This window comes from Narcine bancroftii, chromosome 13 (genome assembly GCF_036971445.1).
Source record: "Narcine bancroftii isolate sNarBan1 chromosome 13, sNarBan1.hap1, whole genome shotgun sequence".
NCBI classification, from domain to species: Eukaryota; Metazoa; Chordata; class Chondrichthyes; order Torpediniformes; family Narcinidae; genus Narcine; species Narcine bancroftii.
Window position 1 is genome coordinate 31,616,789 of NC_091481.1, and position 288,358 is coordinate 31,905,146.

Here is a 288,358-nt window from a genome sequence, read left to right on the forward strand (position 1 = left end):
TTAAATGCATATTGAAGATTTTTGGTAGTGTATGGAAAACCTCTCTCAGTATTTTTCTAGACTAGGACAAGTCCAGAACATATGAATTAATGATACTTATCTGCTTTAAGATCTGTTAGGCCAGGGAGTCATATGGAATAAAAGCAAAATAATTTAGCCTTAAAAAAATGTACTCCATGTACCACTTTGAATTGTAATAGACAATGTCGAGCACATAACGAAGAGCTGTTAACCAACTTAAGAATTGTATCCCAATCCACATCCAATATAGTCAAATTTAAATCCTGTTCCCAAGCATTTTTGATTTTAATTAATGAAATCTGATTTAAGCGTAACAATTTCTCATAAATAATAATACAAGAAGACACAAAGCAGCCATTCGCAACCTTATTTTGGCTATGGGGCCCTTGGGAATTCTGGCCAAAATTTATGGGCCCCCTTTCCTCTGAAGCAGTCATTTAGTTTTCTTCTGTATTTCTCTCCTACCGATGACATAAAAACAAACTTTGATTTCAGTCCATGGCCCCTCCCAGGAGGGTTTTATGGCCCATTGAGAATGGCTGGTCTAAGGTACTTCAGAGATGTATAAAAAAAAATTTGAAGCAAATATTGAGGTAGATCTTTAATGAAAATTTTGAAGATTGGGAAATGGAGAGATAGCGAGGCAAGGGATTTTGGAAGGGAATTCTGGCTTTGTTAGAGATGATAGTGGATGCTCCAGAGAAGACTACACAGCCCAAAGGTTTGTGGTAAATAAAGAAATGGATGAAAATAATGACAAGAATTTGACCCCTTTGGGGGTTTCCTGCATTTGGAATGGTAGCTTTGGCATCTGTAGGTTTAGGTTTACCAAGATAGCTTCCAGCCAGTAGGCCTTGTGAGCTTCCTGCCAATCAACCATGACTGGAGAAATACAGAGGCCATTCAGAGTAGGACAACGAGAGGGGTGAGGGAAAAGGGGAGAGTTAGAGATCGAGGAAAAAAAAACAACATAGGATGAGATACATTGTAAGTTCTGAAGGAATCTTGCAGCATCAAACTAGGCTAAGCTCTATGTTGTCTGGCGTTAATGATTCCATACAACTATAGGCAATGTTTTTCAGATGGTATTCCTTGAAGTGAACAGGGAAGACTTCTGTGAGTCTCAACTGAGAAGCTGATTTGATTCATCCCCTTTAGCTGTTGTGGTGACCTAGTGAGTGTCACTCTTGCCTTTGAGTCAAAGATTTCTGGTTAGAGGACCAGACCTCAAAATCCATGCTGGCACGTCAATGCAATACTGTGAGGAACATGCACCGTTACAGATACTCTCCTACAGGTGGGACTTTAAAGAAAGATCTGTTCTCCCCTTGCTAGTTACACCTGGGCCCGAGCGGTGTTCAAGTGGGAGCATGTGGGATCTGAGGAGACAGTGGGCAAGTTCCGGGAGCAGGATTGAGTGTGTAGTTGACTGTGATAACTATATTATTCTGAAGATGTAAATTGTATGTAAGAGAGGAGCAGTATTGGAGCAGCTTTATCCTGAAATGTTCCGCAGTTCAAAATAGTGTTTAGATGCAGTTCTGTGTAAGGATTGTGTGGCAGCTTGACGAGGTGGATGGAGGTTTTCACTCGTGGGAAAGTCTTGAACAAGGGAACATAATGCAAAGCAAGGGACGAAACATTTAAAATTGAGAAATGTAAGAATGTTTTCTCACAGAGGGTAGGTGAATCGCTGGAATTTTGTGCAGTGCAAACTGGATCATTAGAAATCTTTAAAGTGAAAGTGGATAACTTTTATTGAACGAGAAATATAGGGTTGTGGATGTAAGGACATAAGTCAAAGGAGCAGGAGTCAGCCATCCGGCCCGTCGAGCCTACTCCGCCATTCAATAAGATCATGGCCGATCTGATAAAAGGCTCATCTCCACCCACCTGCTTTATTCCCCATATCCCCTAACTCCCTTACTGTGTAAAAATCTATCCAACCTTGTCTTAAATACATTTACTGAGGTCATCTCCACTGCTTCAATGGGCAGTGAGTTACAGATTCACCACCCACTGGGAAATGCAATTCCTCCTCATCTCCATCCTAAATCTACCACCCTGGATCTTGAGGCTATGTCTCCAAGTTTTTGTCTCCCCTACCAATGGAAACCACTTACCTTTCATAATTTGATATGTTTCTGTAAGACCCCCACTCATTCTTCTAAATTCCAGCAAGAACAATCCCAGACAATACAATCTCTCCTCATAGGCCAACCCCTTCATCTCTGGAATCAATCTGGTGAATCTCCTCTTCACCACCCTCCAAAGCCTGTACATTCTTCAAGTCAGGAGGCCAGAACTACACACAATCCTCAACACAAATGGCACAGAAGAGGAGCTGAGATCTGTTTCATCTTGTATTCGTATGTGTGAGTTCTTAAACAACACATGGATGAAGGAAAAGGTTCCTTACTTTAAAGTTGTAGTAAACAGCACCGTGACACATGCCATGAGGCTACAAGCCTCCATTATAGATATTGCATACTGTCTGTGTGTCACCTCCCTGCTGGAAGCTAAGTCTAATCAAACGGTCATTATAATCAAAGCCTTGCTAGTGGTCATGCAAACATGATCACTATCATTTCAAGATCGGAAATAGATCAGCTGCAATCATACCAAATGGTGGGCAGATTTGAAGTGCTAACAGCCTTCTCCTGCTATTTTCTTGCGTGGGGTTACTGAATTAGCTACTAGGACCTGCTGCAAAGAATGGAGGCCACATTTTCCTTTCTCACTCTCCATAGAAGCTGCCTGACAAGATGAATATTTCCAACAGGTTTCTCTTTTTTTTTCCAGATATCCACTATCTGGAGCTTTTCGATTTTTGCGTTGTGAGAAAATGGAGGCAGGTTGTACGAAGGGGGAGAAAAAAAAGTTTGAAGTCTTTTAGAAGTTAGATCAGACTCTTCATTTGTGGATTAATTAATCCTTCATTCACTGATTTTATTTAATTTTAATTCACGCTTGATAAATATAATGCTGGTGCTAAATCAACCACAAAGACAAACAGTGATCAGACAATAAAACAGGACCTAGTAAGATTTTCGCAAGTATAATGTCACACTACCAAAATAAGATCAAAACACAATATCAATAGATTTTTGGTGACTTTTTATATATATATATATATATATATATACATATATAAATTAATGAATATTTTTGTAGTTTTTATTATATATATATATATATATATATATATATAAAATAGTCATTAATTTTTGCTTTGTCAGTTCAGCTGTAAACTATTGCAAGTATAACAAATTAAATGCCATTGCCTGCCATGTGATACGATGTATTTCACAGCTCATGAGGTGACCATAACTCATTTCCAACTTCCTCATTTGAAAGTTCTCTCATCAAGCTGCACCAAGTAATGATATATATCATTTCTTCTGACGTGCATTCCTTTTTTATATCTAAAAACAATTCGATGGAAATAAAATAAAACCACTTGTAAAGCAGGAGGGCAAGGCCAACTATGGCTCGAAAGCAGGCATGACAAAAGGCTTTCAAAGCACCTGTCAGGGAAGCTGGAGGAGCTTGTGAGGAAAGTGAGATATTGCACACTTCAGCTTGTGATAGGATTTAGACACAGCAGGATGACAAAAGGGTCAAGAAATCTCTTGCGAGGTTCAGTTGATATTGCGTTCCAGTGGGAATCTGTCATTTAACATTTTGACCAGGGCAGTCGGTGAAATTATGGGATCCCGCTGGACAAAATGCTCAGTCTCTTTTCTGCCCAAGTCATTGGAGCACAGCTTTTTGCAGAGCTAAAATGCCGCTATTTTATTTTAAATCCTTGTCCAAGAAGCTGGCAACAATGTAACATTCACTGGGCAATTCATTGCAGTGAGTCATCAGATGCCCAACTTCCCTTTACATTCCATTTATTTCCCTTTATATTAAGTGAGTCCCATAATAAACACTTATTCCTGGGATGAATGTTGCCTTTCAGTAACTTGTGTGTTTTACAGAAGTGTTGTGTTCCTATTGTTCACTTGATAACCTTCAAGACCAAAGGCACATTCAAGGACTGCTAGAAGTTGAGCAGGCAATTTGTGGAAAGCAAGTTCCCCAAAATACCAATCAAAGTAAGTGAGGAATTAGTCTTTTTGTGGAAGAGATAGGTGCAGCAAAAATAATTGTTTGGAATTGCCTATTTTATGCACTTTAAAAGCTTTTTTTTCCACAAACCAGGCAACCCATTGTGCGTTATCTGCATATGTGTACTATACCAGAATTTTTTTTACATTTAAAATTGAACTTAATTGAGCATCAACAGGTTCTGAATTAAAATTTATTATTAATCGCTTGAACGTTGAAAAAAAAATGCTGAGGTTAAAAACCATACAAGTAGAATGCTCGACGACATGCAATGTGGTGGGGGGGGGGGGGGGAACATATAACATCTGAAATAACAAGAAAATAATGACATTGTTCAGTTGTCTTCTTCATCTGTAACTCCTTCAAGTCCTTCAGTCGGATTGTTCAGTCTCTTCATTAAAAGACATTGGGTCAGCTTGCAACAGTTCTTCTGTTACCGTCGCTGGTACTGAAACGTCATCGCTGTTTGTGACATCAGTGGTGGAATCCCCATTGTATGCCGGCTATTCGGAATCCACGGCGGATAGCTTCTGCTATTTTCTTATCCCACACTCTGGCAACCTATTTGTAAAGTTCAGTGCAGGTTGCTCTTTTCGGGCGTCCAGCCGTTCTGGATCCGTTCCGCTTATTCTGATCTGATGAATTTCCAAGTGTTACCTATAAGGATGAAGGTTATGGAGGGAAAATATGAGGAGATGAGGTCCATGAATTATGAAGGGTTTGGGTACAATACTGAGAACTGGTATTTGGACTCTGTTCACCAGACAACAGCACCCCAGTTATCAGCAGCTTGTCTGCCAAAAGTCTCGCAGAGACCATAGGAAGTAATGATATACCACAGACGTTTCGGGCCTTGGTCCTTCTTCAAGGCATAAGCAAGGAACAAGAAGGCGCAAGAATAAAGACTGAAGACTGGCCAGGGGAAGAGTCCAGATCAACAAAAGGTGTTAATTGAATATGATAAGATGATAGGTGAAAATTGATATTGGCTCTGAAAGGAGACAAAGGGAAGAGAGAGAGAGACAGCTGGGAAAAAGGTAACCAGGGAAGTGGGGGGGGGGGGGGATGGGGGGGAGGGGGTGGTGGTGGCTTCTGTCTTCCGTCTTCACAACAGATGCAAGAGAAATAATGGGAGAACCAAAGGTCAAATGACAGAGAGGAATTTAACATAATTAATGTCACAAAAGAAAAAGGTCTGGAAGAATCAAGGGAGCTAACCATCAAGAACATCCGAGGATACAGTGGAAATCACATATACAGTGGTTTAGATTCCAGAATTGACTGGCTTCTGAACCAGGATCAGGACAGGAAATCTAATGCTGGCATTCATGAAGAAAGTGAGGCAATTTACAGATTTAAAGACTAGTTCACCTGAACAGATTGTGAGCAAGAGACTGGAATCCATTACTAGGGAAGTGGTAACATGGCACATTGAAAATCTGGACCTACTGAATATTTTCTTTGCAAGGGGTAGAAATCTATTATAATCAGTAGGAATTAAGTCAGGGATAACCAGTTGACATATCTGGGCTTTCAAAAGCCTGTTGATCAGGTAATATGCAGAAATTTGATGATGTTCATTTGTTCCTCAGAGGGTGGCGGTCAATACTGAAAAATGAGGATCAGTGAGAAATTGGAGGTCAGATGTTACCAGCCAGTCTCTGTACAATTTCTTTAGTGTGTTGGGTGACAATGAGTTTGTTTCTGACCTTCAAGAATCCAACTAGGTCCCTGCTTCTTGCCAAGACCCACTCAAGTGCCAGGTGGATGCAACCTTAATCCAGCTGACGTAACGAATTTAGGACTTGTTTTGAGGGGGGGGGGATTGGGGAAAGGTGATATACGATAATCACCAAGCATTGCTAAAAGCGTGGCAGAGAGGAAAAGTGGGAACTTCTGAGAGCGTGCAACTGCCAAGCTGCTTTTAACTCTTCAATTTGTTTGCCCGTCTGACACACTTCCTAGATTTTAGCCATAAATTGAAGTAGAAAGTCCAGTGATGAGAAAGCTGTCAAGTGAAAACAGTCCAGTGATGAGAAAGCTGTCAAGATAAATTAAATCATTAATTTGTTGTTCAGTTGTGTATTTTTTGAGGATGGCTATGAGCATTGAATAAGGAGAAGATGGTAATGTACTTGGCAATATGTAAATAATATATGTTAAAGTCCAATGCAGAAGAGAAAATTACAATCAAATGAATCTCATCATGCATCCATTCAAGAGATGATAATATTCTTTGGGGTAAGCTAAATGGAACTATAATCATCTCTAATGAGAGAACATTTTCAATGCCTTTCCTGTTAATGACCATAGAGTCTCAGCCAGGAGAGCTAACTGTAAATATGCTGAAAATGGCTCATTTCATTTTGTTAAACTGCATTGTAGTCCTTCCAAACTCAATTTAGAAACTCTCTCCTTGAGCTTTGTTTTCAATTTTAAAATATTAAATTTAGACATCCAGCACGGTAACAGGTCCACGTCGTCCAGTTGACCTCCAATTCCTGGTACGTTTTGAAGGGTGGGAGGAAACCGGAGCCCCCGGGTAAAATCCGCGCAGATGCGGGGAGAACATACAAGCTCCTTACAGACAGCACAGATTCGAACCCCGGTCCTGATCTATGGCGGTGTGGCGCTAACCGCGATGCTAAAAGTGCCACCCTTGTTAACTGCTTGTTTTGTTGATACCTGACAAACAATGGCCACAGTTTTTAAAAAAACACATGGTAATAATTTGAATGCTCACTTCTAAAATGTATTGGATCAATTTATGGCTGAAAATTGTATTTTTAATGAACATCCCCCTGCTTCACAAAACCAAGATGGTTGCTTGATGATGGTAAGTCATGATTTACTTTGTGCTTAAGTACTAACTGTTGATAATCTGAAGAGACTTTGAAGGCTTAAAGTGCATATGGCTGTAGGCTTTTGTCGAATTTCTTTCAATTTCAGCTGAAATGTACATTTCCTGAACTAGACAAAGCACATTAAAGATTGCAATATGGAAACAAATAGATTTTTGTGCCTGAAAAACTGCAAGTTCCACTCAGGACACTTGAGGTCTAATTTTGAATGGGATATTCTAGGCTACATAAGGAACTGTTATCTTTTACATGATTTAATTCGAGATGAGCATTTCAATCACAAACTCTTGCAACAAAACGTGGCAGATGGTGCTATCAGTACGCTACTGAGGATTCTTTGTTAAAACTCCTCAAGATGATCTGGGGTTTCCATGGTGTAGCTAAGGCAATGTTTCACCAACAGGATGTCAGCTTTATTAACAGATGCATACACGACATCCCATGCAATCCTGAGATTCATTTTCCTGCAGGCTAGGCAAAATTATCACTTTCTGGTAGAGTGAAAAAAAACTAATCGACATACAGTTCCCAACAACCTGTAACTCCCTGATTTTTCAGAACACTTTCTCTCTCCTTTAAATTGCCTCCAGTGATCCACTCACCTCTGCAAGAAGTTATCTGGAGATTTTGGTTTTAAATGTCCACCCCCTCATTTTGTCACTGTGCTCCTCATTTGAATCTCCCCTTCAGGTGGAAATATCTCATCATGCTCTTTTAAGATGATGGATTTCAATAAGATTATTCATCATGCTTTTGAGCTGCAAAGAATATAGATCCAATTTATTTAGCTATTTCCTATGGGTCAGTCCGCTTAAGTGAATCTCGTTTGGCCTGTCTCTGAAGTTAGTATACCTCACTTTACGAAACTAGAGAGTTCCTATGAAACCTGTCATAAGGCGAAATGGTACTACTATTGGAGGCTATTTTTGTTAAAGTGAAAACCCTTGCAAATCCTTTCATAAAAGCCAACACAGCTTTCTTCGTTGAAGAGAATTTTCGTAAAGCGGGGTATACTTGTACATCCTTTCTTCTCTTAATCTGTAAAAGGATCTATTGATCTAATGCAAATTATTCAGCAATGAATTACTTGATTTTATCATTAAACATTACAGAAATAAATGTAATCAAATTTTAATAATTGGAGGTGTATTTTGTAAAGGATTTTAAATGTACAATAGGAGGTCATGTAGAAAATCTCAGGTACTTTGCAGGGATAACACTCCAATGAAACTCACTGCGGTGTAAGTTCTTGATCTTTGGGAGCTGTTGGCTTGTCTGGGAGATTATACTTCACCAGGGTCATGAATGTAGAGATTGGAGAAAGCCCGAAGAATAATCTTCTCCATCTTATTTCACCTCAATCCAACTTCTGCAGTGTATGCAATCCATTGGAAAATAATAAGCAAAAAAAAGAGTTCAGGTCATCCCTATCTACCAACTTTACAAGTGTACCTTTGAATTTTTTCTTAATTCCCACCATCATGTTTCATTTGCTTAGGGGAAGCATTATTGGCTACACCTCTAATTTCTGTAGCTTGGAACTCCTCTTATTATGTTTGTATGTTTCCTTGTTTACTGGTCAGGAGGTGTTCAATTATATTAAACGGATGAAGTTCTAAATTAGCTTCACATGCTAAGTAATTCAGTCAGCATCAGGCTCCAATGGTTCTAAATCTCCTTCATTGCGAGCAGCCTGTACATTGAGACAGTGTTGAACATACCATTGAGAGTTCCTTGAGATAAGGATGCAGTCGTAATTCCATTTGTAGTGCCTACTTGATATTCAGTTCACAACCCCAAACAACAGGGCAATGTGATGGAAGAAATTCCAAACCTGCCTACTCGCAGATATAAGTATTCTTAAATGTCACCCACAAAGTCTTTGGTGAAAGTTACATGTTGGAACTGCTTTGTTGACACTGTTTCTTCAGGTTCGTTTCTCTAAATATAAAAAGCAAACTGCATAAATATGTACTTAAATGCAGTGTAACACTAACCCACCTGTACATAACATGGGTTCACAGACAATGTTTCCGAACATCTCCTTAATGATGAGCAAATTCAGCGGTTAAAGAGCAGCTGCGCAGAGTTGTCAAACACTTAACTATTTTATCTGTATTTTTGAAGAGCACTTGCCTGTGTTCCAAATTTTTGCAATTCCAGGCACTTTGAGAAACTTTGAAGTACATCATTACTTTTCCAAAGAATAGCTCGACCCCCCCCCAAAAAAATTCTGGCTCACATAAAGAACAATTTACAATGTTCCTGACAGTGATCGATACGACCAATAAAACAGCCGTAATTGTTCTCATTGTGAAGAATTCAAACTGCTTAAGTACTGCACTCGCCCAGAAAAAGAATCACTTCTATTAAATGACATTGATGTTAAAAATTAAAATACAGTTAGTGATACCATCAGATTCCCTCCACATAGCACACTTTGGTGAGCTTAAATTAATGGTATATTGAATTAAAGGAACTAGCCATGGACTTTCTTGGCATTACTGATAACCATTAAAGTTACAACTGCATGATTTAAAGGGGCATTGTTCTCAAGAATTTATAGATGATAGTTTATTGCAATAAACAACTTTGCAACCCTTTTCCTGATGATAATACTTCAACGTTCGCATATAAAAAGTAGCATTCAAACAAATGGAAAGGGAAATTCTATTCTGTATCCAATGACAATGTGGAATATAGAATTAAAAGAGAATTATGTGGCTATCAGTCATCTACGGTCACTGCCATTTATCAACCAGACATTTCTGAGAACATCTATTAAATTCCAAAAATACTTGATTAATTAAGTATAAATAATGTGCAGCAGATGGAGTCCTGGTGGGTGCAAATGAATTTGCGAAACTTCTAGGCCAAACATGGCACCTGCCCAAAAAGGAGATTAGAATCAAATTGTTTACAATCAGTAATGACTTTCTTTTTCCCCCTGAAGTAATCTGGCAAAGTTCTAGATGTGAGCTGGCAATTGGTAGCTAGGTCATTTTCTTTGGCAGTTTCATTTCTAAGCTGCACCAATGACTTGTGGAAGCAGCGAACACATGAGCTACATCAGACGTTACCATGCGACATGAAACCGGTTGTAAGACAAGAAAGTATTAGGTTTCTATAAAAAGAAAACCTCTGAGCTGATTGAATAGAAAGTTTCATGGAAATATGATCCAGACAGTCAGAGTTGGAAAGTGATTAGGCCCAGAAAGTGATTAGACCCACAGCTTCTCAATTGGGTGACTGGAAATTAATTTTTCGAGTGATGTTTTGCAGTATGACAGTTCTGAATTATATACTTGTGGGAGCTTATTATCGGAAAGAAATGAAGATGTAAGAGATTCTTTTTATGCTGGTCTCAAAATGTCAACAGTGTAAGTACTTAAAGATCATCATGTTTATTCAATGCTTCCACATCATTTTTTCTGTTCATTTTCTGTTCGTACAGAAATCCTGGTTACAATGCTGAGCTGTAATTGCCTTTTCCCTTCAAAACACAAACTGTAAAAAGCTCTGAGGTGTATCTACCTGCCCAGGTGGAGTGCTGTAGGATACATTAACGAACTGCAAAGATATAATGTAATCTATTCAATGACTACCCACCCAAACTTGAAATTGGCTGGTAGTTAAAACTTAGTGAAATAAATGTTTAATAGTATTATAATAGAAAAAATCTCTGGAAAAACTTCATTGTGACTGATATTTTAGAAAAAAAACATCTGCCTTTGCGACCCGTTCATTTATATAGAACTAAAATTAGAGTTTGAGTGTGGGGATGTGCCACACTTTAAATGTGATTGGTATAGTTTTGTGAAATGTCTGTCTTCTATGTTATTTTGTTTTTGGTTATTGAAGATGGTCTGGTATGAAGTCCATACTTGGTTGGAGTACAAGGGTCTAAATTATCAATGTATTCCCTGAAATTTAAATAAATACAGCACCCGGAGGAAAATCTCCCTATTATTCTAAATCATCGTACCACCCAACCTCACTGTTCCCAACCCTTTCTGTCACCTGGATGGTGGCAGACCTGGATAACAATGCAGTTAGCATGGTTAACAAGTTTATGCACGACTGCAAAATTGTTGTATGTTGGATGGTGAAGGATATCTAAATTAGGGACATGATGAACTGAGAAAATGGGTCATGGAATGGCAGATTAAAATTAATTTGGACAAATTCGAGGTGTTGCCCTTTTGTAGGTAATATCAAGGCAGGTCTTGTCTGGTAAGGCCCCAGAGAACGTTGTAGAACAGAGACTTGGGTACGTTCCATGAAAATGTGATGCAGGTGGAAATTTCTCAGCTTCATTGTAACGGTGGTGAAGTATGCATTGGGCAAGCTTGCCTTAATTGGTCAAGGCTTTGAATACAAGGCCTGGGATGTCATGTTAGGCGAGGATGTTGGTGACATCGCATGTGGAGTATTGTGCGCACATCTGGTCACCCAGCTACAGGAAGGATATTGTTCAGGTGGAAAGGCAACAGAAAAGATACAGGAGAATGTTGACAGGTCTGGAGAGCATGACTGATAAACAGTGGCTGTATAGACTTGGAATTGTTTTCCCCTAAAACACGGGAGACTCAGTGGAGGGGGTGGGGGAATTTTATAGCGACTAATAAAATCATGAGCTGCATAGTTAAGGTAAAGAGTCATACTCCCTTTCCCAGAGTAGGTGTTATATGGCGAGCTCTCCACTGGCCACCGTGACAGAGGTGCACCAAAGAAAAGGTACAAGGACTGCCTAAAGAAATCTCTTGGTGCCTGCCACATTGACCACCGCCAGTGGGCTGATAACGCCTCAAACCGTGCATCTTGGCGCCTCACAGTTTGGCGGGCAGCAACCTCCTTTGAAGAAGACCGCAGAGCCCACCTCACTGACAAAAGGCAAAGGAGGAAAAACCCAACACCCAACCCCAACCAACCAATTTTCCCCTGCAACCGCTGCAATCGTGTCTGCCTGTCCCGCATCGGACTTGTCAGCCACAAACGAGCCTGCAGCTGACGTGGACTTTTTACCCCCTCCATAAATCTTCGTCCGCGAAGCCAAGCCAAAGAAAGAATAAAATCATGAGCTGCATAGTTAAGGTAAAGAGTCATACTCCCTTTCCCAGAGTAGGCGAATCTAAAGCGAGAGAGCATTGATTGAAATGGAACCAAGGCGCACCTTTTCACACAGAGGATGGAATGAGCTACCAAAGGAAGTGGCTCCAACTTAACCCAGTTCCTTCAGCCAAAAGATGAAATTCCTTTCACCAAGATGGATAACTCCACCGCTTCCTGCTATTATTTAGAGTAAAATGGCAAATCTTCTTGCAGGCATTGGCGTTTTAAGCACATTTATTTTTTATTCGTATAGGGGCAGATGCTTTTGATTTTTAGCATTTGGATCATAGAGCAAGATGGGATCTAGACCTTGTGCACTGCTCATCATGAACTTGTTAGGTACGCAGTCCATTTTTTAGATGTAGTCACTATTGTAATTTAGGTACATGTGGTAGTCCAACAAATAGCAAAGGAAACATTACTAATTCAACTACTTGTGTTTTAAGGGAAAAATCCTTGTTTGGATACAGGAGAATGCCCTGAACATTTCTGCTCATCTTTGGATAATCCTCTGGGGTATTCTGTGTCTGAGACCAGAAATGGGTTCACTTTTCACCTGAAAGGCAATGCTTGCAAGAATATGGAGCTCCTTCAATAAGATAGCTGGCTATCAGTTCAGTAACACCAGCAGAGAAGTAAATATTGGGCCAGGATAGTGCAGGAATCCCCTCCGCTCTGTTTTTTTCTTCCAAAAGGACCTGTGGGATCTTTTGCATCTGAGAGATGGGTTAGGGTTTGGGTTCAATCTGATTCAGACCATGGCACAACCGAGAGCGCTGACCCAAAGCTTCGGCCCGGATTGTATGCTCTGTCTCAAGAATGGGGCTTGAATCTTTGGCTTTCTGATTGAAAGGTCTACATCAAGCCAAGATTTCAACAACGCTGTTCAAGCGATGAGATAAATGCTTGAACAATTTTCCCCTCAGTTTTAGCTGCAGAATCGTTAAGAAACTGGCAATCTCACTAGTCTGCAGATCAGAGTCCCCTGGTTAACATTTCAGTATATGGATATGAATATTCACTGAAAGCACTCGAGTGATTTTTCTCCTCTTCACTGTGAAAACCATGCAGTGAAAACAAATCTGGCAGAGCGAGAATAGTCGCAACCCTTCTCACTAAAGAGCAGTCTTCATCTTTTTGTCTGGAAACTGTTAACATCCACAATGGAATTTGATTTTCCAACGACAATTATTCTCTGGCCTTGAAATGTTTTAGTAAATGTTAAAAAGACTTATTTTCTCTTGGACTTCTTTGCAATACCTCAATTTGAGTTTAGTGTATATAAATTGATACAAAGTCAATGTGATTTCTCCTTAATCCTTATTGATCCAACCACATTCAATGATTTAAGTCAATAAGAATTAACAAAGACAGTCCTCACTAACAGCAGACATTATTAAACTAGGGAAAGATAATTGCGGTTGGTGGAAGTCAATCATCTTTGCCCTCTGATATGGCTGTGTGAGTTCCTCAGGATATGACTAATATAAATACAGCCAAATGAACACAATATATTCTATGCCATCTGCTTTCTTCATTGAAAGGTAACGTTTGAAGAGGACTTGCCTTACACAAAAATGGCCTTTCTGCAAAGTTTTTCCGATGCCATGGAGATAACTGTACCTCACACAAGAATAGAGGATGAATCTATTATCAAGGTAGAGTCTTGGCACTTTCTATTTATATTTTAACATAATCTTGGATACTGCACCAGCATTATTACTCAAGTCCCAACAAGAATAACTATAATTTCATAATATCCATAAGTATAATGGACAATCAGAATTTAACATTGTGAAATTTGGTGTTTCATGGAAGCAACATGGATTATTATTTGCTATTGAACAAACTGAAAATGTAAAATCTGAGCTTATCACGAGGGTTGGTCTGAGCGGAAGACACCTGACAATGGTGCCAAGTTCAAAAGAAGCTTCCTGGAAGTCAATACAACAGAGGACTGCAGACTCGCTGTTTCAATGCGCTTCATGATGAAAGAGTTGTATGCTTGATTAACCACTGAATGAAATCAAATGAATATGCAAAATAAAATGTATACAGTTTTAATAAATAAGTAGAAACTGGTTCCAGCAGGTGGGGAAGTTGACCACCCTAAAACACAGGCTCAGAGAAAACCTCTACTTCACAACCTGTGCTCAGGAATGCACTGTCCTGTAGTGTGGTGGAAACCAATTCAATAATAATCTTTCAAAAAAGAAATTAACGATAAATTTGTAGTAAGAAAAACTCGGCAGGTTATGCAGAGATTGCAGGGTAATGGAAGCGATTTGGTCATTCTTTGTAAAATCTTGCATGGATTCATCAATTTGAATATGTTTCCTTAAGTGCTGCTTGAATGAGGATTCCGAAAAGAAAATACCAATAACACTGCCTTGCACTGAGATTCCCCCAGAGGGTTAAAATCAACAATAAAGGCAGCAAGTGTTGGAAACACATGGCAGGTCAGGTGGCATCTGTAGATGGAGAACCAGAGTGAACGATTAAAGTATGAGGAGAACCAGAGTGAACGATTAAAGTATGAGGAGACCAGAGTGAACGATTAAAGTATGAGGAGACCAGAGTGAACGATTAAAGTATGAGGAGAACCAGAGTGAACGATTAAAGTATGAGGAGAGCCAGAGTGAACGATTAAAGTATGAGGAGACCAGAGTGAACGATTAAAGTATGAGGAGACCAGAGTGAACGATTAAAGTATGAGGAGAACCAGAGTGAACGATTAAAGTATGAGGAGAACCAGAGTGAACGATTAAAGTATGAGGAGAACCAGAGTGAACGATTAAAGTATGAGGAGAATAGAGTGAACGATTAAAGTATGAGGAGAACCAGAGTGAACGATTAAAGTATGAGGAGAACCAGAGTGAACGATTAAAGTATGAGGAGAACCAGAGTGAACGATTAAAGTATGAGGAGAACCAGAGTGAACGATTAAAGTATGAGGAGAACCAGAGTGAACGATTAAAGTATGAGGAGACCAGAGTGAACGATTAAAGTATGAGGAGACCAGAGTGAACGATTAAAGTATGAGGAGTACCAGAGTGAACGATTAAAGTATGAGGAGACCAGAGTGAACGATTAAAGTATGAGGAGAACCAGAGTGAACGATTAAAGTATGAGGAGACCAGAGTGAACGATTAAAGTATGAGGAGAACCAGAGTGAACGATTAAAGTATGAGGAGACCAGAGTGAACGATTAAAGTATGAGGAGACCAGAGTGAACGATTAAAGTATGAGGAGAACCAGAGTGAACGATTAAAGTATGAGGAGAATAGAGTGAACGATTAAAGTATGAGGAGAACCAGAGTGAACGATTAAAGTATGAGGAGAACCAGAGTGAACGATTAAAGTATGAGGAGAACCAGAGTGAACGATTAAAGTATGAGGAGACCAGAGTGAACGATTAAAGTATGAGGAGACCAGAGTGAACGATTAAAGTATGAGGAGTACCAGAGTGAACGATTAAAGTATGAGGAGACCAGAGTGAACGATTAAAGTATGAGGAGACCAGAGTGAACGATTAAAGTATGAGGAGAACCAGAGTGAACGATTAAAGTATGAGGAGAACCAGAGTGAACGCTTAAAGTATGAGGAGACCAGAGTGAACGATTAAAGTATGAGGAGAACCAGAGTGAACGATTAAAGTATGAGGAGACCAGAGTGAACGATTAAAGTATGAGGAGAACCAGAGTGAACGATTAAAGTATGAGGAGACCAGAGTGAACGATTAAAGTATGAGGAGAACCAGAGTGAACGATTAAAGTATGAGGAGAACCAGAGTGAACGATTAAAGTATGAGGAGAACCAGAGTGAACGATTAAAGTATGAGGAGACCAGAGTGAACGATTAAAGTATGAGGAGAACCAGAGTGAACGATTAAAGTATGAGGAGACCAGAGTGAACGATTAAAGTATGAGGAGAACCAGAGTGAACGATTAAAGTATGAGGAGAACCAGAGTGAACGATTAAAGTATGAGGAGACCAGAGTGAACGATTAAAGTATGAGGAGAACCAGAGTGAACGATTAAAGTATGAGGAGAACCAGAGTGAACGATTAAAGTATGAGGAGACCAGAGTGAACGATTAAAGTATGAGGAGAACCAGAGTGAACGATTAAAGTATGAGGAGAACCAGAGTGAACGATGAAAGTATGAGGAGAACCAGAGTGAACGATGAAAGTATGAGGAGAACCAGAGTGAACGATTAAAGTATGAGAACTTCCAAGAACTGAAGAGTTTTTAGAACAGGATTTTTTTTCTGTTTAATTTTAGATTTCATAATCTCCAAATTTTTTTTGTGGCTCTTCAGTTGAAAAATTTCTCTTGGTCTTGGTTTGTGAAAGTGTCAGTATATAAATGGAGTGGTTCTGAAGTCTGCAGATCAGCTTCACTCATAGGCCTGTGTTGTTTGGCTTCAGTTAGATCCCATCGAGTTAAAGCTCTGTGTTCAAACAACTTCTCTTTTACCTGTTTGGAAAAACAACAAAAATCTGACCAATAAAAGAACTGTGCATGACATCGATTAATGGATTGTCAATTACCTTTGCACCTTTAAATATTTACAATTCAGAGCGGAGAATTATCCTATAGAAGCTAGTTGAAAGATAGAAATTGAGGAAACTGTTATAAGACTCTTGAAGTTCAAGTATATTTTCATTTGGCTGATCATTTGGCTGAACATGTATAACCCAACGTAACAACATTTCTCTAGAGCAGAGTGCACACGTACACAGTACCTAATAATGGGAGACTGTGTGTGTGTATATTTGTATATAAAAAGATATAATTTTAAATAAATAGATAAATATTTTGGGGTGATCTACTCAGTTACAGGATACTGTTCATCAATCTCACAGTCTACAGTGAGAACCTTTTTCCCAGCCTGGCAATCCTGATTTTGATGTTCCTGTACCTACTTCTTGATGGTAATGGGCCAATGAGATACTATGTATCGGATGGAAAGGATCTTCTATAATTCTTTGAGTCCTATTTAAGCAACACTCCCGTTAAATGTCATCAATAGAGTGATCTTCTCAGCTGTTCTAATAATCCTTTGTATTGAATTCCCACCTGACACTTTGTAGCTACTGTACCACCGGGGTTGGAGCCAACGGGGGGTCATTCACGGGCATTGACCTCCCCCCAAAAAGGCACTGTGACCCACCCCACCCGCTCGAGACCATTGCATCCCCCCCACCCCCGTCCACAGCCTAGCCTCACTAACGTGTAGCATCACTAGCCCACAATATAAGCAGCATGTTTGTCTGTTACGTTGGAGAGAGGGGGAGAGGGATAGTGGCAGAGGCTCATGGTTGGAAAGAAGGCACCCCCACCAACCATACCAGCCCCCTCTTGAGTTTTTGAATGTCCGATTTTACCTCCCACGGTTACCCTAATGCCCCTCACTAAGACTTGTTCTGGTGCTGACCCTGTGTACCTCGCAATGAAGCAGCCAGACTGGACATTCTTATTTGTGTGCCTAGAAAAAGTTGTCAAGATGGCATAAATAAAGTAGACAGTCAGCGCCTTTTTCCAAAGGCAGGAATGGAAAATACTTGAGGACAAAGCGAAGGGAGGGAAGTTTAGGGAGACAGAGTTGTGAGCGCCTGAAATGCCTTGCCAGGGGTTGTGGTGGAGGCTATAATATGAGGGGCACTTAAGAAACTCATAGGTAGGTACATGGATGAAAGAAAATCGGAGGGTCACGAGGAATTTACAGGTCGGCAAAACATTGAGAGCCTGTACTGTGCTGTAGTGTTTTGATTCTAAGGGGAGATGTGCAGGGCACATTTAATTTCACTCAAGACATTGGTAAGTGTCTGAAATGGACTGCAGTGGTAGTGATGAAAGCAGGTAACAATAGTACCATTGAATAGAGTTCTCGATAGACACATGCAGGATTGGGCAGATATGGATCAAAGGAAAGCAGGAAAGATTTAATTTAATTTGGCATCATTCCTTTTCTATGCTGTTCTCTTCAGTGTTTTAGCATTTCACACTCTTCACCCACCTTGTGTTCAAAAAGTTTTCTGGCTGCTATATCCAGCTGGACAAGTTCTTCATTCTGCTGCGCTCTTTAGGTGCTTTCCAATTGCAGCCCAGGTAGCCCTTCTGGGACCTGGGTGCAACCACTGGGTCATGGTTGCAAGATACACCTTTCAAATCGTGGCCAGACTGACCTGAAAAATAGCCATTTAAGGGGGATCCTGCCCCCGTGATGACGTGATGAGTGACGCATCACTCTGTTTTTTAAGTTCTCCTAACCCACCCCCCACTCATTGGTCATCTTCTGCTCCCCCTCCCACAGTTGTTCCCCCCAACCACGTTCCATTACCATGAATGGGTGGGGTTGCTGCCATGACGCACCACTCCAGTTCACAGCGATCACTCAATGTGGGAGCAATGGCAGTCTTCCTTACCCATAATCCCCACACCACTGGAACAGCTCTGCTAGTGCTGGAGGTAGGTCTGGGACCCAGTTCAATTTTGATCGGGTTAACCTGGTTCGGACCCTTTCAAACAGCCATGTACCTGGGTCATCAACCAAATGAATTGCCCAGTTAACCCCATTTTACATGGCAATTTGAAAGGGCCTTTTGTTTGATGGGTTTTGATCAACAGATTGGAGGAAATGCTGATGAGCTAATAGCATTCAATGAGGCCATTTGGAAGGTTAATCAACTGAAACATCCTTCAGACACAGTAACATTCACCCCTTTGAATAAAGCACAACTCTGTGAGTGAAACATTAGAAAACACTGAGAGAAAAGAATCCCTTCTGCCCACTCACAATTTTGTGATACACCCTCAACCTAACTCCAACCCTATTGAGTACTTGTCTGAGGAAAAGGATTATCTTTACGTTGGGAATTATACCAATGGACCTGAAAAGTCTTCCATTTGCCATTCAGTTACTGTACATGACAATAATAAGTATAAATGAATTACAATACATCTCCAATTATCTGAAATTGTTGGGACCGGGCCTATTTCGTATAAATGTTTTGTTTTTTTTGAGAACTGGTAATTTTTTAAAAACCCAGCCCAGTAGCAACAGCAAATCACTTGTAACAGTGTTTAAATGACAGCAGACAACAAGGGGAAGGCTTTTTGAGCATTAAAATAATTTTAAGTTCTCACCAAAAAAATGCTGGCTATCGCTGATCACTGACACCTCCTGCCTGAGGTTCCGGATGCTGCCGCCGGGAGCCCGAGGTTTCCAGTCAGTTCAGCTCTTTAAAAAAAATTGGGATAAGTGAGGATTTATGATTTGTTTGGGATATCCTCATTTATCCAAATTTTTAAAAAAAATCAAATGAGTATTTTGTAGATTCCCATTTGTTATTTAAACAATAACACTGGACAGCAAATTTTTTCAAAAGCTTTGCTTCCTGAAATAAAATTGGGGATAATGATAGAAGACTTCAAGCTGAACACAAAGTTCATTTCAAATTTGCTGCATTGCGTAGAAAGCTAGAGAAACATTAAATTAACTTTTACTGAATTTAGCATGTTTTATCGTATAATGATGCTGGTACATTGCGTTAGTTCAATTGACCTAAAAATGTTTTGCCACTGATTTTTGCTTGCACTCATCATCTGATGCCTCTCATGTCAGTGTCCAATAACAGTCGGCTGGCATTGATGGATTCCAGTTGCCCTGATACTGCTTTTCAACGGTCACATTGTCCAGGTGAAACCTTTCACCACGTTTGCCATTGACTGCACCAGGATCAGAAGGCAAGGAGTCCAAGTTCTAATGCGGAAAATGAATTTTCAACGACACTGCATTTCATGGTTTTGTCTGCTTGATGTAGACTTAAAGTATGACAGGAAATCACAAAAATAGGTTATATCTAAAAGAAAATGATATGTAATAGGAAATGTAAAGGTTATTTTCATGATCAACAGCCCAGAATTCATAAAGAACACTCAGAAGTTTTCAAATCTTCATTGTCCAGTGTAAATAGTCATGGATGCAAAAGTTTGTAAATTATGGAAACTTGTTTAATTTGAATGAAATGAATTACAATATTATTATTGTTCCCAGAAAGTTCTGTGCCACATTGTTGACAGAGCCAATTAAATCACTGCTTCACTCTTTAATCATTACATATCTTCTTCAAGTACATAACCCGCCAAAATGTTTATTAAGTATAAATACATGGAGTGCCACCAGTGCTCTAACTGGTTTCTGATTATCACACCCAACACCGTTGTTGGGGAAATGGAGCAGAACACAAGACCACGGACAGACCACACAGTCCCTCAATTCATTTGCATTATAACTGATGTGCAGCTCAACTCTTGCCCCTACCTGAGGTTCATAGTCCTTGGTAATCTTACATCATAAAAAAAAATGGAATACCTCAATAGGCTGAAAACCTGGTCATCTTGGTTAGAGTATTCCCGGGCGCACACCATTTTAGTGTGGAAATGTGCCTTATTTGTACAATGGCCTGGCTGCAATTTACAATGGCCTCACTTAATGTGAATTCCTCCCATCAGAGAAAGTGACAACTCTCCAGCCACACTTCCATTTAAATTCCGAGCAGCAGGTCATGAAACCTCACACCTGTAAACCCGCAATACTCTGCACCAACTATTTTGACCTTTACCACGTCCATCCAAACAGATGGTGCACAGCACTCTTCAGGCCGACTGAAGGGTGAAAGCCGGCTGTATGATCACTACTTCTCTGTGGCAATCTGTCTTCTAGCAGAATTTCACTGCTTTATTAACTTTGACTTTATTTTAATTATTAATTGACATGGCTTTTTGGTCCTTATATGCACGTATACTTAAATCACTTTGTAGACTTGTCAATCTTGGTCTCTTATTGGAATCTGTCCTGCTCAGCTTCAAAGTGGATGCACTCAACTGCCTCACTTTTGTTGATATATCCCAACCAAGACTTGTTCAAAAGGGTCATGTATTAAAAGGACAGAGACCCCTCCTTTGCATTACATCAGACAGCCTGGCTGAGAGAGACTTGGAGACATGATTCAAATTAGCACGTCTGCCTGAATGCCACAAAATTACCCCAGATATGTCACAAAATACTAGCGGACATCTACAAGAGGCAGTGTCTGAAGAAAGTAGCCTCTACCCTAAAGGACTCCCACCACCCAGGCCATTCCCTCTTCACTCTGCTTCCATCAGGGAGAAAAAAGTACAGGAGCACTCAACGGCTCAAGGTCAACTTCTTCCCCACACCCACCAGATTTTCTGAATGAACATTAATCCATAGACACTACCTTACTTTGTCTTTTTCCTTTCCTTGCACTATTTATTTATTTTATAATGTGGTTTATATAAAAATGTTTGCACTATGAAAGCTGCTGGAAAACAACAAATTTCTTGACATGTTCATGACAATAAGCTCTGATTATGATTCTGACTTGTTTATTTCCATAGTGATAGGAGAAACGATAGAGTGATCCTCTTGGACCACTAGAGTCCGTCAAAGACGAGTTTGTTGCAGCTTTGATTGGATTCAAGATGGATGCCTCCACATGGTCTTGAGTGAGTTCTTTAGCTAATAAAATAGTTGTTTTAAAAGAGCACAACTTTCTTTATTACAATAAAAGAGTCCTAACGTGTTAACAGGAGTGAGAATCAGTCGATTATAGCAGCAGAGAAATTGAAAGTATGAAGGTCCTGATGCTGTAAATTGGACTGGAAGCGTCAACCACCAGTGGAGGTTGTTCAAACAAAGATTCATGCTGTTCCTCCAAGCCATTAGGGGCGATAGCAAAGCTGATCCATGCAGGATTGCATGGCTACTTTCCACAGCAGAAGGTTAGGACTGATCTGTTCCACATGGATGGAACGAATTACTTGCTGGTTATTGATTATCTATCAAACTATCCAGAGATTGCGCTGCTTCCTATTAGGTCTGCTGCTTGTGTGATTAAGTATATGAAATTGATCTTTGCAAGACATGGAATTCCTCAAATTATCTACAGTGACAATGGACCATGCTACAGCTGTAGAGAATTCCAGAAGAGTATAATTTCAGACATGTGGCCTCAAGTCCTCTACATCCACAGTCAAAAGGTAAAGCAGGGAAAGGAGTTCACTTTGTTAAACAGTTGCTCAAGAAACCACTAGAAAGTGGCTCAGATCCATATCTAGCTCTATTGATTTACAGAACTTCACCACTTGAACGTGGCATGTCACCCACTGAGCTTCTGATAGGTCATAGGCTACACGCCCCAGTTCCCTACTCTGTAGATCAAAACAAGAACAGAAGTGTCGAAGATGTCGAATGGAAACAAAAGTGCCTGCAATGGAGACAAAAAAAACAAACTATGACAAGTCAGCAAGAAGCTTAGGGCCACTGGCACAACATGACACAGTGAGGCTCTAAGATTCCAACATCTGGGACAAAAAGGCTACTCTTCTAGAGGAAGTAAATCCAAGATCCTACACTGTCAGAACAGAGGGTGGTCAAATACTGAGAAGGAATCAAAAAAGCCTGCTGAAAATGCAAGAGACACTGCAGGAACAGACAAATGCAGGAGATCCAGCCTCCACAGCAACAGAGGTAACACCACTAGTACTAGAGAGTAGTGGACCAGCAGTGCTGACACAAGCACCTGTGTTAAGAAGATCCACATGCGTTATCAAGGCAACTGACAGACTGAATCTCTAAAATAAAAGGAACTGCACACTTAAACAGAACATCAGTAGCACAATTTTTTTTTATGTGGGTGCTAAATTTTCAATTGAAATGAATACTGTATTAGTGTGTCATATTGTTAGATTAAACATCTCAAGGAAAGGGGATGTAATGATATCATGCTAGTGATCCCCCTGACCACTAGAGGGAGTCAGAGAGTAGTGTGTCGCAGCTTTGGTTGGATTCAAGATGGATGTCTCCGCACGGTCTTGAGTGAGATCATTAGCTAATAAAGTATAGTTGTTTTGAAAGAACCCAAGTCTCTTTATTACAATAAATAAATGTTACGATCTTAAAATATTTCCAAGCATCTTCCTTGACAGGTTATTCTGATCACAAAATTCTGTACTAATTGCCATGTTTAGGTGCATTTTCGAATGAATTTGATGGAGAAAATGAACTGAAAATGTATATATGTTGTAACATTATTAAATATTAAATTCTGGATATAAAATTAAAACTAAAAATCTATCTTAAATGATGAATGAAACTGATTCCACTTTTTATCCTTAAATTCCTGTTACCACTGAAATGAAGATTTAATTGTATGAAAGACCAAGGGATTAAGAATGGGCTGTTAGGCACTTGATTGAATGCAATCATGTCCCTAGGATATTAGATCCCTTCATCACTGACTTGAGAGAGACACTGACTAAATTTAACCTTTTTGAAAATTTCAGAGGTATTTCTACATTAAAAGCACGAAACAAGACAGTGATGTCCCAGAACTCTTGAGACTTGGGCAAGTTTCAGAGTGGAAAAATTAAATGGTCTTCTCTCTGTCCTTTCCTCTGGTCTGCATTCTTGATGACTTCGCAAAGAAAATCATGTTTTCCAAATAACTTCACAATGCACTTTATGGAAAGGCAAAATATTTAACTTCCATTGTGAATTTTAACCCCAGCTTCCTGAGGTGAAATTAAAGAGCAGACACTTCCTCTTGTCATATTTATTTCTTGTCATCATTTAATTGCACTTCTGCGCATCTAATGCAGCGCCCTTTTACTATTTTAATTGAAAGATGCAAATGATTATTTACGATTACAATTGCACTTCATTTCTCCAGCATTGGGTAAAATTGTTCCTTTTCAAATCATTTCTCTACCCAGGTTCCCTGGAGAAATTTTAATTTGTTGATTAGTTCCCCGTGGTTTTGAGGACCCCAGACGAAACTAACTCCGTGCCACGGTGGTTTTCTAGTTCCTTGTCCAGTTGTATCATAATATTAAAAACTAAAAATTACCAGAAGAATTGGGGCCAAGCACTTGTACAGATCATCGGTGCAAACGTCTTTTAAAGAAAGTCATGCAAATTTGTTGGTGTACTTTAATTTTTAATGTTAACATTAGATCCAGTGAGGCTGTTCAGAGGCAAATAGAAGCAAAATGCAATTATTGGCCAGGGATTTGATTCTAATGAGAGCTCTGTTATGTTTAGGTAGATCTTCTTTGAGAATTAGTAAATCATCCTAATATGAGAATTGCTATGTGTTAATTAAAATTATACCTTTGGGTGTTCCCAGCCAGTGGGAAAAAAAATAGTTTTCTTTTACAGAGAGATCCTACAGCCTGAATGCCTACTGAGGCTGATTAACTATTTGAGCTTCCAGCCAGAGAGCTTTTCTTTATCTGTTCATTGATGTTTTGGGCACTGATAGCAGGGAAGTATCTTGAATTATGTAAGACATGTTTAGTGCCATCTGCCCAGAGGTATGTTAAAATGTTACTGCTACCTGCACACCTGGACTTCAGAAGTTTCAGCCTTGTTTTCATTTGCACGGAGGATATATAACTCAGGGCATCTTATTAATTCACATTCTTTTTAACTTAGGAGTTAACCATCTCATTAGAAAAAAAATATGCCTGTAGTACAATAGACTAATGCACCATGGATGTATGCTCAGAGTTTGTCACTTCTTCACGCCCTAGAGCCTTGGAGAAACAATATGGAAACATGGGAATTGGGGAAGGCCATTCAGCCCCTTGAGGTTGTTCTGCTATTCAATTAGAAAATAGCTTTGGATAGAAATGATTGACAGATCAAGCTGCTCTTATTCATCATTGTGTGTTTTGAGAATCGTGGATTTTTTTGCCGTAGTTTTTAATTAAACACAGCCAAAAGCAAAAGTTAATTTCAAGGGAGAAAGACTGTGTGGAGAGGCTTAGTGTAGAGAGTGAGGCTATGCAACTAATTAAGCTACTTTATCAACTTAAACAGAGACCATGCAGTTTCTATTGGAATGTCGCTTCAAGAGTGTAACTTTTAATGCAAAGCTAACAGCTCCCACGGTGAAATCAACTCTTATGTACGGAAAACTCCTGCAACAATTATTATGATCAATTTAATAAACAGTCTTACTTTCTTAGAGCAATTGAAATTGTGTTAGAGATGTCCTTTGTTACTGTTGAAGCTTGATAAGTCAAGAGAATGGCATGTTCCATTGGTTCATCATAAGCTGGTTTATTCCAATTCATTTACTGGATTTAATTTAATATGAATGACCTTAACAATGCAGGTACTCCCTGACTTATGGCTGTAATTGGGACCAAAGGATCAGTCGCATCTCGAAATGGACCCAAGTCGGAATTTTGCCCGTGCACGTGGAGTAGCCAAGCCTTAAAGCAAACTTTTTAATCAAATGTTGTATTTGACAAACTATAGCAGGGATATAGGGCATGTAAGAGCCAAAATGTGTGTACTTACCTTGATGGTCGGCATCCTGGGGTCCGGAGGCTGTGCGCGGCCATCTTGATTCCTGTGCACATGCGCGGGTCTTCATTTGGCATGTGGGCGATGGGTTCACGTGTTGGAGTTCATTTGGCGGTGTGTGTCATTTATATTGAACAAAAATTACGCAAACGTTCCTATATGTAAATTTTAAGAGTAAAACTCATTATGAATTAAACATACAGCTCATAGTAATAGCAGTATTTGATTTAATATACCTCTGTTACATAAATCCTATACTTTGTGAAATACTTCCACAACTTTTATAAACTCTAGGGATCAATTCTAGGTCAGTTACACGCACTGGCACTGCCGGATCTATTCTAATGGAGTGTTACGGTTAGCATAGCAGTTAACGCAATGCTTTTACAGCACTGGGCAATCGGGACTGGAGTTCAAATCCCGTGCTGCCTGTAAGGAATTTGTATGTACTCCCAATGTCTGCATAGGTTTTCACCAGGGCCTCCTGTTTTGTCCCACCATTCAAAACGTAAAGTGGGGGGGGGAGGTTGTAGGTTAATTGGGTATAAATTTAGCGGCACGGACTCATGGGCCAAAATGGCTGGATACTGTGCTGAATGTCTAAATTAAAATTTTAAAAATTAAAATGGCAGCACTGCCTCTGGTGTGGACATAGGAGTGTGGGGAGTGGAGACACAGCGTGGCTCCACAGAGTCCAACCGCCCACTCCTAATCAAGATGGCTCTGTAAAGGCTTTAAACAGCCTTTAAAAGAGCCCACAGTATTTTTAATTAAAATCCCACATCTATGGGGTCTCTGCTCAAGATGGTGGTGCCTGTGCTGGGCAGTGGCCATGAGGAGATGCAGACTCTGGGTTGTGGAGGGCACCACAAATGGGGGACAAACAACTCCCCTTGAGAAGGAGAAGCACAGGAGGTAACCCGACAGGATCGTGAAGCAGTGAAGAGCTCAGCGGCTGAAGGACCCACACGGGCTGTGGGCTGCTGGAGACTAGCTCATGGACATGGGGTATTGGAACCGGGTCTCAAGAGGGTGCTGAGGGCAAGATGGTCTCTCGAAAGGGCCTCAGGTGCTAATCATATTGGAGGTTTTGATCCGGTGCCTGGGTTGCCAATGGATAGAACAGGGGGCCTGTGAGGCCACAGTGTCTCTGAAGGAACTCTCTTGTGCTTCTTTTTCTTTTACTGCCAGGTGCGCTAGGAATACTAATGGTGACTCTTCATCTGTCTTATGGCGGGAAAATGAAAATTTAGTGTAATATTGCATTTTCTGTTATTACATGACAATAAAAGGATCTTGATGGAACATGTACATAGAAGATGTAATTGGTGGGAGATTTCCATAACTATTAGGCACTTTAACTAATCTCTGCTGGATTTTTAAGACTCTTTCGGGGATAACTACTTGTTTCTGGACTCACACCTCAGCAATTGTTCTGCGAGGGCTTATTGAGCGAGCCATATTACATATATATGGTGGACACATCAAGGGCCCTTTAACATCAGCCAAACTTTTCCATTGTTTCAAAATCACCTCTAATTGGCCCATGACTGCCGGAGAATTTAGCAGAGCCTTTGCAGTTGGCTCAACTATCCTTGTGTTTGCACTAAAAACAAGTCACACTTCCCCAGATCTCCAGCTTATAGCACAACATGCCAGGGGATGAAAATTCTTAAAAACAATCAGTGATTTTACACAGCACTGCAATTAATTAATATCGGCTTCATGAACAATGTGAAAAATCGACAAGGTATTTTAATTCCTCTTATACTTACAGTCAAAATGCAATAATATTGAACACTTGGGAATCAAGCAACATGCTAAATTAAATCAGGCATCTGTAAAGAATGTGAGAAAAAAAATACCACTTCTATTGAAGCTTGCTTGAGTGATCTGTGAGTGTGTGAAGTCAGTCACAAAGCAGAAAAGAGCTTGTTATTTAACATATAAAAAAACCAAGTGAAAAATTGAACTCACATAAAAGTTAATTGCATAAAGAGCCAGTTAGTGAACTTTGGTTTGATATCGTAATGAATCTGTAGGTAATATACTATATCTTAAACTAAATTGTGTACAGTTTGAAATATGCTTCATTTATTATGCTCTCATTCTTTTGCTATGCTTAGGTTTAAGACCTCCCTCAGTTACCTTTTATTATCCTTGATTCCTTTTCATTTTGTCGATCTTTTTTGAGCATTCCTTTTGAATTTATGCCTGCCTTCTCTCTATTTCGTATCCTCTCCACCTACCTCAGTTACCCCCTTCAGAAGCCGAATTTTTATCTTAATCAACTCCCTCTGCCACTTCATTCATTTTGAATGGAGCATTTTGTCTTTCATTTGTTTGAGTATAAGTCTGATGCGATGAAGGTGAACAAGCAGGAAGGGCAAGAGAAGATTGAAAACGGGGAGAGGGCGATGGGGATAGATTGAGGGAGTGAAAGGAAATCAGCCAGGATTGGTGACAAACACTTCAATGATGCATTTGTGACAAATGGAAACCTCAAAGGCTTTGTCGGTTTTTTTCCTGATATATTGTACCTTTTGTCTTTAAACTCAGGGTCGACACTTCAACAGTGCTAATAATATTGTCCAAACCTGAATATTAAGTTTGAAAACTCATCATAAACTCTTTAAAAACTCATCAAGCTCCAACTGGTTGTCCTATCTTGTCATTTGCTTTTGAAACTGAAACAATATAAAGCAAGAAACGTATCATTTCCCAGTTTGTGAATTGCCACTTTGTGGGAGTACAAATGTTCATATCCATTAGCATATTGTACAGATTGACTTGCTGCAGACCTGATACTGTGTAAGATATAGCAACAACAGCAAATTAAATCACAATATGGCATGAGACAGAAAATATAGTCAAATCGTAAAAAAGGATAGATTTACATTTTTAAATTTAGACATACAGCACGGTAACAGATCCTTTCAGTCCACAAGCCCTCATCGTCCAATTGGCCCACAACCCCTGGTATGTTTTGAACGGTGGGAGGAAACCAGAGCACCTGGGGAAAACCCATTCAAATCCGAGGGGGATGTACAAACTCCTTGTGCAGCCAGTGTGGGATTTGGAACCCAGTCACGATTGTTGTTGCTGTAATAGCTTTGCACTAACTGCTATGCTAACCATGCCACCCCTATACTGTAAGTGGGTATTCATGCAACAAAAAGAAACATTTGAGTAGTGAAGGCCGAACCTTTGGTTGTTCTGGAATAGTTTACAGTTAGGATAAGTTCAAGAACCTGTTAGCTGTTGTGGGGGGGGGGGGACCTGGACTTCAGGTTTCTGAATCTGCGTGAGGGTAGCAATAACAGGAGCTTGTGACCAAGGTGATGGGGATCTGTCCTTTAGGCACACCACAGAGATGTCTTCAGTGGATGGGAGGTCAGTACCCAATGTGGAATTGACTAGGATTGCCACTTTCTTCAGCCTTCTATGTACTTGGGGACTCAAATTTCCAATAATGTAGACTCCACTGTCATCCATTCAATGAAATCAGGTGGATGGCCTCTTGCCCTTCGCTTCCTGAAGTCCACAATCAACACATGAATCCTATTGATGTTGGTAGCAAGGTTGTTATTCTGGCACGACCCATCTTACAATCTGACTCATCGCTATCTGCTATTCGGACAACAGCATTGATGCTGTCTGTGTATTTATAGATTTTGTTAGTCAAACCCCAATGGTAAAAGGTGCCAAGAAACATAAAATAAGAATGGAGATGGTGTAGCTACCCGATATTAAAAACACATAACGCATCAGGTCAGGCATGGAAAGAAAAACAGAGTTCCCATTTCTGATCACGGAGACTGAACTGGCCGGAGCTCTTTATTGCATGGCACTTGTATACTCTCAAGTCAAGTTTATTGTCATCAGATTGTACAGGTACAAACTGACATGCAAAGCACGCAGACACACAACCAGACATAACACACATACGGACAAGTAGTAGGTTGGGGATCTCACAGTTGCGAGAAACCGAAGTGGCCGGTGCAGCCCCATGCTCCGCCATCTTGATATACACCCAACCTTCTGAGTTGAGGAGGTACCATTAAATGTCGCCAGTGCTGCCTTATGAAACAGTCCCAAAAAAAAATGTAAAATGAAGGAGAGAGAAGTTAAAGGGTTGACTGACAGCATCAGGTGTAAACAAAAGCAGGAAATGCTGGCGATGCTCATCAGTCCTTCACCTCTGGGGTAAACCATCATTTTCTGCTTTGTTTCAAAGTTCCAGCATCATCAACAATTCACTTTTAGAATTAGATGTAAGAGGCCCATGAGAAGCATAAATAAGGCATGGAGCAGGTGGGTTGTCACTATATGCTAAGTTCTGTGCACAAAAGAAAATAATTTACTCAGAGAGATTTGAGTGACAACATTTGATCACGTATTTTCTTTGTTTTTCTGAAACCAAAGAGGAATCGGGTCTTTGAATGCACTGGAAATTATCTGAATTCTGACAAAGTCAACTGAATTGTAAGTGTGGTCTTGAGGTAAGTTAATGTAAACAACAAAGGTGGGTCTTACGAACTTACCCAAACAGCAGCATTTAACTGCGTGTTTAGAAAGCGTTCGGGTCAATTTGAGGATTTGCATACACGAGGTATATTGTTACTTCAGTGCAAAACTGAGGAAACCAGCACTGTCAGGAGGCACTACATTCTGAGGGTGATAGTCAATTTGTCAGAGGCAGGTAAAATGTTCGAATCACTGCTTTAAAAGCATGCATGAGCACCAGCGACAGGTTTCGAATCCGGCGATGTCTGTAAGGAGCTTATTTTCCCCCTGTCCATGCGGGTTTCCTTTCCATGCTCCGGTTCCCTCCCACCCTTCAAAATGTGCCAGGGGTGTAGGTCAACTGAAAGTAAATGGGCAGCATGGGCTCAAGGGTGTGTTACCATGCTGAAAGTCTAAATCAGTGGTCCTCAACCTCTTTCTTTCCATTCACAATCCACTTTAAGTAATCCCTGTGCCATCGGTGCTCTGTGATTAGTAGGGGATTGCTTAAGGTGGAATGTGAGTGGAAAGGGAAGGTTGAGAATTGCTGCTCTAGACCCAATAGTTACTGAAATATTTTGCTTGAGGAAACTGGTCAATGGCCCATTTCCTTTGGAGTCATGAAACCATTCACATAACGAGTCAATGAGGTACGATTAAAACAGTGGTTTTCAAACTTTTTCTTTTCACCCGCATCCCACCTTAAGCAATCCCTTACTAATCACAGAGCACCGATGGCATAGAGATTACTTAAAGTGGGATGTGAGTGAAAAGAAAAAGGTTGAGAACCACTGCTTTATTCTCATGGTCAGAAACAAAAGGGCATAGTCTGAAGGTGAGGGGAGGGTGCGAGTTTTAAATAGGATCCAAAGGAAAGTCATTTGGAGAATGGCTGTTATTTGGAACTCATTACCTCTGGAGGTGGTGGAATTATCACAATGTTTACGAGATATTTAGGTGGCCACTTAAATTGTCATGGTTTAAAGATATACAGACCTAATGTGGGCAGACGGAATTGGTGGAGATATCATAATGGCTAGCATGGATGTGATGGGCCTATTTCTGGGGTGTCCAAATCTTCGAGCAATGCAATAAGCTAAATTACCTTCAACTGTTTCCATGTTTCTGCGAGCCAATTCCTTTTTGATGATATTATTAGCTGAATCAGGAAATGAAAAGGTCCTGCCAAAGACAACATCACTGAAGAAATTCTACAAGCAGGGCTGAGAAGCCTCATGTGACGGTGACAGTAAAGAAAGTGGGGCTTATAAGTTAAACCTTCAAACATTAGCTTTTAACATAAAATCTATTACTTGTTGAAATTTAATGAATGCTGTTGGCCATTCAAATTAAAAAATAGCTTTAATGAGGTCTCAGTCCTCAATTTCAGTATCGATTTTTGGCACCTGCCTGCTATAAAGAACCATAATAATCCTCATGTCAAGCAAAGCAAGCTGTGGGCTGGGTATTGAAACAGAGCAAATAAGAGAGAGAAAGCAAGAATGATGTGAATTCTAATCATCTTTAACCTTCAATGCTACCCTTTTCAGTATTTTGGCTTTTATTAGAGATCATTTGAAACAGTCAAAATTGTCTATACCAGAACATGATTTTCTCTCCAGCTCCTGCAACCTTACCCAGAGGACTCAATTAAATGTCTGTGTTGGTAGTTGCTAACTCCCTTATTAAGCTTATTAATTTCAATAGAAAAAGTCAATACCTTCCACTGTAAATTGGGGTTTACTACATTTGGAGAGTAAAATCTATTAAGATGCCTCTTTTGTCAATATAGGTTAACAGTTTTAAACTGAATCTATATCGTGTACAGAGATGATTCAATGATCTCAGATCCTAGTAGGAAAATGTATTCATCTATAGTGTAGATTGGAAATATGAACATGGGGAAGAATTTTAATATGCTGATGTATCGACAGGGAATCTGTTAGTACACAGGAAATGTGAAAAGTGAGGATTTACAAAAGCAATTCTTTGTTTAAACCAGCAACTGTATTAATATTTTAGAACTGGACCTCCTGATCAGTTTTTACGTGACGATGAAGTACATGGGGCCACAATTTAAAGGGACAGTGCAAATGTAATATTGGTTGCACAGTACAAGGAAGACTGGAGATTGCCCTTTATTGGTGACTGGCCCGTGAAGGTAATGTGGAGGGGGCACGTGACGTATCACCTGTTCCAATGGGAGGAAGAAGCCCATTAATGGTAACCTGTGCTGTTGTTTTAATACAGTCCTGAGCGATTGCTGCTCTGCCAAGTCACAGGTGCTGGAGATGGAGAAATGTGGGTCAGATATCCACGATGATAGATTTCAACGTCATCCACCTGATTCTGCTGCGCACACTCGTTCAAGTGGATTAAATCCACAAATGGAAAATTATCATTTTGCATAGGTTGGCATAACACCATTAAAGCGCCATTGATCGGGACCAGGTTCGAATCCCGCGCTGTCTGTAAAGAGTTTGTACGTTCTCCCCGTGTCTGTGTGGGTTTTCCCCAGGGTCTCTGGTTTCTTCCCACAGTTCAAAACGTACCAGGGTTATAGGTTAATTGGATGGCACAGGCTCATGGGTTGAAATGGCCTGTAACTGCGCTGAATTTCTAAAATAAAATTTAATTTCAAACAATATGAACAGCCCTAAAACAATCCCACAAGGGTTCAAAGTGACTTTTTCAATCTCCGCTTGACTTGCACAGAGTAGACGGATTCTTGTCAGAGATAGAATTCATTCATTCGCATTAGTTACCTTGCAGTCTTCCTTGAAAGATTCTTGATGCTTCACCTGGTCAGAGCGGGAAAGGGGAAATAGTAGAAAAAGAAAAAGCAATGGGACATCCTCATTGGAAGGAGCAAAACTGGTTGCCTTTGCTCAGAGCATAGATGTAGCAATGTCATGGCCGTTGGTGTACAGGAATAATATGCAGCAGGTATCCCAGCTATATTGTACTGTGATTAGAGGAGCTCTTCCCAAGCCTGATTGGCATGATGCATCAGTGCCATGGAGAAAGAGCCTGACTACACAAAGCATCAAGCACTGCACTGGTATGAGTGGGTGATGTGTTGTTGCCTCACAGTGATAAAGATCCTGTTTCAATCCCACGCACATCTCAGAAACAGGCCCCCTAAGTCTATACTGGCCACCAATCCTTCATTTGCTCTAATCCTACATTAATCTAATTTTTATCTTCCCCTCACTTCAACCACTCACCTCCATCTGTAAATCTTTGGGCTGTCAGAGAGGACTCTAGAGCAAGGGTTACAGTCTGAGGGTAAGGGGTAAGCCATTAAGAATGGAGATGAGGAGAAGTTTCTCAATCAGAGAGCCATGGAACTCCTTACCACAGAAAGTTGTTGAACCAATTCATTTGGTATATTCTAAAGGGAGTTGAATGAGTCTCTTGTAGCTAAAGAAATCAAGGGTACGGAGAGGGAGCAGGAATAGGGTACCTCAGTCGTATGATTCTATTGAATGGGTGTGCAGGCTGGAGGAGCGGAATAGCCTTCTCCTACACCTATTTTCTATGATTCCAGGAAGAAACCAGTTCACCTAGAGGACATTCATGGAGAGAATGAGCAATTCCACACTGACAGAACCTGAGATCAGGGTTGAGCCGGGGTCTCTGGCTCTGCGAGGCAGCACGTCTACTAGCCACCTCACTATGTTCCCTGTCTCTCTGAGAAGACGAGGGTTAAGATAAAAGGTCAGCAGAGCAGGCACAAGGATAAATGGCTGACTATGTTTTTAAGAAAGTTGTTCTCCTGCTGAATGCTTTTTTTTTAACCTGGTATTAAATACAACCAGAACAATGCCCCATACATGCTTTATCTACTGAGAGGGCAGGATTCCAGCATTAGGGCTGATATATTCACAGGACAGAGACCTGGATTTGTCGGGCAATGCCACACCAACAGTATTTGCCATTGACATTGATCGACCGATGTCAGTGGCATGGACTTTGCATTTTCCTGCCAATTGCTGAAGCGAATTATTACGTTGAAGAATGTTGAGAGCAAATCAAGAAGATGAAAGCATTAGTTTTTGCTAATATTTTCATTACTCAGTATTCCATAATATAAAGACTAGAAGGTAAATGTACAATTAACACAGAAGCAGAAAATTAAATACAGTAAAACGCTGGTATCCGGAACCTATTGGAATTTGTAGATGCAGGATAAGTGAATGTTGCATGAATGCCGAACTAAAGGCAATTTTAAACTTTCACTTTTTTTTTGCCTATTCTGCGAAATCTATGCCAATCACTTGAGATTGCTGGTAGTCTGAATTCCAGATAACAGGGATTTTACCATTAAAACATTCATTTATGGTTCATGAGAGAGTTTGCCTATTTTATCATGAGATCAGTTCACAAATAGCTGAAACTTTCATCAATTTCCTAAAGTACTCTGGTGGAGAAGGCTGGCCTGTGGTAGGGTGTTGAATCGTCAACAAGAACTTTGAGATTTTTCAAGTCAAATCACAAAGACATGGAAGTCTAATATTCCCATCAGGTTCACAGTGTAATGACAGGAATATTTTTAAAAAGCTGTCATTGTTACAACCTCGGGATTGGGCCAAAGTGATTACCACAGTGTTGAATGCATTTTCTTACACACAATTTAACAAGCCACCCCTCTTGGAAATTACTCAAAATTAGTTTGACAAGCAAAATTTATTTATTTTTGTCATTAGCCTCAGGTGAAAACACCTGAATAACCAGCACACAAATAATAAGGTCTAGATATGCCGAAATCTCATTACCAAGTTATAAAAACCTGGTCACAATCATTTGGAGCCTTCTGTTTATCATCGGCAATTATCCATATTTGGTATTGACTTGAATACGACCAACTAACAGGTTTTAGGTACAGTATTTTGAGTCTGACCAATTTCAAATGTGACTTTTAAAATGAACTTGAGTTCTGATAGTGAAGAGTGAATGAGTTGTTGCAAATCGGACCTAAATATGTCAATGTTCCACAGCAAATCATGAAGAAACCCATGCAAAGAAAAATAACGTTCAGAAGACGGTTAGGAGCAATTGGGAAATTCAACAGGGTCTGCTAACCCTGTTGAAGCATAGTCATATCTGTATGGTTTCCAATGTTTGGCTAAAATGCACAACATTTAAACAGAACAAAGTCTAAACCAATTATTTTGCTGGGCAGCACTGAAAGAGCCTTTGTGCATTTTCAAGTCTGCCATATTGTCTGTCTATGAATGTTACACTGAAGTCGACGGAGAAAAGGCAGACTTTGTTAGTGTGTCTTAAGAAAGGATGTCATTTTTTTTCACAGGCATGATCTCCACAGGTTTGCACTCACATCTCTTTCCCTGTGCTATTCCTACAATGACCTCATACCTTCTGACCGCCATAATCTCGCACTGTCCCAAGGCTCCCGTGAGATTCTCGAAATTCGCTTATTCTGCCCTCTTACTCAGCCCACACTCAATCACATCTCCATCTGTGGCTGTGCTTCCAGCTGCCGAGGCCACGTGCTCTACTAGTAAAACAGTCCCTCTTTCACGTGGACGTTAGCTATTTGGCCCCTTGAGCCTGCTCTGCCTTTTGGGAAAAGATCGGAACTGATCATCGGCTTCAGAGCAAGTTTGCACCATTTTCTCAAAGGTGCTATACAAATTAACTTGTAGAATGTAACATTGGGCCAGACTTTAATTCCTGGGATGTGGATGTGGAACTATGAGGGGAGAAGAAAAATGCAATGAGCTCCATGCACTTAGTGACTTGAGGTTGATAAGAATGAGATAGATAATTATGGCTGAAGAACCATTTTTGGTACATTTTACAATGAGCATGAGACTATGCCAACCGATTTCACTTTGGTTTTTCACACAAAACGGAGGAAAAAGGTAGTCAGTTGATCTGGATGTGATCCAAATTTCAGGAAGTTAAATGACAGCATTTCAGCCAATTGTGGCAGGAGCTTATTACTTTTAATGTCGTGAGTATTTTGTTCTGCTTTTAATCCGTGAACCTACTTTTTGGTACAGATTATGTAGATTGTGTTATTTGAGGAAGAAAGCAGCTGATGCTCTTATTTTAGACAGCTCTGGAAGGAACAAGTGGCAGGAACATGCTATCATTATGCTACATGTTGCAAAGACAATGCAAATTCCCTGTACAAGCGTTTCTCTCTGTTGCACTGAAATTTTCTATCTAAAGGGAATTCAAGTTAACTGACCAGCCCAGTGCATGTCTCTGGATGTAAACACTAGGCCCTTTCAAATTGCAATGTAAAATAGGGTTAACCAGGCAGTGGCCCAGTTATGCGTCAGTTAGAAAGGGTTTGACACGGTTGGAATCTTACCGGGTACCCGACCTACCTCAGAGGTAGTCAGGGAACCCAGTTAAACTTACCTAGGCCACATCCATGGGCGATTTGAAAATGAAAATGGCTGATCTGCCTACTCCAGTGATGTCAGCGCTTGCGTGGGTGCATCACTGGGCAGCCAGCATCTGAACATCCGGCGGTACTTCCGGTGAGTATGCGGCACGTCATTTTGGTGGGCAGGATCCCCCTTAAATCGCCGGGTTTAATGGGTCAATTTCCACCTGCAATTTAAAAGGCGCTTCCAGCACCTTTGCCCCAGTAATTGCACCCGGGTCCCAGGAGGGCTGCCCAGGTGATGCAGTTTAAAAGATGTTTTTGGAGGTGACAGTTCAGAACTCCATACAATTACCCTGCAAATTTACTTTTTTTAATACTTTATTTTTTATAAATTTTCACTAAAAATATGTGTGTGCGTATGTGTGTGTGTGTGTGTGTGTGTGTGTGTGTGTGTGTGTGTGTGTGTGTGTGTGTGTGTGTGTATGTGTGTGTGTGTGTGTATGTGTGTGTATGTATATAAAGTTTTGTATGAAGCAAAAGAAAAAACACACATACAAAAGCCCTAACTCTTCCCCCTTCTGATCCCACCCCCCTTTATTAAATACCTTTTCGTACACTGTTAGAATTTAAATTAAATGTGGGATTCAGGGGGAGATCACTTTTGAATTTAGCAGTGTTATTAAAGTTTGGAACCAACATAGTTCAAATATGGCCACCATATTTTAAGAAATGTGTCATACGTGTTCCTTAAATTGTATTGAAATACCAGCTGATTTATCAATCACACAAGCAAACAAGTTCAAATCAAATTTTGTCATCAGTACACATTCAAACAACCAATAAAATTTCTGGAGATCCAAATCTCCAATATGATCAGGAAGCCTTCAGCTCCTGAACCCAAGGCCCTTCAGGAGCCCTCCTTGCCCTCAGCACCCTCTCAAACCCCAGTTCCGATGAGGCAGTCTCCCACAAGCCCGTGACCTGTACAGGTCCTTATCAACCAAAAGTCACCAACAGACTGGCACCTGCAATGGCCCCTTAGCCACTGAGCCCCTCTTTGGTCCTGTAGGGTCATCTCCTCTCTTATGTTAGTGTGATGGAAATAATAACAAAGAGGGAATCATTTCTCTCATTCTCCCAAACTTGGAACAGTTTTCGTAGATAATGGGAAGAAGCAGATCCATGGTATATTGCATCCTGCAGGAATGAGAGATTCTGTGATGATTAATTTTGAGATAAAATGTATATGAGTGAGGGAAATTGCACATTAGAGAGCATATTAGAGTGTGAGACAATGTGTCCAAGGCTCAAGCCTATGCATATGGCAGAAAGTTGAGTGCATGAGAATGTGTAATTGTACGCACAAAGGGTTGTAGCTTCGTGTGCGCATGTAATTATAGTTCTGCATAAGAATGTACTTTGTAAGAGTGCATTATGAGTATGAAAGGGTGTATAAATGTGGGAGAGGGTGCATATTGTGTGTGAGGGAGAGAGGCAATATAAATGTGTAAACAAGAGTGTGTTTGTGTTGACGGTATATAATGAAATGGTGCTTGAACAAAGGAAGACGGTGAAAATCTTTGACATAATTTGTGCGCAAAATGTGAAGGTGAAAGTTTATCAGAAAGTGTGTATAGGGGAGCAGAAGCATTGCTGGGAAAAATTAGTGAATGATGAATCGGGAATCAAGAAGAATGAAAACAGACAAGCTGATCAGTACGTCACATCACTAGCCCATTGATGACTTAAAGTACCTCTTTGTGTGTGTGTGTGTGTGTGTGTGTGTGTGTGTGTGTGTGTGTGTGTGTGTGTGTGTGTGTGTGTGTGTGTGTGTGTGTGTGTGTATATAAAGTTTTGTATGAAGCAAAAGAAAAAACACACATAGAAAACCTTAACTCTTCCCCCTTCTGATCCCCCCCCCCCGCCCTTTATTAAATACCTTTTCATACACCATTAGAATTTAAATTAAATGTTGGATTCAGGGGGAGATCACTTTTGAATTTAGCAGTGTTATTAAAGTTTGGAACCAACATAGTTCAAATATGGGCACCATATTTTAAGAAATGTGTCATACGTGTTCCTTAAATTGTATTGAAATACCAGCTGATTTATCAATCACACAAGCAAACAAGTTCAAATCAAATTTTGTCATCAGTACACGTTCAAACAACCAATAAAATTTCTTTAAGAGCATCACAGGAGGGTGATTAATTCACTACTCACGTTCTCACCGAATAGATCATGACATAGACCCTCCAGGACAGAAGGGTGATGTAAGAAATCAGATCATTGAATTGCTGTCAAGAATTGCCTAATTTGCCTTCAACCTGAATTCCAAGATTTGTGGGGAATTTCCACCTCAATATTTCTGTATCAAATTACTTGAGAAATGCTTAAAGTAAAAATGCTGGAGGAACTCGGCAGTCAAGGTACGAGCAGAGAGTGAGAGTATAAAAGTGCTGGGGGAGCAGGGAAGAACGGGCAGGTGGAGGAGCACAGGCCAACAAAGGCAATTATTGGGCATGAGACGGATGATAGGGGAGGTGTGTGACTCTTACGAATGCAGAGCGGATGGAGGGGGAGGAAACAGAGGGAGCGCAGCAGAGTCCTCTGCAAGCAGGAAGGCCACCAGATGAAGGACAAGTGCTGCAACTTGTGTGGGGAAGCTGTTGGAGACAGGGCTGGATTATGGTAGTGTGGGGCCTGAAGCATATTATAATGGGGCCCTAAACTGGGCACATGTCCAGTTTTAAATAGTGCCAACTGGCGCATACACGGTGAGGGGAAACTGTAACAGCAGTGCACAAAGTGCTGCCTGGTACATCCCCAGTAGCAGTGTGACAAAGGACTCTCTGATTTATGGGCTTCAGCACATTGGAGATGTCGGTGCAAGAATGCTTCTGACTAGTACATTCCAGGTTGTAGCAGTATGTGCTGAGGGATGCACCAAGGCTTGGCGCAACAAAAACGAGGGTGCTGTGGATAAGGGCCACAGTCAGAGTGCTTCCATCATTGGGAATTGAGGGGCTGAGACCAAGGGGAAGCCCCTCAAACAATAGGGAGAAGTGATGACAAGTTGCCACTCTGGTGGCAATGGTGTAAATAGAAAGGAATTTAACAGTGCACAGTGATGGAAATGTATGGATGAGAAGGGTGGGAAGAGACTTTGAATGGTTTATCTTAGATAAATAATTGATTGTGAATAAAGTATATTTTTGGAAAAATGTATATCGCTACCTTCAATGGACACTGCAAGACCTACTTATTTGTGTTTTCACTGCAATCACATCTGCAGACTTTCATGTTTCACTGAGAAATGCTTAATCCAGAGAACATTGTATCTGTGAGTTAATAGCGAAAAGAAAATATTGTTCCCATGTGTCTACTAGTTTTTTAATGAAATCTAGTAAACCGATATTCATGTCAGTGCAATGGAAATCAGATGCTTATTTTTATTGTATAGAATGTTAAATTACTTTCTGCCTATGAGAAATCATTCCAACAAACCTTTGATATTGAATCTGACATCAGTCATATTGTGAATCAATCCCCGGAAAGTATTTGATCAGCTGCTAAAAGTTATTTATTCCCTTCAATCTTGCACCAACTCAGCCAAAGTTATGCAAGATCTGGTCATTATTTTTTTGTTCCATAGAATGAAGCCAAAATAAGTACCAAGGTAAATGTGTTAAAGCTCTGTGATGTATCACTCCCAGCTAGCTCACATCAGAAAACTGTCGGCCTCCGAAAAACAATCTTTCATCTATGGCCATCAATGCACGTCATAAAAAGTTCAGGGTTTTTCAATTTTTAAATGGAAGCCATTGTTCATTTTGGAGTCATCGCGACTCTGATCTACTGATGGCTCTTTGCAAGACCATTTCAAATTTTAAGAGTAGCATTGTTCCTAGCCTTTATCAACGAGCATTTCTGCAGTGGCTTCGTAAATCAATAACTGCAAGGTGGGTGGCTTGGTCTTCTTGTGCTTTGGATTACAAGGTCAACCTATGGACTTAACATCAACTCCTTGCGCCTTAAGTCTTACAGGGGATTTATAAATCTCTTACCTCAACCTTATGTGGAACAGACAAGCTTCGTCACCCAAGACAGGCCATTGGATTTCATCGTGATGCGCAATGGCCCTTCCACCAATCTCACTCCGTTAAGTTGCTTTGGTTCAGTTCAATTTCTGATTCTGCAAGGGGGCTAAAAAAAATTATCAGAGGAGTGGTCATGAGGTGGAATGAAGGCTGATATTACGGCAGAGGTAAAACCAAGACATCTCAGAAGTGGATAGGAAGTTGCATTCGTTATTCACTTTTGACTCTTCCTGATTGGGACGTGAATTAAATTAATGGGCACCATTTTGTGCTCTTACTGGGAGTCCTTTATACATTCAATCTTCTTTAAATGTTTCTTCTGGGTATATGTGTGTCAATCTACTAATCCTGCAGGAAGGAGATGTCAACTAGCTTGTAATACTTTCATCATGCAGGTTCAGGATCAGTGAAGTTGCCCTCTTCATAGTGAAGTTCCAATGTATTATGTTGTGAAAGAATGAGGCGAAAGAGCGGAGGAAGCAGACCATAGCAATCTAATTAGTGTGTGGCTACTAAATATTTCACAAGGAGCTCATTAAAGTGGGCATTGGCCAGCCGAGGTTTTGTGCAGAGGCCACGTAGCAAAATCTAAAACTACAGTTAGGTTGGATTGATGTAGTTGGGGGGGGGGGGGGGGTAAAAATCATCATTTTGAAAAGATGATTATATCTTCAAGCTTTAATGAATACATGTTCCTCTTTTGTTATTACAGTACAGTCATTTAACAGGATTCCTTCCTTCTGTGTTAGAGTTCATCGACTTCCAAGTTCTGACCTTGAAGCTTCATTTGACTGAGCAACCAATTTCTGTTTGCATTTATTTTTTCACCGATGGTTCTGCTCAGAGTTGAGAGTTTCAGGATTTTGGAGAGAGGAGGGCTTGGAGCAGTTAGCTGATCGGTTAGTGTTCCTAAACCTTAGAATTGGTTGGTTTTGACAACTTGTAAATAGCAATTAGAATTCAAACACTCCCAAAAGGCAACCTAGCGTGGGCTTGTAGCTCTCTTTGGAGGTGGTTGTTGTGTGATGCCTTTTATTGGTGTTGGTCTTCATGAGAAGCACATGAGGTAAAAAATCTACAATGAGTCTGTAATTCCCATGCTTCCAAACTGACATTAGAATATCTTCATTGTTATTAATCAAAAAAATTAGATAATTAAAATCTTATGCTTTGTCACCCCAAGAATCCACAGTCTTTGTGTTTATAAAATCATCATAAAACAAAATGGTGAGATTTTGAATAACAAAAATAAGAATGGGGGCACTTTTCCTTTAAAAAAAAATGGCTTGTTCCTTCTGACCCATTACGTTTTCTCAATTATTCTTGCATTTCTTGGCAACAAGACTTAATTGTCCTCTTTTTTCTCCCCACCCCCTCTGTGGGAACATTCTTTGAGCTTATGTTTCCTGTGCAATATATTGAAAAGCGGATCGTCCACAAAAATCAAAACAAACGATTACCATGGCGGCCGAAATTGCCACCGCTTGAAATCGGACGCGTGTGTCCTTTATTGAAAGAAAATCGACCTGCAGCCAAAGACTTAAATTATGATCACTAATTCGGGTCCAAAATAGGAGCATGAACATCAAAGGCAAGTTGCCAAAAGCATAAGTTTCTCTTTTGTCAGTCTTATCGATGGCCTCACAGATATACGCTTTTAGAAGAATGATATACAAGTTGCGCAGGGTTATTGCTGATATATTGTTCAGCGAAGATGATGTTTATCATCCTAACTGTAACATATTGACTCTGACTCAGGGGGGAGGGGGCAGTTGGAGGAGAGAAAAGAAAACATTGACGTTGAAGCTCAAAATCGGATCCAGGAACCTAGGTTTTGCTAATGTTTCTCCAATTTGTTTTTCTTCTGCAAGGCAGCTCCTTAAAACTGGTTAGGTGCGGGATTCTAAACAATCCCACTTAAAAAAATTCAGGGTCACTGAATAAAAGCCAATCCTTTGAAAATCTCAAGACTAATAAACCAGAGATTGATGAGTCCATTGTAAATAAAAACGGACTTACCTTCATTATAGTCACAGAGTGCAGAAAAGATCAGTCTGCTGTGCGTCTTGTGAACTGTAAAATAGATGGAGTGTTATTATAAACTGGTAGGTGTTGTCGTAACGAGGAATTGTACTTATACAGCTGCATTCACAATGCTGGAGGGCTGCTTATGCATTCCTTCTGGAACAAGAATGAGTAACTCTCACTTGGTCTTGTGAGCTCTTAGATAGCTGATGAGGCCAATGCAGAGACCGTGGACTCGTCCCCTCATGAGACAGGTTGTCCTTGATGGAGCAGGTGGCTGGCGAGGCCACGTTCTCTGATCTGTATGCTCCCAATGCACAGTTAAAGCCGCGATGACATGGGCTCATGGGGATGTTACATATTTTCGTGAAGGCTCTGAGACCATCCTTAAAACATTTTCTTCTGTCCAGCAGGTAAGCTCTTTCCCCTGATGGAATTTGGAACAGAGATTCAGGAGTCTAGTGTCGGAGATGCCTGCATAATGTAGCCAACTCAAACATCAAGAATAGGGATGTTGCCTGGCAGAAAACACTGATATTTATTTGCTTGTTCACCCCTAATGTTGGAAGATTTGCCAGTGCTTGAGATGTCTGCTGAAGGTAGTCTTGGTCGCAGAAGGACATGGGAGGACAGGGATTTTGTGGGTTCAGTGGACTCTGTGTATGTTTCACAGGTGGACTCAGTGTATGCTCCGCAGGTGGACTCAGTGTATGCTCCGCAGGTGGACTCAGTGTATGCTCCGCAGGTGGACTCAGTGTATGCTCCGCAGGTGGGCTCAATGTATGTTCCACAGGTGAGCTCAGTGTATGTACTACAGGTGGACTCTGTGCATTTCCATAGGTGGTCTTTTGTATGTATCCCAGGTGGATTCTCTGTACATACCACACATGTACTTACCACAGATGAATTTACTTTTTGGAAGATAGCCATGATTACCACATCTCTAAAAGATATCATCCTCTTCCCAAAAACATGCAATGAAGCTTTAGAGTTGTGATCGAATTTCTTTACAGCTGAATTTTAGGATTTCAGTGGAGCTATTTTCCCGCGCTGTCTGTAAGGAGTTTGTACTCTCTCCCCGTGTCTGCGTGGTTTTCCACGAGGGCTCTGATTTCATCCTACTCCTCGAAACGTACCGGATGTGTAGGTTAATTGGTTGTAAATTCATGAGCCGAAGTGGCCTGTTACCGTGCTGTATATCTAAATTTTTTTTTAAATATACTTCTGAGGCCTTGTTATTTTCATGTCACGATATAGTTTTCTCAACTTCCACCCAGCACTCACAGTGAGGCTTACTCTAATATATTTCTGTGCGATTGACATTGACTGTCTCTCTGGCCCCTTATGAGTCCATCTCCAAATCTGGTCCTCAATTAGAACCTTGGGACGAGGAGTAGTGGCCAGTAGGGGAACTCCAGTCCTCTCCAGAAAAGTAAAAAAAAGATAGAGAAAAAACAAAGGCACAAACATAAAAACCATAACAAAGTGAAAGTAAAAGTGTGGAGAAAATGGAAGCGAAGAAAGAAAAACCAAAAACAATGGGAAGAAAAGAAGAAGGAAGGATGTCGGAGGAGGAAGGTGAAGGCCTTACCGGTACGAGGAGGCCCACCGTGGAGAGAGAAGCCCGCTTCCTGAGGTCAGTGGAAGCCCTGAACTTGGGACTACAAAAATGGCTCACAGAGCCAAACAAATTGCGCAACCACGCATGCGTGAATCCTCGCGCATGCGCGGTTGCGCAAGACAAAAATAACACTGACGGGAGTGGGGACCAGCTGAGGACAGCTGAAACAGACAACTACAACACAACAGGAAGACTCTCAACAGGAAAACTTAGAAAATAACGAGAACAAGAAGGAAGAGAATAAAAATAAGAAATCAAAGAAACAACAGATGACCAACCCAGAGGAAGAAGACCAACACCAAGACACTTTTAATAAAAATAAGAAGACCAAAAATACCCAACAAAATAAAACAAACAACCCAACAAGAAAACCAGAAGAGACAGAGGTAAAGGACACAGATCCTGGAGTGGACTCAGAAGAAGAAGAGGAAGAACACAGAGAAATGGAAGATGAAGGGAAGGGCAAGTACATGGATATATATTTTTTTAAAATATGGAAACAGTAAAAGAATTGCAGTCACAAGAATTCAGTGAAATAAAAGGAAGAAAAAAAAGTACAGAAGAAAAAGTGAATATATTAGAGATGATCATGACAGATATAGGAAAAAGAGTAGACAAGGTGGAAGAATGAGAAACAGCCATAGAAATGGAAGTAGATGACTTAAAAAAGAAATTAGAAGAATCTGATAAAAAAAAGTTAAAGAGACACAGGAGCTGTTAGCTCAGAAGATAGATATAATGGAAAATTATAATAGAAGAAACAATATAAAGATAGTGGGCCTTAAGGAAGATGAAGAAGGCAAAAATATGAAAGAATTTATAAAAGAATGGATCCCCAGGGTCCTAGGAAGACCAGAATTACAGGAAGAAATGGAAATAGAAAGGGTACACAGAACATTAGCCCCTAAACCACAACCACAACAAAAACCAAGATCCATACTAGTAAAATTCCTAAGATATACAACAAGAGAAAATATATTGAAGAAGGCAATGAAAAAAATAAGAGAAGACAAAAAAAACCACTGGAATACAAGGGTCAAAATTTTTTTTTCTCTCCAGATATAAGTTTTGAACTCCTGAAGAAGAGGAAGGAGTTCAATGCAGCAAAAACAACCCTATGGAAAAAAGGTTATAAATTTATGTTAAAATACCCAGTGGTACTTAAAATAGTTATTCCGGGGCAGCAAAGCAAACTATTCTCGGATCCGGAAGAAGCACGAAAATTTGCAGAACCACTACAAAACAGACAGAGAGATGAAGAGATGTAACAAGAACAAAAATGACAACAAACTATATGTATGTGTGTATATATATATATATATATATATATGTGTGTGTGTGTGTGTGTGTGTGTGTGTGTGTGTGTGTGTGTGTGTGTGTGTGTGTGTGTGTGTGTGTGTGTATATATATAAAAAATAGAGTATAGGTAAGAACTAAGAAGGGAAAGAAAGGAAGAAAGGAAGTAAGGAGGGAATTAAGAGAGTGAGATTTGTTATATATGAAGATTAAAATCTTTTCTGGGGGGCTGGGTGGGGAAGAATAACAGTCACTGCGAAATCAGTTGACGCTTGCGAGCGGATTCGCAAATCCAAATGGAGAGGGGAGATGTGGTTGCCCAACAAGGGACAAAGGGCAAGTCAGAAAGGGGAGGGACTATTGGGGTTAAAGGAATTTTAGATATGGGAATAGTGGAAATATTTTATGTTTCAGAAATGTTGTCTTGTAATGTGTTCAAAAAAAGAAAGCAGAAATGGATAAGGAAAGGTGATGATGAGGAAACGGAAAGGAAAGATAAACAAAGTATGAAAAGGCTATGTTGAACTATATGACTTTAAATATTAATGGAATACATAACCAAATCAAAAGGAAGAAGCTGTTAAATTTACTGAAGAAAGAAAAAATTGATATAGCATTCGTACAAGAAACACATCTAACTGAAGTGGAACACAAGAAATTAAATTGGACTCATAAGAGATTGGATAGGACATGTAACAGCAGCATCAGATAATTCAAAAGCAAAAGGAGTAGCTATATTAATCAATAAAAATGTACCAATCAAAATAGAAGAGGAAATAATAGATCCAGCAGGGAGATATGTAATGATAAAATGTCAGATATATTCAGAATTTTGGAATTTACTCAATGTATATTCGCCTAATGAAGAAGATCAAAAATTTATGCAAGATATCTTTTTGAAGATAGCAGATACGCAAGATAATATACTAATAGGAGGAAATTTTAACCTTAATTTGGACTCAAACATGGATAAAACTGGAAAAAAAACTAACAGAAAGAACAAAGTAACCAAATTTTAAATTAAATCGATGCAAGAAATGCAACTTTTGGATATATGGAGGAAACAACACCCAAAGGAAAAGGAATATTCATATTATTCGGGTAGACATAAAACATACTCAAGGATAGACCTATTCCTGTTATCAGCCCACATTCAAGGGAGAGTTAGGAAAACGGAATATAAAGCTAGACTATTATCAGACCACTCACCCCTGTTATTGGCAATAGAGCTAGAGGATATCCCACCAAGAATGTATAGATGGAGATTAAACTCCATGCTACTTAAAAGACAGGATTTTAGAAAATTCATTGAGCGACAAATTAAAATGTACTTTGAAATAAATACGGAATCAGTGAAAGAAAGATAAGTTTATACTATGGGACGCAATGAAAGCGTTCATCAGAGGGCAAATAATAAGTTATGTAACTAAGATGAAGAAGGACTACAATCGGGAAACAGAACAGTTGGAAAGGGAAATAACAAATATAGAAAAAGAATTAGCAATAAAGGAAGATACAACTAAAAGAAGAGAATTGGCAGATAAAAAAAATAAAATATGAAACACTACAAACATATAAGGTGGAGAAGAACATAATGAAGACAAAACAGAAATATTACGAGCTAGGAGAAAAAACGCACAAAATTCTAGCGTGGCAGCTTAAGACAGAACAAACTAAAAGTATGCTATTGGCATTAAGGAAAAAGGACAAACAAATTACATATCATCCAACGGAGATCAATGAAAACTTCAGGAAATTCTACGAGCAACTATATCAAACTGAAAACGAAGGGAAAGAAGACAAAATAGATGATTTTCTAACTAAAATTGAACTACCGAAATTACAAACAGAGGAGCAAAATAAAATAATAAAACCATTTGAAATAGAAGAATTACAGGAGATATTAAAAAAACTACTGAACAATAAAATACCAGGAGAGGATGGATTCCCAATAGAATTCTATAAAACATTTAAAGACTTATTAATTCCTCCCCTCCTGGAAGTAATCAACCAGATTAATAAAACACAAAGCATACCAGATTCATGCAAAACAGCAATAATTACAGTAATACCAAAGACAGGGAAAGATCCACTTGCACCAGCGTCATATAGACCAATATCTCTACTTAACACAGATTATAAGATAATAGCTAAACTATTAGCAAACAGATTGGCTGACTATGTACCAAAAATAGTAAATCTAGACCAAACTGGATTTATTAAAAAAAGACGAACAACAGACAATATTTGTAAATTTATTAACTTAATTCATGCAGTAGAAGGAAATAAAACTCCAACAGTAGCGGTTGCTTTAGATGCAGAGAAGGCCTTTGACAGAGTAGAATGGAATTATTTATTCAAAGTAATACAAAAATTCAGCCTACCAGAGAAATATATTTTAATTGCATTAAAGAATTATATAAGGGGCCATTGGCGAAAGTGACAGTAAATGGATATATATCAAAACAATTTAACTTAAGCAGATCAACAAGGCAGGGATGTCCACTATCTCCCTCACTGTCTGCGTTAGCTATAGAACCACTAGCAGAACTGATAAGAACAGAAAATAAAATAAGAGGGATAAAAATAAAAGAGAAGGAATATAAAATCAGTCTATTTGCAGATGACGTTATAGTATACTTAACAGAACCAGAAATATCAATAAAAGAATTACATAGGAAATTGAAGGAATATGGAGAAGTATCGGGGTACAAGATCAATGCAAATAAAAGTGAAGCAATGCCAATAAATAATGCGGATTTTACAAAGTTTAAGAAAGAACCGCCATTTAGATGGTAAACACAAGTAATGCGATACCTAGGTATACAACTAAATAAAAACCTCGGCCATCTATATAAACTCAATTACCATCCATTAATGAAAAAATTACAAGACAACTTAGAGCATTGGAAAGACTTACCACTAACACTGATAGGAAGGATAAACTGTATTAAAATGAACATTTTCCCAAGGATACAATACCTATTTCCGTCATTACCAATACACCTAACAGAAATTCTTCAAAGAGTTAAAGAAAATAATAAGGAAATTCTTATGGAAAGGGGGGAAACCGAGGATAGCACTAGATAAATTAACAGAATGGTACAAACAAGGAGGCTTACAACTACCAAACTTTAAGAATTATTATAGAGCCGCACAATTAAGATACCTATCAGATTTTTATCAAACAAGGGAAAAACCAGATTGGACCAGATTAGAACTAGATAAAATAGGGGAGAAGATACCTGAACATATACTATATAATTGGGATGAAAAATTGGTGCGACGTAGGAATTCACCGGTATTGCATCATTTGCTCAACATTTGGAAGAAGATTCATGTAGAAAGGAATAAAACAAATTACCTACTACCAAAACTAATATTGACGCAAAATCAGCTAATCCCTTTTACAATAGATAACCTTTCCTTTAGAAAATGGGAGAGAAAAGGGATCAAAGAGTAGATAATTGTTTTTCGGGAAATAAATTATTATCCTTTGAACAAATGAAGGATAAATATAATATAACTCACGATACAATGTTTGCATATTACCAACTGAAAACCTACTTGAAGGACAAATTGGGAAACAGTCTGAGATTACCAGAAGGAAGCAATTTTGAATATGTGATTACAGACACAATGATAATTAAAACATTTGTAACAAACATGTACATCAAACTGCAAGAAAAGGAGAACGAGGAAACAAACGGTAAACCTAAACAAAAATGGGAACAAGATCTAAACATAAAGATAAAGAATGAAACATGGGAGAAGCTATGCTCCGGAACTATGAGAAATACAATAAACACGAGGTTACGCATGATACAATATAATTGGTTACACAGGCTATACATCACACCCCAAAAGTTAAATAAATGGGACCCAACAGTATCAGACAGATGTTTTCACTGTAAAATGGAAACAGGAACAACAATTCATGCAATTTGGACATGTGATAAAGTGGAAAAATTTTGGGAAGATCTAAACCAGATATTAAATAAAATCACAAAAAGCAATATACCAAAAAACCCAGAGATCTTCCTCCTAAGTAATATAAGAAACAAAGAATTTGGACTCGATTTGGATGGAGCACAAAAAAGATTTGTTATGATAGCCCTAGCTGTAGCAAAAAATGTATTATGTCAACCTGGAAATTGGAAGATAACTTGAGAATACAACAATGGTACATAGAAATAAACAAATGTATTCCATTAGAAAAAATAACATAATTTAAGAAATAACATTACAATATTCGAACAAATATGGGAGCCATACATGAAACACAATAGAGAAATCCTACCATGGACTTCCACCACCTAAAATGACAGAAGGAGAAGACAACGAAAAGAACTGACTCAGTAAAATTTCTTGTTTATTTTTATTAAGTGACAACATTGTTTAATGGGTTTAATGTATCTTATAGATTGAACTTCAAATAAATGGGGAAAGGAGTGAGGGATGGAGGGAAGGGAGGGGGGAAAAAGGGGGAGAAAATGACACTGTATATATTTAAGAAGAAAAATGTCTGTATATATCTTGGTCAATATGGTTTATAATGTGAAAAATAAAAAATTTTATAAAAGTAGAATACACACACTCAAAAAAAATAAAAGAACGGAAAAAAAAAATTAGGACCTTGGGCGCTTGAGGTAGAAATAGCTTTTACAGTAAGGGGCCCACGTATGTCAGTGAGTTGCCAATTGAAGCCCACCAGTGGATTGCATCTCTTCTTTGAAGATTTGCATCCCTTCTTTGAAGATGCTCATGAAGATCAGCATGCCCCCCTTTGAGATGTGAACTAGAATTTCTTCAAGACATGCATATTCTCCATCCACCAGCTATTCCTTAAGTCACGGGTTTTCTGCTGGAGCTCTGCCTTCAGGAGCGAAAGGGGCTCTGTTGTTTCCCTTGAATAATGATAGACTTTCAACTTACAGTTGGTTAGATCCTCGATTTCCTGATCATTCTCATCAACCACCCCCTGGTGGTTCTTGTTGGAAAAACCAAGTAATTCCTCACATGTGCCTACAAGATATGTCTGCACCAGCACCACAACTGGTCGTCTTTGAATATTTATCAATTGTTATTTATTTTCTGTCCTCTTACATTTTTTTTTCTTCATGGTGTCTTATGTATTGATAATATTTATTATTGTAACACAAGTTGCAGCAAGTAAAACTTTCATTGGTTCTGTACATTTCACTTCTGTACATGGCAATAAACTTGCACTTATTTCTTAATTCCTTGTGGCAGACTTCAAGATAGCCCATTGTTGGCTCTTTTTAGATCCTAAAGGCTTAGAGGTGACAAATTGCGGGTGCTGCAATTTATAGTTAGCTTTATGGGATTCTTGAGAGTTTCAGCACTGCCTCACCATCGAGAACAAGCTCATCGGGTGCCTTTGTGATTCGCCCTCCTGAATTAGCCGATACCTTTTGCAGTTTGGCTCATTCTAACACTGAACCAACAAACAATGAGCACAGGGGCCAACCTCTCAGGCAAGGCCAAGAAGGATAACTCCTCTGACTGGGCATCTGCATCCTAAAGAGAATCAAATCATCCTCATGGGTGACTTCAATATCAGAGTGAGAAGAGACTGGGCAAGGCAATGACTCCAACAAAGCCTTCCACTTGACAACTTGCTCAAAGAGTGTCCTGGTCATCACAAATATTCAATCTCAGAATGATAAGCCTTGGACAAAAGCGCAACGTGCTGACACCTGTCATCCTGTGTATGCCCATTCCTTAAGCTTGTTGATTTTTTTTCCTGTATTTACTGCAGCTCTGCAAGCAGTTCATTAGGTCGATGGAAGAAAACAGTAATATATACAAAAAAAAAATATATATATATAGGGTGAAAGCAATGAATGAGCTTTATGGTGCAATCTGTGAAGGCTAGATATCCCACCCTAATGATTGCATGATCAGAGCTGGCGACTTCAACCACGACAACTTGAAAACCGTTCCACCATGGTTTTAACATCATGTCAACTTCGCCACCAGGAAAGAGAACCCCCTAGATCAAGTGTTCACCAAAATCCCTCGTGCATACAAGGAAGGTCCTCACCCTCACCTTAGCTACTCAGTCGACATATCTGTCCTGCTAACCCCGGAGGAACGGAGAATCCGCTACGCCACACCAGTGACATGAGGGGCATGTGGCAAGGCATCAAAGCAATAACAGACGACCTTGCGAGTGAATGACAATGACACCTCCCTTACGAGCAGACTGAGCATCTTCTATGCACGGTTCAATGAGAAGTACAGGCTGATGCCAAATAAAAGGTCCATCTCTCCTTGAAGACCCATTTCATAGCTACTGCCGAGGTGAAGGAAACCCTATCCACGGTGATCAGACAACATACCCAGTCGGGTACTGAAGGACTGTGCTGACCAACTTACAGAGGACCTTATGGAGATCTTCAACACATCATTGCAAGACTCCATTGCCCCTGCAGATTTCAAGGCAGCAACTAACATCCCAGTACTAAAGAAGATGACAATAACAGGCCTCAATGAATACTACCCAGTGCTACTGACCTCCACCAATATAAAATGACTACTACCCTGTGCTACTGACCTCCACCAATATAAAATGACTACTACCCAGTGCTACTGACCTCCACCAATATAAAATGACTACTACCCAGTGCTACTGACCTCCACCAATATAAAATGACTACTACCCAGTGCTACTGACCTCCACCAATATAAAATGACTACTACCCTGTGCTACTGACCTCGACCAATATAAAATGACTACTACCCAGTGCTACTGACCTCCACCAATATAAAATGACTACTACCCAGTGCTACTGACCTCCACCAATATAAAATGACTACTACCCAGTGCTACTGACCTCCACCAATATAAAATGACTACTACCCTGTGCTACTGACCTCAACCAATATAAAATGACTACTACCCAGTGCTACTGACCTCGACCAATATAAAATGACTACTACCCTGTGATACTGACCTCCATCAATATAAAATGACTACTACCCAGTGCTACTGACCTCCACCAATATAAAATGACTACTACCCAGTGCTACTGACCTCCACCAATATAAAATGACTACTACCCTGTGCTACTGACATCAACCAATATAAAATGACTACTACCCAGTGCTACTGACCTCGACCAATATAAAATGACTACTACCCTGTGATACTGACCTCCACCAATATAAAATGACTACTACCCAGTGCTACTGACCTACACCAATATAAAATGACTTCTACCCTGTGCTACTGACCTCCACCAATATAAAATGACTACTACCCAGTGCTACTGACCTCCACCAATATAAAATGACTACTACCCTGTGCTACTGACCTCCACCAACATAAAATGACTACTACCCAGTGCTACTGACCTCCACCAATATAAAATGACTACTACCCAGTGCTACTGACCTCCACCAATATAAAATGATTACTACCCTGTGCTACTGACCTCCACCAATATAAAATGACGACTACCCAGTGCTACTGACCTCCACCAATATAAAATGACTACTACCCAGTGCTACTGACCTCCACCAATATAAAATGACTACTACCCTGTGCTACTGACCTCAACCAATATAAAATGACTACTACCCAGTGCTACTGACCTCCACCAATATAAAATGACTACTACCCTGTGCTACTGACCTCCACCAATATAAAATGACTACTACCCAGTGCTACTGACCTACACCAATATAAAATGACTACTACCCTGTGCTACTGACCTCAACCAATATAAAATGACTACTACCCAGTGCTACAGACCTCCACCAATATAAAATGACTACTACCCTGTGCTACTGACCTCCACCAATATAAAATGACTACTACCCTGTGCTACTGACCTCCACCAATATAAAATGACTACTACCCAGTGCTACTGACCTCCACCAATATAAAATGACTACTACCCAGTGCTACTGACCTCAACCAATATAAAATGACTACTACCCAGTGCTACTGACCTCCACCAATATAAAATGACTACTACCCAGTGCTACTGACCTCCACCAATATAAAATGATTACTACCCTGTGCTACTGACCTCCACCAATATAAAATGACTACTACCCAGTGCTACTGACCTCCACCAATATAAAATGACTACTACCCAGTGCTACTGACCTCCACCAATATAAAATGACTACTACCCTGTGCTACTGACCTCCACCAATATAAAATGACTACTACCCAGTGCTACTGACCTACACCAATATAAAATGACTACTACCCTGTGCTACTGACCTCAACCAATATAAAATGACTACTACCCAGTGCTACTGACCTCCACCAATATAAAATGACTACTACCCTGTGCTACTGACCTCCACCAATATAAAATGACTACTACCCTGTGCTACTGACCTCCACCAATATAAAATGACTACTACCCAGTGCTACTGACCTCCACCAATATAAAATGACTACTACCCAGTGCTACTGACCTCAACCAATATAAAATGACTACTACCCAGTGCTACTGACCTCGACCAATATAAAATGACTACTACCCTGTGCTACTGACCTCCACCAATATAAAATGACTACTACCCAGTGCTACTGACCTACACCAATATAAAATGACTACTACCCTGTGCTACTGACCTCAACCAATATTAAATGACTACTACCCAGTGCTACTGACCTCCACCAATATAAAATGACTACTACCCTGTGCTACTGACCTCCACCAACATAAAATGACTACTACCCAGTGCTACTGACCTCCACCAATATAAAATGACTACTACCCAGTGCTACTGACCTCCACCAATATAAAATGACTACTACCCTGTGCTACTGACCTCCACCAATATAAAATGACTACTACCCAGTGCTACTGACCTACACCAATATAAAATGACTACTACCCTGTGCTACTGACCTCAACCAATATTAAATGACTACTACCCAGTGCTACTGACCTCCACCAATATAAAATGACTACTACCCTGTGCTACTGACCTCCACCAACATAAAATGACTACTACCCAGTGCTACTGACCTCCACCAATATAAAATGACTACTACCCAGTGCTACTGACCTCCACCAATATAAAATGACTACTACCCTGTGCTACTGACCTCCACCAATATAAAATGACTACTACCCAGTGCTACTGACCTCCACCAATATAAAATGACTACTACCCAGTGCTACTGACCTCCACCAATATAAAATGCTCTGAGCGTCTGGTGATGGAACTGACGCTTCATGGCACACTTCCTGAGTCACTGGACCCATTTCAATTAGTCTATAGACAGGACCATTCTACTGATGATGCTCTAGCCTCATTCCTCCACTCCATCCTGACCCACCTGGAGAACGACGCCTCATATGCCAGCATGCTGTTCATCGACTGCACTTAGAAGACCGAGGCGGGCAAGGCTAACAACCTCAAAGAATTCTGTCAACTTTCTATGGGAGTTCTGTCGCGAGCATCCTGGCTGGTTGCATCACAGTGTGGTACAGTCACTGAAGAACATTGGAACGGAGGTCAATCCACAGGATCATAAAAGTGGCAGAGAGGATTACTGGAGTCTCCCTCCATTTCCTCCCTCCACCACCAACCCCCACCCCCCAAGATGTGATTTACCAAGATCTTTGTTTCAAGAGTACTCGCAAAATCAGGCAGGACCCCTATCCCTACCACCCCACATGCAGCATCTTCCAGCTAGTTCTGTCAGGAAAAAGCTTAAGGTACGGTTTCTTCCCATGGCCAGTGTAAGTGAAGAATGACTGTTGATTGCTAAAGCAACTCTCTGTGACTACTATTTATTAATATTTATTTTAATATATGTACTGTGTATATGTATCATTTGTCTGTATGTGTGCTACGCCTGTACATATGTTTGCACAGTTCTGTACCGCGAGAATGCTGTTTCCTCAGGTTGTACAGATATAATCAGATGATAAATAAACTTGAACTTCCCCCCAAAGTAATTCTAATTGCATTGCAAAACCTGCCAGGTCGATTTTTTTTTAAAGCATCATATTTTGAGAGATGATGTAGTAGTCCTAAAATCCAGGGTGCTCGAGTTCCAGAAGTTTGGATTCTCAGGCAATATTTTTAAAATTCAACTTTAAAGGAGGAATAAAGAAGAGGTGAATTTTGGTAGTTTATTCATGAGCAAATACACCGCAATTATCAAAGCAAGCAGGTTTAATGAAAAATGAAGCCAACAAACATTGTCACATGCTTGCATACTCACAGAAACACACTAAATTTTAAAAAATTTCAAAGAATTCAGTTTCTCAGGTGGTCCAGATTTCTGACATCCAGTTTTTTGAACTTCTACTGAGTATTTACATTTTTTTAAAACTTTAATCTCTTTACGGGGCTTATTGCTAGTAACTAGAGAGAAGGTGGTGGGTCAGTGGAGTGTCTTACAAAACCTACATAGAAAATTACTCAAGAGTTGTCCATATTGAAAATGTCTTCCAGTCACATTTGTACTTGTCACAATACAATTTTTTGACTTCTACTTGTATTCTGCGCTTTTCAGAGATGGAATATTCTGCTATTTTGCTACTGTGGCGGGTGAATTCCTCATGTAGAATCAACCCCAGGCTGTTGACCAAGGTGATGATTTTAGCTTTGTATACCAACCCAAAGAAGCTGAACGTTGGTCCCCCACCTCTTCCTCAAACTTCCTTTTGGCTGATGAACCCAGCACAGACCATTTCCTAAGGAAATCTTTCCTCAACGGATCCAAAAACCATGAACTGCTCACTTTTACAGCATCCCTAGCATTCACAAGATGATAATCCCAGTAAGTGTCATTTCAAACTGTTTTTAGTCCCAGATAACTCTTTATAAATCTTTGCTTTTTCCCTTTGTCCAGTCTCTTCTCAATTTACTTAACATGCAACTCCTTTGACAGTTCCCAATTTTTCTGGTCCCAAGTAGTTGGTTTTCACCATCAATATACTATTGCTCTAGAGCTCCATCACTCTGTCAGAAGGCCCTTCACTTCATCCTTAAGTAAAGACTTAGCAAGTCCCCATTAGCCACAGCCCTCCTTTATCTGAATAGTTCACACTGAATAACCTCCACTTGCTTCCCTCAACATTGGGAACCTGCATGGATTCAACCCATGCCTTGCTTCATGTGGAATACTCAGATCAACCCTTGTTTTGGTCCTCTTTTAACCTTTCTCAACTGGAGGAACATCAATGACAGTTTTGGTGTTGCTGTATTGTGATGCACTGCAGTGACAGTAAACAGACACAAGATTCAAAGACCAAACAACAGGCTTTATGCAGCTTAAAGTCTCTGCTGTGGCTAGCTGTGCTCTGCTCCCAAGCGACTGACCTCGAGAAGGGAAAGAAGTGGCTTATATCCAAGGTGGATGATTGGTAGCCAGCGGGGTGGGGTTTGGTCCATTCGGGTCAACTGATTGACAGCCAGTCAGGTGTTGTCTGTCCTCCAGCTCTCTTCCTGCAGGTACAGTGGTCACCCCCTGCAGTAGGCTAGTGGAGTATCAGCACATGTATAAAATCAGGAAGAACTTGATAGCATCATTAATTTTCACTTGCATGCAGACCATCTCCAATACTTCCTTTCAGTTTCCCAATCTTCATTTAACAAAATAGCTTGGTGACTAATATCTCTCACAACTGCAAACACTCCCCTTCTCCTCGATCTGCATCCTGTAAAGACATTTTTTTTCCCCTCCGTTTCTCTGGCATGCACATCTATCCTGACAACAACACAACTTTTCGCACCAGTTTCTGGTGTTATTTCTTCAAATGTGGTTTCCCCTCCTCCAGAGGCAGGACTCCCACCCAAGTCCATTCCATTCCCTAAACATCGAGTCTAATTGTCCACCTCTCACCCAGAACAAGGATCACGTTTGCTTCGTCCTCACTTCCACATAGACAGCACTAGAAGCTTGCCTTACTAATCCTTTCAATCATGATAGACCACAGGGAAAATAATTATTTCTCCTCCTTCAGAATTCTGAAAAGACGCACCTGCCATGAATACTCTGACTTGCTCTCCCATTTTCACCAATATCTCGTCATTCCATCTAAATATAATACCTAATTAAGGAAGTTAATGAGCTCAATAATATTGTAATTAGTTATCCTGTTAATGATCTCAGGTGCAGAATGTACTCAGAAAACATTTTAATATGAAGCACCGCAAATTAATTATTAAGGCGCAAGGTGCCCATTACAATGAAAGGGCAGTTTCCATGTTACCACTTGCCATTATGCCAAATGCTCTGCCCTTGCCAGTGTTAACAAGCCAATTGACGTAGATGGAATAATTGGTCCACAGTAAGGAGAAATTAGGTCATTTAATTGTTCCCCCTCTAATGCCTTATTTTGTACAAAAATTGCCATGGGGCAGCACGATTGACATGTACACCCAGTTACGAGGAAAACTAAAAATTAAGTGGCAGTCTTTCATGTCATTTTGGCCATACCGAATCTTATTAAATGCCTGCCAGGAATCCAAATGTGGTATTGGTCTGACCACAGTGATCTCAAGGTGTCACTTACTTGGAAGTGTCAAAGAAGTTGCTCAGATTATACTGTTTCATTATAAATGCGCGTTCTGTGCTGTGACTTGGATAATTAGAGTAAAGATGATCTTTAAGCAGTCCCTGTGTTTTATTTTTACACAAGATTTTTGAAACCAAGGGTTGTTAGGTCCCCCAAATTGGATATATCATTGCATGACCTGCGCACATGATACTAAGCTGATTCTTTGTACCTCCCAAGTGTCCACTGATTCACACTCCATATTTCAATACATCCGACATTTCATTTTTTCTGGTATTGTACTGATAGAGGGATAAACGTTGTCTTGGATAAGACCATTGTGTTGGTATTACATCATATGATATGTCCTATATCCGGAATAGACAACATTTTGGTTTACCCCATTATCAGCAAGACTGTGCTGGAGAAACTCTTGAACTAAATTCTTTAAACAAGTAATGGGAAAAGCCTGAAACATTGGTTAAGTATCTTAATCTTTGCTATCTAAATTACCATTTGACCTGCTGAGTTTTTCCAGCATTGTGTTTTTATTTCATTCACTGTGTCTGCAGACTTTTGTATTTTACATCAGTAAAACTGTTCCCAAAATTTTTTGCTGTGCTGGTCACACAGGGCTGAAAAAGGGCCTTCAACCCACTGAGTTCACATCAACGACCAATAATTCATTTCCACGAATCTGATTTTATTGTCCTCATATTCCTCATGACTCTCTTCGGATTCTACCTCTCACCAGCTCACTCAGGGCAGTGACCCATTAACTAGTCCAACCACCTGCCTTTGGGATGTGGGAGGAAGGCAATAAAGTTATGGGAACCCACACAGTACAAGCAGGACGTGCAACCTCTACACAATGGTTCCTGAGGTCAGGATCCTCCTGCGCTCCTCGCTGCACCACTTGTACCCTGGACACAGAATGTTTATGGTGTACAAGACCGTGGAAGATGTTTGTGGAAGCTAACAATGGAAACAATGGCAGCAAATGGGGATTATTTTTGATAAACCTGCACTGTTTTGATGCACCTAATTCCATTAAAAATTCAGTGGCAGTTTTATAAAATAAAAGGAGAGATTGATCTGGCCTTCGTCCCACCAGTCTTCACCTTCCTTTCTTGATAAAATTAGAACACCACGTTTGATTATGTTTGCTTCTGAAAAATTGACCGAATACTTCCTTTGGATATGCGTTATTGCAGGGGGGTACATTAACATTGACAGCTTTTGGTTTCTCTTTTGGAATGAAATGCACATGAGATAGATGCGCTCGTCACCTGTCACAAATTGCTCTGTATTCTTTGATGAATCAAAGCCAATAAAATCTTCATTTTTTTTCTTAGAATGAATGATTTTGTTTGAATGTTCCAAGGTCATGGCGTAGAATTGTAGGTAGACTATGCAAAACATTTTAATTACAAGTTTGCGTAATGTTGGTGTAACAACATTGCGCCCTAAACAAAATAGCTACCTGTTACTATGGTAACGGTAATTGTCTTCTGATAATATCTGTTAAAACAAAAGATGAGGAAGGACTTCTTAAACAATTCTGCAGAGCAGCACAGATAAATTGGAAACAAATGGATAGATAACATAAGCATAACTTATTGTGCTTTGAATCTATGCAGAATGTTAACATGCTTATTAATTATTGATGTTAATTAGAGTCTAGGCTGTAAAGAACCTAAACCTATATTTAAGAGTGCAGCCATATATCGATGTAGGCCCGATCGAGTAATATCCAATCGCAGATACGTCTGAGGTGACCATTGTCCCGACCTCTGCTCTCCCACGATCTTTTCCTTTTGTTTCTCTCTCTGCCTCTCTCTTCCTCCTTTACACTATATTTCCTTTAATATCTGATGCAGGGTAAATAACTCGAGAGGCCGAGACTGAGTCACTGATCTACAGGCTTTTATTCACAATGGACAAGGACCTCGTCCTGTGTAGTGACCTGGGCTTTCTGGGGAAGGGTCAAGGTGTTAGGGAGAGACCACAGGTACAGTCACAGGACGGGGCTGAGCCAGGTAATCAGGAATTCAGTAGTTCAGCAATTCACCACAATCTCCCCCCCACCCAGGTCTTCCACCTTCCCTCTCTCGTTCCGCTCTTCTCCATCACCCAGCATTCGTGCAACTATGCAACCAATGCCAGGAAGGGCCCCAACCCACGGTATCCGAGCGCCATCCATATACTCCTTTCCAGAACCAATCTAGCCATTGATCTGATGGAACAAACATGATTAAAAAGAAAAATAAATATGAAGAACATATTTTGATTATGAAATCAGACACCCTGCAGGCCCAGACTGTCCAGGCAGTGCCTGCAGTTCCCTACACAATGAAGGGCAATTTGCTTCAATCCAGGCACCAATTTGAAGTGTAAATTGCTGCCTGGTGTGTGTCAAGCAAGATCTGGTGTTGGTTATTAAATCTGTGAGCATTTTTAATACATATTACATCTTGTTCTCAGAGGAATAAATTTTATTAATGTTGTACAGCATATTTCCCTTATAATGACTGACTTGCGCCCAAATTGAATTGCGTCCCCACTTCCAGAACGTAACCTGGATGCAAATTGAGGTATGGCTGTATTCAATTTAAAAGTGAATTCAATGAAAAAGCTTCCAGGTTGATAGAACAAAGGGTTTCACGTAGCCACATATACACAGAATTACTTTTGGAAATTAACTGGCTGGAATCACACAGACTGGCAGTATCAGGAGTTGTCACTCATTCCAACCAATTATAGACCTTGTTATTGTGGGCAGTGCCAATCCAGATCCAAAATATTGGTTCGCTGCTTGTTTATTTCTGCAGTGGAGCACATCTACATCCTTGATTCTGCACATCGGTTCTGCTTCTGAAAGTTTTAAACTCCAAGCTTTGCAGTGTATAGCTGAGACTTGTACATTGTCATAGCGGTTTACAAAATAAAAACAAGCCCTTCACTCCAACTTGTTGATTCTGACCAAGTTGCCTATCTAAGCTCACCCCATTTACCTGCATTCAGTTCTTGTCTCTCTCTAAACCTTTCCTATCCACATAGGATAGGAAACATGTCTGAAAGACATTTGAAATGCTTTCAGATGTTGCTATTGTACCTGGCTCTACAACTTACTCTGACAGCTCGTTCCATATGCTCACCACCACCCCCCCCCACCCATTCCCCCCTCCCCCCCATCCCTACCGTGTGGAAACTGTTGCCTCTCAGTTCTCTTTTAAATCTTTTCCCTTTCACCATACTTAATTCTCTATCTTCCAGTTGCATACTTTCTACCTGGTGAAAATGATGTTGACTGTTCACCTTATTTAAGCCTTTGTGATTCCGTACACTTTTTTAACATCACCCCTCAGCCTATTATGGTCAACGGTTAGAAAGCTTTCGTCTACAATCTCTCCATCTAACTCAAGCCCTCCAGTCCCAGTAACATCCTCGTGAATCTTTTCTGCACTGTTTTCAGATTAATGGCATCTTTCCTATCACTAAGTAATCAACATCCATTGGAGCGCTTACACCCCTAACGTCGAAGTACTCGAGATGGCAGAGGTCGACAGCATCGAGTCCACGCTGCTGAAGATCCAGCTGCGCTGGATGGGTCACGTCTCCAGAATGGAGGACCATCATCTTCCCAAGATCGTGTTATATGGCGAGCTCTCCACTGGCCACCGTGACAGAGGTGCACCAAAGAAAAGGTACAAGGACTGCCTAAAGAAATCTCTTGGTGCCTGCCACATTGACCGCCGCCAGTGGGCTGATAACGCCTCAAACCGTGCATCTTGGCGCCTCACAGTTTGGCGGGCAGCAACCTCCTTTGAAGAAGACCGCAGAGCCCACCTCACTGACAAAAGGCAAAGGAGGAAAAACCCAACACCCAACCCCAACCAACCAATTTTCCCCTGCAACCACTGCAACCGTGTCTGCCTGTCCCGCATCGGACTTGTCAGCCACAAACGAGCCTGCAGCTGACGTGGACTTTTACCCCCTCCATAAATCTTCGTCCGCGAAGCCAAGCCAAAGAAAAAGTAATCAGAACAGCAGGTAATTTAGCTTATCTATAAACAGAGAACAACAATAAAGACTGCATTAGCAAAGGATTGAAGATGTACTAAGCCCTCATTTAGGTTCTTCCTTTTTTATTGTTTCTGCTTAAATATGTGCTCTGTAATGTCTCATTGGAGCTGGACAAACTGATAATTCAATTCATAGCAGTGTCAGAGAGGTACAGGAAACAATTAGAAATATTAACACAATGTTATTATGCATTACTAATGGAACTGAATATACAGGTAGAGAGATTATGCTTCAGTAATGTAGTGCTTTGGAGAACTATGTACAGTACTGGCCACATTGTTAAAAGAAGGATGTAACTTTCTTGGAAGCAGTTCTTGGAAGTAGGGTTGTTAGTCTAATATACCTACTGTGTGTGGTTGTCCTTATGAAGAAAAGTTGGAGAGGCCAAGCTTGTACAGGTCCTCCCCGACTTACGACTGCAATTGGAACCGAAGGATCTATCGAACCTCAGGATAGGTGTAAGTTGGAATTTTGCCTGTGCACGTGGAGTACCAAAGGCTTAAAGCAAACTTTTTAAATCACATCTTCGTAGATTTGGCGATAACTTTAAGCTTCCTGAATTTGTCATCTACCTTGGCGAATCTTTCCACATTCTGTTCCTTGCTTACCTTGTTAGTTGGTGTCCTGGGGTCCGTAGGCTGGGCATAGCCATCTTGATTCTTCGGGTTTGCGTATCGGTTGGTGCATGCGCTTGCCTTCAGCTGGCAAATGCAGAGTGGGCTTACGTATTGAAGTTTGGTTGGTGCATGCACTGGAGTTCAACACCCTAACGATATTGAATTCATGCCCTTAACTCTCATGCGTGCACCAACCGAACTCCAATGCATCACCCCACCGTATATGCGCCAACCGAAGACTTGTGCCTGCGCACAGGAATCAAGCTGGCTCTTCATACTTGCAGAACCTTTTACAGCCTCGTATTTTCTTTGCCCTTTAAAATTGTTGAAACAGTGGAATGAGACAATCTATCGCCAAGGGCTAGGGTTTTCCTCTTGCCCTCTTTCTAGTGCACCTACAGAAGAATGGCAACTGCGTGCCGAGTGCTCTATTGCGTGTACGTGTATTTTTTTTTAAATTTAGTCCTATGACCGGATGGATGTAAGTCTAGTAGGTTGTAAGTAGGGAAATCCCTGTACCTGCTGGAGCTTAAAGGCTGGCATTGAAACAGGAGATATCCTGCTTGATTTTGACAGGGTGAAAATGGAGAATATTTAAACTGGGGATGGTTGTAACTATTTTCACAAGCATGGGTTTGCTCATTAAAGACGGAAATGAGGAGAATAGGTTGATAGGTCTTAAACTCTCAAAGGGTAGTGAACCAAAATATTGTTCATACAGAGATGGATGGGTTATTGATAAACAGGACAGGAGGGGAAAGCTTGTCAGAAGCTGGAAGAAATGTAATCAGATCAGCCACAACCTTATTGAATGAAGGAGCTGGCTCCCAAAGCTGGATGGATCACTACCGTTCCGAATTTATTTACTTGAGTCACGGGGCATTCTGTGGTACCCTGTCAGAGAAAGAAAGAAGCTTCTGTCTGGGTAAGCACTTTTAATTTTGCAGTCACTTTAGCAGCTAAACTGTACAACCTATCAAAGAAAGCATCACATTCACGTTCCATGTCACATGCACCAAAATACAGTGGCAGAGTTGATTTTGTGGGCATCTCAGACAAGACATAGTATAAAAGCACAGTTACAGAGAAATTAGTTTGTATGCAAGGTCTACGAGAAATGTAAATTCCCTAAGTGTTGAATGAAGCTTCTGACCGGTCTGAGCAGGATGCAGATCAAATGATGAAGAAGGATATTAAAATGAGAAGGGCAAGGCGAAAAAAAAATTGTGTTTGTTGCCTGTTATGTGACACCACCAACATAGTTTTATTCAAGTTGATAGAGCTGAATGTCAGGTCAAATCTAAGACAAATGAGCAGAGCAGCTTTTCAATAGCATAGAAAATGCTGGAAATGCCTAACAAGGTGAACATTTCAGGTCATTTAATTTCGACCAGAAGGTGTCCCAGCCCATCTCCAACTTCTCACCAGAAATTAGTGTTGAATAATATTCAACTAAAAAGATAAGCATTTTCAAGAGAAAATGTATACGTCTCTATGACTTTGTGGAACTTCTGGAAAACTGTCTTTGAGAATTTAGTGGAGCATCCCATTAGATGTGGACAAAGGATGCAGGTTGTGGGATAACCTTCATATTCTGACCAATGTCGGAGTAATAGTGGTAAGGCTTTGGCTAAACAGGCTTTGCAGAGATGAGGTAAGAGGTCAGGGATAGTAGGAGATGAAGTAAGAAAGGACCACCCGATTAAAGGAACAGATAAGATTCAGCAGGTAGCCACAGGTAAGGGTAGGTTTTAGATATCATTTTCTTCTCCTCTAGTCATAGGCAGTGGGAATGGCAGCCAAGGCAAGGGAATGCTCCTCTTCCAGAGGGTGGGTCACCAGGGAAGCCAGCAGTATCCCTGACGACTTCATCTGTGAGAAGTGCATCCAGCTGTAGCTCCTGACAAGCCAAGTTGAGGAATTGGAGATGGAGTTGGATGGACTCAAGATCATTCAGGAGGCAGAAAGGGTGATAGACAGTGGTTTCAGGAACACTATTGCACCTTGGAGGCAGGAGGAAGGTTATCTGAGGAAGGATGTTCTTGCAATGGAGGGAGTGCAGAGGCGATTCACCAGGCTGATACCTGGAACGGCAGGAATGACTTATGAGGAAAGATTGCGCAAATTGGGATTGTACTCGCTGGAGTTTAGAAGATTGAGAGGGGATCTCATAGAGACGTATAAAATTCTGGCAGGACTGGACAGAATGGATGTAGATGGGATGTTTCCAAGGATGGGAAAATCCAGAACCCGGGGCCATGGTTCAAGGATAATAGGCAAACCATTTAGGACCGAGATGAGGAGGAATTTCTTTACCCAGAGGGTGGTGAATCTGTGGAATTCATTGCCACAGAGAGCAGTAGAGGCAGGTTCATTGAATATATTTAAGAGGGAATTAGATATATTTCTTCAGTATAAGGGAATTAAGGGTTAGAGAGAGAAGGCAGGGACGGGGTACTGAACTTTAAGATCAGCCATAATCTCATTGAATGGCAGAGCAGACTCGAAGGGCCGAATGACCTACTCCTGCTCCTATCTTCTATGTTTCTATGGGTGAGAGACAGGTGAGGGAAAGGGAACAGGCAGGCAGTGCAGGACACCCCTGTGGCCATTCCCCTCACTAGCACATATACCATTTTGGATACTGTTAGGGGGGGTGGAATGACCTATTAAGGACAAGATACAGTGATCAGATCTCTGACATGGTCTGGTCCTTTGGCTAAGAAGAGAAGGGGAAAGCAGTAGTGATAGAGGATCCCATAGTTAGAGGGACAGAGATCGAGTATCTCAGATGGTATGTTGCCTCCCTGGTGCCAGGGTCCAAATGGCGGGAGGGTGAGCAACCAGATGTTGTGGTCCATATAGGGACCAATGACCTAAGTAGGATGGGTGAGGAGGTCCTGAAAGGAGAGGTCATGGTGTTAGGCACAAGTTTGAATGACAGGATCTCAGGATTGCTACCCAAGCCACATGCTAGTGAGGTTAGAAATCAGAGAATAATACAGCTTAACAGGGCTAAAAACATGGGGTGCATGAGGGAGGGCTTCAGGTTTTGGGATTGTTGCGCTCTCTTCCAGGGAAGGTGGAACCTGTTCAACAGGATGGGTTACATCAGAACTGGAGGGGAACTGATATCCTTATGGGAAGGTTCGCTGGTGTTGCTCTGATGGGTTTAAACTAGAATTGCAGGGAGATAGGAACCAGCAGAGAGAAAAAAGGAGGGAAAAGATTATGTGAAAATTGCATGCACCATTGGAAGTCAACGGATTATATGTTGTGAAAATGTTCTCAGGTAAATCTATTTCAATGAGTATTGTAGAAAAGGCAGATGAGCTTAGAGCATGGATTGGCACATGGAATTATGACATTGTGGCCATTAGTGAAACTTGGTTGCTGGAGTGGCAGGACTAGCAGCTCAATGTTCAGGACTTCCTTCACTTTACATGTAATAAGACAGGGTTGGGGGAGGGTGGGGGTTGAAAGGGAGAGGAGTGGTATTGCTCACCATGGAAAACATCACAGCTGTGCTCAGGCAGGACAGACCAGAGGGCTCGTCTACTGAGGCTATATGGGTGGAGCTGAGGGAAGGGAAATGTATGACCACATAGACCACCCAATAGTCAGTGAGAATTGGAGGAGCAAATTTGTTGGGAGATTGGACATCTGCAGGAAACATAAGGTTGTGATAGTAGGATATTTTAACTTTCCACATATTGACTGGGACTCCAATATTGTAAAAGGGCTGGATGGCTTAGAGCTTGTCAAATGTGTTCAGGAAAGTTTTCTAAATCAATATATTTTCAAGCTAATTATGGAGAAGGATAGGTCTGGGCCTCAGGATGAGATTCTAAATTGGAGAAAGGCTAATTTTGTGGAAATGGGAAAGGATCCTAGAATGTGTGGACTGGGATAAATTGCTTTCAGGCAAGGATGTAAGATATAAGTGGAAGGCCTTCAAAGGTGAAATTTTGAGAGTATAGGGTTTATATGTTCCTTTCATGATTAAAGGCAATCTTCGTCCGCAAAGCCAAGCCAAAGATAAGGTATAGGAAACCTTGGTTTTCGAAGGATATTGGAGAATTTGGTTTGGAGGAAGAGAAAGGTGTATAGTAGGTATAGACAACATGGAGAAAATGAGGTACTTGGAATATAAGAATATAAAAAAAAGTAAGAAAAACCAAGAAATAAATCAGGAAGACTAAAAAAAGACATGATGTTTCTATAGGTATATTAAGAGCAAAAGTATGGTAAGGAACAATGGCTTTGTGTGGAGCCAAAAAAGATGGGGGAGATCTTAAATTTTGTTTTCATCGGTATTCACTCAGAAAACAGTCATGGGAAGTAAAGAAAACAAGTAGTGAGGCTATGAATCCTATACAGATTAAAGTCCTTGCTTTCTTAAAGCAAATAAGGGTGGATAAATCTCCAGGGCCTGACAAGATATTCCCTCACTCTTTGAGGGAGCTAGTGTAGAAATTGCAGGGGCTCTGGCAGAAATATTTAAAATGTCCATAACCACGGGTATACTGCTGGAGTATTGGAGGGTAGCTCTTGTTTCTCTGCTGTTTAATAAAAAGCCTCTGAAAGTAACCCTGGAAATTATAGGCCGGTGATGACAGTAGTCGGTAAATTATTGGAAGGTGTTCTGAGAAATTGGATATACAAAAATTTGGATAGCCAGAAACTGATTAGGGATAGTCAACATTGGCTTTGTGTGTGGTAGGTCGTGTTTAACCAGTCTTGAGGAGGTTACCAGGAAAGTTGATGAAGAAAAGGCTGTGGATGTTGTGTACATGGACTTTAGTAAGGCTTTTGACAAGGCCCCACAAGAGAGGTTAGACGGGAAGGTTCAGACACTTAGTATTCATGGTTAAGTTGTGAACTGGATTGAACAATGGCTGGAAGGGAGAAGCCAGAGAGTAGTGGAGGATGATTGCTTCTCAGACTTGAGGCCTGTGACTAGTGGTGTGCCTCAGGGATTGGTGCTGGGACCATTGTTGTTGTCATCTATATCAATGATCTGGATGATAATGTGGGAAATTAGGTCAGCAAATTTGCAGATGACATTCTCAATAAGTTTTCCAAGCTTACAGAGGGATCTGGACCAGCTGAAAAAAATGTCAGATGGAATTTAATGCAGACAAGTGTGATGTGTTGCATTTTTGGAAAGGCAAACCAAAAAAGGACATACATGGTAAATGGTATGGCACTGAAAGTGGCATCACAGGTGGATAGAGATGTAAAGAGAGCTTTTGGCATACTGGCCTTCATAAATCAAAGTACTGAGTGTAGGAGTTGGGATGTTATGACAAAGTTGTGTAAGATATTGGTGAGGCCAAGTTTGGAGTATTGTGTGCAGTTTCAGTCACCTAACTATAGGAAAGATATCAATAAAATAGAAATAGTACAGAGAAGATTTGCTAGGATGTTGCCCGGACTTCAGGAACTGAGCTACAGGGAAAATAAAGCAGTTTAAGACTTTATTCCCTGGAGCATAGAAGAATAAGGGGAGATTTGAGAGAGGTATTTAAAGTTATGAGGGGGATAGATGTAGTAGGCTTTTTTCACTGAGGGCAGGTGAGATACAAACCAGAGGACATGGGTTAAGGGTGAAAGGAGAAAAGTTTAGGGGGAATATGAGGGGGAACTTCTTCACGCAGAGAGTGGTGGGAGTTGTTAGGTCTGCTTTGTTCATGAATGAGTGAGACAAACACCAGGCTGAGTCGAAATCAGGGTTCTTTGTTCTTTATTACCGGATTGTAACACTTGCGACTAACAAAGTTAGTCGGAGAATGCATTCTGCCGTTATCAGCAAAATGGTGATTTTTTATACCCTTGGATATGTGCTTAGAACATCATCATATCATTACTTGTCCAATGACTAAAACTGTTGCTATCCTTTCCTTGCTAGCTTCCTGCCTCTCAATCCATCAATGTCTCTCTTATCTTGTAAGTACAAGGATGCATTTACATCTTGTTACAGCCCTGTACATTCCCATCTCATGATGTTTTACCTAACAGGAGTACAAGGACACCTCCCCTTCTTGTTACTGCCCTGTACAGGGTAACTCCCTGCACATTCCCATCTCATGATGTTTTACCTTACAGAGTGTGGAACAAGCTGCCAGCTGAAGTGGTGAATGTGGACTCAATTTGAACATTTAAGAGAAATTTGGATAGGTGTATGGATGGTTATGGACTGAGTACAGGTCAGTGGGACTAGGCAAAAAAAAAATGATTTGGCACAGACTAGAGGGGCCAAAGGGACCTGTTTCTGTGCTGTAATTTTCTATGGTTTTAATACTCAGAAAGTGACCACTTTGGTGTAATGTTGTGTAAAATTTACATCATCGCTAAAATATAAAGCAGATGATGGCCTTGTACAAGAGGTCACTTAAGAATTGTTGAGTGGCTGGACTAGCATGAATCTTTTTGCATTAACTTGATAAATTAAACCTTGCTTTTTGGAGGTTGGAGTGGGGAGGGAATAGAAGATGACAAATGATTATCTCAGCACTGGGCTCCAAAGCAACAAAAGCTGACAGCAGAGGTATCTGCCCTGACCAAATGAGCAGTACAAATGCATGATCACACCACCACTTGGAGGGCATCAAAGGCAGAAGCTATGCTTTCAGTCAATCAATACTCCACAAGTACAGTGCCCTTCTGAGAGGAGTGTAGCTGATGTAATGGTCCTTGCTCAGGGAGATGGATTGATTAAATGGAAAACATTAGTTATTCGAACATCATTTGTCAACAAAAATGTTCAAATTCATAATCTGAGTTAAATGAAAAGGAAGTGGCAGTTGACTAATTCGAAGAAGGGATCAATTGCTTTCATGAAAAGGAACACAGTTAACGTCACGGACTTCAAAATACTTTAATGTTCCATCTGCTTCTCTCGCATTGAAAGAAAGTTTAATTGACAGAGCAAGGGAAATGGGGCGATTTCATGACTCAGTATTTCCACTGGTTTCTGCACGCACACCGAATTATGGAGAGTAATTCAAATGAATAAAAAGAAGGCTGGGATGTTTGCCCTTGAACATGCAAGAATTAAAGATTAATCTTCTGGAAAATGCTGAAAGCTTTCAAAAATTTGATGGAGATAGATATTACAGAGTGGGGGATTTCTGTTATACATCTGAACATTCTAACTGGAAGCGTTGAACAAAGGATAAGAGAGCTGTAAGACTCATAGTTATCAACGAATTGACAAGGAAAAGTCCTCCTACTGCTTTCGAATTGGCCTGGGAAGGCAGTACATCAAAGCAGAAACCAATAATGGAAGTGAGACGGTGGGGCAGAGGTCATATGGTAAAAGATGCAGGCGTGGATGTGTACCCAGAGTCAGCTGATCTCAATTAGTGTTGCTTTCCATTGGGAACATCAAGTGATTTTCTTTTACTGCCCTTCTTGTGGTCTATTTACATTTAATTCCGTGGTCAATAAATTCAAATAAAAATCCGTTTCCAGCTAAAGATGTTTCCTCAATTTCTCCACCAAAGAAATTGCAGCCTGATGAACCACGTGAGCAGCTTACTCAGAGCTCCTCTTGTCCGGGGCATGTGCATGTATGGTTCTGATTGACAGGAAGGAAGGATCCTTGCTCTGATAATTGGCGAGATCCAAAGTGAACTGAAATTGATTTCCACATTTCTTCAGGGGATGGATATGAAAAGTACAAGGCTGTTCATTAATTTACCATTTAACATAATTAAAATTATAATTTCATTTGGACAAGCCAGAATGATGGTTGGAATGGAGAAGATGGGAATGTTGTATTAGTGCATTTTTTTTTCTGAGCTTGCATTGAAAACTCATTGGCTTGGCGATTAAATTCTTTTTATTTAATTCCTGGCGTGCTGATGTTGCTGCTAAGGTCACGGTTCCCAACGCTCCTTAATCTTCAGTTTCTGCAGTTCAATTAGTGAAGGTACATTTCCATTGGGTAATGTATCATGAAACGCATCAAGAGTGAAGGAATGGCAAAATCTTTCTGTATTTAGATGGCTTGTGACTTGAAGAACATCCCACATGCATTGGAAGAGATTGCAGATGGGGAAATACTTTTGTAGAAACTGTGGCATATTATCTGAGTGAATATTCTAAGTGCCGCACATGGCATGGCAGGGGTGCCAGGGTTTTTTCTGGATCTTGAGCACCTTCTGCTTCTGACTTTGTGAGGTGTAGGGTCCCATGAGCAATCCCTCCTTTCTGTCCACCACTTTGATATTACCCTTGGAGGATTGATCATGACTGTTGGAAGGTCACACTCAAAGACATGTGGTGTAGGTGTGATCTTGTGAACATGAGTTACATTAAGCTGCTGCTTGACTAGTTTCTGAGATAATCTTTGGCACAAAACCTTAGATGGAGGTGAGGAAGAACTTGCAGCATTGAAGTGATTTGTTGTGTCGAGCACCTGGGTCAAGGATTAGCAACACAGGTGCACCACAAGGATGCGTGCTTAAACCACTGCTCTACTCATTATACACCCATGACTGTGTGGTCAGGACAATTCCAATGATATCTACAAGTTTACTGATGACACCACAGTTGTTGGCAGAATCACAAACGGCAATGGGAGGTAGATGAACTGGTTGAATAGTGTAACAACAACAATCTTGCTTTCAACATCAGCAAAACCAAGGAGATGATTGTGGATTTCAAGAGGAAGTCAGGGGAACACGATCCAGTCTTCATCAAAGGTTCAGTAGTGGAGAGTGTCAAGAACTTCAAATTTCTGTGTGTGAACATCTCCGAAGATCTGTCCTGGAGTCTCCATATGGTTTTATGTTACTTTTGATTTCCATTGCAGGTGGAGATAAATGTATATCTCACAATGGTACAAAATCAAACATGGGAATATGGGCCTGGATTATGTAAAGGCCTGCCTGAACAAGGTTTTCAGATTTCCGTCCCTAAGGGAAAATGAACCAAACAGGCTTTCAACTACATGGCAGTAGTCTCATAGTCATATTTACCAACTCTAGCTTTATAATTACAATTTTATTTAATTAATTGAATTTAAATTCCTGAGTTGCAAAAGTGCAATTTCCCTCCAGACAGGAGGGACTGTAAAACTTGGTTGAATAGTGTACCAGCAACAACATTCCCCCACTCAATGTCACTAAGACCAATGAGCTGCTTGCACACTTTAGCAGAGGAAAACCAGAGGTGTATGACCCAGTGATGACTGGAGGATCGGAGGTGGAGAGGGCATGGCCTGGGTGGTGGGGGTCCTTGAGGATAGAGGCTACATTTTTAATACACCGTCGCTTGTAGATGTTCTCGATGGAGAGAAGTCTGGTGCTTGTGATGTCGCAGGCTGAATTAATAACCCTCTGGAGTTTATTCTTATCCTGAGAATTGGTGTCTCCATAGCTGATAGTGATGCGACCAGCCAGAATTCTCTCCAAGGTACACCTGTATAAGTTTACGAGAATATTCAGTGACAGACTGAATCTCCTCAGACACTTCACAAGTATAGCCACTGCCAGGCCTTCTTTGTGATTACATCAAGTTGGAGACTCCAGGACAGATCTTTGGAGATGTTCACACCCAGAAATTTGAAGTTCTTGACACTCTCCACTACTGAACCTTTGATGAAGACTGGATCGTGTTCCCCTGACTTCCTTTTGAAATCCACAATCATCTCTTTGGTTTTGCTGATGTTGAGAGCAAGGTTGTTGATGTTACACCATTCAACGAGTTGATCTACCTCCCATTGCTGTTTGTGATTCTGCCAACAACTGTGGTGTCATCGGTAAACTTGTAGATATCATTGGAATTGTCCTGACCACACAGTCATGGGTGTATAATGAGTAGAGCAGTGGTCTAAGCATGCATCCTTGTGGTGTATCTGTGTTGCTAATCAGTGAAGAGGAGACGTTGTTTCCAATTCATACTGACTGTGGTCATTCAATGAGAAAGCCAAGGATCCAGTTGCAGAGTGGGGTACAGAGGCCTAGAGTTTGTAGGTTCTTGACCAGCACTGAGGGAATAATGGTGTTGAAGGCTGTAGAGGTTGAAGAGCAACCTTATGTATGAATTGCAGTTTTCAAGGTGATCCAGAGCTGAGTGGAGAACCAGCGATATTGCATCTGCTGTGGAGCGATTGTACGATAGGCGAATTACAGTGCATCCAGATCTTTGCTTAGGTACTTGTTAATTCTGGCCATGACCAGCCTCTCAAAGCATTTCATCACAGAAGGCATTGAGGCAGCTCACACTGGTCTTCTTGGGTACTGAGATGATTGATGACCTTTTGAAGCAGGTGAGAAGCTCTGACTGCCGGAGTAAGAGGTTGAAAATGTCCGTGAACACTCCGGCTCATTGCTCTGTGCAGATTTTCAGTATCCAGCCAGGTACGCCGACAGGGCCTAATGCCTTGTGAGGACTCAACCTCTTGAATGATGTTCCCACATCACCCTCAGAGACAGATATCACCGGGTCCTCAGCCTTTTAAGCACATAGCTTGCTATGCTCATATCTACCCACAATTTATGAACTTTATTAATGGCACCGTGGCAACTGATCCACTGCACGTCATGTATTGAATGCCAGAATCTCCTGTTTGAACGTGGACCATTTATTACCGCATTCTGTCTTCGTGCCTCAGAATGATGTTGCCCTGCGAGAGAGTTGCATTTAGAATTGAATTCACAAATACCCCTGTGTTGGTTATAGCAATAAAGTTGATTTCATGTTAGTTAATGCTGAAGAAATTTGGAAGTGGTGTCCACCATAGTTTATAGTACAAGATATTAAAAAAATACCGTGAATATACATAATCAGTCCAATTTCTCACACACTTGAGAATCAGTAATATCACCTGTAAACAATCCAACCTTTCTTATAAGATGCAATATCTGTATATGGGAAACCAAGAGATGTCACAAAGGTGAGATAGGCTTCATACAGTCATATGTTCTTTTCAATATTTGTCATTCTCTCCACACTTCCCTTGCCAACACTTGCCGTGACAGCACTTTGACAGCCATTGACCCATCACTCTTGTCTGTTGATTGAAAACGATGCATGACTTTATTCTGTATTTGCTTCCAACCTCTTTCAAAGGATATTGTGCTCACTCAACTCATGACTACATAGAACATAGGACAGTACACAGCAGATCAGGCCCTTTGGCTCCTGATTCCTGTACTGAACATGATGCCCAATTTAAACTAAACCTTTGCTGCTTGCACCTGATGGATATTTCTCTATTCCCTGTGTATTCAAGTATATCTTAAATGCCACTGTTTTCACTTCTACTACTGGCAATCCATTCAGAGCGGCTACCACTCTCTGTGAATAAAACAATTCACAACACACGTCTCCTTTAAATGTACCCACTGGCCCTCACCTTTCATGTCCTCTGGTCTCACTGGACAATATCTTCTTTACCACAAGGTTTCTTTCCCGAAGAAAAATTGAGGACTATGCTTTTGTTACGTACAAGGCAGCAGCAATACAAATTGGCCCAGTGTTATATTTAAAATAATATTTTTAATTATTAATTAACAATAGTCTAATTTATCTGCCCTTATGTAAACTGATGTACACTTAACCCTAAATTACTTTTGTGTGGGGTGTGTGTGTGTGTGGAATCCCTTTTCCACTACAGCTCGGGCCTAATTCTGGAAAGGTAATTCAACCTTCAGTCTCAGAAAATCCAATGTCGACAGGCAGGTTTTAAATCAAAGCTTCACGCAGGCTTTAGAGGGATGCCAGACGCAGGTTTTAGAGAGATGCCACACGCAGGCTTTAAAGGGATGACACATGCCCGCTTTAAATGGATGCAAAGAAGTTCACGAAGTAGGTGGGAGAGACTGGGGTGACAGACTGTTTATTAACTCACAAAATCCTTGTTGAGATGCTTCCAGACAAATGTCTGTTTTGGACGAGTGACAACCAAAACTTCCCTTTTCCTTGGTGCAAGGGACATGAAGTGAGTGATTCTCAAAGCTTCCACAAACCCTTTCCGTGAGTCAGCCATTGACAGTGACTTTCACCTTCCTTGGTCACTGAGGGGTATAACACAGAGAAATCAGACAAATTGCCTATCACCACTCAAGGCCATATTCAGCACAGAATCCCATCAAAGGATACTGCTCCATGCTGTCTCCTTAAAATGGCCACTACTCATTTCCCTAGGGAAATCAGAGCAATTGTCTATAACCACACCTGAGGCCATTTCAGTTCTGTATTACTTCCAAGAACTCTGCTCCATAGTACTGCTTCCTTAAAATGGCCCCTGAGCAAACTGTGTACTGTATCTTGAATCTGTAGCCCCTTTTCCATTGGCATCCTGTCCCAGGAAGTAACTTGGAATTTACTGGGACAGGGTCCATTGGTAAAGGAAAACTGTCTTAACGCCGGCATCTACCCCCACTCATATCTCCGGCATTTGCTGACGCTGGCGAGCTGATAAAACCAGTGGAAAAGGAACAGCAGAAAGTCACCCATTTCCAGTTGAAGGTAGAACACTCCAATCCCTGGGGATGAATTGTGTTCAGTGGAAAAGCAGTTAGTGACCCAGTTAAGTGAGGCCCAGTGGAAACAGCAGAAAGAGCTTCCTATCCCAGGACACTGCACGGCCAATAAACTGGGGTGCCAGTGGAAAAGGAGCTTGTTGGTCACATGGTCTCTGTACCTGCGTTTTCCAGGGCCCTTCCGATGTATCCAATTTAGGAATACACTGTCTTTAGCCTGTCTGTCAAACTCCAAAGCCTGCAGGGTTTTGTTAAATGTGTTCTCTTAAAGTGACATTCCCACACAAATGGAAAATATAACCTCAAGCTCAACACAAAGACAATTTCAGATTTGCTGCGTCGCATAGGAAGTTGAATTAACTTTAATTGAATTTAGCATGTTTAATCACATAATGATGCTGGCACATTGCATTAGTTCAACTGACCTAAAAAGGTTTTGTCACATATTTTCATTTTGTACTCAGCATCTGATGCCTCTCATCTCAGTGTCCAACAATAGTCGGCCAGTACAGATGGATTCCAGTTGCCCTGATACTTCTTTTCCACAGTCAAAATGTCTTGGTGAAACCTTTCGCCATGCTTGTCACTGCCTGCACCAAGATCAGCAGGGACGAAGTCCAAGTGCGAATGCACAAAGTGAATTTTCCATTAGATGTTGCAGATCTTTGTTTTGCATGCTTAAAATGGACTTAAAATATGACAGGAAATCACAAAAATAGTTTATGTCTAAAAAAAGAAAGTACATGATAGAAAAATGTTAAATGATTTTCATGATCATCTGCCCAAAATTCATAAAATACACACAAAAGTGTTCAGGAAGCAAAAGCTTCGTTGTTAACCGGGCACAACACTTTTATCAAGGGACGAAAAGATTATAACTTTCATTGTTTGCTCAAATGCCAATTGAGATTTTGATTAAATTGGGTATTCATTTCTATGGTCCATTATGTTAATTATATTCTTGGCACCATTGTGTTGCCCCATACTGAATCACAATGTGTTCTCCAATTACTTTTCAGCTGCTCTACCAGTTTGAACGAGGTTTGGGAAAAGGCAGTTTTGGTGTTGTTATCCAAGCTACGCACCTTCCCACAGACACCAAACGGGCCATCAAAATACTAAACAAAGAAAAGGTAAGATCCTTTTAAAAGAAACATTTTTCACGTGCCTCAGGTCTGACTAGATACTTCCAGTTTCAGGCATATTGGTCGTGGGAGTGGAAACATTTCAGAACATGGGGTGAAGGGGAACGTGAGAGGGATGCAAACTCTACATTGAATAATCTGAGGATTACCTTTAGGAAACCATCTTAGCACCCTGATGGTGTAGTTATTATCTGTGTGAGTTATTATCCTCATCTTCTTGGAACACTTCCAGCATTATGGGCATTACCTCTACGGGAGATTACATGGGCTTCATTAATGGGGGATTGTGTATACAACCATATAACAATTACAGTACGGAAACAGGTAATCTCGGCCCCTCTAGTCCGCACTGATTTAAGTGAACTCCACTCGTCCCACCTACCTGCTCCCTGTCCGTAACCCTCCAATCCCCTCACATCCATGCACTCATCCAACCTTCCCTTAAATTACAAAATTGACCCTGCTGCAACTATCTCTTCTGGAAGGTCATTCCACTCGGCCACCACTCTCTGAGTGAAGAAGCTTCCTCTCACGTTACGACTAAACTTTTCCCCCCTAACCCTTAAGTGTAAAGAAGTCAAGTTGCAGCTTTATAAGTCTCTGGTGAGACCACATTTGGGGTATTGTGTCCACGTCTGGTCACCTCATTATAGGAAGGATGTGGAGGCTAAGGAGAGTGCAGAGGAGATTTACCAGGATGTTGCCTGGATTGGAGGGCATGTCTTATGAGGCAAGGTTGGCAAAGCTGGGACTTTTCTCTTTGGAACGTAGAAGGATGAGAGGTCTACAAAATTATGAGCGGCATAGATAGGTCAGACAGCCAATACCCGTTTCCTATGGTGGGAATATCAACCACTAGAGGACCCATGTATAAGATAAGGGAGGGAAGTAAAGGGGAGAAATCAGGGGTAAGTTTTTTTTACACACAAAGTTGTTGAGGCCTAGAATGTCTTCGCAGGAGTGGTGGTTGAGGCTGAAACATTAGGGGCCTTTAAAAAACTATTAGATGGGGACATGGATGAAAAGAAAGTAGAGGGTTATAGGGTAGGAAGGGTTTAGCACTTTCATATGGTTCGGCACAACATGGAAGGCCTGTAAGATGCTGTAATGTTTGTTTAATGTTTTAAAGAAGTACTAAAAGGTACTTGTCCACATTTCCTCCTGCAACTTAAAGTAGCTTTGTGGATTGTATGCAAGCTCAAAGTCTGTCACCTGTATGCTGTATTTTACAAAAAATGTGCACTGACATTGGGGTTCTCATAGATTCCAGCCACGAAGCACGAGGTAGTGGCAGCCTTAATGCTGGAAAAAGAAGCTCATTATATCCATGGCAAATTAGACAGCCTCCATGGTTTATAATTAGGGTAGCTCCAACAGAAGTGGTTCAAGACACTTGCTCACCATCTTCTTGGCAAATGCAATTAAGGATGGGGACAAGCGCTGGGCTTGTACGTGACTGCAAGATCCTGAAACTAATAACTCAATTCAACAAAACACACCAGTTAAAATTCAGTCCTAAACTTTTTCCTGCATGCTTTTGCTACAACTTTTCATTTTAACCAATTCATGTGTCTGAGAACATCTGCACCTGCCCCTCTTCAAAATCTCACTGTTTTACCATCAAAATGTGGCTCTCACTATATTTTTCAGTATTGTTCAATTTGTCACACATTTTTCCATCAGTTTACCTCCTCCTGAAATCTTTTCTTATCTTCTCTCATTATCTCTTACATTTCTGAACTTCGTACCAACAGCAACACTGGAAATTATGTGCTGTATATCCTACTCGAGACGATTAATATTTTAACAAATGGTGCAATGGTCTCAATACAAGCCCTTCAGAGACACTTCTATTCCCGATGCTCTAACATATAATTGTTTGTCACCACTTTCTTCTTTCTGTCACAAGCAAATTTTGCATTCACATCACCAGTGTCAAATTAATCCTATGGGTTTTTGTTTTTCCAACAACGACTTTTTGAAATGGAAGAGGTAACAGCCAATTTGCATGTCGCAAGGTGCCACCAAATGTAATTTGATTTTGGCCAAAAAATCTTTTTTTTAAAGTTACAGCTTATGGCGACAACTATGAAAGTTTATTGAAAATAATTGCCTCTAAACTCATCCTCGGTCAGTAACACTAAATAGGTGACGCAGCGATTCCACACGACATTTTCCTCTGTAGCGACTATCGTCCGTGAAAAGGCCACTTGGAGGCCACGTAGGCTCTTAACTGTGACACGATAGAACAAATTCATAGCAAAGTCCAGACGCGTTTTTAAACTGTTTTATTAATGAACACAAAAGGACTCGTAACGTGACATGATTGTTGTACAAAATGTGATGACGACTGTGGTAATGTCCATGAAACATGGTGAGGTTGATCGTATGTGATGACAGTCAACAGAAAATATCAGAGCCCGACTCAGCCTCCTTGTCTCTATCTCTCCATGCCAGTCAATGCTGGTTAACGACTCTCAAACCCGCCAACCCCCACGCAAGCGCCAACCATCAAAGTGTGCACTGGAAGAAAGAGAACGCGTGCAGCCTTTAGACCCCGGGACACTGCCAATGCCCATGGACAAACCAGCAAGAATAAGAAAGAAAACACACCTTTGGCTCCTACACTCTTCCTTGAAAATTAATGTCTATGAAATTTCTACACCTGACTCTATAATCTGTAAGTTATGGGGCTTTGGAAAGAAGTGCCAAGAGAAATTTAATATATAAATTCATACACTGCAATGATCCTTCCAAGTTCGTGAAGATAGGAAATAACACTGCTTCTTATGCATTGAGAATAATTATTTTCCAAGCCTGCCTTGTTTGCAGGTCTCCAGAGCAGACTGTAAAACCCATGATTCTATCTGTTCTGATCATGGTAGATGTTCACAGTTCTTCCATTTGTACTCCATTTGCCAGCTTCTGTCCCAGTTCCTTAATCCTTCAATGTCTCTCTGTTTGCTGCTCACTTTCTAACCAATTAGGATGTATTACAATATATCTCTCCAGTCCCCCTATCTTAATATCATACAGTATTAAATGGCTGAGGCCATCCACATCGCTGTCTTCGAGTTGTACCCTCTCAACACGAGATGATCTATTATTCCTACCACCTGCTTTCTATCCAACCCAGTGAGATTAATCTTGTGCAATGGCTGATTGTGTGGCAGTTTATCAAATGTGCTTCAAAAATCCAAATAATTTGCATTTGCAGAATTATACCCCCAAAACATTCTGAAGAGCTTTGCAAATGCTGATAGCTGATAATTGGGTCTCCTTGGATGGCACAGGGCCAAAAGGGCCTTCTACCATGCTGTATCATTAAAATTTTAATTTTAAATACCTGTAGCTGGTTAATTGGTCTGTTTCCTTCATCCCTCTTTTTTAATCAGCAAGAATACAGTATGTTTAACTTGCACCAATACCGAGGGGTAACTTTAGAAGTAAAGGAACACTTTCAGAACAAATTCTGGTGTGCATTATCTCAGCAGCCACCTTTATTTTAAGACTCCCTTATTTAAGGGTGAATATTTTGGATAGACTGCACAATACATTGGAATACAGTGCAGGAATTGACTCATTAATCTAATATGTCTGCATTGAACATTAATATAAGCAAACTCTCTTCTACCTGTTCATGATTCACATCCCTTCATTCGCTGCAGATTCACATCTAAGATCAATAGGCATTTATTGATCATGAACAAGTTATAAAATTTGATGTTTTGTGGCAGCATCATAGAGAACACATTCATATTATAACCATCTACAACATTACTATAAATAAAATTTTAAAAATATTAGTGTACGAAAAGTAAGGCAGTGTCTTTAGTTCATTGATTATTCAGGAATCTGATGACACCAGGGAAGAAGCTGTCCTTGTGCTGTTGAGTGCTCATCTTTAGGCTCCTGTACCTTTTTCATGATGGTAGCAGAGTGAAGAGGGAGTGTCCTCGGTGGTGGGGGGAGGTCTTTGAGGACAGAGGCTGCTTTTTTAAGACACCGCCTCATGTAGACGTCCTCGATGGAGTCTGGTGCCTATGCAGTCGCAGGCTGAGTAAACCACCCTCTGGAGATTATCCTTGTCCTGAGAGTTGGCGCCTTCATACCAGGCAGTGATGCAACCAGCTAGAATGCTGTCCACAGTCCACCTGTAGACATTTATGGGAGCCTTTGGTATCTCCTCAGATACCTCACAAAGTACAGCCGCTGGCAAGCCTTCTTTGTGATTGCATCAACATGGAGGCTCCAGGTCAGATCCTCAGAAATGTTGACACTCAGGAATTTGAAGTTCTTGATCCTCTCCTCTACTGAGCCCTCGATGAGGACTATTTGCACAAAAAAGATAATGAGTGCTTATGGTTTTATCTCAAAACTTATTGAGAATATTCCCATGAAGAATGTCTCTTTTGATTCTGAATTTTCTCTGAAATAGTCACAATTGTTTAACTTATCCACCTGCTATTACGTATTGTGGGGCACTATTTTTATCAGGCTTGATACTCAATGTTGGAGCAGCATTGTCAAGACATCATGGATGTCAGTCATATAATGTGTCTTCCTTCTGGGTCCACAGGATAACGATCAGTCACAATGTTGGCTGATTGCAAACCCAAAGACCCGATATCAATTGCAATGCCTTGAACACTGGTTGAGTAAACAATGATTCCATACCAGGAAATATTTGCTGTGCCTATTCTCATATTGAGTTTGAGTTTTCAAGCAACTTGTGTCTTCTTGTTTCAGGCTGGAAGCTATGCTGTAAAAATGTTGGAAAGGGAGATTTCCATCCTGAAAATGGTGAACCATGAACACATCATTAAACTAGATGAAGTTTATGAAACCACCAAGGTAATGATTTTCTACCCAAGAAAACAAGATTTACTTTTGCAAAGATTTCATCATGATTGCGACACAATGGTTCTACCCTTTTTTCTTTCCACTCACATACCACTTTCAGTATTCCCTATGCCTTAGGTGCTCTGTGATTAGTAAAGGGATTGCTTAAGGTGGTACATGGGCAGAAATAAAAAGTTTGAAAACCACTGTTTTAATCGTCCCTTATTGACTCGTTATGTGCGTGGTTTCACAACTCAAAAGGAAATGGGTCAATGACAATTTTTCTCAAGCAAAATATTTCAGTAACATTGGAGTCTATTCCCCACCTTCCCTTTCCACACGCAGACCACCTTAAGCAATCACTTACTGATCACAGAGCACCAATGGCACAAGGATTACTTAGTGGTATGAGTGGAAAAAAAAAGGTTGAGAACCACTAATCTAGACTGTCCATTTTTTCAGACTAAAAAAAATATTTTGTATAAAAATTGGTTCTTACCATGAATATTTTGAATTAGAATTGTATTATGAGTTCAAAGTTATATAATATGGTCATCAGGTTTCCAGGAAAATAATTACCATTAATAAAACAATACTTGATAGTATTAGATTGCAGTTGATCTAGATCTACATTCCATCTATTAATTCAGAATCTGAATTGCTACACCCTGATCAAACAAAATTCTTTCAAGACCAGTTTGAACTTTTCAACTACCTCATAGATTTGTGTGGGAAAATTTCCAAATTATGTGTCTGGGCTTTTTTTTCTTCCAAATCAAAAAAGGATTTATTTTGTCCTGTTTTTAACTTTTCTTTCTTTAATCTCTGGGATCTGGGCATCACTGGCAAGGCTAGCACTAATTGTCCATCCCTTCAGAAGAGAGTGATGGACTATTGCCTTACACTGCTGTAGTCTTTCTAATGAAGGTACTCCTTCAGTGCTGTTGGGGAGGGAAATCCAGCATCGCTCCCAATGCCAGTGAAGGAGCAGCATTATATGATACTCAATACTTTATCTGGACATCTAAAATCCGGAAAGCTCCAAAAACTGGCATTCTTTTTTCCTGGTGCTAGTACAGCAGAGGGAGAGAGAGAGAGAGAGAGAGAGAGAGAGAGAGAGAGAGAGAGAGAGAGAGCAGCACAACTAGGTTTGGCGGGGGGGGTGCAGAGAGATGGAAGCGTGACTCGGGTGGGCGGAGGGTTGGAGAGAGAGACAGCAGTGCAACTCGGGTGGGTGGGGGGAGGAGAGAGATATATGGCAGCACAACTCAAGCTGGTGGGGAAAGACGGCAGCACAACTCGGGTGGGCGAGAAGGAGAGAGGCGCCAGTGCGACTGGAAGGGGGTGGATACGGCAGCACAATTCGGGTGGGCTTAAATCTGGGGAAACTGGCTTTTGTTCTGAAATCTGGAAAAATCCGAAATTCGGACACACTGTCCCCCAAGGGTTCCGGATAAAGGATTGTGTACCTGTATTTGGAAAGGACCTTGGAGGCAACTTGCGCTAGCCTTCCTGGTGGTAGAGGTTGCTGGTTTAGGAGGTGGATGCAGTCACATGGGTGTACAAAGGTGGTGCATTTCGGAATGGTGCACCATTGTTCACTAGCAGTGGAGGGAATGAATGTTAATGGTGATGGAAAGGCTGCTGATCAAGTGGACTGTTTTGTCCTGCATACTGTTGAGCTTGTAGGGTGTTATTGGAGCTGCATTCATCCAAGAATTCCATCGTCCTCTTGAATTGTGCCTTATAGTTGGTGGAATGGCCAAAGGGTGTCAGGAGCTGAGACACTTACTCAGTCTCTAGCTCATTCTTCTAGCCACAGTGTTTATGTGGCTGCATCAGTTGAATTTCTGGTCAAATATAATCCCCAGTTTATTGCTTTAAAGGTCTCCAACCTGTCGACGGTTGGGGGGTGGGGGGGGGGAAGGGGTCCTAACCAGAACCTGCCTGTTGTTGGAGCCATCCACCCTCTGATGTGGGATACAAGGACACGTCTTATTGTGTCAAGCATACGCTTCGCTTTATGCACACCAATGACGTGGCCAGGGGCATGTTTAAAATCGCTAGCATTGTTAACCTAGATGCTACTGACACAGGAAGGAGTTGGACGGGTCTGATGGACAGGGATGGCTGTGACCATGCCCGTGGGTGTGACCCCCTTGTCTTCAACTCTGTAGAAAGACCAGATCTGCAGACAAGCAGGGACAAATATAATTTGGGCTTTACCCTTGGACCTTCTCATGATAAAAGCCAACATACCATATGCCTTCCTATAATTTGCTGTATTAACTTTCAGTGATTTGAGTATAAGGATATCCAGGTTCCTGAACAATTATATCTTTCAATCCCCTCCTCCCATCTATAAATGCCTCTTTTTACATGATCACACATACTTTACTCATGACATTCCACCTGTCATGTCCTTGCCCATTCACTTAGGTTATCTGTATCCCCATTGAAGCAGCTTTGGATCCTCATCATTACTCACCCTATCACCCAACTCTGTACAATCATCAAACTTGGATCTACTCCACTCATTGATATAAACTGTGTAAATCTGGGGGCAATTCTCTGGTTATAGAATTTCAACCGTATTCCTATTTTATGTTCTTAGCCTGTTGACCAATCTTCAATGCACATCTGTGTGGTACCCTAAACTGCACATGCTCCAATTTTGTTTAATAAGCTCTTGCGTGACACGTTATTCTAGACCTTTCCAAAATCCACGTGGTCACCCAAATCGATTCCACTGGTTACAATGTCAAAGGCCAACATCTTATTCAAACACGATATCCTGCTTTATTTTTTAGGGGTCCTGCTCCACTTCTTTGACAATGGTTTCAAATTGTTTCCATACTACTGGCATCAGGTTCACTCTTTCTAGGTCCCTACACTCTCTTTCTCTCCTTTTTCAAATAATGTAGTTTTCTTTACTACCTTTAAATTTGCTGAACTTTTCTAAGATCTACGGAATTGTGAAAGATGCTTACCAGAGCATTTACAATGTACAGCCATTACTTTCAAAATTTTGTCATGTGGGTCATTAGGTCATGGAGATATATTGATATTTAATCCCATTAATTTCTTCAATATCATTTTTTATTAATGTCAGCGTCCTTCACCTAATTGATTATCCCATTTTCTCAAATTTCCTTTCCACTGGGGATAACAATTCATCTTTTTATACTCTTCACCAAAGTTATTGCCTGCAACTTCATTCCTTGTGCGTGTTGCTGTATGGACTGGATGGTACCAAAGAGTCTCTGTCTCTGAAACACATTTTCGTTGGTCTTAGAAGAACTGAATTTCAGAGGGCAAACCACAAGGCTTTGATGTGTCTCCTCAACACCTTGAGGGACACTTCCAGGGATTAAATTACAACAGTCAAGGCTAATCCAGTTTTCACCCAAGTTCGGGCTTTCCTCAGAATCAGGATTGGGTGTCCCATATAATTTGCTTTCTTTTTCGAGGCAAGGATATTGCATCCCAGCTACTACTTTGGGTGAGATGGGCTAAGGTGGCTTGGACAGGTAATGACTTCGATGACTTTCCTTCCAAGGCACCAGTGAATGTTGACTTCAACTCTGAACTATTAAGAGATTAATTTGATTTTTTTTTAAATATATTGGTGCTGTTTTGAACTTATTCATTTACCAAACCAATTGGCATTAAATATCAAGAGGTAATCACCCTGGACACCTTGTAATGGTTTCTCCACATAACTCTTCTCAGACACGCTGAAACATGTGAAGGGGGTCCCATGGATTTTTCTGTTTTGAGTTGGATGGAGAATTGATTTACTACTCTATTCTCAACACTAATTCGTTTTGGTAGCTTTTTGCCTGAAACGACTTTAAAAACTCAAAATATTAAAAGCCAAAGATTAATTTGAGTGTTGCACTTCTATTGTTTTGCATTTATAATAATTTTCTTAACTTGATGTTGAACATTTTAAAAAAATATCAATCTGTAGTGGCTTAAGATCAATACATCAATTAAAATGATCTTCTGGCTAATACACTGGATTCATCTACACCAGTGGCTTTCAAACTTTTTTCGTTCCACTCACAGACCTCCTGAAGTATTCCCCATGCCATAGGAACTCTGTGCTTAGTAAGGGATTGCTTAAGGCAGTCTGTGAGTGGAAAGAAAAAGTTTGAAAACCATTGTTTTAATCGTACCTCATTGATTTGTTATGTGTACGGTTTCATTACTCCAAAGGAAATGGGCCAATTACAATTTTTCTCAAGCAACATATTTTCAGTAGCATTTGAGTCTAGAGCAGTGATTCTCAGCCTTTTTTCCAACTCACAGACCACCTTAAGTAATCCCTTACCAATCACAGAGCAGCTATGGCATAGGGATTACTTAAGGTGTTATGCAAGTGGAAAGAAAATGTTTCAAAACCACTGATTTTCTGCACCTTGTATTTAAACAGATAAAAATCAGAAGAGAAACTATTCATAACCAGTCTATGAAACAGGGACATACTTGATGTTTATGTTAGATGGGAATCTTTCCTAATTATGGTCATCCTTAACATTAATTGGGATTTTCCAAAATTGTATCTGTCAGGTTTATAAGTATTAGATGAACTTTTGGACTTGATCTGATTTATAAAGACAATTGTACATTAGTACTAAGCCTAGGTATTTCAATACCACTCAACCTTATTTAATATGTGTTGTGAACAGAATGTTTGATTAAAATACAACATCCAGGGAGTCCAAATAGTTATCATTCTCTACAGTCTCAAAACCTTTTGAAGTACATATCCTCTAGTACGCTCAGTTGATGCTGGTCAATTACATTCAAGATTTATATTGATTCACCCCTGCCTCTGTATCAGTAAGTCCTTAGTTTTATTATCTGCCAATATTATCCATTGTTCAATAAGGGAATTGTAAATTAATTAACTGCTTCAGAAATGTTTCATTTGTTGCCAATTTGTCATTGGTTCAAATTTCCTTTTATTAGAACCATAGAACATTACAACACAGAAACAGGCCCCTTTGGCCCTTCTAGTCCATGCCAAACCATTTTATTTTTGCCTAGTCCCACTGACCTGCATCAGTCCATTGTCCTCCATACCTTTCCCATCCATGTACGTGTTCACATTCCTCTTAAATGTTAAAATTGAGCCCTCATTCACCACTTCAGCTGGCAGGTCATTCACAAGCCCAACATTTTCTGTGTGAAGAAGTTCCCCCTCATGCTCCCCCCAAACTTTTCCTCTTTCACTCTTAACCCATGTCCTCTGGTTTTCATCTTACCTACCCTCAGTGGCAAAAGCCAACCTACATTTGTGCTGTCTATCCCTCTCATAATTTTAAATATCAAACCTTCCCTCATTCTTCTACACTCCAGGGAATAAAGTCCTAACCTGTTTAATCTTCCCCCGTAGCTCAATTACTGAAGTCCGAGCAAAATCAATCTTCTCTGCATCCTTTCTATCTTATTGATACCTTTCCTGAAGTTAGGTGACGCAATACTCCAAATTTGGCCTCACCGATATCTTATTTAACTTTATCATAACATCCCAACTTCTGTACTCAGTACTTTGATTTAAGAAGGGCATTATGCCAAAAGCTTTCTTTACAACCCTATCCACCTGTGACACCACTTTCAGGGAATTTTGTATCCCCAGATCTCTCTGTTCTACCACTCTCCTCAGTGCCCTACCATTTAACATGTATGTCCTTTCTTGGTTTATCCTTCCAAATTGCAACACCTCACTTGTCTGCATTCAATTCTATCAACCATTTTCCCAGCTGGTCTAGATGCCTCTACAAGCTTCGAAAACCTTCTTCAGTGTCCACAACACCTCCAATCTTAGTGTCACCTGCAAACTTGCTGATCCAATTTACCACATCATCATCCAGATCATTGATATAGATGACAAACAACATGGATCCCAGCACCAATCCCTCAGGCACATCACTAGTCACAATCTGAGAAGCAATCATCCACAACTACTCTCTGGCTTCTCCCATCCAGCCATTGTCAAATCCAGTTCACTACTTCACCTTGAATACTTGGCATCCCATTAATTTCTTCAATATCAATGGGACATTGTCAAAGGCCTTAATAAAGTTCATGTGGACAACATTTACAGCCTTTCCTTCATCAACCTTCCAGGTAACCTGCTCGAAAAACTCTATAAGCTTGGTTAAACATGACCTACTACGCACAAAGCCATGTTGATTATCCCTAATCAGTCCATGGCTATCCAAATAATTGTATATCTGATCTCTTAGAACAGCTTCCAATAATTTATCTATTACTGAGGTCAGGCTCACCAGCTTATAATTTCCAGGGTTACTTTCAGAAACAACAGAACACCATGAGCTGCCCTCCAATCCACTGACTCCATGCCCTGTCTTGGCTGCCATTTCCACCGTCTATGACTAGATGAACAAAATAGATGATATCTAAAAATCCTGCCCTTACCTGTGCCTACCTGCTGAATCCTTTTTGTTCCTCGAACAGGGTGGCCCTTTCCGACTTCAATTCTGACAATTCATCCCCTCTTCCTGTTCCTGCCAAAGCCTGTTGATCCAAAGCCTTACCACTCTGACTCAGCCCACTCTGACGACAACCGCTCCCTTGATGACCGCTCCGCGACACAGTCCCTCACTTTTGTAGGGATACTCTGCTTCTTCCACCAATTGTCACATAATAATACAATACAAAAGTAATAAGCATGATATACTTCTACTTTTGCTTGCCATATAGTAAGGAGTCACCTTGAGCATTGTCCAGCGCCCTTACCAATGGGAGAAAGAGATCAAAATGTCGCCAACAGGATCTTTTGATCCAAATCTCCAATATGATCAGGAAGCCTTCAGCTCCTGAGCCCAAGGCCCTTCAGGAGCCCTCCTTGCCCTCAGCACCCTCTCAAACCCCAGTTCCGATGAGGCAGTCTCCCACAAGCCCGCGACCTGTACGGGTCCTTATCAACCAAAAGTCACCAACAGACTGCCACCTGCAATGGCCCCTTAGCCACTGAGCCCCTCTTTGGTCCTGTAGGGTCATCTCCTCTCATATGTTAGTGTGATGGAAATAATAACAAAGAGGGAATCATTTCTCTCATTCTCCCAAACTTGGAACAGTTTTCGTAGATAATGGGAAGAAGCAGATCCATGGTATATTGCATCCTGCAGGAATGAGAGATTCTGTGATGATTAATTTTGAGATAAAATGTATATGAGTGAGGGAAATTGCACATTAGAGAGCATATTAGAGTGTGAGACAATGTGTCCAAGGCTCAAGCCTATGCATATGGCAGAAAGTTGAGTGCATGAGAATGTGTAATTGTACGCACAAAGGGTTGTAGCTTCGTGTGCGCATGTAATTATAGTTCTGCATAAGAATGTACTTTGTAAGAGTGCACTATGAGTATGAAAGGGTGTATAAATGTGGGAGAGGGTGCATATTGTGTGTGAGGGAGAGAGCCAATATAAATGTGTAAACAAGAGTGTGTTTGTGTTGACGGTATATACTGAAATGGTGCTTGAACAAAGGAAGACGGTGAAAATCTTTGACATAATTTGTGCGCAAAATGTGAAGGTGAAAGTTTATCAGAAAGTGTGTATAGGGGAGCAGAAGCATTGCTGGGAAAAATTAGTGAATGATGAATCGGGAATCAAGAAGAATGAAAACAGACAAGCTGATCAGTACGTCACATCACTAGCCCATTGATGACTTAAAGAACCTCTTTGTCTGTGTGTGTGTGTGTGTGTGTGTGTGTGTGTGTGTGTGTGTGTGTGTGTGTGTGTGTGTGTGTGTGTGCGCGTGCGCGTGCGCGTTCATACAATTCCTACAGCGTATGCATGTCCTAAAATATCTAAAAGCAGGGGAATTGATTCCCTAATTCTGGGAGAGATCAATTGGGGTATTACATTTAATTCTTCCTTGCGGAATTAGAAAATGTCACCCATGATCGTAAGAACCTTCAACTCCAACAGACTCAAATAACTGTCTGCTATGGTGCTAGGAGACCGTATTTTTAAGATATTAATGCATTTGGAGAATCGGCGTGTACCTGTAAAAATGAACAGCCAGGTATGAGGGGGTAAGAAGAAGAGAATATACTCCATGGAAAAGTGCGCTGAAATGGATTAAGGAACAGTTTCATCTGTCTCTGCAGGTGCACTAAGCATAAAATCAAGACAGTGCAAACCAAACAGTTGGGTTTCTTATTAAAGGGACAGATCAAACTCAAAAGCAGAGAATTTTTATTAAGGTCATTAAAGCTTTGTTAGTCCACAAGGGAAGTATCATCACCAACTCGTGTTACCATGTCATAATTGGGCAGACGCAAAATGTACTGGAAAAATGTTATGCCCATCAGGGAAAATTTGAGCAGAGTGGCTCTTTTCTCTCGGAGTGAAAAGACTGATGTCTTTACGAAATTGTTTGATCAAAAGGACATGGGAAAGATGTTCCACTTATGGAAAGTAGGGGGCCACAGAAATGAAAGCTGCTCAAGGATCCAGTGGGCAATTCAAGAGGAACTTCTTCACCAAGAGAATGGTCAGAATACGGAGAAATAATTTAGAATCTTTAGAGGAAATCATAGAAGCTCTGAAGGAGGGCAGAATAGAAGGATGAATTACATGAGTTAGATGACTATATTTGATAGGAGGCTTATATGGAGCATAATTAGCATCACATTTTATTGAGCCAAAAGACGTAAATAGTCCAACCACCATGAACCAATCTTCAGTGATTAAAAACTTCTCATTAGCTTTTTTTTTGGGTAGATGGCTTTCAGCTGCTGTTAAATAGTTCAACATATGAAAGAAATTGGCTGCCTTAATTATGTCAGGCTTTGTTTTATGATCAAGAAAAAAAAATCCCAAGGCTGTATAACTTTAATGACACTGCTCTGACCAAAGCCTTGAATACACAGCTTCCAATGTTGCAGCCTGACCATATGGGACAGAAACAGTTCCAAACAACAGCTCACCAACCCCAAGGACAATACATACTGGCCAAGCCATTGCAGTTAGACGCTGGTGGGTAATTTTAAGTGGCAATTGAAAGCTCCCCAACTAACACGAGTCAGGAAATGCCTGTTGCTAAGATCCATTAAGAGACGTAATTTCCCTTCCTGAAGGCCATTAGCAAAGCAGATGTGTTTTGTTTAAATTGTCTATTACCATAGGAGGTCAACATTGCAGATAATAATGTTTTCTAAATTCTCATTTAATTTTTCTTTGCAACATGGGCATCACTGGCAAGGCCCACATCCACTGCCCATCCCCTCTTGGCCTTGAGAAGATGGTGGTGAGCTACCCCTTGAACCTCCTAGTGAAGGTACCGTCACAGTGCTCTCGAGGAAGGAGTTCTGGGATTTAGACCCAGTTCCATTTAGTTTTCCCAGTTACCAAGCTAGATTTCAAACATGTCTCTAGAATTTTAGTTCAGGTTGCCACTTTATTTGCCACAGAACTTGACCACGATGATACAATTTCTATTGTCCTCCCAGTTCCTGATTTAGGCCTTCCATCTGCACCCCTGTTGACTCATCCCATCACCAACATTCACTCTCTGAACCCCAAGAGTGTGAATGATACATGGTTTCACCAATAGAATGGATCCGTGGGCCGAAGCTCATTAGTAAGGCTGTGACTTTGGGAGATAATTCTAGCGGGAGACCAACAGTGAAGTTTATATTGTGCTTCATCATCTGGTGCTTTCTTGAAGATAGCCCCATCACTCATCCAAAGTCCATCTGGCCATTACCACTAGCAAATCTGTCATCCCACGAACAAAAGGCTATATTTTCTTAAATATGACCAAACTCCCTTCAACGGCTGCTGTCAATCAATTTTCCATCCAGACTTTTTATTGTATTCTATTGCATTGCATTAACAGACACTGGAAACCAGCTTTTATTATTGGGTGCCATGAAAAAGAGTGCAGGCACATGTAACACAAGGGACTTAACAGGCACCACATTCACTGGGGTGCACTACCTAATAGCTTGAATATGCATGAGATTGTCTGATGTCAGAAGCTAAGCAGGCTCAGGCCTGATCAGTACTTGGAGGGACACCAGGTGGTGTAGATTTCTGTGAGGGGCGCTGAACAAAGTGCCTTACGTTAGACAAAAGTCTGTAGTATTACGTGACAATATTGGATGGAACCTTAGCCTCTAATTCGCAATACCTCAGCCGACTACCCAATACTAGTCTGAATTGGAAAATTTCAATTCAAGATTAAATTGGATTAAATAAAGTTTTAAAAAAAAGATTAAATTGGACTGCTACCTGGGAATATATACAAGCCTCACCCATGTCACTAGCCCCTTTTTGTGCTGCAAAGCCGCGGAATTTCCGTAGACATGACCCATCTTAGGAAGCCGACTTGCGCGTTCGCAAAGAACCGAATAAATCAGGCTCCATGAGTCAAATACGCTCCACTGTTGAGACTAATTGCAGTCAGGAGTCCAAAATGCTGAATCCTATCTTGTTAACAATGTAGCAAATTTTTTTTTTTTTTTTTTTTTTGCTGAGTGCAAGTTAAGACAATATTAAGCAACATTGCAGGAGTAATCCTTTGTACCCTGCTCATATTCTTTTCTCAGCTCATCTGGTGAATCACTAATTGAAGCAGGTTCTGCTTAGGCCATAAGTGAAGTCAGCAAGAAAGAAGTGTGCTCCCTGCACTGGATGTTAAATGGGACTGATATGGGGAGAGGGAGGATTCCACATGGAACCACTGAAGTAGAGAAGGAGAGAAACCAATGCTTTGAGCTATTTCTCAGCAGCCATGGTAACACTCCTGGGACACACACGTTGCCTTCACACAGAATGACGCCATCCTTCCAATCAATCAGCTGTGCACAAACTGTAACCTTTATTCCTGTCCCTTTACGGTATGTTTGCCCCGTCGATGATTGGCAGCGGCTATGTGAAAAATGGCATGATGCTGTATGATTTCACAACAAATACCTTACAATATAACCCCTAAAATCAGAACTGCAAAGAAAACCTTTCTCTCTGGGAGGAGCATTGCTCAGACACTGTTCCTGGGTCTCTTTTTATATTTTCTGTCATTGTTTACTGTTTCCATGGTTAATGAATCAATTCAGCATGTGATCTAATTAAACAGAACCCCAATTATTTTTACTAACTCTCTCAGATGAAATATAAATCTAGCACAAAAGAAAACATATTAACTATTAATCTTCGCATCCAACTGGATTCTTGGATGTAGAGAAAATAGTAATTATGTTTTACAAGTTACTTTTCCACTTTTTCACTGACATAGCTGACAAAAGGGCTGTAGTTTATTCTTAGTTTCTTTATAAAGTCACTATCATCAAGAGCTCCTTTTCCACTGGCACCTTGTCCCAGGAATTTAACTCGGACAGGGTCCAGTGGCAAAACAAAAGTGTCAGCATGCCGATGTCAAAACTGTCATTTCACGCCAGAGATTAATGGCCTCGATCCCTACTCATTGGTGACATGGGGGTGCTGATAAAACCAGTGGGAAAGGGATAGCAGAGAGTCACCCATTTCCAGTCAAAGGTAGAACGCTCCGATCCCCGGCGATGAGTTGTGACCCAGTTAAGGGTGGCCCAGTGGAAACGGCACAAAGGGCTTCCTATCCCGGGACACTGCGCAGTCAACTGTGGAAAAGGGGCCAAGAATGAGACCAGTAGTGCAGCCAAAAGTTAACAGACAATTTAAAGCAATGCCCTTTGCAGAGCAGCAGCTTCAGAATAAAACCTAGATGTAAAAAAAAGTACATGGTAGGTTTGTGGCAGTAAATACTGTGTGCAATGTAGTCGTTTCAGTGATTATGGCCTGTCTTTGAAATCCATTCCATCCATTTCCATCTCTTTCTGCCACCCTTCTCTGTGTTTGAGCTATTTTGAATGGTTTTTTTTGGAGAAATGGAATGTCTTCTCATGTCTTTACTTTGTGTATGAAGCAGCTTTAATGTATCAGACATCTGATTTATCTTCTTTCATAGCAACAGAATTTAATTTAAACAAAATCTCAATGTTATTTGGGCTATAGCTTTGTTCTTCTAGCTCTGTTTGTCACTTTTCATGACCATAAGTACTGCTTCTGAAAACATGATATGTCTTTCTCTTCCCTTGTGCTCCCTGTGATGCGCTGTGGTAGCAGCAAGCACAAAGACTATACAACAGGCTTTATTCAGGTAAAAATCTGAACACCAGTTCATGCTTTGGTGGCTCCCATGTGACTGGCTCAGGAGAGGCCGGCTCAGGTCTATATTCGGGTTGACAGCTGGCCAGGTGGAATCAGCCCCCTAGGGGGTCTATTCAGGCTGGCTGATTGACAGCCGGCCAGGTGGAGTCAGCCCTTAGGTGGTCTTCCTGCAGGTACAAAGATCGCCCCCTGCAGTAGGCTGGTGGTCATATCACCACACTCCCACAGGTATTGCCCAAGTTGTAGATTTGTCTGATATGTCCCACAGTCAGTAAAGTACCAGATATTAAACACACCACAAAGATTAATAAACAGTGTAATTTCATAGAATTACTTTAGAAAGTAGCATTTAATAGGTAATGAGTATGTCCTCTCATTTTGGTTAGTTCCTTCGGATTGAGAGTGTCTTGCTTTTTACTCTGGTTTTGGTTGACTCTCGAGGTCAGTGCAGGAACTGCACACTCTTCCATGTGAGGGGCAAATGAGTGAGTAGGCTTTGAGTAGCTTGTGTGGCAGTGTACTCCTCTTCCTTTTAACCTAGGCTTCTGATGCATGGACGACGTACTCTATACTACCCCGAGTTCTCCTTCCCTCTTTGAGCACACAGGGACCAAAGGTTCCCAAGAGAGTGAAGATGTTTGATTGATCCAAGGAGACTTCTAAGTACCTCCTCGCACCCTTTCTTCTGCCTTCCCAGTAATCCAATCCTATGTCGGAGTTTGGAATTGGTGTGTTTTTAGGGTATAGTGTGACTGACATCTGCCCAATAGATTGGGATGAGTATAAAGGAAGCTTCAAACTTTGGCTGGCAGAGAGCACTGACGTTCACTTATTCTGGTGATTTGGAAAGGTTTCCAGTGACAGACTTGGCAGTATCATTGAAGTGGTTGATGAGCCTGCTGTGGGTGGCCCAACTCTTTGAGCATATGAGAGGTTCAGGCTGACCTGTAGACCATGAACATTGTGGCAGGTCAGAGTTCATCTAAAGGCTGTGCTGGCACATTAAATGTAGTGATGGATTTCACTACTGATGCCTGCATTCACTAATGGCTGATTTCTGAGATACAAGAAGTGGTTTAACTTTTTCTGGGTCACACAATGAACTTTTATTAATGGAGGATGATGCTGTAAAGCGGGGGGGGGGAGTTGGTGAAGGACTTTTGAATTGTGGGTGTTGAAGGCTAGCCTCATCTTCTAGTATTTTTCTGCAAGCGAGTCAAAGTTTGCTTGGAGCTTGATATCCGAATGATGACAAGCTCAAATTTACATTGTCCTTGGTCCTGGAGTTTTGGTATAGTGGACTAAATAGCTTCCTATTGACCCTGAAGCTTTATTGCCAATGCCGTGGGAAGTCTGGAGAAGATGAGATGCAATATTACACATTGAAAGATGGAAACATTGCCAAGGTAATTGTGCATCCTTGCTTGTTAGCATTTTTCATTGAGAATGCTTCTGTGTAGATTTTATTTATTGATTACATTGCGACGGTTAAGACCATGGCCAAGATGAACCAGTGTAATACGAAGATATATTGCCGTGGGCAATTGAACTTGAGGAGAGTACTCAATTATTCATCCAGGTGTTGGAGACAAAGGCTTCTTAGAGCTATGTATGGTGTACGAATGACACCCAAACTACAATTTTGGAAACAGCTCCTTTGGCACTCAGTAGAGGTTTCTGAGGAAGGTTCCTCATATAGATCACGTAACGCTACTTAACGTTGCTTGCAATTCCGAACTAACCAAAAAAGAATATTTTATGTAGCAGTGCTTTGAAGGAGGAAAGGAAGTAACCAAGTGTGAGGTGTTGAACTTCCGTAACTCAAAACAGAGTAGAAGTTATACAGCAAATGATAACATCCTGTAAAACGTTGAAGAACAATGGGACCTAGGTGTATAAGAGCATAGGAAATAGGGGCAGAAGTCGGCCATCTGGCCTGTCGAGCCTGCTCCACCATTCAATGAGATCATGGCTGATCTGATCATTGACGCAACTCCACCCACCTGCCGTTTCCCCATATCCCTTAATTCCTCTTTTATGTAAAAATCTAGCAAACTGAACCTTAAATATGTTTAATGAAGTCGCCTCATCTGCTTCTCTGGACAGAGAATTCCGCAGCTTCACTACTCTCTGGGAAAAACAGTTTTTCCTCATCTCTGTCTTAAATCTACTCCCCTGAATCTTGAGGCTGTGTCCCCTAATTCTGGTCTCATCTACCAGTGAAAATGATTTTCCTGCATCTTTCATAATTTTTTATGTTTGTATAAGATCTCCTCTCATTTTTCTGAATTCGAGTGAGTATAATCCCAGGTGATTTAGTCTCTCCTCATAGGTCAACGCCCCTTATTTCCAGGATCAACCTAGTGAACCTTCTCTGGACTGCCTCCAAGGCCAGTATATCCTTCCTCAAGTATGGAGACCAGAACTGCATGCAGTATTCCAAGTACGGCCCCACCAGTACCTTGTACAGTTGCAGCATGACCTCCCTGCCCTTGAATTCAATTCCTCTAGTGATGAAGGCCAACACTCCATTTGACTTCTTAATAACCTGTTGTTCCTGCAACTCAACTTTTTGCGATTCGTGCACAAGCTCTCCCAAGTCCTTCTGCACAACAGCATGCTACAATTTTTTACCATTTAAATAGTAATCCGCTCTTCTATTTTTCCTACCTAAGTGGATGACTTCACATTTATTAACATTGTACTTCTCTGCCAGACTTTTGCCCACTCACCTAACTTAACTATATCCTTGTGCAGCCTCTCCACGTCCTCTGTACAATTTGCATTTCCACTCAATTTAGCATCATCTGCAAACTTGGCCACCCTACACTCTGTCCCCTCTTCCATATCATCAATGTATATGGTGAACAGCTGTGGGCACAGTACCGACCCCTGCCACACCCCACTTACCACTGTCTGCCAATCAGGAAAACACCTATTTATCCCGACTCTGCCTTCTGTCAGTTAACCAACCCTTAATCCATGCCAATATACTTCCCCCGACTCCATTCATCTGTATCTTATTGATATGTCTATTGTGCGGCACCTTATCAAATGCCTTCTGAAAATCCAAATATACAACATCAACCTGTTCCACTCTGTCTACTGCACCCATTATATCTTCAAAGAACTCCAGCAAGTTTGTCAAACAAGACCTGCTCTTTCAGAATCCATGATGTGCTAACCTGATGGAACCCATTCGTTCTAAATGTCTTGCTTTTTCATCCTTAATGACAGCTTCAAGCATTTTCCAAACTACAGATGTTAAGCTAACTGGCTGATAGTTACCTGTCTTCTGCCTACATTCCGTCTTAAAAAAGAGGCATTACATTTGCTGTCTTCCAGTCTGCCAGGACCTTCCCAGAATCCAGAGAATTTTGGTAAATGACTACCAACGCATCGACTATAACTCCCACCATTTCCCATCAGGACCAGGGGTTTTGCCACCTTGAGACCCATTAGTTTCCTCATCACTATCTCTTTTGTAACAATTATTTTATTGAGGCCTTCACCTCCATTCACATCCCTACAAGTGCATAATTCCTGAAAGTGACAACCCCATGTACAGGATGATGAATAAGGCAGTTGGCACACCTGATTTCATTGGGAAAGACTTTGAATGCAAGGTTCAAACATCACCTATACAAGATAATAGCAAGACCACATTTGGAGCACTGTGTGCATTTCTGTTTGCCCAGCTTTAGAAATGAGGTCATTAAGTTCAAAATAGTGCAGATAAGACTCACCAGGATATTACTGGGTCTTGATGGGAGAGATTGGATTGGTTGGGTCTTTATATTCCTTGGAGCATAAGAAACTGAGGGGCGATCTTATAGAGATATGTAAAATCATGAGAAAGATGGATAAAAAGAAAGTCCACAACTTTTTTCCGACAATGGACTACTGCTAGAACTAGAAAATATTGGGTCAAGGTGAGAGGGGAGAGATTTAAGAGCGACCTGAGGGGGCAAATTTTTCACAGTTTGTATCTCGAACAAGCAGCCAGAGAAAGCTGTAGAAGCAAGTATAATTTTGATATTCAAAAAAACATTTGGAAAGATATGTAGATAGGAAGGGTGTAGACCAATGGTTCACAACCTTTTTCTTTCCACTTTAAGTACTCCCGATGCTATTGGTGCTCTGTTTAAGGTGGGATGTGAGTGGGAAGGAAAGGTTGAGAATCACTGCTCTAGACCCAATTGGTACTGAAATATTTTGCTTGAGAAAAATTGTCATTGGTCCATTTCCTTTGGAGTTCTGAAACCGTGCACATGACGAGTCAATGAGGTACGATTAAAACAGTGGTTTTCAAACTTTTTCTCTCCATCCAAATACCACCTTAAGCAATCCCTTACTAATCACGGAGCATCTATAGCATAAGGAATACTTAAAGTGGGATGTGAGTGGAAAGAAAAAGGTTGCGAACCACTGGTGTAGACCAAACACAGGCAAATGGGACTGGCCCTTGGTTTGTGTGGACATTGAGTGGAAGGGCTTGTTCTGTGCTCTATAGTGCTATGATTCTAATAAATTTTAGGAGCTAATATATTTTATGTACAAAAAAAAATCAATTAATTTAAAACCATACTCGAGCTATTTGTAATAACGAGCACTGACTCGCTGTCAATAACTCTAGACTAGAAGTTACCTGACCGATAGGCTTTTAAAAAACCCTAAGCAGAAGGCACATCTCATTTTGCTGACCCAAGACCTGAGCTTGTTCTGGGGGAGAGGTTACTAGGGGAAATCAAGGGGGAGGAGGCACAGACAGGTGCAATCAGCAAGGGGTGGGCCAGCCGTACGCATACAAACAGTATTAAGTGGCTCCAGCACCCGGCATTATTACAAAATGTGCTGAAAACCTATTTGTTTCATGAAACCTGCATGCAGTGTTGGACAGTCAAAATAACCACAAGCTCAGTGCAGCCAAGTCTTTGATCTGGATATCCTGAGTGTCCTTTGCAATAAGGAGTGCCTTTTTTCCAAAATGTCTGAGCTTCCACGACATTTCTTTAAAGTGATTATTTGATTGCGAGGCAGCGTCATTATTCACGAATCCGATTTAATTACTTCCAAAGCAATTGTATCTGCAGCAGTAATTCCAAACAAGCAAAAGAAAATCACTGGGAAAGTTAATTGGGCAAGAGTTTTGTTCTTCAGATTTTGCCTTTACACCTTCCATGACTGAAATTTCACTGCAATTCCTAGAGACAAGGTTTTGATTTTCCCTTCTTCAAGCAAGTTCACAGGTGGAGGCCAGCTTCCCCACCGGCTTCACAGAGTAAAATGCACAAATATTCGAAGTTCCAATCAAATCCCTGTTCTGTATTGATTATCTCAACAAAGCAACCTGTGGAGGAGACAAGTATTGACAACAATAGTGCTGGGTTTCTGAGAATAGGTGGATAACAAAAGCTGCAATCAGTTTTGTAAAATAATGATGGCAAGAGCTCACAGTTTAACAATCATTGCAGATACAGGTTAATGGTGTTTGAATGAGTGTTAACATGCACACGCAGTTGTCAAATTCAACTACATTTTCTTAAAATTAAGATAAGATTGGTCCTTTCACTTCTGCCTATTTTGGTGTGATGTTCCATATAATTTATGGTACAGTAGCTGGCAGAATAAAACTGATTAGCATCTAGTCACATTTAGGGTTTTTTTTAAAATGTGTCAATGTTATGAGCCCAGAGGACTCCAAAACCCAACAGCAAGAGAAATTCACCAAGACAAATGGTTAATTAAACAAAAGTTGCTTTTAATTTTCTTTAAACATAAAAACAGGATCAAACTTTAACTTATTACTATTAACTTAACTTAACCCCCTTCTGATTCGAAGCGCATGTATTTGTAACGTGTACATGTTCAGGACAGTTCTTTGATTTAATAGTCCAATCATTCACTTCTCACTTCTCCAAGTTCACCAGTATCAGGCAATTCTCATACTGTGCACAGAATTTAACTGTTATGAATCTTCACCAGGCTCTGGTGCTTAAAGGTAAATGGTTACCACTCAGGAAGTTTCTTGTTGGTTTCAGAGAGCGATTTGTTGCTTGTTGGATGCACACAAACTGATTTCCTCCGATCAATCACTTCAATGTCTTGCCGAAGAAACTTGGACCATCATGGGTTTTCCAAATGATAACCTTTTTTTCCAGGTCACCACAGAGTTCCTCTTGTTTCCCTTATTTCAGGTGAAATACTCTAGCCAGCCATTTCTTCTTGTAAGGACTACAAGGGTTTTCAACAGGTTGAACTCAGAACTCACAACCCATCTTCAAGACGGGGTTTTCAACAAGCATGCCATGTTGCAGACTCCAAAAGCTACTGCGGAACTGACTTCTCTCCATCTAAGAGAAATCCTGTTTTCTTTTAAAATCTCTCCTCTCTCTGCTTGTTGAAAAACGTCTTCCAAGGCTCCAAACCTAATCCTTGAAAGATCTTTATCAGCATTTGAGCCCAGACTTCTCCATTTTCACCTGCATTGGAAATTCTTTCCAAAGCAGTTCCATTATCTCTGTAAGGTCAGGGAACCTGAATGTTGAGCTTCAGCAGAGCTCTTGCATTTTAAATGAGATGTGAAGAGTAAATGAAGTGACCAACACTAAACCCCACCCCCCCACAATCTATCTCTTTCAAAGACATATTTATGTACAATATAATATACAATATAACCCATAACAGTCATATTTACATGCTCATTCTTAATGAGATGTGGCCCTTCTCTTTAAGTGATCTCAATAAAGTTAGCGTACAAGTCTAATCACTGATCAGTGCACAGTCTAATCTTCCCCATTTTCCCTTACTTGCTTAGAAAGTCTACCTGGTCATTGAATTTTGTCAACTCGGGGAACTGAAGGGAATTCTGGCAGAGAGAGGCCATTTGAGTGAATCTGAAACCAAGCACATTATTTCCAGTTTGGCAAGTGCAATCTTTTACCTCCACAAAAATGGTAAGATGTTCTGTACATTTACGGTTCCGTCGTGATTATTATTGTGGTCATTAGCCAAGCCCACTTACAATTATTGTTCACTCTCTTTTGAAGTAGGTGGTTAGCTGTTGCGTCGTGCTAAGCTCACTTCAGCAAAGATCTACCAATTAAAACCTGGACGAAGACGGTTGGGTGATTTTCATTTAAAGAAAGGGCCTCTGCTTGAGTTTCCACCCAAACAATTTGCATTTCAGCACCATAAAGAGGCAATGTTTTAGCGGGTAATTGCTATAAATGATTGTTAACTGGTGAATTTATGAATGGATCTCTCACAAAATAAGCATTGCTATCGAACTGCACCTCATCCTGTGAGAAATGTAATTTCATGTCTAACAATGGTAGGAATTATTTATTGATTACATTGCAAAGGAATATCAGTTTTCAAAGAAAACTCCCAAGCTAACAAGGCACTTTACAAACATTAATTTGAAGAGCCCCATCAAATTCAGGTGCACAATTGCAAGTGGCCCTAACCTTTTATCTCTGGTCTATTCCAATATTTTGTGTCTTCTTCTCTTTAGATATTATTCACAGAGATCTGAAGCTGGAAAACATCCTGGTGAAAAGTAATGATAACACAGATGACAAAGAACTAAAACTTAACATCAAAGTAAGTCTTACCGGTGGAGAAAACTCCCCCCCTCCCCACCTCTATTCATGATGCAACAGGCTGGAGTTGACAGGTTGCAATAAAAACAAAAAATAACACTCATACTGTCAGGAATCATCTGCTGGGGAAAAATAATGAGTTCAGACCTGGGTCCCAAGGCCTTTTGTTTTGGCAGAATCTCTTCACAATTTGGGAGCATTGGGTTAGGATTGATGAAGAGACCGCCACTCCATGGGTCTGGTGATTCAAATAGACGGGACCCGATAAGCGGGAAATATTTCCTGAGGGTTATTTCACGGCCGTTTCTTGGATGTCACTACTTTTCAAGTGCCAGAAATGGTTAAATCCTCAAATTTAAAATTTCCAGATGCCATAGTGGGATTCAAACTCGGGAATGGGGGTTCTGGCTGAGTGGTCCAGTAATCCTGTAACCTCATTGCTGCCAAACCGCCGTGTGGGCTCTTAACTTGTGCATTAAACGGCTGGAATTTCCTGATGCGATTATGGTGGTAGAGAGGGTTGGTGGTGCTATCCCAATGGTGGACTATTTGATCACCAGCTTTCTTAGCCAAAGAATGAAGGTATTAATGGACAGGTGGTCTCATTCTCCACGATGGGATTTTAGACGGTCAATGTTATTCCATTTTCTCGTCCCTCAAAGAAAGGGAAATAAAGAATATTTACAGCACATTTTGCTTTTTTTCCCCGCAGGTGATTGATTTTGGCTTGTCTGTGTTGAAAGATGGTGCTGGAGTTGGCAGTGAATCAATGCTACAGGATACCTGCGGCACTCCGTTATACATGGGTACGAGACTGGCATTTTATTATAGAATGTAAAACAACATTGGATATTTACTTTTCTTTTTGTTCTAATTCTTCTCCTGTTACTCGACAGCTCCAGAAATCATCAGTAACTATGACTACAGTCAGCAATGTGATCTCTGGAGCATTGGCGTCGTCATGTACACCCTGTATGTATTCACCTCAGTTTTTTCAGGGACTCTTGTGTTACTTCCTGATGAATGGATTTTAAGCAAATCTGTGAGCAGAATTAGTCCAAATAATTGTGCCTGTGATCTATCTTCACAGACAATGCTTATCATGCTCCTGTAAAGTTTACCCGTGCAGATTTAGTGCGGAAGTCATCCACTGCATCCGGTGACACGTCGGCGAGACTGGATCACTTCGTTGAGCACCTTTCCTCTGTCCGCTGCAACATTAGGGGTCTCCCCATGGCAACCCATTTTGATCCCCAGCCTATTCCCAGGCCGATATGCCTGTCCGTGGACTCATGTACTGCCAAGCTGAGACCACCTGCGAATTGGTGGAACAAATCCTTGAATTCCGTCTGGGCACCTTCCAGCCAGATGACATTAAGATCGACTTCTCCAGTTTCTGTTAGATATCCCCTAACCCCCACCTCCACTCTCCCACCTTCTCTTTTTGTCCCCCTATCCCCATACCTCCTTTCCTCCAGCTCCCCACCCCATTCTCTCTCCCTTTCCCAGTAGCTTGGCCATTCAGTGAACCAGTTAAGGAAGCTGTTTTTGCCTTTCACCCTGGACCATGGTTCTCAGATGATAGGGGATTCTATCCTCCCCGGTGATGTCTGAGTGACGCATCGAGCGATGGTGGACCTGCCCTAAATCCTAATCCATGTATTATGATCTCGTATTTAAACAAAATTAACCATGCCTAATTATAACATAATTAAGCATTATGTACAGCACAGTATGAGCCCTTCAGCCCCTGTTGTTGTGCCGACCTATGTAAACTGTTATAAATTTATAAGACTGTGGGAAAGTATAGCTGCACAATTTATAAACACCGTGGGCAAGTCCTAGCGACAAGAGAGCACAATTTATAGACCATGGGAAAGAGCGATGGCGAACCTGTCCTCCCAGAATTCAGTGTGACAGGGAAAGGGCTGGAGGTCCCAGAGCACTCATGGAGGGGTTTCTCTGCCGCACGTAATTCTGGGATGGCAGATCCACCATTTCTCTCTCTCTTGCTTCAACTTTCCCACAGTCCTTGAGAAATATATATAGGTCGGCAAAGTTTATACCTTTTTTTTGTTTCCTTCACGTTCCTACACACATGCAAAAGCATAATCAGTGTGTCATTACTTTATCCCAGGAATCCCAGGATGCCCTCTGTCCCTTTCACTCTGGGCTAATTGGCATACAGCCATCATCAGATGCTGGGTATTTGACGCCTGCATACCGATTAAAATGCTTTCACACTGGTCCCTTAACCGGTAGATTAGCCGTCAATTACTGGAACAAAGTGCCAGTGTGAAAGGGGCTTCTGTCCCCTTTCCTCCAGCTCTGCATTCACAGAGCGAATCCCCTCCTATCCAGATCTGCCAATAGTCTCCTTTTCATTTCAGGCACCCGCCTCCTCTTTGCTCATTACCTTGAAGAAGGGCTCAGGCCTGGAACGTCGATTACATCTATGGATGTGGCAGGACTAGCTGAGTCTCTCCAACACTTTTGTGCATTAACCGCATGGATCCCTCTTAAATCTACCACCGTTCTCTTGAAACCCCCTGAGATTCTAACAGTTTACAAAGGCTCATTAACTGGCCCACCTGTTCATCTTTGGGCTGCAAGAGAATCTGGAAGAAACTCACATGGCTACAAGGAGAACCAAAGGGCAGGATTTAACATGAGACTCCAGCACAGGGAGGCAGCAGCTCATCCATCTGTACCACTCTGTGGGTTGAGAGGCCAGGTGGGGGTGAACTCGGGATTCTGCAAAGTGCATCCTATGAAAGAGCCTGATGGAATGCTTTAACATTGAAGAAGCATCGCAGGGCCACTAGATGTTTTCATTTGAGGCCCTTGTCCAAAACTGAAGTATATGCTGGAGTCTAATAGATCAAACGAGCAAGCCAGCAGCAATGATGGGAATGTGGCATAGCACAAACAGTTAAAAACATAAAAAATATTTGCTGGTAACATTAAATAAAGCAAGATTGATCGAGATTCTTGGGGAGCATGTACATAAGGGCAGGCCGGTTGGCCTAGATTTGAACTGCCACATTAAACAATGATCTTGCAGTCTAATTAGTAGAAAGTGCCGTGTTCCTCAGAGTTCACTGAAGAAGTGACCTATCTGGTCACATTAACACCTCCTCACTTGTCAGGACGACACAGCAATGACTACACTTTCCTTAGGATGCTGAGGCGGGCAAGGCCACCATTCTGTCAGCTTTCCACAGGAGCATTCTGGGCGGCTACGTTGCAGCACATTTGCTGAGGAGCATCGGATTGAAGGTTGCCCTCCCCCCATGTCGATGGAATTTACTAGAAGTTTACTAGAGCCCTTTGTTTAAAGAGGGCTCACAAAATCAGGGAGGGCCCTTACCGCTCCACATTGCGTACTACCAATCAACCACAATCAGACAGAGAGAATCGTGATCAATAGGCTTTAATCATCTTAAAGTGTCAGCACAGCTCTCATGTTACTGGTCCGGTTCCAAGGCAGGTACTGAGGGAGGGGTTTGGGCATAACAGTGGTCATGGGGATATCTGGGAGGGAGGAGTCACGGGTTCAGGGAGCGGGCCAGCCCATACATACAGCATTTTACAGCTACTCCCATCAGGCATCAAAGATACAGACGTATCAGAGCTGGAACCACCAGACTGAGGAATAGCTTTTTTAATTACTAGTTTATATTTTAATATATGTGTATATACGTGGTGTGTCTATGTGTTGTTTGTCTCCATGTGTGTTCAGTCTGTAAGCTTTTTGCACTGTTCTGCCCCTTGGACCAGAGAGCGCTGATTTGTTGGGCTGTATTGGTTTCATCGGATGACATATGAACTTGAATTGGTTCTACTTAATGGAAGTCAAGGGCTTGGAATCTTGTACCTCATCAGAAATAGGTACCTGCATATGTCAGAGAGCAGGCTGCAATATTTTAGAATCAAATCCACAGACAACTTGTGGATCACAAGCAATGCTAGGAACCCGTGATCAAACTGGCATCGCAGTCATATCAGGAGTATCACAGGCAGTTGCTTAAAACTGCCAGGCCTTCCATCCAGTAATACGTTTCACCTCCAGTAAATTAGCCAGTGAAGAACTTTGACTTAACCCATAGGATCGCCCCAACTAATATAAAAGCCTTGAGTTTATTATGAAGATAACATAGAAGGAATTCTTTTTTCCATTTGGTTTTGTAGGCTGTGTGGCCAAGCTCCTTTTACAGGTACAACACCAGAAAAACTGTGCCAGGAAATCAAAAAAGGGGAACTGGATTTTTATCACGCATCCCTGAAGGGGCTGAGCGAGAGCGGTAAGATCCTTTAGTAAAGTAGCTTCGGAAGAAGTTCCCTGCAACTATCCTCGTAAGGGGCGAGAACAAGCCACCAGATTGGAGGGCAATGTCTCTGGCTCACAGCAGCTGCCTGGATTTTGTGTGCAAGTTTACCATTTACCCAAAGATCTGCTGATAATTCAGAGTGAAACGAGAACCGCTGTGTTGTTGCAACTTGCAGTGCACCAGACATTTCAGTCAGACGTCCTCGTTTCACTGAAGATAGCAGCAAAGATAAAGCTGCTGCCTCCGAGCTCGCGCTCAATCCTGACATCTGGTGCCGTCGGTGTGGAGTGTGAATGTCCTCCCTGCGACTGCATGCTGATGCTCCACTTCCCCTCTGTCGGCTGAACGATTAAAGTCTTAAATTGACAGCACTAGCACAATGCTAATATAACGCCAGCAAACCTGGGGTTTACTCTGCTGCTCTCGGTAAGAACACAAGATATAGGAGCAGTAGCCGGCCATCAATCCTGCTCCATCATTCAATGAGATCATGGCTGATCTGATGATAGGCTCATCTCCACCTACCTGCCATTTCTCCATCTCCCTTCATTCCCCAACTTCGTAAAACTCTGTCCAACTTCATCCTAAATAGATTTACTGAGGTAGTCTCCACTGATTCAATGGGCAGCGAATTCAATAGATTCACCATTCTCGGGAGGGGGGTGGGGGAAACAAAGGAGTTTGTACGTTCCCCCTGTGTCTGCGTGGGTTTCCTCTGGGTGTTCCGGTGATGTATGAGGTTGGTAGATTAATTGGTTAGTTACATGAATGTAATTGGATGGCACGTGGGCCAGAAGGGCCTGTTACTGTGTTGTTTCTCCAAAAACATTTTCATAGATGAGGTGGTGGATTGGTTAATCCGTCGCAGTAAATTGTCCTCGCGTGCAGGTGATTGTAGAGTCTCCGGGGAAAGGATCAGATTGTGGGGTGAATAAAATGTGATTTGATATTGGATGATTGTGGACTTGACGGGCTGAGGGGTCGGTTTCCTTCCTTACCACAAATTGAGACATAAGATTTTAACGTAAGCACTTGCACGAGATTCTCTAAAACCACAAGCCCTTTCTGCAAGCAGAAAGTATCTTTTTTTTCCTGAAAAGCAGATGGAAAGACTAAGTTCCCTGCCAGAAAGGCAAAACACCTCTGAATAATTCTCCCGCACTTGAATGCGTGCAAGGCATGAAAGATGTCAACTCTCTGATTATAGAATGCATGATGGTTATATGAAGATGTCAAACAGGGAATGGATAAGCTACACTGCTGAGTTTCCTGTGGACCAACATTCCTTCTAGCCACGTGATACCATTCAGCCAGTCCTCCTTACTCTTCTACCGTCACGTATGAAAGAGTTGTTTTAATGAATTCAGTTTGCATTACATGAAAAAACGCATTAAATTTTGAATTTCTTTTCAACAGGTCACTGTGTGCTAAAAAGCCTTCTAATAGTCGATCCAGCCCACAGAATGACAGCGAGTGAACTGCTAAATCACTACTGGATTACTGTGAGTAATTATTAATACATTGTTTGGCATGCTAGACTGACCACAGTGGGCAAGCATGTATTGTTTATTCAGCTGTGGAGAGTTAGCTTGCATTTCAAGTGCTTTTCATTTACAATTATCATTTATTATATTTCCTCACAATATAGGAGGTAATTTCAGCTCATCACCCTTATGGGCAGCATGGTTAGCGCAATGCTATTAGAGCACCAGCGATTGGGACTGGGGCTTGAATCCCACGCTGTCTGTAAGGAGTTTGTAGGTTCTCCCCGTGTCTGTGTGGGCTTTCCCCGGTTTGGGGCTCCTGTTTCCTCCCAACATTCAAACAGGGGGTGGTAAGTTAATGGGGCATAAATTGGCGGCACAGGCTCGTGGCCCAAATGGCCTGTTACCGTGCAGTATGTTTAAATTTGAAACTAAATTCATGCTGGCTCACTTCCCCACGAATTCTCCCTGTAATCCATTCTCCTCACATTCTCATTAAACCCTCCCCCCCCCAGATTCTACCACTCACCTATACATGGGAAGTAATTTACAATGGTCAGATAACCTTGTTTTTGGGAATTTGGAGGGGGGGGGAGAGGGGTGGCTTGGAATAACTGGGCACAGGGAGGACGTGCAAACTCCTCACAGACACGGTAGCAGAGGTTCATGTTGAACCCAGGTCACTGGCTCCTTGAGGCAGCAGGTCTGCAGGCTCTGCCACTCGCTCTGGTTTCCCGCCATTGTTAGCACACATATCTCCATCTACGATGAGATGGAGTGGGTCAATCAATACGCTCCACCAGCAAGCTTCTTCCCTTTGACAATGAAGAGTGTTTAAATGGTTCTGAGGACTGACCATGGGCAGCTGTGAGGCAGGAGGCAGTATTTGAAGTGCTTCTATAATTCCTGCTCCTTTCGAACTCATTTGGTTCAGCATTGTGTAAGATATTAAAAAAAAATCAATACTGTGTTGGGTATAAATTTGAATAAGGTTCAATAGTTTGGACATTATTCCAATTAATACCCTCCACTCAAAAAAATGGCAGAGCTGCTGCTCTGCAGGGTCCACTGCATGGTCTTAATGCCAACAGCTCCACACAGGATTAAAAATGCCTGTTCAAGGAACCGATGGTATTTTTCTTAAAATCCTGCAACCTGTGCCCAAGATGGCGCCACCGGGCAACATATCACGAGCTGCTTCAGACTCCCGGGGAAATGGATAGAACATCCTGCACCTCACCCGCCGTTGAGAAGGGAAGCATTAGAGGAGACTGCCCTCCAGCATGGTGGCCGCGGCAGCTGACCAGTGAGCTCGGCGGCTGAAGGACCTGCAGAAGCTGCAAGCAGTTGGTGACCTGTGGTCACTCGCACGTGCTGCAGCCTGCTGGCACTAGCTCATGGGAATGAGGTATTGGAACCGGGATTTGACAGGGTGCTGAAGGCTTCCTGATCATATCAGAAGTTTGGATCTGGAGCTTGCATTGTTGATGGTTTAAACTGAAGTCTATGCTGTGGTAAGAGGGCTCAAGGCAAATCCAGGGATTCTCTTTCGTAGCAAGCAATAAAGAAGGGAAAAGATTAGCACAAAATGTAAAAACAGACAGTAAACGTTTTTGTAATAAAGTGAAAGTGGCACCCTTGGAAGATGGAAAGGAGGTTTGATATTGGATAATGAGGTAATGGCTGAGGCTTTGAATGACTATTGTGGAGGACTCATCGAACATGGCAAGGACAGATCTTATGGATGGAATAGCAGGAGAGGACCTAGATGCAATAGTGATAACCAAAGTGGTAGTACTCAGCAAACTGAGGGGCTGAAGATAGATCCTCTGTTCCTGATTGAATGCATCCCAAGGTACTGAAAGAAATAGCAGGAGTTGTAGTCAAGGCTTTGGTGATAATTTACCAAAACTCTCTGGACTTTGTGTGGGGCCCACTGGATTGAAAGATGTTGAATGTCACACCGCTATTCAAAAAGGATGTAGGAAAAAGGCAGGGACCTCTAGGCCAGTTAGTTTAACATCTGTACTTTGGAAAATGCTTGAAGCCATCATTAAAGAAGAAATAGCAAGGGGTCTGGAGCAAAATGGATCCGTCAGGCAGACGCAGCGTGGGTTCACTGTTTGACAAATTTCTTGGACTTTTTTAAGGGTGTAAAGGGTGCAATAGAGGGGAGTAGATGGATGCTGTTTAACTGGATTTCCAGAAGGCGTTTGATAAGGTGCCACATAAGATTTATACAGAAAATAAGGATGCATGGGGTTCAGGGTGATGTATTAGCATGGAGAGAGGATTGGTGAACCAATAGAAAACAGAGAGTTGGGGTACAGGGGTGTTTCTCTGGTTGACAATCGGTGGTGAGCGGGGTGCCGCAGGGGTCGGTGCTGGGACCGCAACTGTTCACAATATACATAAACGTTCTGGAGGAGGGGACAGAGTGTGGTATCTAAGTTTGCTGATGACACTAAATTGAGTGGAAAAACAAACTGTGCAGAGGATACGGAGAGACTGGAGAGGGATATAGATAGGATAAGTGAGTGGGCAATGGTTTTAGCGGATGAAGTACAATGTTGGCAAATGTGAGGTTATCCACTTGGGAAGGAAGAATGGAAGATCTGAATATTACAGGTGGTCCTCAACTTACGTCCATAATTGAGGCCGAAAGATTGGTCATAACTCAGATTGGCCATGCCAGATTCACATGTCTTAATGAGGTATTAAAGCAATTTTTCAAAAAAATGTTCAACAAATGAATCTTTGATGAAGAACCTCAGCATAGGTACAGTTTTTTTTAAAAATTTCAGCCGTATGTGTGGGTGGACGTACCTTGCGTAGGCCGTAAGTTGAGGACGACCTATATTTAAATGGCGACTGCCGCTTGCTCACGTGCAGGAGGACTTGTGCATGAATCGCAAAATGTTGGTTTGAAGTGCAGCAGGTTATCAAGGCGGCAAAAAGATTGTTGGTTTTTGCTAGAGGGATTATTATGTGACGATGAAAAGGAACCTTGAAATTCTGTTTGTCTGAATTTCATAACATATATAACATAACAATTACAGCACGGAAACAGGCCATTAGGCCCTTCTAGTCCGCACCGAACCAAACACCCCTCTCTAGTCCCACCTCCCTGCACAATGCCCATAACCCTCCATCTTCTTCTCATCCATATACCTGTCCAACCTTTTCTTCCAAGAGTTTTACTCTGTGTCTCTGAACCTCTGGTTCACGAACACTGGTGAGCGGCAGATTTGTCACAGATGGACTACAGTGAAAACAAGCATCATTGATAGAATAAAGAAGCAATATGTGAAAGAAAGTTATAAGGTGGATGACAAAAACCCAAAACTCTCCAAAATTTTTTTTCACAGAAACTAAAACTAAATTCCGATGGGGGTGTGGGAAGAGGCTGGAGCCCGCTATTCTCCCCCCCGCATCACCACCCCAACTGGTGGCAGGGATAATTGTTTATCGTCGCATGTGCAGTGGGAAAACCTTTTTTTCCCCACGCGCTATCCACTTCAATCTGTGATGCATGGAGACAGGAAACATGATCTAAAGTTGAAAAAAAAAACTTCAGAGAACCAGTAAACTATATAAAATTTGCCTGACGCTGGCCTATACTCACTGGAGTTTGGAAGGCTGTTGGGTGACCTCATTCCAGGTGCTGAGAGGAGAAATGCCAAAAGATTGTGACTTTCACTGTTTAGCAATGGAGGTCATTTGGGCTATCTGGATCTGAATTAAGGAGAAATACCTGGCAGTGTATATTTAAGGTTGAGACTCAGAGAAGCTCGACATGATGGGAACTGGAGTTTATCAAAACCTAGCCAGAAAGTGGACTTGAGGCACTGGATCAGCCTTGATCTTGTAGAAAGGTCCTGCTGTCTCAAGAGCTTGCATTGGGTTCTGCTTGCTTCTTTTTGTGAAGTACAGAAGAGCAGACAACAAACATTTTGACAAAGAGTAGGAGCACTGTGTGAAATGCTGTTGAAAGAACGCTATGAATTTTTCATGACAAAATTCGATCCGCTTTGTTGAATGGATGTGGGCAGGAATTGAAAGTGAATAGCGTGAGTAGGTGATGAGGGGTGGGAGATTGGCCTGTCTCTGCCTTCTGGTTTATACATCAGTCAATTGAATGGCCACTCATTTGAATAATATGTGGCTCATTGGACTCTGATCTTTTTTTTCAGAAATGGAAAACATCACAGTCCAATCTGACCTCATCCTAGTCCCCAAACTCTTGCTTAACCTCATGGAGCCTAATGTTTAAACATGTAAATGGTCGTATTTTATTATTGTTATCTGAATCTGTAAATCTTTGGAAATCGGTGAGGAATCAAGAAGATAAACAGGGGAGAGTGTCAGACGGTACTCATGCCTGTATTACTCAAACAATGACATGGACATTCACGTTGGGCCTAGATAGGACTCCAATACCAGTGGTTGCCTGTACTACACACTGAGTGCACGGTTCCCTGTACCAACAGGGGCATGACTCTCTGCAAGTATTGAGCTGTTGCAATATTCTGCTTCAGCATAGTGCACACCCTACCAGCGAATTCCACAGTAGCGAACTGGAGTGGAGCAATGTCCGGGGCTTGGACGACGAGGCAGAGAAAAGGAATGTGCAATGCGTTGATGTTATACATAGTCTGATCTGGGTGCCTTGCCAATAATGACCTGAGGTGATTTAAACAAGCCAATAGCAAGGTGGCATGAATGCAACCTTGATTGACAGGTGATGTGACTTCCAAATAAGTTTCGGACAGGCAGGAAGGCCACGAGTTTCCCCATGATTCGCAAGTAACACCCACTGACAGACTGTCATTCTTGGCTCTTTACTGCCATCAGCTCCATTCCAAAGATCACTGAAAAGTGAATTTTGTGCCGTTTAATTTCTCTTGCTTTCAGGGAGATGCCAGCAAGAAAGGAAGGCCCAAAAATGTGCTAGAAATGATGAAACAATGGAAACTAGACACGAACAGGGAGACTGAGGAGGTGCTTGAAGAGAATGGCACGGATGAAGATGTCAAATTGTCTTGTCCTGCAGCAGCTACCAAGGCCGCTTTGAATCCCGATAAATTACTTCTAATTACCACAAAGGTATTTATTTTCAAGTACTATTTAAGAAAGGCTGATAACCACTCAGAACATCATTCACCTTTATCAAAGGCCTTAAAGCCTCCCAGGTAAATTGGAATTGCAGTAACAAAGGTGCCCCATGTGTACAGAGGAAGAGATCTCAAGTATAACAAGTGACTGGATCTATGCATGGTTAAATTATTGGATTAACTGCCAGAGTTCTGGACTATTATTATAAATGAAGAAATTAAATTCAAGATATTAAATGTAATTTAAAAAATTTAAAAAAAAACTTTTTATAGTAATGGTGACCATGGAGCTATTAGACTTTTGAAAACTCCAATTTAATTAATATTCTTTGTGAAAGGAAATCAACCATTTGTTGGTCTCCAAGTGAGTCCAGTAAAAACACACTGAAATTCAGCCGGTCTTTTCAGCAGCCATAGGAGACATGGATGTTTTGCTGACATTTTGGACCTGAGCCCTTCTTCAAGGGATAAGCAGAGTATCTCAGAAAGTCTCAAAATTTAGACAATGCTGGCTGGGGGAAGAATCCAGAGGGAGTTAATTGGATATGATAAGGGACCAGGTAAGAATCTATCATGTTTGTGCGAAAGGAGACGGAGTGGAGAGACAGAAGAAGGAAAAGGAGATTGGGGAGGGGGCTTAACTAAGTCCACATAAGTCAATATTAATGTTATCTGGTGGGAGGGAGCTCACTTGGAAGATAAGGGTTCATCCCCAATTTACAACAGTGGGTTTTGTGTGGTGTGTGCTGTGCCTGGTGTGTGTGTTTTACACATACACCCACCCCTTCATCTATCCGAGTTCCTGAAGCATTTGTGTGTTTTTATTCCAGGAAATTTTGATATCCATCTCCCACTCCCTTACATTCACACACTGTAGTCACAGTTTGTACCGTCTACATAATTCACTGCAGCATCTCCTCAGACAGCACTGTCCAAACCTATGACCTCTCCCAGCTGGTAGGACAAGGGAAGCCCAAGAAGGGAACACCACCACCTGGAAGTTGCCCGCTGAGCCACAAACCACATTACCGTTCCTTCACCATCACTGGCCAAGACCCTGGAGCTCGTTCCCTCGCAGCACATAGTGTGCCTCGGAGCTGTGCAGATTAAGGGCACCTTCTCAATATCAATTAGGGATGGCCAATTAAATTCTGGTTTAACGTGCTGAGACCCCATCCTTTGAATGAATGAAATGAGGGCATCTATCTCCATCACAATGAGTGTTTGAGATAAAGAACCATAGAACACTACCACACGAAAACAGACCCTCTGGTCTGTGCCGACCAACATTCCACTCGTCCCATTGATCTGCTCCCATAACCATCCATTTATCCAATTTATTCTTAAAACTAGACATCAAGCCCAGACTCACCACATCAGATGGTAGCTCATTCCACTCATTTCCCCTTTCAGCTTAAAACGATAACCTCATGTATTTATCTCCCCCAATCTAAGTGGAAAAAGCCTACTCGCATCCACTCTGTCTATACCTCTCATAATCTTGTCAACTCCATCAAATCTCCATTCATTACTCTATACTCCAAGGAACAAAGTCCTGTTTAATCTTTCCCTGTAGTTCAACTCGTGAAGACCCGGAAACATTCTAGAAAATCTTCTCTGCTCTCTTTTAATCTTATTGACCTCTTTCCTGTAGTTGGGCGTCCAGAACTACACACAATACACCAAATTTGGCCTCACCAATGTCTTAAACAACTTCAACATAACATCCTATACTCAGTACTTTGATTTATAAAGGCTAAGATGCCAACAGGTTTCTTTAGAAACCTGTCCACCTGTGTCACCACCTTCAAGGAATTATTCCCAGATCTCTTTGCTCCTCCACACTCCTCAGTGCCCACCATTTACTATGTATGTCCTATCTTGGTTTTCCCTTCCAAAATGCATCACCTCACACTTGTCTACATTAAACTCCATCTGCCATTTTTTGGCCCATTCTCCTAGCTGGTCCAGATCCCTCTGCAAGCTTTGAAAATCTTCCTTGCTATCCACAACGCCTCCTATCTTTGTGTCACCAGCAACCTTGCTGATCCAATGCACATTATCATCCAGATCATTGATATAAACAACAATGGTCCCAGCTCCGATCCCTGAGGCACACCACTAGTCACAGGCCTCCAGTCTGAGAAGCAACCATCCACTACTCCCTGTTTTCTCCCACACAGCCAATTTTGAATCCAGTTTACAACTTCGCCATGAGTACCTTGTGTCTTAACTTTCTGAACTGACCTCCCAGAAAATAGTTTGTGAACATATTACTGATACATAGTAAAAAAAAGTCTAATAATTCACATTAATAGCCTACAAAGATTTCAACATCATGACTACTTATTTCCACACTAATTTCCATGAGTGTGATGTAACATATTGGTTTAACTAATATAACAGAGAGGAAACCTGATCACTGCTCAATGTACAAGTTCAAAGCCCACCATACCAATTGGTATATTTAAACCTAACCAACAAAATAAGAATTAAAAGTATGCATTTATAATGGTATCCATTAAACTATAGAAGTCATTAAAATCCATCTAGTTCACCAATGTAGAAATGCAGGGTTACTTCAAAGCCAATATTGTTGCACAAGGAGGTAGAACCAACATATGAAGGAAATCTCAAATTTTCAACCGCAAGCAACATGATTACATTTGGATATAGAACTGCACGATGCTCAGCTCAGAGGCCAATCAAGGACAGGCAATAAATGCTGGCTCACTGGCAAAGCCCATATCCCACCCCACATCTGAATGCAATAAAAAAAAAATGACCTTGGAAGTGGAATCCAGGAGATAATTGCCCTGGAAGGGGTGGGGGGTGAAAACAAAAAAAACATGCCTTTCCTCAATCCTGAATTATTTGAGATGAAAGCAGACTTTGAAAGTAATTTTTTTTTAAAAACTGCTGATGCTGGAGATCTGAAACAAAACAGAATTGCTAGAAAAACTGTGCAAGTCGGACATCATCTCCCCCAACAGATACTGCTCGGCCTGTAAAACCTTCCAGCATTTTCTGTTTTTTCCCCCCACTCCTAGAAAAATGAAAGCTTATGCAAACTAGCTAATACAACTGCATTACAAATAAACAGTTTGAAAGACACTATACTGAACAAACCTCAAAGTATTTTTCTTTATTTTTAGTCACATGCATCCTCTCCCCTCCACCCGATAGATGAACAATGACATTGTAGATGATTAACCCCCCCTCAAGTTTACAGATAAAGCCTCTGACCAAAGGCAACTCTTACAAAGAAGAGATGTGGGATCAACCAGCTCTTCATTCTGGGTGACACCATTTTATTCAAACGACTTTACATAAACAGTTGCTTAGAGTAAAGCTCGACCACAGGCTGAATATTTGCTCCCATCCTCAAAAGGTTTGCTTCACTTCCGAGAACATTTACTTTTAGTTTTTAACTTGCGTATTTTTACCTATTATCTTATTTTTTTTATTTTTTTTTGCCCGTTGTTTGAATTCCAGACACCAGGGGTTTTATTGTACATTTTGGAATTACTCAGCTACAGGTATGGTGGTTTCTAATGTCCTTGACAGATGTTACAATCTAAAAGTTTTGTGCCAACTTTCCCCCCCCCACCCCCCAGAAAAGGGGAAGATATTTAAGAATTTGACCTGTAAAACTTCAGAGTTTTGTGGTGTTTTGTGTTCAGTCAACAGGCCCAGGGCAGAAGCGGTATTCCCTCGACAGCTCGCCACTGTCAGCTGTCGCAGGTGCGAAACAGGCTGCACAGTTAAATCGACGAGGCCGGAGAAAGTCTGAATCTGCAGCGAGCTCAAGAGTACTTAACAAAGTAACCAGCCACCATACACTCTGCTTAAAAGATAACCCCCCTTCCAAGGAACCCCACCACCCAGTACGAAGGTAGCACAGTTAAAGACATTGCACAAAATGGAAACTTTGAAGCAACTTCCAGCATCAAATTAATTGGCCATACGAGTTTTACTTTTAAATTATTCAACTGGAAGGCGATTCTCCAAAAGTGAAAAAAAAAACTAGGTCCCATCCCACGAAGAAAGGCAGCACCTTGTGATCACATTCTGTGTGATTCACACCCATGCTTTCTATGCATTCAGGGTCCTACCTTGGCAAAGGGCTCAGGCCCGAAACATTGGTCACGCTGGACGGTGCACGAGCTTCTGAGTTTCTCCAGCATTTTGTGTCTTGCGCTACGGTTAGCGTAGCAGATTGCGCAGTGCTGTCACAGCGCCAGTGGGAGGGACTGGTAGTCACGCGCTGTCTGCAAGGAGTTTGTACGGTTCCCCCCACCGTGTCTGTGTGGGTTTTCCCCAGGGGCTCCAGTTTCCTCCCGAAAAAAGAAACATTCGCAGGTTGTAGGTCAATCGGGCGACGTGGGCTTGTGGGCCGAAAGAGCGTTACTTAAAAAATATACTTGGCACTCTTTGCCCAAGAGAACTCTTGCTGGTTTAGTGGTGTTGGCACCAGTCCATGTCCCGCCATGGCCTTGTAATCATCATGACTTTATGATGTCCATCTGATAACTGTTTATACACAATTGGAAAGCATTTCAGACATTTACGAGCAAGTTTTAATAATATAAATAGTTTGACACAAAACTTGCATGCAACTTCATTCCACTTTAGTTTGTAACAGAGGTAGTAAAATTTAATGTTCACATTTGCTTACAACTTTAAAAACGGTGCCAAAATTCCATGCAGTTTTCCCACTCTCATTACAGACCAATATGTGCAATTTAAAGCTAACCCTGATTTTTTTAATTTAAGAAATGATTACACCCCGTGTATAACAGTGAGAGTTGATGAATATGTTTCAAAGGAACTGCAGATCATCTTAAAAAAAAGATGTCTAGACAGCAGGACATTTTGACAATTTTTTTTCTTTGAAGGGATGGGAATTATCAAAAACTTCAAACATTTTTTTTGAAGATAACAATGCCGTCAAAATGAGCCAATATCTAATAAAACTTCCCAGCAAGACCACTGATTATTTTTTTCTGCTCCCTGCAGACAAAAAAATAATTTTAATTTCAGTTTTTAAAATTATACACTTAGAACAAAGGTCATAGGAGCATTTAAATGTTTCTCTGTTCTCCCCCTCCCCCGCCCAATTCCATAACTTATTCGGCTGCATTTCGAGTGGCATTCACAATAAAGGTTGGAGCTCATTTATTGCCTGCAAGGTGCATTCCAAGCCTAATGATTATAAAATATCTGAAACAATCTCTTATTCATCATTTTGTAGCACAAATTAATAGTCATTTTAGTAACGACCAAGTAAAGGACATTAAGCAATTACCACGAATATAATCGGTGGTGAACTATAATAGATGATACAGCATTAGACCATTAATTAAACATGTTCCTTGTTTGAGATGGATCTTTCCTGCCTTGTAATATGAGCATTCAGAACCTGCTCATTAAATAATAATGTATTTGGCATTTTCAATGGCACAAGTATCATATCAGTTTAATCAAAATCACCGTTGCAAGTTCTTTGATCATGTTCTAAGCCATACATTTACATGGTATATGTCCAGCAATTCAATAACAAGTTGCTTTCATCAAGGGTACATTCCTCTCCTGTCCACCATTAGTGCAGGTCGGGCTGTTTAGACCTTCACAAAGCATCTGCAATTTGAAGACCAATTAATGGTGTAGGCTAATAAGCTCGATGGCTGGCGACCAGCAATGGCTCTGTACCGAGAGTTCAAGAGGTGGGAGCAATTGCAGGTTCATGCTTAAAAGCTCTTGACCTAAAAATCCCACACGGACACAATCCTCTAGCGACAACCCCGTACCTCAAATTCCAATGCAGAACCGATTTCTGGCAAGTTTTATAAGTACTTCTGTTCATGATAGACGGGGCCCACCGCTCTTCATGGCAATGAATTTCCACCCCCATGTGCTCCTTTACACCAATGTTATCCATCTGCCCTGATAATCCAGCTCAACATCCAACTTCCTGTCACCATGCGATGGCTCAAGTTGCTCGATTCAATGTTCAATGAGGACCATGTTTTCATTTAGAACAGGGCCACTAACGACAAGACATAATGAAGAATGGTTGTTACCTGAACTCCAGCTCCATGACGTTCAAGCAACAAGAGAGCCGCATATCATTGAAATTTGAATTTGTATATTAAAACCCACATTAACACCACCTGCATGGTCATCTCCCACCCCCCACCCCCCCACCCCAGTACATTACCTTGCATAGACCACTGGCAATCAAAAAAAAGGCAAAAATCAGACACTGAGCCAATGTAAAGAAACCATTTTGATTTGTCGAGTCCTGTCAGCTTGGATCATGAAACAGGCAGGCACAAACAGCAGATCAAGGTCTGACTCGAGGTGTGTTACAAGCCTTCTTCAAACATGGTTCAAGCTTGTCCTCTCTCTGCAGATTGGAGCCCAGTCCTTCCTGCCATGGAAGCCTCACAGAATGATGCAGTTGGTTCCTGCTTGCTCCACACCAGGTACAGCATCATTGTGCCTGGAAAAGTGAAGAGGTTCTTCTCAATGAGTGTCATCTAGGAAAGAGTTACACAATACTCAAGAATAGATGGTCTTGATTGGACCTGCCAGGAAGCTCGAGACAAGAGGTCGGCACAACCTTGTGGGCTGAAGGGCCTGTACCGTGCTGTAATGTTTAATGAAAGATCCCTCTGCTTTTCACCCATTTTCCTTCCCTCTCAGAGGCACCAGCTCTTAAGGTGGTGACGTGCCAAGTTCCTGCCACCGAAGTCGGTGTTGCTTTCAGAGTTTTAACCAGAAATGGTGAAGCATATCCATTTCTCGATCAACCAACATGATCGAATCAGGAGACGTAGAAATCTACAGCATGGTACAGGCCCGTGTTGTGCCAACCTCCTAACTCTCAATTGCCTGGAATTTCCCTATTGCATTATCCTATCGTACCTCCCTCCACCAACGTTGCTGGCTAAGCATTCGATGCACTCTCTACTCTGCGTGAAAAGCTGCCCCTCGCAGTCACCCTGCACCTTAAAAACTATACCCCTCTTGTGAGCCATTTCAGCTCTGGGTAAAAGCCTCTGGCCATCCACACGATCAATGCCTCTCACAATCTTGTACATCTCAATGAGGTCACTTCTCATACTTGGTTGTTCCAATGAGGAAAGACAAATTCACTCAACCCATGCTCTCCAATCCAGGCAGCTTTCCTGTACATCTCCCCTGCACAACATCCATATCCTTCCTGTCAAAAGTTGATGAGAATGGAACACAATATTTCAAGTGAGGCCGAACTCAGGTCGTATATGGCTGCTACATTACCTCACAGCTCTTTAACTCAGTCCCAAGCTTAGCACACCAAACACCTTCTTATCAACCTGGACTGCAGCTTTGCCCGCTCTGTGGACACTGACCCCAAGATCTCTCAGTTCCTTATCACTGCTCACAGTCTTTCCCATTAACATTGTATTCTGCCTTCACCAAAAAGAACAATTTCACACTTCTCATACCAGCCTTGCATCCCATCAATGGTCCATCTGGCAACCCTCCAGACTATCCACAGTTCCTTGTGGTAGAGCATGGCATGCACACTTCAGTTTGGGTGAATGATTAATTAATGACCAATCAGGAACTAAGAAATGAATACACAGGTGCAATGAAGTACTGGTCCTCCCTGATGTGCATCCATCTGCACATACGACCAACTTAAACGTGATGGGTTCGCGTTTCGGAGTCCGGTTGGCGCACGCATGGGAGTTAAGGGCTGGAAATTCAATATCATTCGGGCGCTTAACTTCCGTGCGTATGCCAACCGAACTCCAATACCTGATCCCGCTGCGCCCAGCCTGCGGACTAACAGGGCAAGTATGCACCTCCGACATACGCCCATTCTGAGACATGGCCGGTTGGCCAGAACTGAACATGATGCATGTCGGGGAGTCTAGCTCACTGCCGGGACTATTTACTTACATAACCCTCCGCCACAAGTGCTTTTGGTGGATGCAGAGGGTTGGTGAGCTGCTTTATATAATTGTGTAGCAGACATGGTTTTACATGCACAAGGGAAGGTTTAAAATGTTACTTAGCCTTGGCCTTCAAAGGAATGGCTCATAAGGGTGCAACCTCAGGAATCCAAGAACAAGGCCTTGAAAGATTTCATGTGAAGATTGGATTACAGACGAATGAGGAAAAGGTCAGCCATTTCTATTTATCCACCCAAAATAAAACATTTTGATAACAACTGGAAGGAGACTAGAATAGAGCAGGACTTCCTTGATCTGGTTCCTTTGGTGGGAAGTGTGAGTGAGGATATCATCGATAGACTTGAAGAGCAGAGAGGATTCAGAGTGCAAAATGAACAGGAGTAGAACATGCTGGAAACACTCAGAAGCTGAATGCTCACCCATGGAAGGAGAAAGAGAGGGAATTTAACTCCTCCTCTTTCAGCAGATACTGCCTGACCTGCTCAGCATTTTCACCACATTCTATTTCAGATTTACGGCATCTGCATTTTTTCTCCCTTAAGGTTCAGAGGGAGGTTAGCCGATGAGAGACATCCCGAGGCCCTGACTCTCACTACTTCATGATGGCATATCAGAAACCATTCAAAAAGATTTAACCAATGAAAAAAACATGATTAAAAAAAAAATTAAATTGAACACCATAATATTTCAAATACATGTGGAACTTCCACCCCAGTTCAATGAATGGGGTACTGCTAGCATTGGCCTTATGAAACCATTGGGCACCCACTCCCATTGGGACAGAGCTCCATCGCCCAGCTTGGTGGCAACTCCATCGACCAGCGCCCGCACTCCAGCTGCCCTCGGACTCCCACAGTTCTTTGCCCAACACACACTGGGCAGCGACCAGGCGCAATTGGAACGGGTCAGGGACGGAGCAGAAACACAAGGAGGGCGGCAAGAAGCTCACTGCATCACCAGGGTGCTTCCAGGAGCATTTCCTAGCAAAGGGTAGAAGGCTGTCTGCGAAGAGCAGAGATGCGCGGGAATTCCCTCAGCCAGAGGACGGGAAATCTGCAGAATTTGTTGCCACAGGCGGTTGTGGAGGCCAGTGGCAGAGATCGATAGGTTCTTGACTAGCTAGGGTATCAAAGATTTATGGGGAGGTGGTCAGGCAGTGAAGCTGAGTGGGGAAATGGCTCAGCTCATGATATCGTGGCGGGGCAGACACGATGGGCTGAATGGCCCATTGTTGCTCTGATGTCATTTGGTTTTATGGAAAGAATCAAGTTCCTACTTGATTCTAATGCTCACTCTGGAGCAGGCTCAACCCGAAACCTTTGGCCATAAAATAGTTTTTAAAATAGTTCTACGGTGTTGATAAAAATTTACACGAGAAGGGAAAGAAGAAATGTGGGGAAAGAGAAGCAGTGGAAACGACAGCTGGCAACGTGGACGACAAGGTCTTTTGATGCTCTCCTTGGTATGTCCCCAAACTTGTATTCATGGCCCTTCAAGTCCTCCAGCACAATTAGTGCAACGCCTTTACGGGACTGGGGCTTGAATCTCGCGCTGTCTGAAAGGAGTTTGTACATTCTCCCAGTGTCTGCGTGGGTTTTCCCCTTGGGGTTTCCTTCCACCGTTCAAAACATACCGGCCGGAGGTAAATTGGACAGCACGGGTTCGTTGGCCGTTACCGTGCTGAATGTCTAAAAAATTAAAAAGGAAACTGCAAGGGAATTCACCGTTTGTGATGCGCTTTGCCAAAGGTAAGGAGATGCAGGTGTATCCGAGGGGGAGACAGGTTCACTTCAGCTGGACAGCCAACACATTTTACAGAGCTGACCTCGATGGTTCAAATATGGGCCAGCCTACTAGTTTTAAATAACAAGTTAGACAGATGTGTGTACTTTGGAGCCACCTTGTGGATATGACGGACAAGTACAGGGTGGTACTGAACTATGCAAGAGGTGGTGGTGTTGAATTTGAGTGACTACACGTCGGTCAAATGTAGAAACCATAGAACTGCCTCAAATCACTCCAAGGCACCAAACAGTGGTAGAGCTTACCTTGTGTTGGGATTTGGCATCAGCTTAATTCGCTTTGCTTCTGTCCAGTCATCTTTAGAATGACTCTTCGTGCTTGGGCCCTCCTGTGGTTGGTCACTCTGTCAGGAAATTTGTGCAGAAACGAAACCATTGAGCACAACAGTTGTAACATCACCGCATCCACGCTGTTCAGTTGCTTGCACTCACTACTGGGAGCCCTTGGGAGGTAGGAACTTTGGAGTTGCCTCCATTGCTGGAACCAAATGCTTACCAAGTATCTCTTACTGCCGGCTTGAGGGGCAGCTGAGTCCGTGTTGATTGGGGTCGAAATTCCAGCTGACCGCAATGGCATTCTCGCGAGATTATCCTTCCTCTGGATGACAGTGGACAGGGATTGCAACTGCCTGTGACGTTACAAAGTTAAAGCAGAAAATTTAAGTGGGTCACGAGTTCCATTTCATCTGTCTGCCCCACGATTCAGGAAGCCAGAGGTCGAGGCGAGTGGCCGAGAACAGTCGAGCCGGATTAAGGCCAACTGATGCACTAAGCACAGTTCAACCCTTCCATTGTCCAACTGACAAGACATTAAGACTCATTAGGTGCAGAATATGAAATAATAGATTAACAATTCAGTTTTTTTCCAGGCCAGACCCTCTGTGCATTTTTTCTCCATTTTACATTGGGCCCTAGTTCAGCTGCACATGGTAAATCTGGCACTGGGAAAAAAACTCAGTGGCGCCCCTTCCCTTGGTGCACGAACCACCTGCTTACTTTGCTTAATGGTTAATCAGGCCTGGAGAACAGGTTCCCACCACGTTTGGTTCGGGCATTGTTCTCGCACGATTCTCCCTTGTTCTGATGAGCTAGACTCAAACCCCACTCGCAAACAGCGCATGCCTCCAAGAATCGGCAGCGAGCAGAAAAAATCCATCAAGAACATCCTCAACGGGAGTGGATGGGGGTGGGGAGCCAACATCTGCAGGATCAGGGCGGCATGGTTAGCGTAGCAGTTGGGGCAATTGCAGCACCAGTGACCCAGGTTTGAATCTGCCGCGGTCTATGAGGAGCTCGCACCTTCTCCCTAAGCCTGTGTGGGCTTCCTCCGGGTGCTCAGGTTTCCCGCCACCCCCCCCACCCCCTCCACCACATTCCAAAGATTAGAGGGTTAATTGATTTGGACGGCACGGGCTCATGGGCCGGAAAGGGCCTGTTGCCGAGCTGCATCTCTAAATTAAATTAATTTCACCGAAGCCTGGATACACCTGAGGTGGTCGGAACTCAGAAGCTAAGCAGGCTAAGGCCTGGTCAGTACTTGGAGGGGAGAACAGTGAGAAACACCAGGTGCTGTAGGTTTCTGTGAGGGGTTCTGGACAAAGTGGCGACTCTCTGCCTGCCTTAAGGTAGACAAAAGTTAAAGAATTTCACGTATGCTACATTCTAAATGTATTGTCATTTTGTAATTTGTCATTACGTGACAGAACCTTTACCTTTATCATGTGGGATAACCTGACCAGTGACTATGCAGAACTGAGAGTGGCAACAAGAACCTCGACTCTCAGTCAATGCATCCATCCATTGGCTCAAACTCAATACCAATGTAAAACCACAGCTGTAGTTTAAAAGAAAAAAACTGCACGTAAAAAGGAAAACAATTTAATCTCAATAACTCCTTACGGTGAGGTGTGTATGTGGGGCGGGGCGATGAAAGCGAGGACTCTACTGAGGCCCGAGCGCTCCGTCTCAGAGAGGGGAAGGTCAGAGGGGATAGTAAAAACCAAGCAGGGGTTAGAGGTGGGATCGGTGTTGTGGAGGGTTTTGGAGGGGGGGTGGAGGGAAGTGGGTTGGTGTGGAGATGGAAGGTGGGGGAGGTTAGATCTCAACGACTGGTATAAGTTTCAATTCCACAGTGCAGCTGGACACAAGCAGTTCGTCCAACTGCTGTGGAGTTTGCACATTCCTCCTAGGAGAACAATGAGGCCACTGTCTCACTGCACCAGAGGCCCGGGTTCAATCCTGACATCCGATGCTGTCTGTGTGGAGTTTGCATGTTCCTCTTGTGAGCATGGGGACTCTGGTTTCTTCGCACATCCCAAAAGGCATGCAGAGTGGGAAGTTAAATGGCCACTCCAAATTGCCCTGCTTGCATAGCGAGTTGAAACTGTCAGCAAAGTAAGATGTGTTTATGCAAGATGTAAATGGGTGGTCAGTGATCAGCACAGATGTGGTGGGCTGAAGGGTCAGTTGCTGTGCTGCATCCCTCCATGATTCTGTGAGGATGTGCTGGCTGTGTGAAGTTAGGATCCACGTTTTGATGGAGCTTGAAAGGGGTACAGAAGTCACAGATACGATTTGGGGGTGGACTAGATTGGGACCTGGACCAATCACTGGTAGAGGGTTGGGGGGGGAAGTGGATTTTGGAGGTAGCAAGGGATACAATTTACCCCATCCAGAGAGATTTGAAAAGACAGATACCACAGGAGTGAGCAACAGTGGAGTAACTGGCACTAAATTCCCCAGCAAAAAGATAATTGAACTAGGAATAATTCATTTGATGCACATCTGCTGTGGGAATTGTGCAACACTTGCCAGCAAGTGCCTGGTCAAATTTTGGAGTGATGGGAAATGATCCAGTAATGGCAGTTGTATCTTTCCACTTAGATTAGCAGAGATAAATATGAGAGGTCATGGCTTTAGGGTGAAAGGGGAAAAGTTTAGGGCAGTGGTTCTCAACCTTTTTCTTTCCACTCGCATCCAACTTTAAGTATTCCCAATGCCATTGGTGCTCTGTGATCAGTAAGGGATTGCTTAAGGTGGGATGTTGGTGGAAAGAAAAAGCTTGAAAATCACTGTTTTAAATAGTACTTCATTAACTCAATATGTGCACAGTTTCATAACTCCAAAGGAAATGGGCCAATGAGAATTTTTCTCAAGCAAAATATTTCAATAACAATTGAGCAGCGATTCTCACCCTTCCCACTCACAGAGCACCTTAAGCAATCACAGAGCCTCAATGTCATAAGGATTACTTAAGGTGGAATGTGAGTGGTAGAAAAAGTTTGAAAAACCCTGGTTTAAAGTTTCACGTCCGCTTGTTTTCCCTGGAAAAGCAGTGACTCCAGAAAAAAAAATCACAGGACTTAAGAGTTTGGCCAAAACTGTTAAAAAAAATCCATCTGAGGATTCCAGCATGCAATCAGGCCTCACAAGACTTGTAGGGATCCCAAGAACATTTCCTCCCCGACTGTTGCAATCCTTCAGCTGGTACTAAATATGCAAGGTAGGCAGGTTCTTCAGTAGTACCTCCTGCCACAGGGATCACATTACGTGTGTGGGGAGCAGTAGTTTGAATTAAATAACAAACATTTAAGATCTTGAATTATCTTTAACCATTTGTACTTTATGGAATAAAATGAACAAATTTGGTACTCCAGGGATTCCAAACATTTGTGTTAGTGAACAAGACAGCATGAAGACATTAACAGTTCTGGGCTTTTAAGCAACTTTCAAGGACTTCGTAACTATGGGTAATGGATGCTTTGACAATATCATCCATAACAAGGCAAGTAAAGGGAACTTTTAACAAGAAGCTCTTGCTCTTGGAGACTATCTGGTGCTCTGCTCCCTGCTGTGTGCATTTTATAGCAGGCTTCTTTCAGGTGGAAGGGTTATGCAGGCTTGAAACACATTCTACTTAGGGTTCAAACTGTGACCCTGCCGGCGCAGATGCAGCAGGGGTGACCTCAGTAATGACCAATGCACAGCCACCAGGAAGCTGGTCAGTGCCAGCTGATTAAACTTTTAACAGCATCCCTTGTGCGATAAAGGGCAAAATGACAACTTTCCCCCATCGCCAAGGTGTCTGTATAATAAACTAATTAGTAAACCACACAGTCTGTGGAGCTTTTAATGAGCACAGTCGGCTGATTTCTGTAATAATAACCCACGTCTGGCCCCTTTTGGGATTCAATTAAGGGAAAGACTGTCATACGCTCAGTCTGACTGATCAATGAATCCATTCTGACCTGTCGTCAGTTCTACCCAAGGTCAGTGGCTGCAGCAAAGACAGGCAGCTTGGCAAAGAAACCTACCCAATGGCAACAGACAGGCACCGGTACCAGTTGTTGATGTCTTCCTGGTCGTTCGACATCACAAGGATCTTTTCCTCAGGAAAGGTTAGCTGGAAGATGGAATGATAAAGGACACATTTCAAGCACCTTCAATAAACAGAAAGCCTTCAAAATTATGTTGGTCAATAATGTGCAAGTTTATCCAATTTATTCTATCTTTAGATTAAGCATCGTGAAACATTCAAAACTAATTAAGAATGCAATAGCACACGGTCATCAATAACTTTCATTGACAAGTTAAATTTAGACAAACAGCGCAGTAATAGGGCCCTTTTGGCCCATCCCAAAAGGGATGCCACCCAATTCACCTACGACCACCCCCCCTCCCCCCCCACACAGACGAAACCCACGCAGACTCAGGGAAGAACGTACAAACCCATTACAGGCAGCGCTGGATTCAGACCCCGGCGCTGTGCTATCCACAATGCCTACCGTGCCGGCCTTCAACTTGCATTAACTTAAACTTGCACATTAACGCCTTTTTAAAAAAAAAAATCAATCATTCCAAGGCAGAGCAGCAGGTATTGTTTTGCAAGAAAAATATGAAAGCAGCCTTAGACGAGCAGGGTGAAAATGTACAAGCATTAAGGGATGTCAACTGTAGCACTAACAAACATTTGGATCTCTTGGCTACTTTATTAAATCCGGTTTGATTAACAATAAGAAAATGGTCCACGAAGAAATGTATTTTGGTGTAAAACATAGTTGTACCATAGAATTCAAAATGAATAAAGATTTCAAATATGCTGTCATCAATTGTATGATCTAATTATGAAGTTCACTGAACAGGCCAAGTGAAACTGTTGATAATGTTAGTTCCTTGCCTTCAGGGAATACTCAAGATTTATGCACAAATAGATCCAGTGTCTGTGGAAACACAGTAATTAAGAATTTGTCAAGGAAATTTGACTCTCTGGGGCAGAAATTACATTGTAACACAAGAACAGCAGTGCACCAATATTTGTTCTGGGCATAATTTAGGATGATTATTTATACATCAAAAGGAGCCCCGCAGTAGCTGCGCTAGAATATGAAAGCGTGAACACATTATGGACTGCGGAGTCCACTGATTTCTCATTCAAATCTGTGTGCGAAAGTGAAAGATATTTTCATGAATCATTTCACTTTGCATATAAATTGGGGCATAGAATGTGCCTGTGAATTTAATGCTGTCAAATTTAATTTCTCTTTAATTCTTCAAGTTAAGATGCGAGTGGGCTCATGTTGCTGACTGCAATTTTCAATGCTTACAGGTAGTGCCAGATTGATAAACTGACTTAGCCAGAGAGAGAGAGAGAGAGAGAGAGAGAGAGAGAGAGAGAGAGAGAGAGAGAGAGAGAGAAATGAACATTAATATTCTTGCACTATTATCCCTTAAGAAATTTGTTTTGCAGGATAATGGGATGATGAAACAGCAGGCAGTTATCAGAGAAAGCTTAAATGAAGTGCTTGACAGTGTTGGTAGAGACTTCCACATATCACCAGCTCAAAACATTTAAATATTCAAGTTAAAAAAAACTCAAATTCAATGCCTTTTCTCCTTTGAAAAAGTATACTTTTAATTCAATAACATTGTCCATTTTATTCTCATCTCATGGCGATCTACGGACTTGATCCTATCTGTTAAAATTATCCAATAATTAATTTACTAATTAAATGGCTGAAAATTGCCTTTAATGTATATGCTAAATTGTCACGTCTAAATAATACGCATTTCCACTGAACTTTGTCAGCACTTGGCCCTCTTGTAATAAAACAGGTATTGTTTAAAGTTTCAAGGGTCTATTCCCCCCCCCCACAAGACAATTGTGCTCATGTCTACGAATGAAAGTAGGATATTTTATCCTTTTGGTATGATCATGGATGCTCTGGCCAAAGTCTCAACTCCTCCCAATATCAGGCCCCCGCTGCCACTTCTCTGATCTTTCAGAAAAAAACTGACTTGCCTCCTCTTCATGATCAGCAGGTGATCATGCTTTCAAAATCCTCCTGGTGTTGAGAATTCCAGAGATTTGCCAACCTTTGCCAGGAGAGACTTCAATTTTAAACGACTGCCCTTTTACCTCTTAAACAGGTCCCTTCCTTTGAGATTCCCCAATTAGTGGAAGCATCTCAACGTCAGCTCTGCCCATGAACTATTGCTTCAATGAGTTCACCTCTTTCCTCTAAACTCCAAAGATTTTTTTTAAAGCCTGATAAGACAACCCTCTTGCCCGGCAGCCAGCCCTGTGAGACCCTTTTGGACTGTCTCCGATCCAAGTATCTCCTTTCTTGAACAAGGAATCGGAACGGCACATGATTTCAGTGAAGTGGCCACTGAGATTCAAAGTGAAGTGATATTGACGTGGCTTTCAAAAAAAAATCAACACTGTGGACAGATCCAAGTCAACTTCTGCTAGAAGTGGATGACGAAATGAGAACACACACTTTGTACTCAAACTGCATCACCCTGCTTTCATCCTATCAGAGGTATTACCCTTCGCCCACCCTTCCTGTCTCTCATCTCCTTCCCCGTTCTGATGCAGTCTCATACCCAGAACGTTAACATTGTTTCTCTTGACAGGCACAGCCTGATCTACTGAGTGTTTTTTGAATTTACTGCTTCATACAAATCAATTAGTTTTCGGCAAGGCGACCATTTCTCCCTCCAACCATCTCATCCAAGCCACGTTCTCATTTCTTAGGCAAAACCCTTTCCCGCGGCTGACTATTCCAAGAAATCCTCGGAGACGAGAACTTGGTGCCAACTCGCATCAGCTTGAACAAAAAGCGCTTTTTTTTTTCCTCCCGATTTAGTGGAAAACTTACACTAATAAGCCCTCCCTGACTCTTGGTGTGTCCGAAGACTTTCTCGACGGTCCCCTCAATCAAAGGGAAAGCCTTCTGCCAGATGAACTTGTCAGAATGAACAGGGTGGAGTGGGTGGCAAGGTTTGGTCATCAGGAGAATATCAGAAAAGAGGAAGAACATCTTGAGCTTCAACTCCACGCCCTTGGACGGCACAGTAGCTAGCCAGCCCTCACGAATGTACTTCCTTCCTGTAGTGATGAAGAGATGCAAATAGTTCAGAGAGAACTTCATATTTAAGTCGGGCGACCACAAAAGGAGCTGCACTCCCGTTCTGTAGCTTCACTTGAGAGGAAGTGAAGGCCACAAAGGCCATATCTTTCTCATTAAAAATTTCATTCAAAGACAGAAATCAAAGGGGACATGCTCAATTGACATTTCTGATCGCACCACTTTGCTTTCCCTTATTTTTAACCTGTAGTTAGCAATCGTCAGTCTCAAATAGCTTAAAATTTCTCTCTGCAAGGGACAAATCCACGAATTTTGATGAGGACACTCGTGAAACATAGCAAGGGCACAGCATCTGAAGCAGGAACTGTTCCAAAGAGCGAGTTAACCCTTTTTCTCCCATAATGGGGGGGGGGAGGGGAGAAAAGAAAACACGAAACTCGTGCCCTCACGGAGCTTTTCAAAACCCCAGGATGCTGCTCAAACACTTTATAGCAAGTAGCAGTGCATGAGCTGAGCTGCCAATTCTCCCTGACCGCACATTGCTAATGACCACACTCAGGAGGTGGTCTGAGTGTGAAACCAACGCAGAGGGGATAGCCCTGCTAAACACTTCTATTTTATGGGAGGTTTTACATCTACTTCTTGTTGTGGGATCTTTACAACATTAAACTGAAGCCCTGTCTGCTCTCTCAGGTGGCGCTGAAAGATCTCAGAATCATTTTACTTGGATAAGTGCATGGATGGGGAGGAGATTGGAAGGTGCAGGTCTAACGCAGGCAAGTGGGATTTAAGCAGGAGGGCACAGAGTTCGACGTGGACAAGTTAGGTCTGTTTCCACGCTGTAACACTAGTGAGACCTTTGTTTCTCTTTGGAGGGCATAGGGAGCTTCCTAACACCCCAACGCACACCCGCCAGCATGGCACTTAGGTGGATTGAACAACAGGTGAGCTGCTACCACTACAGACCTCAGCAGCTGGAGGCTGATGAAGGGTAAGCCCACCTTCCACCCTGCCCCTGAGTCAAGCCACTGTTGCAACAATGTAGAACCTATTCTCCAGTCTGAGATTTCCAAGATTGCTATTGTCTTCTGGGAGTTTCAAATGGCAAAAGTAACCATTTAATTAGAATCAAAAGGTTATATAGAACAGAAAAAGGCCCTTCGGACCAACATGTCCATGCCAACCAAGTTGTCTACACAAGCTCATTCCACTTGCATCCATACCTTTAGTCCCTCTATATCCAACTGCGCCCACCTCTACCACTTCATCTATATATATCGTCTGTGCCAAAAAAATGGTTCCCCTCAGGTCCTTTTTAAATCCTTTCCCTCTAACCTTAAATTTTTGCACTCTAGCCTAAGACTCCCCTACCCAAGGAAAAAGGCTCCGATCACAGGTATGCCCCACTTTATGCAAATTTGCGTAAAGTGTTCACTTTTATAAAAAGCAGCGAGCCACTATAGCGGCTGTGGGCGCACCCTGAGCAGCTCTTCTTCTCTCTCCTACCATCCCACCTCCGAAGACTCACCCTGACTACACTGTACATATGTTATTTCTACTTTATAGGCTGTGTATTTATCACCTCAATAAATGTTAGTGTTATTTTAGGTTTTATGTGATAGTTGGTTTGATTTGGTAGATATTTTGGGGGTGGGGGTCTGGAACCGCTCAAAATTTTCCCCATAGAAATCAACGGTAATCGCTTCTTCACTTTAAGCCCTGTCGGCTTACGAAAAGATTCTGTAGGAACACTCTGGCTTCGTAAAGCAGGGTTTACTTGTACTTGTCTTGTTAATGCTCTTCAATTTTACAAATCTCCCTAAGGTTCCCCTCTTGGCCTACTACGCTCCAGCGTGTAAAGTCCCAATCTATCTAGCCCAGTGGTTCTCAACCTTTTTCTTTCCACTCACATACCACTTTAAGTACTCCCTATTCCATCGGTGTTCTGTGATTAGTAAGGGATTGCTTCAGGTGGGATGTGGGTGGAAAGAAAAAGTTTGAAAACCACTGTTTTAATCGTCCCTCATTGGTTCGTTATGTGCACGGTTTCAGAACTTCAAAGGAGTTTCTCCAGCAAAATAACTCAGTCACAATTGGGTCTGGAGCAGTGATTCTCAACCTTCCCTTCCCGCTCACATCCCACCTGAAGTAATCCCTTACTGATCACAGAGCGCCGATGGCGTAGGGATTACTTAAAGTAGGATGTGAGGGGAAAGAGAATGGTTGAGAACCGCTGCCCATCCTTACAATTTAAACCCTCGTGTTTCCGGTAACATTTTTGCCCATCGTTCTTTAGCTACGCTGTCACAGACATCAACACAATTTGGTAGCAGGAAATAACAAGTGGCTAACGCCGACTGGACACAGCCAAGTTCAAACTGAAATGGTCCATATAGTTTGTGGACAAACACAGAAGCTTGGGGAAAAAAAAATCATATACAAATCACATCAGCTGTAGATTTCTGCTTAAGGCAATATTCATTTCCTCGTTTTGTAAAGCTTAAAAGAAAACATAAAAAGGGTCTCTGGTTCTGATGAATGAAGTTAAAATAGTCGACCAAAGGTGAGTCAATGAAGGAAAACTACTTTCCCCACACGTCCATTCTTGAATCAAATTAATTAAGACAAAACATCTTGGCAATGGAGAAAATTAATATTCTTTGAACCTGGTGGCAGTCTCTAATAACTACCTCATAATTAATAAACAAACAGGTTTTAAAGGGATTCACTTAACAAAAAAAGGGTTAAAATAAACGACTAGTGGGTCTGCAGGCAATGAAAACCCAAATGCTCATTATCAATCATTTATTCTGTGCTCAGCGAGCCGTGGTCCTGTCCATTATTGCCCTCCCTGGTACTTAAAGCAGCACTTTGAAAGGAAGAATTCAAAGAGCAGGACTTTCATGCTACCCTTTCCATGTCAAACACTTTCAACTTCTGGTTTCAAAGTAAAACTAGGCAGCAGTTCAAAGGCTTGCAGGTTTGCAGGGGGCAAGGACGGAGCAAAAGGTGGCTTGGAACTTCCCTGAAATAATATCTTGCACAGAAAGTTAAAGCCCATAGAGCTAAAAAGCATTGCTGTCATTGCAAACACTGTCATTGCTTTATTGTTAGAGATAACGGAAAGAAAGCCTCTCCCTTTGTTTTGAAAAAGAACGAGTTGCCGATTAATATCAAACTAAATGAGAAGATTGAAATTGAAAAATTCCAGCTAAGTTCAGCATGAACACTTAAGAAGTGCCTACAAACATCTGAAAGAAACCTGCTTTCTACATGTCGGGCATTCAGCTTTCTCTCAGTCTCTTCCCAGCCTTTTTATCTGTCTGCCCACAAGATTTGGAGCACCATTAATTGGTCCTCAGGGAGGTTGACAGGCCTTGGCTTTCATGACTGGGCTCTTTGTGCTGTTACACATTTGGGCATCTCTCAGGAGATAAATAAAGGAGAGTGCGCCGAGGAGGGGAGGGGGAGTGGGTTTGGGGAGGTGTCGAGGGTGGGGGGGGGGGAGTCTCCAAACTGTGTCTTCAATAATCCTGGCCCCAAAGACTTCAAGGTGACAAAATTAGTTAACCCAGTTCTTGTTTATGTTTCGTTATTAGAGCTGCTACAATCAACCCAAACTCTGGGGAATCCCTACTCTTACATTTCTACACCATTTGAGATCATTCTCCAGAAAAAAATAAAAGGGAATGGCTGATCAAAAGAACAAACCTGGAGCCAACACCTTGCTCCTTCGTCCTTTCAACAGCTTCTGCACCCTTAGCACCTGCAGGTAATTCTCATGCCTCCGAGCTTGGTCTTGAATGTGCTGAGAAGCTTCAGAAATTGCTTTTACAGCAGCTGACAAATCAGGGGGAAAAAAAAGCAACAAAGACCATTTTTAAAATATATTTGCTTTGAGAAGAGAAACAGAAGGTTTTACCGAGTCGCGTTAATGAAAGCATGGGCTTTGATTATTCAAGTGTTTCAAGTCATCAGCTTCTCCAATGCCTGCCTGCAGACTGAAGGATTGATTTTGTGATTCAGTACACTCCCAGCAAGGCGCAGCTTTATCAGAAGTGCACAAGTTGGCAACTCGAAGGGAAGGAAGATCTTGAATTAAGTTAATATTGACATTGTGGGTGAAAATGTTCCACTCCTTTCTGCAAATTCATTAAAAGTGTCTCTTAGAATTCTGATGTTCATAAGATGTCTCAAAACGGTCCATTGTATGAACTACACTTCAATCGTGCTATATGGGATAGAGAACAGATCCAGTGTCAATGAAGACTTTCGGTAACAGCAGAATTGCAAACCACATGGACCAGCAATATTGAACTAAGGGATCAGACCAGGTTTAATGAGGACTAGAGGCGAGGCAGGTTGCAGGCTGCAGTCAAAACTCAGGACTGGCTGGCGCCTGGTTGAGGGAGTTACCAGGTGACGGAACCGGGAAGCAAGAGGGTGCTGGAGGCTTCCTGATCACGTTGGAGGTGCGCACCTGGGGCTCGGGTGCTGCTGGTTTGGACTGAAGGTGGTGTGGCTGCAGAGGCAGTGGAAGCACCGGAGTTGGAGTCAGTGACTCTGGGGAGCTCTTTTCTGCTTCTTTTTCTCTTGGTCTAAGGGATGCTGAGCAATTTCTGCTGATAGCAAATATTTGTCTCCCTTTCGGTATACTAAAGGAAATTTTGTGTAATATTGCATTATCTGTTTTATTACATGACAATTAAATAATCTTAAATCTTGAAGTTCCAGCTGTAGAGACTACAGGGCGGCTAAATGCAAGTTCAGATTGTACCTCTCTTATCTGACACTCTGTGGTCTGGCAACTCCCATGGTCCGGCACATTCGAATCTGCCGCCGTTCGTACAAACTCCTTACAGACTTTACGCTGCAAGGTTGAATCTGCCGTGATCGGGACTGGGTTCGAGTTCCACACTGTCTGTAAGGAGTTTGTACCAACATTCTGATTGCTGGCGCTGTAAAGGCCTTGCACTAACCGCTAGGCTGACCGTGCAGCCCCACAGTATTATTTCCCGTTTTAGGCTTTGTTCTATCTTTGATACGTTTACATAGGGGTCTCACTTAGGAGTCCATTTCAGTTTTCTGGCATTTTCTGTGGACCAGCAATGGCCAGGTCCTCTGGGATGCTCTGGGACAAAGCAGACCACTTGAGTGGCTTTGCTTTGTAAATATTCATTCCCTCCACTACTGGAATTGACTGCATACACTGCAGTAGCTACAAAACCGATAACCCATACCAGCGGAAAGGAGTAGGCAGACGTGGGGACACCTAGACTTGGGGAGGTGGTGCCGTTCTCCCACCCATCACTGCATCCGGAGTCTGCCTCATCGCGGAAGCAACTATATCGGAAGAGCATTAAGGACTGCAGGACATGGCCGACCAACACCTCAGGAATAAATCCTGCGCTTGACAGCAATACTCAGTTCATGGGTTCACTGGGGTGGAGGGTGAAAGAGAGGAAAATTAATGAACGTGCAGTGGAACGATTCCAAAGTCAAGGAGAAAATGCAACTTACTTCTAAGCTGATGAAATTCCGGGTCACTGGGGTTGGTGTTTTCAGTTAAATCTCGCAGCAGATGTTTGTATCTGAAATAAAATAAATTTTGTAAAAATAGTTATCACAAAAATACGATGGAACTGCTGCTTCACAGCTTCACAGCTCCATCCACCTGGGTCAATTCTCACCCCAGGGCCTATTCACGTGGAGTGTTCATGCTCTCCAACAGTTAACGTGGGTCTTTCCCCCCCCCCCCCCCCAACCCCCCAACCCCCCCACCCATCCGGGCATTCGGTTATCTTTCCACATCCAAAAAGACTTGCAGGTTGCTAGTTCAATCAGCCACCGTGTATTACACCCAGGGCTAGGCTGGTGTTTGGAGAGAATAACAAGCTTGGGCTAGCGAGAAGGGGCAGAGGTTGCAGGGAAATGGGAGGGATCACCGCAAGCCGGCCTAGATCCAACGGACCAAATTGCCTCTTCCGACGTCGAGAAAAAAAATGTGGATGCAAAATTCTGAAGGAATCCATCCCGAATCCTTCAATTTCTCTCGTTCACTTTCCCTGAGTCTCGCTCGTCAGGGAAGAGTGAGGGTGGCTTTGTGATTTTAAAAAAATGGTCAATATCATTGATTAGCCCCGAAGGACATTGTATCTGGATCTGATGCTACCATCATACCACCACCTCCACACTTAGCGTGCAGTAAATTATACTTCCAAATTTGCTGTGATTTGCTCCATTTTATTGCAGGGAATCCAAGCAGAGATTTTTTTTTTGGATCGCTGTCTCTAGCTCCAGAGATAGCGAAAAGGCTGTGTATAATAGCACCAGCCTCATCCAGTTGCTGAGCCAATGGATGATAACTTCCTTTTGAAAACTATTTTGGACCTGTTTTATATCATGTAGTTGGATGTTAATCTTAATCGACGTTAGCTTTTTCTTTAAAAAAAAAAGCAAATGATAATATTTGTACTTCTTAAACTATCTCCGCATGTGATCGGTGGCTGGAATAGCCCCGGCCCAAGATTTGCCAGCATAGTTCTTCACAGCACCACTGGAAGCTCGTTCACTGGCCAGGCCACACTGCTGGGCTCAGGGGTCCTCGACGTTCAACCCAGCAACCTGCGAGTGGTCCAGAATGGCAGGTCCAGGGCAGCGTCATCTGACACAGCGTGGCCTTGACTAGCACTGCTGTGCTTGTTGGACACATGACACGTCACGTCCATTGTCCTGGATCTCATTCCGTTGCACTTTTAGTTCTTTCAGCCCTGTTCCTGTGATTAAAGTTTTCAGGTAGGAATGTTTCCAGATTGTAAGAACTGTCCAAGAAACACTAATTGTTTTAAATACATTACCGGAGGGAATCCACACACTAAACCTAACTGACAGTAATGAGAGGCAAAGATGACAAATGCACTTATGGTTTAAGATGTGACATTCTGATATAGGTTATTTATCAATGTTCACACTTTATTTAAAATGAAGCACAATGACATACTACTACTGGGAATATGCAATTTGTGGTCATTGTCTGTTAATGACGGAATGGAAAATTAATATATTCACAAGGCAGTTAACATTTCATGGACCTTGTGTAAATTGGGAACAAATGCCTGCTTCAAAAATAAATTTTGCTGCCGCGGAGAAGCTGATGGAAAGAAATTGGGGGAGGAAGCCATCCTTCCAATATCATCTCGCACCCATTTTCACTCTTCGTGTAGGATATCTTTCTGTCTTCACTTTTTGGTCACTGCCAAAAGGAGTCTATTTGTTCATTCCATGGATGAATTACTGAGAGACAGTCTGCCCACAACAGGAAAGATGCTTCATGAGCTCTCTTTAGGCCCCATGAGTCAAAACAAACAAAAAAAAAACCTGCCTTGCAAGCCAAGATATTTGTTGGATTATAGATTCTAGCTTCAGAAATAACAACAATAACATGATCGCAAGCCAGGGGCAAACGTCAAATTAGGCTTGTGACGCGCTGCTGGAAGCAGCCGGGATTTATATTAGGTATGAGAATTTTTAAGGAATTATTCTCAACTCGCTGCATTTTCCTGCAGATATTACCCTGCTTTTATTGGAAAGGTTTGCTACAGTTTTGAACATAGTAACTTTTGTTTCCTCTACTCTACAATGATATATTCCCTCCCCCCCCCAAGTAAAACCAAAATTTTTGTTGTACAAGCCAAAAGTGAATCGATAATCAAATGTCCGCAAGGATACTCTGGTAACTAAAGCGGTACCAAATAAGGAATAATCTTTCCTTTCCATTAATCAACCACAGATTGGGAAAAATAGCAAAGTAAATGTGATAGATCTATCACATTTACTAACTGGTTGTAAGATTTATAATCAGCGAAGGCCAAGTGATAATAAGATGCCTTGATTCAAATCAAATAAGTTTGATAGAAGAAGTGACAGGTTTGTTCTAATTACCCAATCTTCCCCCTGCCAACTACAATGCCCCTACCTCCAACAAGCCACCTGGTATGAGCTTCATGCAGGAAGCCGACTCCAATCTGGTGGTGTAGAACAGGGCTTTTCCCCCACGTGAATAACAAGATCCACTCAAAGAATGGCCATGCTAGCTGTCTTCCCCACGTCTCCAAGGTTATCGGATCTCAAAACCATTCCATCAAATGAATGCATGCTCAAAAATTGACACTATTTAAGAAAATAGACAAATTTACTGTTCTTGCTCATCTCAGTCTAATGAGCGGGCATGCCTTCTTCCATAACCAGCAGAAGTACTAAAAAACTGATGGAAGTTCACATCTGGCCTCCACGAGGAGTGACATGGAAGAGAAGCAACTCTGTCAGGATGCCCCAAACCTTGGAACAGTTATAACAGTGACCAATGGAAAGGGAAACAGTTAACCTTTCAAGTTGAATACCCTTCGGATGAAAGGTCTTCGACCCGCGAAGTCGCCTCTGTTCCTCTCTCCAAGGATGTTGACTGGGCTGCAAAGAATTTTTATTTCTGCAGTTCTTTTTTTTTGTTTTGGGTAAACAATGAGCAGCAGAATCTCACCACCTTTTTAAAAAATGGAGGATTCAAGCCAGTTCCCATGAAGGATAAACTCCTTTTGAGCTGATACAATAATGTACATTTGGTCTTTGAAACGTCCCATTCCCAGGTGGAACAAAACTGACAACAACTTGCACCCTAATTAAAGCCAAGGTTATAAATAAATTTAGCATGACAAAATGGTTGAACAATACATTATTCAATCCATAATAACTCCTATAAAACTTTCAACATTTGGGTGTTTAACCAGACAAATCTGCACACGTCAGCATGCATATAATGAAAATCTAATTAGCATATATTTAACTAGATAAACAATCCCCGTTGTTAGCATTCCAGAAGGAAGAGTACACTGTGATGAAAACATTACAGCTTTGACATATAGGTCTGCTGAACAGAAACTGGTCTACGTTTGCCTCTCATATAATTAGTGTATTTTGTTATTGCCTCAGATATTTTCTGGTAATAAAGGGCAGCGTAGCACAAGTTCAAACTCCTCCGGGCCTAATACACCGATGGTGCACGACTGCCACTATGGGAGTCTGTCAAATGCGGAGAGCTCCACTGTGCTGGTCCTCTCTGAACAATGGCAGCAGCTGGCTCCAGCATATGCTTCCATGAGCAGTAACTTCCCCAGACCTGCTGCTTTCATCACTGCAGAGATTAATTACTGCAGAATGCTGCCAGTTGCATCTAGGCTGGGCCTAGGAGAGAAACCTATATTACATACACTGTGACAGGAGACATAATATCTTGTGTCATTCATGAGTCCAGTGCTTACATTTTTAAAAAAATTAAAAAGCTAGAAATGCTTGGGATCTGTTATTCTGTTCAAGCACGGACATTCTTGTGATGTGGTAAAAAAAACCAACATGTTTTGCAGAAAAAAAAAATTCTGTTCTAGAAAATGCCCACTTGAAAGTCAATGAAACATGGGCAGAATTGGTAAAGGCACTGATTACATATCTAACAAACCATTAATTGTATGCATTTTTAGATCAATAATGGGAATCCACAGCACTCAAGAGAGTATAAAGTTGCATTGTAGAAAACTCTGCAATGGATTAGCAGAATGGAACTTGCACTCCAAGGGCTAACTTTAAAGGACAGATCCCAGAAAATGGGATCACGTTCTCTAAAATTCAAGTGTTTAAGGAAAGTTTTGACCAAAGATCTGGCACACAGAACTGCTGCCTCACTTCTCCAAAGACCCAGGTTCAACACCGATTTCTGTGAGGAGATTGCACACACTCCCTGTGACAGGATGAGTTTTATTCCAAGTCTTTGGCTACTGCATATTGTCCTGAGTGTAGATGAGTGACAGAATATAGCAGGGGGGGTGGGGGTGGGAGAAAGCTGATGGGGAGGTGAGATAATAAAATGGGATTTGTGCTGGCAGGTGTTACCAGTCAGGATTCATTCAGCAGGCCAAATTCCATGTTCTGTGGCAGTCTCCTGGCTAGGAGCTCCAAGATGATCGAGCCTAAAGATTTGTGCCAGAACTTTCAGGAATGAAGACAAAAAAATATTACCCCATCCTGACAAGTAATTCCCTTGAACCTTGAGGGAGGCTGACAGAAATATTTAAAATGTCCTTAGCCACGGGTGTGGTGCCAGAGGATTGGAGGATAACTCGCGTTGTTCCATTGTTTAAAAAAAAAGGGGCTTCAATTTGGAAGCTGTTCCGAGAGATCAAATATACAATTATTTGGATAGCCTGAAACTGATTAGCAATAGTCAACATGGCTTTACGCACAATAGGCCGTGTTTATAGAGTTTTTCAAGGAGGTTACCAGGAAAATTGATGAAGGAAAGGCTATGGACTTTAGTAAGGACTTTGACAAGCTTCCACATAGGAAGTTAGTCAGTAAGATTTAGATGCTTGGTATTCATGGTGAAGTAGTGAACTGGATTTAACAATGGCTGGATGGAACAAGCCAGAGAATAGTGGTGAATGACTGCCTCTCAGATTGGAGGCCTGTGACTAGTGGTGTGCCTCAGGGATCAGTGCTGGGACCATTATTGTTTGTCATCTATATCAATGATCTGGATGATAACATGGTAAATTGGATCAGCAAGTTGCAGACGACCCCAAGATTGGGGGTGTTGTGGGCAGTGAAGAAGGCTTTCAAAACTTGCAGAAGATCTGGACCAGTTGGAAAACTGGGCTGAAACATGGCAGATGGAATTTAATGTAGACAAGTGTGAGGTCTTGCATTTTGGAAGGACAAACTAAGAAAGGACATACACGGTAAACAGTCGGGCACCAAGGAGTGCGGTAGAACAGAGGGATCTGGGAAAAGATACAAAATTCTCTGAAAGTAGTGTTCTAAGTGGATAGGGTTGTAGAGAGAGATTTTGGCAAATTGGCCTTCATAAATCAAAGTATTGCATACAGGAGTTGGGATGTTTTGGTAATGTTGTACAAAACATTGGTGAAGCTAATTTGGAGTATTGTGCGCAGTTTTAATCACCTAACTACAGGAAAGATAGATTTACTAGGATGTGGCCCAGACTTCAGGAACTGAGTTAAAGGGAAAGGTAAAACAGGTTAGGACTTTATTCTCTGGAGTGTAGGAGATTTGATAAAGATATTTAAAATTATGAAGGGGATAGACAAAGTAAAAGAGGGTAGGTGAGATACAAACCAGAGGACATGGGTTAAGGGGAAAAGGGGTAAAGTGTAGGGGGAACATGTGGGGGAATTTCTTCACACAGAGAGTGGTGGGAGTGTGGAATGAGCTGCCAGCTAGGTGGTGAATGCAGGCTCAATTTTAACATTTAAGAAGAATTTGGACAGGTACGTGGATGGGAGAGATATGGAGAGTTATGGACTGGGTGCAGGTCAGTGCAACTAGGCAAAAAAATTGGTTCGGCACAAACTGTTTTTGTGATGTAATGATCTATGGTTCTATCCCAAAGGGTTGAGGCCTGGAATTCTCTTCTCCAATCGATGGTCGATCACTGGTTAATTTCAGGTGAATAAATTTGTGTTAATCAAAGGTATTGAGGGAAATTAGAGGAAGAATAGTCAGATCACTGAATGGTACAATAGGCAGAGAGATCTACTCATGCCCCCATGTACTCATTCTTGAATCACTTGTTACGCTACCGAAGGCAGACATGGAGTTGTACAGCAAAGAAATGGGAACTTGTGCCCACCTCATCGGCAGTAACCTTTTTGCTGATCTCTTCTTTCTTTGGCTTGGCTTCGCGGACGAAGATTTATGGAGGGGGTAAAAGTCCACGTCAGCTGCAGGCTCGTTTGTGGTTGACAAGTCCGATGCGGGACAGGCAGACACGATTGCAGCGGTTGCAAGGGAAAATTGGTTGGTTGGGGTTGGGTTTTTCCTCCTTTGCCTTTTGTCAGTGAGGTGGGCTCTGCGGTCTTCTTCAAAGGAGGTTGCTGCCCGCCAAACTGTGAGGCGCCAAGATGCACGGTTTGAGGCGTTATCAGCCCACTGGCGGTGGTCAATGTGGCAGGCACCAAGAGATTTCTTTAGGCAGTCCTTGTACCTTTTCTTTGATGCATCTCTGTCACGGTGGCCAGTGGAGAGCTCGCCATAAAACACGATCTTGGGAAGGCGATCGTCCTCCATTCTGGAGACGTGACCCATCCAGCGCAGCTGGATCTTCAGCAGCGTGGACTCGATGCTGTCGACCTCTGCCATCTCGAGTACTTCGACGTTAGGGGTGTAAGCGCTCCAATGGATGTTGAGGATGGAGCGGAGACAACGCTGGTGGAAGCGTTCTAGGAGCCGTAGGTGATGCCGGTAGAGGACCCATGATTTGGAGCCGAACAGGAGTGTGGGTATGACAACAGCTCTGTATACGCTTATCTTTGTGAGGTTTTTCAGTTGGTTGTTTTTCCAGACTCTTTTGTGTAGTCTTCCAAAGGCGCTATTTGCCTTGGCGAGTCTGTTGTCTATCTCATTGTCGATCCTTGCATCTGATGAAATGGTGCAGCCGAGATAGGTAAACTGGTTGACCGTTTTGAGTTTTGTGTGCCCGATGGAGATGTGGGGGGGCTGGTAGTCATGGTGGGGAGCTGGCTGATGGAGGACCTCAGTTTTCTTCAGGCTGACTTCCAGGCCAAACATTTTGGCAGTTTCCGCAAAGTAGGACGTCAAGCGCTGAAGAGCTGGCTCTGAATGGGCAACTAAAGCGGCATCATCTGCAAAGAGTAGTTCACGGACAGGTTTCTCTTGTGTCTTGGTGTGAGCTTGCAGGCGCCTCAGATTGAAGAGACTGCCATCCGTGCGGTACCGGATGTAAACAGCGTCTTCATTGTTGGGCGTGAAGCAAGGCTGTGTTCTCGCACCAACCCTCTTTTCAATCTTCTTCAGCATGATGCTGAACCAAGCCACTGCTGATCTACACAAATCCCATTTGCCCATCATAGCACCATATCCTTCAAGGGCCTTGTTTGCCTAAGTGTCTTTCAAACATAGTGATTGCAGCATTGGATTTCACCACCTCCTCTAGCACCAAGTTCCAGATATCAACCACTGTGTTTAAAAAAAAATGTAGCCCTTTGATCCAAACTCAAACCAAAACCTATGCCCCCGTACTCTCATCTTTTCTTTCTGAGTTCAGCCCTGAAGAATGGTTAAAGCTACACATAACTGAATGATCAGACAAAAATTGATGCAACAAACACAAAAGAAGAAATTAACTCTCCCATATGAAAGAGGAGGATTGGAGCTTGCATTTCTCTCTGTAATCTCCCCATGGTTTGGAAACATCATAGACCTGTGCTCTGACAATTCTGATCTCTCACTCTTACCCTATTTAACTGGCTCCAGACGCAGAGCAGTGGAGAGAATGATGAAGAGAATCAGCGTGCACTATATTTTAAGCAACTATAAGCAACTTCACTTCTGAATTTTTAATATGGTTTATCCTAAAGTTCGTCATACAGGATTGTCAATAATAATGAAAGGGTTTCAGCTTCCCAGCCCCCAATCAAAATTAGAAAGGCTAAACTGAATCATTGCAATAATCATTTAAAAAAAATAAATCTTGTCTTTATTTCTCCAGACGTGATTCTTCCACGAAGGTGGCAAAAGTGTTAATCTTTTCTAGATGAGAGGCTGGAAGACAGAACCAGGCGATGATGATAATGTCGCTGGTATGTGCAGAACACCCAAAGCTCCCAGGGCAGGGTAGGCAAGACGCCCTCTGTACATACTGCTGCCAAATTTCTGGTGGCATTTGCACCCTTCGCCAGATCTTTCTGGCTTGAGTAGGCAGCACCATGCAGGTTGGCCGGCTCACTCAAACAAAATTGGCCACCGATTCTGGAGCTATGCCTTTGCTCGTGCTGGGCATGGGGAACAATGCTGGCATACAACCACCCATCAGAAGCATGGTAACACTCGGGGGGGGGGGGGGCGTGCAGCTTGGTATCCCAATGGCTACCCAGAGGGTGTTGCCTGTACAAAAGCCGGCAAGCTCCATCTTTACTCATGAAGGTTGTATCAAATCCCCGTGTGCAGAAGGAAGAATTAAAAATAATCCAAAGTTAATTTTAAGCCTCATCCTTTAACTGCCTCATTTGGTATTGTTGGAGGGAGTGGCATAACTCTAATGGCATCTGATTTGCATGTATCAGCTTTTATTTCTCTTATGGCTAGGTGGGCAGTGTTGCTCAGATGGAAGAACATTACTCCGCCTACCCATGCCCATTGTATTATTACATTTAGATTAGATGCTCATTTCTGATTTGAATTTAAATGTTCAAACACTGTGGGGACCCATTTTGAATTAACAGAACCTCTGATTTGATATGAATACAAAAATGTTGACTAATAAGGTAAGTTATGACTTTGAATGGTGTAACAAGAACAGCCTAATCAATGCGCTGATCTTTCTCCCTCCTGTACACTTCCTCATTGTCGTTTCTGATTCTGCCGACAACTGTGGGGTCGTCGGCAAACTTATAGATGGCTTTGGAATAGTGCCTGGCCATACATTCGTGGGTGTAATAATGGGCAGAGCAGTGGGCTAAGGACACATCCTTGGGGTGTAGCGGTATTGATGGTCAATAAGGAGGAGACGTTGTTTCCAATTTGTACTGACTGTGGTCCTCTAATGAGGAAGTCAAGGGTCCAACTACAGAGGGGGATGAAGAGGCCCAGAGTTTGGAGCTTCTTGACCCGCACTGAGGGAGTAATGGTGTTGTAGGTGGAGCTGTCCTCGATGAAGAACAGCCATGTGCACGAGTTGCTGTTTACGAGGTGATCTGGAGCAGAGTGGAGAGCCCGTGATATTGCGTCTGCTGTGGACCAATTATGACGGTAGGGAAATTGCAGTGGGTCCAGATCTTTGCCTATATACATGTTAATTCTGGCCATGACCAACCTCTCAAAGCATTTCATCACAGTAGAAGTGGGTCATTGAGGCAGCTCATTCCGCTCTTCTTGGGCACCGGGATGATTGATGCCCTTTTGCACACAATAATGCCCTTTTGAGGAAGGTGGGGACGTCTGACTGCAGCAGCGAGAGGTTGAAAATGTCCATAATCTTTCAGGCTAGTTGGTTGGCACAGATTTTCAGTACCCTGCCAGGTATACTATATTCCAAGTACGACCTAATAATTTTTAAAAAAAATCAGTAGTACAAGAGATAGGCAAGGTGTGACTGACAAGGGTTACTAAAATGAGCACAAATTGTCTCCGGTTTTCTTTCCTACCACAAAGAGTTATTTTCAGTTACATCTCATTTCATCATTGTAATGAGCTCTCGAGTGTCCCAAGGATGTGAAAGATTTAAAAGAAATGCAAGTCCCTTTCCCCTTCTTTCCCGTGTCCTCCAAAGACCAATGGTGACATCTTAAATGGCCAAAAAAAATGCAATTTGTTTCTCAAATTCTCTGAGTATATGCAGATGACCCTAGTGTGGCCAAAATTTAAGGTTCGTGCCAGTGTCACTGAAGGTGCAGAGCGTCCTTCCTGGTCAGCATTTTGAATCAGCAATATAGAATCCATTTCCAAGTGAAAACGACGCCCATGTGCAGCAGGACGTCCTCAGACAGGTGGAGGTGTGGCCAGCTTCGGAGGTGTTGCCCAAGTTAAATGATGCGTGTTTAAAAACATCATGCTGGGAGAAACTTATGAGCGAATTGACTCCTATTGACATTAAGCTCCAAGACTGGTCAAAATTGTAGCCCTCCACTGTTCAAACACTCAGTTGATGCAGACTAATAATCGGAGGTCGAGTATTGCACTAGGGTGGGAGATGTAAATAAATAATAAGTGAACCTTTAATTTATGAAGGACAGCATACAAAATCTGATGGAAGTTGCAGTTCTCCAGAGAAACAACACACTCTTAAGCAGAACATTAACATTTCCCAATGGACCTGAATGGCAAATCCTGAAATATGGCAAGACTTTTTAAAAAAATGCTTCTATGAGCAGAGTCAAAAGAGCCAAGAGGAGAAAGGGCTATTTATTCAAATCTTCATCTGGTTTCAAAGATGCAGCAGGCGCAAACCAAGGAAGGGGTTGCAACAATTAAACCATAAAAACCCGAACTCCGTCTGCTCTCGTTCCAGACAACCTTGACAAGAGGACACCCAACATCTATTCTGTCGTGCTATTCTATTGTCAATTCCCTTCAGCATTTGATGCATCATAATAAAAAAAAAATTTGCCTGTCTTTTTTCCATCTTCCAACGAATGTGGGCCCAATCTGCTCCACCTTTCTTCATAGATCAACCTCTTCATCCTAGGAATCAACCCACCGAATCTTTGCTGAGTTCCTCCAAAGCAGTGACAACTGCCTTAAGACTTTTTTGAGGCCAAAACTGTCCTCCAGGTGAGGATTCGCCCGAACTCTACAAAGTTGCATCAAAACCCCTACTTTTATACTTCATCAGCCTTATAAATGGTACAAGTGAACATTCCACCATCAACCTAATAACTTGATAAATCCAAATCCCAGCCCTACCCATTCTACGAACTAAGCCGGTCCCCTCTGTAGTTTCAATCTATTTCACGAGGAACTTGATTTTCCTTTTTTTTCCTTTCTAAAGTGGGTAACTTTTTCCCACATTATATCTATTGACTTCTTGCCTACTCATTTAAACTATTCTCTTTACATGAAAGCCTGCAGATGCTGTGAGCATAGTAAAAACAGATGGTGAAGGAATTCAGCCAGTCTCGAAGTGTCCGTAGGAGGTAAAGATATATTACCGACATTTCCTGCCTGAACCCTTCAAGGTACAAGTGGGGGGAAATAAAAGGAGAGACAGGCATCTGTAGAGACGGCTGGAAAAAAAAGGGAAGAATGGGAGAGGGGAGGGGTATAGAACGACACACAAAAGATGTTATTTGGAGATGATAAGAAGACAGCAGAGAGGAAGAGTGAGAATTGATTTTTGCTCTGTGAAAGGAGGCAGACTGCAAGGTCAGGAGACATGGGGAAAGATTGGGGAGGGTGGGGGCATGTAAATGGAAACCAGAGAATCTAAGTTAATGTCAGCCGTTGGAGGATGCCCGATAGGAATGCGGGGCGTGCTACCTCCAATTTGTGGGCGGTCTCAGTCTAGAAGTGCACGAGATCATGGATATACATGTCAACAAGGAGAATTGGGTGGGGAATTCAGATTGGTGGCCACTGGGAGATCCACGCTGTTGTGGTGGAGAGAGCCAAGGTGTTCAATGAAGGGATCTTCCAGTCTGCATCCAGTGTCTCCAATGTAGAGGAGACCATAACGGTAGCGCCAGGTGCAGTAGATGATCCCTGCAGATTCACATGTGAAGTGTTACTTTACTTGGATGGACTGTTTAGGGCCCCGAATGGCACTGAGGGAGGAGGTGTGGGCACAAATGAAGCATCTCTTGCACTCACAGGGGCATGTGCCAAGGAGCCTATTGGTGGAGAAGGAGGAGAGGACGAGGGAGTCACGGAGGAAGTGGTCCCTATGGAAAGCGGAAAGGGGAATAGGTAACTAGTGATGGGATCACGTAGCAGGTGACAGAAATGGCCTTGGATAATATATTGATGCAGAGGCTGGTGGGTAGTAGACGAGGACGACCGGAATCCTCTCCTTGTGTGTGCCATGGTAGAGGATATGCAGGTGAAGGCCAAGTTGATGGTGATAGAGGGGAAGTGACATTGTTTGAAGAAGGAGATTGCGGATGATCTGGGATGGAAGACCTCATCCTTGGAGCAGTTGTGATGAAGACATAAGGAACTAAGAGAAAGGAATGAAATCTTTACAGGGGACAAGGCGTAAAGCAGTGCAGTTGAGGTAGCTGTGGGAGTTGGTGGGTTTGCAGAAGATATCTGTTGAGAGTTTGTCTCCTGAGATGGAGAGAGATCGAGAAAAGGGACAGTGTTGCCAGAGATGGACCAAGTGAATTTGAGATCAGGAAGATGGCAGCAAGATGGATAGAGTTGACAAGATCATGCATGAGGCAGCACCAATGTAGCGGAGGAAGAGTTGAGGGGCTTTGCCTGTGTAGACGTAGCATGTAGCATCAAAAAGGCAGGCGTAGCTGGGGTACTGGTTGGTACCCATGACTACCCCTTTGACTTAAAGTGGGTAGAGTCGAAGGAGAAGTTATTGAAGGCAAAGACAAGTTCTGCGAGCTGTGGGAGGGTGGTGGTGGAGGGGGACTGGTTAGGTCTGTTGTCAAAAAACAAAGGGCTTCAAGGCCTTCAGTATGGGGGAATGGAGGTGGATAGTAATTGGAGGTCCATGGTAAAGATGAGGTGGCCAAGTTCAGGGAAGTGATAGAGGCATCTGAAGTATCCTGGATGTAGGTGGGGGAGGGACTGGACCAAGGGGTCGAAATGGAGTCGAGGTCAGCGGGGCAGGAGTACAGAGAAACAATAGATCTGCCTGGATAAATGGATTTGTGGATCTTTTGAGGAGATGGAAACAGACAGTGCAGGGCAAGGAAACAATGAGGTTGGAGGCCAAGCTTAGGAGATGACTGAAAGTTATCAGAGATAGATTGTGGTACAGTGGTTGGATGGGATTTGGTTGGGTCCTGTTGGAGGGGCCAAGTACAACTTGCTTTACCCATCAATGTTTTTAATATTATCAGCACATGATCAACAATTCCTCCTTAAATAGCAATAGTGTAATTAGTAATGAAGTTACAGATGGTGGCGCTGCAGGAGCCGCTGAAATGGCAGCGCTGCGCTGAGAGTGGGGAGAGGAGACACAGCACTGTTCCGCAGGATCCTACTGCCCAGTCATGATGCTAACGGCTGTGTACAGGAGTTACTGTACTGTTAGAGGAGCCTTTTCTTTTAACGTCCTGCAATCACAGAGTTCTGTGCCCAAGACGGCAGCGCCTGTGCCGGGCAGTAGACAGTGAGAGGTCGCAACTTTCAGGAGAGCAGCAGGGCAGCAGAAATAGGGAACGCACTCCATTGAGAAGCGGCAGCCTGGGAGACAACTCGACATGACAGTGGACCAGTGATGGGCTCAGAAGCTGAAGAACCCGCATAGACTGTGGGCGACTTGCAACCAAAGGACTCACACCAGGTTGCAGGCTGCTGGAGACTGGCTCGTGGGAACCAAATATTGGAGCCAAAGGGTGCTGAGGGCAAGAGAGACTCCCAAAGGACCTCAGGCACTGAAAGCTTCCTAACCGTTGCGGAGATTTTGGATTCGAAGCTTGGGTTGCCAATGGAGTCTGTGCGGCTAAAGGCGAAACCAAGGACATGCAGTGTTTCTGAAGGGACTGCTTTTGCTTCTCTTTCTCTTATTATTGGGGGCACCAGGCGATGCTCATGGCAATTCTTTATTTGCCTTTATGGCAGGCCAAAGCTGAAGTACAGTAAATGCCCCAAAATCTGGACTGGTTGGGGATTGGATCGGTTCAGATATTTGGATTTTCCAGATTCTTGGTTTGTACTTTTAAAATTCAAATTCGAGAAGGATAAATAAGAAATGAATGGGTAATTTTTAATTGTATTTTATAAGAATAAAATGTTTTGTGAACAAACCGAGTAGAAGAAAGAAAAATATTTATTCGTCCGCGACTTCTGTGCATCTGTGGCGCAGACGAAAGCCCGCTAAATTTTACAAGTTTGAGAGTTCGACAAGTCCTCGGGTGATTCGGATTTCTGGCATCCAGATTTTTGGACTTTCTGTGGGTTTATTAGGCTTTTTTTTGTATTATTACATGACAATAAAAGGAACCTTTGAAAGGTGATCGGTAATCTGAAAATTGCAACAACAACAAAAAAAATCAATGGTTGTTGGATATTAATCTTGGAACATGAAAGGGCAAGGGGTGAGATTTAAGAGATTCTTGAACTCCTAAAAGTGATGCAGTTGCCGACTGAAAATCCCAGTGGGAGTAACCTCGTTCTCATTTTTTTTGGTCAAGTACAATGCCATTCCAAGGAAGGAACAAACTGCATTCACATGGTGCCTTTCTGAAATGCATGGAAATGAAAGATCTGATAGGGAGGTCTACATTTATGTATTGGAGAAAATAAGAATATGAGAGGAGGCCCAAGGATGTGGAAGAGAGACAAAGAAGAATGGAAAGAAGTCAAGGCCATAAAAGAGATGACAAGGAGCAAAAAGAGAAAAAAAAATGAAGAAGTAAGCACAGAGATCAAGAGCTAGATCCAGTCCACATTTTTTGCCATCAGTAAATGCAGAGCAGACAGGACTCAATGGAGTATCTGAGCAATGTTTCTTCAGCAGGATCGTGGAAGGCTGTGACTGTTGCCCTCAGGTTAGGATCAGGGTCATAGTTCATGCACATATGAATCATGGTTCATGAGTCTATATTTTCATTCATCTAATGGGCACACGCATATAACACGCAGAAAATCATAAACGGTGTAAAAATATTTTCGTATAACGTGCACACACATAACGCATGGTACTCGAAGTTCCAACTGGCAAAAGCAATTTGCATTTAAATGGGACATGAGACAAAGTACAAACCAGGATCTGCCACAGCTAATCTCCCACAATTAACACCCAATCAACTTCCCCCAGAGGTGTCAATCGCCCATTATATAGATGATATCCTGCTGTAACACATCACCAGGCTTTGGAGAGGAATCAGTTAAATAGATCAAAGACAGGCTTCAGAGTTAAGCAGGATTTTAATTCTAATGTTGTCTCAGATAAGAGGCGCTTGATATATTAATCTCCTCCCTCAGGGAGGGTTCTAGGCAATTAACATTGATAAGGTGTAGTGCCCAAGCCAGAATGCCCAGTTTATAGGAATACCATGGCATTCAGTACAGAGAGATATTCCCAAGATCAAAATTTCCCATGCCCACTATAAATTGTGTCTATTCTTTAATTACTGATATTACATTCTCATGTTCGCTATAATATTCCCTGCTCACTATAAATTGCCAGTGTGTCTTTCCCACACCCGCCATTAATTGTGCGCATTCTTTCAATACTGCTATTATATTCCCATGCTTGCTATAACTTGTCGGTTCGACTACCCACGCCTGCTATTAATTGTGTGCGTTCTTTCACCATGTAAAAATCTTTTCATATAGTGCGCAGACACATATAGTATGCGGGGGGGGGGGGGGTGGGGAAACCTGCTTTGTAAATACTCATATAATGTGCGAGTTATAGGCGTCAAAATATGGTAGTTGTTGCGAGGATAAAGCTCATTCGTTCACAGTTCCTTCCACTGACAACACTCTTTATAATTTCTTTTCAAAGAGCACCAACTTTGGATTATTAGGCACCCGTCTGCAGTTTGATGCACATGCTATCTGCGATGAAAACCAAGTAGGGACCACAATTTGTGTTTGATGTATACAACTGGTCATGAAATTAGAAATCAGGTAATAACTCAAAATCAGATGTCATTTGTGACTAAAGGTGTTAAAATATAGTCAACCGACCGGGGAGCACATGAGCAGAAGAGTGAATAATTCAAAATCAATCAACTGGATTCATCTGGGTAAGTGTGATTTCATCAGCACTGCCCCTAATGACCAGATGAATGAGTTAAGACTGGCCTCAATTCATTTGCCACCAAGAGATTAAATCCACAAATTTCCATGGTCTAGCATTTGAATGTTAGCAAACAACTTAATGGCTTGTGCCGAAAAAATAAGGAAAAGATTACAATAGCTACAGCCAACTTACTGATAAATACGCTTTTGAGGCAGTGAAAGCAAATCTTCCAATTTCAGCCCTTGGAATTCTGGTCGAGATTCTTGGAGCTTCTTAAATCGTGCAAATTGTTTATTCTTCTTAATTTGACCCTTAAAACAGAGTGCACAAGATGGATATTAATTAAACATTAGATGATGGTTAAAATATATTACTTTCACACTCACCAAGAAGAGATTTCATAACATTTTTCGGTTTAAACTAATTGCACAGGGGCACATTATTATGCACAGGGACACAACTGAAGGTTGAAAAGGACAAAGCTACCATTCTTTGTCACATTGTCCTAATTATGCAGCCCCATGTTCCAACAATTACATTTATGTAGACCCACTGTTAAAATCAATGTTACTTGTGCAGCTAGTCCTTAATCAATGAAATCAGTCAATTTACCATGGTCACATCCTTCTTCTTAATTAAGACAGTGATATCTCTCTCTCTAGCTCAGGGTCTCAAAGAGATAAATAAGCACACAGGTTGGAAACTGTCAAAGAGGTGACTCTGATTTTACTCCTTCAACCTTTAAAGGAGCAAGTCAGCTCCTTCAGAACAAAATGGGGGGGGGGGGGGGGGGGGCGCAAAGAAAATTGAGAAACATCAGAATTCGTTAAGGAAATTTCAACGGACTGATTTCAGTTTTAAGACACCTTCCTCTTTTCAACATATGCCACTTTCAGGTGGTCGGAATACCCGACTGTAAAGCCGCCTATTCTACCCCAATGGGGCTGTTGGGTGGTGACCTGAAAGTGGAGAACCCGGCCAGGAGGAGCACCTACCTAACCCTCCTCGGGTAGATATATTCTCCGGCTCGGAACATCCCTGAACGCGAACGTAGCAGTGACTACAGAAACCTGGGGTCTACGAAAGTTGCAAGTACATACAAGACATTTCAACGCAATTAGGAAAACAATCAAGAAATTATTAACTCTCTATAATGTAATTTGATTTATTTACATTAGTGATGGCCATCCATTCATTACCAGAAGTGCTCTGATATACACAATATAGAGGCTTGCAATTCATTTCCAGCCATCACCATTTTCCCATCTGCAGCACCAGCCAGCACTTCAAATAAAGTTTGTATTTTCGTTTTTTTTTTAAAGTCTCTATCGCCATCCTTTGCTTTCTGCAAATGTATTCGTGTGTGCTTTCTTAAAGCAGTCTCTCTGTTGGGTGAGATCAGTGAAGTGTTTCTCTCTAGGGGCAGAAGCGAGTTTCCTAAATATGCTCACAGGACACAGCCCGTCCACTGGAGCCTGCGTTCGCCCAGATGCGGCTCTCCTTCAGCCGGCACGGTCAGGTGACCGAAGGGCATCTTCTCCCGTGCCCACCTAAACATCCCAAGCTGCACTCCCCCAGCCGTGTCTGCCGGCGCATTACCTGCGTCCAAGCACCTGAAAACGGCTATAGTCACTGAGTGAACAACAAATTTAAATTATTTTTTTTACATGCATTTCAATCCATCATTGCAATCATACCCCCAATGGATTACTATGGCTTGAATTACCTGCAAGACTTTGAGAGCATGTTCCATATTGTCTGTGTAAGTGATGTACAGCTGAAGGTGAGGGCAGAATTTGTCAAAGCCCATCCCAAATTTTCCATCCTGAAGATCACCCAACAGACTCCTGCATGAGATCCCAAAAAAAAGTCCGAAGTAGAGTGGCATGTCTCACATTCTAATTATTCTTTTAAAACTTTATAAAATTAATACTTTATTCTCTGTGGCAAAGGCAGATTCAACAAAATCACACTCAACAAGGTTGGGAAAACAGTGCTGCTTTCAGCTCCTGGTCACACAAACCCCAGACCACCTATGCTTTTTTCCATTTGGAATCTGACAAGTAGGGTCTGACTTGGGTGGAGACTGAATTGGCCGTGTAGATTACAAGAGAGCCTTTTAGTTGCAGTAATTTTGGAATACCAAGTATACTCTGCTTTTCTCAGAACATACTGCAGGTGTTTAAATATGTCGAAAAGCAGAAAATGTGGCACATTCTCAGTGGTCAGGCAGCATCTGTGGAGAGAGAAACAGTGCTAATTTTTCAGATCAATGACCCCATGTTCTGACACTAATTTCTTTTCCCCTCCATCTTTACGGATTCTGCCCAATTTATAAAACGATCCACATTTTCCCATTTTGTTTTCGAATGCTGCAACTCAATCCAGACCCAAAATGTCAGTGCTGGGGTGGCTGAACCATGGCCAGCGAGCCACAGGCAGCTCTTTGACGTATAATGTGCAACTGCGGAAATATGTTGGCTGAGACAGGAAATCGTACGAGCCAGTGCTCACAATGGTAGTGTTAGTGGGTGTGGCTTGCGATCGTGAGATTGTGAAGTGCGTGGCAGTGAAATTAGCGGATGTGTAAGTGTGATCTCAGCTGCCTGCACTCCAGAGCTCCCGACTCCCCGACCGCGGACTCTCGCCTAGGCCCCAGTCATCCACAGTTCCTGATGCCCTGGACTCTCTCCTGGGCCCCGAGCCACCTGCTCACCAGAGCTCTGGATCATGGTCCTACCACCAGGACCTACCCTCCCATCCAAGCACCCGATGCCTCGGCTGCCCCTCCATCTGAGCTCCCAACACCTGGAGCACAGACTGGTACCTGGCCCTGCCTGGTGGGTCAATCGAGCTTTTGATGTCCCAGCCGCCCTACTACCTGAGCTCCTGATGCCTTGAACTCTGATTTACTACTCTGCTGTGGCTGGCCACCCACCCATTTGAAGTCCCAACGTGCTCAACTTGGACTTAACAATATAAACAAAAATTTGGTATGTATTTTGATGATTGAAACTAATACAAATTAGCATTTTAAAAGCTTTATGAATAAATATTATTACATGGATGTATTTCTTAATATTTATATAAAATGTTTGTAACAATATGTGCATGCAAGAGTAAAAATGTCTATGCAATATTTTTTCATGTCTTGTGGCTCTCAAATATCTGAAGTTATTGTATGTGGTTAAGCAAGTTTGGCTACCCAATACCTGCTAAGGTAAACCCACTACTCCAACCTGTTCCACCATTCAAAAAGATCACGGATGATCTGCCCACCTGCATTGTCCACATATTCCTTATTAATGAGAATTCTGTTGTGCTGAATGAACTCTCCAAGGTAGAACCCGCACCCCCCCCCCCCTTCCAGTAACCTGAAATATTCCTCAACTCAGACATTCATAGCCTTCCCAATCTTCCACGCCTGGTCCACACACCTCAGCCAGGGGAAGTGTCTTCTCTTCACCACCCCCGACAACCAGGGCAAGAACTCTGCAGTACCTATCCAATAAAAATTTCTCATCCCTGAAAACTGGAGAGAATGGTAGTGATCAATCTTCTGTCAGATGCCAAGCATACCTTCTCAAAAACCAGCAGTGAAACCTCATTAGGTTCTCTCCATGGCAAGCATATCCCTTTTATGTAAGGAAACCAAAACTTCCCGGAGTACTCTCAGTGCAATCTTTCCAAAGCCAGGTAAAAATCGCAAGAGGACATTGTTACTCAGTTTTCTTCTTTTTCTTTGGCTTGGCTTCGCGGACGAAGATTTATGGAGGGGGTAAATGTCCACGTCAGCTGCAGGCTCGTTTGTGGCTGACAAGTCCGATGCGGGACAGGCAGACATGGTTGCAGGGGAAAATTGGTGGGTTGGGGTTGGGTGTTGGGTTTTTCCTCCTTTGCCTTTTGTCAGTGAGGTGGGCTCTGCGGTCTTCTTCAAAGGAGGTTGCTGCCCGCCAAACTGTGAGGCGCCAAGATGCACGGTTTGAGGCGTTATCAGCCCACTGGCGGTGGTCAATGTGGCAGGCACCAAGAGATTTCTTTTCTTTGGTGCACCTCTGTCACGGTGGCCAGTGGAGAGCTCGCCATATAACACGATCTTGGGAAGTCGATGGTCCTCCATTCTGGAGACGTGACCCACCCAGCGCAGCTGGATCTTCAGCAGCGTGGACTCGATGCTGTCGGCCTCTGCCACCTCGAGTACTTCGACGTTAGCTCTTCAGCGCTTGACGTCCTGTTTTGCGGAAACTGCCAAAATGTTTGGCCTGGAAGTCAGCCTGAAGAAAACTGAGGTCCTCCATCAGCCAGCTCCCCACCATGACTACCATCAGGCACACAAAACTCAAAACGGTCAACCAGTTTACCTATCTTGGCTGCACCATTACTCAGTTTTACTCATAATATAAAAATCAACATTTCTGCTTTCTCTAAACTGCCTGCTTCACTTGCACATTAGTTTTCAATGATATGAAGAAAGACACTTAAGTTCTCCTAAGGAGTGATGTTTCTCAATCTCTCACTTCTTTTAAAAAAATACGTGGTTTTGTGTTTGCACTGGTGGACGACCTTCACTTTTCCCCTCAAATTTCCACCCATTGTATTCGTGTGCACTCGTCCATACCCATTGAAGTCCCTTTATATCCTTCCCTTTACTCCACAAACTGATAAACAATTGGGCAACACTATGACAACACCAGCAACCCAGATTCGAATCAGATACTTTTTTTTTTAAATTAAATTTAGACATACAGCAGGGTAACAGGCCATTTCGGCCCACGAGTCCCATTAACCTGCACCACTCCCCCAACCCCCCGCCCCGGGTACATTTTGAACGGAGGAAAGAAACTGGAGAAAACCCACACAGACACGGAGAGAACGTACCCACGCCTTAGAGACAGTGCGGGACTTGAACCCTGGTCTGGGCCCGATCACTGGCACTAACCGCTATGCCAACCATGGTGCCGTATATAATTTGTAAGGATTTTTGCATCCCCCCTGGGTTTTCCCAGGATGCCCCAGTTTTGTTCAACGGATGTAAGGGATTAGTAGGTTAATTATTCACATGGGTATTTATGGACAGTGCAGGCTCCATCTCTGAAGTAAATTACATTTGATTCCCCGCATTAAATTATTGCTAGTTTTCAATAAGCCACCAGATAAAATGGCAAATAATAAATTTGGATTAAACCACTCACAGTCGTCCATCAGACTGCAATAAACCAAGCCTTTCAAGCACAGAACACTCCAGAAATAGCAGAAGCTGCAGAGAAGGTACATCAATGAAGATCAAATCCATTGATTGACTTTAAAACAGTGGTTCTCAACCTTTCTCTTCCCACTCACATTTCACTTTAAGTATTCCCTAGGCCATCGGTGTTCTGTGATCAGTAAGGGATTGCTTAAGGTGCTCTGTGAATGGGAAGGGAAGGTTGAGAACCACTGCTCTAGACCTAATTGTTACTGAAATATTTTGCTTGAGAAAAATTGTCATTGGCCCATTCCCTTTGGAGTGATGAAACTGTGCACATAACGAGTCAATGAGGGACGATTAAAACAGTGGTGAAACCCACTGAAACTTTTTCTTTCCACTCGCAGACCACCTTAAGCAATACTAATCACAGAGCACCGATGGCATAGGGAATACTTAAAGTGGTCTGTGAGTGAAAAGAAAGAGGCTGAGAAACACTGCTTTAAAACAAGGGTCATGTGATAGCTGGAGGAGTCAAGCCCACCCACCATTCAACATGGTCAAGGCTGATCTACACCGGCCTCACCAAAAATGGGACTCCTGCCCATTCAGGCAAACATAACTGATTCCTCGACTGGTCGAGCATCCAGTCCTTCTCAATGCATGCTTCACTCAATTCAACTGAAAACTCTGGGCCTCAGCTGTCCCTTTAAGAGTTTTAGCTTGTGTAAAGTGATCACGCATTTTGATTTTGCTCTTTGATTTTTATTTGCCTTTAACGTACCCTCAGGGCACTTGAAAGTGCTGCAGAAGCCACATATCAAGAAATCAACAACAGCGGTGCACTGAGAAAGAAGTTTAAAATTTGGATTTTAAAATAATTTACCCATTTACTGAATGTATGGACTTGAAGGTGCAAAATATGGCATCTCGAGCATCTGGTTGCAAAGTTCCCTTGGCCTTTAAAATCTCTATAAAATACTAAAAGACAAATCTGTTACATGGTCATAAGAATGTTTCTGAAAAGCAAGGCTGTGAATATGGCACGTGGTCATACATTTCTGCAGAGCTCTCCATTTCTTCCTTACCACTACAACCAACTCCAGCTGCTCGAAGTACCTCTGTTCAGTCTCAATTAATTCCTTTGCGGTCCGAATCCTCTTTCTTTCCCAGCGTGCTCTCTGCTCCTTCATGGCAGTCCCCCCTGGCAAGTATTTCAGCTGAGCGTGACTTGCCATTGGGGCTCTGGGTTGATCACTGGAGGGCAGTTATGGGGAAACTGTAATTACAAATCAACGGGAAGTGAAAAGAAATGCAAAACAAGCCCTTAATTTAATTTCCACGACTTACCACAAAAACACTCACTTTTGCAGGGAGAATATTTATTTTAAGCATGCTTTTCGCAAAATTGGCCAACATTTATGATTTTAAGTGATCGCGCCAGAATCTTCAGGATAAATGCTGTTTGTGTAGTAAAGACAGTCTCCAATTTATCCAACAGACAGCACTGCTGCAAAATAACAGTGCATTTCTATAATTGTGAATGGTCTACTTTTCGATGCTGTCCACGCATCGAGTCCACGCTGCTGAAGATCCAGCTGCGCTGGATGGGTCACGTCTCCAGAATGGAGGACCATCGCCTTCCCAAGATCGTATTATATGGCGAGCTCTCCACTGGCCACCGTGACAGAGGTGCACCAAAGAAAAGGTACAAGGACTGCCTAAAGAAATCTCTTGGTGCCTGCCACATTGACCACCGCCAGTGGGCTGATAACGCCTCAAACCGTGCATCTTGGCGCCTCACAGTTTGGCCTGCAGCAACCTCCTTTGAAGAAGACCGCAGAGCCCACCTCACTGACAAAAGGCAAAGGAGGAAAAACCCAACACCCAACCCCAACCAACCAATTTTCCCCTGCAACCGCGTCTGCATGTCCCGCATCGGACTTGACAGCCACAAACGAGCCTGCAGCTGACGTGGACTTTTTACCCCCTCCATAAATCTTCGTCCGCGAAGCCAAGCCAAAGAAGAATGGTCTACTTTTATCTGGAGAGGACAAGCAGCTTTATTTATACCCTTGACATTTCATACCATTTAAAAGACCAAACGCAGTGACCTTTGATTTTTTTTCCCCTCTGCTTTGCTTAGGGAGACTGACATTTGTAACCTGATCAGAAAAGTGCATTGATGAGGTCCCTTTACTGCTGATTTATGGTGGTGGAGCTGACAACTACCCAAGATTAACAATGCAGTAACAACCTCAGGAAGAATTATAAATCCACCAGACAAAATAACAATATTCATTTTGCCTTCACAAATAGTGAAGGGAAAGCAGGTGGAAGGTTTCAAGAAAACAAGTCCGAGCATTGTGAGAGAAAAAGCCACCAAAAAGAAGTGACAGATAAATCAAAGTATGCTTTTTTTTTTGCAAGACATCAAGTAATATCATTAAAATATACAGAAAGCTTGCATACTTCACTAACAGTAACTTGTGCCAGTGTGTATTGTGGCATGAGATCAATTGGCATATCATGGTAATATTTCGGCAGTAACTGATCTATAATGAATTTCTCTGTGGGAGGTAGACTTGTGAGATATGATTTCATGACTCACAAAAGCTGGCGTGACTAAGCGTCTGCAGGTCCAGTTTCAAAGGCTTTGGTCGCAGTAATTTTCTGGTTTGATTTCTCTAGTTTTCTTTCAAGCTTCACACTCTTGATCGTTTGGCTCTGCAGGTCAAAAGCCAAGCCCCGCTGCAGAACTGGAGCATTCAGGCTAACGTCACCACGAAATCTGATGAACAGGCTTCTCCTGTTGCCCATCACTACTCTTCAGCTAACAAATACGAATCCATCACCCGCTTTGGTGTTTACACAACAGTGCTGATCTTCAGAAATACTTAATTGGATGTTAAGTGCATTTCCAAGAGATGGGAGGTGATGCATCAATCAGATTTTTTCAAAATCCTGGAATTTATTTTCATCGTGAACATAAGTCACTACAGGTAGAAATAGTATTTACACTTTTTTTAACCAAGTGCTATTGTAACAGCACTGATTCACCACAGCTTACACACACACAAAAATACCCTCACCTGTTTCTTTCAGCACTGTGAAGTCAACTTTCTTTATTATTCACTAGACACCACATTGCATTCTTCAACTCCCCAAACACCTCACTGGCTCACAGCTACAAGGGTGATCCTGAAGCTCTCCTCCTGTGTCTGAGATCCATCTCCCATATACTGACGCTTGACGCACCCGTGCATATGCGCTATTATGTACCCCGTATACCATCTTTCAGCATTTTACAACCATTGAATTACTTTTGTAGGCAAAAGCAAAGACCATTTAGCACAGCATGATCCCAAAACCAATGAGTTATCAGGGGACCTGCCAATCTGTTGTCAATGGTGCTAGTTGAAGGCCAAAGGTTTAAGTTCACCACTTTCAATAAAACCATGAGATTTGTTTTATACCTGTTTAAATTTGCAAATAGATCTTCAATTTAAACATCTTTTGCAATACCTGGCACCTCCAAAAGTGCAGAAACTCCTCACCAGTGAGCATATCAATCAGGTCAGCTACTCTCCAAATAAACATGAGAACAGGTTTGAGAAGTGAGAGGCCTATTCATGTCCCCTTAAATATTATGCAAATTGTTCCCATTTTAATCTTTTTACAGAGGATAGGTCGTTGACGATGGTTGAGCCCAAAATACTGTCACCAGAAACTCCTGGCGCAGGGATTATCTAGATTGTTATTTATTTTGTCAGATGTTACTGAAACACACAGCATGGCACCAAAAGGTCAGCAAAGAGTTGCTACACTCCATGGTTCTCAACCTTTTTTCTTTCCACTCACATCCCACTTTAAGTAATCGCTAGGTCATCGGTGCTCTGTGGGTTGCTTAATGTGGGATGTGAGTGGGAAGAAAAGGATGAGAATCACTGCTCTAGACCCAATTCTTACTGAAATATTTTGCTGGAGAAAAATTGTCATTGGCCCATTTCCTTTGGAGTTCTGAAACTGTGCACATAACGAGTCAATGAGGGGGCGATTAAAACAATGGTTTTCAAACTTTTTCTTTCCACTCACATCCCACCTTAAGCAATCCCTTACTAATCACAGAGCACCTATGGCATAGGGAATACTTAAAGGGATGCGAGTGGAAAGAAAAAGGTTGAGAACCACTGTATCTACACAGTAACTTTCTACCCATTTGTCTTTTGCAATCCATATATAAACAAAAAACAAATCCCTTTTGAAATACTGCCACTAGCTTCAGACCAGTTGCTAAGCATCACAAATGCCATGAGGCCAACTCACGTAATTTTTTTTAAATGTAGAGTTTCAGACACTTGTAGCTCACGAGCCCTTTGCTGCCCCAAATTCCTAAATTAACCTAAACCCCCTGCATGATTTTGGAGGGTGGGAGGAAAGCAGAGGAAGCCAACACTGACATGGGGAGAATGTACAAACTCCTTTTTCACAGTGGCTGCTCCAAACCCAGGTTGTTGCCACTGTTTTAGCATGGCAATCATCTACATTAACTGTACTGCCCTTGTTTTGGTAGCCCTGGATGAGTGATAAAAGCTGGATGAGAAACAAGGCAAAGTGCCATTCAATATATTATTTTGCTTCAGTCAAAACCAGACAGGCCTCTTTCCGCATGGAATGATTGTTTCTCCTAACTTCAATTTGGAACTGAAAAATCTACGGAAATGAAGCAAGTGAAGTATTTCTTCCAGAATACGAAAGTGGCTGTACCACTTCTGGTTTTAGATGCTGGATTTTCTAATATTCAGCTAAAACAAACTGTCTGAGTAAAAAAAAAACTAAATAAATCTTGGTTGCAGCACTTAAAACGGAGCATTTTGATCTGATCTCAACAAACCATAAAGCAGCTTCTTTCCTTGGAGCCTAATAAAAGACGCAGCTTTTGAATTTGTTTTGGTCAAGCACATTTATAAATGCGTTTCAAGTTAAAATAGCAATTCTATCTTGAACAATAAGTGATTTTAAAGCAATACGAGTTGATGAAAACGTCTATCACCTCATGTCCACAGACAGGTCACAAAAGCTGTCAATTTCAACCTGCTCTGTAATTAAATACATCACTAATATAGATTTTTCCAAGATTGTCACTAGTTCTACAGACAGAAGGACTGAGACAATCACAGAGCTCAGCCTTGAAGGTTTTACCTTGGTTACACAAATCCAATAAATGAACACAATTCCCTAACATTTGAAATTCACAGATGAGTCTGCCTTTAGAAATATAATCCTACAAGACATTTTGAGCAGAATGTGAGCAAGAAATGATCCTAAACTTGAGACACCATGTTGACACTAATTTTTTTTGAAACTCACTCTGTAGTCCCAGCTCTCAAGTTTTATTTTCATTTATTTTAATAATGAATTAAATAATGAATTTGTTAAAATGATATGGATAATTACACAAAATTAATAAAACATTTAGTACATCAAAAGCATATAAGTGGAAAATCATATCCATAATTCATACTCCCAAGTTCTAAATATTTTTATATAACAAAAGCTAATAAAAACCTGAAGAAAAAAATAGAAACAATAAAAAAGGGAAAAAAATAATTAAAAGGAGAAAAACTCAACAGTGTTGCCAACTGCTATATACAATTAAAAAAATGAAGGTAGAAAAACAAAGCGTGAAAAAGGAAAAAATACGAGTCAGACAATTTAATTACATTGAAGTGAAATTATAAAGTAAGGAAGTGACTCCCATCAAAGTCTGAAATCTTATATCTGAATTATTAATTGAATAAGGAATTCTTTTCCATGTTCAAACAGGGCATGATTTCACGCAACCACTAATCGCGAGAAGGCGGGGCAGTATCCTTCCATTTAAGGGAAAAAAATATCGCACGCCTCGCCCAAAGAGATAGCACAACTCTGAGTCTCCCTCCTATTGTACTGAAGAGGATTTAGTATTAAATCTATATTAAAAATTTTTTGAAAAAGTATGGAAAACCTCTTCCAATATTTTTCTAGACTAGGACAAGTCCAGAACATACCAATTAATGACGCTTCTTCGCTCTTATGTCTGTCACAACAGGGACTCACATCACAGTAATAGTGAGACAATTTAACCTTAGACATAAGGTCTAAATACCCCACCTTAAAATGTAATAAACAATGATGGGCACAAAACGAAGAAGTATTAATCAATTTAAGAATTATGTCCCAATCCACATCTGATATAGTCAAATTTAGATCGTTTTCCCAAACATTTTTAATTTTAGCTCATGAAGTCTGTTTTAAACATAATTTCTCATAAATAACAAGATATTAAACCTTTGCAAGAAGACATTAAACTAAAACAAAACTCATGTACAAAATTTGAAGTTGAGATTCCCCAAGAAAATGCTAGAATTGAGATTTGGGTAGGTGAAGTTGCACAAATGATGCAAAATATCCATCAATGAAAAGATCCTTAACACTTTGAATACCCTCTCTATACCATCTCTGAAAAATAGCATCACGTAAAGAAGGTTGAAAAAAAATTATTGGATACGATAGGGCTTGAAAGAGAGAAGTTATTGTTGTTTGGATTCGTGTGGGTCCTACAGGTTAAGAACCAGACCAAAGTGCAGGTACAAAGCACACATTTATTTCAGGGGTGGAACTGAGTCAACAGGGTTGATATATCAAGCAAACTTCTACACGTACACACAATACACAGGGGGTAAATATACACTTTCGGATGACGAGGGGGAAACCGACAGAAACTGGGGAAGTTACAAGAGCATACACATTCAACAATCAGATCAAGGCGATGTTACATCCCCCTTGACCGGAACGGACATGGCTCTGCTACCCAGCCTCGAGACTCACCCCAACCCAGTGTGGAAGGTGCAACTTACATGACACGAGGAGTCGAAAGAGGCAGAACAAAGGGGGACATTGCTGAGTTTCTCCAGCACATTTGTGTCTACCACTTACTGATATTTTGTTCAACAGGATCATTTGGGTCTAGATCTAACCCAGTTTTAATCCGAATGTGGTATTAAAGAAGAGCAATGCAGGGTAGTGGGAAGTAAGTCCCTCTGATGTCGAGGCAACATTTGACCAACAGCAGAGGCAAGGAAATCTTAATCGGTGGTCAGGAGAGGGGCTGTAAAGAAGAATCTGTGGTCTTAACGAAAGCCAGAGATGGCACAGTTCAAACCCAGTTATTCTAACCCCAGGAATGCACTGCAAGAGCATCTCACGAAGGACTACTCAGTTGAACCATCTTTAGAGGATCCCGCAAAGACCTTCGCTTGATTATAAATCAGTGGTAAAGGTCTCAGCTGAGAGGTTCCATGCTAGCCAGCTCTGTTCAGGACTTGTCAATGGACCAACGCGCTATTTGGCCTGGTTCATGAAACACAATAGGAAATGATTGCCTCCGACAATGGAAAGCTCAGCTGCTCACTCCCTACTGTTGTATCTCTGGAGATTCAGAGGATGAAGCATGCAACTAGTTAGGGAGGTAGAGGAGGGCTTAAATAAATAAAATTATGAGAGGCAAAGATAGGGTAGGCAGTCCACGGAGTAAAAATATCAAATGCTAGATAACGTGTTTAAGGCAAGATGGGTGAAAGCTAAAGGGCATGAGCGGGTAGTGTTCTTTTTAAATATAGAGAAAGGTGGATGCCTGGAATGGGCTGCCAGGGGCAGAGGAGAGAGAACAACAGGCTTCTAGATAAACAGATGGATACACTGGGAATAAAGGAAGGGCCGTCACGTGCAAGCAGCCCAAAAGCTTTGGTTTAATTTGGTACCAGGTTCGGCACAGACACTGTGGGCCGAAGGGCCCGTTTCTGTGCTGTACTATTCCAATGTTAACAGCATTAACTTGAACCACCCTTGCACAAAAATCAGGACAAGCTCCTCAACACCTTTTTGCAATATTTTTTATTGTGTTTAACAATATTAATGATAACATAAATCAAGTCATGGAATCGCCACATATCGATTGCAAATTAGAAGTAGAACCATAATTATTACATTAACTTATTTCATTCAAGACATCAAATTCTATAATTATAATAATTAAACAATGAAAGCACAACTCGTTCTATGTCCAAAATCAATATTGAATACAAAAATTATACAAATAATACTCAAAATTCCCTTATACAAGATATTTTATACTTCTCTAATATGATCATGTTGTTCTGTGATATGATCCGTCATCTGCAGTTAAACCCCACCCCCCTTTATTTATCAGACTTAATAATGAAAAGTTTAAAAAAAAATTCTCCCTATTAATCTATCCCCCAAAAACTAAGATTCTCCACTGGATTGAGGGCAGACACTGCTCTTCAAGAAATAAAAACAAATAGAGCAATCAAAGGACATGGCCACTTAAATCATTTCCACCATCTAGAACGACTGTGATGAGTGCAATGAACTCACACCACTGGCCCAGATGGCTGCAGTCACAGTAGTTCTTTCCCTTCTAGGGCCAAGTGTTCACAAAATCTTCCCCCTCTATGAAACTGGAATAAATACGATCCACAGAGTGGAACGCAACCACAGCACTGGCCGGGCGGGTTTCCCGAAGAGGTTCTCCCTTCCCTGTGACCGTCACCTGGGGCAACAAGCAGAGCCATTTCCTGGGGACACCGGTCCCCCTCAGGCTCCCCCAAGAGGGACAACACGCCATTCTGAACTGGATGCGCACCGTTACCTTTTCTTCCGCAGCTTCCAGTCCGACACCACTGAAGTCACGAGGCTCAAACTGCGGCAACTGAGGCGCAAACTTGCTTAAAGAATTCCTTTCAGCTCAGCAAAAGAAAACATTAGTGACCATCATCATAATTCAGAGCGAGCACCTACACATGAAACCGAATTATTTAAAAACTGAATGAGAGACCTGGAATTTTGTCACATTTAACTATTGGGCACATTTCTGGAAAGGCATCATGTAAAAAAAATAAGCGCAAAGGAGACAATCAAGTGCTGCTTGATCTGTTTCAGGATTACATTGACTGAACGTTGCTTTATATTCAGTTTATGAACTGATAGAACATCTGGTCGAGATACAAAGAACATAATCAGAGAATAAATTAACCTAAGGGAAAAGAGCATTTCCTGCAATATTTAAATGAAATGCCAACTTTCCTCAATTTACTTGTTTTCCATCAAAAACCACAGAATTAAAACAAAGATCACCACGTACGTGAACAGGAGAGGCTGGAATATATCAATCCTTTCATAATTGAAAGGGCTGAGCCGCACTGAAATTTTATCAGGTCCCCATAATTTGCTGGATAAATCGGTCCTGCAGGACATAGTTACACAACAGCAGTTGCCGGTAATGGCCACTGGCAATAAGTCTCACATAATGCATTAAATGAGCAAAAATTACCCTTAAAAAAAAAAGGCTGGACGGTCAAATTCCTATTGACAAAACCCATAGACAGTTAGCCACCTGTGGATAGCCTATGTCCAAAAGGATGCATCATGGTTCTAATTGAGGCTCCGTGAAACCTTCCCAGATAATGTCACAACAATTAAAATAAATAAATAAGCCAGATCATAGTTCCACATCAAACAGATAACAGTTTACATAGATGTTCTATTACTTTTCTCTGGGTCCAAGTGAGAATTCAGCACCAGGCAAACAAAATTCAGTGATTCAATTTCCAAGCTTCTTCCCACAACAACCCTTAAATAATCCATCCCTATTCTCACTAACTGCCTAGTCATCTGTTATTTACGGGTCTGTGGCATGAAATAAGAAATTTCAGATGAACTGTGCATTTCATTCATAAAGTGGGGAAAAAAATTAATATGTTTGACAAAACAAGTCACCACGTCTCCTTGTGCATTCTGTACACACAGCTCGACAGAAACATCAATCTCGGTAATAAATTTTTGCTTCCTGTGTGCAGCGAGAATTCAGTGTCAACGGTTCCTTGCTTCCAGTTGTAAAGCCTGCTAAAAGGTTTTTAGACTTGCACTGTTGAATATGTTAAAAGAATGACTTATCATTTTCCATCAATAACTGAGCACCAGAAGTGCAGCAAAAGGTGGTGGCCTCCCAACCCCTTGCTCACGTCCCCAGTGTTAAAGAGTGATCACAAAATTCTCAGGTTTTCAGTCTTTTTTCTCCACAGCACATCAGGCCTTTTGACCCATTCCAATGTCTTTTGGCAATTTATGAAGAGCTCAGGAAGGGGACTGGGAACGATAGTTGATAGGGAATGCTGGGACCATGGTACCAGGTCAGAGGAACAGGGAAACTTGGATACAGTAAAATCCCCATGAATTCAAGCAATCAGCAAAATTTAAAAAAAATATTTCTTAGAGTTCAATATAATCTCATATACATGTTGCATTAACATAAAAGAAGGAAAATTACAATGAAACTATATATAACTGTTAAAAATGCTCTAATTAACAGTTTACCATTATTAACTAATGTTATTAAGATGAAAAATAAAACTCACATGAATTACTTTATAAGCAATCTGCTCATAATTTGGTAAAATATCATTAATATTAATCTAGAACCATCATATATAAACTCCAATTAATCAGCTTATATTATGAAACCAAAAAAACTAAAAACTAAACTAATGCTAATCAAGGAAATAAATTAATTTTAAAAGTTAAAATGAATACAAAGAAATTTATAAAGACTTTTGTGGCAGCTACTACGGTAGAGCTACTAAAGTTATACACACACGCCAGATTGGTCAACACAAGACCGACTTTATTCACTTCTTTTATACCCTGCACAGGACATGGCCACTGGAGTGCTTCCGATCTGCGGAACCGGCAGGTTCACATCGATCTTTGTGGGCGTCCCGCGCCTTCCGGCAGGATACTCGGCAGGACAGTGTGCCGTTCTCCAGCATGCAGTACCGCTCCGTTAGGTAAGTATTCGCCTGCTTGTATAGTTGTTCCGCGGTTCTGCGAACCGTGCCGGCAACGGTTTGTGACACCCTGCTGCGCGCTCACTCGGCCCGCTACACGTTAAAGTAAACGTTCTCCAAAGCAACACACAAAGCCTTGTTGAAGATGGGAGAAAATATTCAGCCAGTGGAGCTTCCCGATCATGCCCTGCGGGCTGCAGCTGATTGAATGAAATGGTATTACCCAGGATGAAGAACCAGCTCGCTGCTGGGGCGACTCTCCCAAATTATCTCCCTATCATTGCCTAGTAAGAGTTTTCATAGGTGCATCATTCCCTGCAAGTGATGTCACAGCTAGATAGAGTTGTAAAGAGAGCTTTTGGCATATTGGCCTTCATAAATCAAAGTACTGAGTACAGGAATTGGGAAGTTGTGGTAAAGTTGTATAAGACATAGGTGAGGCCAAGTTTAGAGTATTGTGTGTCACCCAACTACAGGAAAGGTATCAATAATATTGAAAGAGGGCAGATACGATTTACTAGGATGTTGCCCAGACATTCCCTGGAGCATAGAAGAATGATGGAGGCATTGAAAATTATGAGGGCCATAGACAGAGTAAATGTAGATAGGCTTTTTCCACTGAGGGTAGGTGAGATACAAACTAGAGGACATGGGTGAAGGGAGAAAGGGGAAAAGTTTAGGGCGAACAGGAGGAGGATCTTCTTCACACAGTGAGTGGTGGGAGCGTGGAACGAGCTGCCAGCTGAATGCGGACTCATTAACGTTTAAGAAGAATTTGGACCATGGATGGGAGGGGTATGGAGGTGCCAGGCAGAAACATAATTTGGCACAGGCAGGAAGGGCCAAAGGGCCTTTTTCTGTGCTACAATGTTCTATGGCTCTATAGAACATTATTAAGTATATCAGTAAGGCTTTATCTGTAAACTTGGGGGAGAGGGGGAGTTAATCATGCCAGTGGCGCAGTTAGCACATTGCAACCCCAGCGACCGGGCATATTAGTCAGGCAATTTAAGAGTCTCAGGCAACCGGAAAAATTGCATATCCGGCAAATGCAATCTCCATAGGTGCCAGATACTGGCAGTTTTACTGTATTGCAATGATGCTTTATTCCTGACCAGACACTGCAATTGGATCATCTTGAGAGTGTCTAATATTAAGGAACAGTAAACCCAAGAAGCACTCAAAACCACCACATTCCGACAAATGGAAATCAGATCTACGAAGCACCGTAATTTAACCAAGTTTCGACCTGTACGTCAGTGGTAAAAAAAAAGTTCAAACAGCTTCCCTGTCACTACACAACACTAACAATTGTCCACATTATGGGCAGCAATCTTAGCCATTTGGTCAACAAAACCTTTGCTCCTACGCCAAAATTCAATAAACAGTCCAAAATTCCATAATCACGTTAGCAGGTGAGAACTGCAGGGCATATGGGTACAATGTAAACTGTTACCTCCAGAAATTAGAGACATGATGCATGAACAATTGTAAAATGTGATCTGGCATGGATGGGCTTCAACAGCAAGCTCTCTTGTAGTACTTTCAGATATCAAGTTAATTCAATTCACAAAATATTCCAGAAATTGAGAACAAACTGAACCATTTTCTTGCTACAGCAAATATCAGCCAAGACTTCCAGGTACAAAACTGGAGCAGCATTGAAGCTGACTGGAGAAAACTCGGGTCTTCTGTTTAATATAAAATCGTTCGAAGACCACACAGCATCAGATATTTACTTAGATGTTCATCTGAATGCTCTTTCACCTCAATTAGTTCAAGCAGATGATTTCCTCTCAATGTCAGGAAGCCGAGCTGTAGGTGGTAATTGGCTTCTGAAGGAAATGTATACTGAGGTGGTGAGGAAATGCAAATATTCCCTGACTAATCTTCCTCTCCTTTGCAGAATTTTCTTCCATTCTCATGTGCCTGCTGTGGCTGGGTCTTGTACTGGCCAAAAGAGACAACGTAGAATGATCATTCTTTCTGAAGCACCAGTAATTTCCCTGAAGTACTCACCTTCTTTATCCTCAGGAGACCACGTAATATAGGTCCATTGGCAAATTCCCCGCGCCCTTCAGCCACTCATCTGCACTGCTTGTGTTTATCAAATCCCTCTCCTATTACCGACTCACTTAATGTTCTCCGTGTTTAAGCAAATCAAAATATAAAGGACAAAATACAGTACAACTCCAATTATCCAAAATGGCTTATGTCGGATAAATTTGTTTTTGGATAACTGGTCAGTTTTTTTTTAAAAACAGAGCAGTAACAACAGCAAATCACTTGCAACAGTGATTTAAAACAACAAACAACAAGGGAAGGCTTTTTAAAGCATTAAAATAATGTTTAAGTCTCACTTTAAAAAATGTTGGCTGCCGTCGATCACTGGTACCTCCCCAGCGAGGCAGCGCTCCTGCTGGGAGCCCGACGCACTCGCTCCTGCCCGGGATGCTGCCGGGACAAGGGATTCTTCCAATCGCTTACGGCTGGGAGACAGTGGCACGCAGTTTGAGGAGGGTGGGAGAGAAAAGTCAACAGGGGAAGGTAGAGATGGAAAGTGAGAGGGGAGGGTTATTAAAACGAGGACAATCGTTGTTCTAATTTTACGTTGAGTGAATTTTTTTCCCGCAACTTGTGAGTCAGTTCGGCTCCAAAAAAAATTCAGATAAATCAGAATTTTGGAGAATCTGATTTCAGGTAATCGGAGTTGTACTGTACACCATTCTCCACGTTAGGAGGCGAAATGGCACAAAAGTGCAATTTAGTCAAAGTTAATTTCAACTGGAGGTCAACCTTAAAAGATGAGCTGACTGAGAAAAGGAGGGAACAAAGCCTTGTGTTCTAGCTTCCTGCATCAACACAAGTTTCACACTTCTTTCTATCAGACACATTACCATAACCCAGAGGTTTTCAACCTTTTTTTCTCACTCACATACCACTTTAAGTATTCCCTATGCTATCAGTGCTCTGTGATCAATAAAGGATTGCTTAAGGTGGGATGTGAGTGGGAAGGGAAGGTTGAGAATCACAGTTCTAGATTGTTGCTGAAATATTTTGCTTGAGAAAAATTGTCATTGGTCCATTTCCTTTGGAGTTCTGAAACTGTGCACATAACGAGTCAATGAGGTATAATTAAAACAGTAGTTTTCAAACTTTTTCTTTCTAACGACATACCACCTTAAGCAATCCCTTACTAATCACAGAGCACCTATGGCATAGGGAATACTTAAAGTGGTATAGGATTAGAAAGAAAAAGATTGAGAACCACTGGCCTCCAACAGGACACCTGTCAACCCCCAAAATTCAAGTTCACATGTACTTTATAGAATGGGATGATTCAATGCAACATAGAAAGTTAATTATCTCCATTACAAAAGGCCACAGCACATTTTATGAGTTCAACTGAAGTTTTTTTAAAAATATATAAACACAGAATTGTGGGTGCCTGGCACACATTGTCAGGGTTGGTGGTGGAGGCTGGAACAATAGGAGCATTGAAGAGACTCTAAGCCTGGGTCAGCACAGCATCATGGGCCAAAGGGCCTGTACTGTGCTTAATGCTTTTATTTGCTTAAAAATACACAGGCCATTTCAGCTCACAAGTCCATGCCACCCAATTTACATCCAATTAACCTACAACCCCGCTATGTTTTGAATGGTGGGAGGAAACCGGAGCCCCCGGGGGAAAAAAATCCCACTCGGACACTGAGAGAACATACAAACTCCTTACAGACAGCACAGGATTCAAGTCGCTGGCGCTGTAAAGGCATTATGTTAACCGTGCTGCCCTGTTCTAGTCTGAGAACAACAGATTCCTAAATCCAGTTCTCCCACTGAGCATCCGCTAATTTGTTCTTTCCCTTTCACGCTTCCAAATTATTCTTCTGCTCTTTTTCAAATCTTATCCCAACCTCCCTCTTCAAACTGGTCCGAGCTATGTCGGTCTGACCAGAATACGGAACTGGGTCTTAACCACTAGAACCATCCTTTACCCGTCTTCTATCTGCAGACACCGACAGTCAATTTGCAGAGTACAAATTCCTGCAATAGAAATTGCCATATTCCCAATGACAAGCTCAGACTGTAATTTTACCCTCTCCTCCCTTTGTAGTGGGTGCTCTTGCAAGCTTCACTAGTCTATGGCTGTTCATATCAATTGTGCTTCCTAATTCTTTGAAGACGCACATACAAATGGTCTGGTCCATGCACTTCAAGAGCTTGTATTCATTGTCCTAGGGCAGTTTGGACAGAAAGCCAACGGAGCTGTGGATTTGGTAAAGAGGAGTTGGTGATGGTAACAGACGCTTTTGGCCCACGCCACCCAAATAACCTACATTGCCTGGCATGCTTTTGAATGATGGGAGGAAACCAGAGCACGCAGAGTACGCACAAACTCCTTACAGAGAGCGTGGGATTCGAACTCCAGCTCCGATCGCTGGCACTGTAGCAGCATGGCGCTAACCATGCTGCCATTTTTATGCAAACTGGGCGGGGAAGGAAACTGCCTTTTTCTTTCCCTTTAGCACATTTTTGAATCAAACTGTCATCTCAGGAGGTTAGTTACATCATCACAACTTTTAATTCCAATTGTATTTTGGTAATTGCCTTCAAGTTTCCCAACTGCAGTAGTGGGAACATGAATGGATATCTCAAGGTCCCTTTGATTTCCAGTCTCTTGTAACCATCTTGATCTCTAAACTCATTCTGATTTTACATTATGAAAAGCAGAAACAAATCAGAACTTAATCTGATTATAGACCCCTTGCTCACATCCAGGAGCCTGGACCATTGATCTGAAGACATCTTCAAATCCCAACATGACAGCCCTAGAATCTGAATTCAAATAAAAAACCTGTTACTGAAAATGGTAACCACTGAAATCCTAAGATTGATGTGAAAACCTCGGGTTCATTAATGTCCTAAAATTGCCCATATGCAGCACCAAAGTCACGAACTTAGTTGACTTTCAACTCCCTTGACAGCTCAGGGACAACTAGAGTTGGAAAATAAACACCACGAGTAAACATTTCAGTTTTATGGCAAAAAAGTTTTCAATCATATCACCGGTACTTACTGAACACAAAACCCAGTGTCAAACAAACAGAAAACCAGCATCAATTCAATCTGGGGAAAATGTGAAACATATGCCAGTCAGTTCCTCAATTGTATAAGATGTTATGATATTAAAATTCCATCAGCTACAAGAAAAGTGCAGAGAACAAAACAAAGGACTCTACATCACCTTTGTTGACCTCACCAAAGCCTTCGACACTGTGAGCAGGAAAGGGCTTTGGCAAATACTAGAGCGCCTCGGATGCCCCCCAAAGTTCCTCAACATGGTTATCCAACTGCATGAAAACCAACAAGGTCGGGTCAGATACAGCAATGAGCTCTCTGAACCCTTCTCCATTAACAATGGCGTGAAGCAAGGCTGCGTTCTCGCACCAACCCTCTTTTCAATCTTCTTCAGCATGATGCTGAAACAAGCCATGAAAGACCTCAACAATGAAGACGCTGTTTACATCCGGTACCGCACGGATGGCAGTCTCTTCAATCTGAAGCGCTTGCAAGCTCACACCAAGACACAAGAGCAACTTGTCCGTGAACTACTCTTTGCAGATGATGCCGCTTTAGTTGCCCATTCAGAGCCAGCTCTTCAGCGCTTGACGACCTGTTTTGCGGAAACTGCCAAAATGTTTGGCCTGGAAGTCAGCCTGAATAAAACTGAGGTCCTCCATCAGCCAGCTCCCCAACATGACTACCAGCGCACAAAACTCAAAACGGTCAACCAGTTTACCTATCTCGGCTGCATCATTTCATCAGATGCAAGGATCGACAACGAGATAGACAACAGACTCTCAAGGCAAATAGCGCCTGGAAAAACAACCTACTGAAAAACCTCACAAAGATTAGCGTATACAGAGCCGTTGTCATACCCACACTCCTGTTCGGCTCCGAATCATGGGTCCTCTACCGGCATCACTTACGGCTCCTAGAACGCTTCCACCAGCGTTGTCTCCGCTCCATCCTCAACATTCATTGGAGCGACTTCATCCCTAACATCGAAGTACTCGAGATGGCAGAGAGGCCGACAGCATCGAATCCACGCTGCTGAAGATCCAACTGCGCTGGGTAGGTCACATCTCCAGAATGGAGGACCATCGCCTTCCCAAGATCATGTTATATGGCGAGCTCTCCACTGGCCACCGTGACAGAGGTGCACCAAAGAAGAGGTACAAGGACTGCCTAAAGAAATCTCTTGGTGCCTGCCACATTGACCACTGCCAGTGAGCTGATCTCGCCTCAAACCGTGCATCTTGGTGCCTCACAGTTCGGCGGGCAGCAAGCTTCTTTGAAGAAGACCGCAGAGCCCACCTCACTGGCAAAAGACAAAGGAGGAAAAATCCAACACCCAACCCCAACCAACCAATTTTCCCCTGCAACCGCTGCAACCGTGTCTGCCTGTCCCACATCAGACTTGTCAGCCACAAACGAGCCTGCAGCTGACGTGGACATTACCCCTCCATAAATCTTCATCCGCGAAGCCAAGCCAAAGAAAAAAGAAGTTTCTTTAAGTAAATTCAAGCACATATTTCTATTTTTTAAACCTAGATCCTGACCTCAAAGTATTGAAATATACAGCGCAGTTATCAGAATCAAGAAATAATGTTTAAACTTAAAATAAATGACAGAATATTTACTTTCTTTGAAGATGGGGCAATTTCAAAGCATCATAAAGCACCTAAACCATGTTTTAACGGGTAAAACTGGATTAAATCTGCAAATTTCTTCAAAACAGTAAGTCAAATACCACCGTCGACTTATACGAGCAAAATTATTTCACAAAATTCCAAGCCAGTTGTCATGTTCACTGTACCATTTTAGATCCGGTGGCATTTCCTCATCAGAGGGTTTCAATATCATCTGGATACATTTTTCCAACAGACTTTTAGGGCAAAAAAAAAGCCCCACACCTAAGCAAGACAATTATGAGTGAATTCTCATCCCTCAATACCGAGAGAGAGTGGCAACTCAATGGGAGCAGCTAAAAATGATTGCATCACAGACTCTCACAGGAGTCACTGAAAGACAGACGAATGGATTGAAAACTTGACCCTCAGATGCATGTCCCTGTACACAGTCAGCTCCTATATTCAGAACAGTAGGAATCAAATGATTCTTTGGAGCACTTTTTTCAAAAAATTCTATCCAATAATCTCCTTATCGATGAAACTGCCTAAAGATGGTCTTAAATCGTGGAGTCAACTAATTCCATGTTTTTTTTTCTTCTTTGTGGGACATCAGGTTATTCAATCCCCAGAACCCCTAACACACCCACAACCTTGCAATTTTGTGATCAGTATACATGGAGCAATGGGAAAATATGATTCATTCAGCTTCAAAAAGCAGTGCATTTCAGTATACCATGCTTCCCTGCTCACTCGCGCATCATTACCCATCTCCCTCAGCCTCTTTCATTCCTACCTTATTCCACAAGAAGTCTCCAAACTTAGGGATTTAATATAGGCACAATATCCTGTACATGTTTGACTCAATGAAATGTGTCAATTGGTTAGGAGTTGCTCCAGCCCGCTGCCAAGCTCTTCCCTCTAGATTGCTGGTTACTGGTTTACCCGAGATTACCAAACTTTGACTGTAATAAATCACTGCTGGAAGTAAAGCCAAGAACGTTTGTGTGTGTATTTAATAATCATTGCACTAAATGAGTTCAAAAATAAAAAGTCTGCCTTCCCTCATATAATACAGTAAAAGGCAATATTGGCACACCTCGCCGTTAGTTCGCCAATCACGCCACATGCAATCTCAAGCAACCAGAAAATGTACTTATCCGGCATTTACCAATTCCCCATGGGTGCCGGATACCAGGGGTTTTAACTGTATTACTAGTTTTCCACAGCTATCTTTTCTGCCGCAAGGCAAAGAAAATGCGGATACTGCAAATCTGAAACTGAAGCCAAAAAAGAACACTCAAGGCATGGGTTACTTCATTACAAACACTCAACACTCTACTGACTCTGGGCATGGGTTACTTCATTACAAACACTCAACACTCTACTGACTCTGGGCATGGGTTACTTCATTACAAACACTCAACACTCTACTGACTCTGGGCATGGGTTACTTCATTACAAACACTCAACACTCTACTGACTCTGGGCATGGGTTACTTCATTACAAACACTCAACACTCTACTGACTCTGGGCATGGGTTACTTCATTACAAACACTCAACACTCTACTGACTCTGGGCATGGGTTACTTCATTACAAACACTCAACACTCTACTGACTCTGGGCATGGGTTACTTCATTACAAACACTCAACACTCTACTGACTCTGGGCATGGGTTACTTCATTACAAACACTCAACACTCTACTGACTCTGGGCATGGGTTACTTCATTACAAACACTCAACACTCTACTGACTCTGGGCATGGGTTACTTCATTACAAACACTCAACACTCTACTGACTCTGGGCATGGGTTACTTCATTACAAACACTCAACACTCTACTGACTCTGGGCATGGGTTACTTCATTACAAACACTCAACACTCTACTGACTCTGGGCATGGGTTACTTCATTACAAACACTCAACACTCTACTGACTCTGGGCATGGGTTACTTCATTACAAACACTCAACACTCTACTGACTCTGGGCATGGGTTACTTCATTACAAACACTCAACACTCTACTGACTCTGGGCATGGGTTACTTCATTACAAACACTCAACACTCTACTGACTCTGGGCATGGGTTACTTCATTATCTGAACCTCTACAAGGGAATTGAGCATTGTGCAATCACCAGCAAACATCCCTACTTCTAACTTTTAATAGAAGAAGGGATATTAATGAAGCTGAACCTCAGTCACTGCCCCAAGTGATCCCCTGCAACTATGATTAACTTTCAACAACCTTGCTGATTAACCATCAAATTTTATGAATTGCAAATCTTTTGGATGCCAGTTTCATAGAATAAGGAACCATGAAATCAGCCCACTTCAACTGCTTGCCTATTTTCCTTCCAATGCCAGGATAATTCACTAGAACGGACATGATGGTAACAGATCCACTGGATCAAGAGGGCGTACCACGGTTCATACAGATAAGTTGGTCACAATGTAATGAGGAGCTCAGCAAAATCTCATTTTAAACCCAGAGGATACGAATGATGTGGAAAGCGCCCATATAGATGGTCAAACACCATCAACATATTGGCCTTCATTAATTGTGTTGGCCTTCATTAATCGTGGAATTGAATTTAGGAGCCGAGAGGTAATGTTGCAGCTCTATAGTCCAAATGGTCAGACCCCATTTGGAGTACTGTGTGCAGTTCTGGTCACCTCACTACCCGAAGGACATGGAAGCCGTAGAAAGGGTGCAGAGGAGATTTACAAGATGTGGCGTGTTTAGGCGAGAAGGCCTTATGAAAATAGGTCAAGTGAACTCAGCCTTTTCTCCATGGAGCAGCGGAGGATGAGAGGTGACCTGATAGAGGTGCTTAAGATGATGAGAGGCATTGATCATGTCGATTGTCAGAGGCTTTTTCCCAGGACTGAAATGGTTGCCACAAGAGGACACAGGTTTAAGGTGCTGGGAAGTAGGTACAGAGGAGATGTCAGGGGTGATTTATTTATTTGGATATTTTATTTTGATATTTCTTAAATATACATAATAAAATCTTCAACATTACAATATATTAAACTTTTTCCATATTAAAAAAAGAGAAAAACCACTTTTACAAATACAAATCCATACACTGTCAAGAGTTCACACCTATATTAATCATTTAAAAAATCTATCCGGGGAAGTTTATACTATAGCCACATCTGTAATTATCCTGTTCTTTAAACTTGTAATGGGGCCCCTATATGGTCCAAATTAAACGCAGAGAGTGGTGGGTGCGCAGAATGGGCTGCCAGCAACTGTAGTGGAGGCAGATACGATAGGGGCCTTTAAGAAACTTTTGAAACATAGAAGATAGGAGCAGGAGTAGGTCATTCGACCCTTCAAGCCTGCTCCGCCATTCAACAAGATCATGGCTGATCTTAAAGTTCAGTACCCCGTCCCCACCTTCTCTCCGTAACCTTTAATACCCTTATACTGAAGAAATATATCTAATTCCCTCTTAAATAGATTTAATAAACCTGCCTCTACTGCCCTCTGTGGCAATAAATTCCACAGATTCACCACCCTCTGGGTAAAGAAATTCCTCCTCATCTTGGTCCTAAATGGTTTGCCTATTATCCTCAAACCATGGCCCCGGGTTCTGGATTTTCCCATCCTTGGAAACATCCCATCTGCATCCACTCTGTCCAGTCCTGACAGAATTTTATATGTCTCTATGAGATCCCCTCTCAATCTTCTAAACTCCAGGGAGTACAATCCCAATTTGCGCAATCTTTCCTCATAAGTCATTCCTGCCATTCCAGGTATCAGCCTGGTGAATCGCCTCTGCATTCCCTCCATTGCAAGAACATCCTTCCTTAGATAAGGTGACCAAAACTGCACACAATACTCCAGGTGTGGTCTCACCAAGGCCCTGTACAGCTGCAGTAAGGTATCCTTGTTCCTATACTCAAACCCTCTTGATATGAAGGCCAACATACCATTTGCCTTTTTAACCGCCTGCTGTACCTGCATGCTCGCCTTCAGAGACTGATGTACAAGTACCCCTAGGTCTCTCTGCACTTCCCCATCTCTTAATCTATTGCCATTCAATTAGTAATCTGCCCTCCGGTTTGTATTACCAAAGTGGATAACCTCACATTTATCCACATTGTAGAGCATTTGCCATGTATCTGCCCAGTCCCTCAATTTATCCAAATCACACTGGAGCTTCCTGACCCCCTCTTCTGTGCACACAACCCCTCCTAGCTTAGTGTCATCTGCAAATTTGGAGATATTACATCCAATCCCCTCATCCAGATCATTAATGTAAATTGTGAACAGCTGGGGTCCCAGTACAGATCCCTGTGGTACCCCACTGGTCACCACCTGCCACTCAGAAAACATGCCATTTATCCCAACTCTCTGGCTTCTACCTGCCAGCCAGTTCTCAATCCACATCAATACTTTGCCCCCAATCCCATGAGCCTTGATTTTGGAAGCCAATCGTTTATGCGGGACCTTATCGAAGGCCTTTTGGAAGTCAAGGTACACCACATCCACTGGCTCTCCCCCATCTATTTTATCTGTCACCATCTCAAAGAATTCCAATAGATTTGTCAAGCACGATTTACCTTTTGTAAATCCATGTTGACTCCGTCCGATCCCTTCTCTGCTAGTCATATGCTCCGCTATTACATCCTTAATAATGGATTCCATCATTTTACCCACTACTGATGTAAGGCTCACAGGCCGATAATTCCCCGCTTTTTCTCTACCCCTCTTTTTAAATAGTGGGGTAACATTAGCTACCCTCCAATCCATGGGTACTGATCCTGAGTCTATCGAGTTCTGGAAAATAATTCTTAAAGCATCTGCTATCTGAATGGCCACTTCCTTGAGTACCCTAGGATGTAGATTATCAGGCCCTTGGGATTTATCTGCCTTCAATCCCATCAATTTCCCAAGACCATGTCCTTAGAGATACTGATTTCTTTCAGTTCCTCCCTTGCATTAGTCTCTATGTTTCCCAACATCCTTGGGAGGTTATTTGTATCCTCTCTTGTAAAAAACAGAATTAAAGTAAGAATTTAATTTTGGATAGGTACACAGCTTAGAAAAATAGAAGGCTAAGGGAAAGCCTAGTAATTTCTAAGATAGGGACATGTTTGGCACAACTTTGTGGCTGAAATAACTTTTCTATGTTCTAATAAGTTTTAGGGCCAGGGATAAAGGATAAAGAAGGAACAAAATATCCTTCAAGTTTAGAGAAGGCAAGATTAAAAGAGCAAAACCTGTAGAATGGCAAAAAACAGTTGGGATGAATGGCCTGCTATTGCCCAGTAAATTGTGTGACTGGCTGTGCATCATAAGCCCCGTTCACATTTGCAAGTGATCCCAATTGGCCTTTAAAGTGGCAAGTGGCAAAATCAGCTCCACACCGGCCGGCATCAGATGACGTCATCTCACACCAGGGATTGACAGCCTCGACCCCTAGTATAATCCCCGGTGTCCGCAGATGCCGGCATTGCAATCAGGCAAGTGTGAAAGGGATAATTGCATTGTGAGATTGAAATGACCCAAGTTTTTGTGTGAATGCAAGAAGATTAAAATGAAGGTATAAACTTTGCCATGGGAAAGTCACAGTGGAGGAGAGAGAGAGTGAGAGGAAATAAATAGCAAAACAGCGAGGGAAAATTGGTAGCACTATAGCTTTCAATTTATAAAGACTGTGGGAGAAAAAAGCAATGGCGGACCAGATTTCCCAGTATGCCATTTGACACAGAAACCCCACCTTGAATGCTCCATGCATGCAGCCAGGCATACAGCCATTTTTGTGCTGCATGGAATTCTGCAAAGGCAGGCCTGCCATCGCTTTCCCCTGCCCCCCCACCCCCCCGCAGAGTTTATAAATTGTGCTCTATAGTGCTACCAACTTTCCTTCGCTGTATAAATTGCATGTGATAACGCTACCAACTTTCCCATGCTGTATAAATTGCACGCAATAACGCTACCAACTTTCCCACGCTGTTTAAAAATTGTCCGCTATTATTATTTATTGCTCGCACTTTCCCACGGTCCCTTATAAAGGTTTCTCCTAAATAGAATACCCAGTGTAGCAGAGAATATCCTCCCAGAATCACAGTGCGGCTTTCGCGCAAACAGAGGAACCACTGACATGGTCTTTACCCTCAGACAGCTCCAAGAAAAGTGCAGAGAACAAAACAAAGGACTCTACATCACCTTTGTTGACCTCACCAAAGCCTTAGACACCGTGAGCAGGAAAGGGCTTTGGCAAATACTAGAGCGCATCGGATGCCCCCCAAAGTTCCTCAACATAATTATCCAACTGCACGAAAACCAACAAGGTCGGGTCAGATACAGCAATGAGCTCTCTGAACCCTTCTCCATTAACAATGGCGTGAAGCAAGGCTGTGTTCTCGCACCAACCCTCTTTTCAATCTTCTTCAGCATGATGCTGAACCAAGCCATGAAAGACCCCAACAATGAAGACGCTGTTTACATCCGGTACCGCACGGATGGCAGCCTCTTCTATCTGAGGCGCCTGCAAGCTCACACCAAGACACAAGAGAAACTTGTCCGTGAACTACTCTTTGCAGACGTTGCTGCTTTAGTTGCCCATTCAGAGCCAGCTCTTCAGCGCTTGACGTCCTGTTTTGCGGAAACTGCCAAAATGTTTGGCCTGGAAGTCAGCCTGAAGAAAACGGAGGTCCTCCATCACCATGACTACCAGCACCCCCACATCTCCATCGGGCACACAAAACTCAAAACGGTCAACCAGTTTACCTATCTCGGCTGCATCATTTCATCAGATGCAAGGATCAACAACGAGATAGACAACAGACTCGCCAAGGCAAATAGCGCCTTTGGAAGACTACACAAAAGAGTCTGGAAAAACAACCAACTGAAAATCTTCACAAAGATAAGCGTATACAGAGCCGTTGTCATACCTACACTCCTGTTCGGCTCCGAATCATGGGTCCTCTACCGGCATCACCTACGGCTCCTAGAACGCTTCCACCAGTGTTGTCTCTGCTCCATCCTCAACATTCATTGGAGCGACTTCATCCCTAACATCAAAGTACTCGAGATGGCAGAGGCCGACAGCATTGAGTCCACGCTGCTGAAGATCCAGCTGTGTTGGGTGGGTCACATCTCCAGAATGGAGGACCATCGCCTTCCCAAGATCATGTTATATGGCGAGCTCTCCACTGGCCACCGTGACAGAGGTGCACCAAAGAAGAGGTACAAGGACTGCCTAAAGAAATCTCTTGGTGGCTGCCACATTGACCACCGCCAGTGGGCTGATATCGCCTCAAACTGTGCATCTTGGTGCCTCACAGTTCGGCGGGCAGCAACCTCCTTTGAAGAAGACCGCAGAGCCCACCTCACTGGCAAAAGACAAAGGAGGAAAAACCCAACACCCAACCCCAACCAACCAATTTTCCCCTGCAACCGCTGCAACCGTGTCTGCCTGTCCCACATCGGACTTGTCAGCCACAAACGAGCCTGCAGCTGACGTGGACTTTTACCCCCTCAATAAATCTTCGTCCGCGAAGCCAAGCCAAGAGATAGGTTGGCACAACAACAACGGGCTGAATTGCTCATACTGTGCTGTACATAAAGCTTAATCATGTAATAATTAGGCATGATTAATTTTGTTCAAATATAAGATCATAATAAATTGATCAGGATTTAGGGCAGGTCCACCATCACTCGATGCATCATAACATCACCAGTAGAAAGTAGAACAGTCCCAACCCCGGGGATGGCTCTTGGCAAGTATGAAAGCATTCACTGTCCCCAGTTAGGAGTGGTCAAGTATGAAAAGTTGAACCCCCATTCCTATCCCCGGACACTGAACGGCCAATTTAGTGGGATGCAAGTGTGAAAGGGGATTTACATAGCTCGGTCTCCTGTGGTGAAACTAATGGTAAGGCAGATCACATGCAGAGAATGGCCTTTCTGTGGCCAAACTAGTTTCAAGCAATCCGTAAACAGACGTTTAAAAAAGAAATGCATTTTTTTTTATATATAAAGTTAAAGCAGACGGATGGTATTATCAGCCATAGACTACAGCTAATATTATTTAGTTATAATGCATTTGAGAGAGAGAGAGAGAGAGAGAGAGAGAGATGGAGAACACAAAGTGGCAAGAACAGTAGTGGCCATAAGAGTGATGCAAGGGGTGCCATAGGATTGCTGCAATTTCAATCATTTCCCCTCCATCAAGAGGCTTGGGTATGCTCAGGCAGAAAGCAGTGGACAGGTGAGCCAATGTCAAGAACACACAAATGGTTCAGACAAGGTAAATGGAATCCTGGGTATGATCCACAAGATTTAAGTAAAAGGAAATGGGGCAAACATTAAAATGGCTCTCCACATCTAACCAGTGTTGGTGTATGGAATGCTGTTGCCCGACAGTATTGATCACGCTTTGCAATTCAAAACTATTCTTCTATTGGCATAAAAGTCCACGGCTTAAAATTCTAATTCAAAAACTAATTTAGCTTGTGCAAGAATTATCCATTTACAAAAGATACAATATGTTAGCAATGCATCTGTTTAAGTGGTGACCCCAAAACATCCAAGATGGTGTAGGATCATTTGACAAAAGTCACAATCTTGGTTCTTACTTTCTTTAAAATTATCGAATATCAAAACCAGGAAATCAAATTGATTGCAGTATTGGGGCTTATGATGGTATTAACAGCAGTCTCTCAAGCTTGTTCAACCATCCCATATCATGTTTAAACGTCTAGATCAACTCCGAGCCTGTTGGCACATCTCCTGATTATTGACGGCAACAGGAATTCTACCAATCTGGTTTGAATAGATTCACGGACTGACTGTCTGGGGCAGAGCATTCCAGAGTCACAGAAATTAAAGCAAAAACTCCTGTCAACTTTGTTTAATGTCCTTCTCGTTGCCCAGGAAACTACAATACCAAACTCTAGACTCTCCAGCTGGATGTAGAAGCCAAAGAGTCAATAAATGTTCTTGATGAATGAGGGTTTCTTCTCACTCAAACACCAGAGACATTAAAACCATTCTGCCCAGCTTTTTATGTGAGAGACTTCCCACCTCAGCAATAAACAGGTTTGTTTCAATTCCTCCGAGGCACATACATCCTTCCTTGGGCAGGGAGGCAACATCTGTTGAAAAATGTCCAAGTGTAGGCTCACCAAAGGACTTTATAAATTGCAGGTGCCGCGCAAGGTGCACTGAAAGGTGAGGGGTATAGATGGAGTAAATGCAAGTAGGCTTTCTGCCCCCCCCCCCCCCCCCCCCGACTGAGGTTAGGTAAGATACAAACCAGAGGACATGGGTGAAAGAGAAAAAGTCTAGGTTGGAGCATCTTCACAGATGTGGTGAATGCAGGCTCAATTTTAACATTTAATAAAAGTTTAAACAGGTGCACAGATGGGAAGGGGATGGAGGGAAAGAGACTAAATGCAGGTCAGTGGGAATAGGCAAAATAATATTTCAGTGCATACAAGAAGGGACAAAGGGCCTTTCCCTGTGCTGTAAAGTTCTATGGAAAAATGCCAAGAAAGTCCTGGACATTGTAGGCTACAACTCAGCTCACTGCTTACACTCTCACATTAGATAGGGGTCTTGCTGGTCTAAAAGGAGAAGTAATAGGTTGGTTGAGCATTTTTGTGTGTCAGCAAGGAATGGACGGCCAGCTTCTGTATCTAAACTTCTGTATTCTAACCCAGTTCAGAATTCTAAGGCAGCCCACCTGCCAATGAACAGTTATTATAAAGATTGATTTTTTTTTTTAAAAACCTAATGTTGAGCAAATGGTATAAACTGGGATAAACAGAGGAGTAACTGGAGGGTGGTACAGTATTCACGTTTGGAGAGATGTTCTTAAATTTTACATTTAAATTTTTTAATTGAGACATACGTCACAGTAACAGGCTATTTCGGCCCGACGAGTTCGTGCCGCCCAAATTACACCCCATTAACCTACACCCCCAAGTACGTTTTGAACAGTGGAAGAAAACTGGAGCCCTCCCCGAAAAAAATCCACAAACATGGGAGAATGTACCAACTCCTTGCAGACAGCGCAGGACTTGAACCCCAGTCCTGATCGCTGGCGGTGTAAAGGCATTTCGCTCACCACTACACCAACTCCCTCAACCTTGTGTAGTACAAGATTTAAATAAGTGACCGATCAAGATATATTTGTAAAAGAAAATAAACTAAGCTATATATAATTCTGACACAAAGGAGGAAATGGACAACGAGAGCATGGAGATGTGTTACCCATGCAGCAGTTGGCTCCTTTCAGTTCCTTTCTGAAGGAATAATTGCGCTTGTTTATCGATCATCATAAATTTTCCAAGAGCAAATTAAAAATACTACAGTTTCTTACAAAATTCCATTCAAATCCCCACATTGTGCAACAAAGAGGAAGAGCGTGGGCAACAGTCCAACTGTTAGCTCACCATGAGGAACACGAAAGGATGCCTGCTAGCTATGCACTTAGGTCACAATTAGGCAGATCAAGGACCTGGCGACCTTGAGATAGTACCAAGTGATGAAAATGTCAAATACTTCCACATCCACAATGTACAATTATAGGCTGACAAAAGCCAACATCCAGTCGTCTTTAATTAGGTGACAGCCTCCATAATATAGAATGTCAGCTCCCCCTCCAAGCCCGTCACCTTAATTCCAGTTTGACCAGGGTGCCATTCACCTCGTGCGTTCCTGAGGAGTGTTGTTTTTAAATGTTGCAACCAGGCTGCATTGTTAGTTGGCACTGAGAGTTTAACAGTAATTAACCCCTGCTCTATCCCCGGGGAGCTGTACATCAACGACTTGCCAGAATTCTGTAAACAAGCAGCTTCTGATCAATGAAAAGTCGTGCTGGCTGAAGAGCATGGTAATAATGGGAGCAATTTCTACACGGATAAACCCGTCCAACTAATGATTCAAGTGTGACATTATCTTCAAAAAAAAATAAAAATGCTGCAAATACTGAATTTCATTTTTCAATGCATAATTGAGACCCAAGATTATAGTAAAAGATTTGAACACAAATAAAACCAGCTGCTCTCCTTAATATAGATATAGTAAGTGGGTTATTAATGTGAACATGTTGCAAGCACTTACTTTGCCAGATAACAGAATTCCCTCCTACACTAAAATGGTATACAATGAACCTATGTGCTTACTGGTGATAGCTTTTAAAAATTCTAGGCTCTAAAGGTTTATGATCTCCCTCAAATTCTGTCAGTTAATAAATTAAAAACTTAATTCCCATTTCACAGACCAGAAACAGCAATAGCTGAGGGCTGAGGATTTCATATCAGCAAATCCTGAACAACACCTGACTTTTAACTGTCAACTCCAAATGATTTTGAAATGGAAGGGTCTCTTAGCATTAACAATGTCACTGCTGGCAGCCACAACACAGCAACAAGCCACTGTTAAACTTAAATCCATAATTCTCTCCTTTCTTTCATCCACATCCAAAAAGAGCCTCACTCCCAAGTCTCTGTTGCTGCGGGTTTGTGGCTAAAAGTTTATTAAAGCCGGCTAGGGGGAAGCACAATTGCCCAATTGCCCCTCATTCTTCAGCCCAAACCCAGTCGCAGCTTCTGACTGACGATTGTTCAACGCTGCCATGAAGGCACCACCTTGCTGCCAATTGTACAATATCCAGTCTCCACGGAAACCAATTTGGGAATCAAGGCAAATCCGCACATGCTGCAAGGCTGAGGGGACTGGAACTCCAACCTGAATCAAGATGACAAGGCCCCAAAATGAAACGAATGGTGCATAATAGAGACTATCGCCTAATTTAAGCTCCTTTTGCACATGCCAGTGATCCCAGGAATCGAACGCCAATCGGCCTTTAAAGTGCCAAGTGTGAAAGCAAAATCTCGACGTCGTCTCATGCCGGGGATTGCCGGCCTAAACACCCCCCCCCCCCCCCCCCCCAAGTACAATCCCAGCGTCTGCAGACGCCGGCATCGAGATCAGGCAAGTGTGAAATGGGCAATCGCATTGCAGGCACTCCCTATCAAAGGTAGAACAGTCCACACGCCAGGGATAAACCCTTGCAAGTGCGAAAGCCTTCAGTGTCCCAGTTAGAGTGGTCTAGTGTGAAAGGCTAAACCCCCATTCCTATCCCGGGACACTGAACAGCCGATTTACTGGGATGCAAATGTGAAAGGGGCTTAAGCCAGCTGTAATTACATCAGTGGAATGTACTGGTGCACACACAACGATGGCAGAGATCTCCAATCATTTTGATTCAAAGCAACAAAGATTCTGACCCAAATTAAAATTCAGGACAAGGAATGATGTCACTGCTTTTCCTCCAATGCTTGTTTTCTTTTGTTCTCCCCACCCTCCATCTCTGTCAATTGCAACCAAAGTATGGCTCAAAGCCTCACGCATTTTTTTTTCCTGCTGGTGGAGGGATGGGTGGGGGGGGGGGGGTCAAAAAAACCACACAATTTCTGAAAAGACTTTAATTTCTTGTAAAATCAGGGAGAACCAATGGGGCTCTCAGCAAAATGCAATTATCAAAAAATACCAGATGCCAAGAAGATTGAAAGGAATATAACATTCTCAATTGTTTTGACCCAATAATTAAGAGACTGGAATCTTAGGAATGTAATCTACAGAATCCTAAAATTTAAATCTTAATCCTTGATTACAATATTTTAATTACAAGATGCAAGTGATCCTCCAAGTATTTAGGCCACCAATGCAGAACATCGCAAACTGGTCTTTGATACATTACTTCCTGTCGAGAGCGACTCAGTGCAACTTCTAAAGAACATTCTTCATGCAAAAGTACTTGCCAAACATTTTTCATTAGTTAGTGGCTAAGTGAAATTAATGCATGGTTTTGCATTTTGAAAATCCTTTGGCCATTTGTCCACATTGAGAATTGAACTGTGAGTTAAGATTTCAAAGGAATATCTGTCCAGCATTAGGCTGGTGGTGGTGATTTACTTTTAAAAAAAACCCAGCAGGAGAAATATACTGTGAACACTGGAAATCTCAACGAATTCAGTCTGCCCAATAGGAGAATAAATAAAGTACTGCGGAAAGCAGGGCAAATATTTGAAAGCAAAGCCACACAGGCAGCAAGGAAAGGGCCTGTGAAAGAAAATGGGTCAACTTCCCCCACCCCCCAGCCTCCCCCCCACCCTATTGGTGAGCTTAAGAGGTCCATTGGTTTCAGTTGAGAGCAGAACCACATTCCTTTCAATGGAGATGTATTGAGCATTCAGGTCTCTAATTTCTCGTCACCCACCTACAAGACGAGTTAAAAGGGTGTCGGGTAGATTCAGCAGGATGTTGCTAAACGGGAGGGCTTAAGCTATAGAAGAGGTTGGATAGGCTGGGTCTTTATTCCCTGGTGAAGAGAGGCTGAGGGGTGATCTGATAAAATCATGGATAAGGCAAGGAAGTAAATCATGAAAATCTGTAGACGCCATGGATGAAGTAAAAAAAACGCAAAGCGCTGGAGAAACTCAGCTGGTCAAATTATGTAGCAAAGGTAAAAATACATCACCGACGCTTCAGGCTTGAGCCCTTCATCAAGGTATGGAAGAATGTCGGCAGGCGTCCAAACAAAAGGATGGGGGGAGGTGGGGGACAAAGGCAGATGATAGGTAGATGAGGGAGGGGACAGCAGTAATCGGGAGAGGTGAGTGGGGAGGAGGAACAGGAAAGGGGCAGGGGGAGAAAAAGGCGAGCAGGTGAGCAGAAAGCAGGAAAGTCATTGTTAACGCCGTCTGGTTAGAGAGCGTCCTGGCGGAAAATAAGGTGTTGTTCCTCCAATCTGAGGATGGTCAGTGTGGGATAGCACACGAGGCCGTGGACAGACGCAAGTGTGGGAGTGTGACTCAAAATTAAAATGGTTGGCTACTGGTTTTGACGGCATGCAAAACTGGCACAGAGGTCAAGGCTGGGAGAAGATCACCCATGATCACACAGAAGAGCTGAGCAGAGCAGCGCTCAGAGAAACCAAGACTGGACTCTGAAGCTTTAGTACCAAGGTTTCCTCTCCACTGCCTTTCCACAAGTCATCGAACCCAGTACAACTCCTTGGCGCGCACAAGTTGTAGTTGTCAAAAATGGCGCGAAACCTAGAATGGTCGTGGACTACACCCAAACTATAAATAGGTTTATGCAACTAGATGCCTATCCCTCGCCTCGTATCTCAGACATGGTAAACAAGATTGCACAGTAGAAAATATATTCATTCACAGTTGATCTGAAATCAGTGTGTCATCAGGTGCCTATTCACAAAGGTGAAAGGCAGTCTACCACTTTTGAGGAAGATGGCAAACGTTTCCAGTTTAAAAAAATCCCTTTTGGAGTTACCAGCGGTGCATCCGTTTTCCAAAAGGGAGATGGATAAACTAGTAGATGCCATAACTTGCAAGAATGTGATGGCATAATGGGGGAGATGTATTATACTGACTGCTTGCTATTGGCTATGGCTGTAGAGATATTCCACCCTACTGGTATAATAGATGGAGATGCTTTCCCACTGGCTAGTTTAGAGGTGGTTCTGGTCTGTTAATAAAATTGATATGCCATAGACATGGACCAGTCAAGTATTATACCAATACAGAGCTTTTATTAACAGACTAGAGCCAGTGGGAAAGCATCTCCATCTGTTATACCAGTAGGGTGGAGTATCTCTACAGCCATAGCCAATAGCAAGCAGTCAGTATAATACACCCCCTCCCCCCTCCCCCCCCCACATTCTTCTTCTTTCTTTGGCTTGGCTTCGCGGACGAAGATTTATGGAGGGGGTAAAAGTCCACGTCAGCTGCAGGCTCGATTGTGGCTGACATTACATCTTCACAATAAGATGGGCCACAAGTGGATTCCTTCAGAAACCAAGTCCCCATTCAGTGCTGTCCTGGTTGTTTTCAACAGTTCACTGCAGTGGATAGATTTTTTTTAAAAAAGAAAGATAATCTGAATATAGCTTTTCAGTGAAAGTCAAACTGCTATGACTGGCAGAAGGAGATCCACTTGAAGATCAGCCAGTCAAGAGGTCAGGTGAGCCACCAACAGGGTGCCTCAAGCCAAGGTCAGTAAATCCCCCCCCAGAGGGTCCCTCATCCCCAAGGAAGTCAGTAAACCCCCCATACAATAGGGTCCCTTGCCCCCACAAAAGGGTCAGTAAAACCCTCCCAACAGTGTCCCTCACCCCAAGATACTCAGTAACCCTCTCTAAATAGGGTCCCTCACCCTAAAGGTGGGGGGTGGGGGGGGTGTCGGTAACTACATGCGGTCCTAGCAGGACAGCACAGACGTGACTGCAGTCAGGCAACACAGTGCCAGCAGGCTGGCAGAGAGCTGCCACCTTCTGCCAAGCTGGGTGAGGCCCAAGAGGGAAGTAGTGTGCACACAGGGGAATTTCCTGGGGGCCGGAGATACCTTGATAAAGGGCTCAAGCCCAAAACGTTGGTGATGTATCTCGAAAGGACACAGTTTGACCAGCATTGGTGTTTTAATTTCAACCGCAGGCCTGCAGTCTTCCATGCTTTACTTCTTACTGCTGGCAGTGGGCCTGGTTCAAATGCCAACAGTCCATTCAAATGACTCTCTGGCAGCTTACCTCTTTAACAGGCGTCCTGAACTTTGTGGGGGGGGGGGAAGAGAAAGACTGACACCAACCTGGGCTAGACACACAAGAAAGAGAATGTCTGAGAGCAACCTGGGCCAGACACATTAGAGAGAGAATGTCTGAGAGCAACCTGGGCCAGACACGAGAGAGAGAGAGAGAGAATATCTGAAAGCGACCTGGGCCAGACACGAAAGAGAGAATGTCTGAGAGCGACCTAGTCCAGACACATAAGAGAGAGAATGTCTGAGAGCAACCTGGCCAGACACATAAGAGAGAGAATGTCTGAGAGCGACCTGGGCCAGACCGGAGTCACTCACACTCGGAAGAGATCTACCCCTGACCAGTCAGGGAGTTGCCAACCTGAGGTACATGTAACCCCCAGTGTAACATTTGCACTTTGCGGGGGGAGGGGGAGGGGGAGGGGGAGACATTGGGTCTCCTGTTGTAATCTGTTGTAACCTCCGGTCAGATTGCACAATGTTGTGGGGATTTTTTAATCCTTAACTTTTTAAGGGTACACTGGAACCTTTAAAAATGCCCAAGGGAGGTACAGAGGAACCAAAAGGTTGGGACTGGGACTGGGACTTCCCCTCCCTCCTTCCTCCTTCCCCCTTTACCCTTCCCCCTTCCCCTTCCCCCTTCTCGCCCCCTCCCCCCCTCCCCTCCCCCTCTCGCCCCCTCCCCCCCCCTCTCTCCCCCTCGCCCCCTCCCCTCCCCTCCCCTCTCTCTCCCCCTCGCCCCCTCCCCTCCCCCCCCCCTCTCCCCCTCCCCTCCCCCCTCCCCTCTCTCCCTCCCCCCTCTCCCTCCCCCCTCTCCCCCTTCCCTCTCTCCCCTTCCCTCTCCCCCCCCTTCCCTCTCCCTCCCTCTCTCTCCCCCCCTCCCCACCTCTCCCCTTCCCTCTCCCCCTCCCCTCTCCCCCCCCCTCTCCCCCCCTCTCCCCCTCTCCCCCTCCCCTCTCCCCCCCTCCCCCCCTCCCTCCCTTCCCCCTCTCCCCCTCTCCCTCCCTTCCCCCTCTCCCCCTCTCCCCCCCTCTCTCCCCCTCCCCCCTCCCCTCTCTCCCTCCCCCCTCTCCCCCTTCCCTCTCTCCCCCTTCCCTCTCTCCCCCCTTCCCTCTCTCCCCCCTTCCCTCTCCCCCTCTCTCCCCCCCTCCCCCCCTCCCCCCCTCCCCCCCTCCCCCTCTCTCCCCCCCTTCCCTCTCTCTCCCCCCCTTCCCTCTCTCTCCCCCTTCCCTCTCTCTCCCCCTTCCCTCTCTCCCCCCCTTCCCTCTCTCCCCCCTTCCCTCTCTCCCCCCTTCCCTCTCCCCCCCCTCCCCCCCTCTCCCCCTCTCTCCCCCCCTCCCCCTCTCTCCCCCCCTCCCCCCCTCCCCCTCTCTCCCCCCCTCCCCCTCTCTCCCCCCCTTCCCTCTCTCTCCCCCCCTTCCCTCTCTCTCTCCCCCCCTTCCCTCTCTCCTCCCCCACCCCCTTCCCACTCTCCTCCCCCACCCCCTTCCCACTCTCCTCCCCCACCCCCTTCCCACTCTCCTCCCCCACCCCCTTCCCTCTCCCTCTGCCTTACCTGCTGCCGTTCGGCGCCTTCTTTTCAAAATAGCGAACTTCCTACTTCTGGCGGCTCCTGATTGGCTGTTTGAGATGGAACGGATGACGCACCCGGAAGTGCTCCCCCCCCCCCCCCCCCGCGGGTGGAAGTGACGGCCGCGATCTGGAGCTTTCATTTCCGTGTGAGAAGAGGGAGCTGATCGCCCCCCACCCCCCCCCCTCACCATCGCCCCCCACCCCCCCCCCTCACCATCGCCCCCCACCCCGCTTACCTGTTCCCGGGGGGGGGGGGGGGGGCGGCGTTCCCGAATTGAAGGAGTCTGGGAAGTTGCACTGGGTGGAGACGCCCCCCCGCCTTCACCCCCTTCCCCCGCCCCCTTCCCCCCGCCCTCACCCCCCCCCTCACCCCCCCCCCTTTGTTGGAGCTGCTCCCCCGTGTGGGACGTGGTCTGTGCCTGAAGGCCATTCTTTTTGACCGCACCACCTCACCTCACTCCACGGGGCCTGTCCTCTAACATGTGGCGCCATAGAAACCAATGTGTGTCCACAGGTTATTTGGGACATATGTTTTTCCCTTTATATATGTAGACACACATAGAGGATATGCACACACATCCACAAGCTGACATAGATACATATTTGGAGACCTATAGGTGGTAAAACACAGGATTCTGTTGACACCTGGGTTAAGTGAATGCTGGAGAAACTTCAATGCCTTGATGTAGCAAAGGTGAAGATACAGAACAAATGTTTCGGGCTGGGGCCCTTCATCAAGGTGTGGGGGACCATGGGAGATGTTCACTGGTTAAAGGGGGGGGGTGGAGAGGCAAGCTTGATTCGTGGAGTGCAGTGCTCATGCCCTGGGGTGTGAGGGGGCCAAGACGGAAAATGAGGTGGCGTTCCTGCAATCTGCGGGTGGTCAGGGTGGGGTGGTGTGAAAGGCCACGGACAGAACGTGGGAGCCCAACTCACAATTGAAATGGTTGGCTTACGGGGAGGTCGCTTTTGCTGCGGGTGGGGAGGAGGTGCTGGGCGAAGCGACTGACCGGGTCTCTCCAGTGTAGAGAAGGTCACAGAGGGTGCACCGGATGCAGTAAATGATTTCTTTGGAGGTACAGGCGAAGGTTCTTCACCTAATTTATTACTGGGTTAACTAGTTAAAGGGAGGGTGGGGGGGCGAAAAAAGCAAACTGATTAGTGGAGATGCAGTGAACTCAATGTTCATGCCCTGGGGTTGGAGAGTGTCCAGATGAAGATTATATGTATGTATGGATACACATACTCATCTTTAATGTGTCCCTCCAAGAGAGTGGAAAATGAGACAATTTGATTCCACTGTTGCTGTTGTGTAGAAACGAATCTCTTATTTTTCATTCTCATAACCAAATCAAAAGGTTTAAAACAAAAATCATTTGGGATATGTGGGTATGACTGAGGCCAACATTTGTTCCCTTTGAGATAGTGGAAGAAAGCTGCTTTCTTGAACTCCAGCAGCCCTTGAAATAAAAGTGCCTCCATTATAGAACAAAAATGCAATGCGAATATATTTCTAAAGCTATGCTGTATAGATTGAAGGGGAACTTGCAGGCATGACACTAACGGGTAGAAGTTGCCCTTGTCATCATGAAAGGATTGACAGCAGGTATCCTTTTCTGATATACTATTGTATTTGTTTTGCCAGGTTTTAGTTTTGTGAAGTACCTGTGCAGCTGCAGGAAGTAAAAATTCTGATGCATGATGCACATCACACAATAAACTCATTGCCATTATCAGGTATTGAAGAGGCCTAGGTAACACAGTGCAGTCACAGTGGTGGAAGTGAATATTTCGGATAATGAACGCACATACCCAGCAAACAGGACAGCCATGAGAAAGCTCATAATTGAAGCTTAATGTTCTTAAAGTTATATCCCCTGATGCTAAAAAGGCAGGTTAGAGAATGCCACTCTGGGCAGTCATCACTCTTGGTACCTTCTTCCAGCACAGAACTGCATACCCTGTTGTAAGGAAACATGAGAATAGAGAGCAATTTTAGATTGATTCAGAGCTCTTTTGGCTACTGAATTTCTTTATTTGAAGTGCTCTGTTTTGGTCAATCTGCGAATAACTCAACAATGCATCGCTGAACTTTGTTAATGTCAGAGAGGTGCAACTATTCCACTGAGGCACGATCAATTATGCAAAGACTGAAGTTACTAGAATGGATGGCTTTCATTAACAAGAGAGGGAGAGCACTCCTTGTGTCGGCGGATCTGCCTGACCCGGACTCGAACTGGAGGCAGGCTTGTGGCATGACAGCCTTTATGGGGTGTTAATGGGCCCAGAGGACGCCAAAACCCAGCAACAATAGAAATTCACCAAGACAAATGGTTAATTAAACAAAAATTACTTTTAATTTTCTTTAAACATTAAAAACAGGATCAAACTTTAACTTATTATTACTATTAACCTAACTTGAGTTTGTCATTGAGGAGTCTGATGGTGGAGGGGGAGCAGCTGTTCCTGAACCTGATGGGTGCGAACCTTGTGGCACTGATATCTCTTTCCTGATGGCAGCAGTAAGAACAGAGCATGTGGATCTTTGACGATACCTGCTGCTCGCTGACGGCAGCGCTCCCTGTGGACGTTCTCGATAGCAGGGAGGGATTTGCCTGTGATGTCCTGGGCTGCGTCCACTACCTTATGCAGAGCTTTACGCTCAAGGATATTGGTGTCCCCACTGTATAGCACAACTATTGAATTCACAACAAAATAGTTGATCAAAACAGAGGCTTTTGATAAATATAATTAACACTAACAAAATAAACTATCAATAAACGGTTCATCATAAAATGTTAGATTTGAGTTTGTCTATGTATGATGCACGAGTTGTCAACACTATAGCCAGCTAGCAAGCTGATTGGGTTCTTACCAGTTGTTGGCTCACATGGATCAATGACATCATCCACCGAACCTGGTGGACGGCAAGTTAAAAAACAGAAAGGTCTGATCTCATTTACACACTCGATTTGCATGGAATTTATGAGCCAAGCATTGTGCCTGGTTTAAGTTATTTGCTTTGTAACCCTGCTAATTATTAAAAATAGTGATACCGTCTGCGTGCCTCAATTAAATGTCACTGAGACTCAATGTAAGGTTTGCTAACTTTTTATCTAACGGGCTTCACAATATTGAAATTTCATTCAGTATTGCCTTTTTAGAAAATTAAAAATACAACAGTTTTAAGATCAACTTCTAATCTTTAAAATAATGGAGAAGAAATGCAGTGTGGACATAATTTGATGCTCAGAAATGTTCAGCTCAGAATTGATATGATACAAAAAGACTGCATTTTGGAAATGTTTGTAATTGGTTACTTAAAAAAAATTATGTAAATGCAATAGGGAAGGTGACATTTTCAGTTAAACAATAATATGTTAAAGAAAGAGCATTTGCAGTCATTTTGACAGGACCATTTACAGAAGCTTGTATTTATCAGTTTAAAATGAACAGTATAATTGCCTGTGTAGGAGGAAGAAAATTAATGGGAAGTGCCACAAATTGGCCAGATTTGTGGAGATACAGATGTGTATGAAGAGGATTCAAAACTGTTTCTTATCAAAAGTTGTGTTTGTTTACAGCATTAGGGCAGTGTAAGAGACACCAGCTTGAAAATAATTGAAAGAAAGGTATTATTCTCGCTGCTAAGAGAATATTCTCCCGTACAATTGGATAATAACCGGTCAGTATTCTAATTGCATGTAACCATCTTAATTCTAAACCTCACAGCATGGGTATTGATTGAATTAAATTGTGTACTGTGCCAAGACGCAGAAAAAAAATCTTTGTTTTGCATGCTATCCAGGCAAGTCAACTCGTGCAGCAGGTCGATCACAACACGCGAAATAGTGCATGGCAGAATGTGACAGAAACAAAGTGCAGGATCCAGAAACACTACAGATAAACAATGCCCGATTATCTACCACGATGGCGAGATCCTACTTTAACTGGCATCCATGTCAGAATAGTGAGTTCCCAGCTTCTGTATGAAGCTATCACAATTAATATTTCTATTGATTCATTGGATGCATTTTAAATTCGTAAAAATGATCCCAAAAACATGAATAGGTCTAGTTTGGGTGGTTAATCAACCTACGTCTCCTCCCATTCATCAGCAAAATGTCGGACACCTCCAACCCCCCCACCCACCCCCAGCCATTTCTAGTGAGTCTCCAGGGATCAGGAGGTGGCAGCAGGGGGCTGAGAAACAGTTACAGGTCTGCCTCGAGTCAGTGGATTGGACAGGATTCACAAACGCAGCTGAGGATCTGAAGGACCACACCAGGGTTGTTACTGACTTTACCAAATAGCTGTGGACGAGTGTTTTTCCAGCAAATCATTCAGGGTTCTCCCCGACCAGAAGCCCCGGATGGACAATGAAGTCTGGAACTTGATGAGAACCAGATCGCACAAGTCCAGTGATCCAAGACACGACACCGTCCAGTGCAAGCAGACTCCTGTTAACCAATAAAGTTTTGTCACCTTTCATTTAATTTTGTTCAAAAGTTAAAAATGATTCATATGTCAAACTATTCTTATTATTGTGGTAATTTGATCATTTATCTCATAAATACAAGGTTCATCGGATGCAAGGATCGACAAAGAGATAGACAACAGACTCGCCAAGGCAAATAGCGCCTTTGGAAGTCTACACAAAAGAGTCTGGAAAAACAACCACCTGAAGAAACACACAAAGATCAGCGTGTACAGAGCCGTTGTCCTGAACTCCTGTTCGGCTTCGAATCATGGGTCCTCTACCGGCATCACCTACGGCTCCTAGAACGCTTCCATCAGCGCTGTCTCCGTTCCATCCTCAACATTCATTGGAATGACTTCATCACCAACATCGAAGTACTCGAGCTGGCAGAATCCGCAACCGTCGAATCCACGCTGCCGAAGACCCAACTGCGCTGGGTGGGTCACGTCTCCAGAATGGAGGACCATCACCTTCCCAAGATCGTGTTCTATGGCGAGTTCTCCACTGGCCACTGAGACAGAGGTGCACCGAAGAAGAGGTACAAGGACTGCTTAAAGAAATCTCTTGGTGCCTGCCACATTGACCACCGCCAGTGGGCTGATCTCGCCTCCAACCGTGCATCTTAGCGCCTCACAGTTCGGCGGGCAGCAACCTCTTTTGAAGAAGACCGCAGAGCCCACCTCACTGACAAAAGACAAAGGAGGAAAAACCCAACACCCAACCCCAACCCACCAATTTTCCCTTGCAACCGCTGCAACCGTGTCTGCCTGTCCCACATCGGACTTGTCAGCCACAAACGAGCCTGCAGCTGACGTGGACATTACCCCTCCATAAATCTTCGTCCGTGAAGCCAAGCCAAAGAAGAAGACAAGGTTCATACTTTGACTCTTATTTAAACTCTCAGTCGGGTACGACAAAAATACTGACCACCTTCCCTTCAAGCAGCAGTTGAGCCATTAGTTCTTCGACGTGTCCAAGTGAATTGATGCAGACTTCATGACATTTCTACCATGAAGTCTCTAACATGCATTTAAATATGTTTGCATGCACATCTCCATTGCATTTTACCTTTCTGCTATAATTCACAGTTTAAATTTAGTCTAGGAATTGGCATGTTCTGTGAAAGTCTCATACTGTTGCGCTCACAGAATATTATTTTATGTGTGGTGTAATCATAGTGGATCTCATTGGATGAGATTGACCAGAGGGCTCTATTGCCTGAAGAGTTCTCCTTGCACTATTTTTTCCAAAGTAGTTTCCAAGCAAACATTTTAAAACACAGGACAAGGTGACGGGGTGATCCAGTGACCACACAAAGCTGCAAATAACAATGTTAATGACTCAGGCCCTCATGGGACATGTAGGGTTAGCGGCAAGGCAATAAATCCTTGATTCTTCACCCTTATTACGTGGCTTGTTATTTTTGCTTTCATGAATGCAAATTTGTGCTGTTGCAACATTCAAGACTCTGACATAGACGTGGCTTCCCATTTCGGAAAAAAAAAAGCCCCAGAAGATCAATTTTTCTTCAGTAAATTGAAATTGATTTAATGGAGGCTTCTCTAGATTAATATTCCTGCTCTTGACTGTTGTAGGCCATTGTTGGATAGACTTTTAACAGGCTCAGGAGTTGGCTGCTGCCACTTGTCAACACTGTTTACTTGGTATGAATATTGATATGCAGCAATATCTAAAATTGGTTTCTCTGCATTGGTAGTTCATTGATTAATATTTCAGGATAAATTTGTAAAAATATGGATGCAAGCTACTCATCCAGTGGTGCTGTGATTTATACACCAATGCAAGCTATCTGTGGGCCTCAGACCACAGATCTATGATCCTGCCCTTTGGAAACATTCTATTTCAAATATGTTTACATTTGACAAGTACTCGGATAAAAATAGACCAATCTATTTAATGCATTGAGTTCATCTGTTGTCATAGAAACCTGGGTTGAAAATTTTGTGATTGACAGATCTTTACATGCATTTCAATATCTGGTCGTCATTGCTTTGAATGCAATGCAAAAAGAGCATTTCAGTTTTTCCCGTCTATAAATGTACATTTTGCTCTCTTCAGACTGATATTGAGGCCTTACTGGATTGTGTTGGAGATGAGTATCTATGAATTGACAGTGTGTGTGTCTAATTCCTTCCTGGAGGAAGTGCGGACATCCACCATCACGTTTCTTTCTATCGCAAAAATAGAAATATTCCAAGATATTCCACGAATACAAGGAAGGAAAATAGACAACTCAGGAAAAGTAAACAATGTGCCTGAAATCAGTTCAGACAGCTATCTACCTGTTATTCCACATCCCCGATGAAGTGCTCAGGACTGAAACGTGGATTGCATTTCGCTTCAACGGATGCTGCATGGCCTGCCGAGTTCTTCCAATGCTTTTGTTTATTGCACTAGACTGCAGGATTTTTTTTTTTGATTAAGCACATTGTTAGCAAGTTAGGGAGGTTCCATTTGAGCACTGTGGAGCACAGAAATGAATGGCCTTATTGCCAACAATAAGGAGAATGGAAGAGCAGTTTCCAAAAAAGAAATATGAGACAAATAAACCAGAGGTGTTTTTTGCCCAGGTTAGAGGTCTTGGAGAATTCTGAAAATTTATCTCAAATTTAAGGTATTTGGCAAAATGAACACAAAGGAGAGTGAAGCTTGCTTATCAGGCAAGTGAGAGTGATGCAAAACAGAAATGTAGAATAGTATTTGGAACAAGATGCAGTTTATGGATGTTGAGATACCAGCAAAACTATGTTAAATTTGGGTGTGGGAAAGACCAATTGAGGGGTTTCATTGATGGTGTGACAGAGCCTGACAGTACAAGAAACATTTCTTAATTTGGGAGAAGCATATCAGAATATATTAATAGGTGGGGATTTTAATTTTTGTTTAGACCCAGTTTTAGATAGATCAACTAGAGTAATAACAAGGACAGAGGCACTAATGAAAGACTTTTATTTAATAGACATGTGGAGAAGAATCCACTCAAGAGAGAGATTATTTTTTTAAAATTCAAATAGACATGATTTATTTTTAATATCAGCACATCTCCAAGGTAGATTTAACAAAGGTGATTATAAAGCAAGAATCTTATTGGATCATTCCCCTTTGTTAATGACAGTTACAATGTCAGATAAAAAAGAATCAATTTATAGATGGAGATTTAACTCAATGTCATTAAAAAGGCCAGATTTTTGTGATTTTTGTCAGAAGGGAAATTCAAATCTCTTTCAATTCTAATTCAGTTAATAATACATTTATTTTATGGGATTCAATGAAAGCATATTTAAAAGGACAGCTTGTAAACCATACTTCTAAAATTAAGAACGATTACATGAAAGAGGTAGAACAATTGGAGAAAGAGATAATATGCTTAAAAAAGATCTGGAAATGGTGACAGGAAAAATGTGGAAAACTTATCAATAAGAAACTTCAGTATAGTACATTGCAAACATATAGAACAGAGAAAACAATAATGAGAACTAAGCAGATATATTATGAGTTAGTTGAGAGGGCTCATAAAGTCTTCATTTGGCAGTTGAAAGCAGAACAAGATTAAAAAATGATTAGTGCAATTAAGATGGAGTCAAATGCAACTGCTTTTAAACCTCAAGAAATAACTAAGCTTTTATTCTGAGTGATATCAATTAGAGTCACAGAGAGATTATAACAAAATAGAAACTTTTTGTCAAAAATAAGGTTGCCAAGATTAAGTTTGCAAGAACAAGTGAATCTGGGTGTCCCCTTCACCCGAATGGAGGTGAGGGAGGCTTTGAGCTGTATGGAGGTATTAGACCAAGCAGCAGTAACACACACTCTCTCAGAATCTTTTTCTACTGCAATAATAAGAGTAATACCAAAAAAGAAAGATCTTTAAAAATCTCATCAAATAGACATATTTTATTGTCAAATGCAAATTAAAAGATAATTGCAAAAGTTTTAGCTAATAGACTGATAATATTTTTACTAAAGCTGATAAATATGGATCAGACAGGGTTTGTAAAAAAGAGACAGTCTGCAGATAATGTAATTAGACTACTTAGTATAATACATTTGGCACAAAAGAGGGGAGATTTAAGTGTGGCAGGGGCTTAAGATGAGGACATTTTTTTTGATATATTAGAATAGGACTTTTGTTTAAGGTGTTGGAAAGATTTGGGTTGGAACAGATATTTGCAAATTGGATTAGAGCTTTACATAATGAACCTAACAAATGGGCAGGTTTCAGTACCATTTCAGTTAACTAGATGTAGTAGACAAGGATGTCCACTATTGCCAGCTTTATTTATTCTAGCAATAGAACTGCTTGCAGAACTGATTTGATCTGATCCTGATATTAAGGGATTTAAAGTTAATCAATAGGAATATAAAATTAATTTTTTTGCTGATCTTTTCATTTATTTGACAGATCATTTAGGTTTGATACATAAATTATATGTAAGATTAGAGGAATATCTAATATCTAATATCTAAGTATCAGGCTATAAAATAAATTGGGATAAAAGTGCCCCTCAGATAGGAGATTATACTCAGTGCAAAAGAGGTACCCAATTTAAATGGTTGATGAATGGAATAAAATTTTTAGGGATAAAAGTAAATAATAAATTATTAAAAAATAAGCAAATTGAATTATTTACCTATTACTTATTGGAGAAGATTAGAATAAGTGGATTACATTGCCAATAACATTATTGGGTAGAGTTAATTGTTTTAAAATGAATATATTTCTTAGAGTACAATACCTATTTCAGACATTGGCAATAATGTTACCACAAAAGTTTTTTGAAGAGTTAACTAAATACATAAGAAAATTTCTCTGGAAGGGTAAGATGTCGAGAGTTTCCTTTAGATAAATTGGCATGTAAATTTAAGTTAGGAGACCTACAGCTACAAAATTTTTTAAAAAATATTATAAGGCAGCTCAAATGAGATTTTTGCTTCATTTTTTGAAGAGTATGGATTGAAATAGAAATTGAAAAAATAGGATAGAGAATATTAGAATGCCTTATATATAAATGGGAACCAAAATTACTATCTGGGGAGAGGGAAGCACCTTCGTTGAAACATTTAATTAATATCTGGATTAACAAGATAAACAATGAAATTGGAACAAGGGAGGTGGTGCTTCTCAAAATACCTCTAATCCAAAATCAACTTGTTCCATTTTCAATGGATAATCAATTTTTAAACATTGGTCTCATAAAGGAATTAGATACATAGAAGATTGTTATGAAGGAAAAAAATTAAAGCCATAAGAACAATTAAAAAATAAATATGCGATACAAAATAATACATTTTTTGTTATTATCAATTAAGGGCTTATGTGGGATGTGGAAATGTTGATTCAAAATAGACATATAAAAAAAAATTTCATCTCTGTGCAGAAGGGATCTCCCAAAAAGGGGATCCATAGGTCCAGACAGCGATGGGAGAAGGATTTAAATATTAATATTGACAAACAAAATTAGTCAGTTATGTTGAAATAGTATGACCAACACTATAAATGTTAGATACAGATCAGTTCAATGGATTTTTTTACATCAATTATATTTCACACCACAGATGATAAATAGATTGAAATCAGATTTATCAGATCAATGTTTTAGATGTGGCCAGGAGGTAGGTACTTTTTTTACATTCTTTTTGGTTCCTGTCCTAAAGTGAGACCCTTTTGGATAAATTTGGCAATTTTAATTTAGAAAGGTTAAGCAGTGGTTCTTAAAACTTTTTCTTTTCACTCATGTACCACCTTAAGTATTCCCTATGCCATAGGTGCCTTGTGATTAGTAAGGGATTGCTTAAGGTGGTATGTGGGTGGAAAGAAACATTTTGAAATCCACTGTTTTAAACATATCTAATTGATTTGTTATGTGCACGGTTTCAGAACTCCAAAGGAACTGGGTCAATGACAACTTTTCTGAAGCAAATTATTTCAGTAATAATCAGGTCAAGAGCAATGATTCTCAACCTTCCTTTCCCAATCATATCCCACCTTAGGAAATCCCTTACTAATCACAGAGAACCAATGGCATAGGGATTACTTAAAATGGTATGTGAGGGTAAAGAAAAAGGTTGAGAACCACTGGGTTACAAGAATTAAATTTCCACAAAATCCAATGTTATTTTTATTAGGCATTATTGTAGGGATAAGACCAACATTGAAATTATCCATATACCAAAAAAAATTGGTAAAGATTGTTTTAGCAGTAATAAGAAAATGTATAGAAGTAACATGGAAATTGGACTCTTGATTAGGTATGGAGTGATGGATCACAGAAATGCATAGCTGTGTTTCTCTCAAGAAGATTACTTGTAATTTGAGAAATTAATATGATGTAATTTTGAAAATTTGGCACCCGTATTTACAAATTGCAGAAATTAATTTATAGATGCTTTCACTAAACTTATAGAATCTCATTAACCTCCTTAGAAGAATTAAAAGACATAAATGGTCAGAACCGGGTGGTGAGGGGTGTATTCTAGCACCCAGGCTTCTATTCCTGCTTTTCTCTTATTTCTTTTATGCTTTTTTTCATGCCTTTCTTTCTTTTTCTTGGGGATTTGTTAAGGGGTGAGGGGGATGGGGGGGGGTTGGGTGTTTTATACCATCATTTATAATGGACACAATGTATTTTGATTAATGTATTTTATATTTGGCTATGATTACAGGTATGGATAAACTGTTTTAAATAACATTTACAAAAAAAATGATTTGACAATCTTTTATTTGAGAGATTAAGATAATTCAGGGCACAATAGAATAATCTGCTGTCACAGGGAATCCTTTATTTTCAGCTCAGAGTGGAGCAGAACTGAATGTCAGGAGGATGGTTCCTGAGTTATCATGTCTAGGCTAGTTTCAGGATACAGCATACAACATAGAAAACACTTCACAATATTTGGTGAAACTGTCCTGCACAAAAAATTGTTGGGAAGTTCCTGAATATATTTAAAACACGAACAGTATCAAAAAGTACAGTGAAATATGGAATAATGGTATTGAAAAATATTTCTGCCATGATTATAGTGAGTAGTGCAGAAGCTCAATTGCTTTCTGCCTCTTCCCGCTCTTATGTTTCTATGTTATGGGGGGGGAGGGGAAGGCTTATAAATACATACTGCACTACAGCATAGTAACAGGCCATTTGGCCCACGTGACCGTGCCGCCCAATTTACACCCAATTCACCTACAACCCCCTGTACATTTCAAACAATGGGAGAAAATCAGAGCCCTCAGAAAAAACCGGGGAGAACATGCAAACTCCTTACAGACAGCACAGGATTTGAACCGCAGTCCCAATCACTAGCACCGTGAAGGCATCGCACTAACCACCACGCCCACTTATCTTTTGAGGATCGATCAACAATGCAAGGTTTGATTTTGTGCTTTTCAATCTCGAAATTTGTCTGTAGACCACTTCCACTACTTTATATTTTCACTTTGAAGATCTTTTCCAAACATATGTCTGATGTTTTTTCTCTCTCTCTCTCTCTCTCCCTCTCAGCAAAGTTACTGCGGCAGTGCAAGAATGAACTCCAATTGAAACTGAGTGGTATGCATTATTTTTCAGGAAATTTTGATTAGTTATATTGCTCAGAACTAAAAAGTGTGAAGAGCCTCCGGTGCTTTATTTATAAAAAAATCCAGACATATATCCTCGAACACCTTTAAGGAAGACTTGAAGTGTAAGGTTGACACTAATCATTGTTAGTGGAACTGCGAAGCATTAACATTGCACTTTCTAATTTAGCATATTGTTTGCACTGCAAATTCTGTATCTGACAGCTGCACTGCAAACGTGAGAAAATCTGTCTTCTCTGCGGGAATGATTTTGTTTCCTGTTAAGACGATGGAAATACTTCAATAAAAAGTTACCCATGAGATAATGCAGATTGGTAAACGGGAAATTGTAATTAACTAGCTGCAGAATGAGACTAGTTTTTCAATTATTTTGACCTTTGGATATGTTAAATGTGGAGAAGAAGAATGGTAGGGGGCCAGAAACCTAGATTTTCCAATTTATATTTTACCATTTAAAATATAAAAGTAGCTGGCCAGCAACAAAAATGCGACTAATTGAAAATACATTCCATTATTACTTAATCATAATTTTCTTTCTTTTGTGTTGATAGTTGCTGGGTTATTGTCAATATCCCACTTAATGTATCTTAGTTTATGTTTTAAAACAAAGCATTTAAGAGATTTTTCCCCCCCCCAATACATCATGGATGAGTTAGAAACTTGGTGTCTGCAAGGTTCACATTCAAGCAGGATGCACCCGATTATGATCAGGAATACAGGAATCCAACAACTAATCTTTCATTCCCTGCAAAGTATTTTCATATGCCTAATTGCAATGTAAATGCAACAAGGTTGTGAAATTCAATGGGGTACCAATTCTGGCTGGCTCCAATATATCAGGGGACATTGCCACTGGCTACTCCCGTAAGCAGATTTCGTTCCTACTGATGCACGATCAATTACACAAAAACCGAAGTTGCCGAGACTGAAGACTTTTATTCACAAGAGATGGACAGCATGCCTGTGTTGGTCGCTCACACTGACCCAGACTCAAACTGGGGGCCAGGCTTGTGGCATGACAACCTTTTATGGGCCGGCCAGTGAGAGCAAGGTCAACCAGGAAAGGTCATGGCATTTACATATAGCATGTAAATATATACAAATTAAAAACTTTTAATCTGCCCATTGTCAATGTGAATATAGAAAGATGCCTAAATCCAAAAGGGAACATTAACTATGGTGGAACCTATCAGATGTCCTTACTGACATTGCAGACATCACCAGTCATAACTGATCATGAATTTATTGTCTGTTGTACATGACAATATTCACTAATAGCTCCTTGCATACTTGAATATACCTCCAAAATATCATAATCGGTCCCTCATTTATGTATTGTCCCTTTATAATATGATTATCCACTGGTTTCAACTTCAAAATGCGGTAAAGGAAAAGGTTCCATTATTGTCAAGTAATATTATGTTAAAATGTAAAATTCTTTAATTTTGTCTACTGGAAGGCCGACAAAGAGTCGCCACTTTGACCTGCCCCCCTCACAGAAACCTACAGCGCCTGGTGTTCCAAGACGGACTCCCCTCTAAGTACTGACCAGGCCTCAGCCTGTTTAGCTTCCGAGATCAGATAATCCTTGGTGTACGCATTGATGTCTCACATAATTATCACTTCACCATCACTCTATCAAATAGAGATCAATCTATATCGTCTCACAATTCACTTCTGCCACAATGAAATCATGGCTGATCTATGAAATAACTTCATGTACCCACCTTTACTCCATATCAAATCACATGCTAAACAAAAAGTATAAAATCAATGTTTGTCCATGCAGTTTTAGAATAGAGTTCCCAACTTCACTGCTGAGAAAGCTTGCTCTAATACATTAGAATATAACTTTGGTCATGAAAAAAAGGAAGCATCTCAACCTACCTAGTTCCTTTCCACCAACAGAGACTGTTCTACCTACAAATTTTGTCAAGCGTTTTTTTGCTCCAGATTCCAGCGCCTGCAGTTCACAAAGGTGACCTTCTCACCCCACACAAAATTCCTCAACTCACTGGAAGTCCAACCTGCGGCTGTGGCTGCCATAGGAAGTGTTCTTTTAACCACTGCTTTACCTCCCAGCAGCATCTTAAGCAGCTATTATAAATCTGTGTTAAATGCAGCCTGAATCCCAAAGGGAGCCGATGGTCAAGTGCAAGGGAGAATTAGAGTACACGTGCAAGGAAATGGAGAGGGAAAATTGGATGAATGGCATTGCTGCCATGGTAAACCTGTTGGACTAAACAGCTTCCTGCATTTGGTGTGGCATCTGTGAGTTTTTTTCAGGTGGGTTTTAAATGGGAACTTCACAGGTCCCACTCTAACACATGGTTTTGTGCAAAATGGCAGAGTGCTGCCTCTATTAGAAATGGGTCCAATTTCATTTATATTTTGAAGATATATGAGTCAACTATTTGCATCACATATTTAGAGCACCAAAAGAGGGTGAAATAAAATAGCTTGGAAAATATATATTTAACAACTGAATCTTACATTTAAATCTTTTACAATTAATAATGTAGATCTATTTCTCTCATGGTTTTGAGCAAAATTAGCTTGAATTTTATAGGTCATTTGGGAAGATGGTGATGAAAATAAATATTTCTGCTCTTTGTGAAAACTACCATTTTAAATCAAATCATGGTGCATTTATTTCAATAGAACCTTACCGGGTTATGACTGAAAGACATTACATAGCAGAGTCAAGGAAACTCACAAAACGCCTGGCATCAATTCCACTTTAGTGTAGTTGGCCCTGTAAAGTGCCCATGCACTCCTCTCTGCACACTCCGGTCCAAGCACACCACACTGCACACTCCGGTCCCTGCACACTCCGGTCCCTGCACACTCCGGTCCCTGCACACTCCGGTCCCTGCACACTCCGGTCCCTGCACACTCCGGTCCCTGCACACTCCGGTCCCTGCACACTCCGGTCCCTGCACACTCCGGTCCCTGCACACTCCGGTCCCTGCACACTCCGGTCCCTGCACACTCCGGTCCCTGCACACTCCGGTCCCTGCACACTCCGGTCCCTGCACACTCCGGTCCCTGCACACTCCGGTCCCTGCACACTCCGGTCCCTGCACACTCCGGTCCCTGCACACTCCGGTCCCTGCACACTCCGGTCCCTGCACACTCCGGTCCCTGCACACTCCGGTCCCTGCACACTCCGGTCCCTGCACACTCCGGTCCCTGCACACTCCGGTCCCTGCACACTCCGGTCCCTGCACACTCCGGTCCCTGCACACTCCGGTCCCTGCACACTCCGGTCCCTGCACACTCCGGTCCCTGCACACTCCGGTCCCTGCACACTCCGGTCCCTGCACACTCCGGTCCCTGCACACTCCGGTCCCTGCACACTCCGGTCCCTGCACACTCCGGTCCCTGCACACTCCGGTCCCTGCACACTCCGGTCCCTGCACACTCCGGTCCCTGCACACTCCGGTCCCTGCACACTCCGGTCCCTGCACACTCCGGTCCCTGCACACTCCGGTCCCTGCACACTCCGGTCCCTGCACACTCCGGTCCCTGCACACTCCGGTCCCTGCACACTCCGGTCCCTGCACACTCCGGTCCCTGCACACTCCGGTCCCTGCACACTCCGGTCCCTGCACACTCCGGTCCCTGCACACTCCGGTCCCTGCACACTCCGGTCCCTGCACACTCCGGTCCCTGCACACTCCGGTCCCTGCACACTCCGGTCCCTGCACACTCCGGTCCCTGCACACTCCGGTCCCTGCACACTCCGGTCCCTGCACACTCCGGTCCCTGCACACTCCGGTCCCTGCACACTCCGGTCCCTGCACACTCCGGTCCCTGCACACTCCGGTCCCTGCACACTCCGGTCCCTGCACACTCCGGTCCCTGCACACTCCGGTCCCTGCACACTCCGGTCCCTGCACACTCCGGTCCCTGCACACTCCGGTCCCTGCACACTCCGGTCCCTGCACACTCCGGTCCCTGCACACTCCGGTCCCTGCACACTCCGGTCCCTGCACACTCCGGTCCCTGCACACTCCGGTCCCTGCACACTCCGGTCCCTGCACACTCCGGTCCCTGCACACTCCGGTCCCTGCACACTCCGGTCCCTGCACACTCCGGTCCCTGCACACTCCGGTCCCTGCACACTCCGGTCCCTGCACACTCCGGTCCCTGCACACTCCGGTCCCTGCACACTCCGGTCCCTGCACACTCCGGTCCCTGCACACTCCGGTCCCTGCACACTCCGGTCCCTGCACACTCCGGTCCCTGCACACTCCGGTCCCTGCACACTCCGGTCCCTGCACACTCCGGTCCCTGCACACTCCGGTCCCTGCACACTCCGGTCCCTGCACACTCCGGTCCCTGCACACTCCGGTCCCTGCACACTCCGGTCCCTGCACACTCCGGTCCCTGCACACTCCGGTCCCTGCACACTCCGGTCCCTGCACACTCCGGTCCCTGCACACTCCGGTCCCTGCACACTCCGGTCCCTGCACACTCCCGTCCCTGCACACTCCCGTCCCTGCACACTCCCGTCCCTGCACACTCCCGTCCCTGCACACTCCCGTCCCTGCACACTCCCGTCCCTGCACACTCCCGTCCCTGCACACTCCCGTCCCTGCACACTCCCGTCCCTGCACACTCCCGTCCCTGCACACTCCCGTCCCTGCACACTCCCGTCCCTGCACACTCCCGTCCCTGCACACTCCCGTCCCTGCACACTCCCGTCCCTGCACACTCCCGTCCCTGCACACTCCCGTCCCTGCACACTCCCGTCCCTGCACACTCCCGTCCCTGCACACTCCCGTCCCTGCACACTCCCGTCCCTGCACACCTCTCTGCACACACTCCCCATGCACACCAGTGCACACTCCGGTCCCTGCATTATATAGACATTATATAGCAGAGTCAAAGAAACTCACAAAACACCTGGCATCAATTCCACTTTAGTGTAGTTGGCCCTGTAAAGTGCCCATGCACACCTCTCTGCACACTCAGGTCCCTGCACATCTCTCTGCACACTCTTGCCCATGCACACCTCTCTGCATACTCCTGCCCATGCACTCCTCTCTGCACATTCCGGTCCCCGCACACCATGGCAGGAAAAAAAGGAGCCTCCTTAAAACTATTCATTCATCAGTTTAATGAATGCAATTTATGCAAAAGCCTAAACTTACTGTTTGAAAGGGTTATTGCTGTGAGAATGAAAAACTTGGTGGCTGCTTTCCAAGCTTTATTCAATGTAATTGCACAGTTACAGTGAGAATTTAGAACAATTAAGTATAACTTTGCAATATTCCAGTGGTCTAATGCTTCATATCTATTTTGGTGCTAATTACCTGACTCTATTGATGATCTAACCACCAAATGAACAGGTGCTCCAATGGACTCATCCTTCATTAATCATGAGCCTTCCCTCACTTGCTCCTGATGTTCATGCTCAGACACTACTTCAGATAAACTCACTCTGACCATTAACTGAACCGACTGTGGTCTCTCTTTATCCCTCTGAAGGCATTGATACCAAGGTCCCCTTTTCCTTATCTTAATCATGTCCATCCATTTCCTCAGGGTTGTACATGATGCCATGTATGCACTCTGACAATATATCTGAACTTTTATATCCACGCAAATCATAGTTAAGGCTTCATGTGGAACTTCGATCCTAAATTAGCTGCCTCAGCTCACAACCAATTCAAATAATTTGTTTGAACTTAACTTTTGCCGATCCGCAGGAATCAATTTGCTCTCTATTGCTAGCCAAACCTCTGGGAGGGATCTGAAGGATGGTTAAGCCAAGGGACATTTAAATACTATTAAACTGGGAAGGGCAGAAGAATTCCTGTCCATGAAAATTCTGATGCATTGAAGAAACTTCCTAACTTCTGTTAACATTTATGAATGCATCTGCAATTCAAAAAGATTCCCCAAAACTGTCCAAAATCAAGTAAAAATGCTCAGAAGGGTTCATTTAAAACACAAACTGTATAAAGCAGAAAAATTCTCTTAAACAATTAAAATTTTCTCAACAAAAGCCCACCCATAAATTAGAGGAGCGACACTTTATATTCCAACTTGGCAGTGTCCAACTAAGTGGCATTAACATCGGCCTCCAATTTCTGTTAAGCCCCTTCCCCATGTCTCACTCTTTCCCCCCTCTCTCCCCTTTCCTCTAGCTCCCCATTCACTTTTCCTTCCTTTTCTTGTCAGGGAGCTACCCTCTCCCCTATCATTTCTCAAATCTTCTCTCCCACCTGCATCCACCTATGTCCTCTTACCCATTAACATGTGCTCCTCCCCCTTTCTGCCTCTCTCCTCTCCTTCCTTCCTCTCCACTCCCCCCCCCCCCCCCCACCATTTTACTCAGGGGCCTACTTGTTTTTGCTTCTACCGGGCAAAAGCCCCAGACCCAAAACATTGGGTGCCCTTTTACTTCCTGTGGATGTTGTGTGACCTGCTGAGTTTCTCCAGAACGTTTGTGTTTTCTATTCAATATAATTCACCTTGTTTTAATCTCACAATGGTTCCTTGCAACTCTTTCCCAACATTCAGGTGCTAAATGCTGCTTCTGTGACAATCAAAGCACTGTCAATAAAGGTTGGAAAGTAGGGCAACTCCTTTCATGGGCACATACATGGAATCACAGATTTGACACTTCCACTGGAAAATACCAACTGTTTTAATGTAAAATGCCTCAGGATACAGGCTATTATTTTTAACCTCAGATCACAGAAAGGGTAAAGCGATGATACCAAGCATTAAAAAAAAAGCCCAGTTAATGTGGAAAATATGGAAAGCTACCTCAAGAATTCATAGAGGGACAATCAACAGTCTTTTGACATTCATTAATCTACATGAGAAACTCCTCATCGCAACAGAATTGGACATTTTGGTGCTCACATTTGGGAATGGACATTGCAATTCATTTATTATAATTTTAAATAAATACAACAAGTATAAAATTATTAAGTGATTATTTGTATGTATAAGTGATTCCTTGTATAATCCCAGTCTAAAATACATATTAGACAATAAATCCCCAAATATTGTTTTCTTCTCTCCTCGTGCAGACTGACCTGCTGATTAATTCCAGCATCTATGTAAACCTCCCAACTTCACGCCTCCTCTCCCCTGGGAGGGATAGTGTTACCCTGGGGAGGGGGAGTAATCTCAGTGGAAGGAGGAAATGCTATCAAATGCCCTTGTTTTCCAGGGGAGTGATTTCCAAGGGGGGAGGGAGTTTCTGCAACGTTGGTGCTTCGGTCTCCCGGCAGAAAGTGCGACGGGACGGAGTCAGCCAACAGGCGGTGAGTGGGGAGGGCAGAGATCCAAGCCTGGATAGAGTCCGCACGGGGAGTCCGTCTCCATCCGCTAACTATTTCCTAACTGTTGGGCCAAAATGTCCAGCACCAAAAGTGGGCTCCGAAGTGTCCAGTGTCAGATTGTGCACACCAAACTGTGGAAGCCAAAATGTCCAGTGCCAAAATGTGGGTGCCAAAATATCCTAGACCCTCATCAAAAATGATGGATTGCAGCCAATTATTTAGTTATAACTCTTTCCACTGAGTTTATATCAATGGTTCTCAACCTTTTTCTTTCCACTCACATCCCACATTAAGTAATCCCTATGCCATCGGTGCTCTGTGATTAGTAAGGGATTGCTTAAGGTGGGATGTGAGTGGGAAGGGAAGGTTGAGAATCACTGATCTAGACCCAATTGTTACTGAAATATTTTGCTTGAGAAAAATTGTCATTGGCCCATTTCCTTTGGAGTGATGAAACAGTGCACATAACGAGTCACATTTAAAGCAGTGGTTTTCAAACTTTTTCTTTCCACCAACATCCCACCTTAAGCAATCCCTTACTAATCACACAGCACTGATGGCATAGGGAATACTTAAAGTGATGCGTGAGTGGAAAGAAAAAGGTTGTGAGCCACTGGTTTATACCTTTTGAGCTTTGGAATCTGCTAATTAGAATCCAGAAATTATTTTGAATTATTATCAATCAGAACTTGTCAGAACTAAAATGTGTTCACAAATTAATAACTTAGATCACATGAATTGCAATATTAAAACAAGCAAGGCTTCATAAATTCAGAAATGTAAAAATGAGGAAGTAGGCAGTTTAAAGAGCCCTCAATTTCAACTCCACAATTTGACAGGGTCGTACAGTCAGTCAAACTGTTAACAAAAAATCTGCTTTTGTGGCTACATCTTTTTTTTTGTATTTGTTTGGTACTTATCATGAACAATTATAATCGATAGATACGCATACATGTTAAATCATCGCACAATTATTCGATAATTTATTTGGCTACAGTGAATATTTCTAATGCTATAAGTCATACTTTGTGCTGGCTTGATGTAAAAGAAGTGCTATATTTTGATGCTATTTAATAGCCTTTAATTGCATTACAACAAACAGCAGTGCTGAGAGATGTTAATTCATTTATATCTAATTGAGTCGAGTGACTGACCCATTTTAATGCTTTTTTTTCAAGCCATGAAGAAGGAGGCAGAAGATCTACTATTCAACAAATTATTATTGCGATTGAAGATGGATCATAATAGGCATAAAAGTTATTCAGGGAAATTCTGCATTTATTTGCCCTCTGTTCAGAGTTGCAGCCAATGAGAACCCTGAGATTTTAATTTCAGTTAATCTGAATGGTTGCAATGTGCCCATTGGAAGCTTCCTGCAGCAGACCCTTGGAATCAGTTTGAAAGATCAATGCAACATTTATATACAGAATTAGATTTAAGTTGTATTAAAGCTGCTTATTTTTAATAAAATGTTTATGAGAATAATTTTAAGTATGACTCAGATAATTGTGCAATTAAAACCTGTTTTAATTAAGATTTAACTGACAAAATTCTTCCCCAGATCTTCCTGCTCCTGGCTCATTCCTCATTAGACCTCTAATGAGTAGTTATTATTTTCGTGTTTAGAGCTCTCCTGCTTATTTTAATTTTAATCTTAATTATTTTCAGCCAACTGCAACCCCTGCTTTAATTTGCTTAATAAGACCCTCAACCATAACTATAATTAAACTCTCTGGCCTAGAAATCCAATCGTCCATAAAAGCACACTGTGAAGTGGTGCTGCATGGGAGTCCACACCAGACTGTCTGGTGCCTTTAGTGTGTGGTGTCTGGCACATGGATTTGAACAGTTAACCTGCACCAACCATGATTTTCTTTCTCCCCCCCCCCCCCCAGCCCTTGCATCTGAGAATCATGAGTGATCTTGGGAGTCACGTGAACCAGCACAAATCAAGCTGAAGACCCTAGAGGAGGGGTCCAGAGGGTGTTAGGAGTAGAGGGAATCTGCAGGAAAAATAAACAGCTGGAGAAACTCATCACGTCAGGCAGAATCTGTGGAGGGGTGGGGGGGGGGAATGGAGTCAACATTTCAGGTTGAGATCCTTTCCCTGGCGATAGTCAATATCAAGAGAACAAGGAGGGAGAGATGGAGCAATAATTAGCAAATGATCGTTGGGGTGAGGTGAGGAGGGCTGATCGGCAGATGGAATTCGCTGCGAGAGGGAAGGGTGGAGACAGCGAGTGATAGAGGCTGATAAGTGGTAAGTGACAAAGGGCTGTGGATGATCAGAAAGGAAGGTGATGAGTTTAATGAGATAAAGGGCAGGGGATAATGTGCAGATGGGAGCAGCAAGGGTAGGAGACAAGTGACCCGTGGGACGAGTGTGTGTGGTGAGGAGGGGAAAGAAACTGGGTTATGGGGCAGGAGAGTGGGGTTAGAAAGAAAGGGTGATTTGAGATGACCTGGGTAGATAAGGAGAGAGAGAAAGGGACAAAGAGGATATGGGTTAACTGAAACTGGAGAATGCAATGTTCACACCGTCGGGTTGTCGACTACCTGGGTGAGTAATAAGAATCTGGTTTCAGGGCCCAAAATTTGGGGCAGCCAAATGGTGCAGATAGTAGAGTCACTTCCCCACAGTAATACTTTAATCCAAAACCAGGGGATACTGTCTGTGTGGAATTTGCACATTCTCCTTCTTTCTGCATGGGTTCCTCCAGGTGCTCTGGTTTCCTTCCACTAGATACCATAGACGTGTGGGGTGGTGAGTAAATGGTGATTGTAAGCTAATCATAGCATGCAAGTAAATGGCAGTGTCTAGGGAATATTGATCAGACTGTGGGAAAATATAAAATAGGATTAAAGTAGGATTAGTGTAAATGGGTTGTCATGGATTACATGGGCCAATGGCTCTGTTTCTGTGGTGTATCGCTGTCTAATCCTCTACTCATATTTCACTCCATCCTTACCCTAATTCTACATCAGAAGATCCAGTTGGTCTGCATGTGACCTGCTCTGCTGCTCTCGAACTGACCATTGACTTGAGCCTTCCTAGGATGACAGTGACAGGAAATGCCATCTTCTAAGGCCCGGGTTGTTCCTGCATGGCAGTTGCTCCTGCCCAGACTGACCTGAAGTCATTTGGAACATCGCTACTTTTCAGTTCACCTGGCAGAGCATCTTCATTACAGGAGTCTGACTTGCAAAAGCCAGAGAAATTTACTGCAGGTTACGTGCTCTTTGACCCAACTCATCCAAGTTAGCCTGAGCTGGTCCCAATTGCCTGTTTTCGGACCATACAATTTCTGAGCCTTTCTAAACATTTTAAATTTAAATTTAGACATACAGCACATTAACAGCCCACAAACCCATGCTGCCCAACTACAATTAATTGACCTACCATCTCCAATAGGTTATGAACCATGTTAGGAAATTGGAGCCCCTAGGGAAAACCTGCGCAGATACAGGGAGATCGTACAAACTCCTTACAGGCAACACAGTCCCAATCACTGGGCTGTAACAGCTTTGTACTAACCATGCCACCCAAGTATCCTTTAAATGTGATTGTCTCCACTTGTCGCACTTCCTGATGCAGGTCTTTCCAGAGTCGCCCCACTCTCTCTGTGGAAAAGGTTTGCCCTCAGATCCCCTTGAACTATTTCCCCTTTCACTATCCCCTCTTGTTTAGTTTCCCCTGCCCTGCAAAAGTAAAGGCTATGTCTACTTAGCTTATCTATTCCCACAATGGCTTACTCAAATGAAAGTTGCCTTTGGAGAATTTGGAGATCATATGGAAAGCAAATGACAAATATTCTGGAATTGGGTTAATTAATTAATATTCATATGCTTCCTATCATGACTGGATATCCAATGATATGGACTGTTGAATTAATGTCTATTATTCATCAGGTGTGATAGATCAGCTCGTTGAGTGGTGTAACGACCACAACCTTGCCCTCAACATCAGCAAAACCAAAGAGATGATTGAGGACTTCAGGAGGAAGTGAGGGCCACATGATCCAGTCCTCACTGAGAGCTCAGTAGTGGAGAGAATCAAGAACTTCAAATTCCTGGAGGTCAACATCTCCGAGGATCTGTCCTGGAGCCTCCATGTTGATGCCATCACGAAGAAGGCTCACTTTGAGGAGATTCAGTCTTTCACCTAAGACTCTCGTAAACTTCTACAGGTGCACTGTGGAGAGCCTTCTGGCTGGTTGCATTCACTGTTTGTAAATTGTCTCATTAACAACTGAGAATGATGCGAAAGTTGTTACTGGAAGTGAGCAGAGTTAATTTAGTGCAATAATTTGGACACTAAATCACACAAGCAGAATTTTGACCCACTTGTGATTTACAGACTCTAAAATTGCATTTAAGTTTGGCCATGCAAGAGAAATAATGCAGCCTCGAGGCAAAAGTTTATACTGTTCACAGTTTTAATCATGGCAGAAATATGATTGGGTTTCTTATTTTAGTCCACTGCCATTCAATTGAAATGAAATGTTAATGAGAGAATCCCCTTTCTTTTCCATCCACTTTCCTCCTTTGGTCCTTATCCAGAGGGCTGTTAAATCGGCCTGCGACATCACAGGCATCAGATTCCACTCCATCGAGAACATCTACATGAGGTGATGTCTTAAAAAAGCAGCCTCTAACCTCAAAGACCCCCACCACCCCAGGCCATGTGCTCTTCACTTTTCACACCATCAGGGGAAAAAAGTACAGGACCCTAAAGGCGAGCGCTCAACCATGCAAGGACAGGTTGTTTCCCGCTGTCGTCAGATACCTGAATAATCAATGAACCAAAAGACACTGCCTTACTTTTTGTGCACTATTCTTTTTATTTTTTATAGTAATGTGGTAAGATGGTTATAATATGAATGTTTGGGCTATGATGCTACTGCAAAACACCGAATTTCATGACTTGTCCATGACAATCAATTCTGATTCTGACTCTGAACAGACACATAGGTGCTTTTGCAACAGAGATAAGATGACAACTTGTTGGTGGAATGCAGGTGATTTTTCTTTCAATGTGGTAATTTTATTGTGATCAGTTAGTTTCACGGGGAGATGCCAACCGTGAAAGTGATTGACATCAGCACTGCATGCTCTGGACATGGGCATGTTACAGGCATAGAACCCTGCAAACAAAAGTTTCAGCTCATTATATGCTAAATGCATAACAAGGCACCAATTATATTTAGTGATTAATTTTACAGCTCAATTCAATCTTCTAGCACTGAAAAAAAAAGCATGCACTGTATAATTGAATGCCTTGGCTTCTGAATGTTAAAATCTTCCTTCCAATTATCCCACACGGTGGCCTGAAAAACTTGCTTCCACACCTTCCCATCTCCAGTCCCTGTCACTCGGAAGCTGGAGGAAGAGGGAATTTGCATTGAATCTCCTCCGTCTTGGCTTCTGTTGCAATCTGTTCAATCAGCACATGTTCTTCGCTGTATGTTCCTTCAAATTTCTCTCAGCAATATGTTGGTTCAACTATGGTATCTTAATCATTGATTTCCTTCGTATGTCTATTTGATATTTTTGGGTAGAAATATAAATGTCTGCAGTCACTGAGATTGTAGTCAAAATGCACAAATGCTGGACTCAGTAGGCAGTAGACAGTAGGTGCTGGATTAGGCCAATTGGCCTGTCTTATAATGACTCATGTACTGTGGGGAGCATCCTGGCTGGTTGCATCACTGCCTTGTATGGAGACACCAACTCTCAGGGTAAGGATAAACTCCAGAGGGTTGTTAACTCATTCTGCAACATCACAGGCCCCAGACTTCACTCCATCAAGGACATCTACATGAGGCGGTGTCTTAAAAAAGTGGCTTCTATCCTCAAAGACCCCCCACCACCCCAGACCATGCGCTCTTCACTCTGCTATCATCAGGAAGGAGGTACAGGAGCCTAAGGACGAGCTCCCAATGGCACAAGGACAGCTTCCTCCCCGCTGCCGTCAGATTCCTGAATGATCAATTAACTAAAGACACTGCCTCACTGATACGCACTTTCAGCGACTCCTGGAGTGAGGAACTACCGGCTTTAATACACATTAGATTTCAGCTGGTCCGACTCCGTGTGCTCGAATGCATGGAAAGGGGTAGGGAGGTCAACCTTATATCACTAATGGTACCAGCAAGACCAGCTGAGTTCCTCCAGCATTTCTGTGTTTTGATATTTGAGGAAAGCCTGCCTGAGAAAATAAAGGTTGTCCCAGCCAACTTTGGAACCTCCTGTAATTCATGTGGTTTGCCTTTTCACAATCAATGAGTGGTAAATTAGAGAATTATGAGTCTCCTACATTTCCCATTGTTGTTGTTTTAGCAGGGGTAATCTTACACTTTCATTCAATTAGTGCAACTAGTGGAGGCACAAGGGGAACACTGTGAATACAATAGTTCACCTGTCTATTAGAGATGGCAACTTGCAATCAATAGGTAAGATATCTGGAGAAATAGAATTCTTTGGACACTCATTTGTTCTTGTTTGGAAATAGTAAATTAGAAACAAAGGGATAAGGAATATTCTGTGGGCAGTTTTGGTTTAGAATGTATATAATTATAATGAAGAGGCTTTGGTCCTCAGGATATTTAAAATCATGTCACTGGCAAGGTCTCACTCATTCCCCACACCTAATTATCTAGAGAAGATGTCATTCACAGTGAGCTACAACAAGGAAACAGGCCCTTCAACCCATTGCGTCTCTACTGACTACCAATCACCCAGGTACATTGATCCCATGTTTAAAATTCTTCCCACATTCTCATCAACAACCTCTGCACACCCCCCCCACCCCCCCCAACGCCATCAGTCAGATTCAACCATTCATCGACGCCCTTGGGTCAATTCACGCCGGCTAATTAATTCACCCACCTGCACATGGGGGAAGAAACTCTCAGATTCACAGGGAAACCCCACACAGCAGTTCCCAAGGACCCTGGTTGGTGGAGTAGTGAAGCAAAAGCTCTACTATCTGCACAACAGGGGTAATCAAGTAACATCAATTTAAAGCCTATATCTGTCTGAAGCCAATGAGAATGAAATTACAATCAGAAAACAAAATAGCTAAAAATAAGTAGATTCATTAAATGTGGGTACTTTAAAACAACGAGCATGTGGATTCATGATTTGAAGTTGATCTGGATTGACAACAGTCCTGATGTTTTAACCCCTTTAGATTCATGACCAAAGTTTGGGAACATATAGAACTGTGGTGGTCCACCACCAGCCTACTGCAGGGGGCAACCTCTGCACCTGCAGGAGAGTAAGGGGGACAGGATAACACCTGGCCGGCTTTCAATCAGCTGACCTGAATGGATCAAGCCCCACCCAGTCAGGCGTCAATCACCCTCTGGGATATAAGCCTGAGCCGGCCTTCCGAAGACTCACTCCGAGCAGCTAAAGCCAGCCCTGCTCTGTGGGCGTCTTTGCTGATTAAAGCCCGTTGTACAGTCTCTTCGGTTTTGTGTGTTTGCTTCTGTCTAACAGCACACCACAAGAACAGATATAGATATAAATATAGAACAGATATAAATATAAATAGAGATTATCTATATGTCAATATTTAAATATTTATTATGTGAAAATAAATTATTTAAGCATATATAAGTATTTGTCATAAAATGTAATTACCCTCAAGAGGGTCTATTTACTTATTGGGGCCAAGTTGACAGTCGGCAATGGGTTATCTAAGCATTTTGCCTGAGTGTGACGGGCCTAGAGGACCCCAAAACCCAGCAGCAATAGAAATTCACCAAGACAAATGGTTACTTAAACAAAAGCTACTTTTAATTTTCTTTAACTTAAAAACAGGATCATACTTTAACTTATTACTATTAACTTAACCTAACTTAACCCCCTTCTAATTCTAAGTGCACGTGTATGCCTTGTGTGTATAAGTTCAGAAAAGTTCTTTGATTCACAGTCCAATCTCACTTCTCACTCCTCCAAGTTCACTGGTATCAGGCAAATCTTATACTGTGCACAGAATTTAGCATTTAAGATGAATCTTCACTGTGCTTTGCTGCTTGAAAGATAAATGGTTACCACTCAGCAAGGTGCTCGTCAGTTTTCAGAGAGAGATTTGTTGCTCATTGGACACACACAAATTGATTCCTTCTGATCAGCCATGTCAATGTCTTGCCGAAGAAACTTGCCCCATCAGGGTTTTCCTGATGATAATCTCTTTCTTTCAGGTCACCACAGAGTTCCTTTTCTGTTTCTCATATCTCAGGTGAAACATTATACAGCCAGCCATCACATCTTGTATGGACTATGTGGCTTTGAACAGGCTGAACTCAGAACTCATAACCTGTCTCCAAAATGGGGTTTCAAACGAGCTTGCCAGCTTGTCCTGTTCCAGTCCCAGCTGCTGCTGCTGAACTGTAGAACTGAATTCTCTCTCTCTCTCTCTCTCTCTCTCTCTCTCTCTCTCTCTCTCTTTGCTTGCAAAACCACATGACCTTCTTAGAACAGCAAACTGCATTCATACAGACTGCAGAACCGGACCTAATTTTCTGAGTCCATTCATCTGTTGCTTTCAAAACAATAATTAATTTCTCCTAAGCATGTCCAATTAATACCTTCTTACAAAGACCTTCAGCAAAGCAGTTTCCATTGTCTTTTCAAAGGCACTGGGAGCCTGGACTGTCTGGCTTGGGCTGAGCTCTGGCATTTTAAATGAGATCTGTGTTGTGAAGTTTTTGTGTTTGTTTGTGACCTACACTAAAAAAAAATCCACAATTTATCTCCTTTAAAACATATCTACATACAATATAAAATATAACATAATCTGTCACACTGAGCAATTTGAACCATATGGAAATATTGGGAGAAACCCTTGGTAGTTGGAGTTCCTGGAGGAAACCCACACAGTTATTGGCAGAACATACAAATTCCATGTAGCCAGCACCAAAGGTAATGTGGCCTTGGGGTTGTGGAACTCCGAGGCAGCAACTCTTCTCACAAGACCGCTGACCAAATTTTATTTAACATAGTAAATTTGAATTAGAGATATGGTAGGTATCCATCCATCCATGGCCCATCCCTTCGCAAGCGAAGATGAACACGGTGCCTTGTAGCTTTTCAGCTTTAGGCACCGTGTGCCGGGGCAAGGACTTGGAGGCGAGTGCTTGCCCAGGACAAATGCCTCCCTCTGGGTCCCACGCCACTGAGCCTGGCGGAGTGCAAGGCACGACAGCCAGAGTGATGCAGGATTGCCCCGCAGTGGTCTGTTTCCAGACCATGTTCGCTGGCCGTTGTCCTTACAGATCTTTCGCCCACGAGTTTGCTGCTGCAATGGAAACTGTTTCCCGTGCTCTGTCACAGCTGCCAGCCCCTGCTGCCAGACTGACATGTGCTATTTGCCCATAACTGGGGCCCTTTCCAGGTACTGATGTTTGGGTGAGCCGAGCCCGAGGATTTGGTCAGAGTTTTCTCCTAGGGGGTCCAAGACAGGTCTTCCAAAATGCCCCAGTGCTGCTGCAGGATGTTGCCGACTCCCAGTGTTGATCCAGTCTGGGTTGGCCAGGCTGGCGATGGCGAAGATGTCACTGAGCTGGCAGGGCTGGGCAGGGACAACTTACGGGTGGCCAGCAGCAGTCTGGGCCTCCTGGCCGGCCGGCCGGCTGGCTGATACATAGATTGGGGGAGACAGGGGGCTTGATGGGCCTCCAGACCTCGCCGTTGTCCAGCTGCTCGCTGATCCTACAGGGCAGGTCTCCGACCGCGAGGAAGCTGGGGTAGGTCTTGCCCTCAGCCAGGTCGGATGTGGGCCTCCTCTTTGCCAGTTGGTAGGTATAGAGAGAGGATTTTCCTAGTGAGGCTAAGAGAGATTAACATTGGGTTAAGGGTGAGAGATACATGATCCAGTGATCATTGGGGGAATCAGAGAAGAAGAGGGTGAGCAAATTTAAGTTCTTAAGAGTCACTATCTTGGAGGATCTTTCCTCGATCCAACACACTGATGGCATCGTGTGGTGATACAGCCACTACACTGGCCATACTCCTACAGGGGGCAACCTCTGTAGTTGCAGGTAGGCAACCTAGGAGGCTGGCCCCACCTACCTGCTGTCAATCACCGGCCCGTATCAAGACTCGAGCCAGCACCCCAACCCCACTTTGGGAGTCAGTTGGGCACGTGGAGCCTTGAAGGTACAGAGACCTTATTTGTGTACAAGTTTAAGCTGATTAATGCCTGTTGTACAGTCTGAATTCTTCGTACAGCAGTGCCCACATATCAGGAATAAAGCAGGTCAATGTCTCTAAATCCTCAGGAGTTTAAGGAGGTTTGGTATAATACTGGAAACCCTGACAAATTCCTGCAGATGTGTGTTGACCAGCTACATCACAGTCTGGTATGGGGACACCAATGTCCCTGAGTGTAAAGCCTTGCAAAAGTTAGTGGACACAGCCCAGGACATTACAGGCAAAACCCTTCCCACCTTTGAGAACATCGACAGGGAACACTGCTGTCAGAGAGCAGCGGCAATCATCAAGGATCCACACCACCCTGCTCACTCTTGTCTTGCATAGATGCCTGTCAAGTACCCTTTAAATTTTGTCATTTCCCTCTACCAAGGCGTAATTGACAATAGCTATTTTATCCTTGGGAAGTGGGAGGAGGCCCATAAGTGGGAGAAAATGCCAGCTCTGCACAGAGGCTGCCAGCTGTCAGAATCAAACTGTGTAGCTGTGGTACTAACTGCTGCACCTTTTATGTAACTAAATGATTTGATGAAAGGTGTGGAGACTTTGGTGGGAGCTGACTCGCCTCACAAAATGATTTCAGCCATGGAAGTGGATAAATGTTTGCCTATTTTTCGACACCATTTGTGCAATAATCAGCTTGAGCCCGAGCAGATTGTACCAGCAATCTTTTCCATGCTAATTTATGCCCCTGTGGAATTAGACCAGGTGCCTTTTGTGCAATATCCAGGCCAGCGTGCTGACCTTCCTCCTGGGCCAGATGGGTATATTATTGTTCACAAACCAGGGGTTCCTGATTGTCTCGCTTGAACCACGACCAACCTTCTGGGAAAACTGCTTCAGTGCTGCAGCCCGCTGGCCCCTTGCTTTTCCAATGGCTTAAAGGTACACTCTTTGTGCAGCGAGACACCTGGATGCCTACACAATTCACCACAGGCTGTTCAAAGTCCACAAGATCCCCCAAAGCTAACTGGATGTGTTTCCTCAGCATTTGCCTGCTGAAGTCCCCTTTCTATGACTGTCTTAGATGGTAGCACTTCATGAGTGAAGACTTTGTACTGTTCCACTGGGTCTTCAGAGACATCACATCCTGATGCCCCAGTATCTAAAAGGGAAACTTTCCACTTGCCTGGATAATGGGATATCAACACTCAAGAAATCCAACACCACCATGGACAAGGTGGGCCTTTTGCTTGGTATCCTATCAACCACCAGAAATGTTCATTCCCTTCGCTATCAGCATGGTGCGCACCATGTACAAAATGCACAGCTATTGCTGGCCCAGGCTACTTTAGCCCCCTTTATCCACTGGCATCCCAGTTAATTGGCCATGCAGTGCCCTGGGATAGGAAGCCGTTTGTGCTGTTTCCACTGGGCCACCTTTAATCGGGAAACTATCTGCTTTTCTACTGAACACATCTCATCCCCGGTTGGGGGGGGGGGGCGGGGGTGGTGGGGGGTGGTTGGGCGGCAAAGGGACTGTTTCTATCTTGGACATCTCTATGATACATTAGTGTAACTCAGAGGGTATGTTGCACTGGCACATTGACTTAGAAATTAAACCGAGTCATTCAGTCCACTGACGTGTACATCAAAAAAATTCTGCAACAACTTTGAAGTTCTCTTATGCACCCAGTCACTGGAACTGCTCACAGATTGTTTGTGGCTTTTGGCTATCCACTAACTGTCAGACACGTTCTCTAAATCAGCCAATCTCAACGGGGTTGGGGGGGGGGCACAGCACATTTAAGTAAAAGCCTTGTTTTCTTTTCACTTTGTATAAAATAATTTTTTTTTATGGAGTTGGTTGGAGTGAAGAAACCAAAATTGGACTGGTTCATAAAGAAAGGGGCCCATAAACGTTGAGCAGTCCTGGGGAGGGGAGGGGGGGTAGCCAAGATAAAGGTTGGGAATGGCAGTTCTAAATTACAATACAGGCTACGCTCCAAAAGTACTTGACCAGCTGGAAAGACTTTTAGGATATTGCAATGGCTGGCTTCAATTTAAAAAAATACCTCATGCAATTATCTGATACCATGGACATTGGGCTGGAAGGGCATGAATGAGACGATGGCAGAGCAGACAACTACCTGTACTGTCTACAGCCACCTAATAGAACTGCAATTTGCCACAGAGCTCAGGAGACTTCTCGTGATTACCAATGGGGCAAGCTCTTGCATTTGTGCGTTGTTCAAATGGGCTGTTGACAATATCCTGCTTTACAATGACTTTTTTATTTTGCTGCTATAATTTTACAAAAAAATATGGAAACTAACAAAGGCTCTAATAAAAAATACATCAAGGTCCATTTAATGGACCAGGCAGCATGGGTGCAACAATGCTGCTGAGATCCTAAGTGCTCTTTGGAAGAAGCTTGCGAAGATTTGCTTGACTATTAATTTACTCTGGATAATTGCAGAACACAAACTGCCAGCTGGACTTGCCTTCATAATAATAGTGACTGTAGCTTAAAAAAAAATCATTCCTTAATAAGTGCTTTAAGATGTGACAAAATTTTATACAAGATCTTGTTCTTAACACCAGGGAATGTGAAAATGTCAAATTCACTGCGTGGGCTAGAAGCTGCTAAGGGTGGATACTGTCTTTAATCCTGATAGGGCTCATGTTCAGTTGCTCCCTGTCATTTAGCAAGGCCTGATCCAAAGCTAAAATGGCTGCCAGAAAACAGAACAGGGAAACGTCTAACTTCCACCACACCACCCTTGAGGCTGCCAATTGGTAAAAATGTTATGACCAAAAAATTTCTAGGAATATAATATAGGAAAAGAGAGCAGAAGTGGTCCATTTCACAATTTGCACCTGCTTCGCTCGTCAACAGAGTTATAAAGTTCAAAGTCAGATTTATTGTCATGACATCACATATAACCCTGAGATTCTTTTTTTGCAGCGGGCCAGGCAAAATCTCTCTGTACTCAAGAAAAGATACCTATACAAAAGAGAGAAATGTAAGGAAAGAAGGAAATGTAAACAAACTGATTGCAAAATGCAGAGGAAAAACATTTCAGTGGTAAATAATGAGCCAAGTAAGAGCCCTTAAATGAGTTTGTGTTTGTTTTTTAGGAGTCTGATAGTGAAGGGGTAGCAACTGTTCCTGAACTGGTGGTGTAAGTCTCTGTGTTACTTGGGAGGCTTCTTAACTAACTTAGAGATGCAAGATTCAAATAACAGAAGAGACTTTACTTACTGATGCCTTCCAACATCTCAGGAATCTATCCACACTCATATGCCCCCCATTGGGGCACTACAGTTACTACAGTGAGAAGGGTGTATTCTTACACGGTTACCAAATAGTTCATATTATCTTGACTATATAACTGTATCTCTTTCCTGATGGCAGCAGCGAGAATAGAACATGTCCTAGGTGGGGTGGATACCTGATGATTGCTGCTGCTCTCTGACAGCAGTTTTTCATATAGATTTTCTCGACAGTGGGGAGAGCCTATGATGTACTGGGCTGTGCCCCCCTACATTTTGCAGGGCTTTCCACTCAGAGGATTATCCCCAACTTTTGATTCCTTAACGTTCAAATATAAAAGTCATGTACACCATGGAAACAAACCTAGAGAGGCATAGAGTTTTACCCTTTGGACCAACTTGTCCATGCCGAACATATTTTCTTCCTAAGTTAGTCCCTTTGGTTGCATTTAGCCCACTATCTACCAAACATTTCCATCCATTGAACCTGCCTCTGTCCCTTCCCTCCAGCTGCTCATGTTTGAAAATGTTGCCCTTCAGTTCCCTTTTAAAATCCCCTCTCATCTTAAAATCGTGGTTTCTAGTTTCAGAACGGGGAAAGGCTATTTATCTTATCTATTCCCCTCATGATTTTATAGACCTCTACAAAATCACCCTCCCCTCCCACCCCTCCGTCTACACTCCAGAGGGAAAATGTCCACTTGAACCATTCAACGCATCTTTTGCATTTGTGGGTTTTGGGCAATGCTGACAACGAACCTTTTACACTAATCTCATTTTCACCAACTCGTCCATGCACCCACGAAGAAGGGGTAATTTACAGTGGCCAATTATCCTACCAACTGACAGGAATGTGGGAGGAAATGGGATCACTAGAAAACTTGCAAACTCCACATAGATAGCACCAGAGATCAGGAATGAATCTGGGTTGCTGGAGTTCTGAGGCAGCAATCCTTATTCACTCTGCTAGTGTATTCCTTTTAATTACTTAATTTCCAGAAATCTACACCAGCCAGCATCTGTTAAAGGAAAAAGTTAACATTTCAGATCATAGACAAGAGGAACTCTGTTTCTCACTCTGCAGATGTTACCTGATTGGTCAAGTACTTTCTGCAATGCACGAAAGTGCTGGAGAAACTCAGCGGGTCACGCAGAATCAATTGGAATAAAAGGCCATCAACATTTTGGGCCTGAGCCCTTTGTTGGGAATCTCATCCAGAATAGTTATCCCGAAATAATAGTCGGGTACAGCATGGAAACAAGCCATCGATTCCTGGGAAAGGTCTCGAGCCTGAAGCGTCGACGGCATTTTACTTCCTCTGAATGCTGAGTGACCTGTTGAGTTTCTCCAGTATTGCATTTTTTCCCAAGCATCTGCATCTTTTCACGTTTAACTCCAGTGTTTTCTGGTTTTAATTTCAGAATTGGCAATTATTTCTCTTTTGATTTTCAGAAATCTATTGATCTCCGTCTTGAGTACATATATCACTGAACCTTCTGGGTCGAGAATCCCGAAGGTTCATCACTTTTCATTTCCATTCAACATTTCAACCCTCTTCATCCTTCATTTCTCTTCACTCTGCCCTATATGATCTACTTCTTATTCTCAGATTGCAACGTGAGATATGCTGTCTTCAATTGGGGAATCATTGCCCCTCCAAATGCACTCTTAAGCTGGCTAAGAACGTTGTATGATTAAATTAGCTCTTCACTCAATCTTCTAAATTCTAAAGAATGAAAACTCAGCCTACTTGACTTTTTCTCAAATGACAGGTGAATATTTGTAGCACTCTGTAGTCTTTCTTTTAGATGAAACAAATCCGTTGAAGGGTTACCACTGATATTTTTTCTGAATGCTGTTTCAAAAATTAATATCTTTAAATCTCAAAAGAAAAAATAACAATTCAAAGACAAAATATTAAATCTGAAGAGATGATGCTTAATTATAACTGATGCAATGAGGTGATTAATTAAAATGACATTTTTCTATGTACAAGTTGTGGTGCAGAAGGTATGTCTCTGAAGTGGTTATCTGTGAGGAGTTCACAACAGAAAAGCAAATGTCATCAGAAGCCAGACAAAAAGCTTTGAAAATTCAATCTGCAGTTACCGTCAAAGTGGGATAAAGCAACAAAATTTGAAAGCATTGCAGAATGAGGACACATAATACGCAGCATTGAAGACCTGATAATTCTCTGATTAAACATCAGGAAATTCTGCGGAATTCATAGACTGATGTCATCTGAAAGTGCTCGCTCTCTCTTGCAACATCCATAAAGTAAATCGTCTTTTCAAAGCTCAGGACTTGAAGCCAAGCTGAGGTCTTGAAGTGAAACTATAAGTAAAAGGTGTTAAAGGACTGTGTTGAATGGTGGAATTTATTGTGTATTTTGGTTTGTTTTGACCACATTAGATTTTCAATTGCTGACTAAAGAATGAGTATTATTAAAAATTTTTAAAAATAAACACTGCTGCACAACTAGCTAAGTTTTTCTAGCCATTTTGCATATTAAGCTACAATTACATGTTTAAAGATCTATCTCTGTGTGTGGTGTGCTGACGTACAGAAAAGAGGACACAAAAAGACTGATCGACAGGCTTTATTCCACTTAAAGTCCCTATTGCAGTTAGCTGTAGCTCCAGGTGACTGATCTCGAGGGGCCGGATGTGGCTTATATCCCGGCGGATGATTGGCAGCCGACCGGGTGGGGCTTGGTCCATTCAGGTCGGCTGATTGACAGCAGGCCAGGTGCTCCCAGTGCTCTTCCTGCAGGTACGCAGGTCGCTCCCTGCAGTAGGCTAGTGGTGTATCACCACACTGTGATTTGTGGGACAAGGATAATGGCCCAACTTTTCAAAATCAATGCCGTGATTTTTATAATTGCAATTTCCACTGCATTCAATGTCTCCAATGGAAATCTGGAAAATGGAGTCAGTGGTCACCCCCTTGGGCAGACCAAATATACTGAAGTGAGACACGAAAGTCTGCAGATGCTGTGATTGTAGTTAAAAACACAGAGATGCTGGAGGAGCTCAGCAGGTCCCACACTGCCCATTGGAGGTAAAGATGTATTGCCGATGTTTCAGGCCTGAGGCCCTTCTTCAAGGTATTGAGAAATGGCCCAGGCCCGATAAGTCCATTATATATCTTTACCTCCTATGGATGCTGCGAGACAAATTGAGTTCCTCTTGCATTTCTTGTGTTATTAGGCCAACCCACCTCAGCATTGCTCAGGCAGTTCAGCATAAGGAATAGATAATAGGTTAAAATGCTGAGTAAGTATATACATGCATTGTACTTATGTGTCTGATAATATATTCATTATCATAATTTACACTTGTGCCCCAGAATGAAAACAAATCCTTTTCTCTTGGTTTGAAGGCAGGGGAAGAGGTGAATGAACATCAGGTAGGCATTGACTGATGATAACAAGATCTTTTTTCTCTCGATTCCAGCCACAATTTACTCTAGGCCATACTTAGAGCAGTGGGCGTAGTTTGGGTGCTGCAATTTAAGATGTAAGTATCTAAAGAGGTAGAAAATATATTTTTGGAAGACCGAGGACTCGAGGATTGTGGGGAACGTGGAGCAACCAGAGCTATATTGAGAATCTGGACAGCCTTGAGGGCTTGAGTAGCCAACCCCTGATCGTATTTTCTTCATTATGTTATGAATGTGGGAAGAATAGGTGGCAGGGAAACATAATGGGGGAACGGGGATGTGCTGAGAGTGAGGAAGGATAAGTGAGCAAGGAGGTGATAGACACTTTATTTTAACTTGTTATAAGTTAATTTACACGTTAAATTTAGTTTTCTTTTTAAAATATTTGTATTGATTTTCAGTGATAATAAGTTTCTACAGTACAATTATGGAATGTGCTACAGAACAGAGAAGATAAAGAAAAGCATTATGAGAATAATCGTACATATGAATCACCAAAACACAGCCATGAAGAATGGACATAATACACTTAATAAATTCAAAATTTTTCAAAACCCCTGACACTAACCAAGGTTCAAAGTTAATATTGATGAGACAAAGTCGCTCATCCAGAAGTGGGACAACACAGGGCCAATGTTCTGAAAGGTTTCTAAAGTCTCCATACTAGGGAGGGATTTGGGCAGTCCATCGCCTGAGGCCCAGTTGCGACTCGTGGATGTTTGGTCTACCTCGGATTGGTAACCATGGCAAAAGGTGAACGCGACCCTGGACACCACACAAGAGGCAAATACAAAGTCTGGAGTGGGTTCTGCATAATGCAGCCCAATGTTACAATATACAGAGAGGACAGAGTCACATGGTACAATTCTTAAAGTGATACAGCTTTAAAGCAACACTGACTTTTAAAACCTAGTATTACATATGGCGCATGCAATAGTTATATTTCTAATGAATTATCCTTACTTTTAAAAACACCATTAATTATTTTCTTGAAAAATCCATCCTTTTCTTTTCTTCTCATCGCCAAGACCCCTTCCCTCTGCCAGCTCTATGAAGAGCCCCTTACTGATCAATTCAGGCTGATAACAAGCTCAGAATACGTGGTAGGTCTGGCCCATCTACACCAGCCATTCTCGATCCTTTTTTTTTGGCTATAGCTCTCTTCGGACTTTCTATTCCCTGTGATGCAGTCAAGTTTTGGTTTTAAAAGACAAATAGTTCAGTGTAAGTATTCTCTGTGCTCTGAATACTTGTGGTGGTAAAGAAAAAATCCATAAATCCTGGTACCCCCAGGCCTGCACAGTATTAGCCAGACTACTAAATTGAAAACTTTAAACCAAGATTAGCTTGCAGTATGGCATGGATATCATTATTGGAATAGTAAATGTCACTCTGTTCTTCACCTTTTATTGAAAGCTAACTAAAATCTATATTTTCAATGAGGAGATTTCTGAGGATGCATTTTAACCTTGCTTGCAATGAATCACATGCCATAATCTGGTCAAAGCATCAAAATCACACAAGCAAAATGGAGAAGCTGTCTTTCTTTCTTTCTTTGCCTAATCATGATTAAAAACAAAGACCATTTCAATGTCGATGACATGCCAAGTGTATAATTTTCTGTACGTCAAATGTATTTATTTTAAAAACGGGAGTAAGACCGTTTCATACAAGCAGCAGGCAACTGCATTGCTGAGCCAAGGTCATTCACATTACAATCCACTGTTACAAGCCCAGAGGACCCCAAAACCCAGCAGCAAGACAAATGGTTACTTAAACAAAAGTTGCTTTTATTTATTTTTAATTTAGCTCTATTAACTTACTTAACCTAACTTAACCCCCTTCTAATTCTAAGCACATGTGTATTTAATGTGTGTGTAAGTTCAGAAAATTTAATTGGTTCATAGTTAAATCTCACTTCTCATTCCTCCAAGTTCACTGGTTGCAGGCAATTCTTACACTGTGCACAGAATTTAACATTTATAAAGTTCACCAGGCTTTGATGCTTGAAAGGTTCATGGTTACCGATCAGGAAGATTCTTGTCAATTTTCAGAGAGAGAGATTTGTGGTTTCAGGACATCCACAATTATTGTACGTCCATCAGTCACTCCAGTGTCTTGCTGACGAAACTTGCCCCTTCAGGGTTCTCCAGATGATAACCTTTTTCTTTCAGGTCACCACAGAGTTCCTTTCTGTTTCTCTTATTCCAAGTGAAACGTTAGACAGCCAGTCCTCTTCTCTTGCAGGACCCACAAGGGCTTTGACCAGGACATCTTCCAAATGGGCTTGCCAGTTTGTCCTGTTCCAGTCCCAGCTACTTCTGCTGGCTGTCATACTGTCAAGTGATCTCTCTCTCTCTCTCTCTCTCTCTCTCTCTGAGAGAAAGCCTGTTTGATTCTCTCTGCTTGCAAAACCACATGACCCTCCTGGAACAACAAGTTCTCTTCCAGATAATTGGCGGTTCCAGCAAGATCTTTCATCTGTTGTCTTTGGTAAACAACAATCCATTAGTGAAGTCTCTTGAGCACTCTTCAAAGCTCTTGAAGAAGGTCTGAGGCCCTGATATGTCTAGCATTGGACAGATTTCCAGTATTTCAAATAAGATCTGTTTTGAAGTGTTTATACGTGACCTACACTGACAAACCTTTTCCAATTTATCTCCCAAAACAATATCTATATGCTCTGTCACACCACTTGCATTGGTGCAGGCATAGGCAGGCCAAGGTTCACATCATTGTTAATGCTTTCACTAAAGAATAAAAGAGGATGGACCTTGCCCTCAACATCTGCAAGATTAATTTTCTCTGCCATCCTGTCTCTGTTGCATGACATTGACCTCTGGCAATGAAGGCTTGCAGTGGGATCCTGAAAAGCATGGATCACTCCCTAATCACGTCAAGGACAGATGTCAGTGATGAAACTCACCATCATCGTCAAATTAACCAGCACCGATTCATATGAAACCTAAACTAATCTCATTATATTCTTTACTCCTTGCGATCTCCCGTCCTTTGAGACAACTTTGTGAAGCACTGGCTCAAGAAGGCAGCCAATAAAATTAAAAGTGGTAAAACACGAAAGTCTGCAGACACTGTGGTTGAAGTTAAAACACAATGCTGGAGAAACTCAGCAGGTCAAGCAGTGTCCTTTATATATTGAAGATAGTTATGAGACCAAAGAACCCCAAAACCCAGCAGCAATAGATATTCACCACGAGAAATGGTTACTTAAACAAAAGTTGCTTTTATTTATTTTTAATTTAACTCTATTAACTTACTTAACCTAACTTAACCCCCTTCTAATTCTAAGCACATGTGTATTTAATGTGTGTGTAAGTTCAGAAAATTTAATTGGTTCATAGTTAAATCTCACTTCTCATTCCTCCAAGTTCACTGGTTGCAGGCAATTCTTATAGTGTGCACAGAATTTAACATGTATTAAGGTCACCAGGCTTTGGTGCTCGAAAGGTAAATGGTTACCACTCAGGAAGGTTCTTGTTGGTTTTGTAGAGAGAGATGTGTTGTTCCAGGATTTCCACAACTGAGACACCACCATTAGTCACCTCAAGGTCTCGCTGATGAAACTTGCCCCATCAGGGTTCTCCAGATGATAACCTCTTTCTTTCAGGTTACCACAGAGTTCCTTTCTGTTTCCCTTATTCCAAAAGTAATACTAGACTGCAAGTACTTTCAGCCATCCACCACTCTGGAGCTTCTTTTTCAGTTCCAACAGCTTCTGCTTGACATTCAGTTTCAGCAAGCTTCTCTCTGTGTTTCTCTCACACTCACTGGGACCATTTGTTTGACCCTTCTCTCTCTCTCTCTCAGACTCTGACTCACACAGTCAAAGGTTCCCAGCTTGCTTGACTGACCCCCCCACCCCGTGCTTGCTAAACATCATGACCTTTTTCCAGTAAATAATAGAAGTCAGTCTTCTGGTTCATCTGTGGTTTTCATGAAAACAAGAACCCATTAGTGGCCCTTCTGTGAGCACTCTTCAAATGCTGCAAAGAGTTGTTAGGAAACAGTATGTCTCTTGGTCTTGCTTTAAAGACAATAGTCTATTCATTCCATAACGTCAATTCAATTAACAACAATTTGTGAAATCTCCATAGACATTCTTCACAACTTCTCCAAAGTCACTCTGGATATGAATTCTCCAGTATTTCAAATAAGATCTGTTTTAAAGAGTGTATGTTTGTACCCTACTCTAACTTTTCCAATTTATCTCCCAAAAACATTTCTATATATTCTGTCAGAAGATTCGGAACCAACATTTCAGACAAGGTATGGAAAAATATCGGCAGGGGTCATTTTAGTAAAGAGTCCCTATCAACCTGGTCACAAACTTTTCCTACTGCTACCTTTGGGCAGAAGGTACAGGAGCCTGAAGCCCAGCAGTCCTAGATTTTAGAACAGCCTCTTTCCTAATAGCTATCAGCCTCCCTGTACTACCCTTACCCTAACCATAAACTTGGGCCACCAAATGAAATTACACTTCTCTTGCTTGCACTAACTGCATCTGTGAATATCTATTTATTTAGCCCTTCATATTTATTATTTATTTTACTGTCTCATGGCATATATTTTTTTAAATATTACTATAGTCAGGGCATCTTGCACCCCTGTTTGGCTGCAGCAGGTAAGAATTTTGTACGTCTGTACATGCACGTGGATATGGCAATGAACTCATCAGCATGTTCAAATCAGGGAAACACGACCCAGTCCTCACCAAAGGCTCAGTCATGGAGAGGGTCAAGAACTTCAAATTCCTGGGTGTCAGCATCTCTGAGGATCTGTCCTGGAGCCTCCACGTGGATGCTATCACAAAGAAGGCTCACCTTCTCTTGTGAGGTGTCTGAGGAGATTCGGTATGTCACCAAAGACTTTCGAAGACTTCTACAGGTGTACCGTGGAGACTATTCTGGCTGGTTGCATCACTGTCTGGTATGGAGACGCCAACTCTCAGGACAAGAATATACTCCAGAGGGTCGTTAACTCGGCCTGCGACATCGCAGGCGCCAGACTTCACTCCATTGAGGACGTCTACATGAAATGGGGTCTTAAGAAAGCAGCCTCTATCCTCAAGGTCCCCCGCCACCCAGGCCATGCCCTCTTCACTCTACTACCATCGGGGGAAAAAGGTACAGGAGCCCAAAGACGAGCACTCAGCGGCACAGGGACAGCTTCTTCCCCGTTGCCTGAATAATCAATGAACCAAAGACACTACCTTACTTTTCGTCCACTATTATTTTTATTTATAGTACTGTTGTAAAATGTTATAATATGAATGTTTGCTCTCTGATGCTGCCACAAAACACTGAATTTCATGACTTGTTTGTGACAATAAATTCTGGTTGTGATTCCAATATTCCACCACTCACTTTCACACAGGGAGCAATTTGAAAACATCCATTCAATTGTCAGTCTGCAAGTTTTGGGGATCTGGGAGAAGCACCTTGAACAATCCCATGCGGTCACACTCCACAAATACAGCACCAAATGTTCACCGGTGGGTCACCAGAGCTGTTGGCCAGCAGCTCCACTCACTGTGACACCTGTCTTTCAGAAGAAACATTTTCAAAGCAGCTAAATGTAAATGTACTCGCCCCTGAGTCAGAATGGTGGGGGCTTCAAAACTCAATCCAGCAACTTTTCTTTTTAAAATGTTTTTATTGAGTTTACCATAATAATCCTACATACAAAGTCTTATAATAAAACAAAAAGCATGTCATATCATATACACATCACAAATTAATATAAATGTAATGCAAAAAATCCATCAATAATTGTTACATTAGAATACAAAGAAAGATTAAGTAGACTGGGTCTTTATTCACTGGAGCATAGAAGGTTGAGGGGGGATTTGATAGAGGTATATAAAATTATGAGGGGGGATTGATAGAGTAGATGTGAATAGGCTCTCCCCCTTCAGGGTAGGTGAGATTGGAACGAGGGGTCTTAAGTTAAGGGTTAGGGGGCAAAACTTTAGAAGTAACATAAGAGGTAGCTTCTTCACTCAGAGAGGGGTGGCTGAGTGGAACGACCTTCCGGAAGAGGTGGTTGCAGCAGGGTCAATTTTGTCATTTAAGTGAAGGTTGGATGAGTGCATGGATGTGAGGGGATTGGAGGGTTATAGACAGGGAGCAGGTAGGTGGGACGAGTAGAGTTCACTTAAATCAGTGCGGACTAGAGGGGCCGAGATGGCCTGTTTCCGTATTGTAATTGTTATATGGTTATTATACCAACCCTTGGTCAAAACATTTGTCTAATTTGATCTAGGACAATCATAATTAATGCCATATTAAAAAAAAGAATAAAAAGGAAACAAAAAAAATGAAAACTAAATCCAATCTCCCCCCTCCGTCGAATAAAGGTTCCCTTTCGGAAAAAAAATGTAATGTTATGGATGGAATAGCGACCTTCAGACATTGGACAGGGAATCGCCGAAGCATACAAACTTCTAAAATCTGCCAATCGTGATTGGATACTAGGAATGGGCCCCACATCATTAGGAGCTAATGTTGAAGAACCATAACACTGTTGGAGGTGTCACAGCCCATGCCAGCCTCGTTAGCAAATAATCCCACAGCAATAGTTAAAGAAGTCAAAATGATTCACGGGATTATTTTTTTCTCTTTCTTATACATGAAGAACTGGATGTAATCATTTGCAGAAATAATTACACATTCTGAAATCATTATTAGCCGCACTTCAAATGAACCATTGGATCTGTCAAAGAAGCCGGTTTGTAGGCAACTGATAAATTGTTGTCATCACGTCTGGTGAAAATTGATTTATCTGTTTGTTGAATTAAGCAATGCAAATAAGGCCGCAAAGTGGGAACTTCATGCTTACAAAATTAATTGATCTGATAACGTGAATTGACTGATCCTTTGAGCTTTAGCTGAAAACATCTTTTGTCGGGTCACTGCTTTACAGGGAGATGACAAAGGACTGAGCGTAATAAATGGTTGTTCAATTCCCTATAAAATACCAACCCATGCCACATCTAGCATAAGGTTCAGATGTTGCTATTACAGGACAATGTAAGTTCTGTCTATCCCCATGTAAACCGTTAAACATTTCCAAGGACGATATCTGACATTGATTTGCTTTCCAAAATACAGCAGGGACCTAATATTCTACGATCATTCATTCCGAAGTAAAATATGTTTCGTTTGCCCTCTCTTTCAAGTTCCGATCAGACTAATGATATGCGATAGTGCTCTCTGCTTTTCTGATAGCTCATTAGTGAAAAGTGTAAAGATTATTCGTGCTTTTTTTTTGTTTGTTCACCAACAGGTCAATTAATGAGTCCTTGAATTATTATTGTTATATTTTTAATATTTAAATTGCCATCTGAGCAATCGTTGCTTGCAGTGAGAATGTCCATAATAATCCTGTGATTTGAATTCTCACCCCACTTGTTGCTTTGGGAACTTGTCTTTGCCAGTAGAATAAATAATAATGGTTTGCAAGTGCAGGATATACATATTCCAGTCACAGTGGCCAGTTTGTTGGCTGTGAAGCTGGCAATGCTACAGGTACTGAATGTTCAGTGACTTCCCGTAGCGTGCAGGGTTCCCCAAGGTAACAAAGGTGCGTAGCCTCTGCAATTATAAGCATAATTTATAAATTGTTTCTCTTGTTAAAAGGCGCTCCTCTTACCGTTAATTTCTCAAGCGAGAAATATATGGAGAACTTAAGAATGTAAATGCACAACTACAAAGGTCCACAGTCTCTTCAGGCCTTTTGCCAGATTGAGTCCTGATGGTTAACTCAATCCAGTCAATTTTTCTGGTGGAGGGTGAGTTGGGAGATAATTAAAGATGAAAACCTTTGGATGGGCAGATTCTATGAAATTTCTCATGAATCAATCAAATATTCGTGATTATCACCTGTATTTAAAACCTTCACTGTTCAAATTCGACTCACGCACTCTACGTTCGATTCACCCAGAGTCCCAGTATCCCTGTGTTCCTTCGAAAATGACATCATATATCCTTATTTTGAGCAACAATTCCTTAGGTATAATTTCAAAGTGAAATGAATTTGCAACACGCTAATATCTGGAGAAATCTTTTGAAGGTCAGAAAGTCAAAATGAACTGATTAAAACAGCATGCAAGAAGTGTAATTCCTGTTCGTGTCCAAGGTTCGAATCTGGAGCTCGGCTTGCTGATGGTTTGGACTGGATTCCGTGTGGCTGCGGAGGCTTCAGGAGCGATAGAGGCGAATCCACGGACACTTGGTGACTGTGGGGAGAGCTCTCTTTTGCTTCTCTTTGTCACACTGTGAGAGGCCTTTCAGGCAGTTTCTGCCAATGGCGAACCTGTCTGCCTTACAGCAGACAAAAGGCAATTGCGTGTAATACGACACTGCATTTTTTACATTGTAGTCACACTAGGCACGTAGTGTGCGAAAGAATCACTCAGAGTTGAACCAACAGACTTTAATAGAACCCCCGAATGCACTTAAATCCCTCGGAACCCGATGACGCTTGCGACTCCCGTGACCTTTACGATATCAGTCGCCAGGCTGTGGGCTTGCCCTGCAGCCGAAGCTCTCACTGTCAGATCTGCCGCGGACTTGCCTGCGACTCCATGAGCTGGTCTACCTGTTGTGTGGACGAACTGCCACAACGTGGCAATAAACTGAACCTTGAATTTTGAATCTTCATGGCCAATAAATGGAAAACTTGTTAGAATGTTCCAAAGCCGATAGCAAGTCACACTTCTCTTGTTGGAAAAGCAAGATTATCTTTGGCTTGGCTTCGCGGACGAAGATTTATGGAGGGGGTAAATGTCCACGTCAGCTGCAGGCTCGATTGTGGCTGACAAGTCCGATGTGGGACAGGCAGACACGGTTGCAGCGGTTGCAGGGGAAAATTGGTTGGTTGGGGTTGGGTGTTGGGTTTTTCCTCCTTTGTCTTTTGTCAGTGAGGTGGGCTCTGCGGTCTTCTTCAAAGGAGGTTGCTGTCCGCCGAAATGTGAGGCGCCAAGATGCACGGTTTGAGGCGATATCAGCCCACTGGCGGTGGTCAATGTGGCAGGCACCAAGAGATTTCTTTAGGCAGTCCTTGTACCTCTTCTTTGGTGCACCTCTGTCACGGTGGCCAGTGGAGAGCTCGCCATATAACACGATGTTGGGAAGGCAATGGTCCTCCATTCTGGAGACGTGACCCACCCAGCGCAGCTGGATCTTCAGCAGCATGGACTCAATGCTGTCGGCCTCTGCCATCTCGAGTACTTCGATGTTAGGGATGAAGTCGCTCCAATGAATGTTGAGGATGGAGCGGAGACAACGCTGGTGGAAGCGCTCTAGGAACCGTAGGTGATGCCGGTAGAGGACCCATGATTCGGAGCCGAACAGGAGTGTGGGTATGACAACGGCTCTGTATATGCTTATCTTTGTGAGGTTTTTCAGTTGGTTGTTTTTCCAGACTCTTTTGTGTAGTCTTCCAAAGGCGCTATTTGCCTTGGCGAGTCTGTTGTCTATCTCGTTGTCGATCCTTGCCTCTGATGAAATGGTGCAGCCGAGATAGGTAAACTGGTTGACCGTTTTGAATTTTGTGTGCCCGATGGAGATGTGGGGGGGCTGGTAGTCATGGTGGGGAGCTGGCTGATGGAGGACCTCAGTTTTCTTCAAGCTGACTTCCAGGCCAAACATTTTGGCAGTTTCCGCAAAACAGGACGTCAAGCGCTGAAGAGCTGGCTCTGAATGGGCAACTAAAGCGGCATCGTCTGCAAAGAGTAGTTAATGGACAAGTTTCTCTTGTGTCTTGGTGTGAGCTTGCAGGCGCCTCAGATTGAAGAGACTGCCATCCGTGTGGCATCCGTGTTTACTGGATGTAAACAGCGTCTTCATTGTTGAGGTCTTTCATGGCTTGGTTCAGCATCATGCTGAAGAAGATTGAAAAGAGGGTTGGTGCGAGAACACAGCCTTGCTTCACGCCATTGTTAATGGAGAAGGGTTCAGAGACCTCATTGCTGTATCTGACCCGACCTTGTTGGTTTTCGTGCAGTTGGATAACCTTGTTGAGGAACTTTGGGGGGCATCCGATGCGCTCTAGTATTTGCCAAAGCCCTTTCCTGCTCACGGTGTCGAAGGCTTTGGTGAGGTCAACAAAGGTGATGTAGAGTCCTTTGTTTTGTTCTCTGCACTTTTCTTGGAGCTGTCTGAGGGCAAAGACCATGTCAGTAGTTCCTCTGTTTGCGCGAAAGCCGCACTGTGATTCTGGGAGAATATTCTCGGTGACACTAGGTATTATTCTATTTAGGAGAATCCTAGCTAAGATTTTGCCTGCAATGGAGAGCAGCGTAATTCCCCTGTAGTTTGAGCAGTCTGATTTCTCGCCTTTGTTTTTGTACAGGGTGATGATGATGGCATCACGAAGGTCCTGAGGCAGTTTTCCTTGGTCCCAACTAAGCTTGAAAAACTCATGCAGTTTGACATGCAGAATTTTGCCGCCAGCCTTCCAGACCTCTGGGGGGATTCCATCCATACCTGCTGCTTTGCCACTTTTCAGTTGTTCAATTGCCTTATATGTCTCATCCTGGGTGAGGACCTCATCCAGCTCTAGCCTTAGGGGCTCTTGAGGGAGCTGGAGCAGGGCGGAATCTTTGACTGAGTGGTTGGCACTGAAAAGAAATTGGAAGTGTTCTGACCATCGGTTGATGATGGAGATCTTGTCGCTGAGGAGGACTTTGCCATCTGAGCTGCGCAGTGGGCTTTGGACTTGGGGTGAGGGGCCGTACACAACCTTTAGAGCCTCGTAGAAACCCCTGAAGTCGCTCCAATGAATGTTGAGGATGGAGCGGAGACAATGCTGGTGGAAGCGCTCTAGGAGCCGTAGGTGATGCCGGTAGAGGACCCATGATTCGGAGCCGAACAGGAGTGTGGGTATGACAACGGCTCTGTATACGCTTATCTTTGTCAGGTTTTTCAGTTGGTTGTCCGCGCTGAGCTGGGTTCGCTTGGCGAGGCTAGTCCACCACTCATTTTGGATCTCCCGGAGTTTGCGCTGAAGATGGCTGCATGCGCGACTGAACGCTTGTTTCTTCTCTGGACAGGACGGCTTTGTAAGGTGAGCCTGGTGAGCAGCTCGCTTCTTTGCCAGCAGCTCCTGGATTTCCTGGCTGTTATCGTCGAACCAGTCCTTGTTTTTCCTGGAGGAGAAGCCCAGTACCTCTTCAGTGGATTGCAATATGGTAGTCTTCAGCTGATCCCAGAGGGTTTCAGGGGACGAGTCCGTGAGGCGGGTTGCATCGTCGAGCTTTGCTTTGAGGTTTGCCTGGAAGTTTCCTCTCACTTCGTCTGACTGCAGGTTTCCCACATTGAACCTCTTTCTGGGGGCTTTACTGTTCCTGGGCTTTGGCTTGAAGTGAAGGTTGAGCTTGCAGCGAACCAGCCGGTGGTCAGTGTGGCATTCCGCGCTTGGCATGACCCTGGTGTGGAGCACATCTCGTTTGTCTCTTTCTCGCACCAGGACGTAGTCCAGGAGGTGCCAGTGTTTGGATCGGGGATGCATCCAGGTAGTCTTCAGGCTGCCCCTCTGCTGAAAAAAGGTGTTTGTAATGACAAGCCGCTGTTCTGCGCAGTGCTCCAACAGGAGGCGCCCGTTGTCGTTGCACAAGTAAACCGCTGATTAGACTGTACACAGAATTATGCTGCTTATTTGGTTGGAGACCATTGATGTTGCAATTGTTGGTGCAGTAATCAGGAATGAGCTGTCTGTTACAGAAGAAGACACTGTTCTGACATTCAAAGACATTTAGACAGATATAGGAAGGATTTAGAAGGATATGAACCAGATGTGTCCAAACGAGTCTCACCAAGAATGCCAAATGCGTTGGCATGAACAAGTTGGGCCAAAGAACCTGAGGAATGCTGTATGACTCTGAGACAAGAAATCTACTGCTAAGCTCTGCAGTGGTATGGCAGTGGGCAACCGGCTGCACTCTACACACAGTCAAAGGCTTAGTTTCCTCTTACACTGAGAAAGCAATCGTCATTGGCGACCATCATGGTCAAACTCCTGCAGGAATCAGGTTAAAGGTCGAACTGAAAAATCCAACCGTTGATCGAGGTGGACTCCATTGAGGGTTGTTGATGGCATGCTCAGGCCACAACATCTGACTTTGCTTCCCTTTTGTTTCTACATGTGCACTCATCCAAAGTGGAATATGTTCATTCTCATCAAATTGATAGTGTGGCATCTTGTCCTGACCTGCCATCTCCTGTCCTCTGATCCCGATAATGTTTATTTTGAGGGCACTTCCTCTGTTAATCTTTAAGCTGCGAGGTTAGATACATCATGCAGACATATTAAATCGAGCTGCAGCGTCTCAAGTAGCTCAGTTTATCAGACCAGGCTGGGGGAGATTAATGGAAGACCTGCCACATGCCGTTCCTGGTGACCGCACTCTGCCCAAGACTGATGAGGCGTTCACGCTCATCTCCAAAATCTGTCCAAGACATCTTAGCATTTCATCGTTGGCCACCATTAATGGGCGGCATGGGTACCGTAGCAATTAGTGCGATACTACTGCAGCACCAACAACCTGGTTCCGAATCTGGCACTGTTTGTAAGGATGTTCTCCCCGCGGGTTTCGTTCAGTTGTCCTGGTTTCCTCCCACATTCCGAACACTTACACGGCTAGTAGGTTAATTGGTGTATTTGGGTGGCACGAGTTTGTGGGCTGGTAGGGCCTGTTAGAATACTGTACGTCAAAATTAAAACAATTATAAATAACAGCTAGATCAGAGATCCTTGATCTGCAAGAACCAATGGCTACACTATATGTGATGTCAGCAAGCAAGAGTGGGTGTTTGAATTTTATTCTCTGGATTGATATTTACAGGTATGGGCAGTTATTGGCATGTACCAGTCAAGACTAGCTGGGAGTTTTCATTAATCAAAAATTATTCATTCCATTCAAATGTGATACTATGAAGATATTTAGTCTAGTGTGATATGCCTGTGCAGCACAAAGCTATGTCACGTCCTAAACTGAAACAGAGAATGGTTATAAATGGATAAAGTCTGTCATCTGAACTCCTGTGCTGTGTGTTTGTGCCAGGGAAGAACTGACCAGTGTAGGGTTCTGAATGGGGAGGACGTTCGTGTTTGAGGGATTGGGTGAGAAAATGGAGCCCTTTAAATAGAATTCTGAGTTCCATGTCCACCTTACCACCATGCCTCTCATGGTCGTCCTATATCCTTGCAATCAATGATCTACTTTAGGTAATAGGATGCTGAACAGATTTGGATTGGATATCATCCATGCACTTCAAAGGTCCAATTTGGAGGCTGCAAGGTCGACATGGAGTTGTGATGCTTCTTGAACGTAATCGCTCCCATCGGTGCAAAGCCTTATGGCATCACACCCTTCAATCCTGAAAGCTGGGCTGAATAGCCTCTTCTGCTGTAAGAAAACAAGAAATAAACAATGTGAATACTACATGGGCCTTGATATGCAAGGAAACCTCCCTGTACCCTGTTCCCCCCGTACCTTGAGTACTTTACTTAATGTCGCCCAATTCAAGTCCTGCTCCCACATTCAAGACGGCTTCATCTTCATTTCCCTCTCAGAATAAGAGTTTTATTTCCCTTTATTTTACAACATTTTTGTTTGAAGCAGGACAATCCCTCTTTCTAACCTGTTGATCGGTGCTCTTCCAATTGGTTCTCGCTGTGGGAAGAGAGCATAGGAAGCTATATTTTGAACAGAGCTGGGATCTCAAAGTGCATGCAGATTGGGTGGAAAAAAATCCCTTTCTGAACACAAGCGAACGAGGACTGAGATAATGAATGGAAATTTCTGACAGAGATCCGTTCTATCAGGGAAATTTGGTGAGCTGTTCAGGCTGCCCATAAGGTTTGACTGTTGGATGACGATCAGAGAATTACTGCCTGCATATCTGATCTCAGGCATCACACAATTTATTTCCTCATTCTCTGTGACTCAGGCACTGCTTCGAAAAGGTCAATTTCTTGGGCCTCAATTTTAAATGAACTTTTACTTCCACATATTTCCTCTTTTAATAATACAAATGCAATATTCTTGAGCTATTTTAAAAATGAATTTGTTCAGACCACGTGAACAATTATGCAAATTATTATGGAGCCTTCTTCCCTTTGATGCATATATTTATACACACAGTTTTCCATTTACATACCCAAATAATATTATCTGATTACCTTAAAATGTATGTTGTGCAAGAAGTCCATTTCATTCTACCCACCAGACCATAAAGTCTGCTAATCTTAATGAAATCACACAGAAATGCTAGAGGAAACCCAGCCAGTTTTGCAGCGTCCATCGGAGGTAAAGATGTTTCAGGCCCGAGCCCTTCTTCAAGGTGTCTACAAGGTGTTGATTTTACTATAATAAGTGCATCTGCAGACTTTCGTGTTTCTCACTGCTAATCCTAAACCAGGAGAGCATAGAGAATTAAAAGACAAGGAAATTTATCAATGATCTACTTCAAATAAAAATTGCACATTGTTCAACTGAATGAATGAAAAGCTTCCAAGATTCTACTAATTAAATGATCTGTGCTGAAGAAGTTGAATTATTGATAAGCCTATGTTGACTGCTGCGTTTCTTCCATTACAATAGGTTCTCCACTTCCAGTGCATCTCATCGATTGCAAAGTGCTTTGGATCTCAGGAGATCTTGAAAGAACTGACATAAATTTAAGTTTATCTTGTGTGTGAGGATTGTTAATGATTGTTCAAAAGATCTAGCCTCTTAAAAAGAGGGAAATATTTTTCTTTGAAAGAATCTATTTTGGGAACTCCCAAAACATATGGATCAGAGGAACTTCAAAAATTTCATGCAGATCAATATCTGTATAAAAACAAGATAATTTAAGTTTGAACATATGAGTTCTGTGCATCCCCTTAAATTGTAATAAGCAGTGTCTTGCACAGAATAAGGATCATTAACCAAGCTGAGAGTAGAGTACGAATTTTCAAATCTCTTTCCCAATCTCTCTTGATCCCAGCCATTGGGAACTGAATTTAAATCCTATAAATTATTATAAATACCTGATGTTAATCCACCATGAAAATAAAACTGTAAATTAAAAAATATATATTAGTGTTGGAAATGGGCAGAAAATCCGAAAGCTTAGACTGAACAAAATGTCTAATTTGTAAATATCTAAAAAAGTGCTTATTGGAAAAGATTAAATTTAGCTTGTAGCAGCCCGTGACCATCGCCGCAGGCCGACACAACTGATGCTGTTCGAACAAGGCAAACAAGCTAGCTGCACGAGGCCACTGCAAAACAGGCTCTGTCAGCCAATCACCAAATCGGGCCAATCGACGCCCAGGGCAGCACAAACCACACCCGTCATTGATGCTGCAGCAAAAAGGGCTGATCTGGCTAATTGCTGGCGGCAGGTCATAAGGACACCAATCAGAGCCTGAAGGGGTGCGGGTCATACCCGTCAGTCACATGGCAGCCAGGGTCTGCCTGATCATATAAAAGAGAGCAGCCAGTTCATTAAATCAGTACCAGCTGTACTCATTGTTGTGTGTGTCCTATTTTCGAGCGAGAACCTCAAAACTCCACAAGCTGATGTTTGTTCAAAAGAGCAAATAAAGAGATAATTAAAACTTTGAACACCTATACTATGCCACTCCTTTAAACTTGCGTCCAATAGAGACAGTTGAAAAAGATGATTATCTATAATAGGAGTAGCCAGTGAAAAACCATTAATTTGGAAGCATTCCCTACATTGAGCTCAAATTCTCAACCTATTTCTCATTAACGGATTATGTGTTAATTTGGAAAAGGAAAATAGTAAAAAGATCCTAAAATTGTCAATATCGAGTTTTTTTTGGACAACTGTAATTCCATATCTACCCAAGAGGGGAGATTCACTAACTTATCCAAATGCAATAATAAAAGTAAATTATGTATGTACAATCTAAAACCTAGAAGTGATAATCCTCCATTTAATGTGGTCTTTTGAAGATGGGCTTTAGTTATATGTGTTTTCCCCCCTTCTATATATAAGTAGAAATAGTTGAATCCAGTGAGCTGAAAAAGTAATTGAAAAAATTACAAAAATTTAGGTAAAATATTCATTTTAATTGAATTACTTTGTCCCATCATTGTAATAGATGAGGGAGACCAACCCGATAATGATAGTTTAATCCCATCGAATAATACCCAGAAAATCTCTTTCAATAAGTTTTCATAACTTTTCATAATTGTAAATTCTAAATATTGGAAATGCTCTTTCACTATTTTAAATGGAAAATTGGAATAACCTACAAAAGCCCCTTTAGAGGGTAGAAGTTCACTCTTATGTAAATTTAATTTATAACCCGAGAACTTACTGAATCTATCAATCCTTCTCCAAACAGCTTGTACCCCACTTAAGTCTGGATTTGACTGAATCATTTAAAGAAAAGAAGCTACCTTTATCATTTAATGTGGCTTGTATCTTATTCTAAAAAAATGGAAAGTGCCAACAGAATATATCGTTACGTAACGTTGATATGAAGATTCTATCAAATGTTTTAGCATGTAGATTAGATTTTTTTTACCATTTGTTATAGACTCAGACCAAAATAGTTTTATTAAAAATTGTTATTCTTATTATATACATTGATTATAGAACATTCTATACCTACCTTCCATAGAATGCGTTCTTCCATTAGATGCTGAAAAAGTATTTGATTGGATGGAATGGGAGCATCTATTTGCTGCACTAGGTATATTAAATATTGGTCCAGATTTTATTAAATGGATTAAATTATTGTATTCATGATCCAAGTATCAGTTCACTCTAATTTACAGTAACCCTGCCCTGTTTAATCTCAACAGGGCAGGGCTGCTCATTAATTCCTTTGATGTAGTAATGGAACCATTAGCTGTTGTTCTCTGACAGGGTAGAGAATTTAATGGCATTATTAGACGAGGAATTGAACATAAAGTATCACTTTATGCAGATGATTTATTGCTTATTATTTCAAATCCTGGAATTTCTATGTTTGATAGATTCAGTCATTTCTCAGGTTATAAATTTGGGCACCTTGCCAAACTTTCCCAAACTTTATCAATGATTCGTAAGATTAATTTGGAATCTTTCCTATTAATTGCTTTGTTTGGATTTTCTCATGATTCAGATAAACTTATATTGGCATCTCAGGAAAAGGTTTTGGTTTGAGCAATTTTATAGAAATGGAAAGATGATTCATCCCCTACTCATATTCAGAGGTTATATAATATAATGCCCTATTTAAGGTTAGAGCAAATTAGATATAATATTAAAGATAGAAAGTTTCAATTTATGAAATTGAGGGCCCCATAGAATTTTTTTTATAATTGGAAGAATTAATAATTATTGTATGCTCTGGCGGTTCATTGCCTGATTCCTGGGGGGTCACCAATGGTTCCACATTATTGTTTTTTTAATTTTATAAGGTAACCTTGATTAGATGGAGGGGAAAGATTAGTTTTAGTTTTTAATTTATTTTTCCTTTATTTCAACAATCGAGTTTAACATGGTCACATGGATCAATTCACTTAAATGTTTTTGAGGTATTATCGATTACGTTTTATCTATTTATTTCCCTTTTTTTGTGCGTGCATGCAAATGAATTATTATGCAATTATTAATTCTGTATTTATGCTTCTTTGTTAAACTCAATAAAACTATTTTAAACAGAAAAAAAGAAGGTATTTTATTCAATCACTCACTTATTAAACAGCCACAATTATGTAAGACTTTAGTATTAATGTTTACATGAAATCATAATCTGTTGTGACTTGTGCTGGAGTCTTTGGGGAGTAGTAACTGGATATATCCCAGTGATACAAATACTATACATGAAGTTGCTCTTTTTATTGCTTTCGATTGAATTATTTTACATCCACTTTGAGCTGGAATGGATTTTTTTTCACAATATACATTTTTAGATCATCAGTTAACATTATTTTACCATAGAGATACATAATTTTCATCAAATTTTCCCAAACTGTGAGAATCCATCATTTATTAATGTCAATGGTTAGAATGGTTCATTAATTTTGATTATCTTCTAATCTGACATCTGTTATTCAGAGTAACATTTCTCTGAGTTTTCAGTATTACGTTCAGAAAGAGGCAGCAGGTGATATAGGTCTGGTTCACCTTTTACTATAATGCAAATTCATGGATAATGTGATCAGATCAATAACAAAAGTATACACGGCAGTATAAAATCGTTCTCGTCTTCATGCAATGTAAATTGAATGGAAAGAAGATTTTAACATTCTGCTGCTGCTGGGAGCCTGAAGATATAGTAATTATTATCAAGCATTATCAATTACGTTTCATTTTCAGCTTCACCGACACCATGTCGGCGATGCAGTGAGGATGCACCCATCCATGATTTACAGTGTGCATTGAGCAAGTAATGGGTTTCAACAGAATGATGCACACCTTGTTCAACCTTAGCATCTGGATGATCACTTTCACGATACAGAGAACTGATCTGTCGAATTGGTATCCTCTGCTGCGTAGGAACATTTACAATGGACTGTCATTGAGTAAGTGGTGTGCAGAAGTCCTCACTAGGACATTTTAATGAATCACAAAAAAGACCAGGATTCCTTACTCTGTGGTGAAATACTTTTACTAAAATTTTGAGAGATTGCAGTAATTTGAATGTAACAAGCCAACACTTTGAGACCCTTCACTCTCTATCCCTCAATACTCGTGAACATTTGGCAATGCATACGGTTGATAGCCTGTGGTCCACTCATATATAGCAATTTTTAACATTGAAACTACAAGAATTCAAGGTGGGAGTGATTACCAGGCAGTTATCAGCTTTAACGTCTGACACCGTGTAGTTAAGTCTGCAGATTCTACTGTTGTTATGCATTACACAAAAGTGCTGGGGAAACACAGCAGGTCACACAGCCTCCATAGGAAATGATTGACAGCCATCATTTTGGGCTAGAGCACTTCATCAAGGTATGAGCAAAAAGCAGACAGATGCCTGACTAAAATGACGGAGGGGTTTGGGGAAAAGAGGAGGGAGGAAAGGGCAGGGGGAGCAGCATAGGCTAACAGGTAAGAGGTCATAGGTAGATAGAGGTGGGAGGGTAGAAGAGAAAGAAGATGGGGTGATGGGGAAGAGGTTAGCTCTCAGAGCGGTGAGTAGTGGGGATGGGAGGCAAGTGATGGGGCAAGAGAGAGAAAGACTCTAGGGATGGGTCTAACAGTCAATATTCATACCATCAGAGAGAATGTGAGGTGTCATTCCTCCAATTTGCAGGTAGCCTCAGTTTGACAGTGCGTGAGGACATGGACAGACATGTTGGCGTGGGAATGGTGTGTGAAATTAAAATGGTTGGCCACTGGGAGGTCCAAGTTATTGCAGCAGGCAGAGCGAAGGTCATCCACGAAACCTAGTCTGCGCCCAGTCTCTCCGACGTAGAGGAAGCAGCGGAAGCACGGGATGACCCCTGCAGATTTAAAGTAAATTTTGAAAGTATGAAAATATAAAACAGTTGGTGAAGGAAATTTAGGATCTCAGGATCTGAGCAGCTGAAGGTAATGGTATATTTGTCAATGGTCCACAATGAAAACCAGGGGTACATAAGCGGCTGAAAAGCAAACCATCCAAAACCGATACAGGATAACCATTCAAGACAAATAAATAAATTGAAGAATTCAACAACTTTCATTCTTTCTCCCCTCTGCGAAATAAATACAATCTGTAAATGCCTATCAACACATGGGAGTAACGTGATTTACAAGTGTTTTAAAAAAAGCATTTTAATTGGTGTTTTATTCTGAGAATCTATTGCTCATTAGGTATTCAAGCCCCAACATCAAATCACAGTTTAAAATTTTTAAATTAAATTTAGACATACAGCATGGTAACAGGCCATTTCAGCCCACGAATCTGTGCCACCCAATTTACACCCCATTAACCGACATGTGGGAGTCCCCATAGAAAACCCACACAGACACGGGGAGAACTTACAAACCCCTCACAGGCAGACAGTGAGGGATTTGAACCCAGGTTCCAGTCCTGATCACTGATGCTGTAAAGGCAACTTAAAACTAAAAAAAAAGTTACCCTGGCAGGAAATGATTGAGGCTTTCAAATTCTATTTCTGGATTCCAGTTGACAATCAAAGTGATATGACTTCCATTTTCAATCCAGATTATACTGGTTTTCCTGCCTCAAAAAGATCTTGGGACAAATATGCAGATCACATCAGAAGGAAGTTCTTGTTAATGCAAGCAATAATAATGTGGCTATTCACAGAGGTCAGCATGGGATAAGTGAAAGCATGAGTTGAAAGCCCACAATGGCAACAGTGGCATTTAAATTCAGTAAATTAATTAAATCTGGAATCAAAAAGACAGTGGTAGGTATCATAAAATTCTATCTAGTTCACTAATACTATTTAGGAAATAAAATGGATTGTTTAAGACTTCAGATGTGGTTGCTGTCTGAACTTGCCCAGCTGTCCCACAGCTGTAAATTAGACAGTAGCACAGTGGTTAAGTTACTGGGCTAAGATCCAGAGGCCTGGAGCATTGGTCAAATGTTCTACATTCAAATCCCACCACAGCAATTTGGGAATTTCAAATGAAGTAATTAAATAAATTGGGATTTCAAAAAGTTTAGGCTCCTTTGGAGATTTCCAACTTTCAGCTAATTTGATTCACTCCCCACAATAATGAAACAACGGGCCAAATCACTGGGTGCAGGAAAGCGATGAGCACGGCAACTAATGCAGCCTCCAGCCAAACAAAGTACAGCCAACAAAGTGGGAAAGTTAGCTGTTTGTAAAATCCACTCCATCAGTCAGCAGAGTGAAGTGCCACTGAGTAGACATGCAGGCAGCTCATCCACGACGAACAAGTTGGATTCCGCCAGCACCACTCATCTCCTATTACAGTGTGGATCCAGATGTTGTCAGGGGAGATAGTTTCCCTGGGAGAGGGAAGATCCCAATGGCAGCTCTCAGTACCAAGGCTATATATGACTGGTGTACAAGTAAAACACACACAAAGCTGGAGAAACTCACCAGTGTTCTTTATACAGCAAAGGTAAAATTTACATAACTGACATTTCGGGCTTGAGCCCTCCATCAAACTTTGGAAAAATGTTGGCAGGCACCTGAACGAAAGAGAAGGGATGAGGTGTGCTTGCAAGGACAGGAGGTGACAGGAGGAGAAGGGAGAGAGGGGACAGCAGCGATCAAGGGGAGGAGGGAGAACTGGGAAGGGGAAGGGAAGGGAGGGAAGGGGAAGAGGGGAGCAGGTTAGCAGAAACTGGAAAATTCTATGTTAATGCCATCTGGCCGGAGAGTGCCCAGATGGAAAATCAGGTGTGGTTCCTCCAATTTGCAAGTGTCTTGGTGGGAGAGTAGATAGGACATGCGAGTGTGGGAGTGTGACACTGAACTGAAATGGTTGGCTACTGGGGGGGGTCTCTGTCACCGGTGCAGACGGAGCGAAATCACTCACCAAAGCAATCTCCCTATCTGCGCCATCCCTCTGGTGCAGAGAAGGTAACTTAGAGAGCACCAAGCGCAGTAAATCAGCCCTAATTTTACGACTTTACTATATATAACTGGATTGGTGTCCAATTGAAGTCACTGATAAAAAGGAGCTAAATTAACCATTGGGTGGATTCCCACTGAGCATAAAGGATGATGATGAAAGGTCATCAATGCTAATTCTGTTTCTCTCTTCACAAATGCTGCCTGACCTAGAAAGTCACGTGATGGATTAGTGACCGGTAAGAAAATACCAGAAAAGTTAAAAAAAAAGTAAAGAAAAAGCAAGGCCACAAAAACAGAAACCATAACAAATTAAAAATAAAAGTGTGGAGAAAATGGCAGCAAAGAAAGAAAAACCAAAAACAACGGGAAGAAAAGAAGAAGGAAGGATGTCGGAGGAGGAAGGTGAAGTCTTACCTGTACGAGAAGGCCCGCCGTGGAGAGAGAAGCCCTCTCCCTGAGGTCAGTGGAAACCCCGAACTCAGGACTACAAAGATGGCTCACGGAGCCAAACAAAAGTGCGCAACCGCGCATGCGTGAATCCTCGCGCATGTGTGATGCACAAGTCAAAAACAACACCAACGGGAGGGGGGGGGACCAGCTGAGGAGTAAATCTCCACAGCTGAAACAGACAAGTACAACACAACAGCAAGACTCTCAACAAGAAAACATAGAAAATAACATGAACAAGAAGGAAGAGAATAAAAATAGGAAATCAGAGAAACAACAGATGACCAACCCAGAGGAAGACGACCAACACCAAGACACCTCTAATAAAAATAATAAAAACAAAAATAACCAATAAAATAAAACAAACAACCCAACAAGAAAATGAGAAGAGCCAGAGGTAAAGGACACAGATCCTGGAGTGGACTCAGAAGAAGAGGAGGAAGAAGACAGAGAAATGGAAGATGAAGGGAAGGGCAAGTACATGGATATATTTTTTTTTTAAGAATATATGGAAACATTAAAAGAATGGCTGACACAAGAGTTCAGTGAAATAAAAAGAAGAAGAAAAGGTACAGAAGAAAAAGTGAATAGATTAGAGATGATCATGACAGAAATAGGAAAAAGAGTAGACAAGGTGGAAGAACGAGAAACAGCCATAGAAATGGAAGTAGATGACTTAAAAAAGAAATTGGAAGAATCTGATAAAAAAGTTAAAGAAACACAGGAGCTGTTAGCTCAGAAGAAAGATATAATGGATAACTGTAATAGGAGAAACAATATAAAGATAGTGGGCCTTAAGGAAGATGAAGAAGGCAAAAATATGAAAGAATTTATAAAAGAATGGATCCCAGGGTCCTAGGAAGACCAGAATTACAGAAAGAAATTGAAATAGAAAGGGCACACAGAACATTAGCCCCTAAATCACAACCACAACAAAAACCAAAATCCATTCTAGTAAAATTCCTAAGATATACGACAAGAGAAAATATATTGGAGAAGGCAATGAAAAAAATAAGAGAAGACAAAAAGCCACTGGAATACAAGGGTCCAAAAAATTTTTTCTATCCAGATATAAGTTTTGAACTGCTGAAGAAGAGGAAGGAGTTTAACGCAGCAAAATCAACCCTATGGAAAAAAGGTTATAAACTTATGTTAAAATATCCAGCGGTTCTTAAAATAGTGATCCCGGGGCAGCAAAGCAAACTTTTATCGAATCCAGAAAAAGCACGAAAATTTGCAGAACACCTACAAAACAGACAGAGAGATGAAGAGATGTAACAAGAACAAAAATGACAGCAAACTATATATAAAAAAGAAGAATAAAATATAAGTAAGAACTAAGAAGGGAAAGAAAGGGAAGAAAGGAATTAAGGAGGAAATTAAGGGAGTAAGATTTGTTATATATGAAGATTAAAATCTTTTCAGGGGGGTCTGGTTGGGGAAGAATAACAGTCACTGCGAAATCAGTTGACGCTTGCGAGCGGGTTCGCAAATCCAAATGGAGAGGGGAGATGTGGTTGCCAGACAAGGGACAAAGGGCATCTCAGAGAGGGGAGGGACCATTGGGGTTAAAGGAATTTTAGATATGGGAATAGTGGAAATATTTTATGTTTTAGAAATGTTGTCTTATAATGTGTTCAAAAAAAGAAAGCAGAAATGGATAAGAAGGGAAGGTGGTGATGAGGAAACGGAAAGGAAAGATAAACAAAGTATGAAATGGCCATGTTGAACTATATGACTTTAAATATTAATGGAATACATAACCAAATCAAAAGGAAGATGCTTTTAAATTCACTGAAGAAAGAAAAAATTGATATAGCATTCGTGCAAGAAATACATCTAACTGAAGTGGAACACAAGAAATTAAAGGGAGATTGGATAGGTCATGTAACAGCAGCATCATATAATTCAAAAGCCAGAGGAGTAGCTATATTAATCAATAAAAATGTACCAATCAAAATAGAAGAGGAAATCATAGATCCAGCAGGGAGATATGTAATGATAAAATCTCAGATATATTCAGAACTCTGGAATTTATTCAATGTATATGCACCTAATGAGCAAGATCAAAAATGTATGCAAGATATCTTTTTGAAGATAGCAGATATGCAAGGGAACATACTAATAGGAGGGGATTTTAACCTTAATTTGGACTCAAACATGGATAAAACTGGAAAAAAGACTAACAGAAAGAACAAAGTAACCAAATTTATAATTAAATCGGTGCAGGAAATGCAACTTTTGGATGTATGGAGGAAACAACACGAAAAGGAAAAGGAATATTCATATTATTTGGGTAGACATAAAACATACTCAAGGATAGACCTATTCCTGTGATCAGCCCGCATTCAAGGAAGAGTTAAGAAGACGGAATATAAAGCTAGATTGTTATCGGATCATTCACCCCTGTTATTGGCAATAGAGCTTGAGGACATCCCACCAAGAATGTATAGATTAAACTCCATGTTACTTAAGGACAGGATTTTAGAGAATTCATTGAGCGACAAATTAAAATGTACTTTGAAATAAATACGGAATCAGTGAAAAATAACTTTATACTATGGGACGCAATGAAAACATTCATCAGAGGACAGATAATAAGTTATGTAACTAAGATGAAGAAGGACTACAATCGAGAAATAGAACAGTTGGGAAGGGAAATAACAAATACAGAAAAAGAACTAGCAATAAAAGAAGATACAACTAAAAGAGAATTGACAGACAAAATAATAAAATATGAAACACTACAAACATATAAGGTGGAAAAGAACATAATGAAGAAAAAACAGAAGTATTATGAGCTAGGAGAAAAAACCCACAAAATACTAGCGTGGCAGCTTAAGACAGAACAAACTAAAAGTATGGTATTGGCATCAAGGAAAAAGGACAAACAAATTACATATAACCCAATAGAGATCAACGAAAACTTCAGGGAATTCTACGAACAACTATATCAAACTGAAAACAAAGGGAAAGAAGACAAAATAGATGAATTTCTAACTAAAATTAAACTACTGAAATTACAAACAGAGGAGCAAAATAAATTAATAAAACCATTTGAAATAGAAGAAATACAGGAGATATTTAAAAAACTACCGAACAATAAAACACCGGGAGAGGATGGACTCCCAATAGAATTCTATAAAACATTTAAAGACTTATTAATTCCTCCTCTCCTGGAAGTAATGAACCAGATTGAAAAAACACAAAACATGCCAGATTCATGCAAAACAGCAATAATTCTTCTTTCTTTGGCTTGGCTTCGCGGACGAAGATTTATGGAGGGGTAATGTCCACGTCAGCTGCAGGCTCGTTTGTGGCTGACAAGTCCGATGCGGGACAGGCAGACATGGTTCTAGCGGTTGCAAGGGAAAATTGGTTGGTTGGGGTTGGGTATTGGGTTTTTCCTCCTTTGTCTTTTGTCATTGAGGTGGGCTCTGCGGTCTTCTTCAAAGGAGGTTGCTGCCCGCCGAACTATGAGGCACCAAGATGCACGGTTTGAGGCGATATCAGCCCACTGGTGGTGGTCAATGTGGCAGGCACCAAGAGATTTCTTTAGGCAGTCCTTGTACCTCTTCTTTGGTGCACCTCTGTCACGGTGGCCAGTGGAGAGCTCGCCATATAACACGATCTTGGGAAGGCGATGGTCCTCCATTCTGGAGACATGACCTACCCAGCGCAGTTGGACCTTTAGCAGCGTGGATTCGATGCTGTCAGCCTCTGCCATCTCGAGTACTTCGAGGTTAGGGATGAAGTCGCTCCAATGAATGTTGAGGATGGAGCGGAGACAGCGCTGGTGGAAGCGTTCTAGGAGCCATAGGTGATGCGGGTAGAGGACCCATGATTCAGAGCCAAACAGGAGTGTGGGTATGACAACGGCTCTGTATACGCTAATTTTTGTGAGGTTTTTCAGTTGGTTGTTTTTCCAGACTCTTTTGTGTAGTCTTCCAAAGGCGCTATTTGCCTTGGCGAGTCTGTTGCCTATCTCGTTGTCGATCCTTGCATCCGATGAAATGGTGCAGCCAAGATAGGTAAACTGGTTGACCATTTTGAGTTTTGTGTGCCCGATGGAGATGTGGGGCGGCTGGTAGTCATGGTGGGGACCAAAGACGGGGAAAGATCCACTAACACCAGCATCGTATAGACCAATATCTCTACTTAACACAGATTATAAGATAATAGCTAAACTATTAGCAAACAAATTGGCCGACTGTGTACCAAAAATAGTAAAACTAGACCAAACTGGATTTATGGAAAAAAGACGAACAACGGACAACATCAGTAAATTCATTAACTTAATCCATACAGTACAAGGAAACAAAACTCCAACAGTAGTGGTTGCTTTAGACACAGAGAAAGCTTTTGACAGAGTAGAATGGAATTATTTATTCAAAGTACTACAAAAATTCAACCTACCAGAGAAATATATTAATTGGATTAAAGCATTATATAAGGGACGATTGGCAAAAGTGACAGTAAATGGATATATATCAAAACAATTTAAATTAAGCAGATCAACAAGGCAGGGATGTCCACTATCTCCCTCACTGTTCGCGTTAGCTATAGAACCACTAGCAGAACTGATAAGAATAGAAAATAAAATAAGAGGGATAAAAATAAAAGAGAAGGAATATAAAATCAGACTATTTGCAGATGACATTATAATATACTTAACAGATCCAGAAATATCAATAAAAGAATTACATAAGAAATTGAAGGAATATGGAGAAGTATCGGGGTACAAGATCAAAGCAAATAAAAGTGAAACAATGCCAATGAATAATGCGGATTTCACAAGAAAAAATCACCATTTAGATGGCAAACACAAGCAATTCGATACCTATGTATACAACTAAATAATAATCTTGGCCATCTATATAAACTAAATTATCAGCCATTAATGAAAAATATTACAAGACGACTTAGAGCACTGGAAAGACTTAACACTAACACTGATACCTATTTCAATCATTACCAATTCACCTAACGGAGAAAATTCTTCAAGGAGCTAAAGAAAATAATAAGGAAATTCTTTTAGAAAGGGGGAAACCGAGGATAGCACTAGATAAATTAACAGAATGGTACAAACAAGGAGGCATACAACTACCAAACTTTAATAATTATTTTAGAGCAGCACAATTAAGATAACTATCAGATTTTTATCAAATAAGGGAAAAACCAGATTGGACCAGATTCGAGCTAGATAAAATAGAGGAGAAGATACCTGAACATATACTATATAAGTGGGATGAAAAATTGGTGCAACATATGAATTCAGTAGTATTGCACCATCTGCTCAACATTTGGAAGAAGATTCACGTAGAAAGGAATAAAATAAATGATCAACTACCAAAATTAATATTGACACAAAATCAACTAATCCCTTTCACAATAAATAACCTTTCCTTCAGAGAATGGGAGAGAAAAAGGATCGAAAGAATAGAAAATTGTTTTTCGGGAAATAAATTATTATCTTTTGAACAAATGTAGGACAAATATGGTATAACTCACAATACAATGTTTGCATACTACCAACTGAAAACCTACTTGAAGGACAAATTGGGAAACAGTCTGAGATTACCAGAAGGAAGCAATTTTGAATATGTGATTACAGACACAATGATAATAAAAAATTTATAACAAACATGTACATCAAACTGCAAGAAAAGGAGAACGAGGAAACAAACGGTAAACCTAAACAAAAATGGGAACAAGATCTAAACATAAAGATAAAGAATGAAACATGGGAAAAGCTATGCTCTGGAACTATGAGAAATACAATAAACACGAGGTTACGCATGATACAATATAATTGGTTACACAGGCTATACATCACACCCCAAAAGTTAAATAAATGGGACCCAACAGTATCAGATAGATGTTTTCGCTGTAAAAAGGAAATGGGAACAACAATACATGCAATTTGGACATGTGAGAAAGTGAAAAAATTTTGGGAAGATCTAAACTAGGTATTAAATAAAATCACAAAAAGCAATATACCAAAAAACCCAGAGATCTTCCTCCTAAGTAATATAAGAAATAAAGAATTTGGACTTGATTTGGATGGAGCATAAAAAAGATTTATTATAATAGCCCTAGCTGTAGCAAAAAAATGTATTATGTCAACCTGGAAATTAGAAGACAACTTGAGAATACAACAATGGTACATAGAAATAATTAAATGTATTCCATTAGAAAAAATTACATAATTTAAGAAATAACATCACAATATTCAAACAAATATGGGAACCGTACATGAAATACAATAGAGAAATCCTGCTATGAACCTCCACCACCTAAAATGACAGAAGGAGAAGTATATTAAACTAAAAGACAAAAAATTCTTGTTTATTTTTATTAAGTGACAACATTGTTTAACGGGTTTAATGTATCTTATAGATTGAACTTTGTATAAATGAGAAGGGGGTGAGGGAGGGAGGGAAGGGAGGGGGGAAAAAGGGGGTGAAAATGACACTGTATATATTTAAGAAGAAAAATGTCTATATGTATTTTGGTCAGTATGGTTTATAATGGGAAAAATAAAAATTAAAAAAAAACAAATGCTGCCTGACCTGTTGAGTATTTCCAGCACTTTGTGTTTTTATTTCAGATTCCCAGCAACTTTGATGTTTTGCTTTTGGATAAAGGAAGATCATGTTGGCTAAAAGAGTAATCAATTGATCACCACCAGGATTCCCCAGGGAAGGGCCCATGGCCTCGGCATGATCAACTGTTTCAAAAATGGCCAGGTGTTGATGATTATAGTACAGGTAACATGATTATGGTATATTATAAATTATGACTACAGCTCAGCCTTCAGTATGATTATTCCCTCAGTCAAGAAGCTACAAACTCTAGGCCTCTGTACCCCCCTCTGCAACTGGATCCTTGACTTTCACTTTGGAAGACCACAGTCAGTATGATTTGGAAACAACCTCTCCTCCTCACTGATTATCAACACAGGCGCACCTCAAGAATGCGTGCCTTGCCCACTGCTCTGCTCATTATACTCACATACCTGTGTAGTCAGGCACAATTCCAATGTTATTTACAAGATTGCCGATGACACTAAAGTTGTTGGCAGAATCACAAATGGCAATGAGGGTGGAAGTGTACAGGATGGAGATAGATAAGCACATTGAGTGGTGTCACACCAACAACCTTGCACTCATGAAGAAGGCTCGCCAGTGACTACACTTTGTGAACTGTCTGAGGAGATTCGTTATGTCACCGAAGATTCTCAAAAACATCTATAGCTACCAGCTGTCAATCATCGGCTCATATAAAGAATCGAGCCCGCCCCTTCAGGGACAGTCAGACACGTGGACCCAGCAAGATACTGAGACTGGTGTGCACTAGTTTAAGCGAATTAAAGCCTGTTGTACAGTCTGTGGACTTTGCGTCAGAATTATTCATACAGCAGCGCTCACAGTAACGTATTAAGGTAGGATTTTATTCTATACTTTGAACTACTTTGTACACTTTGTTCCTCCATTAAATAAAACATCAATGAGCATTTCTTATTATTTTAGGTACATTAATTTCCTTTGTGCGCTGGTTGCAAAACGTGTGTGCGCGCGCACACATGCACAGCTTAGATGGGACAGTGTGTGTGACCTCTCCATCCGGAAGCAGGTGGGAGTGAGGATTGTGGAGGGTCATGCGTCTCTCCATCTGCAATCTGGTGGGAATGTGGATTGTGGAGAGTCATGTGACCTCACTTTCTGAAACCGAGCCAAAGGTCCCATCAACTGCCAGCCAAGGTAGGACTCTAAACACCTAGCCGTTGCCCCCTTAAATCACCCAGTGATGACCTGGGCCGGACCCTCCAGCTTACTGCACTATGAAGTCCACTACCTGCAGTACCTCTTCCTCTTTTGCTCTTTGTTCTTGAGACGAATCCTGCTCCACTCCAGGTTGTGAACCATGGACAATGCTGGAGGAGTCGTTGGTAAGGTATGCACCACATAGAGATAGGGGCTGTGTACATTAGCGTTATAGATAGCATTGGAGCCATGCCCACATTAGACAAGGAATGATGACTGGCATATTGTAATCCTTGGTTGTTATAAGTCTGTACACAGTTGCTAGTCTCAGTAGAGTTAAGTCTGATGTGACTGTGTTGTAGTGTGCTTGTATGAGTGTAAGCACTTGGTAGTATTAGTAGTGTCCAATGTGACTGACTATGCTATATTGTGTGATTGAGAGTACTAGTGTGTGTTATCCCTGTTACAATCCTCTCAAGTATGTTTTAATAAAGATTTTTCCTGTGTTCAACCTGTGTCCAGACTCGTTGCTCTTTGAATCCACCAAACTTGCTTTTCTTCCCATACAACAGTATCCAATTCACCTTTACCTTTCTGTGAACCTATGAACCTGTGAACCAGTCACTGAACTAGTGACCTATCATGGACCCACAACATCTCCTCATTTGTCGGAAGGCACAAAGCAGCTTCGCTTCCTGAGGAAACTTCCCGAGGAAACTGAAGTGGGCAAGGCTACCAGCCACCGTTATTTCAACCTCCTACAGGGGCACTATCGAGAGTGCTCTGATTGGCTGTGTCACAGTGCAGTAAGGTTCCTGCAGAGATATGGATCGGAGGTAAATCCACAGGATCATAAGAGCAGCAGAGAGGATGATTGGAGCCTCCACCCTCCCCAGCTTGGTCATCGACGTGAGCTACTGGGATCGTTATCTGAAGAGGGCATGCAAAATCAATGAAGATCCTTACCACACCGCACATAGCATCTTCGAGCTGCTCATGTCAGGGAAGAGATAGAGGAGGATCAGAGCCAGCACCACCAGGTTGAAGTACAGCTTCTTCTCACGGCCAGTGAGAATGCTGAACGACCAAAGGAACTGCTCACACTAACCATGTGAGACTCTCATATTTAGGAAACAATATTTATATATTTATTTGTATATTTGAGTACTTGACCTGCATATGTATTGTTTGTCTATATGTACGTTATGTCTGGTTGTGTGTCTGCGTGCTTTACACCGAGATCCGGAGAGCTCTTTTTGGGCACTTGTACAATCAGATGGCAATAAACTTGATTTGACTTGAAGTCGAAATTGGTTGAGGGCTATGAAACTTGGTCATTAAGACCTACAAAACACAAACACTGTGAGAAAAGAAAACTGTGATCATTCCTTGGCCTGACTAAAATCCCACACCAACATATAATTGGCTTCTTCGGCCTTTCTAGTCAAGAGGATGAAATTAGGTGAGGACTGTTACACTTGGACAGCTCTCTGTTACAAGAGGAGTGTGTGGGAAAGGCAAGTCTAGTGATAAATGCAGCAATGGAGATGTTTCATTAATTCATATGTTCTGGACATGCCAGAGCCTTGCGAAATACTGGATCGAACTATTTCAAACTTCCTCTGCGCTTTTTAAAGTTAATTTTAAACCAAATCCCTTAACTGCTTTATTTGGTATTGTTGGAGAGAGTGACACAACCTTGACAGCATCTGACCTGCATGTATTAGTTTTTATTTCTCTTTATGTCTAGGTGGGCAGTGTTGCTCAGATGGAGGGACATCACCCCGCCTAATCACGCTCAATGGCCACGTCATGTTGTGTTTAAACTTAGAGAAGATTAGATGCTCAATTTCCGATTTGAATGTAATTTTTCAAACACTGTGGGGGCCCTTTTTGAATTACTTTTTAAATCTTTGATTTGTTATGAAGGTAGAAATGCTGATTAATGAGGTCATTTATCACTGATCAGAATTCGGTCTGACTTCTTTTTGCTTCTTTCCTGGTAGTGGGTTTAGATTTTCGTTTTTTATAGAATAATATAAAATCAATTCAATATAATCTGTTTGATTAAAATGTGGATGAAATGATATGATTTAAGTGTAATGCATCTTTTTGATAAGTACTCTGTATTTTTGGATGTGAAATTTCAATGTTAATAAAAATATTGAAGAAGAAAAGCAAATCCCCAATTTTCTCTTTGGGATAGAGAATTAGCCCTCCCAGCTTCATGGAGTCTCTCAACCAGGCTTCCATCTCATTGCCATCCAGCAGCTTTCTCAGGTGAGGGCAGATTGAAGCTACCATGAGGATTCAAGGAACATTTTGGAACCATTAGCTTGCAGGAAGATTGCAGCATAGACGAAGTCCATGCCAGCTTCTTGTAAAGCAACCCTGTCAGTGTTATTTCTTCGCTTCACCCTTGTATTGTCTCAACAATTCCCCTTGTAAACATTAATTCATTCTTGTCTCTTGCTAATAAAGGCGGTGAAATCTAGATGGGAACAACCCTGCACAGAACAGTTATCCCTTGCACCCTTAGTATTTTTTGCACAATATTATAAATGCGTTCCTCCTGGACTTCAAACCATTTCCATTGGGAACAGCTTCCCCTCATTCATGCTATATAAACCAATCCTGATCTTGCATGCACTTAGCAAATTTTATTTCAACCTTCTTTGCTTGAAGAAGAACTGAAAAGTCTCCAGTCTAACTTTACATTCCCCCCTCCCCCCTTCCCCCCCTCCCCCCCACCTCCCTCCCACCATCTAACTGATGTCCCTCAAGACTGGAACCATTCTTGTCAATCTTTCTTTGGTATTTATTAGTTGGAAGCCCCTGCTTGAATTCATTACTGGGACAGAAGACAAATTAATAGAAACTACCTCGTTTTAACATTTCCCATGCACCTCCGCCAGCCCATTTTAATTCCTCCAGTAGAGTTCCACAATATCATAGCTCACCGGGAAGAATTTTAAATTTCCCCTTCTTGTTTACTGTTTCCTAAAATTATGTGCCCTATCACACCCGAGTTGCTTTTACCCTTTAAAAATAAATAGTGTAGCTTGGCTTTATTCTTCAACACCAAGAGTCCATCAATCATTTGAAACAAAAATAACATCACACACTGCAAGGATTGCTGAAATAAACTACAACTGCAGATGCCGGAAGTCCAAACTAATTTCACTCTATTTAGTTCCTAAATTGATCAATGCTACTCGGAATTCTTCACCAAAAGACATCGGTGAACAGGTAGGCGCTTGCAGTAATCCAGTAGTTTTATATTCACCGTTATTGACAACAGTTTCTTTAGGCAACAGGTCAGGATCAGTATCAGAATCAGAATTTATTGTCAAGAACAAGCCATGAAATTCGGTGTTTTGCGGCAGCGTCATAGAGCAAATGTTCATATTATAACCATCTTATTACAATAACTATAAAAAGTAAAAATACTAGGGCACGGAAAGTAAGGCAGTGTCTTTGGTTCATTGATTGTTCAGGAATCTGATGGCAACGGGGAGGAAGCTGTCCTTATGTGCTGAGAGCTCCTGTATCCTTTACCCTGATGGTAGCAGAGTAAAGAGGGAGTAGCCTGGGTGGTGGGGGTCTTTGAGCATAGAGACTATTTTTGTTAAGACACCGCTTCATGTAGATGTTCTCTATGGAGTGATGTCTGGTGTCTGTGATGTCGCAGGTTGAGTTAACAACCCTCTGGACTTTATTCTTGTCCTGAGAGTTAGCGCCTCAGTGATGCAACCAGCCAGAATGCTCTCCATGGTCCACCATGGATCTGTGGGCAGGCAGTCTATATAGTTCCTAAATTGATCTATGCTGCTTAGAATTCTTCACCAAAAGACAATGGTGAACAAGTCGGCCCTTGCAGTAGCCCAGAAGTTTTATATTCACTGTTAGTGAAAGTTTCTTTATGCACCAGGTCATCAACCTTGGTTAAAAAAAATATTTAAAAAAAAGACAAATTTAAAGAGGTTTCTACGCAGAGGGTCCCTATGTGTCCCTCTTACATAAACCACTGCAGCTGAACATATGGTACAATAAACACTGAAGGTCTACATTGAAAGAGTAAAGAAAGCTTATTGAAATCATGTGTCTAATACTTGAATATCGTGGATCGATCTGGTCTTTATATCGAAGAAAGAGGAAGTGGAGAGTAGATTTACTGGAATGGCTTGTGCAATGAGGAGACAGTCAACAGACTGGATGTATATTCTCTCAAATTTCGCAGAATGAGGTCTTATCAAAATACTTGTGCGAATCGACAGGCAGATGCAGAGTTAATGTTCTCCTGCCTGGTGGGTGAGAGCAAGGGTCAAAGTCTTTAAATGAGACCTCAGCACAGAGAAGAAGTTATTTTGCCAATGGAGGGCGAATCTTTGGAGTTCTCTACCCTAAAAGGCCATGAAGGCTCAAATACTGAGAACATTCATTTCAGAGATCAAAAGATTTTTGGATCTGCAGCGAATCAAGGGTTATGGGATTAGTAGAAGGAAGTGATGCTGAGGTAAAAGGACAGACGCAAACTTATTGAAAAGCAGGGAAGAGCAAACGGGCCAAATCTCCTACACCTGCATCTGTTGCTATGATCTCATGTTCTCTTTAATATAAAATCACTAATGGGAGATTCTAATGCCCAGGAAGGAAAACTCATGCTCTTGGGACCAAACAAAAAAAAAATCTGGAGGTGAAAATCTTTGCCATTTAAATGGAGGGGCACTTCAGATTGTGGACCAGATCACTGGGGATGAGAGACATGACTGCTGAGATTTTCGATTTCCTTGCGTGATGTCCACACGTCCCAGGAAACAGCATCCCATTGAGGAGAATTTTAGGAATAACTCATTTGCTGATTTTGTTAGGAAAGAGTTGGGATAGATGGCGGCTGCTGTGTTTTTGAGCACACATTAATTTTACAAGTTCTGAGACTTCAACAAAATCGCTAAGGATACTTGCAAGAAGTTATAGCTAAGTTAAGTTGATTTTTGAAAAGAATAGCATCTGATAGACCCAACTTGGAAACAATATTCTTACTTTGAGTTGTTCCAAAACCATACACCACAAAATACAAATTCAGTCACTAAAAAAAATCAATGATTTAAGCATTGACATTAACATAATCCTCTGTTTTCACTTACCAGTAACCTGTAATGCTCCCATCCCACTCCAATGCCTTTGTCTTTGGACTCCTGCACTGTTCCAAATAATCGCAACTCAAATTCAAGGATCTGCACCTCATCTTCTGACTGGAATGTTGTGGGCTTTTAGACTCAGTAGTTCCAGGATTCCCACTTCAGTGTCATTTAGTTCATGTCCCTCAGGCAATTTCAGATTTCACTCATCCGAAATTACTTATTCTTCTACTAGTATGCAATGTGTTATTCACCAGGTTTAAACACCATCTTTAAGCCAACACCATGTCACCTGGGGCACTCAATATCTCTATCACACTCTTCCTTTATTTTGCCTCTCTGTCCCTCCCTCTTTCTCTGCAAGCTCAAATTTTCTTTCTCTCCGATCGGTTCCATTTCTGGTGAAAGATCATTGATCTACTGCCCACAGTTACTACTTGAGTATTTCATAACTTGTGGTTCCATTTTTTAGATCAATACTTGAATGGTGGGGGACCAGTCGAGTTTGGAAGTAGCAGTAGGTTGAAGTAGTGATCAGGACAAGATACCTGCTAGTTACAGAGCATGGTTGAATTGGAAGCATCACTGTCTGATGAAAGAATACCTGATTGGATGATCATAGTTTTGACATGAAATGAACCAGCAAGTTAATAATGACCCAAAAACCACTTGAAATTCCTCATCCATCACCCAATCTGATATTGTCATAGACTGGTGCCACATGGAAACACCCCTCCCGATCCAGCATGTTCTCTCTCCTAGCCATCAAGCATTCACTTGCATCGATTCTAAACCAACCCCATTTCATTCCCCCCCTCCCACCCCTCTCTTGCTATCAACTTCCCCAAATTTCACTTCCATCAGATTTCACCACATGGTTTCCATCCCCATCAGGAAGATGATGTCCTCTAATAACAGTGTTTAGAGCAGTTTGAAAGACAGAATTTAAAATGATCCATCATGCTGAAAAAAATAAGAAGACAATAAATCTAACAAGAGAAATGAATGGTGCAATGTATGTGAGTGTCCACTAGAGGTGCCTGTGGCCCACACAAAGAGCCAGGCTGTGCCAATGAATTGTGTTTCAACTTCAGCAAAACCAGACCCTTTCTTTTCCATGCATACTTCCATGTTGGAACATCTTTAATTATAAACTTTTATATTTTTGCAAGTGGCAAAGTCAAAACCTTAAGATAATTTCTGTGACTTGGATTTTCTTTGTACAATTTAATATAAATGTAAATGATGAGGTACAAGGATTTACTGAGAATAATTCAAGTGATACTGAAAGTGGATAACCCAATGAGTCCAGAGGACAAGCAGCTTATTTGCTTCTTGACATCACATTTGTCATTTTTAAAATGTATTTTTATAAAGTCCAACTCACAAATCATTTATTGGATTTACATTCATGTGCCAAAGAATCATCTCAAATTTAATGTAGCTACTTGCGAATTCACACAGTTACCAAGCGTCCTCAATGATATTTACCAGACGTTATATTTGATTTGCAAACAAATTAAAACAAGCTCTGGAGTGGAAGCCTTTCGAGGAATGGAGGAGAGGAGGAACAGCAGTAAAATAAATAATTAAAACAATTTCCAGTAACCAATGTTTACACCATTTAGAATGTGAAAAGATTTTGCTCAGTTTTCCTTTGTATTTGTTCTTATTGTGAATAAAGTTTATGTTTGAAATAAAATGAAATAAAGCAAGATTTCATATATATAGATATATCTTATTTGAACAGCCCCTTTCAAATTCTCAGAAATTTTCCAAGGCAAGGAGGTCAAGTGACGAAGTGATCCATGTTCGATTTTGAGGTACTGAAGGAAGAGCAAGCATTGTCCAGGAGAATCCCACTTCTGCTGATCATGGTCTTGAGGGCCAAACAGGTGTATCTGGGGGTGAAATTTCTTGCCATTTAAATGGGGGGATGTTTCAGATCACTGGGGGTGAGAGGCTGAGATTTCTGATTTCATTGTGTGATGTCCGCATGTGTCCCAATGAAGAGATTGCTGATTTTGTTTGGATTGAGTTGGGATAGATGGCGGCTGCAATATTTTTGAGCACACAGTAAATGCTACAAGTTCTGAGACTTCAACAAAATCAAGCAGGACATTGGGAAAAAGTTTGCTCAGAGAAAGGAAGAACTTTGAGTTGCAAAGGTGACCAGCGGAAAACAATCACCCCCTTCTCTCTAAAAAAAAAACCCTTGTAAGTGCCTCATCAATTTCTAAAAAAAAAATGGGGGAAACAACATACTGTGCTTACAAGTGTCAAACGTTTCCAAGAGGATCACATGTGCTGTTGCCCACAAGGAATGAGAGTTGATCTGGGCTAAGAGACCAGACGCTATTATTCGTGATGCATGCTTAATATATGCATGAATGAACCAGGCCGGTCTGTGCTGATTACCAGGATCCCTGCTGCTTACTTCATATCGTGTCTTCAGAACCAGTGAGCACTGACTATGCCGGCTACTGGTCATTTCTGTGAGGAACTGGCACTAACTGAACCTACTTTATGCAGCTTTTAAATTATTGGACTACAGCAGTGGTTTTCAAACTGCCCCCCTAAACTCACATTCCACCTTAAGCAATCCCTACGCCATCGGGGCTCTGAGATTAGTAAGGGATCGCTTAAGGTGGGATGTGAGTGGGAGGGGAAAGTTGAGAATCACTGCACTAGACCCAACTGTGACTGAAATATTTTGCTTGGGAAGAAATGACACTGGCCCATTTCCTTTGGAGTTCTGAAACCATGCACAGAACGAGTCAATGAGGTACAATTGAAACAGTGGTTTTCACACTTTTCTTCCAATTCACATACCACCTTAAGCAATCCCTGACTAATCACAGAGCACTTATGATATAGGGATTGCTTAAGACGGAATGTGAGTTAAGGGGGTAGTTTGAAAACCACTGCACTACAGTCATAGCGGGCATTTGGTATAATTCCAGAGATAACTGCAAGCTGATACTCAAGTCAGGCCAGATGGATAGAGTAGGCCACCACATTTGATGGCACAGTAGATGATGGCTGAAGAGGTGGAAATGAGGAAAGGTGCCTTCTATCTGCAGGTGTGCAGATGTCCCTCCATTGACAATGGCAGCTAAGGAAGGCTGCAGAGGACACCGAAGCATTTGCTTCAGTTCAGCAAAATGAAAAATGCGGTCAGTGTTAATCATCTCCCACCAGCTGTGTCCCTGGGGCTGCTTAATGCACCACACAATGCAGAGTCTGATCAAGTGCTGGGGACTGTGTGTGATTTTGGCTAACTTGCATTCACCTCGTTATGGTGGAGCATCTGTAAAGGGAAAAGAATCACAGCAGAAGAGAGAGGATAAATGAAATCCCTTTAGAGCAGAGATGAGGTGAAACCTTTTTGGCCAGAGGGTGGTGAATATGTGGAATTTGTTGCTACAGAGGACTATGGAGGCCAACTCATTGGGTATATTGAAAGCGAAGGTAGATCGGTTCTTAATTAGTAAGGGTATCTAAGGTTATGGGAGAAAACAGGAGAATGGTGTTGGGAGAAAAAAACTAGATTACATAATTTGAATGGTAGAGCAGATCCAATAGGCCAAATACTATTAACTAGTTTGGGTCAAGCATTAGTGACCATTGGATAAATCTGTAGAGAATGAGGCATGCTAACTGGTTAACCACATGAAGTCTCAAGCAATGGACACAATATCCCTGATTTCCTCTCACCTGTTTAACCTGTGGTTCTCCACCTTTTTTTTCCACTCACATCCCACTTTAAGTATTCCCTATGCTATAGGTGCTCTGTGATTAGTAAGGGATTGCTTAAGGTGGGATGTGGGTGGAAATAAAAAGTTTGAAAACTACTGTTTTAATCGTACCTTATTGACTCATTTCACAACTCCAAATGACAATTTTTCTCAAGTCAAATATTTCAGTAACAATTGGGTCTCGAGCAGTGATTCTCAACCTTCCCTTCCTACTCACCTACCACCTTAAGCAATCCCTTACCTATCACAGCGCACCGATGGCATAGGAATTACTTAAAGTGGGGTGAGTGGAAAGAAAAAGATGGAGAACCATTGTGTTAAACATTGCATCAGCTTCTCTTCAGAAAGTCCTCATTAGTGTTGTCTTGTTCACAGATCATCACTTGTACAGATCTACCCAAGGAAGGGTATCGGTGCAACTGAGGCAGTATTCACCACTGATTCCTGGAATGACTGGAGCATTGTACGAGGATTAAGCAGGCCTTGGAATATTTCCACTGACATGTACAAAATGTGAAGGAGCATGACAGAGTAGATAGAAAGCTGAAGTTTCTCTGGCTAAGGTATCTAGATCTTGGTATCATAGACTCAAAATGAGGAGCCATCTGTTCAGGACAGAGATGATAAGAAATCTTAGCCTGGAGGATAATGAATCTTTGGAGTTCTTTAACCAAGTTGTTATGAAGTCCCTGTGAAGTTGAGTAGATGAAAGACAGCTCATTAACATTTTAAATATTAGGGGAAAATCACAGCATACAGGTTGGGGTAGGCACAGAGGGTAGAGCGGAGGTCAAAGTCCAGCCATGATATTGAATGGTGGAGGTACGTGGAGCTCAAAGCCCTACTCCTGCTATTTCTAATGTTCTTAAAGTTTTATCCTTCTCTTCAATGGTTAGAAATAGACTCGTCAGCCACTGAAAATGCGGCAGAGCAATGGCCGAATTCCTTACCCATAATCCCCCAAGCAGCTGGAGCCATTCTGGGAAACACAGAGGGGTTCTAGCTGCATAGGGCATTATGGGTCGGGAAGGCGGCCATGGCTCTGCTTCATATTTATGATGGGCGGTGCTACGGCAGCAGTTGCCCTGCCTCCATCGGCTCTGGAGGGCGCCGCTCAACATGAATGCGACACAAGACCGGCCTTTTAGGATAAATTTATGATTTCCTTCCGTGCTTATAGCCAACCTCCAGGTGGAGGCTGGGCATGAAAGAGCCTAATGACAGGCCATGAAGATATATGAGAGACCAGAGAACCAAGGACAAACAGAAAAAGCAAGAATAAGGAAGGAGAGATTGACAGAGATAGAGAAAAGATTGGCAGATAGAAAATTAGGCTGAGGATGGATAAACAGAGATTGCTTGCCTGAAGACAGAGGAGGTGTAGGGGATCTGTGAAGTTTACAAGTACAAAGTTTAGATAGGGTAAATGGTAAGAAATGTAACTTACTACCTAATGACAGTGCGTGACCTGATGAGTTTCTCCAGCACTTTTGTGTATTGCACCAGACCTCAGCATCTGCAGATTTTCTTGTTTAAACCAGAGATATCTTTTAGAGATGTTTGAACAGCGTAGGTTTAAGATTAAGGGCTGGAAGTTCAGAGAGAATCTGAGAATCCTCGAGGTGGATTGGAATTTGGAATGCACTGGATCTAATGCTTTTGGAACCATAGACACTGCCTCACTTTTCAAGCACTACTATGTATTTTTTAACTTATAGTAATGTTATAAGATGGTTATAATGTGGCTGTTTGCACATGCTGCAAAACCCTGAATTTCAAGACTTGTTCATGACTATAAATTCTGATTCTGATTCTATCTGCCTGAAGGGATGTGGAAAGCAGAGTTTTTTGCATCGTATAATGGATTATCAAGGTATAGAATTGTCAAGGTATAGAAGACTGTGGAACAAGCGTTGGCTAAGGGATGGTTATATCATCATTATCGTGGTCTGAAGGGACAGTTTTTTGAGGTGGAAATCTGCACTAATACGACTCAAAGTGCATAATGGGAGCCGGGTGCCCAACCGGAGATAAAACTAATTACTGGTAAAAGGTGAAGGAAGGTGCGGAACAATTGGGCCAAATGGCCTGTTAATGGCCTGATGTCGCTCTGTGCAACCGGGGCATGGCCTGGTATATGCAAATCATATAGACGCTTGAAAAGAGGAGAAAGACAAACCGAACTTGTGGATCAACTTGAACAGAAAAGTGAAATACATTCAGAGAGACAGGGCTGGTTAGGAAAGTCAATTCTAAAATGGGCATTTCACAAACTAGTTATTTAATTGAGAGCACCCATCAGCCTTTAAATACACAGAGTGGAGATCAATGTGTTTAGTTTTTTTCTTGCCTCCCTCTAAAGAGATTGCAGGAAAATGATGTTAAATTTCCTTTCTTTTCAAGTATAAAGATCATACTGTGGATTTACTTGCTTCAGATTTTTCTTTTGCACAGCCGCAATATACTTTAACGTCCATCTCAATAATCAATTGATTCCAATTAAATTAAAACAGTGGATGCTTTGTAAAAGTTTTTAGACAATAAAAGGTGCCATTTTCAGCATGATTATATTTTAAAATCCTGGCGCATCATACATTTTTATAAAGTTTCAAGGTTATTGTAGCATGCAATGCTTTGGCATGTGAATTTTCCACTGTTACCCAATACATTTGCTCAACATCTGATGAATTCCCAAAATGGTCAGAGTCAGATTTACAGTATGTTAATAAAGAAAATGCTGAATTCGGGGCAGATAAATAAAACATACACCCCTTGCCACCTTATACACAGACACATTTTGATTGCCATCTCTTACATCAGCTTGAATTTAGGCTGCAGAAGAAAGAACAGAACCAACAACACGACCCCAGACACCACAAATCTCATTGGTTGTACCAACAGAGGGATCAGAAAGTACACAAACACAATCTACAAGATTTTCTGCTCACCAATGCATTTCTCCATGTCTGATGTAGTGTCAGGGTTAATAGAGGAAGCAAATTAGGCTCATCTTTTCGAATCCTCTTTTGCTTCTATATGAAATGCATTGTTGAGCTTTCACATCTCTCAGTGAATAGGCCCTTGGGCTAAATTGTCCCTACTTTCCCATAGCGATTCCAGGCAAGTTCATTCACTCCTCGGATGATGAGAACAGGCTCTTCGGAAACATAAGGGTTAATAGGCAGAGAAGTTCAGCTTTTTATAATTTGGCTTAAATACAGAGAAGGGACAACTCATGTCAGACTTTTCACACAATAGTCATGTTTATCTATAAGCTAGCCATGGACGCTGCCAATACTTTGGCATCAGAGTTCATGCAGATCAACTCATAAAGGAGAGAAGATATGTCTGAAATGCGTACAGATCTAGAATGTGACCAGTGACCCTGTCATGTAAAGTTGAACAATGTGAGTCCCTTTGGCAGGTGCATAAAGTCACATTTATGGTTTTATTTATTTATAGTTGCTTACCCTCATTCCAAAATATTTAATTCTTAATTTCAGTGATTGTAAGCAAAACTTCAGTTTTTATCGTCTGAGTATGAAGTTAAGAATCAACCAAATTGGGCAGTCTGCAACCAGACACAAATAGGTCCTGACTTCCAGGTGCTGTCAATATGGAGTTTGCATGTTCGCCCTGAGGGTTTCCACCTACATCTCCAAAATGTGTAGCTTGATAGGTTCATTGGCCACTGGTGTGTGGAAGTTGGTTGAATCTGGGGGAAGCTGATAGAAATCAAAAGAAATTTGTTAAGGCAGTACTGGCGGTGGCAAGAAAACGTATTGCAGTTACTTGGAAATCAGATTCTCACTTAGGAATAGCTAGATTGAACATAGAACTTCAAAAATATATTCCATAAGGAAAACAATTACGTGTAATTTAAAGAAAATATGCACTATATTTCTGCAACTTTGGGGCTCATATATGCAAAAGGTAGGACTATTGTTTAATTATATTTCTTCTAGTCACTGGAACCTACAACAACCCTCTGCAAGACAAGTAAAGGAGTTATAGTTTGATAAAATCCTTGGTGCCCTGTACCCTATCCTAATATGATCCATTAGCTCTATCTTAGTTTTTTTTCTTCTTTTGCTTTCTTTATTATGTTACTATATAATTTGAGAATATCTGAGTATTGCTTTATCATTATTACTGTTTTAGGGGATGGGGGGGGTTAGGGAGGGATTATTAAGGGGAGAGGATATAATTATATTCTTATAGTCAGAAATAATTTGTTTAAATATGGAAAATGTGCAAAGCTGTATAAGTACTGCATGTATGGACATGTTAAAATAAAGTATTAAAAAAAGTTGATAGGAATGTGTGGTGGTCCACCACTGGCCTACTGCAGGGGACAACCTCTGTACCTGCAGAAGAGCACGGGGATAAGACAACACCTGGCTGGTTGTCAATTAGCCAACCTGAATAGACCAAGCCCCACCCAGTCGGGTGTCAATCATCCTCCAGGATATAAGCCTGAGCCGGCCCTTCGAAGACACTCTCAGAGTTTACAGCAGCTCTCCTCACAGCCAGCTCTGTGGAAGTTTATGTCGAATAAAGCCTGTTGTACAGTCTTTTGGATTTGTGTGTTTGCTTCCGTCCAACAGCGCACCACAGAATGCGGGGAGAATGAAATGGGATAGGATGGTGTAAAAGTGGGCTTGGAATCGATAGGCTGAAGCTCCTGTTTCTAAGTTGTATCTTTCCATGACTCTATAATATTCTCCCATATAAAAAGGGTTCTAACAACTATCCTAGGGTTTTCTTATTCGGATTTCAGATTTATTGTCAGAGTACATACATGACATCACCTACAATCCTGAGATTCTTTATTCCTGTGGGCTCAGCAGAATTACCACCAATTGGCAATGCAATACAAAATAAACTGTCCACAGTGTTCACATGTAAACAAGTGAAGACCTGTAAACAGACAATGAATGTAAACAAACTGACTGTGCAATGCAGAGAGAACAAAAATAAATCAATAAAGTACACAAGTCAGAGTCCTTAAATGAGTCACTGGTTGAGTTGGCCATTGAGGAGTAATTTCATTGTCTTTTATAAACTTCCTGCTTTAAAGTTCATATTTGTTAAAGTGGGTTTCAATATCATTTCAGGCTGCAAGCCAATAATAATCATTTAACCGAAATCTCCAGGAAGAGTCTGATGAATCCAGGCCAATAGAAATGCAAAAGCTGAAGACTTCAGGTGTTGGAAGCTATTAAAAAAAATATTCCCACAGAATGTATTGGAAACTATCAGCAAGTCAGAAAACATCTGCGTGGAGGAAAATAGAGCAAATGTTTCGGGCCGATCAGTTTTCAAACGCCTAAGTTGCTGAGTGTTTCTAATATATTTTGTGATTATATTGCACGTTTAGTGTGCCGTCTACCCTTCACCCGGACCGGGGCCGGGGCCGCTGCTGCTCTCCCTGTGCCCGGACTGGGGCCGCCATCTCCCCCTTGCTCCTGCCCGTATCGGGGCCGCCGCCGTCTACCCTTCGCCCGGACCGGGGCCGGGGCCGCTGCTGCTCTCCCTGTGCCTGGACTGGGGCCGCCGCCTCCCACTCACACCAAGACACAAGAGAAACTTGTGCGTGAACTACTCTTTGCAGACGATGCCGCTTTAGTTGCCCATTCAGAGCCAGCTCTTCAGCGCTTGACGTCCTGCTTTGCGGAAACTGCCAAAATGTTTGGCCTGGAAGTCAGCCTGAAGAAAACTGAGGTCCTCCATCAGCCAGCTCCCCACCATGATTACCAGCCCCCCCACATCTCCATCGGGCACACAAAACTCAAAACGGTCAACCGGTTTACCTATCTCAGCTGCACCATTTCATCAGATGCAAGGATCGACAATGAGATAGACAACAGACTCGCCAAGGCAAATAGCGCCTTTGGAAGACTACACAAAAGAGTCTGGAAAAACAACCAACTGAAAAACCTCACAAAGATAAGCGTATACAGAGCCGTTGTCATACCCACACTCCTGTTCGGCTCCGAATCATGGGTCCTCTACCGGCACCACCTACGGCTCCTAGAACGCTTCCACCAGCGTTGTCTCCGCTCCATCCTCAACATCCATTGGAGCGCTTACATCCCTAACGTCGAAGTACTCGAGATGGCAGAGGTCGACAGCATCGAGTCCACTCTGCTGAAGATCCAGCTGCGCTGGATGGGTCACGTCTCCAGAATGGAGGACCATCGCCTTCCCAAGATCATGTTATATGGCGAGCTCTCCACTGGCCACCGTGACAGAGGTTCACCAAAGAAAAGGTACAAGGACTGCCTAAAGAAATCTCTTGGTGCCTGCCACATTGATCACCGCCAGTGGGCTGATATCGCCTCAAACCGTGCATCTTGGCGCCTCACAGTTTGGCGGGCAGCAACCTCCTTTGAAGAAGACCGCAGAGCCTACCTCACTGACAAAAGGCAAAGGAGGAAAAACCCAACACCCAACCCCAACCCACCAATTTTCCCCTGCAACCGCTGCAATCGTGTCTGCCTGTCCCGCATCGGACTTGTCAGCCACAAACGAGCCTGCAGCTGACGTGGACTTTTTACCCCCTCCATAAATCTTCGTCCGCGAAGCCAAGCCAAAGAAAGATAGTGTGCTGTAATTTTACCACAGAGTCACTGCAGTCGACAGTACTTTCACACTTGGGTTATATACATAATAATTAGTATACGTCCAAATACTAGAGCGCCTCGGATGCCCCCCAAAGTTCCTCAACATGGTTATCCAACTACACGAAAACCAACAAGGTCAGGTCAGAAACAGAAATGAGCTCTCTGAACCCTTCTCCATTAATAATGGCGTGAAGAAAGGCTGCGTTCTCGCACCAACCCTCTTTTCAATCTTCTTCAGCATGATGCTGAAACAAACCATGAAAGACCTGAACAATGAAGATGCTGTTTACAAACGGTACCACACGGATGGCAGTCTCTTCAATCTGAGGCGCCTGCAAGCTCACACCAAGACACAAGAGAAACTTGTCCTTGAACTACTCTTTGCAGACAATGCCGCTCTTGTTGCCCATTCAGAGCCAGCTCTTCAGAGCTTGACGTCCTGTTTTGCGGAAACTGCCAAATGTTTGGCCTGGAAGTCAGCCTGAAGAAAACTGAGGTCCTCCATCAGCCAGCTCCCCACCGTGACTACCAGCCCCCCCACATCTCCATCGGGCATACAAAACTCAAAACGGTCAACCAGTTTACCTATCTCGGCTGCACTATTTCATCGGATGCAAGGATCGACAACGAGATAGACAACAGACTCACCAAGGCAAATAGCGCCTTTGGAAGACTACACAAAAGAGTCTGGAAAAACAACCAACTGAAAAACCTCACAAAGATTAGCGTATACAGAGCCGTTGTCATACCCACACTCCTGTTCGGCTCCGAATCATGGGTCGTCTACCGGCATCACCTACGGCTCCTAGAACGCTTCTACCAGCATTGTCTCCGCTCCATCCTCAACATTCATTGGAGCGACTTCATCTTCAACATCGAAGTACTCGAGATGGCAGAGGCCGACAGCATCGAATCCACGCTGCTGAAGATCCAACTGCGATGGGTAGGTCACGTCTCCAGAATGGAGGACCATCGCCTTCCCAAGATCGTGTTATATGGCGGGCTCTCCACTGGCCACCGAGACAGAGGTGCACCAAAGAAGAGGTACAAGGACTGCCTAAAGAAATTTCTTGGTGCCTGCCACATTGACCACCGCCAGTGGGCTGATATCACCTCAAATCATGCATCTTGGCCCCACACAGTTTAGCGGACAGCAACCTCCTTTGAAGAAGACCGCAGAGTCCACCTCACTGACAAAAGACAAAGGAGGAAAAACCCAACACCCAACCCCAACCAACCAATTTTCCCTTGCAACCGCTGCAACCATGTCTGCCTGTCCCGCATCAGACTTGTCAGCCACAAACGAGCCTGCAGCTGATGTGGACATTTCCCCTCCATAAATCTTCATCCGCGAAGCCAAGCCAAAGAAGTTTTTATTGATGCATTTTTGCGTGGTGAGTCAAACGTAACAAACCCAATAATTAGTGGCAAATATGTCTGAACAAAGGCTTCATGGAAGATTTACACAGCGTTTTTGAACCACATTTGAAATAAGGTTAGAAGGACACAAGATGTTCTCCTTTCCTCCAAATCTCACTCCTTCCCTTCCTTCTCCCATCAGAGAATCACCCTTCTGTTACAGGTCATCTGTTAATGCTAACCTCTTTCTCAAACTTTCCCATTCCACGACATCCTTTCCATTACTCTAATTCCCTCTTGAATCCAATTCCACTTGCTGTAAATCCTCCAAATAAAATCATGATTTGTTTTAAAACAAACAAAAATATTTGCTTGTTTCTAAAGATTCTGTTGTATTGGTGTAACATTCTGCAAAGCTTCAGAATTTAATTTTTACTTTATTGAATCATTGATGTTTTTTTTTAGCACAGAAACAGGCCATTTAGCCCAACTTGTTCATGCTGACCAAATTGTCTATCCAAACTTTTTGCCTTTTGTCCCATTTTCTTCTTTAGCTTTTCTATGTATGTACCTATGTAAGTGTCTGTTAAAAGTTACAATTAATCGCTAGTGATCGGGGTTCGAATCCCGCGCTGCCTGTAAGGAGTTTGTATGTTCTCCCTGTGTTTGCCGAGGCTCTGGTTTCCTCCTGCCATTTGAAACGTACCAGGGGTTGTAGGTTAACTGGGTGTAACTGGGCAGCAAGGGCTCGGAGGCCGAGGTGGCCCATTACCGGGCTGTATGTCTTACCTCTATCCTTTCTCTGGCAGTTCGTTCCTTTGACCACCAAACTCTCTGTGCAAAAGATAACCCTCAGGTTTCTTTTGAATCTTTCCTCTCTCACCTTGAACCTATAAGTTTAAGATTATCCTACACTGGGAAAAACATTGAATATTCATCTTAACGGTATGCAGCCCAGCTATTGAAAGCCTATCAATCAGTTGGAAGGGATGCAGAGGAGATTTACCAGGATGTTGCCAGGACTGGAGGATTTGTGTGTTAGAGGGAGATGTTGGATAGTCTTGGTCTTTAGAGCATTGGAGGCTGAGGGGGTGACTTTATACAACATGAGGATATCATACGTAAAGTGAACACTCAGTGCTTTTCTCCCAGTACAAAAAATTCTAGCTAGAACATGAGGGCATTGGTTTAAGGTGAGAACAGAAGGATGTAAGAAGGACAACTTTCTCATTCGGAGGGTGCGGTCCATATTTAGAATGAACTGCCAGAGGAATCTGTAGAAGCAGGCGATATTTTGGTGTTCAGAAGACATTTAGACAGATACAGGGGCACAAAGGGCTTAAATGGACACGGACCATTTGCAGGCAAATGAGATTAGCCCAGACTGACAACAGTCAGTATGGACAAGTTAGGCTGAAGGGCCATGCTCAATGGCACAATTTATTTTGTAGTCATGCATTTTCCTTATTGTTCTCACATATACTAATTAATATTGTTTATATTTCCCTTTGGGAAAATAGGGGTTGATACAGAAAGCAATGGACAAATTAGTTAATTAATGGGCATTCATCTATTTCCTGTTATCATTGGGTGTCCATTGATCTGGACGGTTGAATCACCTTTTGTGCTCCTCCCCTTGCCTCTTCTTCTCTTCGCCCCCAGCCCTTTTTATTCGGGCACCTCCCTGTCTTTCAGGCTCAGGCCTGAAATATCAGTTTTGTATCTTTGGACGCTACGAGACCTGCTGAGTCCCTCCAGCATTTTTGGGGGGGATGTTTTTTACTGCAATCACTGCGTGTGGCAGACTTTTATATTTCGCTCCAGGGATGTGTCTTGCTGGAACGGTCAACAATTATTTTTCGTCTTTCCCTTTGTAGCGCATCGAATGACTCAAAGACTCGTTGACTCAAACCAAGGCCCTTATTAGCAAAAGACTGGAGCGAAGTACATCGGGGTCGACCAGTCCAGACTGACCTGGGTCTGGTTAGGAGCTGCCCTTTATGACCTGCCAGTAGGCGTGGCTACAGATCTCAGCCAATCACTATCACTATATGTAAATATATACAAATATATACAGTGATGGTAGTATCCTGTATTATCACACTCTTGACAGATAGTCTCCTTCTTGAGCTTTGGTGGTTCTAGTTATGAGTGTGGTCTCAAGACACTGTAGGCACAAGGATTTAGCAACAGTGAGGAAATAACAATATATTTCCACTTTAGGATGGAGTGTGACAAGAAGAATCTGGTAGCCCTAGCAACTGGTGCCCTTGCTTCTCTACGTGGTGCAGGGCACAGGTTTAGGGTGTCAAAGAGGCCTTGATGCATTGCAGTTTTGCTCTCTGAAATGCCTGCACAGTGCGTTCTATGTGCGTTGGAGTAAGTGAGCATTCAGAGTGTTGATGAAGGGAATGTCAAAGAAGAGATATATGCCATAGAAACTAACCCTTTGGCTCATTAAATCCATGCCAACTATCAAACATCAAATCCTACATCCTAGTTTCTTTTCTTCCCGCTTTCTCATCAATTGCTCCCAGACCCTATCTGCGCACTAATGATAACTTACAGTTGTCAACCCACACTTATCATTGAATGCCACAGTTGCATTTTTTGTTGTCAGAGGTCCTGTGAAAGTTACCTGCCACTTCTGAGCCCAAGCCTGGATATTGTCAACGCCTTGCTCCGTGCAAACATGGGTTGCATCATGGGGAGTATTGTCTGAAAACAGGCTTCTCTTCATTAAGGGCAAAGTGATATCCATCACACCCAGAATAGACACCTGTGATCTTTTTTCTCTGCCTCCTTATGTTCCATCATCTTGGGTTGAAGGCTGTGGGGGGATGCAATGTGCTCCGATGCACTGGGCTGGCACTGCACTGCACTGCAAGGATCTTCGCAGACAATCTAGAAGCTAGGTGACACTGTGAGTAGCAGCCTGGCTCTCCTCACGTGAGGGAAAAAAAACTCAAAGCTGGAGAAACTCAGCAGGTCAGACAGCGCCCTTTGTATCACAAACATAATGATACATAACCGATGTTTCTGGGCTTGAGCCCTTTATCTTTTTGTACAGAGAAACATCGGTTACATATTTTAACCTTTGCTCTACAAAGGACGCCATTTGACCTGCTGAGTTCCTCCAGCGTTGTGTTTTTACTTCAACCACAGTGTCCGCAAACTTTTGTGTTTTACTTCTCATTACATGAGTACTTGTGAAGAGCTTGATGCCCCTCATTCCCTTTGGTCTGAAGGAATGACTGCAAAATACCGTCCACCATAGTCTGTCTCACCGGTAAGATTTCAAGGCTACTATTTATTGGTGGGTGCTGACCATAAGGACTTTCTGGCCATGATTACAAATACAGTGCTGTGATCTTTAATTTATTCACATTTTGGCAATGGAGCCATAAAAGAGATTTGGATGCATTCCATCTTCCTGTGAGCTACTGGGAAGCTCATTATTTTGTCAAATCAATGTACCTAAATTGATTTATGTTCAAGGATAAGGGTGAAGGACTTGGCTCACTTTGACCAGACAGCCTCTCTTGCCTCCCAATGCAGTGCTGATCTACAAATCGGGAGACTTTACAGAACTCGCCTGCACCAGCCTGGAAAGAGTTGCGGGCATAGAGACCCCCCCCCTCCCCCGCACCAGTGACCTTGGCCGAGACTGGCATGAGGCCCTCACTCTGCTCTACAGAAGACACCAGGAGAACATCGTTGAAGAACAGCCTCCTCTGGCAAGTAATGTGGATAGGGTTTCCTGGTGAGAATCATCTCCCTCACCTCATCCCTTTTCAGACAGGTCCTATTCCTCCACAAACCTCTGGTGATGAAAGACTGGAACCATGGCCACCAGTAGCCCACTGTCTGGAGAGAGAGCCGGTGTGTGCAAGAGCAGCACAGTGGGATATATTATGTGACCAACAATCCAAGTTGAAATCTCACTGCAATAGGTTGGGGCGATGCGCTGCAGCCATGCGAACAAACAAGCTCAAACTAGGAAGGCTGCACTATGAAGGTTTTAATTAGCTTAAAATTTGCACAGAAGGTTCAGCACCCCTTCTGGCTCTGTGTGCTCTACTCCTACCCAAGGGCCGGCGTGAGCCTTTATATGGGGCCGGTGATTGGCAGGTGGAGCCAGTCTCCCAGAGTTATCTCCCTGCAGGTACAGTGGGTTGCCCCTTGAAGTAGGCAGATAAGAATGCACAGGCACAAGCAGGTCATAGACAGTCCAGTGGTTGGCAATTTAAATTAATATGAAATGAAAAGTTGATTCAATAATGGGGACCATTAAGAAATTGAATTGTCAACAATACATATCCATCTCCTTTATGTCTATTACAGAAGGAAATGTTCTACCTTTACCCTCTCTGGTTTACATGTGACTCTCTGTCTGACTTCAAACTGCTGTTTGAACCAACCCAGCAAAACCCCTAGTTTGGGAGCAAACAGGAGATAATCAACATGAAAGAATCGATAAGAATCGAAATTCCAATAATATCTACTCCAGCAAACTGCACAACTAGTTTCCTTCCAAATGCCAACAAACGTTCGTCATTGACAATCCCTCTGAACAGCACAGAGAATAACCTTTATCTGCTGAACACTAGGATCGCTGTATGGCCTTGGCTGTTGGCATTGTTCAAGTTCTTGCAGGCTGGTTTTGATGTCACAGCAGTTCTGTGGAGTGATTTAAGCTCAACTAGCTTTACCATTTGGGGCAGGAAGATGAAGTGGCTCCGAAGTAAAATGACCAAGTGCAGAACGTCAGGCAGCGTCCAAGGAGGGAAATGGACAGTCGACATTTCAGCTTGAAACCTGATCATCCTGATGTAGCGTTTCAACCCAAAATGGCAACTGTCCATTTCCCTTCATGAATGTTCCCTGAACCACAGTCAGTTTTGTGCTCTAGATTCCAGCAGGGCTGAAAATGCGAGTGCAGGGTCCAATCAAAAGCTGGAAACAAATGGGGAGCCTTTGGGCTTCGTTCACCGGGACAGACCCCAATTGCATTACCATGTGTGCAGAATGCCCAGGCATGGAAGGGCATTGATGTACACAGCTCCATGCTCTTGTATCTGCTCAAGAGCAGTGGGTTGGCAACACCCTTGCCCCTGCATTACTGATTTATCCCCTGACACAACACAAAATCCTTGCTGAGGTTTCGGAAGAAGGTCTTGCACTGTGGATTTACTGTGCCTCCCCTAACATTTGGGACAAAGCCACTTTTTTCCTTTAGTTGCCCCTGTGCTCCACAATTTTAAATTTGTAATCAAACAATTCACACAATTAAAATGCACTATTAAAGAGTATTTGTGTACACTTTGGTTTGACCATGTAGAAATTACAGCACTTTTTATTCATAGTCCCTTCATTTCAGCCACCATAATATTTAGGACATAACAATGGTATGTATATTAAAGTAGTCATGTTTAGTAGTGTATTGTGGGGAAAGGTCATTTTTGGGTACAGCAAGCAAGCAAGTGCAGACACAATAAAACAGTACACAGTAAAAAGGGCTCTTGGGCAGTCCCAGAGCAAACACAGTTAAATTGCTACAATACAGGTTAAGCTAAACAGATTCAATACAATCAGTTTCACAGACAGGTTACTGGCCTTGGAATCTCGACTGAAGGAAGGGGCTAAGTGACAAAGGAGTGTGTTCGAACCCTCACCTATCCCAGGAGTAATGACCCATCGTGCTGCTTCATAATAATTCTGAAAATATGGTAATTGAAGACCTCCCAAGCCATACCTCCATGTCAACTTTTGCATAGAGACTCTGGGCAACTTGCCTTTCCATAAAATCAAATGAACTGCTTTATTTAATTCCTTAAAGAACTTTCCCAGTATAGCACTTGGAATAGATTGAAACAAATACTGAATACGAGGATATATATTCATTTTAATACATTTTACCCATCCAATCAGTGTTAACAATAACTCCTTCCATCTATTTAAATCAAATTTAATCTTATTTAATAATGGCACATAATTTAAGCTGTATAAATTTTGATATTCATTATTCACTATTTTACCTAAATACTTAATTTTATTCGACCATTTAAACTTTGTTAGCTGTTTACAATCTGAATTGTCTCCATCCGATATTGGTAATATCTCACTCTTTTCCCAGTTTACTTTATAGCCCGAAATTATCCCATATCATTTCAACAAATTTTGTGGTGATTCTAAAGAGTTCTTAGGATGAGACAAATATATCAACACAACATCTGCACACAGATCAATTTTATACTCTTGCCCACCAATTGTAATTCCCTTAATATTCATTTCTTGCCTAATGGCTTGAGCCAAAGGTTCTATAAATAATGTAAATAAGGTTGGTGACAGCAGACAGCCCTGTCTAGTTGATCTAAACAAATTGAATGCCAGCAAAATCTGTCCCATTTGACACCACCCGAGTAGAAGGATTAGTATATAATGCCTTAACCCAACCAGCAAAGAGTGGTCCAAATTTATATCTTTCTAACACCTTAAATAAAAAATTCCACTCCACACGGATGTAAGCCTTTTCCCTGTCTAGTGCTGGTATCATTGGTTGGTTGAGTTGTCTTGAAGCATTAATTATTTTAATTAATTTAGTAATATTATCAACTGAATACCTATTCTTGATAAATCCTGCTTGATCCACATGTAATAATTTCATTAAAAAATTAGCTAATCTGTTTGCTAAAAACCTTTGCTACAATTTTGTAATCTACGTTCAATAAAGATATTGGTCTGTATGAAACTACTTTTAATTGATCTCTGTCTTTCTTTGATATAACTGTTATTAATGCCCTTGAAAAAGACTCTGGAAATAAACCTGTATCAGTGACTTGTTTAAGTACATTGGTATATACAGTAAATAACAAATCATAAAATTCTTTATAAAATTCCATTGTAAATCCATCTTCTCCAGACAATTTTCCACTTGGGGCATAGACTGAAATGCCTCCTTAAGTTCCACATCAGTAAATGGATCATCCAACATCTTAATATCCTCTTCCTCTAATAAAGGTAAATTTAAATTTACCAGGAAAGATTCAATCTGCTCCATATCAGAAGTCCCTTCAGATGTATATTCTTCTTTTTTCTTCTTTGGCTTGACTTCGCGGATGAAGATTTATGGAGGGGTAATGTCCATGTCAGCTGCAGATCAGATGTATATAGGTCCCAATAAAATGTATGAAATTCATCATTAATATCTGGTGGTTTATGTTATCTCTGAGTTTCTCCTAACTGCATTAATCGTTCTAGAAACCTGCTCAGTTTTCAATTGCCAAGCTAAAACCTTATGAGCTCTCTCACCCAACTCGTTAATAGCGCTGTTTCGATCGTTGAATCGTTTTTTTCCATAAGTGTAGGTTTGCATTGTATTATATCGAAGCTTCAATTTGGACAACTGTATTTTATTGTCCTCTGTTAAATTTTTCTGAAATTTCTTCTCTAATGCTGCAATTTCTTTTTCTGTCCCGAGTTTCTGCTATATATTGCTTCTTCACTTTTGCCCTATGGCTGATAATCTGACCCCGCAAATATGGTTTTAAAGTATCCCATAACGTAAACTTACTTTGAACTGAACTTTTATTCGTTTCTAAAAATAACCTAATCTGATCTCTTACAAATTTAATGGGCAGGGGGTTCTGAATCCTGACGAGGTGAGCTAACTGGCTGCCTACAGTGAAGAAAAACAGCCTCCAACCCCAAGTAAACAGAGGACTGTGGCTATAATGCCGGTATCTGCTGGGTTGCTGGTCAGCCCAAAGGTTGCTAGCCCCTTACCTGTGTTCCCCTCTGGATGGTGTCCACCTTGGCGGCAATGATCTGGAATAAGTGCAGGACCTGATCACATGGCAAAGAGAATGAACAATGGTGTGCTCAGGTTTAAATATCCCGCTCTGCTGAGCAGGGGCCGTGATGTTCGAGGCCAGCCAATGAGAGTGTGTGCTCCAACTGGTGGGCGGGCACACACTCAATTGGCAGGCTGGAGAGGAGCCTAAGGGATGATGGACAGTTCTATGTGGCTTCCAATATCAGAGGTATGGTTACCTTGCCAATGTAACAAATACTTTGTTGCATATCCCTTGCAGGCAATGACTGCTTGATGTCTGTGATCCATAGACAACACCAGGTGCTGAGTATCTTCTCTGGTGATGCTCTGCCAGGCCTCAACTGCAGCCATCTTCAGCTCCTGCTTGTTTGGGGGGCTTGTTCCCTTACAGTTTCTCTTCAGCATATGGAAGGCATGCTCAATTGGATTGATTTGGCCATTGAACAATTTTTCAGTTTTTAGCTTTGAAAAATGCCTTTGTTGGGATCATTGTTTTGCTGTAGGTTGAAGCATCGTCCAATAAGTTTGAAGGCACTTGCACCAACTTGAGCAGATAAAACGTTTTCTAAACACCTCAGAATTTATTTTGCTACGGCATCAGCAGTTACAACATCAATGGAGATAAGTGCACCAGTACCTATGGCAGCCACACATGCCCAGTGTGGTGATATGACCACCAGCCTACTGCAGGGTTCGATCTCTCTACCTGCAGGAAGACCACTTAAGGGGCTGACTCCACCTGGCTGGCTGTCAATCAGCCGACCTAAATGTAAATCTGAGCCGACCCCTCCTGAGCCAGTCACACAGGGAGCCACCAAGGCTTGAACTGGTGTTCAGACTTTTACTGTTGTGCAGTCTTTTAAGTTTTGTGCTTGCTCGCTGCTATCTCAGCATGCCACACCCAGACCATTACATTCCATGTTTCAAAGATGAGGTGACACGCTTTGGATCTTGGGCAGTTCTTAAACGCCTCTGCACTTGCTTTTGCCATCACTCCGATACAGGTTAATCTTGGTCTCATCTGTCCACAAGACCTTTTTTCCAGAATCCTGCAGGCTCTTTTAAATATTTTAAATCTGGCCATCCTGTTTCTGTGGTTAACTAGTGGTCTTGCTGTGTAGCCTTTGTATTTCTGTTCATAAAGTCTTCTGCAGACAGTAGCCATCGACCAATGAGTGTTTCTGATCTGCTGGATGGGTGCTTGGGGATTTTTCTTAATTCTGCAATCAGCAGTGGATGTCTTACTTGGCCCTTGCAATTTCTGAGCTCACCAGTACGCACTTTCTTTCTAATGATGTTCCAAACTGTTGATTTTGGTCATCCTAAACTTTGGATGATGTCTCTTATTGTTTTATTCTTGTTTTTTGGTTTCCATGGTTTCATTGGCACAAATCTGGTCCTCATGTTGAAAAATGGCAACTACAGACTCCAAAGGTGATCAAAAGCTTTGAAGCAAGCCTTGCTCTCTTATACCTGCACCGAAGAAGCAATTAAACAAGGTATCTGTCAATGTTCCCACCAACATCAAATTAATGACCACCCAGATAATTTAACTACTGTGGATCAAGGCTGGACGTGGCCATCTTGATTCTTGTGTGCGTGCGCGCGTCTTCGGTTGGCGCATGTGCGAGAGTTAAGGGCATGAATTCAGTATCATTAGATTGTTTAATTCTCACACACATGCCAAAGGAACTCCAATAAGCAAACCCACCAGCCGAAGACACGCACATACACTCAAGAATCAAGATGGCCAACCGACAGACTCCGGGACGCCGACTAACAAAGTTAGTACATAAGTTTTGGCTCTTAAAATACCGATCCCAAGTATTGTGAATAAACAGCCTCACCCAGCCTCCAAGTGGTCTTTGTGGATAGTAATCCCTACGGGGTGATTCCAACACACGTCCATTCTGAGGTACGACCCGGTCGACCAGAATGGAACGCGGATGTATGTCGTTGATATGCAAAAGTGCTGGGGAAACCCAGCAGGTCCCGCATGTCCAGAGGAAGCAAAGATATATAACCAATGTTTTAGGGTTTGAGCCCTTCATCAAGGTATGAGCAAAAAAGCAGGCAGGCAGGGGAAGGAGGGAAAAAGAGGCAGGGATCAACAGCCAAGATGCTAGGGTTGGACATGGATAGGAGGGATGGAGAGAAAAGGTGCAAATTTATTGAGGGGAGAGGGGTAGCTCTGTGAATGCAGAGCTGCAGGTAAGGAGAGACATGGGGAGAGAGAGAGAGAGACCCACACAGCTGGAGAAAGACATAGGGCTAAGAAAAGAGGGTGGGGATTACCTAATATAAACAATAGATGCCAATGTTAACTCCATCTGGTTGGAGGGCACCCAGATAGAATATCAGGTGTTATTCTTCCAATTTGTGGGTAGTCTCATTCTGAGAGTGCATGAGACCATGGACAGAGATGTCAGCATGAGAATGGGGCAGGGAATTAGAACCATAGAACACTGCAGCACAGAAGCAGGCTCCTTCGGCCCTTCTAGTCTGTGCCAAACCATTTTTGTTTTGCCTGTACCCAGATCATTGGCCTTCATATCTCTCTCATCCATGTACCTGTCCAAATTCTTCTTAAATGTTAAAATTGAGCCCGCATTCCCCACCTCAGCTGGCAGCTCGTTCCACACTCACCACCACTCTCTGTGTTCCCTCACGTTCCCCCTCATGTCCCCTAACATTTTCCCCTTTCACTCTTAACCTGGGTCACCTGCCCTCAGTGGAAAAAGCCTATCTACATTTATTCTGTCTATCCCCTCATAAATTTAAATACCTCTATCAAATCTCCCCTCATTCATTGAACTGGGTTGCTTCTAGAAGATCCCCGCTTTTGCAGCAGAGAGAAAGGTGCTGAATGAAGCGATTTCTCAGTCTGCATCCCGTCTCTCTGCAGGTATTTTTCTTTCTCTTTGTACAAAATGATGCTTGACAACAGCAACTCTTTGCTAGCCTTTGAATGGCACTTAGAAATATTTTCACTGTCTATCAGTACACATGACAGTAACAAATAGATCTAAATATTGGGTGGGACAGTTGGCGTTGCGGTTAGCCATAGTTCGAATCCCGCGCTGTCTGTAAGGAGTTGGTATGTTCTGCCATGTTTGCGTGGGGTTTCCCCGGGAGCTACGGTTCCCTCTCACTGTTCGAAACATACCGAGGGTGTAGGTTAATTGGGTGTAAGTTGGATGGCACAGACTCGTAGGTCAAAATGGACTGTTAACATATGTCTAAAAATAAAAATTAAAAAGAGTAAAATAAGGTTAGGGGTAGGAAGGATTGGGCTACCACTCAGATACATTGCCTGAGAGGGTGTTTGAAGTTCGGTCGCTGACAATATCTGAGATGTGTCAAGATGAGCGCTTGAATCACCAGGCCTAGAGGCTATGTACCCATGCAGCCACTACAAAAAAAAGGTCACCCAACCTGTAACAGCCCCACCGCTCAACTTACGCCTGATCGAGTAACTTCCGATCGCAGATACGTCCAAGGTCACCATAAGGGCTTTGAAAAAAATCTTTACATTTACGTTGGGACCGATGTTGGTGGATGTTAAGTCGCGCATCACGCAGTCGACATTCCTGAGGAATTGACAAATGAAGAGGTGCTTGAACTGGAAGAGCAGCAGGTGGCAGAAAAAGCAGCAAGGGAAATGGAAGAAGAAGAGGATGAGTCGCCAACAAGATTCACGGTGGAAGGTCGAGCAGAAATGTTTTCGACCGTTAACAGTGCACTGAAACAGACAGAAGACATGGATTCCACTGCAGAACATTACCTCTTACCTCTTAGAAGAGAGGAAAGTAACTGCTGCAATTTCTTGCTTATAGGTATGATGAAAAAAAGGCGGCAAGCCAAGCAAACTGCTTCTTGATAAAACCATCTCCTCCTGCAAAAGAGCCTCAACCAGGTCATTCAGGTGAAGTGACACTGGTATTTGAAGATGACAATGAGGTGCAGTTGAAAACGAGACAAAAAAAAATAGCTTATAAAATTAAAAGCAGTGTTCCGTGAATTATTTTGTTTATATTGAAGATAATGCTGTACATTAGAAGAGATCTGTACAGTGCCTAACTCTGCAGTTGCCTTCACATCGAACAATGCCACCATTCAAGGTAAGCACAGTCTTATTATTCTTTTTTCATTTTTTATTTTATTAACTATTGTTATTTTATTAACTATTTTTCATTTTATTAACTATTGTATTCAGATATGTGTGTGTACAATATAGAGGTAAATATGTATGTGTGTCATGTTACCTGATGTTATACAGTATATTTCACCTATAATGATCGACTTGCGCCCAAATCGATTTGTGTCCGCTCTTCGAGATCGTTACCAGGACACAACTCGATGCACGGCTGCATTTGATTTCTCCAGCATAGAGGAGACCACGTTGGGTGAACACTGACCACAGTGCACAAGATTGGAAGAAGTGCAAGTGAATCGTTGCTTCGTGTGGAAAGACCATTTGGATCCTTGTACAGTGAGAAGGAAAGAGATGAAAAATTTCATCTAATATCATTTTATTGCTATGTTCTTTAATACATTGCTGGTTGGTACCTTTGAAACTCTGAAGGACATTTTTTAAGATTCTAGATTCTTGATTCAAGATTCTTTCATTGTCTTGTAATAAAAGGTGTTGTAGCATCAGCTACTCTGTTACTGAATGATCTCACAACCAACCGGGTTGAGTTCAGTGAGCAAAACCCGTTTATTGAGATCTGCCTGGCTGGTCTTATGCTCCCAGCCCGGACCTGACTGAGAACCGCGCCAGGGGCCCTGACATCGCCAGGGCATCACGTGGGCCGCAGAGCGCGTGTTTCTGAGCCTGGTGCCGAGGTTAGGGAGAAACCCACGACGGCGCCATTTTGGCCGGCTGCCCCACCGCGTGCGTGACATGTGGGACCTAATGGCGTGCCGCCACAGTGTAATATTACAGGAAATTGCATTTAGTCTGCTGTCAGGCGAAAATTCGCCATCGGCAGAAATTGTCCGATGCCCCTTAAGGTCAGAGAAACAGAAACAAAAGAGAATCCCCTTGAATGGCCATGGATTCGCCTCCAGCCTCTGCAGCCACAAAAACCTCAATTCAAGCCACCTGCATCCCGAGCTCCAGATCCAAACCTCCTGCACAATCAGGAAGTCTTCATTATCCCCCTTGGCACCCTCTCGCATCCTGGCTCTGATACCCAGTACCCCTTCAGCCAATCTCCAGCAGTCGCAGCTTGGTGTGAGTCCCTTGACCTCAAGTCGCAAGCAGCCCACAGGCCTGAGTGGGTTTCCTCGCCATAGACATCAATAGCCCGCCACCTGTGTATTCTCCAGCCGCAGAGCCCCTCACTGCCCCGCCGCCGTGGTCATGGCTTAACAAGGTCATTGGTGCTTCTCCTTCTCAAATGGATGGATTTTCCGGTGGCCTTGTGCCAGTCCTCTGCTTCCCCAGAGACTGCAACCCCTTGAGGCCTCTGCCTCCACGGGCACCGCCACCTTGGTCCCAGACCCTGCAGTCGCAGGATTTTAAGATAAACACCATCGGCTCCTTTAACAGGTAGTAGGATTGGGCGAAGTTCAATTAATTTTAGGACAAGAAGTTTGGACAAAATTGTCTTATTTGCATTATATTTTGCTCTACTTTGGAAAGCGGGCCAAAGGCATGCAATTAATTGTATTTAATTGAGGTTAGGGAAAAAAAAGATGACTGGAGGTTAACTACCAATAACTCCTTGGGTGGAATCAGTGCAAGAAGGAGAATATCCCCAATTTCACCCCATTTGGTATTCTACACCTTTTGTAAAAATAAGTGATTTTTAAAAAAAAATCTATTTCCCTTCCTTGAGAAGAAAGAGAACACGCATACCTCCAGCTTCTGTGGAAAATGCTAATGAGTTTCGGCAAATAATTTGTGCATAAATTTTGCAAACCCTGCATAAACATTAATGAAGTCAGACAAACTGAATACACAAGGACAACAATCTCCTCTTGTTCATCTCCCAGCATTGATTTTTGTTCTTTGATGAGTGTACGCGAGATAAATAATTTAATGTTTAGAGCATGTTAAAAATCTTTCAGAAAAGGATGAATTTGTCAAGAACGTATGTGCCCCATTTTCAAATGTATCCTAGGAAGATAACATAAACTGGAAAAGTCTTAAAAGCACAATGCTGGCAAACTCCACAGGTCAAAGAGTGGCCTTTACATAGCGAAGGTACAAATTGATTTCCAATGTTTTGGACTTGGGTCCGAAAAATGTCAGCTGGCATCTGAACTAAAGGGAGGACATAGTTTGACCTACTGTGTTTTCACTTCAACCAGGGTGTCTACAGATTTTCCTGATTTGTCTAATCTCCTTGGTTTCGAAATTCATTCTCATAATACTGAAAAATGGTCCTGTGCTGTTGAAAATACATTTTCACTCAGAGTAGAGCAAAATCACCTTCATTTCCAGGTTTCTATCTTTCAGGAAATATCAAACTTTCCGTCATGAAATTTGTTTATGCTAATAACATGATTCTAACAGAACATTTGTCCTAATGGATGATAGTAACAGCTTTTTTCTTCCTTATAAAACATTCAACTTCACTGGCCTGTAAAAGGACATTTCATACAGGACAGACACGAACCCTGTCTCTACTGAAGGCAGGTTGCCCAAATGAACTACACTCACCATGCTTTCTTTACCTGGCTGCTCCTCTGTACTCTGCAGCTTCATTGTTAACTCACTGCTCCCATTGGAGCCCGAGCCTTCCTTGCCAACATGTGGGCAAGCTAGGGTGAAGGCCCAGCAAAGAGCTCAGGCGTACCTGAAAGAAAAACTACAGTGAGACGCTTGTGCAGACTGGAGTAGGGCAAATCAGGTACAGGGACAAACAGACCATTGTGTCACTAACCAGTGAATGCTTGAGGGCGGACCCGTGGGGTCATGCGAGAGTGTTCCAGGCAAGGTCGAGCAGATGCGGGTTATGAGGAGGCACGGCAACATGGGACTGGGTAGGGGGAAGGCAGCGTGGTGATCAAACAGACCTGGTCGGAATATGGATTGGTGAAGCTGAAGTGGACCTGAAAGGAAGATGCTAGGTTGAAGGTCTGGTCAGTGTGAAGGGAGGGGCGAAGGGCAGGGCAGAACGGGCGATGTGAGGATGTGTTGGGTAAAGAGCCGGCACGTCGGGTGGGATGAAACAGGAAAATGTTAACCAGGGCTTGAAAAGGGAGCAGGAGATGGGACAGTGGATTAAT

At 42.1% G+C, this 288,358-nt stretch overlaps 2 protein-coding genes across 2 annotated transcripts; one reads left to right on the top strand and one right to left on the bottom strand.

Annotated features, from left to right (window-relative positions):
* The first annotated feature begins 72,893 nt into the window (after positions 1–72,893).
* On the top strand, positions 72,894–117,323 carry LOC138748016 (serine/threonine-protein kinase 33-like). The gene is made up of 12 exons (XM_069907715.1): positions 72,894–73,033; positions 74,933–74,996; positions 76,155–76,268; positions 81,030–81,134; positions 100,131–100,269; positions 100,830–100,918; positions 101,630–101,723; positions 101,814–101,889; positions 105,109–105,221; positions 106,665–106,750; positions 111,647–111,838; positions 115,530–117,323. Exons 1-12 carry the CDS (start codon positions 72,894–72,896, stop codon positions 115,743–115,745), a joined length of 1,428 nt encoding a protein of 475 aa, XP_069763816.1. The 3' UTR covers positions 115,746–117,323.
* Positions 117,324–118,058: 735 nt separating this feature from the next.
* Positions 118,059–190,437, bottom strand: arhgef39 (Rho guanine nucleotide exchange factor (GEF) 39). Its single transcript, XM_069907480.1, has 12 exons — positions 190,365–190,437; positions 156,707–156,897; positions 156,505–156,599; positions 152,160–152,280; positions 150,626–150,744; positions 134,506–134,576; positions 132,697–132,825; positions 128,776–129,005; positions 125,929–126,017; positions 122,112–122,244; positions 121,862–121,959; positions 118,059–118,351 (listed from the first exon to the last, which is right to left on the bottom strand). Exons 2-12 carry the CDS (start codon positions 156,854–156,856, stop codon positions 118,294–118,296), a joined length of 1,293 nt encoding a protein of 430 aa, XP_069763581.1. The 5' UTR covers positions 156,857–156,897; positions 190,365–190,437; the 3' UTR covers positions 118,059–118,293.
* Positions 190,438–288,358: the final 97,921 nt, after the last annotated feature.

What these genes read in the sequence shown, in the direction of transcription:
- LOC138748016 (XM_069907715.1), top strand. Translation starts at nt 72,894, where the DNA reads ATGATTGATGACCTTTTGAAGCAGGTGAGAAGCTCTGACTGCCGGAGT. An exon ending in CTTTTACCTCCACAAAAATG is followed by an intron (nt 100,270 to 100,829) that starts GTAAGATGTTCT and finishes TCTTCTCTTTAG; the next exon opens with ATATTATTCACAGAGATCTG. An exon ending in AACTAAAACTTAACATCAAA is followed by an intron (nt 100,919 to 101,629) that starts GTAAGTCTTACC and finishes TTTTCCCCGCAG; the next exon opens with GTGATTGATTTTGGCTTGTC.
- arhgef39 (XM_069907480.1), bottom strand. Translation starts at nt 156,856, where the DNA reads ATGGCAAGTCACGCTCAGCTGAAATACTTGCCAGGGGGGACTGCCATG. An exon ending in GGAATTTCATCAGCTTAGAA is followed by an intron (nt 132,826 to 134,505) that starts GTAAGTTGCATT and finishes CTGATTTGTCAG; the next exon opens with CTGCTGTAAAAGCAATTTCT. An exon ending in CCGGCAGTAAGAGATACTTG is followed by an intron (nt 121,960 to 122,111) that starts GTAAGCATTTGG and finishes ATTTCCTGACAG; the next exon opens with AGTGACCAACCACAGGAGGG.